The following is a 287,402-nucleotide window of genomic DNA, read 5'->3' as shown; positions in this document are numbered from 1 at the left end:
GCTCTTAACTTCATAAATATGAAAGAAAAATCTAGCATCAGGACATGGGAAACCAGGTAATGACACTGGAAGGGCAGGTTCACTGACTGCAGCAGGCACAAGTGTTTCTGTACATACGAGGTGAATGGTTCAGAGCCTCCCAGAATGGCATCCATCAACCTCCTGAAGGAACGTGACGAAAAATTCTGCTCCATCACCATGACAACTCGTGCCACACCATTGCTATAGTAACTGGCTGAACATTATTCATTTTTAACCATACACTCAATGGTCAGTGTGCAAATGAGGAGCCACCGGGGCACTTAGCTCTGCCCTGCTGCTGCTCCCACCCCAACCTGTTTTATTGGATTGTAATCCAACCTCCTTCCATGTTCCCCCAGCCCCACACTGTCAGCCAAGTTCCCCACCACCACCAGTTCTCCAAACCCAAGTCTGTCTCATCATTGGAGCTCTAATTGCATGTATTTTACTGTTGGATTTGTGGGTTTTCCCCCCTTATCAGGCTAAGATTAAATGCAAGTAGAAAATTTCATCTTCCCAATGATTCCTTGCAAATCTGTTCTATTAATCCAGTGCACCACAGGGTGGCTTTGCGTGCTGTGTTTGCATCCTACGCACGCAGTCGCAATATCAGTTCAAAGGCACCGTCCTGTCCCCTGCAGAGCCAGGATTTCAACATTGTCATGGTGCAGGAATGCATTTACTGCACCACCAAACCTCATGTGATCATCATTTTAATGCTCCAGCTCAGGCTGCAGCGCTGCCCCTAGCAGTGTAGTCGTCCAGGGAAGTAAAACAGCAGCAGGGAAACTCACACTAATGCCTCGCAGATCACATCAAAGCCCAAGAGGCTGTGGCTAGATAAAGTCTTACATCCAGCTACCTTCCAACACCAAAGAAGGAAAAAAATACAGCAATTCCTGGGATTTGACCCAGTCTGGGGGCAGAGGGTGAAGCACAACCTTAGCTGTAATCACAAAAAGTTGTGTCAGCAACAGGTTGGGAAGAGTTTGTCGCTGTCTGGGGACACCATCCCCACCTGACCCCCGGGCACAGCAAGCCCACAGCCCCAGGTGCTGCAGGTGTATCAATCATGCTGAAAGTGCCATGAAATTGGCTTGCTCTCCTTTTGGAAGACAGATGGGAGAAGAGAAGGTTCTGCCAGCTTCTCCTTTGACCCTTGTGCTCCTTCCACTTTCCTTCCTCCTCTGCGTCCTGCAGGTTCTCTTTGGGGCTGGTGCAGGCTGTAGCACTGGCAAAGCTCCTCCACCTCCACGCCAAGGGCAGCAGTGGGACGGCACAGGCACCTGCCCGCAGCCCTCGTGCCCAAACACAAACCCAACAGCATCTTGTGGGGCTTGTGAAAGGGGTCTCTGCCCATGGAAGGGGGTTGGAAATGGATGATCTTTAATGTCCCTCCCAGCCCAAAATCCCAAACCATTCTGTGATTCTACAACAACCCAAAGCAGCACAAGGACTTTGGGGCCTGAGCCCCTGCACTGCCCTGTCCCTGCCCCTCAGCCTCCCCTGCCCCGTGCTCTGGCTGTACTTGGCTGGTACAGCACAACATTTATCAGACAAATATGGTGATACCATACCCATCCATACGATGATACCACACTCCATACACACACACATATACACACATTGTTATGCTATATATATTTATACTTATATATTGCAGTAACTCTTCCCACAGAAGACTACCAAAATCCTATTACTTTGCATTAGGCTTAAACCCTAGCCTGATGCTCCCTATGAGGCCTTTAACAGGTTATACTGCACAGCCTTGGTTAACAATATTTTTTTTTTAATTTTCTCACTGTTTAAGGAGAAAAAACAAAAGGAAAGAAAAAAAAACACTCCATCTTTTCTAAACTGAAATAAAAGTTTAAGTGAATGGGCAGTATTCAAGAGAAAAAAAAAACATAAAAGCTCTTTTACAGATTTCTCTGGCAATCAATAAAAAAGTTTCTTGCAGAGAAGATGAAACAACATCATTTTAGTATTCATATATACATTAAGGTATGAAACTAGATACCTGCTATTGCTGTTTACAGCTAAAACAGAACTACAAATCACTCTATGGGGAAAAAAGCCAGCAAGACTCAAACAAATCTGACCAGGACAGTAAAATCTATCCCATGTTTATAAATGTGTAGGAGGAGAGTATAAATTATTTTATTCGGGAAAGAGATTCCTAATTACTTTTTTCTTTTTGTAACAATACCACCCTCTACTGGCACCTTTTCTGCTTTACTGAAACAAAAATGTGGCTTACCATATCAGTCATATGCACTGAGATATGGTACAAAAATTGCAGATAGGAATCTGTTGACCTGGACTGAATTTCCAGCCCACACTCTGCAGTCTCTGAATATCTACAGCTGTGGGAAAATCTGTATCTGACTCATTTCAAACACAAATTATAAAAATAAAATATGAAAAGCATAAAATAATGAAGTCCTTTTAATGCACATTTGCAGAATAACATTCCAGATAGATGAGTTCCTCAGTATTTGGTGAGTAAATTACACTCTGAAGTATGAGCCTTATAGTTTCAACATATGATCTTAGCCCCCTGAAAATATTTTCTTTGACAGATTTAAAGGTAGATTTAGCAAAAGCTTTTGACTGCTCCATCTCTTGGATTTCCTTAACACACTAAAAATTCATCAACAAGGTGGTGGTGGTGGGATTTTTTAACCATTCTGACAATTTCAGATAGAAACAACTAGAACAAGCCATTCCTAACTTAGAAGCCATTATTTTAACAAATCAGTTCTAAGCAGAGGTGAGCCTGAGGCACCCCCAGCATATTTAGATACTGAGAGCCTTACACTTTCTGGGATAAAGATTTGGGATATCATATCAGGGATAGCAAGAATAATTAGATGGTGCCACAGGCACAAGGGTGGAGCAATATTTGTACCCACTTATTTTTATACTTGATAGAGAGTGAGTAACACACAGCTTCAGAAATTTGCCTCCTGCTTTTCTTGCTGCAAGGTACAGTCAGCAGGTCAGCCAGCTTGAGGCAATTCCTATGCTGGGAAAATTCAGCATACAAAATTTTGAAGTCCTCCAAGCAAAGCCAGCCTGAGCACACACTCTAACTTCTTTGTGGAGATAGCTGATTGGCTACATCCAATTCTATTGAATTTACAGGCAAAATTGTAGGTGAATTGCATAGGAAGGTGAGGTGGAGACTTGATTGCACTAGTTCCCTGCTTCTGTAACAATAAATGAGGATCAGGTTTTTCCCAAAAAGTTATTGTCCAATGACACTTGAAAATAACTTGCTCTTGCTCTTTGCAGACAGGGATGCATGACAAGAAAGGAAAGGAATCTTTTATTTGGCCTACACATCTTGCTTTCAGCAGAGCTCCAGGCACTTTACTCAGAGATGAGCTCTACACCTAGAATGGGACTTAATCTGTCAATTTTCAAAATAGTTTGGGCAGATTTGCATCATGGGATTAAAAGCAGGAAGCTAAACCTGTTAGTACTCTCAATCTCTCACCCCAGCCCCCCTGACAAGTGCTGGCATATCTCAGGCTGAGGACAGGAGCCAGCTGTACTGCTGGAGGCAAAAGCAGCCTCAGCTCTCCCACTACAAGTCTAATGCAGAGCCCCCACATGAAAGGCATGGTATTATAACCCAAGTTTTCACCCTTCAAGTGTTGTCTTCCTAGAGTTCTACCTCTAGGTGATACAGAGGTCTCAGGCAGCCGTAGGCAATCCTTGGTGAAGCATCATCCCCAGTCCCTGAAGAACCAGACCCAGCAACTGCTGGGAGAACCTGTAGCTTCAGGCTGCAGCAGCCACCACTGATCTGCTGGAAGCAGGGTGGCCCTTTGGCTACTGCTCACTGTTCACAGTGATGACTGTGAACCAGTTCTGGGCTGCATCCATCCAGAAAGCAGATGAACTTTCCCCCATTTGCCAAGAGAATTATCCAGGACCAGGGAGAGGAAGCTTATTCCTCACCAGAGAAAGCAGAGGAAATACCTGGAGGCTCTGCTGAACATCTGCCTAACCACACAGAAGAGGGAGAGATTGACTTGGATTCACTTGGTCAAAGACAACATTGATATGATGTTTTACTAAATAAATGTTTAAGAGACCATCAGGCTATTCCATACTGTGGGAGGCAATTCCCTCTGCCTGGGTTCCCTGAGAGAACCAACTCTAAGACAAAATCAAAGACTGGGAATTCACTTTAATAGGGACATCCCCCAGCCTAACTTCAGCATCTCTCAGGGGCCCTCATTTCACCATGGATCACATCATCCTTCCCACAGGAACCTTACAATTCTTGGTTCAAGGTTTTGCATCCCAGTACAGGAGCATGGTGACGTTGGCTCCTTACGGCTCTGATCTGAGGAATTCAACTTGCACGCACTAAAAAGCCTCTCAATACCTTTACAGCAAATGACGCATACATCCTAGCCAAAAACTTAGTGCCACTAAGTATTTTATCTTGCCTGCAGTGAAGCTGCACAAATGAAGCACAGCATTTCACTCCTCTGAAGCCTCAGATGTTAGCTTGTAGTATTGTAGCAGCATATCCCAGCTAATAACAGGATACCACAAAGCTTGTCTTAATCATTTGCCCAAAACCAGCTGCTTTGCCAAGACTGCTGGTACCTAAAGATGGAACACCACCCTCCTAGAATGGGTACAGTTATTTTAAAGTAGTCATATAAAATTAGCAGCTGCAACTACAGATGGGGTCTAGCTTTTTCAGCACATAACATTTATATAGATTCCTGTCAAATGAGGCCAGCAATGCAGAGAGGCCAACAAAAATCTTCTGCTCACAGTCCCTCTGCAATGCAGCCCTTCTGTGCCTGTTTTCTCCCGCCTGTCTTTCCCAGAGCTGTCATCTGCCCAAGCCCACCTTGTCTCTCCTTCTACATTTTGCTCTTCTTGCCACTGCCCTGTGCAGTCCCTTGCAGGTCCCAGTGCAAGATGGAGAACTCTGTTACCCTACCACAAACCCAGTGGCTGCAACACCAGGTTGAAAGTTAAGACAGAACTGTACTCAAACAGGCAAACTCCCCCAGAAAAGCTCCAGAGCAATGACCAAAATAAGTTAGAGTGTTGAGTGCGTGCATGCACCACAGAGAGAATGAAGCAGTTCCTGGAGAAAATGATTAAGTACTTACAGCAATTTCATGGCAAAAAACTGTTACCTCTATCCTCCAAAGGAGACTTCATATTTAAATCAGTCCTTTGCTAACATAAAATCAGAGTCCAGTTCCATCTTGCATTTGACTTGTATATTGTTTTTGCCAGGTCAGCAAAGCATTATACTATCACTGTACTTTGTCAGCATCCTCATTTCCAGAGCCTCTTTGCTGTTCCAAATAAACAGGTCCCACCTTTGCAGAATTGCAGCCCAAAGGCCATCCCTGCTGGGCCACTCACTAGCTGTTCCCGTGGGCACAACACTGACCTACTGCTCTTGAGGCTCAGGCAGAGCCCAAGCAAACAAGCAGTGCCTGGTCACCTCTGCATCCACTTGGACATGCCTGGCTCACATCTCTGGGAGTCTGAAAACAGGGTAGAAACACCAAACTTTTCAGCCAGCTAAGTCAGCTTAGTGCCAGCACTTCTGGAAGCAACCACAGAGCTCACCAGAACCAGCCACACTATGTGACGTCCCGCCTTCTGCAAGATGAGGAGCCAAAAAACAGGACTTGAGGAATGAAGTATAGCACACTGCTGATTTTTTCAAACAAAGCTTGGTTATGAGAAGACTGGGACCCAGTGCAAAGGCAGCAGCAGGCTGACCTGAAGCACATACACAAAGAAGCCTCAGATAAATGATGTCAAAGAACTACCACTAGAATGATCACAAATGTCTCAAAAAGCTTGTATACGAAGAGTGGACCAGAGCAGTGATTAACTTAAGTGCTATAAAATTACTTTCTGCTATAGTGCAAATATTTTTTTTAAAAGTGGATTAGATAAACACTAGGTGTTAGCATTCAAACAGATACCAGGAGCTTCCATTACTTTTAGATCATTGAAGCCTGAATATTATGTGCATTATGCCTACGTTGCAGTCCTTCACAGCACTATACAAAATATATTAGTTTCCATTCCCTGCACTGTCTTTATGCAAATAGAGAAGAAATAAAAGAATATCTTATTCAAAAAAAAAACCCAAAACCAAACCTGAATACCACATGCAAAAGGAAACAGCTTACAAGACATAAATATAAAATATCTAAGACTTCTTAGAATACATTTGCTGTCAAAATCACACTGCAGGCAAAGGATACTAAATTAAATATTCCCCCAGTATCCTCATGAACTCAAGCAAGTGATGAGGTACATGAAATTTGCTGCAAGATAAGCTTCAACACTGCTATTCTAAGCAATCTGAATGGCACTGGGAATATCAAATCTCAGTACCTGATCTAAAAATGTTTAAATATGTCTGGAAGCAATGGCTTTCAGTATGCTATCATAAATATCTTTACCTCTTGCATTTATAGCAGTCATTTATACATTACTTTCAAAGTACATTAGCACATTCAATCTTAGGTTAATTGGTATAGAGGAAAAGCTGGCAGATGGGGTACCACTCAGTTCAGCAAGTCTATTTGTTTTCCAGTTCTCATAATAAAGACACTGATCAATCTTTCTAGTACTGGAGTTAGTAATGAATATATTTTTTTCCAGTTACTGAGTTTCTGGTCACCTTTACTTACTTCACAGATATGTTCCCCCCACTTTGTTTAATTATGCAGGTTTTCATTTCTGGCCGAGCCAGTTTTACATCACAGATACAGAATCACAGAATGGCTGGGGCTGACAGGGATCTTAAAGACCATCTACATTCAAGCCCCTGCCATGGCTGGAAACACATTCCACTAGACCAGGATGCTCCAAGCCCCATCCAACCTGGCCAGGGATGGGGCAACCACAACTTCTCCGGACAGTCTGTTCCAATCTCTCATCATGCTCGTAGCAAAGAACTTCCACATATCGAATCTTGCAGTTTGAACCCAATACAGTCTCCCCATTACCTCATTTGCAATTTAAAACATAAACTCTGTAAAGCATCAAATAAGAAACTATGCCATGAGTGTTCACAGATCTGACAAATCTATAAACATTCATTCCACATGCTCACACTCCCCACACTTCGTTTTTGGTCACAGCATACCTCAACTCTGCAACACTCTTTCATACTGATTGTATGTCACCTCTCTTCAGCTTCATCTGTCTTCATCCAAGCCACTTCCTATGGCCCGAGTTTTCTGCTCCCCATGTTATATTAATTTAATGCTGAGATCTTACAGGGAGAGCCACAGGGACAGGACTCATAGACAGTCCCACAACTCTTGCCAGCACTTAATTCTTTCTACCATTTCCCTGAAAATGTCTCCCATTCCCTCCCTTCACACACCACAAGAGTAATGGTTATGGATCCCTTTGGTTCTTCATCAATTGAAACATTCAGAAATTCTTACCCATGAGTTACAAAGCTCTTGTAATTGCTTCCCCAAGACCCTCCGAAGAAAAACCTGCAGCAAATCACCTCCTCCTGCACAGAAACATGACCCAGCATTCCTTCCCTTCTGAGACATTGTTTGCCAAGAACAATGACCCGCGTGTGATGTGAACTACCAAGTCTGCTGAACAGTCACCTCCTTTTCCTCTCCTCATAAAAACCACTGGGAACAGCCTCTAGCCATTTCAGCAACTGGTAAAAGCTACTGGTCTGCTTCAAAGGGCAGCAGATTTCCCTTCCACCTCTTCCAGCTCCTCCCCTGCAACTCAAAAATTAACATGTCTGTACCACACACAGTTTCCTCCTCCAGTTTTCTCTCCCCTTTCCCACAGATACTATGACAGGGAAGTACTGTACAGACAGACAAATTTTGTACAACACTTTATTTACGCTGCTGAAGATTTGGGAATGAGTTCTGGCGACAGTTCTTTTTGTGTTACTCAGGCTGAGGAAGTCAAAACTACACGTTATTACAAGGTCACTGTCCCACAGAAGGAAGCACACAAACTTTCCGTAGTACTATAACTTTGTCCTGTTAAAATGCAATTCAAACTGCAAAGAGCAACACTCTTACAAAAACCAGTTGCCCTCCAGCTGCTGGTATATTTGCAACCCCTGTTATTTTCTAGTGGCAAAGAGCAGACAGCTTTTTCAAGTGGTGCTGCAGTCAGACCAAGACTTCAGGTAAAAGGCAGTAGCACAGATACTCAAAACAGGCTACACACAGTTAGAGCAAAGCACGGAAAGTTCCATTTGGCACAGAGTGGAAAGTAAGAGCTTGTACTTCATGAACAGAATGCAATTACATGATTGTAAAAAGTCAGCATTTGCAGAGAGGCAAGAGAAGTTACCACAACCTTCTGTGGGAGAGGAAGGGAATCATTACAGACACATTCGCAAAAGTATCTTTTATAGTTTGATCTTAACAGAAACCAACATTTTTACTTAAACTCCCTTTTAAAAACAACCTGATGATGTTATTATACATTACAGTGTCAACTAATGACCTTACTTTACTACGCTTATATACACATCAGTTCTCCTGAACCCCCGTGAAAGTGCGAGCACAACTGCATAGCTAACAGTCAGAAGAATCCTGCAATGTAAGGCTAGAGGCACAGCCAAATGGACCCCTTTATTGTATTTGGAAACCCTGATTTCCAAATTAAAGCACTTTCAGGGTAACTAGAAAACATACTTTTTCCAACCCTGCAGCCTTGGAGTGGTGAAAGAATGAGGTAAACATACTGCATAGGCTATACATTTAAATCCAAATCCCCAAAGTGTTTTGGCTTAATTATGAAATTATTGAAAGCTGAACAGAGAGAAAAAATAGTAATAAAAACCTGGAAACAAATCTAGGCTGACACTAACAGCATATTAGACAAGAAATCATTTAGAAAGGGCATTTTCTACTGGGTTGGTTTGTTTTTTAAGTTAACCAAACAAAAGCTAACAAACTGAATACAGCCTTGGTGCTTTTTCCATGGAGCCGTTTCTTCTAGAACTGCTCAAATTCAGTTTGTCTGCTTCAATTAGTCTGAGCCAATGGCCCACACTGTCACAACACTCCAGAGAATACCAGCCCTCCAGGCCATGCTGCAGCTTTTCTTGCCCCAGCCCAAGTCCTGGAGCAATGACCAAACTTTAAAATACAGGGCCTTTAGAACAGATAACCAGTGCTTAACAGAGTGTCAGAGACCTCAACTGTCATTTTAAACCACTTGGAAACTAAATTATAATTAACAATAATGACTTTTCTGATTATCATATTTTTATTTAAAATGTGTCTTTTGCAGGTTCACTTTTTTTAATATTCCCTTGCATCAGTGTTTACTTCCCAGAAATCATTCCTGTCAGGCAATGCAGTTTTCTGAAAAGATAGTATCTTCCATCCTCACCACATTTTCAATAAACTCTGTAGAAGACAGCCAATGATCAGACTATGATAAAGTGCATATATTCCTTTCTGATACAGGCAACAAAACTGTGGACTAAAAAAATAAATCATACTAGAAATTGAAAACCACACCAAAAAAACCCACAGCGGCCCTTTACCACCCCACAATTAAGTTGCCCCACTGAGTACTGCCCAAAAATACTTTTCTTCAAGTGTCTGTTAGCTTAAAAAAAAAAAAAAAAGGAACTTACAACGTTTAAAAAAATGGTTCCTTTTCAATTAGCCTCTGAGAATCACAAATTTATGTAACCTTGAAAGCTACAGCTTCCTCAAGGCTGCCATAGCGCCTTGACAACTTTCAAGTAGTTTGTACTTCACCCTTTGGACCCAGGTTTCAAGCTTGCAAAAGCTTTGGAGTTCTTAAGGGAATGTGAAATTTCATTGAGAAAAGAAATAAAATGATAGTCCCTTTCTGACTTCTTGGACTCAAAAATAACGACAATGGTAAAGTGAGGTTCAGGGCGAGTCAGAAAGTAGGTGCTTTGGACTTTGTCATCATAGAAGTGCACAACCTTCTCCAAACTGTTGAGGTCAGAGGTTCTGTCAGTCATAATCATGATCACATTGGGCCAGTGCATAACAGGCCTGTCACTGGGCAGAGACACCACTGCAGGATACTGATCCACTCCTTTGGGGGCTTCCCTGTATGAATGGGGATGATGATAACCATGTCCCTGAAAACTCTCTGATCCACGATTGTCAAAAATTAAGGAAACATTGACAGCATCATACTTCCGGATGAAGCTGGAAATTTTCCCAAAGTAATCAGGATTTGTTTTAGCAGTCAAAGTTTTCATTTCAGATGCTGTTGTCTGTCGACTAAGGGCCTCATGAAAGTAAAAACTAAACTTGGCAAGGAGAATGTTTTTGAGCTTCATCAGCCAGAGGAAGAGGTGTGGAGGCTGCACAGCCTTCTGAGACTGCCCTCCAAACAGGTGCTTCTTGGTCTCCCGTTGTTTCTCAAAAATTTGGCCCCAAGTCTGTAGCTTTGTGTGAGCACTGTGCAAATTGACCAGGGATGGAAGGAATTTCCACTCTGAGATCTGAGCCTGAGCCTTTAAGAGGTGTGCAAGCACATCTACCTCCAGCTGGAAACTGCTTTCAAGAGGACTAAGGATTGGATGATGAAACCTAGAAAACATAACATTAGTCAAGACATGAGAACTGCTGTACACAATGGTGAAATAATCAGATAGTATTTGCCAGTTAACAGACAAAAGATCAAACATCAAAGCAGAGCAAAGTGTAAACAAAAATAATATTCTTAAAGAACAACTCTTTTTACATAATTAGGGTAAATATTTTCATGAACAAACAGCGCTTCACATCTGACAAAAAAAACACCTGTCAGACATTTCTCTATCAAAGTAAGGGAGTTATATTTCATCAGTTCAAGAACAATTACAGTTTATCTTAATCCATTAACTACTTTAACACCATTTCTTTTTAAATTCAGGTGATCTTGCTCCGATTTAAAATCTCTGGCAGTTATATATGTCTTGATGGTTCTAGAATAGCAGTAAGACATTAACTTAAATCAAAGGAATTATGTTATAAATTTACTGTTCGCATAGGGGGAGCTATGAGGAAGCCAAGATGAGCTTGATTTTGCTTATTGGAACCATAATTAACTCCTTCTCACGTCTTCTTCCTGATGTTGAGAAAAAATACAGATGCAGTCTACCTCTCTTCCCATGATATTCAAATTATTTGCAAATTTATAACATCATCAATAACATACTTAATTGAAACAGTGAAAAAGTGTAATGTAAAATATATAACTTTAGAAAGAAGTGGCCTTTTCAGTAAATGTGTTCCCTCACTGGCATTTAGGATTCAGAGAGGTCTCTAATAAAGAACAATGAACAGTTCAAATACAAGATTTGATGAGGTTTCTCTTTAAGTAAAGACACATTTATCTTCTCACTTCAGAAAAATATCTTGGGTCTTATTATTGGTTTAAAAAAAGAAAGTTTATACAGAATTTTTCCAACTTTTAAAACTAAAGCAGTGTCATTATTCCTGTCAGTTTCTAGATCACAACAAATACCATCTGTTTTGGAAATAGTTTGTCCAAGACCAAACACTTCATATTGTTGTGGACCAGAAGAGAGAATGAAAATGTCAGGCTTTTCATTCCCTCTCCACTACTCTTCCTTTGGCCTGTGAGAAATGTCTCTTTTATCACTGATCTGTAAGCATATCTTTTTTTTTTTTTTTTTTTTGAAGCCACAATTTGTATCTTGCAAGGATTTGTTATTAAGATGCAGGTCCAGATTTATTTGAAGAAAATTAAGAATTAAGAATATCATAAACCAGCTGATGCACCACATGGGGCAAACCAGCCTGGCTGGGTGACCAGGCATCTTCTGCACACAGCATATGTCAGCAGCCCTAAGGTCGACCTGTTATAGCAGAGATCCAGTGTTCACTGACCACTTTGGTGGGCTGAGAAGCCCACAGCATATTTACATTGCTTTGAACAAACAAGAGTACAAACACGAGTCAACAAAAAATAATTTCTAACAGTCAAAATTAAATCTCTCCAATGGTTTTGGTATTCACCAGAAAATGTTTTGTTGCTGTGTATTTTAAGAGGGTACAAAAACCATTATGCAACATTATTTGTTGCAGTCCCATCAAATGACACACAGCACAGTGGTTTAAACACATTTGCAGTCAGATCAAGAAAGTTTTCTTCCATAACCCTAAAAAACCTTATTAAGGCAGCACTGCCAAAGTCTCCTGGATTAACATTCTGATGTACAGCTTCCACTTCAACTTTGCTTCACAGCTTTCCTAATGTCTCACTGTGTAGCAGGCTTTGCTAAACTGTTTTAATCAAAAAATACACACCTCAGCTACAGCTGAGAAGCTTGATATGTCTGCCAAGCAAACCTACGAGTTATGTACTAAGTATAACTGCTGTAATTGAGTTTTATAATAAAGAAACATCCAACTGAGCTCAGTGTCATGTACAACAGACAAGTTTTTACACTATTTCATAAGCCAGAGTGTTAAAAACTTAAAAGCATATGGGAAATTTGATTTTTTCCTCCTAATCATTCCTGAAAGCAGAGGGATGGTAGTTTTGTTTTGCAGACTGTGAAGAACCCACATTTTCTTTTTATTTCCTTCCAGAGATCACACATTCATGCACATATTACACAATGCTTACTAGATAAAAAAACATTAAACATTTAAAAATCATTACATCAAAATAGGTGTTATAGATATTCATTTTATACTAAGCTTTTAAAGGATCCTGCTTCTGATGCTGCTTTAATTATTTAAGATCTCACTCAAACCAAGAATTAAAAATTTCAGGAGAAATTACTTCTCCAGATGTATTCTAGAGAAAAATTGAAAGGAAAATGTCGAGTACTGGCCATGCACAAGTCAGCAGTAAGTAGCAATAAAATAGTAACAAAATAGCCTTAAACCGTTCAAGAATTAATGGTATTTCAGATACAAACAATACGTCGTATTAACTGTCAATTCTACTATTCCTTTACCAGCAACTAGGTATTTCCTCTACATTATCTGACCAGCTATTTTCACACATAAAGGAAAGAAACCAAGGCCAGAACCTCTCTAGAAAATGCACATCCTGTCCAGCCTTAGCACAGCTGGCTGAAATGATGGCACACATCCTCAGCTACCAGTGAGGAATATATTGACAGAGGGAAGAGGCTGGGTAAGGATGACTTTAATCTTTCACCTGTAAAGCAGAAATGCCTTGCAGCCAGTACATATCAACATAACACACCCCAGAAACTGATCTGAGATATAAAGAAAGGAAGGGCTAAAGAAATAGATCATTATACCTACTTTTTTCACAAATATTCTGTACATCACTCGAGAGAAGCACACTGCAGCCACTGAATTAGCTCTGACAGCATCTTAGATTGTCTCTGTCATAAAGACTGCTTGTTAACCCAAAGCAAGATCATCAGTATTTTTTTCCAGGGAGATAGTACTTTTTTTTTTTTTTTAAGATGCTATAATGTAGTTATATAATATATATTATATAAATATATTATATAACATATAATGCCTTAGAAATACAAATGTGTACCTGTGAAATTTATTTAAGTAGCATAGTAAAACCTTTTGTATGCAGGCATAGACTCCAATCACTTCATCAAAGTAAGAATTTCAGTTCTCAGATTTTTACAGTGCTGTTGATTCAGCACATGCTCAGAACAGATGGCAGTTGTTAGTACAAGAGAAATCAACTTTTGTTGGCAAACAAAAAATGCCAACAACAAAAACACCCAAAACATTAAACTTACTTCCATTTATTCCTTAAAGTTCTTAAAAGTTCCTTAACATTCTTTAAAGTTTACCAAGGAAAATATATCTAAGTTTCAGGTTTTTATTGGACTAACAGCCGATTTTAAGTGATCACAAGCCAAGAACTACAAAACATCACTACTAAGATTACATAGCAATTTGCCAAAGGTATCCCTAAAAAAAATAAGTGAATCAGCTGCAGTGCTTCAATTTGGAATATCAGAAAGAAGCACTGAATTATTTTCATTTTTCCTAGGTGAACACTATAAAAATCATAACTGAAAAAAGTAAATACTCTATGAATACTCTCTCCAAAAGTCTTCTTAGACACTACTTCACTAACAAGGATTTAAGGAAATTCAACCACGTCTGACAGTTAACTCCCTACAATGGCTACCTTTTTGGTTTAAAATGAAGAGAGAGAATTCAAGTGTGTTGACAAGCATTCAAAAATTCTCTTTTAAACTGCCATCACTTTCAAGGCACAGAAGTTGGATGTGAAATACCCATCCTACCCTCATATAGAAACAGCCCAGGATTTTTGTAACAGTAACTATTAAATCTTAACTTCAAGAAACCATATCGACAAGGACCAAGGTCTCAGAGGTGTTCCTCCTACAGGCTCCAAGACCTCTGGAGAAAAGTGGTAACAAAGCACCATAAAGTCCCCCCAGCTAGGCCAGATAGTTATGGTGTACCTTTTAGATCTAAACAGACATATATATTCTAGCCTAAAAAATAAGATCATCACACAAGTATTTGCTTTATTTACGTCACCTTTACTGAAGTCCACATGAAATTATGGCTTGTTTCCTCTCCCCTGCCAAAGAAAAAAAGCCTTGCATCTTATAAAAGGAGAATCACTCTTCCTCTCTCCTGAAAATGAACATGCTGAGCATTAAGGCATAGGGAGGAAGGCTCCTAGTACACCACGAGCAGACTCTGTTATTTTTCTTCTTTTGAAGAAACTTCATGCATCTCATGCTGCTGGCCAACACAGACTTCACACATGAATTCGTGAAGGGACTGTGCTGTTCAGCAGTCAAAGGACAGCAAAGTCTTTAGGTTTGCTTTGAACTCCAGCATCAGGTATTACAGATCACATGTCTGAGTATATACTGCCAGCAAAGAAGCACTGACCTTGAACTGTATTTCTTTAAGATGGATTCCAAAATGTTTACCAGTTCCTCAGAGTTAATGAACTTTTGGGTGCTGAGCGTGTACATTTTTTCATAGAAGTCAGCAATTTCCATCCGAGCCTGAACAAAAAAACAGAGCTGTTCAGACAGGTGAGAAAGCAGCTCTTCCAAGTGAGGAGCTGTTCCTCCTAGTGCATTGTGACCCGTCGCCACCACCTTCTTCAGCTCATTATGCAGAGATGTGTAGATGGTTCGGATGGAGTCCTTTCGGCTGAAGAATGACTGACCACCTGTTCAGATAAATATGGAGGTATTACCAAAATCCAGGGATAGCAAAGATAGACAGCAACACTGTCTAAAATTCTTGTAATTATATATCTAGTTATTTCTAAGTATTGTTTAATTACAGTACTAGTTTTAACAAAGAAACAAAATTCAGTGTTTTATTCTGCAAGTTACTGAATTATAGAGCATATGCTCTGAAGCACTTTATGTAATTACATGCAAGCTACACTTGTCCCACTTCATGTCTCAGCAGCCAATGGCTGCTGCAAAACAATAACTCCTTCAGGGCTGCCTCAGTCATGCCTGACCTCTAAGAAACCCAGGTTCAGTTAAATTTGCTACTATGACACATGACCTGGAAATACTGTTATCTGTGGAAGTCAGAAGAATTAAGTCATCATGACTTGACAGATCAAATTTTAATAGCCTCCACTCCTATTAATAACTCTAGACATTTTCCAGAGAATGCCCTTAACAACCCTTCCTCAGTCATGAAGCACTCAAATTCAGTAAGCAACCTTTAAATGGGAACCATGTGACATCTGTGTGTACAAATCAAATGTTTCTAGTCCCTATACAATCTCAGTATAAGCCAGAATTCAAAGGGGAAAAAAATCACACTTTATCCCAGTGAGACCACAGTGCAGGTTAATCCATAACTAAAACTTGGAGGATGAGAGGGAGAACAAGAAGTCATCTGTGCTCCTTTCTACCTGCTCAATGCTATGAGGAACTTAAAAAAGAAAAGAAGACAGGAGTAAAGAGTCAAAGTGAAAAATATTTAACTTTGACATTATGAAAAGACTGTACAAATGTACTAGCTTTATTTCATAGTTTCTATTTACAGAAAACCTAATGTGCCATTCTGGCAGTCAACAGTTGCAGCAGAGCACAGACCACAGAACTGAGTCTGAATCTTTTAAAGATTCCAAATTTAGGTGCAACTTTGCTTATAAATTTTGTAATGCTGGATAGCTCTTTCCACATTCCTTTTACATATAATGTTCCAAAATGACCATTGACATTTGAGGTAGAAAGGTAGAGAACTGGCTATCATAGTGAAACAGCTCCCACTGTAACACGTAAGTAGTGCCCCAGACATAGGCAGGAGGAAGAATCATCTACTGCAGTTGTTCATGAATAATAAATAAAACTTTGCCCCTTCTGTTGTCACCTTTATCCTTTCTACAAGCACCAAATTCACTCTTTAAAGTCAGCCTTACAGACAGAGTTTTGGCTGTAAAGATCTTCTTACAAATAGTTCCAAGTCACCACTTAAATAACAAAGAAAGGCAAATTTTCTCCATGGTTTAGCATGCTACACATCAGACTCATATCCTTTGATCCATTTTCCATACCCATCTGCAGTTCAAAAAGAAAATAAGCAGCTTTGCCCACAGGGTAGCATCATGAAAGCTCGTCCTGTGCCACACTGAGATTTTTCTGTTTGTGTACTGACAAAACATGAAGCAGCTGAGATCGTTCATGGTCAAAGTCCCCTGAGATCCTGCAGTACATGCATGGGTAATAACTCCTAGGATGCTATATCCATCCCCGAGTACTTAAACATATACACCTCTAAGACAAGGTGAAAAAGCTTTAACGCTTTGGTCACCCCAGTAAGCTCATCTTTGCCTGTATCTCAGCCAGAGCATCTCAACACAGAAAACCTCAGCTCTTGGGAAGGGCGGGTAGGTACCCTACCGGCCAGTGAAGAGATGCATCGACTGGCACAACAGCCAGTGTGCCACCTGCACGGGACCTGTCCTCTCCTTCACTCATCAAGGGCAGCACAAGCGGCACAGCCGATTTCTCAGCGGGCGCACGGACACTCGCTAAGCCAGCCCTTGTCTTTCAGACACGCACGAACCCGCCGGGCCAGGGCCCCGGGGCCCCCGGGTGCGCGGCCCTGAGCGAACACCGGCTGCCAGGCGAGCTCCCAGCCCCGCACCCGCGGAGCCCAGCGCGGGCCAGGCCCCCGGGCTGAGGCGGGCACGGGTTGGGAGAGCCGGTCCCTCCCTCCCCGGAGCGGTACCTAGCTTCTGTCCCAGGAAGGTCATGCTGTGATAGGCCTTCTCGGCCGCCGCCAGGTGTGCCAGCCCGGCCAGCAGCGCCAGCCAGCTGGACCCCGCGCTCTTGTTGGCCTCCCGTTCCTTCTCCACATTGTCCTTGGCCTTGTCGTAGGAGAAGATGCCCAGGTGGGAGAAGAAGGTCTCCAGCACGGCCTGCTCCACCGGCACCGGGGCTCCCAGCGGGATCGACTCCCCCATCCCGCCCGGCGCCTCCGCAGCGGCCGCGACTTCCGGGTCCGGCGCCCGCCCGCCCGCGCGAGGGAGCACGTGACCGGCGGGGCGGGGAGCGGCCGGCTAGGGGTCACGTGACGGGCCCGGGCTCGCGCTGCCGGCGGGCGGGGCAGCGGAAGCGCCCGGGAGCGGCGGGCCCAGGTCCGCGCGTTCCTGGGAGCGGGGCCCAGGCCTGCGATTCATGCTGTCAGCGTAAAGCCAGACCCACTTTCCTGCTAAATCGATCTCTCAGTGTAAAACATCTAAACATCAAGGTCTTTATGAGGCCCTTATTACCACCTCTTTGACTCCCACAGGAGCCTCCAGGTAGTTTGGGTTTAGTTCCTCCCTCCCTTACCACTGGGGAGACTGGATTGCCCACATTAATCCCATTTTCTTCAGTTCACGTTTCAGACAAGAGCTGCCCGAACCGATTCTCCGTGCAGGCGATGACTGAGCCAAGGGCCCAGGCCGGGTAAGGGGAGCTCGCTGTGGCCACACTGACTGGTCCCAGTTCCGCAGAACTACCTGCCCTTGGCACGGACAGACAGCACCTCTCCAGACTGACGGGCAGCTCTCCAGCTAACCCAGAAAGGATACATTCCGTTTCCTCTCTGCACAGTATTTTCCTGCACTCTAACAGCACCTGTAGCCGTTTTTAAGCTGACATCTGGACAAAACACAGCATCAGCTCTCTTCACTGGTGTGACCCACGTACTAATTTATGTAGCTGCCTGCCTCTTCAGGAAACATCACTGAAAATGGGCACCAGATGCAAGCACCACCTTTAGGTTTGAAGCAGCCTTTTAAATAAACCTCAACTACAGTGTCTTCAAGCTTCTTACTGTAAACAAAGTGGCCTAAGGATTTGGGCTTGGATATAAAAATTGTGATTATTTTCATTCCTTATATATCCAGTATACATCTGCCAAGCCCTTCATCACTTTTCTAGGCGCAGGCACCTCTGCACACATCCTTGAGCTTATTCAGAGCGGTGTGTAAAATTCGCGAAAACGTTCCGGTTAGAACTAAAATTTTGACATCAAATGCTTAACATTTGAAGCGGCTTAACTGAAGTTATGAGGGCTTTATTTTTACAACTGACAAGTCTGAAGCTGCCTTCTTCCTGAACTCAACTGTTCACTTAATATGCCCAAGGGACAAAACGGATGTAGGATTTTACAGCTGCTCGACAACAGACTTCTCTGACCTGGGAAATTGGCTATTAAAATTTCACTTATTGATGTGATATTTCAGTAATTTAAGTCAGCACCTGAAACACTCACCTGTTAAGGCAATCACAGCTGTGAACAGTAGGCTGCCAATGGTTTACAGAAAATTAAGGAGTAGGAAGGAGGACTCCTAGAAAACCAGAACAGTCTCCAAAAGACAACTGGAAGTGAAAGGTTCCAATAAGACCTTTATTGCAACACGGAGTTGACAACATGTTTTTGTATTTAATAGAAAGTATTTGGTCTCTTGGTGGTGAAACGTGGTTTGTGCTGGCGACGCAGAACTCTGTGCGGCAGCGGGAACTTGATTTTAGAATCCTGCAAGAAAAATATTTCTATGTTAATTGAGGTATCAGATGAACAACACAAAATGGTTTGGAATAAATAGCCAAGCTGTACTGAGTGACTAACTTATGCTTAGAAGAACAGTCCATCCACAAATTAAGATATACTTTACAGGACTTAACAAATTACTTAATTTTGCATTCTTTATTTTTCAAAATAATGCTAGTCAGAGGCATGTTTTCTGCACCATAACATGTATTTGTTTTATTGTGACTTTCTTCCAAATACCTGCAGCAGTAGAAATTTTGATAATATAATACCAAATACCATAATCATGAACTCATGCACCCATGTTTGGTTCCTGCCCTTTTTTTGGCTGCAAAGCAAACCTGTACCATTCAGGAGAGATCCCCTCATCCAGCAGCCATTGCAGGGTTGGCTCACTTACATGGAACTGCTTGACTGCTGGTCTGCGGCACTTGCTGGCAGCAATTTCCTCAACCTTCATGATCTGGATAGAGTGAGCACGGGCACGATGACGGGCTCCCATATCACGGTCTAGAACAACAGAACTCATTAAAAATAAATTCTATGACATTTTCAGTTCAAGAATCTTATAGCCTTTTCTTCAAGAAATGTTCATAGTGCCATCTACAACTTTTAAAATTACTGACCAGCTGTAATTAAAATCACTGTTTCTATTATGTAAAGTGATGGCACAAATCACAAAACCAACAAGCAGCAGCAAATTCTTCCTGCAAGTTCTAAGTATGCTCCTCAACAGGAAGAGCCATCTTAGTCTTCTTGTCCAATTTCAAGAAAGTACAGATGGACACAAGTAATATAGCTCGGACTACTTACTCTCTTGCAAGAGAAAAAAAAAAACCTGTGATTTAGAATCAACACTGAAATATGATCACTGGAAAGACACATGAACTTCAAAACACCTTCCCTTCCAAAAGAAAGGTGCAAGTAAAAGTAGGACCTGAGGATTACTTTTTATTGAAACTGATCAGCAACAGAACCACAAATTGATGTTCATCCCACACAATCAGGCTTTCTGGACAGAAGGAAGCATCTGTACTTAGGCTACCTGAAAAAGCCTCTATTCAGCAGTGCCAATCACAGTGGCTTCAAATCACATCCACAGCTAGTTACATGAGGCATGCCTGTTGAAATACTACTGTGTTTCCCATGAAGATACAACACACCTATTAAAAACTTACCTGTCACAACTATTCCTGAACATAAAAGTACCAGTCATTGTATCATGAAAAATAAGGTTCCCGGGTCTCTTAAGCAATCCTTCAGTATGTTCATTAACAGGGATTATTGTACATTAATGTAGAACCTTCAATTTCACTTTCAACAGCACTTCAGCTTTTGAAAGGCGACAAGATACCTTTAATATTTGCACACATGACAAGAATATCATTATTAAGAACAATATTCTTTGGGTTTTTATGTGCAATCTGTAGTGCTTATAGCACTTTGGAGACAAATATCAACAGCTCAAGTACTTCACAAAACAGACTGAAATCAGAACAACCATTAATTCTCTCTGAAATGAGGTGATGAGATCTTGGAATAACAATACGGGTATTCTTCCTGTGATTTTTTTTTTCTTTACTTGCTCAATAAAGGACAGATGCCAGTATATTCTGTATGATCTCTGAAATATTCTCTTTACAAGACTTGGAAAGATATATTCAATTATCTTAAAACAGCACAGTGCAGGAAATGCATACAGCACCTGGAAAGTCATGAAATTCTCAGTTTGTATATCAAAACTCATTATTGGAATTGTAGAAAGACACATCAAAAAGAAGTGGAACTATTTTTCAGTCAGAGAAACTGTATAAAGAGAGGTAACAAGTCAGATACCACATGCATAACAGAGAAACATCTACAGAATATCTGGCAACCCCCTCCTTTAATTTTCCAGTCTTTCAGTTATTTTACCATGGATTAAGTCAGCATGCTTTATGCCCAGTTTGAGAATTAATATTCTGCTTGTATACTGATCCTACTATTTTACACCTCAAATGGTTGCATATACTTACAGCACTGAGTGACAGCACCCGCAGTGGTCAAATCTCTGTACTCCCTGTACATGTTATGGGTTCCACTACGAGAATCATAGCGCAACCAAATACCAAAATTTTTTACCCGCAGAGGGGACTTCTCATACACCTGGAATTACACAAGAACATGGAAGTGGTTAGACATGATGTACTACCACCATCTTACAATTTTAAGAATAAATATTTCACTGCTCTAACAAAACTAATGTTTTAAGTCTTACCATCAAAAAACAAGTCTTTGCTCTCTTTCCCCTTACCAACATAGCTAGATTTATGTCTTGGTGTTTCAGAGGACAAAGGAAAATACACGATTTAAGCTCAAGAGAGAGTTTTTGAAGTACCAAGGTAGAAGAGTGTAAGCATACAAACACCCACTTTCCCAGGGTTATGAATGTCTAAATACGTCTTAAAAGACATATTGCACTATGCACCAAGTCTAAGAATGAAAGAGCCACACATAGCTCATAATTTTGAATCAGTAAGTAAATTTCTATTTATTTTACAGGACATATACCACTACTTCCAAAAACTAAACTTGTCACTCCTTTTCATATCAACTTAAAGACGAATGGATTTCAACCTCACACCCGTAACTGCGATTCCCGTAAAATCCTTCCACATACACCTGCTGGAATTCCTTAAAAAATTCCCACGTTTTTAGGTTTTTAATCCTTCACCTGGCCACAATACACAATCTCTCCAGAAGACTTCTTCATCTTCTTCAGCTGAGAAACGAAGTACCAGAATCGGGACTTGGCGACGACATGGTTCGGAGCGAAGATGCGCATACGGTACAGAGGCGGGGTCGTGCATTTCGGCGTGGGCAGGCAGCGCCCCACCACCTTGTACTCCCGCAGCTGCAGGGACATGAAAAGCAGACGGCCCGCAGTGAGTGAGCCGCGGAGCCACTCCCGCGCCCGCTCCGTGCCGAATCCGCGGCTCCTCAAAGGAGCAACGCGACGAGAAGAGCTCAATCCAGAAGCGGAGAGAGCCCCTTCCGCCGGACGGGTCCATCTCCCCGTGGATCTCCCCGCGGTGCCGCCCGCCCATCTGGGCCCGCACCTGGCGGGAGCGGCGCCGCCGCCATGTTGGCCGCTCGCCGCCTCACGGGCCGGGAGGCGCCGTTCGGACACGCACGGGCCACTTTCGAGCGCTAAAACCCGCCACCGACGCCCTCCTGACGGCCACCTCGGCCGCACTCCAGATCCCAGCTGCTCCCGCCGGGCCCCGGCCCGTACTCACGGTGCCCGACGCCTTCATGGCGCTCCTCCGCCGCGGCCCGCAGGAAAGGAAAGGGACGGCCGCGTGCGCCGCCGCCTGACGTCAGTCACCCAGCCCCGCCCCCGGCGGCCCGCGCGGCGATTGGCTGAGAGCGGAGTGCGATTGGAGCACGCAGCTGTCAGTCTCCGCGCGCGGCCCTGGCTTCCGGGCTGGCGGCGCCGCGTGGTCCGGCCGGACCGGCGCCGTTCTGCCCCGTGCCCTGCAGGCAGACGGGCTCCGGCCCTCTATTCCCATCACCGAGGCTATGGGCCTGCTTGGTCCCGATACAAAGAGACCTGTCTGTGCGTGACTCCGTCTCCCGCCCGCCCTGCTGGCGTCGGGGCGAAAGACGTGGCAGGAGGGCTCCAGGCGGAGGCACCGCAATCGCGCCGGGGCGGTAGCCGGGAGCGGAGAGCTATGGGGAGAACCTCTGTCGCTCATCGTCCTTTGTGAGCTCGAGGTCACTGGCTACGGCCCCTGGGGTTCGCTCCCACGCACTCAATTCCATGGGAGGCCTCTCTTGCGGCTGGTCCCGCCGGCTGCTCGTTCCCCTATGCACCGTGAGCAGACAGCGGCTCTCCTGGCAGGACAAGCAAGTTTTGAGCTCTGGGCGCCTCACGCCTTTTGAGAGCTGCGCTGCCGCAGTCACTGGATAAAAGTGGGTTTTGCCTTGAAAGATACTGTAACAGCAGCGCGGCTGGGACGGGTTTGTAATGCAGTTGCTGGGGTTTACGTCGGTTTTAAGTCTGGCCCGGCGGCCACGCGGGCGTGTGGTGACGCCAACCCCCGCAGACGGCGCTGCGTTGCAGAGCCCAGTGCCACATGTGCAGACACAGCTGGATCACTCCTCACGGACGAGCCCACGCCAGCCCAAGCCCTGCCCTGTGCGCGTTCCCAAGCAGGTCGTTCCGGCCGCTACTGCGGAGCTCGCACCGGCGGCCCAGCCCCGCCCAGCCGCCACTGACACAGCACCATTTCCAGACACTGGAGGCAGTTTGGGGGTGGGCCGGGACTGCTCTAGTTTATTCCGTCGGTGCGATCGGTTTTACAGCGGTGCTGGCGGTACTGAGCGAGGGCAGGACTACGGCTCCCAGGCCGCCCCGCGGCCGGGGCACATTCCGGCGTGCCCCGCGGCCGGCCGGCTTGGTGGAGAGGGGCGGTCCTGCTTCTCTCCTCCTCCTCCCGCCGCCAGCCGAGGCGGCGCGGCCCGGCCCGCTCCGCTCCCTGTGCTCGTGGCGGCTGCGGAGCCGTGGGGGGGGGCGGGAGCCGGCGGCGATGGAGCACTGACCGAGAAGGTACCGGTGGGGGGGAGCGGGCAGGACGCGACACGCGGAGCGGGTGACTCAGCCTGGGGGGGAAGGGGCAATGTGGGATGAGCTGGCGGCGCCTGCGGGCTCCCGCGAGTCCCCCGGCCGGTTCCCTCAGCCCGGGGCCGCCTCCCCAGCAGCCGAGAGGCTCCGGGGAAGGGGGGATGGCTCCGCCGCGTCCGCCTGGCCCCGCTGCTGGGGAACAGCGGGGGCTGCAGCCGGCCGGGCCCTGCCGGTCCCGCCCTGCGGGTGCCACGAAAAATATCTGTGTTCTTCTCTGCTGATACACGCTGTAATCTGCGGTGCGCTTCTGCTCGCGGGAGCTGCCGCCTCGGTGGCTGTCCATCCGCTATGGTTCCGGTGGGGGAAGGAAGAAATCGTAGGACGGCAGCATGAGGGGAGGGAGGGACCTCCCCGCACCTCCATATTCCGCTGGTGGCGGCGTGGTGGGAGCGGTGGTTCCCCGCCGTGGGTGGTGGGGCTGGGTCACTCCCAGCGGCCCGGGACGGTGCTGGGGAGGTTTAAGGACGAGCCGACGGCTGTGCTGCGGAGCTGGGCGCGGGGGGCTGTGAATTCCCGAGCGGAGCAGTGCGGGCTCTTCCCAGCAACAGGAGACCGGGCTCTGACCGAGTCTGGGGCGGGGGCAAGGAGGCCTTGCTCCTTACTGGGAATTCCTGCCAGTAAAATTGTGCCTGAAACTAAGACCTAATGTCACTTCTAGAAAGAAAAACTTTTCTAGTCCAGTTGAAAAGTTGTGGAAGTAGCAGTAGTTACACAGCTGTTAGCTTTAACCGCGTGTTAGGTCAGTGTAAAAGGTCTAGAGGCCAAAGAGGCTGTGAATATGCCCAAGGTTTGCAGCAAGCAAAACCACAAAACAAACTGTAAAAGATGAATTTTAATGTCTTTGTTTTATTAGAGAGAAAACTTGAGGAAATTCAAATGAGGCACACCACTGGCTCCCCCTGTTATCACATCTTAAAATGACTGCTGAACATGAAGCTTTTTGTAATTGCTGACTGTTCCCGTGCTTAGCATCTGTAGTTAAAATGCTTTGAATGCTTTCATTATTGGGGTATATCTGGATCGAAGTTGCACACTTTGACCACGTTTGTATTGTTAATTGATCAGTCTTCTCCACTTCAAGTGGGTTGGCTTTTTATTTTCTCCTTCTTTCCACTATGAAAACAATTATTACTGTTAAATGCATTTTTAAGTATTTAGTAGGGGAAAGAGAGTAAATTATTTTGATGAGACATACTTGTATGACTTCACTGGTAAGGAACTGCATCCTTCTAAATACTGTATGATGAGTTTGCCACCTGACATGGTGTACTGCTTAACAAAAAATAATCTCTAAGTAAATAAGGCAATGCTTTCTGCACGGCTGCATATTAACTATTAATGCTATCAATTGTTTTTATAAATCAGCCTTGCTTTAATGACATACTTGATGCTACAGCTAAGTGCATTTTGCAGTGGGTTTTGTGAATTATTAGTACTATTAAAAACCGCTGCTTAGTTTTGCTTTTGAAGTGTAACTGGCTGGTTAAATAGATTTGTGGTAGAAAAATTACTTGCTTAAGTTAAACCATGAGACATGAAAAGCTATTTCATTTGTATTCTTAAGAGGTTCATTCAAATATTTGATGTCATTGATTGTCTTCTAGAGTTGTCTAGTCAAGATGAAACTGAGAAAAAGCTATATGATAGAAACTGAAATTTTAAATATACTCATGAGGCATTTAGAAAATTAGTAGAACTGATTTGCATTGCTGTTGGCAATAGCAAGTGAAAAGAATACGTTTGAGTTGTGTTATTTTTATTAGCAAAATTTGTCACCCAGGTATAAATCACCTGTCCAGAAAATAGTAATGTACTGATATCAGCAGGTAAATATGCAAAAAAAATGCCTCTGTATATTAAATAGTTGAGTAACTCTGGACCAGACCCTAATCAAAAGATGCAATTAATTTTTTTTTTTTTTGTTTTCCCTGAAGCATTTTACCTTTTTTTAATCTGGCTCTTCTGGATGTTGATTATGGGGAAAGCAGATTGGGGGCTGGGAATGCAGAGGGAGAAGACTCAGCACAGCAAGTGTAATCCCTGAAGATTCTGCCCCTGAGGGGGATCACTGTGACTAAGGCAGTCTGTGAGGCTTCTTTTGCCAGGAGTCATCGCTTTGTTCCAGACTTTCTGGTTTCCATACTGCCAAAACCTGCAAATTTTTTTTTGTATGAACTCAATTTTACTTATTAAATTGCTTTTCATTATGCACTTTGGCACAGTGTATTCTGTCTTGCCTTTTCTACAAAAGTCTGTTACCACGTTAAATGTTGAGCTCTCCTTTTCAGTTCTGCTTGCTGTTGCTTGTCACTGCGCCACTTTTTTTCCCGTGGGGGAGGGCGAACAGTAGAGTGTGCAGGAGACACAATACTAAGAAATTAGAAGTTCTACCTATGGTTTTGGAGGCAGCTTCAAACCACAGCTCCTTTGTAATTTCATCTCTTCCTCTTGTCTCTTCCTTTCCCCTACCTCCTACATACTTATGTAACAAGGCCTGATTTTGGGCCTAATTAACTATGTTACCATGGGGGGGGGGGGGAGGGGCAGAGATCTGAAGGATAGATGGATTTTTGTCCTCTTGTTATTTAACAGCATCCTAGTATTTGACAGGGAAGTTTTATTTTTTTTAAAATTCTCTGTGTTTTACTAGAGCATTGCAGAGCAGCCTATAGAGGCAAGCCATTTTTAGAACATTTGTCTGGCCCACTTGTTAATTTTACACTGAATTTTCTAAATAAAAATCATTGCTAGTAAATCAGCACCCATCAGTAGGAACAGAAAACTTTTGTTAACAACTCAGTGTGGTGTATTTTGTGGTTAACTTCTAAGACACTTGTATATGCTTGCTATAGAAGAAGGACCCCCAATGACTTTGCCCCTACAATGGGAAATACTTCATAAGTTGGTGTATGAAGCATCTTATCTGTATTGGAGTTGAGTAGAGATTCTTTTTTTTTTGTAGTTAAGTTTGTGGTGGGGAAAAAAAACAGCCGTCTTTCATTTAAGGAGTAGATTTATGCTTATGTCATATCTTGGTGAAACTTCTGCATGCTTGAAATTTGAATTTAAGCCTTTCAGCTGAATACTATACATAATGCCATCTTTCTGCTAACTAATTTCTTTTTTCAAGAGAACTGAAGTATATGGAGGCTTTAAAGTTTCCTTATTCAGTATGAAATACAGTACAGTGAAAAGTTGATTAAAGGACTTAGAATTCTGGTATCTGAATTGGAAGTGTGTGCGTTCATGGAGTACATTATTTGAGGTTTCAGAGACAACTTTTGTTATTTTTCCTGTCCTGGTTTTAATTTTTTGCTGAGCAAATAAAAATTTAATTTTTGCTGAGCAAATAAAATTTCTCTATTTGCAGATGATCGTATTTTCCCCTCTAGAAGAAGTGGGCAAAGCAGTTAGGAACAGGAAACAACGAATATAGCAGTAGAGATGGATGAACAAGCCCTTTTAGGGCTCAACCCAAATGCTGATGCAGACTTCAGACAAAGAGTATGTAATTAATTTCCTCTTCTCTCTAATAGCTAGAGGTAGTATTGCAGTGCAAAAATCCCATGTTTTCTTGGGCTGGGAGAGTTTGTTGAGTTTGTTTTGTGAGCCAATGCATAAGGTTTGTGGTGGCAAGTACAAAACAAAGTCATGTTGCAAACATGTAAGCTGAGGGGTGGTATTATCAATTCTGTTATGCTTCAGTTCAATTGCACTTAAAATGCATAGAATTTATTTTTCTGGACTCTGTTTCTGTTTTTTCAGTTCTTTGTACTTGTTGCTCAACTCTGTTCATAGATTCTCATAGAATGAAATTTAGCCACTGAAAACAATTTGCTTGAAATTAGCATGTTGATTGTTGGATGTTTTTTAACTATAATTTTAATGGATTACCTAGGTTTAGTGTCTTTTTAATGAAATGTGTGGGTTTAATTGTACTGAAACTTGTGTTATTGTAAAATAGGTTAAGAAAGTAATCATAATACATGGGAAACATTTACTGCATAAGAGATGCTTTTATGAAAATGCATTATTCATATAACTATTTATTGAGTAATTATCTCTGCTGATTACCATGTTAATTTAACTGTCGGCAAGATAACTTCTAGTAAAGTCTTTCAGGAATGAGGATGTTAATACCGTGGTTTTGTGTTCATAGAACAAATCCTAGGATGTTTGAAACAGTTATAAATGTGGTTTGATTTGATTTTCTAAGCCTGTTAAATATGTTGGTTCTGTGTATTTGTCCTTTTTAAAAGGATGGACATAGCTAATCTTTAGTGGTCTGTCAATACAATATCACTAAAATTGGAAGGTTTTAGATTTGACCTTTTAACTGTGCAGTCTGCCCAGTTTTGAAATATTTCATAGCAGAAGGGGACCTACCTTTTCCACTATTGTGTAAGATGCAACGTAAGGAAAGTATCAAACCATTTCTAGTAAAACAATACTTAAATAAAGTATCATGAAATATCACTAGTACTAACTACATAAAGTGAATTCTTATTTTAGAACTTCGTTCTGAATAATTACTTTGGGAGATGACTTTGGTAAATTAAAACCTTTATGAAATAAAGCAAAAAGCAGCCGCTAAAAATATCCAACAGCGAAACCTGCCCCTTGAAATACATGCATTCATAGAATTGAAATAATGTTGTTAATCTAATCTCTTCTTCAAAACTTGCTTTACTATTCTGTATTACAGGTCACACTGAGCCTTAAAGCAATTAAATCAAATTAACTGTTGTCAAAAGCTGTTTAGAAGTCCTGATAAGTAACGTGATTATTTAAAATTTGGTAGAGGTTTCATTGATTTCTGTAGAAGATTCATAAACTGACAGTTTTCCAGATGGTCAGTGTTTGCTTGTTTTTTGAGCTTGAGGTGTTGAATATGAGCAAAGTAGTGCAACAAAAACAGTAAGTTGTTTTCAGTGTAAAATCTAAATTACCACTTCTTTAGAATTTGTGGAAGGAGTTTTAACTTGGATGTGAACTTCCACTTATATGGAAAGGCCCTGAGCAAGCTGCTCTAGTCAACTGTCTAGTCTAGTCTGAGGAGATTCCATCTAACCTCAACGCATCTGGTTCTTTGAATTCTGTATTCAAGTAACAAAAATCTTTGTATTGAATATGAAGTGGAAATAAGTACTTACGATATTGGCATTTGGAAAAAAATCTGCTCAGTGTTAAGTTGATTAGGGAGCCACTGGAATGTATCCCAATAGAGTTTTTTTGAAGAAGAGCTGTTTAAATACAAGGGCAAGTGTGAATGATATGTATTGCTGCATGTTTTGTTCTTTTTAAAGTGAGACTTACCTTGATTTTTGCAGGCACTAGCCTACTTTGAGCAGCTCAAGATATCTCAGGATGCTTGGCAAGTCTGTGCAGAAGCATTAGCTCAGAGTATATACAGGTAATGTAACTAATAATTTCTTATTTTCATTAGTAATATGTGTGGGTCTGCTGTGCAGCATAATAGGCAAACTAGATTGTTGAAAGTTAATATGGTCTTCATACTGTTTTTAGAATCATAGTTGATCTGTGGCCTCTCTGTAATGGTTTTCACGGAAGAGCAGTATTAAACTCTATTAATTTAGTAGCATAAAGACTGCTGGTTTTTGAAATTCAGGGGACAAGAAGTGGCTGACAGTTGCCCACTGTGAGACTATAGACTTCAGTGATCTCATAAGTAGTTCCTTGCCCCTGTTCTATGGAGTGGGTGATCCCATTTTTCAAGATGCAGAGTATGTAATCACCACTATTTTTGCACATAGTTGTGTATTTACATCAAAAATACTAGATGGTCACTGTTTTATGGAATAATTCAATTTGGAAGGAAATGGAAGGGTGCATACCTCCCAAATAACAGCAGTAGTTTATAGTGAATGCTTTTTTTGTACGTGTTTTATCAAAACTACTGACTCCGTCAGAATGTGCAGTAATTAAAACTATGTAAGATTAGAAATTAGAATCTTTAAAAAATACATTATACTTGTTGCAAGTTTTAGATTGTAAGATAAAAAAGTGGTGTGGTTAACAGAGCACGTGGAATGTCTATGCTTAATCTATACTTCAGTTTGTCTTTACCTTTGATTTTTAAGATGTAGAGTACAACTTGCACTTAGTGTAGTAGCGGGCCTCAAACATACTATTGAAGCCTGATAGATTTTTGTAAGGGCAGGATACAGTAGGTATTGTAGTTTTATTTGTTCAATGCTGAAATCAAACCATAACAAATAAGTGACTATAGAAAAAAAGACTAGTATCAAACATAAATATTAACAGTTGCTCATTTCTACCAGATTAACTGCTTTACTATTTGTCATTTTTGCTTTAAAGTAACTGTAGCTGCAGGTTTGTTTTTTTCTGGTGCCAAAGGGGCAATCTGATTGTAATATTTGAGGAATTTTTTTCTTCACAGAAATGTGTACCATATTGTTTTCAGTAACAAAATTTTCTTTTCTAGTGATGATCACATCAAGTTCTTCTGCTTTCAAGTTCTAGAACATCAAGTTAAGTTCAAGTGAGTAATTTTTGTTGGCACCATCCCTATACATCCATTTAATTCTCTTTTTATTCTGCTTCCTGGTTCTGTTTGATGAGGTGTCTGTAGTCTGGTGCAGAGAGCTGTCTTGTATTTCTTTACCTTTTCCTTGGAGAGGTTTTGAGCAGCATACTCTGCTCTCAGCTAGTCTAACATCTGTGTATGGCCCAATGCAGGCCCAGTTAGCGAGGACTGCTTGAGACTTAACTATTCCTGTCTGCAGATTCAGGCCTTACTCTGTACTCTCACCAGTTTTTGCATCCACACTCTGTAGAGAGTCCTGGACTTTAGACAGAGCCCCATTCATTCAATAAACATAGCAGAGATGTTGAGAAAGAAGTCTTTTCACTGAGTGGTGGTTTCATAAAACCACAATTCTAGGGAAAAGTACTTGTTAATACTATGAATATCATTGCACAGAACTATATTTTTTCCTCACTTTGGGCTCCCTTGGTCTGGAATTGAGCATCATGGAGTCTTTGAATATCATCGTGACTGCTTGTAATACACTGAACAGGTCAGGAGTTTAGATAGGAATAAGATGTACTTTGTGACTGATTTTTACAGTTTGGTATGAGTACAAATGTTAGAGACTAATTACCTTATTTTACCTGACTGTCCTGTTTTCTCTGCTTGTTTCATCCCTGTCACTGTTTCCTTCAGTATGTTTTCTTTCTCGTTTCCTACTGCTTATTTTCTTTAAACATTTTCAGTGGGGTGGGTTTTTTATGTCTTTAGTGAACAGTTGGCTGTGACAGGAACACTGGAGTCCTATTTAGTCATTCCTATTAAGGACTGTATAAGCCTATAGCTAACTCTCTTTGCAATTGAGTATTCTCAGTTTCACTGGTCCTGGCAAAGGTATGGCTTGTATTTGAGGTGAGCTGGATATAGTGTCACAATTTGCCAGGACTATATGTAATGACATAAAGCAAAATTACTTCCTATGGTTTTTTTGACATAAGTCTGATAGTAAATGTAGTGTAGGTTAGATCAGTGAAGGACTTCTTGTACTCAATAGTGATAGTCTTCTATGTGTAGTAAACAAGTTCAAGCACAGACAGATATCTCTTCCTTCTTCCTTTGGCCTATGGTCAAATGTGTATTTTTATCAGGGTCATAAGTCCTGTCCCTAATAGAGCACCTGTCCTGCAAAATTTCAAGCTTCTACTCCAATGTAGAAGGCAGTAATGCCTCAAGATGTGATCTGTTACTATGGGTAAAATGTTTTTTAATATTTTTTGCCTTTTTTAAAGTTAAAGTTAAAATTTTAGCATGCAAATAGTTTTGTAAATTGCTGTCCTAGAAACTTTTCATTTATGTTAATGTGGAGGTTTATATTCCATATAAAAGAGTTTTTTCTTTGCTGAGTGTTGGTGCTTGTCATGAAGCACAGTTGTATTTTGACCTCAATGTTTTTTGTTTCAGATATTCTGAGCTTACTGAAGTCCAGCAGCAGCTAATTAGGGAAACACTCATAACATGGCTGCAAGCACAGGTATGTATGTCCTTCACAGCAGTGTTACATGTTAAGCTTTTAGGTTAACACAAGACATTGGGTGTGGACTAAATGTTTCATCTGTTGTTTGTGTTTAAAGATGGCTTCCTGCAGATATTTGGTACCTGATTGTTAAAGGTTTGAGAAATTTTTTTAAATCAAGTGTTGTAAAGAAGTCCATGCCTGAATTTATTACTAAATATGTAATTCTTGTATCAGATAATGAATGTGGTTTAATCAATTGTAAATCAATGTGTAAGATAAGGTGTATTAAAATTTCCCCTTTAGAGAGGTATAATACAGACTCCTGATGTTCCTGGGTGTCTAGAGGAGGAGCATTAGGCCTGCTAATTCTTTTTCTAAGATCCTACTGAGTGAACTCCTATCTGCTTAGAATCTGCTGGCAGATGTTTATCACTCCTTTGTTAGTACCATGGCAGAGTGTGGCCTATTCTTGCTTGTGGAATTAGTTACTGTAGCCAAACTTGTAGTATCAGCCCCACCCAGGAGTTTGCAGTCAGCAGAACCATCCACTGGTTTGTCCATACCTGCCATTATATAGCTGTCATTCCACTTCTGCACTGAAGATTAACATAGTTGCTGTGTAGAAAGTTTAACAGTAGGAAATGGAATATAATAGAGTTTAAAATACAGTTTTTACTGTTTAAAAAGAACAGATAATTATGAAGTGGATTAAATTCCTTTTCTCTTTGTGGCAAACTGTTCCATTTAGGAGTTTATAAAAGGGAAAGGAGAAAAGGGGAGATTGGTAGTGACATTTTTTTTTATTTTTTCCCTTAGATTTAGGAACTTCCCTTACTATTCTTAGCACTAACATCTAACACAGGCACAAGCTAGCTGCAGGAGGACTGTAACTTTCATCAAACTGGCAAATGTCCCTTTAGTCTTTGAGTAGTACACTTGATGTTTTGGTACTGAGTGAAAGGCTTAGGACCGTATCACCCATAGAGAGCATCTTCCCCAATGCATGACAATTTAGCCAATTTTTCTTTAAATTCTTTGGAAATGTAAGGGTTTCTTTTTTAGTCTCAGACAGGAAGAGAGGTAGTACATTAACTACTGCAGAGAGATCAACAAACCCATAAGATTCTTCTCTAATTTATTAAGAATATACAGATGAAATGTCTTGTTTCTGCCAGATGCTGAATCCCCAGCCTGAGAAGACTTTTATTCGCAACAAAGCAGCACAAGTCTTTGCATTGCTTTTTGTTACTGAATATCTCACAAAATGGCCCAAGTTTTTTTTTGACATTCTGTCAGTAGTTGACCTTAATCCACGAGGTGTGGATATGTACCTCAGAATCCTGATGGCTGTTGATGCTGAGCTGGTGGACCGGGATGTTGTTCATACATCAGAGGCAAGTTATTATTTTGCATTAAAAAAATATTTTTGTTTTAAAATTTTAAGACGTTCTCTTCCTTTAATTAGAGCAGAAGGTTTTTAGATATGCTTTTTTCCTGTGGCAGCTCTGCCTTAGACACTTTATGTGATTTAAATTCAAAATATTTTGTTTAGCTTTGTTGTTTAATGCTTTTTATGATTTCATACTTTTCAGCTAATATTTATTTTTCCTTGAAAGCTTTCAAACAAAATTTAATCAACTGAGTCTGCCAGTTTAATGCTAGACTTACTCATTTTAAGTTCTTAATTTTTTTGTAGTATGTGTTTTAAGGGGTCTTAACATCAAAAGTCCATTTAATGATTTAGAGAACTGTTCTTCTTTTTCTTCCTTTTTTTTTTTTCAGTGTTTGGGCATTGTGGATAATAAAAGGGAAAGCTTAGGATATTTTAGTTTTATTTATTGGAAGGGAAAAAAAACATGTTCATGGGGTTTCTGATTTATGTATCTTGCTATGACACATGATGTCTGGAAGTGGATACAAAAATGCTACTGATTTGACAAGATGCTAATCTGTGACAAGACTGATTTTATCCTTTTTTTGTATTGATAGGAGGCTCGTAGGAACACCTTATTAAAAGATACTATGAGGGAACAGTGCATTCCAAGTCTGGTGGAATCATGGTACCAAATCTTACAGAATTACCAATATAATAACTCAGAGTTGACATGCCAGTGCCTTGAAGTAGTTGGAGCTTATGTATCCTGGATAGATTTGAGCCTGATAGCCAATGAAAGGTAAGGTTTTGATGGAAAGGGTTTGCAAATATCACCATGGTAGTGTGCTGACTGTATAGAGTGAAATATATATATATATATTTATATATGTATATATATATAAAAGTCCTTTAAAGATGGTTTTTAATTCTATGTTTGGAGTTTTGGGAATTTTTGGAGAGTGATTGTTTTTGCAAGCCAAGCTGATATAAAGGCCACACTAAACACTACTCAATTTCCTGTGTTTTCTTTAAAATGTATAAAATTGTTAAGTTCTGTCAGTACAATAGAAAAAGAAGAATTGTAAAAAGAAATAATTCTAAATATGCACACAAATAATATAAAGCTTCTATACAGTGTTACTTTGTACATCTAAAGCTAAACTTTTTTTTCTCTGAAGGTTTATAAATATGCTGCTAGGTCACATGTCTGTGGAAGTTCTCCGGGAAGAAGCCTGTGATTGTTTGTTTGAAATTGTAAATAAGGGAATGGACCCAATTGATAAAACAAAACTGGTTGAGTCTTTATGTCAAGTATTGCAGTCTGCTGGCCTCTTCAGTATTGATCAGGTTTGTGCATTGATTTTTAAGAATAGGAATGAGTCATAGGTTTCTGACAGTTCTTAAATAAGCAGATGCACAGAAAATTATAAAGCAGTCCATAGATTGAGGGAAGTACTTTTGCTTCTGCATCAAAGCTGAACACTTCTTACAGTTTTCTTAAATTTAAGAGCTTGTTATTAATGTTTATTATTAATTTGAACACACAGGGTTTCATTCTAGAAGCAAGGTACTATGTTACTCCTCTGTTCCTCTCCTAGAGTATGTTGTTCTTACTGTTAATACTGGTTCTGTGTTTCCTTGTCCTGAATCTTCCCTTCTGGATGATTCTGTAATAGGTATTATAGCCAAGATCACTGATTTAATGTCTCACCCTGAAAAACTCTACACATAATTAGGTAGGGCAAAGAGCTTTCTTAAGGACACGTGTGCTCTTTTGCCTGTGTGCACTATCAAACATGAGGCTTGAAATGCTTATCTGTAAGCTGGAAAAGTATACCTACTAATTAAACGCACATTGCCTGGCAGATGCCATGTTCAAGGAGCAGCTGTTCACTACCTGCTGTGGAGAAAGACCAACCAGTCCTTATGAAAATGTAGTTCTTAGATTGTAAGGCTTTTACCTCTTACTTTTGAAACTTCTGTCAAATTTGTGTTCCTACTTATAAAAATCTTACCTCAGACTTTCTTAGGTAGACTTGTTATTTTTACACTTTTGTACAGTTATGGCAGAGACCAAAAAACATTTCTTTGAGGTGGCTGCTTCAGGGGTATTCTTGATTCTGATCAATGTTTTTCTGCAAAGCAAGCCTGAAGTATTTAATATTAGCTCACTCTTATAGGCAGTACTGAAAGGTAATTGTTATCAGTATTTCTGAAGTGAGCCACAGCTATTAATTTTTGAAGTTTTTCATAAAAAGATTTTTCCTCTTATACAGCCTAAAATTTATGGTAGGCATGTGCTGCTGCTTTTATTTTGAACCTGCTTATTGCTGTAAAGAGAGAAGCAAACAAATCTGAAGAGATGAAGCAAGCTACTGTTGTGTAATGGAGGACAGCCACATCTGGCATTGCTTTAGCTTTTTTCTCTCTTCATTCCCAGGGGGAAAAAGAACCAATTGTAGGCAGTTGGTAGTTTCCATCAAGGAGACAAGCGTTGGTTTAATTGTACATACTAGACATGGCTAGTGCAGTCTGTAGTCTCGCATTATTTAAGCGTCAGCTTTTTAATCGGATGTCTTTTCTTGCAGGAGGATGATGTGGATTTTCTGGCCAGATTTTCTAAGCTGGTCAATGGGATGGGGCAAGCATTAATAGCTAGTTGGACTAAACTGATAAAAAATGGTGATATGAAGAGTGCTCAAGACACTCTACAAGCTATTGAAGCAAAAGTGGCCCTGATGTTGCAGCTTCTAATTCATGAAGATGACGATATCTCTTCCAACATCATTGGCTTCTGTTACGACTACCTTCACATTCTGAAACAAGTAAATATGTCTGGCTTCTATTTAACACCAATTCTGACATGATTTAATTTGATTTTTGTGTGAATGTCTCATACTTTGTGCAAACTGACTTGGAAAATAGGTTTTTTGACTAATTAGCATTGTTTCTTTAATGCCTGTGGTCATGCTATTTCTGTAATGTTTAGAGATCTGAAAGAGTTGAGTTAAATCTTGTGATAAGGGGAAAGGCAGATCCTATGGCTATTAAAAAAAGCAAGTCTTTCTCTTAGTAATGAAGGAGTTAGAATACAAAAAAAATAACGCTTGAATTTTATTTTCCAGCTTTCTGCACTTTCAGACCAACAAAAATCTAATGTAGAGGTAGGTATTTTTTTTACTACAGTTTCTTTACTTCAAGGACACGCTAGATCAGAATATTTTGTTTTGCTGAAACAAATCATATTTCATTTATATGCCTCAATGTGTATATGACAATAGTTAAAAGTGAAGACTTAAAAGTACGGACAGTGTGTTCCATATTTTACTAAGTAACTACAGTTGTTTCTTTAAATAGCAAACCTGTATTGAATTGTGTATGAAGATGAAAGAGCTGGTTTTCCCAAACAATCCTTAAGCGTATGTTGGCAAGCTCCTCTGCAAGCTATACTGTTCAAAGAATATTCTTAAATCAACACAGAAGAGTTGTTTCCTTGAAGGCTTTATTTTTATTAAAACCTGTCCTAATTCCAAAGGATTGGAAGAAGTCTAGGAAGGATTGTCATAAATATAACTATTAATAATATAGATTAAACTTAAGAAAGAAGCAATTGAGAAATAACAGTTGTAATTATGAGCAGTTATATGTTAAACATTATAACAAATACACATTAAGCTCAAGTAGATAATCTTAAGTTTATATATAAAACATAAAGTTTATGTCCAGTTTTGGAAGTAGTAAACTCACTTGGGTTTTTCAGCCCAGTCTGCACCAATGTAGATATACTGATTTGGATGTTGAACTGGTTAGATTGGTGCAGTGTTATTTCATAAGTTCATACAGCTAACAGGTATGATTCCTTTTCCTTTAAAAAGAAAGCTGAACTCTGTACCTGTTCTAACATGAAAAGTTGAAATTGGATGATAACTCTGCTGTAGAGTATCTTGATCTCCTTTTGTCTAATGTCTGTTTAAATTGGATTAGGTAACACAAAAAGAGAACTTCGTTAATAATACAGAATCTTTTTATTTTTGTGGCTGTCTTTTGTTACAGCTAGATTAAATGATGTTACTACTGTGGTACACTTAAGACACTAAAAGTTGGAATATGTTACTGTCCTGAAATATGTTGATTTAAGTTGCTTTCAAACTGGAGATTTTTATGTTGCAAATATTTCCTAATTTTACTGAGCACTTCTTGAGGATTTGTGTTAAATTGAGAAACAATCATAACAATTTTTTTTCTTTAATCCAACTCATAATAAGAAAGTATTGGGAAATAGTTTTACTGTTCTTTGTCTGAAGCTTTAAATTTTGTGCTTAGCAACATTCCTTTGAAGTTCTGCATTTTAAAGTTTACACCTGTTGATTATTTGAACAAGAAAAAAAGGGGGCTTGTTTCTTGTGCCTCTGAAGTTCCAAAGGTTTTTTCTTAGGAGGATCACATTTTTAATTCTGAGGATGACAGGTCTTTCTAAACATTTTTGGCTACAAGTGTATTGCATTCATGTTTTGCAATTATTTTAATTTTTAAATATCACTTCTTAGAGAGAAGCAGACACTTCTCACAGGTCATGGTGACACTTGCTGTCTGTCTGGAATAGCATCTGTGTATTGTTTGGATATAATCCATCTGTTTTAATTTGGACTGTTAACTTCTAAACCTCTGAAAATAATAGTTCAAAAGAGATTAAAATATTTTTAAATTTTAAAATGAAATTAAAATATTTTATAAAATAAACACATAACATTAGCTTCAGTGTTTTCTTTGCTGTAGTATTTTTAACAGTTGTTTCTTATAAACTTGTCTGCTTCCATGCTTACTATTCTGTTTTTATCCTAGGCAATCATGTTGGCTGTTATGAAGAAGTTGACATATGATGAAGAATATAATTTTGAAAATGAGGTATTGTGTTGTAGGAATAAACAGACACATGCAATTTAATTATATGTAGTAAAACTTGCTCACACTAAAAGTCTGTATTTTTCATAGACTTAAGATTTAATAGTAGGAAGCAAGGATGTGTAGGCTGAGTTTTTTTCCTATGGAAAGCTTCTAGGCATGTCTTCATAGGACAAAGCAACATAGTAAAGGTATATCCAAGCCAGCTGAATTAACAGTATTTGTGGCTGTGTTTGTGCAGAGCTATTCCTAGGCAAATACAGCTGTGCTGATAACTAAACATTGCTGTTGAGGTGGCTTATTCAGTGCAAATCTGCATGTTTCTGCACCCCACTTCTGTCTTGCAAAAGTACTTGAGAAATATTTTGTAATGAAACTCTCAAAAGACATCCTGCTTGAGCTATTGGAGATGGTCAAACTACTGCAAAAATGAGCTAAAGATTTCATTCTCCTTCCATGTTTAACATCTCTGTCAACCAACAGTAATGATTATGTGAGACATACTTACTTTGTCCCAGGCTGTTCAGAGAGCTGTAATCTTAAAAGGGTTAACTTAAACTGTATCCAGTCCATCATAAATGTTGTCAATCCAATTTTAAAACTAAGCTAGAAGCTAAGAAAGAGTGTCTTTTGAGGATTGAGTAAATTTTTAAGAATTTGGTCAATAAGGCTTTGCCAAGAGCATTTTCTTTCTTGGACTTTTGGCTGGTTTTCATTTTGGAAATCCTTTTTAGTATGTTTCTGGACTGAATGCAGTGTATCTCAACATATTATATCCAGCCATAAAAGGAGCCTGCTTTTTGTTGCAAGAGCGCTGGATCAGCATTATTGAATTCTCTTGAGTTTGCTATACTGGTTTTGTATGTACATGTTTTTGATTTAGGTGTAATTGTCTAAAATGGTTGTGGATTAATTTAAACATGAAAATAAGGACTTTACTGATGTGATTTTTTTTTTTTTTGTAGGGTGAAGATGAGGCAATGTTTGTGGAGTACAGAAAACAGCTGAAACTGTTGCTGGACAGACTTGCTCAGGTTTCACCAGAATTACTGTTGGCATCTGTCCGCAGAGTTTTTAACACTACACTTCAGTAAGTTGGGGTTTATAACTTGTTTTGTATGATACCTTTTTGGAGTTTGGTTTTTATTTTCCTTTTGTAAACCATCAGTCTCTAGTGAAATGTGTGATGCAGCAAGGTGAAGTCAGTTGACAGAATGAGCTTGTTACAACTTAATGATAAATATGACTTTGTATAATCTGCTACTCAGCTCCTTAGAAAGAAAAAGCTTACTTTTTATAACCTTAAATAGCAGCTTTTCTTTCCTAGAGATGTTTCTTGATTTTTGTCACTTACCTACACAGCTCCAGCTATTTGGACAGATGCTCACTTTGCCACATCTCGTATGAGCTTCCTTGAGGTGTAAATATTATGTGTTACTTATACCAGAAAAACAGGGTTGGATGGAGGGAAAAAAAATCTAAGTGAAATATTTCTGAAAAGAAAAAAGTAGATTTAATCCTGGAAACTGCACACAAGTAAAGAAACATCACGATTTCCCTGGCAAGGAGGAGAGTTATGTGTATACAAATAAAAATCCAGTATTGTTTGTAGTTACCTTGTACCTTAACTGAGCCTCTTATGTGAAGCTGAATGGCTTGTCCTTGTGTCACAGTAGGTGGGTTTCTATCTAAATAAGCACAATAGAAATCTGTAGCTGTCCAGCTGAAACAGGCAAAAGAAAGTTGGTAGTGATCTGATGAGGAGGTGGTATTTTAAAGGATAAAGTCTCTCAGAAGCATCCTAAATAACTGCCTGGGCCTTCCAGTGTTTTCCTTTGTTTAAAGCTGTACTTTTTAAGCTGTGCATCTTGAAGAAGGCTTAAACAAAAATACTAAGATGGTATAATTGTGTTTATTTCATAAGGTACTAAAGACTAACATGCTCTTCATATTCTTTCTCTAGGAACTGGCAGACTACACGATTCATGGAAGTAGAAGTGGCAATAAGGCTGCTGTATATGTTGGCTGAGGCTCTTCCTGTATCTCATGGTGCTCACTTCTCTGGTGATGTTACTAAAGCTACAGCTTTACAAGACATGATGAGAACGGTAAGCATGTCTTGAGAGCTGTTTAAAAGTGCCACTAAAGACTGGAATGTTTCCGTTCAAAAGGCTCATCTTAATTTCATGTCACTTTGGTTGCAGTTAGGTTTTATAAATATCTAAAATACTAACTTGTTAATGTTTTTGTTTGTAGCTGGTGACTTCTGGTGTTAGTGCCTATCAACACACATCAGTGACACTGGAATTTTTTGAAACCGTGGTTAGATATGAAAAATTCTTTGCTGTTGAACCTCAGCACATTCCAACTGTACTAGTAAGTTTCATTTCATTTACATTTCTAACTAGCTGAGACTAGGTAAGTTCTTTAGACTTAGGAAATTTTTCTATTCTGTGAAGGTCCCTAAGGAAACTGGGTTTCTTAACTTGTTGGATGATTAGATTTGCCCCCTGCCTTGTTTAGGCTCTCTGAGACTGAGATGCTTTATTGATTGCAGATGGCATTTTTAGATCACCGTGGTCTTCGTCATACAAGTCCCAAAGTACGAAGTCGAACAGCTTACCTCTTTTCCAGATTTGTCAAGTCTCTTAAGTGAGTAAATAAATGCATCCAAATGGCACTGAATCTACTACACACAACACTTCGGTATGTCCCCATTGTCATTGGAACAGGCTGGGCTTCAGATGGACTGCAATGAAGTAAAATACCAAAACAGTGCTCTAGCAGGATTGGTCTACTGTGTAATACTAAGGTAGCATTGGAAATAATTTGTCACAGAACAAAGAAGTGGAACTCATACACTTAGTTTATTTTGTCAGAAGTTAAAGCTGATCCACAATACAAATGCCTTTTCTACTTTTTCTCAGTAAGCAGAGCTGAGTGGGAGTGGATCTGGAGACTTTCAAGAGTAACTCTTCCTTGTCTCTAAATTGTGAATAATTTCAGATTTTATACTGATGAAGTTTACTCAGTATATGAGTCCTTTGAACAGTCCTATCCTGTTGGTCTTATTTCACAGGCATGTATTTCATTTAGAGGCAGAAGAAGCTCAGAGATGGCTCAGATTCTAGCATGCTTTTATTTTTCTACTGTTCAAAATACTTCACTTAAATGATGCATACTTTTAAAAAATGAGGGAAAGAAAGAAATAGTTATTTCCCACTATGCCATGTATTTATTTGGCCTACCACTAGCTTCATACCCATAAGCCAGATTTTTCTGCAACAGTGCTTTGATATTTAAAGGGGATTCCTATATGGAGAGGAAAGTTTAGCATCTACCTTCACAGCTTATATAAAGTATCTTAAAACCTGTAAAAATGAATGTGCTTCTAAGTAGTGTTATGTACTTGTGTTTTACTTCAGTAAGCAAATGAATCCCTTTATTGAAGATGTTCTGAACAGAATACAAGACCTGATGGAACTTTCTCCTCCTGTGAGTATTTGCAGTAAGTTTTTGTAATGTCACAGTGAGGCTTGCACTTACCAGTGTGCCTGAGTACTTGCGGAATTGTAAGCTTAGCATGCAGACATTTAAGCACAAATAATTATCCTGCTTTTTTGGTATGAGATGACTTGCACACCTTACTTTTTGTACCTAATTGTAATAATCTTGCTTATTTGGGTTTCTGAGAGTATAGGGCAGAGATGGGTGTGTATATGGAAGGCTATAAACTTTGAGAAGACAGCCTTGATAGAGGACACTTAGAGAATTATGCCTTTTATCTTCCATTTTAGGAAAATGGCTACCAGGCACTGTTAAGCAGTGATGATCAACTTTTCATTTATGAAACAGCTGGAGTGTTAATAGTTAACAGCGAATACTCTGCAGAAAGGAAACAGGTTCTGATGAGGAATTTGTTGACTCCACTGATGGAGAAGTTCAAAGTATTGTTAGAAAAACTGATGATGGCACAAGACGAGGACAGACAGATGGCACTGGCTGACTGCCTCAATCATGCTGTTGGGTTTGCTAGGTAGGTACAGCACAGTAACACTGTTTATAAACCATATTTCTGGTTTGAGTAAAAGGGAAATTCAAGGGATATACTGGGAGGAGGGACTGGGTTTTCTACTTTATTGACCTAGAAAATCATTGGTGGTTGTAGAATTTTTTTGTGATAGCTGAGAAAATAACTTAAATCCCCTTAGAAGAGTCTGCTTTGTTTGTATATACAGAGAATATTGAGCAAGTTCATAATGAATCAGCATCTATTTCTTGGCTCAAAGAGTTATATGCAGCTAATCTAATAATGTGTTGTTGGTAAATTGTTAGAATTAAATTCTCAGAAACTGCCAAAGTGATGCTAGTTCATATGAAAATATTCTGTTCATTACTTCCACTGTCTGGCTCCCATTTCATGAAATGGAGTATTGTAGTTTAGTGCCTGGGTTGGAAAGCATTTGTTACTGCTTCATTGTACTGGAATGTGAGCTTATGTAAAACTTGATGTGTGCTTTTACAGCCGAACCAGCAAGGCTTTCAGCAATAAGCAAACTGTAAAACAATGTGGATGCTCAGAGGTTTATCTGGACTGCTTACAAACATTTCTGCCAGCTCTCAGTTGTCCATTACAAAAGGAAGTTCTGAGAAGTGGTGTCCGCACTTTCCTTCACCGCATGATTATTTGCCTAGAGGAAGAAGTTCTTCCGTTCATTCCTTCTGCCTCTGAACATATGCTTAAAGATTGTGAAGCAAAAGATCTTCAAGAGTTCATTCCTCTTATAAACCAAATAACAGCTAAGTTTAAGGTATGATATTGGATAAGCTTTTCAGGCACAAAGTGTTGCTGAGAGATCATCTTTTCTAGTTCCAGAAAACCAGTTATTTGTTAGAACCCTCCCTAAAAATTAATAAATAGGTCTATTTTGAAGGCTGCTATGGGGAAACGTCTTTGATCACAGTCGTACATTGCTGGACTCACAGTGATTAAATGACTGATTTTTTTCTTTGATTAGTCTTAAATGTTTATATTGTGTTTAAGTTTTTGGATTTGATATTTTAAAATACTACTTGCAGCACAGATTTTTTTTTATTGACACAGTTAACTTCATGGCCTCCTGAATTTTTAAGTTAATGGTACAAATTAGCTTACAGATACAAAAGCTTTGCAATGAGATCTTGTCTTTTATAACAGGATTTCCAGAAGACAGAGATACAGAAATATAGATTTATATCGGGGATAACAGTATGTCATTAAAAATAGTCCATGAAAGATGAGGAACATAAAAGAAAAAAGTCACAGGAGCAAGACGAGACAAATACCATGTTCAGGTGTAATGTTTAAGTTTGTATGATACAGTACTATTCTTATTATAACATGGTAAAATAAAGATCCTACCTTCTATAGTCTCACCTTGAATACTTAAAAGGCATAGTAAAGAGAAGATAAAAGATAAAATCTTGCTTAAGCATTAAGAAGTTACCATATGAGTTGCCTCTTTGTGGAATTCTGACGTGACTGAATGAATAGCACACGCCTTCAGTTTTTCAATTCATCATTTAGTACCCTTACATATATTTCTCACTTAAAGTGTTGTAAGTGACAAGTTTATTGTAATATCAGTAGGAAAACCTTTTCTTTAGTAATCCTTAAATAAAAGTTCTATAAAACCTGGCCTGTTGCCAGTTTTAACATCTTAGAGATGGTATTTCAGGATATATGAAATTGTCTGAACAGAAGGATGAAAAAGCCTGAAAAGCCTTTTCCTACACAAGATGAGGCTAGACGGAACTAGTTATTTTTGTGCAAAAGGCTTAAACTGGGTGGTATGTAAGTCAAGGTGTAGTAATGTTCATGGTGACCATGATGCAAGTTGCTGTGTTGTAAATAATTATATTAAATTACCAACATTAAAAGTGAATCCAAGTGGAGAATTCCAACGAGCCTTCAAGTTTTTAACTTCTAAATGTTCAGTTTCTCTTTTTGAACTGACACCCTCTTCTGATCTTCAGACACAGGTTTCACCTTTTCTGCAACAGATGTTTATGCCACTACTTCATGCTATTTTTGAGGTGTTGCTCCTTCCAGCAGAAGAAAATGACCAGTCTGCTGCTTTAGAAAAACAGATGTTACGGAGGAGTTACTTTGCTTTTCTGCAGACAGTAACTGGTAGTGGAATGAGTGAAGTCATAGCTAATCAAGGTAAGGAATTCAGTTTCTCAAAGGATAGTAGTGTGGTTATTCTCACCTGTGTTTTATCAAGAAAATTATTAGCCTAGTTCCTGGCAAGTACCGTTAACTTAATAATCCATTAATTACAGTAGAATGGATTAATGGAAATACTGTGTTCACCTTGCCTAATTCAAATTACCTGTTGTACAGGAATTTGGGGTTGTGAAATACAGCTACAATAGGCATATTCTTCCTATTGAACTTTTCAGCTTAATGTGATCACTGAGCCTGTTAGGATAAGAACAGTGTATCCATCTTCATGTGTCATTGTATTTGTCTAGTGAATTGATGATCATGCAATATATACCAATGTGTAGCAGTGTTCAGAGTGCTGGGCATGGCCACTCAGAGCTGCCACTATTCATTGTGTCTTTTTGGAAGGACACATCAGTAAATTCTGTAAATTTCTATTACTGTTGCCTGATCTTGTTATTTATGGTAGAAGGTATCATGTGACTTAATATATATGTAGTTACCAGGTTTTCCTCACCTTTACTGGCCACAAGCAAATTAGTTCATTTTCACAGTGGGAATTTGAAGTCAGTCATCTCACTACTTGATACTTTAAAGTGATTCTTTCTATTTGAAGTCCATCAAAATGGCTAGGGACTTGAGAAAGTTTAAAATTACTCATCTGGTAAGTGAAGCTCAGAATTCCTTTCCCCTGTCCTAAATGGTGTAGTACTGCTGGGAAAGGAAAAGGTAGCATTAAGTAGTGAGAGCTTTCTTGAAAGAGGTGCTTGGTAGTTGCAATAGGCCAAAAATTTTTTCAAGGAATCAAACAAATAAGCATAGATGCAGCACAGAAATTTTAATTGTGTGAAAAATATCCTGTCATATCCTGCGAGATAAGCTAACTACTTCAATGATGCTGAGTTTTAATTAACTCTTCCAAGTTTAGGTGAAGAGGACAAAATTTGTATTTATAAACAAAGTACTGCCCTGACCTTTGTGTGTGTTAAAGGCCAGAAGAGCAATTTAAATCTCCAAACTTAAAAAAAGAAAATTATAACCTAAATAAGAGTTGTCTTGCATCGTAGGGGAAACTTCCCAAAAATATTTGAGATTTGTGCAAAAAAGAGCTATTTTGAAGTTGAAGCATGTCTTCCAGGTCAGTATTTGTATAAAATAGTGTATGATACCAAAACATTTTAGGCTGCAATTTGAAGTGACAAGTTTATTTTAATGTGTTTAAGGTGCAGAGAATGTGGAACGTGTGTTGTTCACTGTCATTCAAGGAGCAGTGGATTACCCAGATCCTATTGCACAGAAGACTTGTTTTATTATTCTTTCTAAGTTGGTGGAGCTCTGGGGTAAGAATGTCTTTCCAGAATTCCTATCCATCTGCTACTACCCAGGAAGCAATAATAGAACTTAAATTATTTTTCTTTTTAGGAGGTAAAGATGGACCAGTAGGTTTTGCAGACTTTGTCTACAAGCACATTGTTCCTGCATGTTTCTTAGCACCTTTGAAGCAAACGTTTGACTTAGCAGATGCCCAGACAGTACTGGTGTGTATTATGGATGGGGTTTTTTTTGCATTTATCCCTGTGGGGCAGATTCAAACTACCAAAACTACAATAGCCATGGGGTATTAAAGATTGTTATCTCAGAAATAAAATCCCTTAGGTTTTGCAGGATTTTTTTACATTTAGGTATCTGTGTCATTAATTATTGAATATTGTGGTAGTATATCCTGTAGTTTACCTAGGCTTAAAATCAATTGGAGATCTAATTATTTAACATTGACCTGCATTATTTATTAACTAATGTTCAGTGGAAGTGAACACACAGAGTTGGCTGTTCTCTAGTTCAGTTTGGATTCAGCTGTGCAGGAGTTTTTCCTGATTAGAGGGGAACAAAATCTGGAAGGTCAAGACTTGGCATTGTGTGAAGGGAAAATGAAGGGATAATGGCATGAACTAGCCCTTGTTTTGGGCCTCATTAGGTTCTTTAGCTTCGAATAGTGAACCAACAGACCAATCCAACAGCCTAATGATCTGTATTACATTTCAGGCTTTATCAGAATGTGCAGTGACGTTAAAAACAATTCATCTCAAAAGGGTAAGCTTCATCATACTTCACAAGGAATAACTGTCACAGGTTTCTTTCTAGTGGTTTTATCAATTCCTAAAAGTTAGATACTTACTAGGATGAATTCCAATTTCACTGTTGTATAAAATAACAGGATGATCATAATACTGTGCATGAATACAGGATCCAGTAGTTCTACCTCATGATAAATTAATGCAAAATACTGACTCTTCATTAAGGAGAAAAATCTGCTTGCTTTGTTGCTGTCCTAGTTCCAGGGTAACTTATGTGAATTAGTAAAGTTGATTCACTTTCCATTGGTAGATCTATTGGGTTATGTTTGTATTCTGACAGCTTATGCAGTAATCTCACCTGTACTGAAAGTCATCTGATAAATATAGGTAAAGAAAACAAAAACTGAAGTGTTAATCAAGATGTTTGTTTCGCTCAAAGGTTTGGACATTCCATTTTTTTACTGCTTAGTTGACTGCATATTACATAGTCAGTGTTACAAGAGGAGAAATACTGTGTTCATCTGCACTTGGCTACTGAATTTTACAATGGGAGTAGTGTGGAAAAGCAGTAGGCAGATGCTGATACCCAATTATTTTATTTCTTCCAAATGTCAGATAATGAAATCAGAGCTTCCTCCATAATTAACTATCTCTCAGAGTTGACATCTAACAAACTGTTTGATTCTATTGTAATTCTTATTTCAGTGCAATTTTTAGTGCATTTTTCTTTTGTGTAATAAAAGATACCAAATTGCAGTAGAACCTTTAATGCCAAGATTGGGAAGTCTTTTTTTTTGCTAACAGCTGAGAATAACTTAAACATTTGAAAAGCATTCCTTTTCTGTAAAAAGGTGATGTAGACTACCATACAGTACAAGGCTATGATTTTCAGCTGGAAAAAAAAAAAAAACAAAACACCAAACATGAAAAAATATGTGTACTGCTTTTCTTTAGGGTCCTGAGTGCATTCAGTATCTTCAGCAAGAGTATTTGCCTTCTTTGCAAGTAGCTCCTGAGATAATCCAGGTAGGAGTTCCTAAAAGAATATTTGGAAAACTCTTTAACAATGATATATGTTAAATGGGGAGAAATGGATATTTACAAAGTTAACCTTTCATCCCACAGTTAAATGTATTCAGTTATTGCATATGGGAGTAGGATTAATATATCATAAGGAGTAAAGATACTGCAAGGGTTCCTTGGGAAAAAAAAAAAAGTACAGTGAATGTAACTGTCTAAACAATCTTTCTACTTTAATTCAAATTTTAACTTGAAGATATCCTTGTAAATAGTCCTGTTTGTCTCCTCAGCTAAAAGTGAATCAGATATCTTGTATCTGAAAAAAACGCAACCAAACAAAGAGTCTTTCTCTCTAGAATGCATTTGGACTATCACAGCCTTACAAGTTTTTATCCATAACATGTTTTTTTCAGTTGTACATTAGGGAAAATACAAATGAATATCAATGGCTTTACACATAAATGTATCTCAGGTTGTTTTGTTGCTTCTTTCTTTTGTTCTTCTTTAGTTACTTCTTAGTTATTTCTTTGTTCTCTCTTACAGGAATTCTGTCAAGCACTTCAGCAGCCTGATGCTAAAGTTTTTAAAAATTACTTAAAGGTATAAAGATTTTTTCTTTCAATAGCTTTTAGTTCCATTTGAACTTTACCATACAATTCAGTCATAGTAGTAACTTGAAGTAAAGTCAAAATACTAAATTTTTTACTAGTTTTTAGCTATTGGGAATCTCCAAGTAGTAAAGCAGTTAATTGGAAAGACAGACCAAACAACAACAAACCTGCACCTATAGAACTGTCACTCATCCTTAGGACCTTGCCATCTCAGTAGTTTGATATTCTTGTGGCTTTTGTTTAATAGCTGAAAAAGCAAAAATGTGATGCTATAATTGTAGAGAGTGTCAAAGTGCATAATTTTTGAGGGTGTGAGTGTAACCAAATAGCACAGGTCACACAATTAAACTTAATGTGTCAGCCAGTATGCGAAACACAAAAATGAGCTCTGTCAAATGAAATCTCTTACACCTCAAGCATTCCATGTCTTGTATTTCCTTTGTTTTCATTTTTTTAAAAATCATTTTTCACAGGTTTTTTTCCAGCGAGCCAAGCCCTGAGGAAAGTACTGGAATCTCATGTACCTGTTTCCATAATGCAGAACTCTGGTTGTTAATTTATAAAAATGCTAACTCTTGTGCCATTCAAACTGGTTTTGTTTTTAAGAAATGTTGCTTTGTGCTCACATCAGTATGTACTTTAACCTTCTGCAAAAAAGAAATGCAAATTCCCCACCTGTGTCTCAGACATGAAGGTATGTGACAACATGAAAAAATTATCTGTATACACAAACTTTTATTATGTATAGGATGATTTAAGCTTACACTGTAACACATACAGCAGTGAAATTACACTTATTTTTTAAATTAAATGAATTAAATGTAAAAATACCTTCTGACCATAGCAATGGTTATTAAAATGTGTACATTTTTGATACGGAGTAAAATGTTTTAATAAGACATAAAATTCATTTGTTCATATATGGTGACATAAAAATAAAACAATCAAAGTCCTTCTTGTAGATAGTCATTTTATTGAAGTTGTCTTAATGATAAAATATATATATACCTCCTATAAAACAGATTGGTGTAATAAACGATTTCACTTAAAAGTAGTATCTGGTTCTATCTTTTTTTTATAAAAACAATAAAATTTGATCCAGTGAAATGTCTTAAGTCTCTCTGAATCATTTTAGCTGAATCTTTAGAAGCTACAGCATTCTTGAATTTTCTGTCTGTTACATCCAAGTAGAACCTGGCAATTTTTCTGGTGCTTAGGTAATAAATTGTATTGCCCCTTTGCACATAGAAGATGCTGGCAGAAAGAAAGAATTGCATTCACTGCAAATTTCAGTAGCATCAGTGGTCTATACAGTGATTTTTAGTAGAATGCTGCTACTTTTATTTTTTTAGTTCTGTAACACTACAGACATTTATAACTGTTTCATGGGGGCAGGGCAAAGTTCGAGTCTTGCCATGCATGGGATTTATAATACTTTCCTTATGAACTAATGTCCATAGTAAAAAGCTGACTTACCTCTAGCATAATCAGATGAGTATTTTTCCTAGACTCTGTAGTGCTGTGTTCTTCAATCACTTTAATTGAAAAATAAATGGGAAGGTGGGTCAGAAGAATCATCCAGGATTAGCATGTGATGATTTGAGCATAGTGCCATTTTCATTTTTCACTGAGGGAAGAGAGTACCTTTACTACTTTCAATAGGACAGTATCACTTCTGTAAGATTTTGTTCCTGATTTATATGTGTTTAACCAAAAGTTTCTTGTTATCTGATTTGTTATATCACAGAATGAGTGCTTGTGGTGCTTTTCATATTTCCTAGTTTCACGTACTGTTTTCCCTCTCTTTGCTGCCATACCAATGCTCCATTTCATTTTCTCCCATAGCACTAGAAGCCTTCCCTCTCTGACTTGGAGCTTTCCAGCTGTTGCCACTCTCCTGCACCTCCCCAGTATGAAGGTTGCACCCCTGACACTGCAGCTGTGGCTGTCAGTCCTCTATGTCTGTCCTGGCCTCCTTCCCTGACAATTACAGAAGCTTTACCACACCAAGGGCAGAGCTTTCACTAGGCAGATTATGAGGTGAACAATAAAGCTTCCATCTTCAGCAAAGCTTTTTGGGTTTGAGTTGCTATTAGTTTTCATATATGACTTAGGGTTTTGCCTTCTCAAGTAAGGGCAGTAGTGCTAAGAGGATGATTTAGCTGTTACCAAATTAGACCCTCATAAGGAAAGCTTTTAAACTGGCCTCTGCTAAAAGAGACTCTTTTCCTTCCTCAACCCCACCATCCTTTACTCTTCCTACACGTCCCTTTGTGCCAAATCTGGAGCTCATCTGTACACATAATCTGCTACCCAGGAAGCTGAAGCAGCAGAAACACTTCCCCCTCACACTGTGTTGCCCACTCTGGTGGTGGCAGGTGAGAATGGATATAAAGCAGAGCGTGCCAAGTGTAGGAGCGAGCTGTGTGTGGCACCCATTATGTGGGTGTGCCTCTATTATAAACTTGTACCCTGCCCTCCCATCCATCACTGAAGGAGCTTCCTGTAGGATGAGTAGTCTGGATCTTCAGAGAATGTTAGTTGGTTCAGTCTGAAGAATTAAAAACTGATTCTTTACTTTTGTATGCTTTGCCTCTGTTCAATCAGCATACTGCCTTGTCGGGGCTTGTGCAACACGAGCTGTAAAACATCATCTGTGGGGTAGTTTCTGTATCTTGAGCTTAACATGTAATTACTGATTCTGGCTACAAGCAGGTTTTGTGGTTTTTTGGGGTTTTTTTTTGTAATTTCCTTCAGTAGTGCAGACAGCAGGTCTATAGCTGCTATATCACAGTTGGGTTTGTGGTGGGTGTTCAGTGCCTAGTAACATTCTTTGTAAAGAGTCAAGGTTTAGGAAGGCAATTGCTGGGTTTTTACGTCTTTACTTTGAAGAAGTGGACTCCTGCTGTGCATGGTTTTTTTTAACATCTGGACTGAGAAGTTCACTACCTACCTGCAAAGAGAAATCTAGTGATGCACCTTCTAATCAAGAGTGTGAACTAGATTCTTCAGGCAGTGTTTTCATACTTATAACACGAAAACTACTCAAGCACGTGGTGTGTCTCCCAGGGATGGTCTTGTGCAGAGCCAGAAGTTGCAACTCAATGATTCTCAGTAGGTCCCTTCCAACTCAGCATATTTTATACCTCTGATAGTTTGTGTGAGATAGAAGGGGAAGAAGATAAGAGATAAATGAGAGCACTCCACTCAGAGATGGGGTTGACACTCACGCTTTTCCAGACAAATGTTAATGATTTCATTTAAAGGCTGCACCAAACACAACTACCTGCAGCTTTCCTGTATGACTCAACATTATTGTGGGCAAAATGCCCCTATAGCTAGACTGAAGATGTTTAAAATCATCGAGATGGTAACTCCTCTTGTGTATAAGGCAAATTTCCTCTTGTAAAGAGTGTTTAAATGGGAAACACAAATGCAAGTCATAATTAAAGATGAGGCACCTTTTCTAGAGAGCTGGTACCTTTTATTTACAAGCTGGTGTAATGGCTAAAGACTGATAAGCTTTCAGGCCTTCTAACACTTTTCCTGGTGCGAAGTACAATGAGTTTCATGCAAGCTGATATGGGTGAACAAGTTTGGGTCAAAGCACTTACCCAATGCAGGGAAGACATTTTAGCAACTAATTGCTGTCCAGAGAGGCAATCTGCCTTTTTCCCTCTTCTTGTCATCATTGGCAGTTGTTTGATTCCAAAACAAGATGATTTATGGTGGAAACCTAGTATTGCAAAATAATTTTCAGCTTTTTCAAAATCTTCACTGCTCTTAAAAAATAAAGTCAATGCTATGTGGAAAGCTCCCCATCCTGCCCCAGAGACATTTTTTTTTTGCTAGAATTTTCTCACTATGGGGTGTAATAAGTGCTACAGCAGGTGCCAGGAGAGGGTAGGTGTGGAGGGAGCAAGCCCATTTCGGCAGCAGTTGGCCATTGGGCCTGTTAGGCTGTAGTGTCACTCTGGAGCCATATGGTCACTGGACTTCAATTGTGACATTTCAGTTAGTTAAGCCAGCAAGAAACCAAAGAAAGGAGAGTGAAGGAAAATAGCAAGCAGGTTTTAACCAATTAAGTACACTAGGACTGCTGGGAAGGATGAGCACAAGTGAAACAACCAGACTTGGTGGAAGTAGTGACAAGTGACAAAAGTTGGATGGGGCAGCGAGAAATAGGAAGGGCAGTATCTCCCTGTGAAGGGCAGTAAATCCCTGTGAATGGTGGTAGCAAAAGGTGGCATATAAGAAAAACTGGAACGTGCTAGAAAATATATTTCTGCTGAGGTCAAGATTCGTGCAGCCCCTGGTAACAGCAGAACTAGGAAGTCAGAGGCACAGCGATGATTTGGTGAGAAATGTTTTCTTACTCTAGTAGGTCTTTGTGTTCTCCAGTTGATCTGGTTGCTCATGTTCATTGTGACAGATGCATGGGCAGTATAATTGGGCTGTTGTACACAGTGTTTCTGACTTTCCATGAGGTGGATACCTGTAGGGGATGTGAATTACATACATTATACAGACATACAGTATGATAATCACAGAATCGTTTAGATTGGAAAAGACCTTTAAGACCATCAAGTCCAACCACTAACCCAGCACTGCCAAGCCCACCACTCAACCATGACCCTAAGTGCCACATCCAACAGATCTGTTAACTACTTCCTGGGATGGAGACTCAACTACTTCCCTGGGCAGCCTGTTCCACTGCTTGACCACCCTTTTGGCAAAAAATTTTTTCCTAGTATCCAATCTGTATCTCCCCTGGAGCAACTTGAGGCCATTTCCTCTTGTCCTGGTGATTGTGAAGATTGTTTGGAAGATAGGTTTTGCATTTGTTGCTTGAGCATGAAGGCTTTTACCTCTCTGTCGCTGTTCTTCCTGCATATGATGGTTATTCAATATCCCAGGCATTTGAGAAAAGCAGGAGATACTAAGCTGTAGAGCAAGAGCTTTTTATCTAAGAATTATTTTTTTTTTACTGTTAATACAAGCAACTATTCCTATGCATTTTAGATGGCTTTCTATCTGCACCATGAGCAGAAGAGTATAATTAGTGTGAAGTCTGCTTGGGAACATTATCTGTACATGTTGTAAACAACTTTGGAATGCATTCTCTGGAGGCAAGCTGGAAAGAGTTGCCTTACATCATGGAACTGCATCTCTTCCCTCTACAAAACTACAGAAGAAAATGGCTTAAGTAACATGATAAAAGGCAGCTCCAGCAGAACTGAAGTTGGCTGCTGAGCAGCTTTGCTTATTCTACTTCAGCTGTGATGCCTCTTAAGTACTTAAATCAAATATAGAAAGCAAATAGATTATAAGAGTAAATAGCCCAAAAGCTTTGATTTTATTTAGAGAATTTGTCTGTGATACAGGAAAAATAACTATCAACTTGCTTAGCAATTTCAAGTGTACTGCTCTCAATGGTAAAGTTCCTTTTGGTAAGGTTGGTAAAATACAACTTCTGACTCAAAATTTTTAAAAGTTAAATAATTCAATCGGATGGTCATTCTTTCTTGGCAAATATCTAGTGTTATTTCCACTCTCCCCTGTTTGGAGAAAACCTTATTTTTGCCAGGTTACCCAGAGGGTCCCAAGAAAATTATTAGATGAACATATTATATTTTGCCTATTTCAGTGCCTTCAGCTCTGAATGACTATGTTCAGCTTGACTTTTGTTTGTTTGTTTGTTTCCCTAGCATTTTTTCTTTTTTGAATTCTGGCATTCACAGCTACAAGTGTGAAGACTGCAACATGCCAGTTTTAGCTGCAGTTCCCATAGCCATATTGTCAGGAAGTAGAGTTCCAATAGTATACAGCTACAGACTGCTGAATTTGTGAGCATGAATGAGAATCCAAATACAAGAGAGGCGAGGAATACCAAAGTTTTACTTATATATTAAAAGGAAATGGAAGCAAGCAAATAATAATAATAAAAAAAATCTAGAATGAAACTGCAATGGCACTTTCCTTTTTTTTGTCTATTTTCTCTTATTCTTAATTTGGGCATAACGTTTTCCTCTGATTCATTCTGTGAAACATTTAAAGGTTAAAGATCTTCCGTGCATTAAGGATCACTAAGGTATGTTGCAGACATACCCAAAAAAATGAATCATCTGGATCATGCGAACCCTGTGAATGTTTTTCATTGGTTCAGGAACAGGGGAAAGCACATGGATGGTAACTGCAGTGAGAGCAGTCAGTGGCCAGACCCAGGGGCTGGGTGACACTGCATTTGAGATGCTCGAGGTCTTAAGTAAACAAAGTCCTGTGGAACCTGGTCTGAAGTCAGCACTGATACTGCTTTGAGCAGGTGACTGGACCAGAGACCTCATCCATCCTGAATGAGACCATGATTTAAGACATCCAGCATAACAAATTTTTATATATATATATATATGATACTATAAAGCAGCATCATACTTAACCAACAGTTTTGTTTTATTCAAAAGTGGAAGCAAATACATATTCACAAAGAAGAGTTCCCAGGTGTTTTCCTGATTTTGTGGGGGCCTCACTAAAATCCATATTAACAATCTGATGAACATTTCTGAAGAAGACAAAGCTGGCTCATGGGTATCCACCTGACAAATAAAAAAAAAGGCTTGCAAAGGTGGGTACAGAAGAAAGGGTAACAGAAATAAACCATGTAACTTCTGAAGACCACTGCAGTGTTTTGAAAGATAAAAGTACAGAATGCAAATATAGCAGGGAACTATTCCCTCTAGAATATAGCATTATAAAGCAAAGCTCAGATGCCAACAAATGGGGAACATGAATTAGGCATTTATATTAAGACCACAAATGCATCAAAGCCAATTTATCAGTTTCACTATGGAGAACTTCAGAAAAACCTTAGTGCCCTGTAACAAGTGAAGCAGACAAAGTCTGAACTTGTGATAAAACCCATGAAAGCTAAGACAATAACAATAAACAAGGCCTGTGAGCAAGAGGCTGCTGTCAGTTCCTCAAGAGAACAGGCTTCCAAGATTTGGGAAGATGGCAACTCCAAACAGGAAATGCAGAGCATCAAAAGAGGGATCGTCTTGGAAGGGAAAAAATAAAAACCAAAACCGTTTCATTATTTTCCTACTATAATTATGATCAGATTACATTATGCATAAATTATAAAGATATCAGTATTTTTCTTTATACAGATCATTTACTGGAACAGCAACATTACCGGACAGACAAAAAACACATCCCAAGTGATAAATCAGCCGGGAACTTTAGTTTAAATCAGTAACAACGGAGCTAGAGCAGGGATGTGAAAACTGCTACAATTTCGTGACGTTTTAACAAGGTGAAACTGAGAAAAATGACACAGGGCGGGAAAACGTTTCTCTCGGGAAAACACCTCCCCTGAGGCCGCCGTGGGGAGGCGGGGGTCCCACAGCTCTGGCTCAGTGCTCGGGGCGCGGGCAGAGGCAGCACTGTCTGGGCAGCCGAGGAAGCGAAACCTCTGCCGGACCGATTACGCAGCAAAAAAATCAGCCCGGGACCCTCCCCGGAACAGCTCCGAGCCCGCGGATATTATCGCGCCAGCGAAAATACCCGGGGTGACCACTTTTATCCAACACCCGACTAGCACTTTCCCACGTTTCCCAGCTATTTCCCTGTCTCGCCGCCCACCGCCTGGGGGGCGGGCACCGCCGCCTGGGCCGCAAAGCGCGGGGTCCCAGAACAGGCCCCGCAGGGCGGGGAGGGTGCGGTGGCTGCGCCGCCCGGGCGGTGCCTGGCCCGCTCCGCCTCCCCGCGCCGCGGCAGGAAGCCGGAAGCGGCCGGGGCGCTGGGCAGGCCGGCGGGAGGCGGCTGGTGCGTGGGGCTGCCGGGCCGGGCAGGGCGGGCTCGGGGGTGGCCGCGGAGGGCCGAGCCGAGGTGGGCTGCGCCGGCCGCGGGCCCTCGCCGCCACAGCGCTGGTGCCGAGGGGAGGCGGCTGCCGCCGGGAGCGGTGGTTTCGGTTTCCCGGGGCGGCGGCGGGGCCTTCCCGGGAGCTGCCCGGGTCGCGGGGTAGCGGCGGGCCCGGCCGTGCAATCTGGAAGGGACGAGGCGCAGCCGGCCCGTGGCCTTTGCGGCGTGCCCGGGGCCCGGCCCTTGCCCCGACCTCGGTGACTTCTGTCCACCTGAATGTGCGTGGGGAAGCGGCGTCGCCTTCGCGGCTGTAGGAGTTGTTAAAGTTTTACCTCGGGAATCTCGTCCTGCTGTGAGGATGAGCCCCGGCGCTGTGCTTGCCCCCCGAGAGAGGGACGTAGCCCTCCGTTGGTTTCCAGGAGCTGCGGTCCCAGACAGCCGAGTCCTCCACCTGCATTACGGGCTGGACATGCCTAGAGTAGGGGTGATGAGCAGCACTGGAGCCAGCCTTGCCATTTGTTTTGTGTGCCTTTGGAAGAATGTTAGGGTTCAAGCAGCACCTTGTGTGGCCAAGGGCAGGGTATTTTCATGATTCAGACGCCAGCTGTTGGACTGGAAACTTTAGGAAAGAGGTTATTGCTGAATAAAGCAGGGGTAGGAAGCAGGAACTTTTAAGGGGAGAAGCTTGTTTTCTAAGCCTTGAGGGTATACGGGGAGGTATAAAACGTCAATAGTTTCCAGACTGTAAATAACATTCATTTGGAACATCAGCACTGCTGTTGGCTTTGGTCGCCTATAGGATCTTGCCTGTAAAAGAAAGAGCCATCACTTTAACTTCATCGTCTGTCCCTGCTTGCCCGGTGAAGTTGTATATTGCAGCTGTCAACAAGGGAGCCATACCTGCTCTGTGTGATTATCTCCTGTGCCTGAGGTAGCAGAAAATTCCTTCCTATTGATTAGAAGCAGTCAGTCACTCCTACTTCAAAGCATTGGGAGTTTTAAAAAAATTGCAGTCTTTTTTTTATTACAATCCCTTCTGCTGATAAATTAAAAGACTACTAGCATGACCAGAAGCAGAAAAATCTTCAATAAAAAACACCTAAAAGTAGCCCTCAAGCCCCTGAAATGCTAATGAGTCATGTGGGACAATAAATCAAACTGCTAGCTGGAGAGATTTCTTTAGATGTATGTGAGGAGCTTTTGACTCATCTAATACCAGACTTAATGACCATAAGTGAGATGTGAAGAAATAGAAAGTTCAGCATTAAGTCTAGTGACAGGATCATACAGTTAGAGATGTTTTGGTTTGTTTGGTTTTTTTTTTAAATTTTAATGGGAAACCCTTAATAACTTGATGTAGGAATATAGTGGAAGAAATGAAAATTTGAGATGTTGAGTATATAGCAAAGATCAGTTATGACTTTGTCAGAGGACACAAAGTATTAAAGGAGGCCTAACATATTATTTGGTGTAATTTTTATAATTTGAAGGTTAAAACTGAAAGACTATACCTTAAAAGTGAGGACTGCCATAAAGAGTGTACTCTTAACAAAAAAAAGCTAATAGTGCAATACTGAGATTGCCACTTAATATGTACCCTGGGTTTAATATTGCTAAATTTACATCTATTTAATTTTAAAAGTGAAATAACCCTAGACCTTGAGAATCCATTAAATCTCTGGTCTGGGGTTTTTCTTAATATCCACAGAATGATACTGAGGATCATCTGTTGCAGTCATGTCCTTTTGTTTTTTCATCCATTGACACATGTGCATATTTAATGAAAAAGTAAGAAGGTAAAGGAAAAAGAGCTGATCTTGTACATAAGCTATCTCATCTTTATTATTTGGGAAATGTAATAATTCAATCTCTTAATGGGCTGCTAATTTTTGTTTTTATTTGAATAGACTTCGATTAAGAATTTCTGTGCATTTTCTGTCTGATTAGAAAGGATTTGTTATGTTTCTGTGTCTTGTATGAGTCTAATGAATGTTGTTTTGAAGTAAATCACAAAATACATGCTCACTGTTAATATGCCAGCTGGCCTATTACAAGCAGGGGTTTAATTATGGGAGGAATATTTCAACTTGAAGATTTTACAGATGGTTTACAGAACAGGCTATGCATTATTTCTTTGCATCCTCTCTTCCATACCTTCTGTGTCGTAGATAGCTCATTGGCATCTAATTGCCCGATGGGAGAAGTTATCTTATTCTGCTATTTATTGCAAATTGTCTTGGCAGAGTTAACCACAAATTACAAGCACTGGGGATGTGGTGTTAGGGTTTGTTTTTTTTTTTGTTTAGGTTTGACACAAAACCTTTCTGTCCCTTCCAGAGGCATTAATAACTTTATCTAGATTTTGCAGATGGCGTTGCTGCATGACTCTCAATTAACTGTAGAGTAATGTCAGGTCATGTCAACACATTGCATTGTGTCTTGGCATTCTGTATGCTACATGTCATTGCTTGCATGTTTTGGGACAGCTTTGCAAGAAGCTTCACATCCTACATGAGTGAACAGCTAAGCAGAAGTGTGCAGCCTGCAGTGACTGCAGGTAGAGAAGTGTGTTCAGAGTGGTGAGGAGGTGTGAGTGTCTGCAGTGGGGTAGGCTCAGGAGCAGGGCAGGGTGGGAGAGTGGTGGCTGCCCTGCGGCTTTCTCCGCTCTCCTGTGGTGTGCACTGTGAAGCTCCTGTGTCCCCTGTGCACCAGGGAGCTCTCAGAAAGTGCCAGTCACCTTCTGGCAACAGATACAGGAAATTCTGTCATGCCTCTTCTTCAGCACTTACAGGAAAGGCTTCTTTCTTTGAGAGTCAGTCAGCAGTTTCCTGTCAAGTGTCATGTGCAAGTAAGATGTAGTGTCCCCTGCCAAGCTCAGCAAAGACCTCTACTGTAGGAGCTTCCCTGGTCCAGTTGCCATTTTGCTCTTGAGATTCTTTAGGTTTGGGAAGCTCCATCTTTGATTTTAGAGCCTTTTGCTAGGCTTAATGGCAAAAGCAATGTGTTAATTAAACCAAAAAGTTAAGGGCATTCACCTGCAGCTCCCACTGCTTTGGCAAACAGGAAAATCTGAAAGTTGAAATGTTTTATTTTATGTTAATCATTTTAATTTAATCAAACTTTTTTTTCCTCTTTCTTTTGAATCTGTGAAGACCCGAATATTTGACAGTTCATATTTCAGGAAGGATGGGGAAGCTAGGCTGTCTCTGATGTGACATACCCACTGTGAAATTTTAGAAATGAGAGAAATGTCCCTTAATTTCTTTCAGTAGTAATTGCTGTTTCCAGCAAGTGGATGAAAATTCTTGCATTGATTGTGACTTTTTTTGAGCTCATGTAAAAGTTTTTTTGTATGTTGTTAGTCCAGTTCCTTTACTTTTTTACTAAAATGCAACTTCCAGAGCCAAAATGATGTAAAATATCTGTATACATATCTGCCATCATCTCTAATGTTTGTTCTTTGGCACATGTACAGAATAATGGAATTCAGTTGCAGGTCTTGCTTAACTTTAGAAGACCTTGTGCGTGTGTTTTTAACTCTTTCCTGTATATTTTGTTACTTGATCGTTTCAACGCCGTGTACAATAGTAAAGAGATTATAAGATTTTCACCTTTCCAGTTGATTTTTCAAACAAAGTTTGGGGAATACAGACCTTAAAGGCAGAGAGCTATTGTGTCAATGGTATGAGTTTTGATTATTTGGCTTATTTTTGTTTCCATGTTTCACCTCTTACTCCTCTACTTGGTTATTCTTAATTCTCCATGTCGTTGGAGTTACAGTTGGGCTTTGGACATTTATATTTCCTTCTAATGTAAATAAGTCCCTTTCATGTATTTTACTGAATTATAATTCATTGTATTGGACCTTCTGTTTTTAAGGTGAAAAAGAAAACTGTCTGATCAAAGAGCAAAGATGCAGAGCACTTCAAATTACCTCTGGCTGTTGTCTGACATTCTAGGACAGGGAGCTACTGCAAATGTTTTCCGGGGGCGACAGAAGGTTTGTAAGGAGTTTTCATATGCAAGTAGCTTAATGAAGCCAACAAAAAAAGTTCAAGATTTAGGCCTAAAGCAAATGTATCTGTGTAATTATTTATGCTTAGTTTTTAATTTTTAATATTTGTCTGTTGAATTAGAGATCTGTAGTTAGATTTCTAAGGATTTGTTCTTAATGTTGTATTATTTTTCCTTGTAAAATATTAACTATTAGTAATTCTTCATTCTTTTTTTTCAGTTTTATGGAAAAAATAATTCAAGAACCTAATTCATTCATTCATAATTGAACCTAATTCAAGAATTTGAATAGAAACAAATTGCTTACCAGTTTCTATTACATGATCCTATTATTTACATCTTTGTTAAACTGTCTTTTCATTGATTTTTAACTGTTCTTTTAAAACCTGTTTGGGTGATTTTTATGATTTTTGTACACTAAATATTCTTATTGCAGTGGATGAAGCTGTTGTTAGGTGTTGTCTGTAATTCAGTGCTTTTTAAATGTCTTCTTGGTGACATGCTCTGAGTAATCAGTGCCAAATAGTAATTTTTTTACCATGTAAATGATACAGTGATGTGTATGTTGCAACCTGAGTGGGGGGCTAAGATGACCTTACTTGTGTAGGTCATTCTATTCCTGTGAATTTCACAGTATGTATCACAAAGCAAAGATAAGCGTAGTTGTGAAAGTTCCCTTACAGTAATGATAGTCTGTGTGAAATCAGTACAAAGTGATTTATAAGATACAGTGTTTCCGTGTTCCACATTTAAGTGTGAAACAGCATTAAACAATAATTTAGCAGTTATTGTGCTTTTCTGGGTAAGTGAACTTCAACACAGAATGATTCCCCTGTAAACTATGGTTGCACCTGTCATCACCCTCACTAGTGTGAGCCTGTGACCTGCAGCTTATTGTCAATGGGAGAAAGCTTTTTCCTGGGCACCAGTAGTGCATGTGAGTGTGCTGCAAAGCACACCTTGTCTAGGCACAGGAAGGCTGTGTCCTTAGAAATAATCTGTTGCACAAACTGCTAGTGTAAGCTCATTCCTGAAGTGGGCACAGGAAGATGCTTTGCCCTGAGAGGGACAGGAGTTGCACTTCCAGCTGGTGCTGTTGTTATCTGAGCATATTGGGGCTTAGTCCCACTGGAGAACTTAAGTTTGATTAAGCTCATGATTGTGCTCCTGACACTTATGTGAGTTTGAACTGCTTCAGGATTTTACATGAGTGGCACATAGTGCTCAAAACTGCCTTTGAAAAAACAAAATACTAGTTTATTAGTATAAACAGAACAGTAAAGAAAGAGAGAGCAACATTCAGCTACTGGAAATTGTCTTGTAACTTAAGCAAGCCAAGTATGTGCATGCCTTTCATTGATTAGTGCAAGTAACTCTCACTGAAAAAATATTTTTCAGCTAAGTTTGAGTAGTTCCTACATGTGTAGCCTATCACTTAGGTTTTGTGACCTAGTGAGTTTCCATTCTGCTAGTCTATTTGCTTCTTATCTATATTAAACTAATGCAATTTAATTTTTTAGCAGAATCTTTATTTCCACCTTAGCACAAAGTAGTATTTTGAAATATTTCTAGTCTCACATGCATAATAGAAAAGATAATGTCTATGTGTACATTTACAATCTTTTGGTTCTGTTTGATGAATAGTTTGTTTGTTTTCAACAGAAAACTGGGGATTTATATGCTGTCAAAGTATTTAACAGTATAAGTTTCCTTCGTCCAGTGGATGTTCAGATGCGAGAGTTTGAAGTATTGAAGAAACTAAATCATAAGAACATTGTCAAATTGTTTGCCATTGAGGAAGAGGTAATGAATTGTTGTGATCTGAGATGCATGGAAGTAACTGCAGTAACTAGTATTTTTTTTTTATCCATAACTATTGAGTTTATAGTTATATTTTTAAAGAATGATAATATATATGATGACCTCCACCATGTTTTGGTTTTCTTCCTTCATTGTTGTTGCTGTGGAAAGAATATGCTTGCTTTCAGTCAGTGAAACAACTTCAGTGTGTAAGCTCAGGTTATGATTCTTCATCTTGAGAATTCACTGTCCTAAGTTGAATTGGGATGAATTGAATTAGGATTTTTAAGGTATCTACAGGTACTAATATTTAATAGGTGAGTAATGGAACTGTTTAAAGTGGAAAATGTTTCGGTAATCCTGACCATTTCATGCTTTTCCTTTGCAACCAACTAAAATGATGATACAGGATACTATTATACAGTTGCATAATAGTATAAATTGGAGCAGCTGAACTGAAACTGAGGCTGATTAGTTGAAATGACCCAGATGATATGAGTAAAGAAGGACAATTGGTATTCTCAGCACTTAGGGTGTACTTTCTCCTTAGTGTGTACTTGTCCACCTGTCAGTGCTGCTGTCAACCTGCCAGTGCCTAGAACTTGAGGCTTAGTTATTTTCCCCTCTCCAAGTTGGACTACATTAATAACATAAAAATCCACCTGCACTTCTTTTGAAGATCACTGTAACAGAATTAGATATAGCTATAGATTTTACTTTTATTTTCTTTTTTGAAAGTCATACCTTGTGGTTATAGGTAATTTCTGACATTGGTGTCATGATAGTCAGATTCTTAATCTCTTTTTGATTTTTTTTTTTTTTTTTCTTTTCAGACAACTACTAGACACAAAGTACTAGTTATGGAATTTTGTCCATGTGGGAGTTTGTACACAGTTTTAGAGGAGCCGTCTAATGCCTTTGGTTTGCCAGAGTCTGAGTTCTTAATTGTTTTGAGAGATGTGGGTATGTAGACTTTGGTCTTACTTGTTGACTAAAACTCATACTTGTTTTCTTTATCTTGAAACTGCAAGAGACAAATTTAGACGACTGTCAACTAATTTAACAAATGAATATGGTCATATGGAATCACATATTTATGTCTATATTGAAAGAGGTAGCTGCATTAAGAAACCATTTCTGTGTAAAGTATCAATGTGATTTTTTTTTCTTGATTTCAAGATTATTTTTCACATATTGAACAGACTTCAGTGATAGTTTTAGGAGAGTTAATTAGAAAAATAAAATGGTTTACCTGTGTTTACCTGCTATAAAATTTTTCTTCTAATGTACCTTCTATAAAAATTACTTTATGGGAAAGATGTTACTGAGATCAAGAAATGCTGTAATTTAGTTGTTTGGAAAGAAAAAAAAAAGCAATACGTGGTCATGGTCTTTCTGTTAAATGACTGTCCCTTCTGATTCCCATTTCCCAATGAGAACATAACCATTTCTTCCTAGCTTCAGTTACGATTCAGTGTTTGCACAGTCTGTGTCACAATGTATACATGAATTCTGTATTTATTGTTTCCATTGAAGTGGCTGGGATGAATCATCTCCGTGAGAATGGAATAGTGCACCGTGACATCAAGCCAGGCAATATAATGCGTGTTATAGGTGAAGATGGGCAGTCTGTTTACAAACTTACAGATTTTGGTGCAGCAAGAGAACTTGAAGATGATGAACAATTTGTTTCCCTCTATGGCACAGAAGAGTATTTAGTAAGCATATATGATTTAATTTTCTGTTGAAGAAATGTTTGAAGCCTGAGGCTCTTCATGATTATAGCTAAATAGGTGAAGATCAGGTTGTTGGGAATTAGTATTTAAAACTTTGTATTACATTTGTTTTTATAACTTTCTACTGGACTTTTTCATGCCATCTTCTGTTGATGTAAATGTGTCAGCCTTGAAATAATTTTCAGGTCCAGCTTCAACTGTTGCCTTGTGTGAAAGGAGGAACAACTATATTTTAGTTATGAATATATTTGCCTTTATCTCTGTAGATGTGTTTTAGTTTGTGTTTGAACTACTTGGATGACATTAGATGTAGTTAAGAATCATGTGAAACTTTGGCTTAACCAAAGAGAAGCAGGTAGAGAAGTATCAAGACAAGCACCTTAGTATGGTTTTCTTCCTGCCGTGTTTTCCCGTATGTGCATCATAACTGATACTCTCCTCTGCTCTGAATCTTTTTTCCATTGAGTTTCTGTTGTTAAAAAATCATCTGGAGGAATACTGAATTTCTTCTCTTTTTTAGTGGTCTTTTATACTAGTAGTCACTCAGTCACTCTTCAGCTGAATTTTAAAATATTTTTTGCAAACTTTTTAATAAAAGCTACAGTCATCCCTAGGAGTATAGTGATGTTTGTCAGAATAGCTTAAGCAACTACTATGATACAAGCAATCTTTTCTTTTTTAAAGAACTGAAAGTTTAGACTGACACATTACCTTGCTGTGAAAGGATAGATTGTTTTTTTTTTTTCTTTACAAAGCTACATAAAGCAATTCTTACTTTTTTTTTTCTTTTCTCTTTAGCATCCTGATATGTATGAGCGAGCAGTTTTAAGAAAAGAGCATCAGAAAAAGTATGGAGCAACAGTTGATCTGTGGAGTATAGGGGTGACCTTTTACCATGCTGCAACAGGGAGTTTGCCTTTCCGACCTTTTGAAGGACCTCGTAGAAACAAGGAAGTGATGTAGGTAATTTAGAAGGAGAATTTTATCTGTTGGTAAATTAAATCAGCTCTTGAAATGCTTTTTACCAAGGAATCCTACACACATATAGTAAACTTTAAAACAGTGGATATATTTAAGGAAAAATACTCTTTTGTTGTGGTATAGTCCCAGTAGGTAGCTGAGCATCACACAACTCTTCACTCACTCCTCTCTAGTGGGATGGGGAAGAGAATTGTAAGGGTGCAAAAACTCATAGCTTGAGTTAAAGACAGTTTAATAATAATAAAAAAAAAAAAAGCCCCACAACAAACAGCATCCCTTGCCCCTTAAACCCAAAGGGAAACAAAACCAAGAAAAACAAATAATGCAGAAAAATCCCCAGTTGCTCACAAGCAGCCAACTGATGCGCTGTCAGTCCCTGACCAAATGCCACCCTGGTAAATTCTTCCCCACCTCTTCCTTAGCTTCTGTTGCTGAGCAATATGATATGGATTATCCATTGGGTCAGCTGTCCTGTATCCCCTTCCAACTCCTTGCCTGCCCCCAGCCTACTTGCTGCTGGGGCAGTAGTAAAGTAGAAGAGGCCATGATGCTCTGCTACTCTGCAATGGCTAAGCATGCCTGTGTTATTAGTACTGTTTTGAGCACAAATCTAAAATATGGTACCATACACTACTGTGAAGCAACTTAACTCAATCGCAGCCAAAATCAATAGAAACATTCTGCTTCAACAAGGATTTTGCTGTGTGGCACCTTAAAATCGGAATTAAGCATGTAAATTGAGAAAGACCTGAATTGAGCTCCCTCAAAATACTAATGTTTTTCCATGCATCTTTCTTTCAGCATGGCACTAGGCTGGTCTGTTGCAGTGCCATTCGTAGAACTTGGATACTACAGGCAAAATTATGGTATTCTGAAATGGGGTTTCAGTGCTGTGAATTTTTATTTTCTTTTAAATGATGCTCTTACCCAGCAGTCTTAAAATGGGTGCATTATCAATGAGACACATTTGAGTAGTGTAGTTGTGGGCTGCAGCTGAAGATAACAGGGGTGGCTCCTGAATGGAAAACAGAAGATATGTCTATGATACGATTGTATTCGATTCCTGTTTAATTTTCATGTTCTATTTTGTTTTTCCGTGTGTTGCATTTTAAGAATGAAGCAAGGTGGTACTTGGGACCTCTTAACACATCGATATCATTTCTGTTCTGGTACTCTGTGTAAAACTGACTTCAGTTTTCTTAGTTGAAGAAATTGTCCATCTTGTGATTTTTTCTTATAAGAATTAATGTTGTACCTGCTTGAGAGATGTTCTGTGTGCATCTTGATCTTCAGAAAGAGAAAGCACAACTGAAATATTCTGTTGCAAAAAGTCTGTTGTTCCTCATTCGTCTCATGAAAAAATTGAGAAATATTGTCCTGTGCAATACAAGGTTAAACAATGTCAAATTGTGTCCAGATTTCTGGATGTTCCTTCTCTATGCCCAAGCCACTTCGTGGTGGCTAAATGTTTTCTGTTCCTGTGGAACATGCTAGAAGTTAGCATTTTAATGTGTAAATTGAACTAAATTGACTTTGATTAATTAACTCTTGTGAAAACCTTTGGTTTCCTTCAGTGTGCTGGAAATAACTCCTGAACTTTTTCCCAAGACTAAGGTAGACAGAGTTGCCTCTCCAGCTTAGCTTTTTGTTCTTTACTCTTTCAGCACTGTTCTGTCAGCTTGTAAGTGAAGCTTCCTAATTATTGCACCATCTACAAATTTAGGTGAACCTGTCATTTTAATTTGCATTTTTCCTGCCCCTTTGAGGATTAGTTACTAGACCTGTGTATATATAAGAGGTAGCAGTTGAAGTTTCCATTATGTTTGTAATATATTGCAGGTATAAAATAATTACTGGAAAGCCTTCTGGTGCTATTTCTGGAATACAAAAAGCGGAAAATGGACCTATTGAGTGGAGTTGGGAGATGCCTATTTCTTGTAGCCTTTCAAAGTAAGTTCGAGCTTAAAAATGTTCACAGAATGTTTCAGTACCACTTGTTGTGCTTTTCCAGTTATTTTCTGGGATTGTGTCCTTGGAGCAGAGATCTGATACAGTTTTTATTTTGAACTCTTCAGTACATCATTACAGTCTGATATTTGGTTATCAAGTGTTTTTTTCTTCCCATCTGTCCAAATAGTTTTATGATTGCTAATTTACAAATGAGTACATCTGATGTGGTTTGAGAAGAAATAATATTACTGCATTTTTTCCACTCTCAGGAATGAAGAATCAATAAGTTTGATGTCCCTCATTTCTTGCAAGAATGTGACTTCAGACATGACAAAGATTAGGCAGTAGGAAGGAAATGATAAGCAAAGACAATTCAGAGGCTTACTTTTTGCTAGGAAAAAGGTCACATCAGCACATTTTAACATATACTCATATCCTTTCAATTTTTTCATCATATTTTTGCTTCATACATCCATAATATTCAGTAGGAAGAGCCATGGAAGATCTAATTTTGGTATGACTTTGAAAGCACCTCCCATAACCCATTTACCCATTTTGCTTCCTGAGACTTTTTCCATACTTTAAAGTTACTAATATTTCATGGTAAGGGAGGAAATAAATTGTTCTATGAAGAGTCTGTAGAAGCAAACTTTCCTGAAAGCCAAATATCTACATCCTTAAGGGGTGTAGAGCTGAAGTCTGGTTTATATGAATTCATTAGTTTAGAATGTGAAGAACTTTCAATTTGTATGTGTTTTTCATTATACTGGTCGTTTGTTCCTCTGCTTATTCTGTACTATTGAACTGCTTGAAATGATAAAGGAAGCAGGTTTTTTCTCATTAAACATCTGTTCACAGTAATACTTTTAAGTAGCATTCAAACAGTTTTAGTGTTACAAGTTTAGTACTAAAGTGAGTTTGAGCACAGCATCCACTGACATCTAATGGGGTCAGCAGTGTGCTTGCAAGCCACTGAAGTTTTCTTTAGAATGTTACCAGTTCTGCTGCTGGATTCAGGCTTGATGTGTACATGTTAAAATTCTGGAGTTGTTCATGGTAATGCACAAGTGGGATCCATAAAGTTCCTTACCATTCAGATGCTCAAGGTAGAAATGCAAGAAACTTAAGCTGACCTTTCTCCTAGAATAGTAACAACTGTAAGGCAATGGGTAGCATGATTTTTTTTTCAGCATTCAAGCTGCATGTGCAGAGTATTTATTTAGCCCCAATCTCAATCAGGATGAATTCTTAGTGTTGACAATTTAAGTAATGAGTCTTTGCTAACCCAGCTGATTTTGATTGAAAGCAACCTAGTGTGCTCACACAAGCATCACCACCAGCAAATCCTAAATAGCAGTATCTTCCTTCAAAGTGATGCACTGTGGTGTTTGGGGTGAGCTGCGTAAAATGCTACTAGGGTGGTAGAAAGTGGCCTCACCTTGACAATGTAGACTTAGTAAATTTTATGTGATTTTCGCAGTGTGAGTGAAATTCCTCAAATACCAAAAAAAAATTGATAGTTAAGCCTAAAATTGAAAGGTTTAAAGTATATATATTCATGAAAAACAATGGACATTACCATTGAACATTTTATTGCTCAGTGTAGGAAAAAAGGCACTGACATATTCTTTAAGGGATAATAGATGTGTACAGATGAGATAAATCAAATGAATTGTTGCAATTGGTTGCAATGTAAAACGTTCCAAGTAGAACCAAGTTGTCTCATCTCTTCCTGGTGTCCTCTAGGGGTCTCCAAGTACTGCTCACACCTGTCCTTGCGAATATTCTTGAAGCAGACCAGGAAAAATGCTGGGGATTTGACCAGTTCTTCGCAGAGACGAGTGACATACTGCACCGAATAATAATCCACATCTTTTCATTACAGCAGATGACCTTGCACAAAGTTTATATTCACAACTATAATACGTAAGTGTTCTCTATTTTCATTACTTTGCTCTTGTTCAGGCTAACAGCAATGTGTCCTCAGATCAACAGTTACAAATTCAGTAGCCTGTGACCTCATGTCACCAGTGTTGCAAATTCAGCAGCCTTTCCTTGGCAGTTTATCTGCGGAAGTGAAAGGGCACAATTCTCCTACACAGTCATAGTGCATGTACAAACATATTGACCAAAAATAAAAATAAAGTCACTGAAGGACAAATAAATTGATCTTAAACTTAGTCTATTTTAGTGACAAAACACAGACTTAATCCTTGATGTGTGACAATATGTCTGTTTCACAGCAGAGGCCAACTCACTGCACATTTGTGTACGTTCCTTATTTACAAAGTGGTTTTCTAGAGACTATTCATCTCTTACTCGTCTTGTCCTCAAGCATACAAAATGCACACGTTGTCTCTGATGTAGAACTCTCACAGGGATTCTGAAGTGGTAATTGGCACAGTTTAGGATCCTGATTTATATGGAGTTCACTTTATGACCTTGAAGTGCTGATGTTAAAAGCTGTAAGATGTAAAAACACATATGCCTTTTCTCTGATGTGTTACTGATAATACAGAGCATGTGTTAATTTCTAATACATGGATACATACTTTAGCCATCCACATTTATTTCATCAAATGTGTAAATACAGTTCTGTTCTCTTCAAATTCCTTTTCTATTCCATCACTATTATTCCATCACTATTTGAGAGACCCCAAATATTGTCTTTGCAGAGAAATCTTGCTTCTATTTTTTATTATTATTTACATGTATGATTATTTATAAACTAGCTGTAGTATTAAGAAGCAGTAGTGTACTAGTGCCACACAGGAGGCACACCGGTCCATCTTGTTAGCTTACTGAAGGTTTTTCTTCTTTGTGAGAGGTTTTGCTAGTTTGGTTTGGTTTTTTGGTTGCTGTTGTGGTAGTACGTTTTTGTGGTGGGGTTTTTTGTGGGTGAGAGGGATGGTGGTGTTCTAAGTTCTTATCCTTGTATCTATTGATTACTGTAAATAAAATTCCAAAGTGTCTTTGCTCTTCCTTATCACTGCTGTTTTAGGAAATAATTTGGCTATCTGTTAGCTTACATGCTGAATTTAATTTTTGGACATGTAAAACACCAGACTTTTCTTTTGGAGAGACCATCCATCTCCTTTGAAGAAGAGGGTATGCCTTAGAAAACTTAAGTGTGCTTCATTCCCCTCATCTGGTGTTGCCTATTTTACTGACCTTCAGACCAGAGCAATTTTGTTTAGACAGACGTGCTTTGGCAGATACTCAGAGGTAGAAAGGAAGTTTGGTATTTTGCAGGAAATAGCATATATTTTTGTAACACAGCAACCTGGAGTTTTAGGCAGCATGCTACTTTTTTTGTTTACTTAAAACGCAAATGCTTTATATGTAAATGCAGTTCTTAATTAATCATAAATAAAATCAGTTTTTATTTAAATAATACAAAATCTGAAGTGTTGAACTATTGTAGTGAGTCTAACTGCTACTGATTATACTGTTTGTATTACAGAGCTGCTATATTTCATGAGTTGGTCTACAAACAGACAAAAATACCGTCTCAGAATCAAGAACTGATATATGAAGGTCGGCGCTTAGTACTAGAGCCTGGCAAATTGGCACAGCACTTCCCCAGAACAACTGAGGAGAATCCTATCTTTGTAGTAGGCAGGGAGGCTGTGAACATTGTTGGATTAATCTATGAGGAAGGTATATGAAAGTAATTTCCCTTTTCTCACAGATATCTTTTGTAAATAGTTACGAATTACTTAATGTAATTGTTTTATGTCTGTTATGTCTTAGAAATAGTGTTGGAAATTTTCTTTTGTTGATACCTGAAGTTCTAAGTATGCAGTCCAATGTTTCTCAAAATTGCTGAGTATCTGGAACATTTTTACAGAAACAGTAGGTGCTTGTCATGTTCCAAGTCCTTTGAACCTGAACATTTGTGTGCTAAGATGTAGTGGTCCTTATGGAGTTATGAACTTTTTTGAAACATGACACTTTAAACAAGTAGAAAGAAACATATAAAGTAACTCAAAGCTGGTTCTTTTGTTCCATTATTCACTAAGTGGAAAGTCAAGTTTTACTTATGTTTTTTTATTTGTCAGAAATGTGGTTAGCCTTTCGGTTAACAGAAGAGGTCTTTACAATATACATTTGCTCAGAAGATAATACTGTAACAGGGGAAGAGAAAAAATAAAGGTTTTGAATTTCCATTTATTATTGAGAATGCTTTTAGAGGGGCCTATGCCAGAGCCCTTTTTTTATAAATGATGAGCTTGAAGACATGGCTGCAGTTGAGAGGTCAGTGTTGCTTTTGTCAGTATGTCCTAAATGCTGACTACTCTGGCCAGCTGGCACTCATACAGAAGTGTTGAAGTGTCTGGGTAGGTGAGCTATTTGTGGAAGGATCAGCAGGGCTTTTATATTGTGTCACAGAGCTTTCTGAAGGAGCCAGTGAGTGTGAGAACAAAGGAGATTCAGGTGATAGGGGCTACCTCAGGTTTAGAAAAAGCTTTTTGGTGAAGTGCTACCCTTAAGAGCCTCAATGAAAATAAGTAGCCATGTGATAAAAAGGGAATGGTCTCCTATGTGGGTAAACATGAGGCTGAAGAACAGAGAAACAGTTGGCTCTTTCAATGGAGAGAGATTGCAAGTGGAGACCTGCATGAATTCTCTGTTGTGCACAGCATTCAAAAGTGAGTCTGGAAAAGAAAGGACAATTTACTGAAGATACCAAGTTATTTAAAACAGCTAAGCCAAAGGCTAGTTTAAAAAGTGTGCATGAGAACCACATGATATTTAAAGGGATAAAAGCAGTGTACAGGGTGAGGAGGGAAAACAATCTGAATTTTTGAAGTCTCTTTTCGAAAGTAATAAAATACAGATACTTATTTTGTGTTTCAGTTTTGCTTCCTAAAGTACATCAACGTTATGATTTGGATGGGGATGCCAGTATGGCTAAAGTGAGTAATTACCATTTTAGATTATATACCTGTCTTTGATAATGATACTGCAATGAAAGCTACTTAATTTTCAAATTAATAATGTTAATAATTAAGTATTTTAGTATGCTAACGAGTATTCTGATTGATAGAAATATATTTATTAACAAAGGATCTAAAAGTATATTAAAGCTGTACTTCATACACAAAATGTGGTTTAGATTTTCTTTTTTTTAAAAACCAAACCCAAAGTCCAGTCTTCTAAATTCAAAGTGCTTTGGTACTGTATAATTCAGTGCTGGGGGGTGGAAAGGAGTTTGACACTGTGTAGTCCTGAAGGTAGCTAGAAGCTTTGTAACTTCTAATGGTGCAAAATTTAACATTAGAAAAATAACTCTTGCTCAATAGAGAGGAGTCTCTAGGTTTCTGAAGAAGGGTGAAATTTCTGTTGCCTTTTAGAAACTTCCAGAATCTGTGGGAGACAAGTAAAGGATGTTGCATTCTTTTGGTTGTTTTTCTAAAACTACTGAATGTGTGCACAGCCATGCTTGACTTTGTGATGACCACTGACTGCTGAGGAGCCATTTATTCAGACATGGTAGTCCTGAAAATGTATGGCCCTTTAAATATCAGAAGTCTTGAAAATTAGTAAACAGAAAAGCATCAGTTGATACTAATTACTTAAAGTATTGTAAATTGTAATATCTGAAACTTTGTTCTGAATTCTAAATAATACAGCAATCTTGTAAGTGGAATTGTGTAAATGAAGAGTCTCTAGCATTAGAATTAAAAAAAGGGTCAGTTTTTGTAAGTTGCTTTTAATGTATGTGCTTGATTCCTAAAACGTTGAAGAAATGTACTTGTGACTGACAGAAATAGCAAGTTGTGTCATTTTTGTTTGTGGGATTTGTTTTCATCCCTAACAGGTGCTTCAGCATTTCTGGAAAACCAATGTTTAGCTCTGCCTTCACAATGGGTTGTTGCCTAGCTAAAGCTTAGACCAATTTACACATTTTAAACTACCATCTTTATGTTGCTTTCTTTTACTAATCTGTGTTGCTTTGTTGTGATGTATTGTCTTGAAGCAATTGTTAAGAGAATCCCAGATCAGTACTTATGCTGGGTTTTTTTCCTCCAGGCAGTGACAGGTATTGTATGCTATGCCTGTAGAGTTGCCAGTTCTTTGCTACTTTACCAGGAGCTGATGCGAAAAGGAATTCGATGGCTAATGTAAGTAAATGATTGCATTTCACTATGTTGTTTTTTTATTTTTAAGGCATTATTTAATCAGTATGCCTTGATTATCAATACATAATTCTGTAATCTCTTGATATCTTGAGAAGTATATCCTTGAGTAAGGATAGGCTGAATTTCTTCTTTTCCAGTCATTAAGGAAACAAAAAGATTTTTTTTTTTAATATTTAAAGTTAAGTTGTTTAATAATTAAAGTTAAGGTGTTTGCAAAATTTACTTTTTTCTGTGTATAATTTAAGTCTAACCTCTGGTAACATGCAGATGCAATTTAACAGCTATTTTTGTATGAGGATTATGTTAATGTATCTCTAACTGAAAACAGTTCCTCCTGGCAATTATTGCTGCAGGTGTATTACTGTATTACTGATTGCTGGTAGGATGGCAGTTGAATACTTTAGTTATAGATTAATGCTTCACTTTTTTAGTGAAATAATCAAGGATGATTACAATGAAATGGTGCATAAAAAGGCAGAGATTGTCATCAGGCTGGATTTCTGCAGCAGAAACATTGAGAAAGCTGAGAAAATGTGAGTAGAAGCACTATACCATACACATTGATTCTTTGTTACCATTTTTAGTGACAACAGTATTTTAAGTTATGATTATTTGCAGTGTTTTTGCATATAAAAAATAAATCTGAGTCAGCATGGATTTTCTGATGGCACTGACTTAAGCAGATTTAGTCATATATGTTACTCAATTGTTAATTTTGTGCTTAACCTAATATGAACAAGTAATTACAATTTAGTGGTAACTGTTCTTTTTCTCCTTTCTTCTCTGACTCAGCTTACTTGCTCTTATTGACTCTAGAAGCTATAGTAAAGCTTGGACAAAGAATCAAGTAGCTTTGCTTTTATTGGTGCTTTTTCCACTGTGTTTGGTTGCATATGACTTCAAATACTGCCCCTTGCACGGTTTTAAGACTGTAGTATTTTCTGTGTAGAAGGAATTTTAATGTTGAGATATAACATAGAGCAGCTGCAAAAAAAACCCCAAACAACCAAGCCCAGCCCCCCTCACTCCCTTCCCAGAAAGGTGTTAGTCTTATGCAGTGTGATAGGAACTTTAAATAGCACCTCTTCTTCGCATTCTCCTATGGGTGGTAGTTTTTCTGTTCAAGCCACTGCCAGTCTTCCCCAAATGCTGTCTTAGTAATGGGATTCTCTGAACTTCTCACCAGGCTGCTCTGAGAATGCAGATACCCGCAAAATGCTTAGCACACACGTGTAGAACCACTGGTTTTGCAGAGTAGACTTAAGAATTAGACTTAAACCTGTTGGAGCTGCTATGCCCGTGCAAACTGAACACCTTGTATGCAATAATTGTGGATACCCAAGGGTTTGACAGATTTGCTATGTGTGCCCCAAATCTACCTTAAAACCCATGTGTGTCTGTTTGTATTGGCTTCAAAAACACTGCAAAACCACAACAGTGAAATATTGAAGTTGGTAACTTGCAAGATAACACTATACCTGTGCAGCCTAGATACAAATCATCAGGACAGGAACCCAAACTCCTCTTCCAACCCATTTGCACTAGTTGGTGGGACTGGATCATGTTCAGACTGTGTTTGGTTCAGATAGTTTCTTCCTGCATTCTGCCAGAAGAAAGTTACTCAGGAGAAACCACTGTCAGTTCTGGTTTATGGCTCTGCTGTGCTCAAGAGTATCTCAGCAGCAATTTGAAAAAAGAAACAACATTAATTTGCTAACTGGAGTAGTTCTCATGTGAACAGAAATTTCCTATGTGTTTGCACATGGTCTTTTGGCCTCTTACAAAGGGGCAGGGTTTTCAGTTTGTTGCTAACTCCATAAAAATCTTCTAAAGGACATGTCCTTTTGTTTGTCCTTCCTTTTCAAGGCTGTGCTTCAAATCATGAAAATGCAAAGTCTTTATTTGAAAAAGTAAATAAAGCATTGAACTTGAGTGAAGCATGTAGTTTTTGAAAGCAGTTGAACTGTTTGTGATGGCATTTTTAAAACTAAAATGTACACAAGACTCAACAGGAAAAATATTGTCCTGAATAATTTATTTGGCACTTGAGCTATGGTCATATGAAAAGTATCAGTATGAACAGATGGTCCTACTATCCCTGCCTTTGAACATTTAACCCAGTAAGTTTTCTCAGAAAAGCACTTTGGTGCACTGAAGTATTAGTTTGTTATTGACTACTTTAAGTACCTTTAGTTTGATAATATTTAAAATAATTACTTGATGAAAAGAAATAGTCTTCCACTGCCAGTCAAGTACAAGTAATAAGACTAGAATAAAGAATTCAGGAATAAAAGTTTAAAACTTTATTTTAACAGTTCCAATGTAGGAAAAAAACAAGGAATGTTTTTTTTAAAATCTAAAATGTTTCCATCATTAATGGCCACTTAAATTTGTCATTTTCATTGTTGTTGCTTGACACAGACTCTCTTTCATATACAAGAAGAGGCAATTACTGTTACGATTTGGATTCAAGAAATACTTTGAGTGTATTCACTGCTTGTTTATTTTTTTTAACTGCTTTCTTTTCCTGGTCAGATACGAGAATTTGATGCAGATCAACTTGGAAGCATCAGAAGTGGATGAAATTTCAGAGATACACACAAAACTCTTGCGTGTAAGTACCTGACAAAGTTATCCTGTCATTCTGAAAATGGTGTTTCTGCAGAAAAAGCCAAATACATGATAACACAGGCTTCTGTGAATAACACCTCTGAATTTTAAATGTAGTTTCTCGATTGCTAGTCGTTAAAATGTCCGTACTAATGTGAGTGTCTTTCTGAAAGCAAAGCAGATCCTTTTAGATTAGCTCAGTGTAGTGAAAATAGGTTCCTGAAAATACATTCACATTTTCTAAAATACTCAAGAATTATAATCCTGATATACATTTTGCTTTGCTATTTTTATTTTTTTCCGTTCCTTAAGGAATTATTGACTACTTTGTTGGCTTTCCAAAATGTTACATTCACAAATACACTTCAGAGTGATCTGCTTTGAAATATGCATCAGGTTTCCAGACATGTAAGGAAAATTTGAAAATTACTAAATACACTGGGAGCAGGTACAACGTTCTCCATTCTGAAAGCAAAAGATAATTAGTGCATTTTTGTTTTGAAGGCTGTATGAACTGCAGAGAAAGGAAGGTATGAGTTTTGTGGATAGTTATTATATTAATTCTTAATAAACTTAAAGAGTAAGGGTCAAAGTAAATAAGGAAATTATGAAAGGTTGAAAGAAAATAAATTTTAACTAACGAAAATGCCAATATCAAATATGATTATTTATTTAATAATAATAGTTTGCTTTATCTGCTTCTAGCAAAGCCTAGGCAGATAATTGGACATACTACTTTAATGGAGATCAATGAAACAAATCAGCTGGTAGTATTAATGTGCTCAAGTAATAATCAAGTACTTTTTCACTTTACTTAGTGATAAGATTGTACCTTCTTGCTCTTATGTAGCTCTCCAGCTCTCAGGGCACCATAGAAACTAGTCTGCAAGATATCAAAACTAAACTTTCTCCTGGTGGTTTACTGGCTGACACCTGGGCAAATCAGGAAGGCATGCATCCAAAAGACAGAAAGTGAGTAACTGTACTTACTGTTCTAGCATGTATTGAATTCTGCATTGAATTGTAGTTCATAAAGCTTATTAATAGGTACTTGAGTTTATGTATAAAACATCTAATTTTCTTCCTTTTGTCACTCTAGTCCAGAAAGGCTGCAGGCTCTGCTGTCTTCCATCACAGACATATACTATCAATTTAAGAAAGACAAAGCAGAACGAAGTAAGTAATTTATTTGATTGACTTTTAACATAAAATGTAATGCAAGGGACAGGTCAGTCTTAGTTTGACTAGGGAATTAGTGATAGATATGGAGAGTTATCCACAGTGCATGTGTCTGTAGGTCCTTAGTGTGATTCCATGCTAAAGCTCATGAGAATGAAACACCACTATTAATAGCATAAATTTGAATTGCAAGACTGGAGAGAAGGAAAAAAGTATATGACCACTTTGACCTGTATAAAAAAGGAAACTGTATAAGAAATGTGTAAACTTTACAGTAGAGTTTTGCATAAGTGTAACTAACAGAGTTAGATTGGTAATGTTTGTCATCTGCTCTGATCCTAGGGCTTCCTTATAATGAAGAACAAATACACAAGTTTGACAAGTAAGTTTTGAAGTTACCTTTGGGGACTAACATGGTTGCTTTCAGGTCCTCCAGGTGCTCTTGCCATAGCCCATTCTATTGATTTTATTTTAAGTCATAACCTCTTTAGGATTGTTTTGTAAAAAAAGTCTTTTAAATATCTGAAATACATAGGGGTCCTAGCTTATGATAATGAGGTGCTTTCTGGCTGTAGTTTTTTCACTAATAGGCCTTCTAAATGCAAAAATACCTGTTTGTTATCTGGGCATAACTGTTTTATAGGAAGTTCACTTCTTCCTTGTGTTTTATCAGGGAGGAAAAAGCCCTGAGTAAGATTGAAATGGCTTTTTAACTAAGGTGGAGATAATTTTCTACAGATGAGTAAAATATGGACTATCTGAATGAAATTCTAGAATGATTTAATCTTACAGGAAATATAGCACACAAAATTAATTTTAATGCAAATTCTCCATGCTTCTTTGAAATTGTCACTCATGCAAGGTGTCCACATTAAGCATCTATGTGTAACCTGGGTCTCTAAACTCCCATAGTCTCCACTGATTCTATACTGCTGTACTTGTCTCAGAATTTATTGAATTCCTCATATGTAGATGGCTAACAGCATTTAAGTTGCCCTAAAGTATCTGAGACGTGCTCCGAGACTGGGGAGTAGGACATAAGTCAGATGGGAAGCCCACACCTTTCTGGACAGGTGGTCAGAAGCAGGGCAGGATATCTTTGCTGGAGAAGAGAAGGTTGCTTGGAGTCCTCCTAGCAGCCATCCAGTACCTGAAGGGGGTCCTGCAAGGAAGCCAGAGAGCAGTTCTTCATCAGGAACTGGATAGGACAAGGAGTCATGGCTTCAAACTGAAAGAGGGGACATTTAGGTGCATATATGGAAGAAGTTCTTCTCTGTGAAGGCAGTGAGACACTGGAACAAGTTGCCCAGAGAAGCTGCAGCTGCTCTATCCCTGTCAGTGGTCTGCAACAGGGGGGTTCAAACTAGATTTTTTTTATGGTCCCTTCCAACCCAAACCACTATAAAATTCTATCTCAAATTATGCTAGATGCTTATGTTTAAGTAAAGAAATTATTCTCTGAGTGGCTGGTCAGTTGCATGGTTCCCTAGACTTTGCTAAAGGCTGCATGAATTTAGACACCACTTACATAATTTTCTAAAAAGTATTGCTTTTGCTATCGTGTGTGACTTCACTGACAATTACAGATAAAAAGCTGTCATGCAGATGGCACAGCCTTGCCACTTGATTTTTCCATAGTGAAAGCTAAACTGGATAATTGCCAAGCAGAGGAGAGTTTCTACTACTAAAACCATATCCTTGCATTAGTATATGATAAACTTCAAATAAGTATGCTTCATTTTCATGCTTTGAATACTGGTATATATTCTACCACAAGTATCTCCCTGGGACTGTACAGGTTTGAGATCCTAAGTCCGTCTTTTTCATACTTGGTTCACCCCACAGGGAAATGGCAGTGGTTTTTGTTACGTACTGCATGCTATTGTCAGCAGAGGCTGGCCTTTGTAATATTTACCTCTGGGCAGATCGGGGAGCAGCACTCAATTTGAATTTTATTTTTCTGGTTGAATGATAAGTATTCCTGATGACAGTCAGCTACACTCTAGCTACAATTTAATTAACCAATATGTATTATGCAAGACTTAATGAAATACCAGGAGTAGGTATTGGTCTGTAGTGTTCTAGTATCCCTTACACTTACTGGCGTGATGCATAGCATGGCAAGGCAATTACACTGGGACTACTGTCTGCCACACGAACAAGAATTAGGGTTTGTTTTCCTTTCTTTTCCTTTTCTTCTTGTTTCTTTTTCTTCTTGTCATATAATTAGGCTGACACAAAACTCCTGTTCTTTTTCTAACGTGTATGTTACTCAGTGCAAAGGATTATCCATATGTGCTGGAAGTTCCAGGTATCTGCAGTAGGCAAATAGGAAATAATTAGGTCTTTTGTCCTTTCCATTCAGAATCCTTAAATATACCACCTGACTCAAAGAAGACATTTGACCTTTATTCTTATACAAATATAAATACAAATACAAACTAAGTGCTTCAAATATTTTTTTTCCTTCCTACTAGGGAATATTTTTGAGATGTAAATTATCAGTTCTTGTAGAATGTTGAGTTCTTACACATTACAACAGCATGAATAAAGGTGGCTGCACAGATTTTAAGTCCACAAACCTTTCTGTTTGACTTAGAAAAGTTAGAGGAATTGGGTTTTGAAAGCAGTATGACACTGTTTTGGTTGTTTCTATGTTGCAGGCAGAAGCTGTATTTGCATGCTACAAAAGCCATGGCTCTTTTCAAAGATGAGTGTGTCAGCAAGTATGAGACATTTTTGGACAAAGCTGAGGACTGGACAAGGCAAGCTATTGATTTCTTTAATTTTTGGTAATGTTCATTGCACCACTTTTATATAAGCAGCAGCTCTTAAAAGAAAACTCTTTTTCTTTTAGGAAAATGCTTCACACAAGGAAGCAATTACTGGCTCTCACCAACCAGTGTTTTGGTATTGAAGAAGAGGTGTCCAAATACCAGGATTATATAAATGAGGTAGAATGCTTCAAAATTATGTGAAGCATTTGCATAGTTAAAAGTCTTTGGCATATTTTCATGTCAATAGTGTTGCTTATAGTGAGTCTTACATTAATGCAATTTTATTAAAACACTTGCCTTTGTGGGTGCAGTATGTAGTAGTCTACAGTAGCTTCATTGCTATATCAGTGTGGACTACAGAATAGTGCTGTTTTTTTTAAAAATTGAATAATGTCAATTGTGTTTTGATTGTGGAGTTTTGTGGTGTTAGTTTGGTTTGGGGTGTTGTTTTTTTTTATTTGGGTGGGGGTTTTTTTGGTGGGGTTTGTGGGTTTGGATGTTTGGGGTTTGTGGATTTGGGGATTTTTTGGTAATGTTAAGTGTTTCCCCCTCAAAAAAATCAGTACAAATGGATGTGGGTTCATTGAGAAATGCTTTGTGAAACTGTTACCATAATATTTTCAGAGGACTTAAAGGATTATCCTAATCCTCTTATGAAGTATAAAAATGCTACTTCAATAGTCAAGATTATGGGATACACACTTAAGGATGTTAAACTAATGATTTGGATGGTGACTCTGCAGGGTGCAAACTTCTCAGAATTACCTCAAGATTGAGAATAAGAGCATTTTCATGTAGTAAAATTATTATTTTTTAGAAAGGAAAGATAAGTGAACCAAAAGCCCTTGCTAATTGTAAAATCAGTTTAGGAATGGTGGACAGCAGCATTTTACTTGTTTTTTTGTATTTTTGTAGCACCACCAATCCACTGATTAGGATCCTGTTGCCCTAGGACAACTACAGACATAACAAATACATAATTCTTCCTTTCCAGAGTTTATTACGAAAGTGTTAGATAAGAAGATAGAGCAAACCAGGGATTTAGGTCATGTCAATACAAAACTTGTTGTGATGATCTCATCTTGGAGCATATCAGCCCCCTTAGTACTGTAATAAATTTATGATGTATCACTGCAATGGAGAATTTAAAAAAGGATTTTAAGGTGGGCATCAAAATATACATGACAACTTCTATTGTAACTTAAATTTCCTTTTTATCTGTTACAGTTACAAGATGCCCTGCCACAGAAAATGTTTGCAGCTTCCAGTGGGATGAAACATACAATGAATACAGTCTATCCAAGCTCAAACACATTAGTAGAAATGACTCTTGGGTGAGAATTTTGTAATGGGATTGATGTAATATTACATGCTTCCTATACAGGGAAATTGAAAAGAAATTAATTGACTTGGTGATTCCTGTATTAAGATTAAGCTTTTTACACTGCTATAGTGGTGGCACAGATTTGGAAGTGAGTGGGGGACAGCACTAATGTTGTCATAAATAAACAATTTACCTGTCCCTTATTTTGTATGTAATGGCAACTTGCTGAAAACTGTGGTGGTGAGTGATCAGAGCAGGTAACTATCCCAATAAAAAGTGTAATCTTTCTTTTGCTTCTGGTTACTACAGGATGAAGAAACTAAAGGAGGAAATGGAAGGTGTTGTTAAAGAGCTGGCTGAAAACAATCACATTTTGGAAAGGCAAGCATTTTTCTCCCTTTTGGGGCTGAAACTAGGGGCAGGTTTAATTAGGTACATTTATAGATCCAGAATTTAAACTAAGGGAGCAATTCTGTGATGTTTTTAACTGTAAATATATTTTGAGCTGTTCAAATGAGGTATAACAAAAATATTTATTCAGAACCTTGGAACATTGTTGTAAAATTATTCTAACACAGCCATTATTGTGGCATTTTTGTTTAATGTTACTTTGGTTTAGCTAATAAAAATTCCTGTTGCACAGCCAGATCAATTCTGAATTTAAACACAGTACTGTTGCAGCAATGCATTGGTGTCTTTTAATTCCTCCCTTTTAGATGTTATTTTTGGTAACTGTGGAATTACACCAATCTGAATAAATGATTTTGCAGTTTTCAGGTTGCTTAAGTAAAGTGAAGACTCAAACATGTTTCTTACAATCCTGAGAGGGTATTGTCATTATCACATACAGAGTGATCTTGATTTTTTTCCTATGAAGAAGACAAAACATATAAAAATAAATCTCCTGAAAGTTCCAGGGTAAAATGCTGGTAGAGTGGAGTTTAGCTTCCAGCTGAATTGATTTTATTTTGTTCCCCACTTCCAGTCCCATACTTGCAGCAAATCTTCCTCTCTTCCATCTTCTTTGCCAGTACAGAAGTTAAGTACTGCCTCTGTTGGCATGTGACAAGGGAAAGAAAACCCCATAAATAAAGATTGATTCTATAATCTAGCCAAACACCTAAAAATATGCCTTTTTTTTTTTTTGTTTAGATTTGGTGCTTTGACTATGGATGGTGGCCTGCGGAACATGGACTGTATCTAGCTTCCAAAGGACCTGAAGAGTACTTGTAAATTTTTTCCAAGGGAAATGTTGGGACAGTTAAAATCAGATAACAAATCTGTATCCAGGATTTTTTTTTTCCCATCAACAAGTGTAATATTAAAGAAAATGTAAATATGTAAAATATGTAAATACGAAAGAAATATATATCTTTTCTTGGTCACTTTTAGGATAGAATAACTTCTGGCAGGGAATTGAGCCCCTTGGAGGATTTCTGTGGAGTCCTAAAGGGAAAAGTATTGTTGATGAAATTGACATTTGTCTACTTTGAATATTGCTCTTTTTTTTCAGAATGCAATTTAGTCTTCGTTGCAAGAGGACTTGCAGTACTCCAAAACACCCTTGTATAAAGGGTGTTTTGGATTTCCTTCAACAACCACTATTATGTAGGAGTCTAGCTGAATGACTTTGATCATCACAGAACATGATGAATATTTTAAATGAATGTGAATTGGGACTAAGAGTGCAGATAGGACAGAACAGAAATGCATTTCTCTTTCCTTCACATCCAAACTGTTCGTTCACTTCTACTTGAGAAAGCAAATCCACAATATTTTTTTAAGTTCTCTAAATATTTGGTGCCATGTTGTCTGTAATCATTTGACTGCTTAGTATATGGAAGTTTTGCACTCTAGCTTGTCAGAATTTATCTAAAAATTCATTTTTTGGAGTACAGCATTTTCAGACTTCCCTGAAATCTTGTTGCTCACCACAACAATGGGTACTTAAAACAGCTGCTTCTTAATCTTATTTGCAGGTGTAATTTTTTTTAAAGGTTAAGAATTTGATAGGAGAAGAATTAGTGGGCAGTCAGGAGACTGGATAGTATCACACCTCAGTAGTAACTGAATAGTGGAAAATAAGCTGCCAGTCTAGATCTTGAAAAGGGACCACTCCCACTGCTGCCTTACTACTGATACCAAACTTTGATGGACAATTTAGTAAGACTGTGTATTTATTTTCCAGCATCAATAGTTACTACTTTCAGTAGAACATGATTGGGATGCAGAGATGCAGAGTGAAACATTCTGCTTCAAAATACATAGGAGAAAGAGAACAGGAAAACAAAAATTCTGAAAACAGCCCTTTGTTTGGAAACTACAGATGTACATACTTGTTTCAGATGAGCATGCAAATATTACTGAACTCGTTCCTTGTGGAAACATGGCCATGGATGTTCAGTGGTGTCCAATAGCACTTCTCATTGCTGCATTACACTTGTAAGAGCTGGACCAACTATATTTAGAATTTTCCATAATTACTGGTGGAACATTTAGGTGTAAACTAAACAACATTGACCAGTGATAGCATTTTGTGATGCTTATTCCCTGCTTATCTGTCCAGGTCAGAGCACAAAACATTTTTGTTTTCTTTTTAGAAAATATTTGGAGAGAAACTTAAAAAATTTATAAATTAGTATTTCATTTTAAAAGAAAAGGAAATTTGCTTGCCTTGATGTCCAAGACCTGCATTCCAGTGTTCTTGGTGAGAATCAAAAAAGGGAATTCAAACATTTCTACACTTATGTGAGCAGCTTCTGTCTTTGTCACCCAGAAAATCTAGCTATGCAAAAGGAGTGCAACAGTTTGTCACACATCTTTCCTTGGCATTCTTAACAGTTTTAAAATACTGGAATTATGTGTAACTGGAATGTTTTAATGCCTGCTTGTACATTTGTTCATTCACATTCAGTTTCACTGAGTATCAGTAAAATACATGACTAAATGTTAAAAGAATTGGGCTCTCTAGATGTGCATAAACCGTATTTTGTTTCCAACATTATAACACTTTGTTGTTTCAAAGTTCTTCATCTTGAGAGAAATCAAATGCTAGGTGGAATATATAATTTTCAACTTCCTTATACTGAAGCAGTCTGAAAAAAAAAGTTAATTGTAGCAAAAGTATAGTCTGTATGTTGAAATATGTGCAGAATTCTTTTACATGCTTGAATTTTTTTTTTTATATTTTATGTTAATTTTAAACATTGCTGGCATTCTTGTTGAATACATCAGTAGTCTTAATCATGTTAAAATTTCTTTTTCTAAAGCAATTTTAACAAAGCAGTAGCTAAGGAACTTGAAGTAATCAGTTCACAGTCTTCTGATTACGTTATTATGAAGCAAATAATTTTTCAAGTCAAAGCATAGTGTACAGTACCATCAACTTTTTGCTCAAACTAAGTGTCCTGATGCTATGAATCTTGCTATTGATTTGCCAAAATAAGTAATAGAAAGTAATATATGGTTCTTCTTCCTGAAGCTGGTTTACTGGTTTGGGGGGTTTAGCTGAATATATTAATTATCTGTTACTTGAACCAATCTGTCTTCGTATGAATTGTGAAAATGCATGAGTGAACAGCTTAATGGCATAAATACATCATCAACCACTTACTGTACAGTGTGTACTTTTGCCTTTTCATAATTTAATTTTCTGTTAATTTCAGGATTGCCTTATGAGGTTTATTTCCTTGTAAGCACAATAGAGAGCCTGAAACATGAAGCTGCAAATCGCAGCTCAGTTTGCATTATCCAGCTGTTGAGAAAATGTGCCCTGCACAACAGAATAACTAGCAGAGGCAATATAGTAGAGCCACTAATTCTTCTAGTTGTTTTTTAACTACTTGGTTGACATGTGTTCTGAACTACATTAGTTATTTTAATGGTGGTAAAATTCCTAGTCTCTGCTCAGTCTGAAATTGTTCACTGGTAGAGCTCAATCAGTTCTAATGTTGTCAATCACTGTAGAAGTGGTAATTGTAGAACAGTTCTGGATAGTCCTGAGCAGAACTGGGAAAAAGTCAGCATTCACTCTGTCTTTAGTGAAAGGGTTGCAGATTATTAATACCAACTGTAGTTGAAAGAGAAAAAAACCAGCCTACAATTTAGGAGAAGAAACCTTTCTAATAGTAGAGAGGCAAATTGTCCTGGGAGCAGCATACCTTTTGAAGAGGGTTTATAGGAACAGGTTAACTGGTGGGAGCTCTTGTGACCAGTTCTGCCCTTGGCAGGGCTTCGCAACCTTCTGTTTTTCTGTGCCCAAAACAATTTTATTTTTTCATCAGTCACCAGAAAAATGTGGTAGGGGTAGTATCCCTGAGTGGAATTTGCTGTTTTGTCACTGTTACCAGCTCAGGCAGCAGTATTTGTAGGTGCACATCTTTTGGAGAACTTTGGTGCCGGTAGGCAAGCGAGGCTGGCAGCGGCAGGTTGAGCTGCTGGTGCTGCAGACAGGGGCACGGCGCAGTTCTTCAGAGCTGCGCTCCTGGACACTCACACAAGTGTCGAATGAACGCTCTGACTGCCCCGGCCGCCACAAGCTCCCCATCCAGGTGTGGGTTATGGCAGCTCTACCCAGCCCTGGGAAGTATTTCCCCCAGAAGCTGCTTTAAGGAGCTGAGGCAGGTCATTTTAATGGGAACCTAGTGAAGCGCATCACCAGCTCTTGTCAGCTCCCCCTGTGCCAGGGGCTGCCGCAGCATCCCGGAGTACATTTATGCCGAATGATGCGGAGTTTGTGCCTGCCGGGCGCGGGGCCGGGACTCGGCAGGTCGCGGGGAGGACGCGGTGCGGCGCCTCCTTCTCCCGCGCCGGCTCCCCGAGCCCGCGGGTGCCGTGAGCGTGAGGCGGGCAGAGGCGGCGGCGCCCGGCGCTCCCCGCTCCGCATGGCGGCCGTGCGGGACGGGCAGGAGCCTCGGCGGGGCCGGGCGGGGGTCCCCCTGCCGCCGCTCCCGCAGCCGGACGCGCCCGCCGCCGTCCCGGGCCCCGCGCTCGGCGGCCGCCGCCGCCCGCTGCCGCCGCGGCCCCGCCACGTCCGCACCATCTTCGGGGCCCCGCCGCCGCCGCCGGGGCCCCCGCACCGCTTCGGGCCGGCGGCGGCGGGAGCGTGGTGCGACCTGTGCTGCCGCTTCGTCCTCTCGCAGGGCCTGCGCTGCGCGGGTGAGCGGCTCCGGCGGGCAGCGGGGAGCGGGGGGAGCGGAGACCCTCACAGAACCGAGCGGGGCCGGGTCAGGCGTCTCCCGATCCGAGCCAGGAAACGCGCTCCTCGGCCAGCCCCGAGCGGAGCCGGGGTTTCGCCATGTGAAGCGGTGGAACACGACGGCTGCCGAGCGGGAGCTGAATTGCCGGGACAACGGCCTGGCTTGGGGGTGGATGCAGCGGGATCCCGGTAAAAGTGCTGCGTCCCCACCCGACAGGAAGGTAACGCGTGTCACAGGGCGTGGGGAGTGCTGCCCTGAGGGGTTCGTGTGTGCTCCCGGCCCTGCCAAAAGCCGTGCGCTCTGCTCCCTGGCCGTCAGGGTCAAGGCCAAGGCAAGGCTGTGTTAGTGTGTCGCGTGTCACATGTACACAGCATGTACATACGTGTCCTTTCACTCTCTGAGCTCTGGTTTTTAGTAAGCAAAGGTATGTCTTCCTTTTCCTGCACAGAAAGCAACTTTCCTCCTTTGCACCTCTTTCGTTACCACGCTCTAAAATACAGTGATTTCGTTCACCTTTTAGCTCCTGTCCTTTACAGTAGGACAACATACATAATGTAGTGCTGGTGAAGAATTCTCTTTTGCCATCCCTTGATTGATTGAAAAGGTTTTGGCCATTGTTCGGCTTCATGGTAACCTCGAGGGTGATTTCAGCATAGAACTCCATGGGCGTGTTCACTTTGCTGGCTGTTTCTTGCCCATGGCTGCAGTGCTGCTGCACTTTCTAGGACAATTTAGTGGTATGACATGTTCAGATGTGTGGTTTGCTTTTGATTTACACCACTGAGCTTTTGTTTAACAGCTGATATTTGAAACAAAGGTGGGAAAGACAGGTCAATCTTTTCCTTTATTTTTCTGTCTTAAGGAGATGTAATAACCTCATACTGTCCTCTGCTGATAAATATAATTTATGTTATGACACACTGTTCTCAAGGTTACACTCACTTTCAATAGCTCTATTTTTACAGTTATTCTTGGAATGGAAATACTTTGGCTGTGAAAATAAAATATTATTTATCATTTGCATTAGTGCGCTGTTTGTTCTGACAGGATATGTAATGCGCTGATGTGAAAACAGACCTTAGAAATAATAATTTTTTTTATGATCAAATGCTCCATGACAAGAACTTCAAGTGTCACGTTGGATTATGTATCTTCCAGCAACATTTTCTCAGAACGATTACAGCTTACAGTGTTTTTCCCTCTCCTCTGTGACAAGCTCCATTTTTATGAGGCATAGTACTTCAAGCTGCTCTCTTAAATTGCTGTTTAAGTAGCAGAGGAAACATTCAACTTTTATGACCTAGCATGAATATAATATTTAGAAGCTTTAGAGTCTATGGAGATGAAAGGAAATTCCAGCTAAAGCGCACAAGGTAAGAACCTCTGTTCTTGCCCACTTGGCAGGCACAGACGCTGAGCCAGACTGGTGAACAGATCTGGCTGATAAAGTGGCTGAAGGCAACAGAAGTAGGGAGTAGGTCAGGACAGCTCAGAGACCTGAAGGAGTGTGTGACAGGCTGCCCTCCTGGCTCAGAGCTGCTAAATCCACTCTGGCCAGATGTCAGCCTACACCCAGAGTCACAGGCTCTTCTGTAAGCAAGTGAATATAGGAGAGAAAGATGTCCCCTGCTTTGGTAAGGCAGCAGACATGCCTGTGCTCAGCAGCTAAAGGCTGGCCTTGAAAGCTGAATTGGATGTATCCAGGACTACAGCCAAATCTGTGGCCTCTGTGGTGGCCTCCCTGAAAATGACATGGTCTTCTTTGGGTATCTTTGCTTTTGATTTACATCACTGAGCCTTTGTTTAACAGCTGATATTTGAAACACAAAGCAGAGATTATAGCAGAGGTTAGAAGTACCTTTCCAAGATTTTAATCTGCCTGGCAAGGTGTGACAGTGCTGAGTTTCCCAAATAAATCTGTTTTCTGGAAGCCACTTAATGTCACCTAAAAAGTCAAATAAAACAGCATCTTCCAGATGAGCCTCTGCTAATAAAGAGGGATCTATGTACTAAATCCTCATGATTATGAGTCAGAAAGATATATTCCAAAGATAGATATAGATATAATCAGAAAGATGTAGTCAAAAAATACAATATTTATTTAAATGACCTCTCAGTATTGGTCGAAGTCAGTTCTCACCGGATCATTGCCATTAGACGTGCTCAAAGTCAGATGTGGTGAATGTACTGACAAGGATAAAAAGGCATGAGAAATTTCCTCTGGGACAACGAAGAAGTCAAGGGGCACATCAAAGGAGTAATTTTGAAGTATTTAGATACAGACTTTTTTCTGGAAGAAAAGTCTGACTTCTCTATGGGAATGGGGATTTCTTTGAGTATCTCTGTCCTGCATTCCCTACAGTATATACCAAAAATCCCTGAGATGAGCTTCAGTAGAGGTTAGGCTTTACTCTTACCATTTTTCAGTGGGTCTGTGGTTAGGGTTTTTGTACACTCCTTGGTGTACCTCATAAAGTGAGGTGGAATCCCTGAACTACCAGGAAAAGGTCTTTCTGCCTTTTGTGAGATTTTTGTTTGGAATTCACAAGTTTTCACGCTTCTGATAAAAATTGAAAAAATACGTTCATTTTATTCAGGGAAAAGAGATCAGAACAGCAGAAAAAAGTCAAGATTAATGATTGTCTATTTCATTGCAGTGCACAAAGTGCACATTATTCAAGCAACTTATTTTTTGAAAAGAAGTAAGGCAGTGCTGATATTCCTGGACCCCAGCCCAGGAAGAAAGCCAAGGGTAATGAAATACCTCTGAAAAGGATACTTTGTAGTACCCGACTTCTTGCTGTTGTTTTGGATTCCTTTTCAAGAGAGGCTTAATTGGTTTAGCAGTCCAGATTTGCTCTGCTATTCACCTTTTCATCTCTATTATTTGGGGTAAAAACCTGGTGTGGGTACAGAATTCTATTGCCTGGCCTGATTTCGCTGCACAAAGTTGTTTGAAACAGAAGTAGTGAGGATTATTCCATAGTGGAATGGTGCACAGTACAGAGTGGGTTTTGTTTTCTATCATTCAGGTTTTCTCTCAGTCTGAAGGTAGTCTGGAGTGAAAATTCTCAGTTTCTTATATCTCAATGATGGTGTGTAGCACTGTGTAGTGTAAGAGGTTGTTGCATTGTATCAACATGTCATTTGGCATTTGATAAATGAGGCATTTAGGTTTTGGATGAAAGTCTCTACTGCCAGGCTATAAAATACCTTTCTGAGCAGTTTTACTTTCCTCACAGTCTGGAGAACAGACTGGGTGTATATTGATGGTGGGAGTGTGAAAGGAATTACTTTTTGGACCACTTGCTCTGGACTTCCTGGTTAATTTCTGTAACTTTTGCTTTTCCTTGCATTTTACACCTTTCCATTGAAACAGATGAAACCAAATGAAACCTTTTCAGAAGTTTTATTCTTTACTTAAGAGAATATATGGAGATTATAGGTCCTACATGACTTTCACTTCAAACTTTCTAAAGATATTTAAGCAGATGCTTTCGAGGTACCATGAAAACCAGGTGACTCATTTCCTGGATTTGGTGATGGGAAACAGTCTCTTCTCTACATCTTTTTTTTTTTTTACCAATTTTTCAGTCTTTGTTTTTTGAGCAAGCATTCCCTGTGAAGTGTACAGCACAGTGTAAGGGCCTGTAAGGGCCTTCTCTTTGTTTTTTCTCTGCTGAAATGGATATTTTGGTGGGAACCTTGTTCAATTTCTAACATGTTTTTATATTGGCTCTGAATATTCAGTAGCTGACTCCTGCCTTAGTGCAGTTGAAGAACAGAGGTGTTTTGTTTTAATATGTAGTATAGCTCTCTTTCTACAAGAATTTTTGAAATATCTGTAAAAACGAACAACAAAACAAAAGCCTTAGAAATAAATCTGATATATTGTCTAAATGGCTACTAATTGTCATGGGTAGCAAAGAAATAGATGTCCCTGTAGAGAGTGAAATATGGAGGAAAGGAGCAGACACAGATTAGTGTTTTTTTTTTCCTTCAGAAAGATATCTTTTTGACCACCAAATTTGTGTAACATATGCTTTATTGTTTTTAAGTAAGAGAATAGACATTGTCCATTATCTCTTCAGTAAGACAACATTTATATTTAATTGCATGTAATGAGGGGGTTAAGTTGCTAAAATTACAAGAGTTACTACTTGAATTACCAAAGCTGTTCAGAGTTGAAGGAGCCACTGGGCATCAGATTAGAAATAACAGTGGTGGGAGTCTGCTTCCCTTTCTCATCCTTTCTGTGGAGTTGTTTAATGATGCGGTTTCCACAGTGCTTTATATTTTCTTTTAAATCCAAAATGGCCACATTTTCACAGAATCCTTAGAGGCTGGAGCAGCAAGAGGTGACAAGGTTTGCTGGTGGAGCTCAGCTCAGACAGAGCCCTGTTTTTGCCCTTGTTGGATTTGAAGGAGTGTGGGTGGTCTGCTGCTGGAGCTTGCAGGGCTGGTAGAGCTGGGAAAATAATTATTCCCTGTGCAGTGCAGTAGGCACTGTGTCCTGCACCTGGTGCAGGGTGAAAGGCAGAGGTGTGGAGATGGAAAGAGGAAGCAGCTTTGGTAGCCATTGCTCTTCAAAAGTAATGCTTGCTGTCTTCCCCAGTGCCTCTCTGCCTCCTGGGGCATTTCTGTGGTCTCTGTAGCCACAGCAAGGTTCTCACTGCTCAAATCTGAGGTCTTTTCCCCTGCTGTTTGCAGGGAGTGGTAACTCCTCACTGAGTTCCTTGGTTACGGTGGATCCTATTTTCTTAGGCTCTGACATTTCCTGAGTCCCTTTCACCTGTTTCTGAGCACCTTCCTTTGTTCTTGTCTTCACCATCTCATGAGTAAATGGTTAATTATTAGCTGTGCTGCTCTTCAGAGTCTGGGTGTCTGAGATGCAAACCTAAGAGACCACAGAGAACACAAGCAGTTGTTTTGAGGCTGCATAGCAGTGAAGAGAAAAATTTTTGAAATTGCCCTGTTAGATTCATATGCCATCACTGAAATGAAAGGCTCTGAAAATGCTCAAAGGTTTCCCCACACTTGTCTTCCTCACACACTTTGGAGCTACTCTGGGAGCTCCTGCAGAGGATTTTTTTAGTGGGGAGGAGCCTCCTCTGCCCAGGGCATCTTGATGTGAAGTACCCTGTGTTTCATTTCACACATAGGGGGAAGGAACCCAGATGCCATAAGGCTCGGTTTCAAACACACCAGTATTTGAGAGGTGGTACAGGAGTAGAAAGGGGTCTGCTAATAAAAACGTGATAAAACAGGTGTTTCTGTAGGCAGTGTTCCTAACCTAGGATGTATTCAAGATGTGTAATAAAACATCAAAGCCATGATGTGTTTAGAAAATCAAAGATCTTAGTAATAAAAATATTGGCATTTCTTGCCAGTGTGATAATTCCTGATTGTCTACTTGGAGAAAGTCTTGGGGGACCAAGGAGAAACTTGATGTTGTGATGGGAAAGCTTTGAAGAGCTTCCTGTGACTTGATGCTCATTTTATACAGTTATACCATGCTCGAAATTCAACAGATTAGCACTGCTTGGGCAGGAGTTTGGGTCATTGTGGGACACAATGGTACAGGAACCTTTTAAATGATATTGCTAGGATCTGTGACTTTAACACACTGGAGAGAAAGGTAAAACTAAAGGTTTTACTGGATAATATGTCTTTCTGTTAAATGACTAACATAGCTTGGGTTTTTCTTTGCATATAGGGCTAGCAGTAGGAGCTGTTGGCCACTGTAAGTCCTTATGATTGCATGTCCTGTATGCTTGGACAGGAAGAAGCAGGCCCCACTTTGAATTGCTATGAGCCAAGCAGAGAGAGATGGAAGCACCGATATATTAAGTCATATTTTCAACATTACCCGTGAAGTCACTGGCCAAGCCAACATTTGAGCTCAGCTCTTATCCAGGGACTGTGGTCCTCTCTTCCTTCTGTTGTTAAGCGGTGTTGACCAGAAATCTCCAGCCTTCTTGGAAGGATCTATTTATCCAGACTAGTGAAATGCTGGTCAGCAGTGTGCTGGAGGGGTGGCTTTAGGAGCTGCTAGACATGCCTGTTTTCTCCATACTGTACTGAGTATTGAGGAATGCCTTTTATATTTTGCTCAGTGAAGGAATTCTGCATTGTGTGCAGAAGCTTGGCTGCCACAGCCTGACAGTGAGTGTAGGAGCTTGGAAGAAAGTATGAAGAGCTACAGTGAAAGTCCTCTTGTACTGTATTTTTCTCGTATACTCCTGTTCTAAACATTCACTTGTTACCTAGTAGCTGCTGTGGCTAAAGTAAGAAGCATTCTACTCTTCTAAGAGAGAAGAAATGTACAAGGCGCACTCTTGTTAATCTCAAGTACAAACAGGATGTAATCACTCCTAGTGCAATGCAGATACCTAAAGGATGGTCACAGCTTGCTTGCACCCTAAAAAATGAGCAGACCAGATTAGGATCAACAAATTTACCATTTTAGCAAAGTTTAACACATTTCTGTTTTTCTCCCTCAATCTATTTTCTCTTAATGATAGTTCCCTGCAAGCTCTCACTGAGAAGTCTACTAATTTTGGCACAAAGTCACCCGAAGCCCACAGGCAAGTTGGTCTATCATGCACTGAGTCAAATCCTATGTGTCAAACTATGTTACAAGGCAGCTCAGTATCTTCTCTCCAGTTTTAGCCTTGAGTTTTGTTTTTCCTCTGCTATACAGTGTAGCTGTTTACATACCAAAGTGGTTTTCCTAAAGACTGTTTAATAACTTCCCTGAAATTACCATGAATCTGTTATTTTCACATTACACTATTGTTCTCATCTGGCTTTTTAATCTTATACTCAGCTTTAGTTTTGAAGCACCAACCTACAGACATACAGTAAACCTAGAACCAAACCACATTACAAAGGAAGATGTGCAGCACATTGTAGCAGCAGCAGTCTCCAGGAAACAGTGCATTACCTTCCCGATGCTCACCTCACACACTTCCATCACAGTGCTGTGCTGGTCCTGCCTGCCTCTGCACATTCCCAACATCTGGAAAAAACATAAAACAAATTACAATAAATTTTACTGACTGAAGTATTTGAAATAAAACAGGGAATGTACCGTACAATGGAAGATAGTGAAAAGAATCAAGAAGAGATATTGCTGAAATACACAAAGAGACATTGTTTTCCATGTAACAATGCAGGAAGACATTAATTTACAGTGTAATATATTGTAGAGGTAAACAAGAACTAACCAGATATGAGCTAATGTGCTTTGGAACATTGATTTTCCTCCTCAAAATCCAGGTTATATTTCATTGGAGCTATTGCCAAGAAGAAACCTTCCTACTCCTTACATCTTAAGGGGAGAAATCAAATTATTCTCCAAAAATAGTCATTAATAGATCATTAAATGTGATAACAGATGTATTTCACATCAGTTTGAATGCTACAGTTCTTCAATTACTACCTTTCAAAAGGAGGCAAGGTTTTGGAAATTGCAGGTTGCCAGTCACTGTTTAATTTTTAGTCCTTTCTTTTTGTGTATGTGCAGCTGCTGAGAATCAAAAGGTTTTTTTAGAAAGCTCACAAATATAGCCACTTATTTGGATTAGGGAGGGATGAACAGCTGAGCTGGAAATTGGAAGTATTGTGCTAGTTTTGCTGCTTTAAAGTCAAATACAGCAGTTTTTTGTTTCTTTTCTTTCGGTAGTTGCGTTCTTTATAAACTTCCTAGCAACTGCATAGCCTTGTCACACATCATGATGTTATAAATTACTTTTTGATATGAAATCAGTGATGCTGTGTCTTGACAGTGTTGTGGAAATGCAGTAATGCTGAAGCCCAGGGACTTCAGGCAGGGCCCTTTTTTTGATGGATAAAATTTACTCTGGCATATAGCTGAACAGAATTTAAGGAAGGGTGCAGATTTTGTTTATAATTTCTAGGTAAATATATTTCACACATTCCATTGTTCCAGTGCATGGGTACAGTGTTTCTCTGCATAACCCAGTTCTGGACTGCAAAAATACTGTGGTCTGTTTCAGATCTCTGTCAGGGGAAAAAAAAATAAAAATGAAGGGAAGCAGTTTATGGAGCTCTGGAAGTCTCTCCCTTCTCTGGAAATTCAAGGTCAATTGATATGGAAAATATCCTTGTGAAGGCTGGTTTGTGAATACTTCCCCATACTGAACTGCGTGTGTGTGGCATATAGCATAGCGACATACACCCACATTGGTTGGAAAAGACACCACCTTGTTTCCCCAATATCTTATTGCCTACAAGGAAAGGAAAACCTCATTTTGAGCCTAGTTAATAGGGACATTTGCCAGTGCAGACAGGCAGATATTCCTTAGTTACGCTCAGTTTTTCCTACGCACGGTTCTTACTTATGAACAGGTGTGGGGGGATCTTTGTTCCTGAAACCAGACTAAATGGAGAAGTTCCAGTTGAAGACAAAGCAAATTAAAGCCTTTACTCATCCCAGCTATCTGCTACCTAAGAGCTGGGGGAAGTGGAAATGGAAGTAAGTCCTACTGAGGAAAAAAGCTCTTCTGCTCTGGGGCAGTGTTCTGCATTTGCCCCACATCTGGCACCACTGTGTCTGCTCCTCTGATCATTAGATTTCATTTTTATGGTATCTCTGCACTGCTGCATTGCTCTAAAAATGCTTGTTAGCAAAGAATTTGCTTTTAAAATATATAAACTCTGCACACCCCAAAATATTTCCAGTCAAGCACTGCTGGTTGTTTACAGTTAATTTAAGAGTATTTTGTTGTAGCGATGAAGGTTGGTTTGGGGTATTTTTAGTTCTTTCAGGTCAGTCAGTGGGCATGGGAGGGCTGCAGTAAGGCATTCCCCGGGTAACTGTGTATCCCCCTCCGTTCTCAGCTGGTCTCTTGGGCTCTGTAGGGTAAACAGGGACACGTCTAAACTGCTGTTTCACGAGCACCCCTTTGCTTTCCAGCTGTGTGCACAGGTTGCTGCTGTGCAGAAAGTGGGTTGGGAGGCAGATGTAGAGTGTATGTGGTGGGCCCATCTCTCCTGCCAAGGTGGTGACTTGCCATGCACACCAGGCACCCCACACATGGAGCCTCTGTGGAGCATTTCTGCCCTGGACAGGGGCCCACTGAGCTCTGACCCCTGCACTGCTGTGGGGAGGTAGGAGGTCAGAGGCTGCCTGCATAGCAGAGGGGACAGCTGCTCACCTCCCTTTCCAGGCAGGTGGGACAGCAACGAAGGCAGCCGTCATTCTTTCCCCTCCTTCAGACACTGCTTAGATGAGCAGAGTATGACCTGGGGGTTGAAGTCTGTTGCAGAAAAAAGCCTTACATGGCTTTTTTCCCTAAAGGGAGGCAGGGATCAAGAGTCTGAGTCTGCTCACATTTCAGGTCCTCTTCTCCTCCTTGGAAAGTATCTCTATACAGTCTCTCTGGCAGTGTAGATTGAAAGGTACACATGCAGCCCTGTGCAGTACCTTTCTCATACAGTGAATTCTTAACTTTAGTAATGCCTCAGTGTAATGTGAGGAATCAGAGTTGTCTTAGCTCTGTGGACTCTCCCGAGTCCAGCTGAGAGCTGTGCATTCCTGTGCAGAGCACAGTGGCTCATATTCTAAAGCTCGCAGTCCAGGTTGAAAGGAACCCCCATCATCATCACACACTCCTGACCCCTAAGCTGTGGGAGACAGGCTGGTGTTCATTACCTTTACACTTTGGTCTAACTATGGCCTAAAAATGTAAAGTAATGGAGAAGTTGTGAAATTATTGACTTCTAACTAGCACTGCTGCTCAGTTTAGCTTAAATTCAGATCTGTGTTCTCATCTGTATTACCTGGTTTGTCGTTTAGTATAACTCAGATTCATCCCAATGACTTTTTTTTGTATAGACTAGGTTCTGTTTGCTTTAGAAAAATACACAGTGTTCTATGCTCTTGCCTATTTTTGTTTCACTAAACATTGTAAGGTATAAACCTCCACATGTTTGTTATTCTCATTAGCAAAGTCAGTTTATCCCCTTATATTGTTCCAGCTGGATATGTTTTACTGAGTATTTTTTAAGCCTCACAAACTACCAGTATAAAGATACTGTATCAGCATTTTCTGTAAAGAGAAAAAAAATTCCTGTGCCCTTCATATCCTGCTAAAGGACATATATATCTATATGGATTCTTTGACAAATTGCAAAACTAGTCAATTTATCACATATTTTCATGTGGTCTGAACTAGTACAAGGTTTTTAATGCCACTTTGATTTTCATAAAATTTTATACATATAAATTTCAGAAAAAAAAGAAATCTTGTATTTGGCAGATGCCAATACACACTCAGACCCCTGCTATTTCCCGAGAAAAGCAAGTTGTTTGTTGGGCCTTTAACTCTGCTCCATGCCTGTTCTGAATTGGGTGACAGACCTCCTACTTGTGCTAAAACCGTCACTTTGCTACTAAATTCCTTCTGGTATGACAGGGTGGAGCTCAAACAAGAGACAAAATCCAGTGGTCTGTGTCCTGCCTTCTGCTCTTTTCACTGACACTGGCTAAAGAATTGTGAGAGTTACAGTGTAAATGGAAATGTTTATTTGTTTTCAGAGACATACTGACAACAGGAAATGCAATCAGAAACCAGTAGCTCAGTCCTGAGAAGCAGTAGTATGTTTAAAAAGTCAGATGTATAAAATGGGGTTAAATACTTCACATATTTTAGTGTAGAAAAATACATTGTGAATTCTAAAATATTTATTAACTGTATGCTGTGAACATAGCTGGTGTAACAAAGCCCTTACTTTCTGTAGTTTAAAGGTTGATTCAAAAGGACCTTTGTTTTGTAACGACATTAGTCTTGATTTTCCAGGGATTTCTGCCATTCAGATCTAGCAGAAGAAAAAACAATCAAATCAGATGTGAGAAGTTGGACACATAGTCATGGAAATGATCCTTGGGAAATGGTTACATTGTCTTGCTGTTTAAAAGTCTATACTAGAAGCTGTGATAAATGTTGCAGGGGGCTTAGTGAATAGCATCTCTGGATTTACAATTCAATATGTACCATGATTGGAGCATGTGTAGGTTATGTACTGAGATGCTGTTAATTTCTTTGGATAGTGATATGTTGATAGATGCTCAATTTTTAAATAAATTGTGGCAGTGAATGATTTGACTCTTATGTTTGCCTTAAAATCCATTGAGAGGAAATTCACATTTTGAACAATTTGTGTTTCCACAGAAATCTCTGTTAAATTTGCTGCTCAGAACTTTCAGAAGAAAGTCTTTGAGAGACACTCTCTCTAGAGAAAATTCTGTTGATTTACATTAAGGGATTTTGAAAGAGGACTTGTCACTGTCAGTTTTGGTGTTTATTTGTTTTCAGCCTGGAAAAGGTAGCTAGAGACGAACAAAGGAGCCCTTCAAAGCCTTTCAGCAGAAAACATGTCTTAACATCATTGGAAACACAGTAACAGGTTAAGACTCCGAAGCACTGGTCTTTCTTTAGCTGAAGCATCTATTAATATAGCTGCTTCTTGTAATAAAGAGGGAGGTCTGGAGGGCTCTGAGCGGCGTGACGGAGAGGGAGGGGATTTAGGGCTAACAGGTGCTCCTGAGCCGTGCTGGCTGGCGCTGAGCTCAGAGCGAGCGCACTCGCTGTGCTGTTCGTGGGCTCTCCTCTCTCCCCTGGGCACATGTGCCTCTTGCTCCTGGTGTAGCTCTGGAGCCCTTTCAGCCATGGCAGTGAGAAACGACCTCAGCAAAACCATCAGGAGGATCGCACGGCTCTTTTACTGGTTTCCCAAGTCGTTGAGCAGTTCGAGGAGAAGGACGGTAAAACTTATCTGGAAATCTCCTGGTAAGTCTGTTGCTATGTTTCCCAAGACGTTTTTCCTGCTAAATAAATAAATAATTTAAAAAATTATATGTTTCCATTGAAGTGGTTAACTTCTCCAGGCCGGAATTGTTTGCATTTTTTCATTCTTGGAGGCTCATTAGGCAAAACTGTAAAAATATTCTGGAAATGCAATAGAAGGTTCATCAGACTTGTTCAGACAGAGTTCCCTTGCAGCTTAATAATTTATTCACGTCGCTGATATTTGGTATCTTGTTTTTGCCCTGTTTCTCCCTTAGGGATGTATATAGGAGCTCTAATATGACTCAGCTCAAGGCAATTCCAAATAATTTTCAGGCAATTATTTGAGTCATTGCACATTCTTCTATGAGAATGTGCAAAGACTGAACTAACTACATTGTACCAGTGTTCACACAAAGTGATGGGCAGCTTAGAGAGGCTTGTGTTCAGCAGTGATGCACTTGACTTCTCTTCCATTTTATCAGCTGAAATGCAGTACATCTCAGCTCACCAGTTAGTAAAGGCAGTGCTCCTCACAACAAGTCAGTGCTCTGATCCTTGTCCAGGCCTGGCAAAAAACTCTATCTCTCAGATTAATGTTCTCATAAACACCCTTAAAGCCCAAATAAGGTTTTTGTCTCTTTAGCATGGTCTGTGAAGGCTGGGGCTGAGGTGTGTTCTCAGGGATTTGGAATAACGTGCACTGCCATAGCGTGGGAAGCTGAGTTCTTTCAGTTCTTCTTAAGGGACTAATGGTCCAAGGTCAGTTTTCTTTTGTTTGGGACTCTTTGGGACATAATGGTGAACTTGTCAATTCTGCAACATTAATAGCAAGCTTGTATTTGCATGGGGTAGAATTTGGGTAAGTTCCTCAGCTGAGCAGTTTAGTGCTGTACTTCCAATAACAGAACTGTGACTCTTGAAAGGGGATGTGCCATCTGAAGTCTTTCACAGAAATGTTGCTAGGCTCCTTGTCTAAATGACACGTGACTTCTTCTGAAGGAATTCATAGATTTCAGATATTCAGAAGGAAATCTCAGTACATTGAAGTCTGTATGAAACTTTCCTTGATGAACCTAGAGTTTTAACTAACCTCTCTTCGAGGTAATCTCAAGTCCTTCTAATGCGTCAAATCATCCTGAGGCCTCATAACACATCAGATCATTCCTGCATCTCTTTTATTACTGTAAAAACTATCAATAGATGTTATTGAGAGCTTTAATTGCTAGCTGGGTTGCACACACATGGAAATGTTTGCATGCAAGTTGTCCTTCCCCCTAGTATTGCAAAAAAAATGACTGCATCCATGACTTGTAACAAGAAATTAGATGAACTCTGAGTGCTTTAAAAATAATGCTCTTTGTAGGTTGCCTTCCTCTACATCTAGTGCTTTGAATAAGATTTGCCTTTTTACTATCATTTTAGTGTATGTTCTAGCATCTCTTTTGAACTGAATTTATAAATATTGTCTGGTGCCCTATAAGTCCTTTGCTACATGTGCAATGAGATATTTGTCACAAAATTGTGGGTTTGATGGAAATGCCTCATTTTAGCAGAAGGTTTAGTCCAAACAGAAAAAATCTCAGTGTGAAAATTCAACTCAAATTTAATGTAAGTTTACAGAAGCCAGTCTCATAAACTGGAAGCCGAAGTCCTGGTGCTCCTCTTGCAGGGGAGGAGACACAGCTCCTGATTGCTCTTTAGTCTGTACAAAGACTGCAGGTTACACAAAACCTTAGCTACCCTGAAGTCCATGAACATATCTGCCTTCTTCTTCAGTGTCCAGAATTTCCCTTTAGTTTTTTATGAATTACAAAATTACCCACTTCCTCAACTCTGAAACACCACGTTTTGGTAATTCTTTACCAAGATGCCCTTCTGTCCTTCTGCCCTTCTGTCCTTCTGAGAGAGTTGTTCAACACAAAAGCCTACTCTGAGCAGTACTGACTACCATCCCTTGGTACACTTTGATTTATCCTTGCTTCCAGCATATTAGAATCCAACTTTTTGCTGTCTTTCTGATGGGTTTTACTCCAGGACTGGCACTAACAGAATTTTTTATTCGGTATGAACTAGGACCCAGGATGACCCAGCAGAAAATTCGTCACTTGGCTTGTTCCACAGATGAATAACCCAGCTGGCAATTAAAGCTTGCAGTAATACTTACTGATAGTTTTTAGCTGCTTGTGCTTTAATAGATAAATTAACGTTTTAACAACAACAGAAGAGAAAATTTAATGATTTGGACATGTTAGGAAGGTCAGAGATTATGTTCTCTATTATGCTTTGTAATAGATTTCGTGTAATATTATTCATCATGTGAACCAAGAGATGGGCACTGTGCCTCTGCATAGTGCTCTCAGAATTGTTGCTTTTGTTCTGCTTCTATCACTCCATGTCTCAGGATGCCTTGTCCTCTCTGCTTGACCCAGAAACTAAATCTGCCAAAGCAAAAAATTAGTTTTTAAGTGTAACAATGAATTTTGTACTGTTGTAGGTCACTGTGTTCAGAAAGGTGCACTTGACACAAATTTAGAAAGAGCTGTCAAAGCATAATTAGGTTGCTGTTCTTAAAAGTTCATAGCTTTTCAGCCTGTCCATGGATGGATACTTTGGGATTGTTGACCACAGGCTTTTGCCTACAGCTGATGTGCTCCTTGCAAAGCTCTAAAAGAAGGAAGAAAAATTTGCAGCTGCTCTTCAGTAGCTGATTTTGATTATATTACTTACTAAAGGATTAAAAAAATAGACATGGTTCAGAATATACAAATTTAACTGATTATCCTTCAACTGCATTTAGTTTAATGAAGCGTACATAACATTTTATAAGAGGCTTAAATGAGAGATGTAGTGTTTAGGGTTCTGGAGCCTTCACTTCTTTGAAATATGTTTGAATTTTTTCCTACAACATCGTAGGAGAATTTATGTTGGCATATCATATGATTAGAAGTTTTATCATGATAAAGTACATATGTACAGGGAGAGATATTGAAAGACAAAGGAATCAGAAAAAATATGGAGGGCCATTATAAGACTATAGAATGATGCAAAAAATCAAAATACAGAAGTAACTAACTCCTGTTTTCTCTGTCTCATAGCACAGGAATAAGGTGAGGGGTGACAAATATAAAGCAGATAAAAGGATTTTTCAAAATTATTTTTAATTCAGCATGTAATTAAATTGTAGAACTCATTACCAGAGGATACTGCTGAGGTCAGGAACGTAACAAGATTTAAAGAGGGTCTGGAAAAATAAGAATATTCAATATTATGATAATTGAAGCTACAATATAAGTTTTGAAAGACACATAAATTTTCTTGCTTCAGGGTTTAAGATAATTTTTAACAATTAAATATTAGTCTGAGATAATTTTGTGGCTCAGATCTCACAATTCTTACTGTTTCATGCAGTTTCTCCTTAAGCAGCTAATGCACCCCCTGGAAGAGATAATTTTGTGATCTGCATTGATATAAAATTTTATTATATTTTTTAGGCTTATATAGAAAAAACATATTTTAGACCTGCTCAAAAAGGAATCCTGTGGCAAACATAAAAAGCACAATGCTTGCTGATTTTTAAATTTATTTTTTTACTTTGCAAAACTGCCCCAGTGTCAAACTCAGCTTTTTCTGCAGCCATTATAATAAAAAAAATACAGAAATCAAGTTGGACCGAGATGGGTGATTTTTTTGTGTCACGTTTCTTGCTTAGCTGAAAAAAGTTCACCTGGTCATCCCCACAGTTCAGTGAAGCCCTTGAAGTGTCTAGGTTCAGTGCAGCCCTTGCAGGTCAGGCAATTGGATTATTGATGAAAGTATGTCATATAAAGATCCTCTGTGTTGTGAAAGTATGATTTTAGTTTCTGGTCTCCTTTTCAAGAGTATCTCACATACATCTATGTGCTTTTCCTATCTCTTTAAATTTTAATTTTATATATATATGTGATTTTCCTTGTATGATTTGCTTTAAAGTCCACTTACATAGCTAGAAAGTTAGCTGTGCTGGCATTGGTAACATAAAAATATCTTTTAACAAAATGAAAAAGATGGATGTGGGATGTCAATGTTGCCAGATCATCAGGATCATTTAAAGTTAATTGTAAAATGCAGTAGAAGAAGTCATACTGAGTAACTGGGCAGTAATACATAGATGAATTTAAACTAAACCATTTGGAGAAAATGCTGACTGCAGATGTAGGGCAGTGGCTTCTAGTTTAGTTCGTATTACACAGAAAACAGAGTTAATCAAGAGGACAGTTCTCTGAAGAGACTCATCTTATTGTTCAAAAACTAAAGTAAAACCCCAGAAAACTGCTGTGCTTGCACATCATATGAAGCACTTTGGTCATCCTGCCCTCTTAAAATGGGTACAATAGTATTTGAAGACAAAAGCAAACATTTTTAATTTTCAAAGAGGTTAGTAAACTCCTATGGGGCTTCTTCCCTTGTTAAGAGGCAGCTTTAATAGAATATATTTTTGTACTAATAAGAGCAGTGTGGAAAATTGCAAACAGAAGAGTTATTTTACCATTTCTCATAGTGTAAAAGTCAGGGCCACATCATGAAATGGACAAGTGGGCGACTCTTTCATGCACACATGTAACTCAGGAGTGGAACTGACTGGCACAGGATGTTTAGGAAACTAGAACACTTATATTTGTTCAAGAAGGGATTAGATAAATTCATGGAGGAAAGAGCCATCAAGGGATATTAAATAAAAAGGTGCAAATACAGCCCCTGCTTCGTTAATTTGTTTTAAATTGCAGATTGCCAGAGAATAGAAAGGTGTAAGGGGGAAATATCACTCCTAAGTCACCCTTTTTTGTTGCATATGTGTTCCCTAATCATCTTCTGGCAGGCTCTTCTCAAGACAGGCTACTGGCCTAGGTAGATCTTTGGTCTCAGTCTATCTGTTCTTGTGTTCTTCAAGTGCAATACTGATGAAACCTAGGGAATACGAATACCTCTCTTGCTATTGTTGATTTCTGGGTAACTCTCCACCCATTAAATTACTGTTTAGATTTTGTGTTGTTTGTGAGTCTGAATTTTTCAAGGGGAAGTACATTCTGTGTCCAATAGCCCACAGCATGTTTTTCTCTATAGTGGTTTTTGTTCATAGCCAGTCATGTGGCTTTTGCAAATTGCATCATGTGTTGTTTTACTCCATTTCTCAGATAATTAGTTGAGATGAATACCACATCATCCCAGTAAATTTCATTTTTCTTGGCTCTACCAGTTTTAAATTAGACAAGACAAATCTCTTTGTCTAACCTGCCTTCGATCCAAAGGAAAATCCTGATTTGTACCTGTGAAGGCATTAAGAATTTTCGTAAGTCTGTGATAAATTTAAGGCAAAAAGTCTGTTCAGAGCATGAATTACATCTCATGGACTCAATTGCTGCATGCATGAAGGTTACCAAAATTAATAACACATGCAGAACATCAGTAACACCAGGAATTAATTGCTAATACCCTCTACGTCTACTGCAGGCTTCTCTTTCTGAACTATTTCAGAGGATTTCATTTTACTTCTGCTTCATTTCTTCTTTCTTTTGCCAATGTCAAGCCAAAGCAGTTGGAAGATGCTGTTTCTCTCCACTGCGCTTCTTTGCTGCCCTCAGCACTAGTAGGAAGACAAGCAAAAGAAAAGACAATGACCAACTGTTGTGCATTAAACTGAGCACCTCTCCAGTACAGCTGTTTCAAGATTCACTGTCAGGACTGGCATGATGACCCATAACACCCGAAATAAAAGCTGTGAATTGGTCATTTATGAAGAGTAACATTAATAAGCTAGTAGTGTGGAATTACCTGTTTTAAAGAGATAATGTAACATTAGAGCTTGATATGTAAACATAGACCAAGCTTGGATGCAGCATGTAAAAGCAGGTTTAGAATTGTGCTGTACCCAACGAGAGAGGTGATCTGCACAAGTGCAACTATTTTTCCATTAAACTTCATTTAATTTGGTGGGTTTGCGTCAACTTTTTTCTCATCTCACATTTAAACAGAAGAGACTTCAGGTTTTGTTTGGCAGAAAGTCAAAGCTTTTAAATTTCATGTGATCTGTCACTTAAAAGTCTGGTTTCTGTCCTGCTAGGATATAACTGCTGTTTAACCCCTCTAATGGAGTGATCATTGATCTTTCAGCAACTATTCAGAATTAACTCCAAATCCCAGTGCTGTGGCCAGGTAAAGCAGGGAGCTCTTCTGAGCTCTCAGGACTGTTTTTCTACGGTCCATCTCCTCTGTGAACTTGGAACCCTTGATTGTTACTAATTCCAGCAAGGAGAGGTCTGGTCAGGAACACACAGTTCTGGGCGTGTACAGATGGAGAAAGCTAAATGATACTTTTCTTTCCTGTTGTATTTTCATTGTGTTTCTCCTAAAGTGAAAACAAAATGAAGTGCTGCTTTGTGAGTATCCATAAGGCTGGCTATTTTGGGGATTCAGCAATAGAGGGCACTAGAGTAAATGCTTTCAAAAAGCAGTATTTTTATTGGATTTGCATACAAATGTGAAAGCTCACTTTTGGGTTTTTTTTTATGTCAAAGGGATATTCTACCCATTTGTTTAGGTTTTTAATGTTGGAAAGAGGATAACAGCCAAAGCAAGTGGAAGTCCCAAGATACCAGCATGATACGCAGTGGAACTGCCTAAATACTTTGGACCAACTTTTGACTTTTTCAACAGAAATTCTGCTATTTCTTTCCATCACATTTGCAGTGCAGAAGTGTATGCAGCAATGTGTTCCTGAGCCGGGTGTTTACTGAATGTAATATCTGATACCTTTGGTTTTTTCAAAAGTGGACTTCAAATGTGTTTTACGCCACAAAAGGAAAATCAGACGTGAGAATATGTGTACATCCACATCCCCATTCTTGCTCAGGCTCTGTTCCATCAGAAGTTGGGAATTAAGCGTGGGCTGCTGAGTTTTGTGGTTTTCATATGAAAACTTAATTTAAAGACAACCTGAGCTGCTTTTAGACTATTGGTAGAATTTACTGTGTCTGGTGAATTGGGTTGGCAGCTGGGGTTCAAATGCCTGTGGACAGGCTTGTGGGAGGAAAGAGGCCATAGCTGTCAATTTACCATCCTAGCCACTCTGCTGCCACACGGCTGCTGCAAGCGTAGCTCAGTGCAGTGCCAAGGCACCCCTCTGGCTGCTTGGCCTTATGGAGCAGGTGGGAAAAGGTGGAGCAGCCAGCACTCACTGGGGATCTGCTGGTATCTGTCCCTCCAGCCTGACTCTGGGGGCTGAGTGTGGCACAAGGCTGCGAGCTGGATGCTGGCCAGGGGCTCAGCCCTCTGCTTTTCCCTTGTGCTGCTTAATGATGTGTAGAGATACCTAACAGCTACTGCAGTCTCACACAGGTAAGTTTAGAATCAGTAGTTCTGTAGGAAAGCAAATTATTTATCAAATTAATTATTTTAAGCTGATTTCTAGGGCAGGTCAAATCTAGGGTTTTACCTATAGGACACTTTTCTGAGTGTGGCATAACTGCAGTTCAGAAATGAAGAATAAGATTTGTTTTCAGTTCCAGAAATGCAATCTCTTTGCTCTTGAGCCGAAGAAGAATTTCCTATGTTACCCTGGTTTTGTCACTGGTACATGTGGTCAGTAAAGCCTGATGCTATCCAGGTCCATCAGATTTTCTGGAGACTCTGTGGGAGGGGTGTGTGGTTCACTGGGTCAAGCATACAAAAAGCACTCCCTGAAGTTTGTCATGAAAGGATAGAAATGGTGATACGTCAAGGTATCTGCCAAGTTTAGTCTCTAATTCATTGTTTGGAGTTACTGCACAGAGGAACTTGGCCTCCCCATCCCTACCTGGCATGGAAAAGTAGGAGTCTCAAAGCTCAGGGCAAAAGCAATGTAATCAGCCCAATGAAGTTGTTTCTTAGGCTGTAGCAGAAGAAGTTAAAAATACTAAAGAATGCCATAGATGTGTGTATATGAAGAGGACTAAAGGAGAAATGAGGCCTATCCTTTCCCTCACACTCTAACATTGTGTTCACTCACACTCATTGCATGGTGTTCCTGTGCCCAGGTACTTCCAGGTGGGCCTTTACAGGGAAGAGGCATTTCAGACTTCCTAGGGAGGGAGAGCTCAGCCGTGTACCTACCTCTCAGTCTGCCTCCCAAAAACTGGCATACTGAGCTCCCAAAATCATGATAGCTATGGTATAGCCTGAGGTGGGGATGTGCTCCAACTCTCCAGCTAGGTGTGATGCTGAAACAGATAAAAGAGATTGTTAGAAGTAAACATAACCTAAACTTGATTTTTCTTGTCTTGGGCTTTTGTTTTTAAAGTATTTCCACTATTGCAAATTTATGTTTTAACCCATACCTCAATTGAATGAAGTGAATATTCTCTTCCATGTTTGCAAACAGATTTTGTGATTATTTCAAGGTGGTCTGGCAAACAGTGGGTATTCTGCTTCTGTGGGAGTGGTGACTGTAAATAGCCTGTATGCAGAGCAGTATCTGGCCAAAATAAGTGCAATAGCTTTCAGGAGCAGAAGCCTGTTTACAGGCTGGTTATGTTGGATCCCATGTTTGTGCAAGAGTCTCCTGTGACAAGTCTTCACTGGATCCTTTTGGCAAGCACTGGAAGGAGGAAGAAGACTTGATTGTTGTCACATTGACAAAAATACAAACAAGATTTATCAACCAATTAAATTGATTTTAATTCTTTAATACTCTAGAGTAAACCAATGGGATTTATGCTCCTATGGCACTTAGGGCCAGGTGCTGAAAGACATTTAAGCATCTGAGAACCAGAGTAGATTTCAGTAGCTGAACTGTTGACTCTTCTCGTGGTTTTTACACACTGGCACCAAGAGTGGAGAATCCTCCCTCAGACAGGGACCTTCTCTGTGGCAGATGCTTCATCCATGCTAACAACTACATCCCAGTTTTTCAACGTGCAGCTAGATGGCAATGTCACCTTCCACTTCTCAGAAAGGCTCGTGAGCTGCCCAGCTTGCCCCATCACCTCCCCCCCGGCTGGGATCACCATGACACAGAATGTGTGTGTCCTGGTGTTTACCAGTGATCTAGCAAACAATCTGGAAAAAACAGGTTAACATTAGTGCATACTGGAAAAGAGTATTTAAAGACTCTAAGACAGATGACAGAATTTTGGAAGTTTATAGAGGTACCAGCAACAGAAACTGAAAAAAAATTCAGTTTAGGCTGTTTACTCTAAAATACATGTCATTCTTTCCTGTTTTGCACTTGGGAAGCTGAATTTATGTATTAACCAATTATTTGCTATCTGGTGCATGAAATCAGAAATATGGTCCCTGAGTTCCCAGGACCCAAACAGTCCCAGGTTCATGCAGGCTGCTGATTTTTATACCTCCTTTTCTCCTTTGGGCCTTCCCTGGAGTTCTCAGTTAGTGATTCACTCAGGGAAGTGTTTTCTTCCTACCAAAAGGCTGATCACTCCCTCCTGCTTTACAAATGTAAACAAATTTTACAAATTTAATGTACAAATTGTTTACAAAAGTGATGTCCTTTGTATGTGGCAGAGTTGGGTTGTTGCCTGCCTAGATGATAGATAAACTGTTATCTAAAACTCTGAATCTGAAACTGGTGAGTAATATGGCAATTTTTTTGCACACTACCCAAACACCAGCTCGGTAAGACCCTTGCAAACAAAAACACCACAAGCATTTGTGTTGGAACCAGGACTGTTTGATTAAAGCACTTGTCTTCTGCTGAGGTCCAAATATATGCAACTCATGATTCTGCAGGTCTGTGCCTTAGGCACTCTGGTTAGTTTTATCTCAGTCACCACAAGTAGCTCTTAATAGAGACTGTTACAGGAGCTTATCCTGTTTCCAGGGCAGGGTTGCTGACCCTGAATGGAGCTGTGGCACTTACAGATAGGGCTGCAGTTCAAGTGCTTCTTGGAGAATTTCCCTAGACAGCAAGTTAAGCCGGTTGTATGGTCTTTCTGTTCTTGGGGAAATGACAGAGGATCCTCTCTATGGGAAATGTGTATTCCAAAAAGGGCCTCAGGACCTGTGCCCATGAATGGCCATTGTTCCTATTGAGAGCAGAGTCTACAGAGACACACACAGCAGAAGACCTTAAGTGGTACTTGTGGATAGTCACAGCTTTACAGGAGTTTGGAAGATGTGGACTTTGCTGGACTGCAATCTAATCTAAGCCTTGTGTAGCTCCACAATGGGGAAGGAGCACAAAATACACACAAAGATCCCTCATGGGAAAGGATGGCCATAAGGACCTCAGAAATCCTGTCTTATCTGTAATAATAGTGATCCCTTAAAAATCACTAATTGGGAAACATGGTTAGAACTTTATTTTAATCTCAGACTGATGTTAAGTGTGACTAACAGATAAACAAACAAGCAGAAATGATGAGTATTTCATAGAGATAAAACTGATGTACTACAGCAGGTACCCACCTCCTTGTAGCTGTGCTTAGAGCTTTATGAAGGCTGTTTATTTCAAACAGGTTTCTCATTCCAATACAGATTTTGAGTGAAACTGTTGAAAAATATCTTTGTAGCAACTTCAGCATCAAACTGGAATGTAGACATGTGAGCATCAGAAAAAAAGAGACCAACAAAACATATATTAAGCACAACTGAAATGTGACATGCTGATACCAATGTATTGTAGAAATAACACAGTTCAATTCTGTCTTGCAGGAGAAATATAGCTGAACTTCATTCTCCTTCCTTTTGTTACCTGCTGGCCGAAGATGGATTAAAAATTAAAATGCTAAACACCTCACATAGTTTGAATAATTTTTCCTATACAGGCATACTTTCCATAGAGTGAGCACAGCAGTAAAACTCTCTTCTGTTTGCTGGGAACCAAGCCACAGGTTCTCATGTAAAGATTATTTTACTTGCTAACTTCCCAACACAGTAGCAGGACCAAGTTGTATATCCTCCTCACACTTTCCAATAAACACTTTTTACTGTGGTTGATAAATAATGCAAAAGTAATACAAATTTGGCTTTGAACTTTCCATGTGCTTCAGCTGTTTAGGCACGACATACATTTTGCATATTCATTTAGAAGTCAGATTTGTCTGAGCCATCACAAAATGAAATCACACATTTCCTAGGCAGGGGAGACCAGAGCAGGATATAGGGATGTTGCTATTGAGCCTCTGCCTGCCTCTGCCTGATTTAGTAATACTTAGTTACTAGAATCTGATGTTGGAGCACCTGTTGAGTTCCTGTTCCTTTGCTTGCTTCCTGCTGCACTGCCCTGGATCAAATGGGTTATGGGAACAGCTATTTACAAGCTATCAGGCAAAATCAAATTTGGGGTGAAGAAAACCCAAAGGAACATCAGGTAGGATCCATTCATGTAAAATGAACATGTTGAAGCCTTACAGTTCACCCATACTAAAGCAGGATAGGAGTGATGTTGATTTCTGGCAATAATATAAGTTAGTTTTTTCTATGACTCTAGTCAAACCATTGTTGCAATAGAATAATAAAACATAAGGTGCTTCATTATGTTTCAGTAGTTGACAACAAAACTTCTAAAGTGTAATATTTATATGTTTAATTAATAGATACTTACTTTGCATTTCCTAATAATTCAGGACAATTTTCTTAATTAATATGCATTGATGCATCATTTTCACACATAAATTCAGTGTACATGACAGTCTGACAGTCTTATCAGTAAAATAAAACTATTACCTTTTCTAGTTGCCAGTGAATGCTTTTATCAAATGTGCCAAGTTAAAGTCCCCAGAGCTCTGATTTCAAAGAACAGGATTCATTTCAGGCCCCATCAGGAAAGAGTACCTGATTCTGATTGCTTTCCAAGCAGAAATGATATGGCAGTCTATGATCTGATGACCAAAACAGTCTTTCCAGAATTATAGCTACTTTTTGAACTCATGGAAATTTTGGGAGTGCTCCAGTAAAGGTTTACCAGAAAAAGGTGTTTTTTAAATTTGATGCTGTCTGAATCTTTGTGGAACATTGTATGCCAGGACTGGAATGAAATAATATATTTAAAACTAAAACACATACGAAGAAAAGATCATACTGTTTTAGGGAAAAAAAAAATTTCTTTTTCTAATCTTGCTTTCTAAATTTTTAAACAGTATGTTAAAATCTAGTTTAAGATTGAAACAATTTTAGAGATAAAGCTTTTACATTTTTTGTAATTATGCCTGTAATAGCCAGGTGGAAATGATGGGCTTGTCTTGCAAATGACATTATGGGCTCACAAATTAAAATGAATATAAATGACAAACAAAATAGCATTGAGAGTTAATGTTTCCTAACTGAATAAGTAATCCTGTTTCAGAACACTGTTTAGCTAACAGATTCTTTTCCTAATATTATTTGTGAATTGGTGCATGCTCAGTACATACATTTGCACAGTCAAAGGAAGTTGAGAAATTAGTGAACCCTGGTGTCCTACAGATTTGTAGACATTCCCCATAACCTCCTCAGCACGCAGGTGATGTGCAGTAGCTGGCTGTCCAGACATTGTCAGACAATGGCATAATGGCTGAATTTTGCCAGCTTTGCCCTGAGGGTGGGTGTTAGTTTGGGTCTCCCTCCTTTAGCCAGGAGATAATTTTCATGAAACTTAATTAGCTTTGAGGTATTTGTAGTTGTAATGGTCAGCTCTGTCATAACTACAGGGGAAGAATTGAAAGGTGGGCATACAGTGCAATCTCATAAGGATTTTTCTATAGAAGGTAACTGAACTTGTGAAGTAAAAACAGAAATTAAGGAAAAAAAAAAAAAGAAATTAAGATGCTACTTTCATTTGATCTTCTTTTGCTTATGCAGTGTAATGTAATTTTTGATTAAGCACTCCCATCCTGATTTTCACATGAAGATGCCCTGTTCCCCCTTACCTGATGAACAATGGCTCCAAATTTTATTTGTTCCTGTTGGCTTTTCCACTGTGTCTCATGGGGTCCCTTCCCAAAGACAAAATACATCTCTTCTCAAGGCATCCACAAAAATGAGTGTTCTGACTCCCCCAGAATTTCATGAGGTGCATGAGTCATCAGAAAAATAATCCCAGCTGCATGAGCATAAAACAGAGCCCTGGGAATACCTCATTTGGGTCAAAAGCGCAGTTCTCCCTGACTTCAGCTGCAGTTGGGAATACTCCATGTTTACTAAAAATTGGATAAAGGAACAAAAATGCAGAACCCAGGAGAAATCAGGCAGCAACTGGAGCAAGCCTGACATGGCTTGCCAGCATCCCACAAGGATTTAGGGACAGCTACCATTTCTCCTGGGCACCGTACAGCTGCCTTAATCATTCTTTTTATTTGTCTCTGTAGTCTTCTGCCTGTTTTGCTTCACCTTTTTCAAACTTTGCATTAAATACAGTGACTGTTTTAGAGAGTTTGAGTCCTTTTCAGTGCTTTGATTTATACTGCAGTAGGGTCCTTTGTAACCCATGATTAGCTGGAAGCTATTTACTGATGTCTCAAGAGGAGTGTGACTTGAGAGACAGTGATATTATTGTGATATACTTGTTGTGATGTAGTCAGTCTGTTTTCAGATCAGAAACATCCCAGTTATCTGCCTCAAAGAGCTGATCCAGGATGGACACACTATGCTGGGTTGCTGGTGTTAAAAAAGTTTTGACAGGCTGACTTTGTGCCAAATAAATACAATTAAACTTGCCTTAATGCAAGTGTAACATAAATTCAGTATCAGGCACAGGAATGTGATTGCAGGTTTACATTTTATCCACATTATAATTTTTAATTTTGAACGGTCTGATGGTACAGGGGTCTTAAATTAAAGATCCAGTTCCTAACCAAGAGGAACATAATTTCAGAGAACACTCTGCTGTCTTGCCCCATAACACCACGATGAGTATCAATTGGAAATGGGAAAGTTCAAGAATTAATTTCTTGCAATGTGAATCTAATTCACCAGAAGGGAAACTGAAATTTTTGAGAGGTGAATAAGGAAACAAAAGAGCCCATTCAGAATTCATCTTTTGCTATAAATCTTGAAAGTGTAAAGCTTTGTAACAATAATAATAATAATCGTAATAATAAAAAAAAGTAAGTGTAGTTTAGTTAGAGAAAATGAAAGCATTTCCTCCAAAAGTCATTCTTGGAAATGGCTGAATTGTTTTAGCCAAAATGTTCTAAAACAAACAGCATGATGTTCCCCAGCATGGAAACTTGAAGTACAAGTGGTTGCTATTTGGCAAAATTATAAGCAATTTAAAACCTAAAAATAGAAAGTGACATTCAGTACTAGACAAAGATGGCATCATGAGCTCTGCCCAGCTTACATAGAAAACCAGCAAACACAACAGGACTTCAAAGCAAATACAAGCTGTTTTTGAAAATACTCTTAAAGTGATTCTTTCTCTGAGATTAGAGGGAGTATGAATCATCTATTTCTTACTAGAGATAGGGCCATCTGCCTGCTATAATGAATTTACATTTCTAATAGCCATCTTAGTTGACTTTTATAGCCAGCAAGTGAAATTTCTGAATTGTTACAGAAAGCATCTATGTGATTTATCACCATAATTAAGCTTCAGATAAGCCACTTATTCTGCTTTCAATTTTCATATTCCTATGAGTACCTAGAGCTTAAAAGATGAAAAACCATGTAGCAATAATTCTATGGGGGTGGAAATTTTTGTCTGTAAGTCAAAAATGTTGTGTCTTTTCTGAGAATTGCCCCTTTCATGCTTACATTGCAACAGCTAATGCCTCATTTGTGGCACAGAGCTTTTGCAAGACCATCTCATTGAGGCAGCCCTGATCTAACTAAAGACCTGCTTGACTGCAGGCCTGTCAGCGTGACACTGGGAGGTGTGCTGCACTGTCACCTTCGCTCCGGTGAATTCACATCTCCAGCACTGTGTAGCTATTATTATCTTTGATACGGGTGGGGAAATTCACTTGAGAGGTGGTTATTTCTCTGAGGTCACGTAGCAAATGAGGATGTGCCTCACTCCTATGTTCTGCCTGCAGAAACCTAATTTCCAATTTTAATTTTTTTTTTCTTCTTTTTTCTTTTATTTTCCTGGTGTCTGTGTGTGGGTTTTAAAGACTGCAGGTACACCTGCCATGCTCACTGCCGAGACCTGGTGCACCTGGGCTGCCGGCGGAATGGAAGATTAATGGACTGCCTCTCTCCCCATGACACCTTAGATTCATCTTACTCCAGTGGTCAGGTAAGGGATCTTGTGCTCATGTAATTACTGCTTTCTCTTGTCAGCTCTGTGGTGAATTGTGGTCTGCCTGCCTCATCTGGCTGCTCGGGAAGAATGTCTCACTTAGGCATGGCCAGCAAAGCTGGATTTCCCACCCAGTGCTGTGATTTCACAGCACAGCTGGGTCCGGGTACAACTGGCTGCTGCCAGCCGGGTCACTCCTGCCCCAGTTAAGTTTTCAGTTAACTGACTGAAAACTAATCCCACAAAACAGTGTTTTTCCTGTTGGTTTTGGCAACTGTGGGGTCACTTACACCTAATCAGTAGAAACCTCTGAGATGTCACCTGTGATAACATACAGACACTAGCCTGGTTTTATTTTTAGGGGGGAGGGAGGATGAAGAATTGTGGGAAGTTTTTTTATGTGTAAGTTCCTTTTTTCAAGCCTTCTATTTAAGCACCAAAACCCCCCTTCATTAATGCAGGTCTGGACCAAACTTAGAATGTTACTGGTTTGACTGAAAAGTGTTATTCAAAACATAATTTGTGAAAACAAATTGATATATGTATATCCACAGTGGTCAATTTAACCCTTTCACTATTTTCAGAATTCATATTGAAGAAATGTCTTTATTGAGGGAGAGGGATAAAAACCAAACAATCCCAGACCCAGCTATCAGTGGTCATGTTCATTTTATTCAGTGTAAGAATTTATGTTGTTCACTGTAAGAATCAAGAGAGATCCATAGAACAGCCTAGTCTGGCTTTCATTATCCACAGAACTGCCAAGCACAGGCTGTGCCATGCTGCAAGCTACCAGCTGTAAAATTTGTGCCCACCCAAAATACTTCTGTCTTCAAAAAGTATCCTCTTCCCTTCCTTCTGCCCCACGATAAGACGCACACATACATAAAACCAATGTTCTGACATACCAGTTGTACACCCTGTGTCACTTTTCCTACCCAAGGGATATCACATTATCAGATTTAGGGGGTGGGTTGTTTGGGTCTGGGCTGGGCGGTTGTTTTCAATAATGTTGTACAGAATAAGCATTTTTTATTTAAGTTAAGCATATTTGGGTATCTTACAAAAAGTTATGCTAAGGTCTTAAAAACCTATTTTGTCTTGTATGGCAAGAAACTAGAATTCTTGGGTATTTTTTTTTTTCAGTATTGTCTATTATATATAGTGGACATTATATATTTTTGAGGCACTATAACTGCTCTCAGAACCTGCCCAATTATGTACATGAAAGATTGCTGCACAAATATATTAACACACTACAACAGACACCCCTTTTAGGCAGCAATTTATGCTTTGAATTTTTTTTCCTGAAATCAGTCTGGTCTAAGGAATCAAACAGATGCCACTTGTCTTCAAAGGCATTACTATCATCCTACTTTAATTTATCAATTGCAGGATATGCAGTCATAGGTGATTGTAGCCATAGGCCTAGTTAAAGGAAGGTTCTAAATACTAAGGAGGGCAAGGGACTCCTCCTTGAGGATTGCAAAAATTTATTCTGAGTCAGCAGTGAAGCCCAGCAACACAATCATTAACTAAAGATGATGTACTGACATTTCAGTGAAATAGTCTGAGGACACACAAAGCAAAGCAAGCTTAACTTGGTGGAAAAAGCAGAAAGAAATATTAATGTACAGCTGAGATGAAACCCAGTGCTTACATTCCTCTGTGATGATTGCTTACTCACCAGTGAATCAACCAAAGAGGTATTTTCTCAGAGGATTCCAAATTAAAAAATACTGCAGCACTTTTCCTTTCCAGGTTCCTCTTGAGCAAAATTCTTATAGCATATGCTGAAGGCCTAAAATCCAGCTGGGAAACATTTGTGATGGACAAAGTTAGACTTTATCCTCAGCCTTTGCCATAGACATGTCAGACAGATTGCAGGAAGCATTTCTGTAATTTTACTTTTTTAGTAGGAAAAAAATTGGAACTTGCTACAGACTCATGTCAAAACCAATTTTTATGAAATTATAATTCTACCAAAAAGTAAAGTAATCCAGATAAGTAAAAGCAATACTACATGCACACAAAGATGTGTAATGACTTCTAGTGACTAGAGTGATTGTTCAGGATAGTCCTGGAACAGGCTGCCCAGAGAAGAGATGAAGTCACTGTGAAAGTGTTCAAAAAATGAGCAGACATGGCACACAATATGGTTTAGTGGCCTTAGTATCTTAATGATTCTATGATTCTAAAATTTCTGAGCACCCTAGCTGAGCTTGCTGTGTGTTCTCCAGGTCATCACGGAATTTTCTCTGCAAGTGCAACATTTTATTTTGTAGAAGAGATGCTGCTCCAGCCACCCAAACTGTGTCTGAGGACACAGTGTTTCTTGTGAGCTCCGTGTGTCTTGCTTTTGGGAAGAGTGAAGAGGAATAATTCGGATGCTGAAAGGCAGAGTAGCAGGGATGGAGAGTATGAAGTATATGGCAACACAGGTTTTGGAAGTGTGTGTGATTGCCAGCAAGAAAATACGATGGGAGCAAAGAGAGAAGGGCATTAAAAATATTTTTTACTCAAGACACATACAGCTTGCCTGCGAGAGATCTAAAAAAGAGCTAGTGCTCTCCTGGGTATGAATGTTGAGCAAGGAATTTGTCTCTTGCTCTTTGAGCCTTACAGTACTTAGGGGAGCCAAATTTCATGAGCATTTGTTTGTGTGCAACAAGATCGCATCAAAGAAGTACTGTTTTTTCCTACTGATTTCCTTCCTCTTGGAAGAAGTCACACTTTGGCTGCTTTCAGTGGGTGACAGTTTTTGCAAATTTCTTTCCTCATTAGCTGTGTGGGTCAGTGGGTGCCTGACAGATGATACAAGAAAGATGAGAATTCAAATGCTATTTTCAGCATCCATCATCCACTGGTTTTGAGGCAGAAATTATTTACATGCAGAAAACCTGGAATGTTTCCTGTTGGGTCATTTTCTTTACGCACGGCTGTCCTGCATGCACAGTGCAAACGGAGCTACCATGGGAATCTGCAAGGTTTGAATTCACTCCTTCCTCTGCTACTGACCTGCTCAGATCACTTTGTCTTTCTAGGACTTGTCTACTTCTCTTGTAGATAAAAAAGGAATTCGAATTTAAAAAATTATTTTAACATCTCTGAATGAGAACATTGTTGCAAAAGCTGTTATTAGGTTACTATTTAATTAAACACAACTCCAAGCTCAGCTACCTTCTCAAAATTATTATTTCCTTCCATGCTACAATTTTCTGGACTTTATCAGCCTTAAGGTGATTTTTAACTTCTGTTTAAAGTTTGAACCTGCATCTCATATATAAAACTGAACAGGTGTTTAGTGTAAGATTGTGAAGGGGTCAGAGGATGGGAAAAAGACTGAACCTATCTTCTTTACAAAATTATTCTTGCATTCTTATTCTGTGGATGATGTCTAGTCTGCAGGGTTGTGCTTATATGCAGGACTGTGCTTTTGAAGCAAATCTTCCAGTTGTCTTCACTTCCCTTGTTTTGGTTGATATCAGGGAGTGGCCATAGGACACATCAAATCAATTCCACTTCAGGTGAAAATTAAGCTTCTTCTTGAAGCCTGTGAGAAGAGGCACTCCAAGAGCCAACCTAACATGCTCAGTCCACTGGATCAAAGTAGAGATTTTCTTAACTAAACATTATGAAGGGTTTATATGGAGGACTTTGGATTCTCAGCACCAATTACTGTCTTTTACAGAGCTGTGTGTTGCACTACATTGCTAAAATAAGCATTAGATTCTTGGCACAGAGCTTTCCCCAGTGATGCCTGCTTTTTCTTTATCTATATCATGACTTTGAAAATCACATGGCATGCAAAACCAGTAAATTTTGAATGAGCTATGCTAGTCAAATGCAGAGTTGCTAAGATCACACATGCATTTGGGAATGTGTCACCCAGAGAGTGAACATCAGTTAAATTTGTGAAGGGATTTTGCAGGAATACTCAAACTTTTTAGTATTTATGGAGAGGGATAACTTGCTAACAGACCATAGTCCTCGGCTCTGTACGTTTTCTTCCTCCTGGGATAACTGTTTTCTTTTGAAGTGCGTTTTTTTTTCTTTTTTGTTTGTAACATTAAAGCACTAGTTTGAAGTCATTATATTGGCAGCAGTCTTGTACTGGTACAGGTTAGATCTTCTCTTGTAAAGAGTCATGTCACCTCTGTAATTGCTTAAGTTCCTTCACACAGGGAGATAATTACTTTGTGATGATGGCAAACAATGCTTTGGACTCCAACTCTCTATGACCTACCACCATTTCAGATTGGTCAGGCAATGTGAATATATCTCCTTCTTGATACAGGTGACATAAACTGCACTTCATTCTGATGCAGTGACCTGGCAGTGCCCTGAGTGCAGCAGAGCTTGGCGCCCAGCTGTAGTTCCTGGTCCTGAACACTTGTTCATGCACATATACTTTTCCGTGTTCCCCTTGCTCTTCCACTCCCAGTGGCACCAGGACTGCAGGTTTTGGACAATGCTCTTTTCAAATGGGTCAGGAAAATGTTGTAACTTCTAATGTTTGTCCCTGCAAAGCTCAACTGGCTCTTCAGTTCTCAATACAGCCTGTGAACTGTGCTGTCAGCACAACAGGGGATGGGTGTTATGATGTGGCTGGAACACCTTAAACTCCAAATAACCCTGAACAAATGTCTTGTTGAGCCACAGTTTGAGAATCTAGGCTTAAGATTTCCCTTGTGGGAAAGAGGAACTTCTTACAGACTCTTAAATGCTGATTTTGCAAAGAGAGTCAACTGATTTCCAGTGGATTTCCCTCCTGTGCAATTCTGCCAGCAACTGGAGCGCTTGGGTGCACACATGAGTGGTCAAACAATCTCAGAATCTGGAATATGGTCACACAGCTTGACTTTGTTAACAAGTTGTTGGAGCTCAAAAGGTCTAATTTTTGAGCTCCTTTCTCTGAGTGTGTGTACATATACACATAAATATTTAATTATAAAAAGGTCTAGGAAATTCCATCATGAAGCTGCTCTTACAGATCACAAAGGCTGAGGGGTTAAACGTTTGAAAACAAAACTCATAATGTCAAACATACTGCAGGCACCCAATGGCAGAAATATATGGTTCAGGTGAAAATTGTGTGGCCCTAGATGTTTCCCTCCTCAACAGACTTCCTATAGAGATTAAACTATGTATATAGATTCTCTGCAGTCTTGTAACAGAGCACTCAGAAAAAGCTGGGGAAAGAGTTGCCAATTTCTTCCATGAGCAAGCACAGTGGGATGAATGAAGCTCCTTTCCAGCAATCCTCTCCTGTACTACCACGTTGCCAATTACAGGCACAACACCTCTGACTGACCTGCCAGGGCCTTCTCAAAAATCTAACAAGTATCAAAGCCATTATGTGGATTTTAATATTTTCCTATTTGTCTATCATCCTAGTTGAATCAAAAAGTTAGAATTTTTCATGCATAAGTCACAGATATAATTTATTTTCTTCTTCAAGTTGTCAAGCCTGCCCAAAGAGGTCTCACTACATTCGAATTTTCTCTAACTGAGAGATGAAGTTTGTATGAGACCTGGGGCACTTGGTAAAGTGTAGAAAGAGATACAGCGTGTTGCAAATGACTTGGATAACAACACCCCCTCAGATTGCTTCAATTTGCATGAATGCCATGAAGAATGAGAGGTGCTAATACAGAAATTTCTGGACATGGAAGGGCACTGAGGTTGTCACCTAAATGTACCTGAAACTGAAAGTGGTTTCAGTTCCTTCTCTTAAAAGATATGGTAGTTGAATATTTCCTCAGAAATAACGCATGGAGAAAAAACTGACACAAAGAGCAGAATATCATAATGTAGGTGTGTGCAGTTCTTGATTAATAATGAGAACAACCTTTGAGCTATTGATTGCTTTCCTCTACTAACTCTCGATAATGGTGTATACTCTGTGAAATGGGCATGGGGTTTATGGCTCACATATTTCAAATCTATCTTAAACCTGGTTATGCTTGGTAGTAGTTGAAAGAAAAAGAGGAAAACTGAATTATATTTGTTTTGGCAGGCAAAGCAAGATTTAAATTTTGACAGTAACTGCAAAAGCTTTTAAACCAAAACTGAAGCTGATTTCAGTTCCAACTGTGTATATTGCTCAGGTTACTATTAGGGAAATATATTTGGCAAAAATAAAAGGCTTGATCAATTATATAAACTAGAAATTAGTTCCAAGCTTTCAAAAAATAATTTGAAAGTATCCACAACAGTTCCTGGGGCACTACCCTTTGCAACCCTCCCTCACAGAAATATTATTAAATTAAAATGGGCTCTGTACAATACTGACTTTAAATCATAAATTAATTGTAACATTTTATAGAATTTAATTTACTCTATCAGATATTTGGACTTCTTCAGTACTCTCTGGCACAAGCACCATGGAAGTGTCTATTGGGTTTTCTTGGGCACACTGAACAAACGCTTGGGTCGATGATAACTGAGGCAGTAGTTGAATGTTGCAAGTAGGATAAATCCAAAAGACACATTTAAACAAGGAGAGGGTTTTAGAACTCAGAGTAGACCTCAAAGCACAGTAAGTAAAGACTGGATGGGGCATGTGGTGAGGGGACTTGTATCATCATACCACCAGAGTTAATACCAGAACTGATACTTTTAACAGAATGAACTTCAGCTTACTGGTGGAAATTTTCAGCCCACAGGAACAATCTGAATTGTGCTTGTATGCCATTATGTTTTTTAAACTTTTTTTTTTAAAAAAACAGTGATCAGTAAATCTATCTTTAAACTTTTTTTCCTAAGTTGGGCTTGTTGGGGTTTTTTTTCCATGTTAAGTATTTGGTTAATATTCAGGCCTGACCTTTCAAACAGAAAGGTAACAAGCTCACTGCTTAAAGTACACATCACTGAAACCTAGAGAAGATCAATTATCAATAGTTTAGCAACCAGATCCATATAGTCAAACAGCACTGATTTTCTAGTTCCATTGGAGAAGCAGACAAGGCTTCAAATTACAGGAAAATTTTCCTGTTAGACAAGGGGAACATTTGAAATGCACTTTTTTTGCAGTTAGGTGTTTTCATATTCAAGAGGTTTGTATTGTCTTCCTAGAAAATAAATTTTCCTAAAAACGTAGCCAGCCTCAACCTGCCATTTTGTCAGCTGCCATTGTAAGATCAATGTTCTTTTTCCACTATTTATTTCTAATACACACATTTTTTCACAATCCTTTCCACTCCTGTCAGTGTTGTGCCAGGTGTAGGATGTAAAACACCTACTGTATTTTTTATTGTGCTAATTTTCTTCCTAATTCAAAGTTATTAATATCTTAGATTATATCTGAGATTAGTATCTCAGCAGGCTCAGCAGAGCACAGATGATCACATTGCTAATTTAATACAGGTAATACAGGCTTGCAGGTCCTGTATGTTCCAGGTGGTTCTCCAGTATTTAAATGGCATTGCTTAATCAGGTTGGAGAAAAAGTTCAAGGAGAACTGATCCTTTAAAACATTGAGTTCCCTGTGGAGCCTGAGGGTTGGGTTGTGACTGTTTGCAGCAGAAGGAGCAGAGAGCATTTATTTCTGTCTTATCTTCAGGGTAGATTTTTCAAGATGCAGATAAGGACAGCAGCCACTAGGAGAGTTGGTTTTGATGTGGCATGTGAAGGCAAATGGATGTTGCTTCAGAGCTTGTGCTTGAAGATGTATTTTGCTGTTTTATGTTGTAGATTAGATTGTACATGGAAGCTGCACAGTTGCTGGGTGATAGATCACTGACCACAGTAATGTCCTGAGTGCCTTACTGAACCCTCAAAACATGAAAAGAAAATGAGCACTGGTAGGGAAATTATTAAATGGGGTGTAAATGCTGGGCCCTGCAAATCTCTGTCTCAGTGAAGTCTTAACTGATTTTTCTCAATAGTCCATATGCTGTAGATGACAGATGGAGTACTGAACTTTGCCTTTCAGTTAGAGTCAGGCTGGCAAACAGAGTGACAGTGGCTTTCATTCTACCCTTCATGGCCTGATTATGTTTTTCATATCCATTAAACACCACAGTCTAAATAGAATTACCAGCAGCCATGTCAGGTTTCTCCTAATCTATTAATCCACGGGGGTAAAGGGGTGACTGGTTTTCAAGTATAACAAGGGTCTGAAGAGATATTTAATATCAGACACTTTCTAGTGCACTTACTCAAGAGGTTGATTTAATTTTGTATTTGAATATTTAGGAAGGTAGCTGGGCTTGTGATATGATGCAGACTACTTAATTCATCCACGTATGCCCTGCCCTGAGCAAATAATGAGGTGGCAGTGAGAACTGATTAGAAAAGAAAGTCAGAACTGTTGGGAAACTCATATCCCATGTTCTCAAATACTCTTCCAGCTTCATATTATCTGGGTTTTTTAAAAAGAATTACAGCCTTTTTGTTTGTCTTATGGTATTAGCAGCTGCTGGAAATATACACAGAAGAGATTGCTTGCTGCCTTTTGACTCAGTGCAGGAAGGGCATGATGCAAAACCTTCCCTGGTGGGGAAGGAAGGTGGGGAGTGGTTTTTGATTATTTTTAATGATAACATTGCTGGGTGAAGATAGGAAAAATTTTTTTCTCAGTCTTTGATCCAAGTAGCATGCCAACCAGCAGTAACAAAGACAGCTGTTAGGAAAACGGGTAGACAACAGAGCCCTATGTTGTTCTGTTTGTTTTTCTTACAGAAATGAAAAGTCTTGTTTCCCAGAGAGCAGGAATCAAATGACAGCAGGTAGCATTTTTTCATATTGATTCATGGCTTCCTCTAACTGGTGACACTGCCTAAAAGCTGCCCTCCAGACTCTTCCTCAGTGCAGAAGAGCCTGCTCGTTCACAGGAGCTCAGTTTCCCCCCAGCTATGTGCATGTGCTGCACTCTGTGTTCCCCTTCTCCGAGGGATCTCATTCTACAGTGAAGCTCCATTCTTGTATGTGTTGTCTTTTATCAGTGTGCTCCACAGGAACTGGGGATAAGAACTTAAACCTTTCCCATTTACTCTGCAAATAATGTGTATAGGTGTGTAAAAATTCAGTGGTGTAGTGTTAATGCTTCAATATCATTACCAGGAAAGGGGAAATTGTCACCAGTTACGTGCCATTTAAATGCAACAACACTGAAGTCCTACTAGTTAACCTTTTGGGGAGTAGTCTTGTTCCTACCCAAAGCATGAAGAAGTAGCTGGCTTCCCCAGATCAAAACATGTTGGGTTCTCTTAGAACTTGCAGGAGTTCTCAAGCAATAGCCTTTTTGTCATGTTCCCTCCCCTCTTTATTTCAGCTATGGTAAGCCTCCATTCCTGCAGCATAGGTCCCCTGGTGATTCAGCACCTCTGCTCCCTGAGACCTTATGATACTTCAGTGCCAAGTGAAAAAGGCTGCCTGGATAGAAAAGGCTGTTGTATAGTTTCTTGGGGACACAGAGGCACAGATACAAAACGTATACTCCTACGAGCTTTTCAGATCTGGTTTATCCTTCAAATAATATGCTGATGATCAGTTGTCATTGGTTTTTTGTTGGGTTGGCTTCTTGGTTTGGTTTTTGTTTGGTCATTCTGTTTTGTTTTGCTTTGTTTTTTTCTGAATGCTTATTTCACAAATGATGTAGCAAACCTTGAAAAAAAATTAGATTAAATCCCTTTATCACTTCTTTCAAGATACACGCCTTACATTATGGTTGTGACATCTCAGTTGGGATGTTCAATCCAACAGTAGTTTGCATCTTGATCACCTTTCATCTGTGACCTTCAAATTCCTTATGACTTGTGCCTCGGTTCCTAATCAAGAGTTCCCTCCTGTGGATGAATTTTGGATCAGCTCCTGGCCCAGATGATGCTGAAACCATGATGCTTGGATGCTGGACAGTTTCTTGAGAATACAAACTTCGCTGGTCTCTACACGCCTGCCCTGTTTGGATAATCCCTAGAGAAAAATGGAAAAATTAGCTCCCCTTTACATTTGAGAAGAAAACTTTCATCATGGGATCTCAAGAGATCTTCAGACACATATATTACAATTAGTCTTGTGAACCCATGGAAAGCTGTACATGCCTTTTTCAGGTATTTTGCCTGCTGATGTGTTGCAGTGAGGTGGATAACTGGTTACAATTACTTAATTTGCCTAAATCATACCCTATACTTCTCCATCTTTCTCTGGTGGTGCTTGCAAGTGTGTATTGTAGCCATAGTAAATCCCCATTTAGGGCTTTGTCTTTTCTGACAGAGTGTTTGTTTACAGGAAGATAAATACAATCATTGATTATTTTGCTTTACAATCCTAGGTGAGAGCAAGGCAGTGATGATGGTTACCATGGGGCAGCAGGATGAGGTCAGTACCATGCATCCTGTCTGGGGCTGATCTCACTTAGTTGACTTCAGGATAAAAATTACATTGTCTTAATTTCACTAGGCTTTTCTATGACAATTTCTTATCAGAAAATTCTGGAACATTATTCTCTAGGGAAGGAAGGCCAGTGTATCACAAGGCTGAACACTACTTTTATATTTCCCAGTACTCCTGAACTTTGGTTTAGAGGCACACTGCTTGGTCTATACTCCACTCTGTTTTCTATTTGCATTGTTCTCTTCCCTCAGCCTTCCTTTTGCCATCCTGAGTAATATTTTCCTTTACAGTAACCTTGAAGAGAGATTTCCTTATCTGCATATATGACTAATCAGTAAGGTCTTATGATTATTATAAAACAGTTTGTTGGAGGTGGGAATTAGAGCATGAAACAGGGGCTGAGGAAGCCAGATTTGCAGTCCTTGCTCTGCTAATGACTGATTAGATATGGGCCTCAGCAAGTCAGTTTGGCCTCAGTTTTCAAATGTGCTGATTTAACTTTTAGTTGTTGGCCTCCAGCTTTCTTTTCTTCGTTGTTTTGTAGGGAGGGAGTTGCCCATGGCGTGCAAATCTGTTATTTTGTTTTGCCTTAAAATAAGTCTCAGTCTGGGCAGTCAGAAGTAGAAGCTGGTTTTAGATATGGTTGTGAGTAGTGTTCCTTACCTATCACCACAAGGTGGATGAACTCTTTCTTGCAAAATGTTATGGGTGAATGAATGCACTAGGTGGCACAGAGTTATGAGTTCTGAGGACTTGATTGTTTCTTCTTTATGCTTTACCTTTAACTTCTATGAATATTACTGAATTTGTTAAAGAATCCATTATTTGGGGAAGGAAAGCAAGGTTAATTTCTTAAAGCTGAGGATTACAGATGAAGGTAAACTCAGAGTTAACTCAGTATGAGGGAGTGGAAGGAATAAAATCTCTGGCACTTGCATTTGTGAATTATGATTTTACTGACTTCTTTATATTATTTTCCCCATAATCAGCAGATATAACTAAAGACAAGAATAATACATTGGAGTGGATGAATACAAGAAAAAAATGTTTTGAAAATACCTAGGATTTGTATTTTCAGTTGTCATTTGGCAGCTGCTGTCTGTCTGAGAAGTGTCCTTAACACTACCCTTTGTGGGTAGGTCAGGAGTTCTCTCCTTCGGCTTCATCTGAGATCCCATGTTCCATCTCCCAGCATGAACCTTCCAAGCTGTGCTGGGCTGCACAGCTCCCACAACTTCCCTGCCTCAACCCACACCCCAGGCTGCTGGGCTTCACCCCTTTGCTGCCAGGTCCTTCCACGCAGTGCAGGATCAGCCTGTCAGACACGTACATCCCCCATGTGGGGCCAGAGAGAGGACCCACTGCCAGGGAAAGAGGGAGACAGAAAAGGGACAAGAGGGCCTGACATGAGCCATCTGGATTTTTTATTCTTCCCTCTGTGTCTCATCAAACTGTCTGGACCTCTCAGAGCAGCCCCACTCTTGGGGGGTTCTTGAGAATCATGGCATTAGGTTAGACAGTGAAAAAGGAGATGTAGGGTCTAGCAGAGTCAGTAAAAACAGAGTTTTGCTGCTACAGATCCAGTTTCACTAACAGTTTATAAACATCCATTATCTTTTTTTTATTTAAAGTACCCTCAACTTGCAGTTTTGACCCTTCTCTGGACTGAGATTGCCTACTGAGGTACATGTCCCTGAGCCATGGGGCCTCTGATGTGTGTGTGCCTCCATCCCACCCACCCTCAGGCTATCTGAATTTTAAGATGAGTTGGCCATGGTCCAACGGCTGGCAGCATTTCATAGACAAGTCCTCTAGACTGTGCTAAAGTGCTGTGCATAAGAGCTGTCTTATTTTACACTCTTCTCCACACTTTCATTTCTTAAAAGTCACCTGTGTGTTTTGGCTTCAGTTAAGAAGGAAAAAAATCTGGCAGTTCTGCTGTAGTCAGATTTGGCAGTCTCACTGGTTACTTCCAGTAATTATCTCCATGTCACAGATATGCTCTTGGTGCCAGTTTTAGGAAAACCTTCCACCTTTTTGATGTCTGGTTAAGGAAATGGATTCTTTAGTAAATTGTTTTTGTCCGAGAACAACCCCTTCTTTACAAATGCTCTCACTGTCATCTTTCACAAAAGGCTGCATTCAAAATTTGAAATATGCTGATGTGCAAATAATTTCAATAGCTGACCTGCAGAATCTGTTGGCAGGGCTGCTAGAGGCAGTTTGCTCTGATTCCAGCTGCCTGCTTAATTTTGGCAGTTGCATGCTTTCTGGTCCAGATGCCTGCAGTCTCTTGTCCAAGTTAGGAGCTAGACAGACTCTAGTCACTGTCCTGTAGTGCACCTCAGCTTATCATCTACATGAAGAATTAGACCTAGAGCTTGGGCTGCCTTTTGCCTCCCAAAGTTATTTGAAATGGACTCCAGGATGTACAGCGGTGGACGTGGCTGCTGGAGCCCTGCCGAGGAGGGGGGAGATCGCTGCCTTGCCTTGTAAGGGTATCTGCACAGCCACAGAGCCTGGTGAGCACTGCCAGCCATCCTGAGCTATTGCAGGAGGCCTTCAAAAGCAGCCAAGCACACAGGGGCAAGTCCTCTGAAAGAGCAGATGCTGAAGCAGATGTTAAAGCTACACTGAGGACCAACGAGTGCAGTGTGGCAGGAGATTTCTTCCAGGACACACATGTGAAATTCTTAGCTATGGCTTGCAGTGTTGGTGTGCCTCTCTGTTTCAAATCCTCACACCTTGGCCACAAAAATATTTTTAAAGGTTTTGCAGACTTTTAATAAGTTAATTTAAAAAGAAGTCTTTGAAACAAAGAGTTTTTAGAAATACTTCCAAATAAAATGAAGGTAGATACCCTAGTGCGTACAGCAAAGAGCATGAGCTTTTTAGCATTGTTCTGCTGCTATCGTAAATGATGTTTCTGACATGTTTTGAATATAAGACTGCAAGCTCACTTACCACTTACTGACTTTGAGGTCCAACCCATCTTTCAATTACCCTGTGACTCTCCTAAAGTGGTCCCATGTCAGAGGAGGGGAGGAGCATTCCAGTGTTAAGTTACCTGCACATATGGACAGACAGCTGTACATGTGTTGAGCCACATGCATATAACCTCTCTTTGGCAGTGCGTTGCTGCGGTTTGCTCTCCAGGTCTGGCACTCCTGACATTGAGTGCAGGCTCAGATGTGGTGCTGCCCCGTGGCTATGTCAGGTCTGGCACTGCTCCTGTGGGACAAGAGGTAGAGGGTGAATGATGGAGACAGCGTATGGCTGATGAGAATAAGCACCGACCAGCAGATCTTATGGACAAGGTGGGAGGAACAAAGATCATCCTTTCTAAAGCAAAATTCATGCACTGTTCATGCCAGATGCAGTTTCTTCACAGTTGGCATTGATGGCACTGCCTTTGTCATGGCAGCTACCCAGATAGATCTGGGATCCAGTTGGTAAATTGCATAAAAGGAAGTGCTTGTGGCTCGTGCATGTGGCTCTGGTGCTTTGTGCCCCAGTGTGCTTTGTATTCCTCTCCTACATGGAGCTTTCCAAGCTCTGACCAGTGACATCTTACCTTGGTGTAGCTATAGTAGTACTCCACTGCCCCAGTACCCAGCTTGTACTCTTGGAAATCTCTTGGAAAGCTCCATTTTGCCTGGAGGGATGGCTCAGCTGATGAGGCAGCTGTTCTACTGTGGCAGATTTCAGCCTGGTGTTATTAAGGGGAAAAAAAAAAAAAAAAAATTGGTTCCAGTTTATCCTAACCATCCAAGCCCTAAACTGAGGTGGTTCAGCAGCTGCCGCAGGAACAGCTGAGCTGCCTGTGCAGAAGGAACAGAAATTTCTCAGAGAGAGGCAGCCCAGATTGATAGTTAAGGACAGGAGTAACTACTTGTGTCCTACTTCAGTCTCTAGGTGCACAGGTTGCATGGCACATCTCAATATAGCAAAGGAAATTGGAGTTGTGGGAGTTGTCTTTGTGAGCCTTTAACAGAGAATTTCTATGTCAGTAACAGAAAAGAGAACACGATGAAACATGTTGTTCAAATGTTGTAGGAAAAAAGCTATATTTAGCTGCTCTAAAAATTGCTAAGCATCAGACATGAGGAAAATGGCTGTGGCAACCTACGCTCCTCCAGTTTCACCTGTTGCAGTGTTTCTTAAGTCTAGAAATATCTATAAAATAAGTAACATAGCAGTTAAAACTTTCCCAGAAGAGGTGTAAACAAACTAAGCTCACTTGCCAAAGCAGCTATTGCTGAACTATGAATTGACCTTGAGCTGTGTCGATTTGCTGTAATGCAAACCATCTGCATGCTGAAACAATTAAAGCCTTCACATCTCCTAGGAGTTTCCTTCCTCCGATTATAACTTTTGTGCTGTGGTAGAAGCACAAAGGTAAACAGCTAGTTAGAGTGGCCCTCTGTGTCTGTCTATGTAATTTTATGGTGCAGCACATACAAAACCATTTTCATTTGAAGTGGCAGCCAGCTTTCAAGTAGAGAATATAGAATATGCTTGGTACCAAATGCTGGAATCATAGCTTGTAAGACAGCCTGAGTAAGACACATCTGCTTTGCTCCTCTGCTTCCCTTCCCCCAGCTTCTTCTTGGGATGTTCCAAGTTTTCATGAAGCACAGGTCATGCTGGAGAGGCAGAGCTTAAACACAGACTGCTCCTGTATAAGGCCCCTCTGCATGTGCTAAACTGAAACCCCTGCCTTCTGTAAGAGCAGTACGTAAGTGTGCTGAAGTGAAAGCCTTGGATAGCAACTACACATGATTTTATAAAAATTTTATTTAATTTACAACTACTTTAGTTTCCAGAAGTTCAGAGTTTACACTCTTTAAAGCCATAAAAAATCAATCTACAGCCATGGCATCAGAGTTTGGATGTTGCTGTGGTGGGAAAATACCAGAGATGTTGTTTCTGTAGGATTGCTGTACAATTTTCTGTGTCGCCCAACTGGCAATGTTTCATATTCAAGTCTCTGCACTATAAAACCTCATTTTAACACATTCTTCCACCATTTATGTCCATCCAGATGACAACAACACTAAAACCTCAAATCCTTCCTCTTCAGATCACAGGAAAGCGTAACCATGCAAGCTTGATAAAATAAGAAAATAAATTTATTTTGTAGGTTTTTTTCTGGAAAAAAGTTTTAGACACTCATATTTAGGAAACATTTCTTTAGATTAACATTCTAGACAGTGTAAATATAAGCCATGTAAACATAAGACTGCAAAATTAAAATAATTAAATATTTTGCTTTTAAATTTAAGTCTGAAAAATAATGAGTAGATGCAGCACAGTTTCTGAGCCAGCCATGATTATTTGTCTCTGTGGCCAAAGGCTTCCATCCTAGGGAGTGACCTCTGGCATCCGGCCAGGTCCCATGAAGCACCTCAGGTCCATGTTTCTCAGAGCAGGCTGTGTCCTACATGCCTGTATGTGTGGACTCTGGATATGGCATGCATGTTTTATCAGTTCAAAGTGCTGGAAAACGTGAGGGGGGGCTGAGCGGCTGACGCTGGCTGGGATAGTGTAAGAGGATAGTGAAATGCAGAAAAAGACTCGGGGACTCCACACTGCCATGATGAAGTGATTCCTGGTGCTGACTACCCTTGGAAGAACCTCTGGGGTTTGTTTTGAAGGAAATGTATTGATTTGCTGTAAAAGAGGGCTCACAAATGAACATATGAAATAAGATTTTCAGAGCACCTGACCCTGGGGCTGAGCTGGGAAGGGGAATTATTTGGCAGTGTTGGTTCAAGTCCTCTAAATTCTAGGTCATGTACATGTCATGTATAAAAAACTACCTATAACAAATAGATAAAAGTATATCAATTGCTAGATTTATAGTTTCCTTTGTGACCTGCATACTGACCCATGTCTGACCTCTGCTGCAGGCCAGAGAAGTAATGAGGGTCTTGGTCATGCCCTGCATGAAGGGTTTGCAGGAATATGTTAAGCTTGAGGCAGTCAGTCATAAAAGAGCCATTTCCTACCCTAAAAGTACATATCTTTGAGACCCAAATGTATCCCCTTTTGTGTTTATTTTTTATAACATATGGGGATTTTGTTAATGAAACAGATAAAAACAAGAAATGTCAGCTTCCCTGCATCAGCCCAGGGCTCAGGCTGTGACCTCTTCACCCACCACAGGACCAGACGTGGCAGTCTGTGGGGGCATAAATGACTTCTTTCCCTCGGGGTGGGAATGGTGCTCCTACTGCATTTAAGTGCATATGTTGGGTTTTTTCCCCTCTGGTCACCTCTTTTTTTCCCTCAAAGTGCCGTCTGATTGATAAAATGTAGGCAGAGGAGAGCAAGAGTCATTCTGAGCCAGGATGCCTCTGGCAAAGCTACAGCCCCGTGTGATCTGCAGCTCTGCTGGACTTCTCATTGATGTGAAGCGTCCACTTCCTCCCTTCCTCTTCCCTCCATATGTTAAATCTCCTAAACTCTGGATTGACAATGCTGTGTGCACATCATTCCATAATTTTGAAAGAAAAATAGAAGCACATAAAATATTGTGGTTTCCTGTTTTCTCTTTTCTAGTTCTCCAGTATCTTCTCAGCCCTGATACCTATGCTTTCCTTAGCTGCCTTTTCACACAGACTATTTATTATATTCATTTCTAATTTTTCTTTTTTTTTTTTTTTTTGTCTAAACCTTCTTTCAAAATTAGAAACATACATCTCAGCTTTCCTAAACATGTGCTCCTTTTCCACACAGAAATCCCCACAGACATTTGTTTTGGAATTTTATGGAATTCTGGTGAGGAAAACTTATTTCTATTCTAAAATATTACCTTTTTAATTTGAGTTTTACTTTGCTGACTATTTCTTCTGATTTTTTTCCATTTCCTGCTCTCCTGTCTCTTCTTCAAACTGTCTTACTTATTTTCTCCTCCTGCAGCAGTGCAATGAGGGAGGAAGAGCGTGATAGCAAAGTTGGGAATCAGAAAGGTCTTGGGCCAGTGATTAGGACACAGACCAAATATGAAAGGAGTTAGTGAGATTTAGCTCAGAGAAAGCTCGATTCAGGGCAAAATTTTCAAAGGTGGTCACATCTTGCTGAAAATGTGAAAAATGTTAATCTTGGGCAGTGCTGCAGAAGTACAGAGTCCAAAATTGAATTACCTTGCATTAGCAGCTGGCAGCTCCTCCCATTGTCTGCTGGGCTTTGGAGCTGGGGAAGGAGCAGGCAGGCAGAGCAGGCGAGTGGGGCTGCCCTGCTGCAGCTCCCAGCATTTCAGCGAGCTGGGCTGGCTCCAGAGGCACAGGGCACTGCGCTTCAAGGTGTTTTTTTTCAGGCTTTTCCAGCTAAGGGTGGACTGGATGGATTAGGCAGGCTTTTCAGCAAACAAGTTGTCAGATCTGTTGTCCTGTCAAACAGCACTGTTTTTCTGGGATGGTTGTCTTCACGGACTGCTGTTGAGATGATTTACAAGAAAGTCCTAAACTTATGTGGGCAGCTTCTAGGGAGTTTCTATGATCTATTGCAGTCAGACTTATTAAATAGAGCAAAATGTCATCTCATACACAGTAAGACAAGACAATTTCAAGTTCTTTTTCTAGGAAATGACAATTGAGATGTGATTCCCAGACCAGAAGGCCCCTTCCCCCACCAGTTCACCAGTTTGAGGACAGATGCTGGGAATCAGATTGCAGCTACAGCGCATTAGGGCTCACATTTTCGTGGTATCCACAAAGCATGCTGAGCTTCCACAGTTGTGGTTTCTATACTTAAAACAGAAGGTCCTAGTTAATTTTACCGCCCCGAGTATTTTTATACACTGTTAGCAATTATGAACTGAATTAAAAGTAGGAGAATGTCTGTTTTCTGTACACTCTGTTATAGAATATTTCCTTAAGATTATGTTCTCTTGTGTAGTAGTTCCACTGCTTACCCTGGCAAGGCGTGGGTGTTTGTAGGGAGTTGGATGATGGCACTCCCAGGCCTCTGAGCTTCCCTTATGCCAACCTTTTCTTATACTTATGTCTGACTATTCACATCAATGGGACTGTGTGAGTAAGGATATTTATTCACCTGTTTATTGACTTAGGGTTTCTGGGCTACATCTGGGTCCTGACCGACTTTATCTGACATTGTTGGAGCTGGCTACAGCATAAGATAAAAAGGCTATTGCTGCAGGGAATGGATTGCCAGATGGCTCTCACCTTTGAATTCTTACTAGTACTGACATACCCCTGATCCAACCTTGGAAATGAGAGTGAAGGACAGGGCAATTCTCACTTCAGTACATTTGCACAGCTCTCTGAAGCCCTCGGATTAAACGTATGCCAGACGTATGAAATATTTTTTCATAATTTGTATTATAAAATCTACCTTTTTGGATCTTTGACAAGAAAGTACTTAATTAATAATACGGTCTATAATCAACAGGAGAGGAAGGAAACTTGCTAACAAACATGTCTGTTTTGGAGAGCACTTCTGCCTAACTGGGATGCAAAAAGACTGATAGGAAAATGCACACCAGTACAGCAAAGGACTGCTTTATCAGCTTTATCAAGATGCTTTCAAAGGCAAATGGAGACTTTCAGTTGTTCCCAGTGGGTTTTGGGGCAGGACAGGATGTGGGAAGGTGAGTGCTGACACCACATGACGAGGTCAGACTCCGTGTCAGTGTCTTTGAACTGCAGAAATATTCCCTTGGGGAAGGTTGTACTTGTAGTCTTATTCTGGCCAGCCTTGAGTCATCTTGCTAAGTGGAATTAATGACACATCTGTTTGTGATAAAAGAGTATAGAATATTTTGGAAAGCTGTCCGACTCTAACACAAGGATGTTGGTAATTCCAAAACTGTCAGGAAGGTACAGTTTTATCTTTATAGCTTTAGGTAGCAACAAGATAAAGAATCCTCCAAACTATGTGCATGTTTGCAATTATGAGTAGATGTATCGATTTCAGTCAAACTGTGCATTTAGGTAGGTGGCCACATGTTTGCAGCATCACAAGAAAGGAGACAAGCAAAATCTTCTTGTTCCATCCACTTTCTCTCCCCTTTCAAACTAATGTAGGTCTGACTGCTCTGAGCACAACCCTTGGGATGGGAAAGGTGAACTTACCCTGATTTCTGTTATCTTCTGACCAGTCCAAGTATGGTCGATGAAGACCAGAGATCTGGTGAGCCACAGTGTGCAAACATGTAAGAAAGCAATTACACGGGTTATTTTTAATTTCCAGCTATCCCATTCTTTTTGAGGATTTTGGATGAAAAGTTGCAACAAAGGGGCTTAAGGTTTGGGCAGAATCAAGAATTTTAAGAGACAGAAAAGGATTCCTGACAATGCTGTCTAAGGTTGTGAGTGCCATAACAAGTACCTGTCCCCATGGCATTTCTTCAGGAGATGGGGAGAGGCTGTTTACCTGGCTCCTGTTTGTTCTCAGTCTGCACTCATGTGCCTGAGTGGCTGGAATGACCTTGCTTGAATTAACAAGTTGCTGGGGTATGACTCAAAGGATAATTGTCACTGCTGCCAGTGGTACTAAACAGATCTGAGCTATTAATTCAAAACAAATGGGAGAAATGAGTAAACAGAAAGTTTACTGGTGTAAGGAAACTACAGGCCTGAGTGGATGTTCTATGTTGGTTGTATTTCAACTTTACTGCTTTCCTTTGATCATTTGAAATTACTACTACTGTTTTCAGCTGGAATGTAGAAAAAACTAAGCCCACATGATTAATTTTTTATTCAGATTTTAAAGGGACAGTCTGTTACAAACTTTCTTCCTCTGCAACTTGTTTTTAGGACATGTTTTTGTTATATGAGCATAATTTAAATAACTAACATAATGGAATAATTATATTTCCCAGTTAAATATGTTACAAAGAAGCCAAACCCAACATGCTATTTGGTAGGAACCCCTTTGGATTTCAATCCTAAGCATATCTTAAGATTTAGCATGTCCCACAGGGACTAATCATCAATAAGACTATTGGGGCTGGGGACAGGGTTTGCAAGGACATATGAAGGCAGAAAATGAGAGGAGCAGAGAGAGAGAGACTCACAGCACTCCAGAAATGACAGAAAGGGTTCCTGAAACAGCCAGGGGCTAGAGGCATCTGGCAAATTCATAGCAGCTAGAATGAAATACTGCTAGGGTTGTTAACAAGACTCTTCCTGCAAAGCACTGGTGAAACTGGAGGGCTACTAAAGCAGATTTAGAGGGTGTATGGAAGTTTAGTCCCTGTGATGACCTTTCCTTGCCACAGCCCATGTCCTGCTTCCCTTCACTGCTCCCACCCCATGGGAGGCCGCTGCCTGCAGCTGTGGGGCTGCCACAGGTGTTGCTTGCCAGAGCATGCAAGCACCCTCACAAGATTTCAACCAGGGGAGACTGAAAAGGGAAGTAGAAAAGGAGGAATTCTCTTGAGTTCTCCACATTACTTTTAAAATTATAATAGAAATGCAGTCTTAAATGCTACAGGACCCTCCAACCCATGCCCTGCCTTGCTTTTTCCTTTCCTGCTCCTTTGACCCAATGCCTTTCGATGTAGTCTGGCACAAGTCTGGAGAAAACACCAAGGCTTGTGTGCAGAAGTCAGCATCCTGGTCCTGAGCCTCAGAGCAGAATTACTGGCCAAGTTAATGTTTTGCAGCTTTCCCATTTCAATGAGTCCTCCCAGTTTCTCTGTCAGAGGGCTGAGGGGATGTTTTAGAAACATGTAAACATCATGCAGTTGGTAATGGAGTTAACATAAACTCTATAGGATGTTTTATCAGTTGTCCCTTTGTTTAGTCTGGGAAGCAGAAGAATGGGAGGAACAAAGAGTCCTCAAATACCCAAAAGGTTTCTCTAAAAAAACAGCAATGAACTGTTGTACCCCTATCTCTTTTGTTAAGAGCAAGGTTAAGGATTCAAAATAAGATGTTAATAAAAACTTTCTAACTCAATAAATATCTTAAACACTGGAAGGGATGGCCTATAGTGGAGGTCCTACGGCACCTTACTGTGTTTTAAGAACAATTTAGCTAAAGGATTGTTAGAGATGGTGTAAAGTACTTGTTTCATCTTCAGAGGAGATGAATTGACTGAACTAATAATCTGTGTAATCCTGTTCAACCATACTTCCTGTGGTATTGCGATCACTTCAATAAAGTGACATTTTTATATAAATAAAGCAATGAAATTGCAGGACCTTGTGAAGCAATCCACCTCTAAGCAATTTGATGTCTGATTCTAAGGGTTATTTCAGTTATGGTAGTTCAAAGCCCTATTTCTTGCCCTAATTCTTGCCTGATTCATAAAACTATTCACACCTCTTTTGCTATTTAGGAAGTCAGCTTTCACATCTCTGGAAGCTATGATTGATATTTAATTTCTCTCAGCTGACTCTTCAAAACCACAAAGTGATTTAAAACTGATTTTTTTCCTAGGAAGAAACAGTGATTCAAATGATTGTTTTTCCCCTACACAACAAATAACTGTGTGTAGCCACACAGGTTATCTTTGATTGTGATTGCTTTTTATTCATATTTTATTAATGAGATTCTTGCTTTGAAATAGAATGTCTATTACTATTTTAGGTTGTCTTACTTGAGCCACCACTTTTAACTGGCTACAGTTTAAAAATACTGTGAAATTCTATGTATGCCATCAAGCTTTAATTTAAAAAAAGTTCATTCTCCTTTTCTTCGCAGGTGCATTTGTAGCACTACTTCCTACTTGAACTTCATGGTTCATCTTTTAAAAAAGCTTCTCTCTCTTCTTGCTAGCTGCCTGTGTGATCCTGTGATAACTGATTGACAGCTTAATTTCTACTGGGATTGAATTACTTCTCAGAAGGGCTGATTTGGAGCCTTGTAATGCTCTGTTTCACATCTCACTCCTGTGCCATATTCTTTGACTTTTAAGTTGATTTTTTTCACCTAATCATTCTTCCATAATTCTCCCTAAGAACAAGTATGCTTTCAGAAAGCTTATTACTACCTTTATCTTGAGACATGGCTATTTTTGTTTTCATTATGAAGTGCTGTTTGGGTTTTCTTTGTTGACTGTTTAAGAGGCCTGTCAGAATAAATCAAAAGTAGTGCAAGTGTTGTAGTGTAGAGGTTTCAGTGCAGAACCTAACAAAGAGCCTTGGATCAATCTTACCTAAAAAATCAATTTGAGAATGTGCAAGAGAATTTTTCAGGGGATAGGGACCTTAAAATTATGGGCAGACAGTACCCAGGGAACAGTGAAATCCACAGGGGTACCAATTAATCTTTACGTATCAGCCTTGAAAAATACTTGGTTTGAGGTATGTTACTTGCAAGCACCAAACAAATCAACACTGAAAGGCATCACATCTGTTTGTACCTTCATGTTTGGTTCAGTGTCACATCTGAAAAAAATTAAAGTCAAAAACCTCATGCCAAAATTAGTAGGTTTAAAAAATGAGCTATAGTGGAGGAGTGAACTCGTATTGGAAGATATATGACAGAAAACTTAGATATGGTTTCTTCATCATTCTTTGTTGCAGCAACAGAAAATGATACTGGGAATTTGGTGTTATCAATATAAATGATACTTTACAGATGAGGTGAACGGCATGCCTTGCTGCCAGGGAATATATAAACTTGAGCCCAGGACTTGCAACTGATCTTGCAGAGATGAACTTGAGCTCTGTTGCAGCAGCTTATTGTCTGGAGGATCCTCTTTGCCAGCTTAATGTTCTACCACACACTATCAGGTTTGAGACTGCAGCCAAGCAAATGAGCTATACACACAGTGCCTCTTGTTGCTGGGGAATCCATCAAGTGTGCCAGCAGATAATATGTAAAAACACCTTTGTAGTTTAAAAACACAAATGCCATTTTTAATCACACCTGAGCCACTTAAAATCGTTCACCTTAACTGTGACCATGGACTGTGTTTTTTCCAAAAGTTTTGTAAACTGGAGTTTCTGGGTCTTGGACAGGTTCAGAGGCAGGCCCAGCAGATCTCTGGTGTGACTTCCTTTTGGCATGGGTCTGGGCTCAGTGAGCCAGGTAGCACAAAGCTTGCTTGTCTACAGCAAGCATTTTAATACTTTTTAGTTGCATTCAAGTAACTTGGCATTCAACTTAAAGCTGTCTTGCATACCACAGGGCTTTACAGTGCCAACAAGTAGGCTCAAGAGCTGACACATCTGCATCTGTGCTATTAGACTCAATTATTTGTTTTTAAAAGCTATGCAACCTTCTAATCTGCCAGATGCCAAACTCCATAGGAAAATCAGGAAGAATCAGAGTTGATGGGAAAGTAAGGAATTAACACCTCACAAACTGACTGTCCGGTTTTAGTACTCAATGTGAGTTGTTTTGCCGGTTTTGAGGTGACTTTATCGATATGTAAGGCATACCCGATCCAGGAAGAGCACTGGCAGAAACAAACCAGGTCTCTGCTCCGGGTAGGAATAGCAACACACACAGCAGATGAGGAGTGTATGAGCGAAATGGGGATCAGGAAGAGGGAAAGGAGATGTTAGTCAATGGTGTCCCAGGTTACATCTGTATCTGAGTACTGAGACCACGGGAACTGATGTGTAAACGCACAACTTCAAATATGTTTAATCTGAGGCTGTGCTGTTGCTGGAAAGTATCGCCTTTCTGATCCCCGTGTCTCGGGGGTTTGCTCCGGGAGCAAGTGGCTGATGTGACTCACTTCCCCCTATGGAACCATCGCTGTGGCACAGGGGACAGCAGGAACACCGGCTAAGGGAGTGCAGGAAAGGCAAATCTGCTTTTACGGGCAGCTGCATAGCTTTAGGAAGCCGTACCTTAAACCCAGTATCCTGTCGGTGACAGTGACCAGCCTTAGATAAATTAAGAGAAAACATGAGACTCTGAGGTAGGTAATTACGGGGTGACCTGGCCTTCAGGCATTGTCTGTCATTTCCTCCAGTAGCGATGAGTCTGATGTTTCCCCTGTGTCTTATCGGGACTTTCGTGCTTTAAATATGTTTTCCAGTTGCATATCTGGATATTCTTGCTATCTGCACACATATCTAATCCCTGGTGAGTCTTCACAAGCCTCCCTCCTCGCTACATCCTGGGGCGATGAATTCCATTGACTTAATATTCGTGTGCTGGTGATGGTGCGCGGAGCGGGCACCGCCGGGGCCGCGGAACTGGAGCCTGTGACTGCTCAGCGGGGTCGTGAAGCCGGAATTCATGGATTGCTGGAAGAGCTTTAAGGGAAAAGCTCTCCCCATTATTTTGCCGTCGGTCATTTTTTTAATGACTATTCTTACAGTGCAAGGAAGAGTGAAATTGGGTAATTATTAGGGAAAATGTCTGGGAACTTCTTGCTTCAGCAAGGTCCCCCTCAGCCGCCTCGTTGCCGCTAACGAGCGTGGAGGTGCGGAGGCGCCGGCACGAGACCGGCAGGGGGTCAGGACTCGGCCGACCCCGGGCCGGGCGCGTTCGGAGCCGGGAAGGAGCCTCCCCCACCCCACCCCTCACCTGCTGGCCGGGCGGGGGCGGCGCTGCCCGGGAACTCGCGCGGCAGGAAGGGAGCGGAGCGAGGGCGGGAGCGGGGCCGCCAGAGCCGCGGCTCCTCCTCCTCCTGCGCCCCGGACCCTGCGGGCTGGGCGAGGAGCGGCAGCGGCGGGGCCCCATGCGGCGGCCGGGCCGGCGCCCTCCGCCGCCCGGTACCAACACCTCCTGCAGCCCCCGCCGCCGCCGATGACCTGGACCAGCAGCATGAGCAGCGGGTACAGCAGCCTGGAGGAGGAAGAGTCCGAGGAGTTCTTCTTCACAGCGCGCACCTCCTTCTTCAGGAGGCCGCCGGGCAAGAGCCGCGCCGCCCCACAAGTAAGTGCCGGGCGCCGGGCAGGAGGGGCGGCTGAGCCGCGCCGGGCAGCTGCCGCCGGGCCGGGCCGGCCCCGTCCGGCTCGGGCTCCACGTGTCCGCCGCCCCCTCCCCCACGGGGAAGGACCCGCGGAGCCGCCCGGGCGCCGGGACGGAGCGGGGAGGAGGCGGCCGGGAAGGGCTTCCCTCGGCAGGCTTCCAGCGGGGCTCCCCTGCGGCCGGGGGCCACTGGAGCCGGTCCCTCTCGGCAGCCGGGCTGAGGGACCGCCAGTGCCCGGCGGGCAGGGATGTGACCAGAAATGGCTTGTTTGTGCGGTGAGTGACCGCGCTGTCGGCCCCGCTGCCGCCTCTGCGGGGCACGGCGGGGTCTGCCTCCTCGCTCTTTCGGACCTCATTCCGAGGTGAATGACAGCCTCTTCAGCTGGTTTGTTAGCAGGGAAAGGCCTTCTGAAGTGCTTAAGTGGCTTGGTTTAAGTATTCACGCTCGGGCAAGTGGGGCTTTGAGGTGAAGAACTGATTAAGTACAAAGTAAAAACTCCGAACCACCCCCTTGTGTGGGCAGCGTTGAAATTCAGTGGAAGACCTGTCCGATCCAGAGCAGTCATTAAACCATATAGGGTAAACGTCGCACTTTTTTAGCTAAGCAGTCCATCTCCCCTCATTTCTCTCTCCCCAAAGCACAGGATCTCATTGTAGAGATGACTGGTGTCTTTGCAAACTATAGGCTAGCGAGCCTGTTTTGTTTGTGCTACTTCATCTCCTCCCACCAGCATCAATGCCTTCTTTCTGCTCAGTGTCTGTTTCTTCCTACAAACTCTTTGTAGTTTTCACCACTGGATTTTAGAGTTAGTATTACTGCTGCTGTGTAGAACTAGTTAAAAACTTGCTTTTGAAAGCCTGGATATGTCAGCTGCCCTCTGGTCCACCTGTGGCACTTGTCAAAAAAACATAATTTCTTGCCCACAGTCATTCCTGTAGGCTGTGTTCTGCTGCAGAAAGCCAATCTTGGTTTCTGTTTCTCCGAGGTTATGTCCCATTTGTGATTTGCTTAAAACTGAAACCCTCTAGCTGCCCCTCAGGAAACTCCTGCTCCCGTTTGAGGAAGTGTAAGAGCTCTCTTGAGCTTTAATTTCCTTTGCAAAGTCTGGCAGGGAGCCTGGGCACACCCTCTTCCTACACCTGAGCTTGGGCACTTGGAGCAAATAGTTTGAGACCAGCTGTCTGTCAGGTCATGGCTGCTTCTCCAGGGTACTTCTCTTGACGCCTGTCCTCAATGTTTGTTTTTGTCTCATCCGTTTTGAGTTTCAGCCTTCCACTAACCTCAGGCGTTCTCTGGAAGCTGCTGAGTGCTGTGAAGTGTCCTTGAACTTCATCTGGTAACCTATTTGGCCAGCACTGGCTGCCACCTGGCCCTTAGAGAGGAAGATCTTAGTGTGACATTAGTGTGTGAATAGATACCTCACTGCTGTCTGCCTCTCTGTAGCTACTGTATTGTGACATGTCAGAGGGCCCATGTCTTAAATCAGATCCTGAAAACATATGCATCTTTCTAATCCTATTGTATAAATTGTGTTGCTAAATATTAGCTGTATAAGTAGTAAATTGTGAAGGTGTGTAAATTGTTATGTATGGTATTAACATTTCCAAGCAAGAGGGACTGGAACAAGAACAAAAAAAACCAACTCGTAACAAAAATTTTATATTCTGTTGTAGTAATGCTTTCCAAAAGAATACTGCAGTGAGGTGTTTCAGGGTACATATTTAAGTATGAATTTACTAGGCTGGAACACATTCATCTGTATTGCTGACTCTGTAGCATCAGAAATACTCAGCTAGTGTTTCTAGTCATAAAGTTACTACCAGTTGCTCTCAACTGATGATTTATAGAGAAAAGCAAAAAACCTCCAAACAATGCTGAATGTAGATTTCAACAGTCATGTGGCCAGTAAGAGCGAGTTTCCCCTTCCAGCAATAACAGTCATAATAAGCCTCTTTGTAGGGATGAGGATGTTACTTTTGGTTTGTATTTGAGGTTTAGTTAAAAAATGCATACTATGTCCCCTTGAGCAAAGAGGGGAGCTGATAGTTATTGTTTCTGTGTCTTTCTCAACTATGCAAATACTAAGTTCTGCAGTGTGGGTTTCTCTTCTTGCAGAAGACTTTAAGTGCTGGCAGTTATGTTTATCCTTCTGTCTTACCTCCCTTTGCCCTCTTTCTTGCAGGGAAGAAATGGTTTAGAGCATTTGGTTTGCAGCTGTGCCTGCAGAAGAACTCAGTACTGGTGTTTAGTCTTGTTTTGTATGGATTTCCAAAGACAAAAAAGGAAAAGAAAATTCACTAACTTAAGTAATGAATTTTTGTTTTCATTTAATTGGCCAAGGATGGGCTTAAATATATCAAATTCTGCAAGTGTGATGGGATTAATGAATTGACTGCGGTTCTGATGTAAAAATTTCGTGATAGTACCTTTGGTCTTTGCTTAGGATGGCTAGTCTCTAGAGTGGTTAAAGATTTAGACAACTCTTCCTCTTTCTATACTACTTCTAAAAGAAAATTGCAGCATAAAACCATTGCAGCATATATTAAGTGGTATGGTGTTTTAGGATTCAGCAGTAGCCCTGAAGTTATTTCTTAAGCAAGAAATGCTTTAGTCAGAGGGCAGTGTGAATAGAAATTCAGGTTGCTTTCTGCTGTCTTCTTGCTCTTGAACGTTTAGCTTTATTTAAGGTTTCTTATCATTTGTGTCTCTTGTAAAATTTGAGTGTCAGAGACTAGATGAAGCCCAGTTTCATGTTTGCAATGAGTCATTTAATGGATGAAAAAGGCAGAACTGTAAATATTTTTGTCCTGCCAGTCTGACTACTCACATGAGGTAAAGTTATCCATGTACATAGGCTTTTGCAAGATAAGACTGCTTCTGTATGATCAAGCCTTTGGAGAGAAAATACCAAAATAAGATTTTTGGCAAACTTTTGAAAACTGACCCGTTTCTCTCCCTATTTCCTTCCACCCATCCCCATCCTTCAGGAAAATTGAAAACAGTCATGCTGCTGGTGCAAGCCCCACCATATGCTGGAGGGATGCACATCTTCCTGTCTGCGTTTTCTGCACTTTCCTTCCACATGCCAGTTCCCTGAATTATCCAGCTTTGAGTAGGGTCAGTGTAAATCCTTGCTATACTTGTCCTTTTCCTTGAAAGTGGCCTTTCAAGCATTGTAGGTAGTTAGTTCCAAGCTATGGTGAGCTCATGACTTCTATCAGGATGACTGCAAAAACCTGAGGACATCCCTATACTTGGTTCTGCCTGCTCTGTGTTTGAGGGCCCCTTCCACTGTAACTGTAAAGGTTTGAAACGTGAGAAGAGGCTTTAAGTCAAGCTCTGTCCCTGCCCCTACGTGTGAGGAATCTGTGAGACAGGACATCACCGCACTTTGGGAAACCTTGCTTTGGAAGCTGGCAGTGCTATGAAGGTCATGGATCCCAGCTAGAAGAGGGTCAGTCCTGCAGGTTCTGTTCAGCATCTGAATTGTGAATAGTTTGCACACAAAAAGTGAGCGTTCCCATTGATGTCTCATGCAAAATGGTTTGGATATAGGAAGTTTGACACTTGGATGCTGCTCTGTTCTTTGGAAAAAAAACCCAAAATGCTGCTGTGTGCTTGTTTTTATACCATTTCATACAGGGCCCTGTAAAAGTGTTTACAAGTTGGCAATTTCCAGAAATGCCAAGTTCCTTCTGCACCCAAGAATGTCCTCATTGCCTCACTGTCAACACTGGTCCTTCCCTGTCTGAGGTCTGATTTCTCCCTGTCTCTTCCCCTTACTGGTCTTGGTTTTCATGGCTTCCAGACCCACTATGTTCCGTCCGCTGCACCCTCACCCAGTGCCCCCTGCCATGATGTTAGCTTTGTGCCTGTCTTTTCTGCGTGTCAGTGCGATTTGCAACTGTGGTAATAGTGGTGGGAAAGGAAATTAATAAAAAAGCTGGAAACGGCAAGCACATAGACAAGAGCAGAGGAGGTGTAAAGGGGAAAGGCAAAAGGCAGAGGGTGACAGTCTCATCCCTAACTAGTCCTGGCAAGGTAATTAGCAATCTCTCATTTCACTGTTGGAGAAGGAGGTTTGAAGGGAAGGGTACAGCAGTTTTTTTAACAGATGAGCTGGTGAAAATGGGAAACAGCAGGACGAACTTCTGGGTACAGACACCTTTTTTTTAGGTTTTTTCTACATGAATTTGCACAGTAAGTCAAGGCATGTAATTGAGAGGAAGAGAGACCATAAAAAAAAGCATTTGATTAGGAAAGAAAAGTTTCTAGTAGTAAAATGCAATTTGTAGCTGCTCAAGCCTAGTTAGGATGCTTTTGTGTTACCAGTGTCCGTTATTAATGTTTCACGTTCTTCGGCCATTACTCTTCCTGGGTTTCCTTTTAGTAACATTCCCTAGGGAAAATGGCTCTCCTGACTACCAGAAAAAATGAGGTTGCTAATTATAGGCTTGCTTTGGAGCCAAAAAGTTTAGGTTTGTGTTTGACATGTAGTTGTGAAACTTTTTTTAAAAAAGGCAACTAAAAATATCCAGTAAGGTTTTGTTCTTTTTTTTTTTTTTTTTTAATCCATTTGGCAGTCAGTGGATATTATGGGATAAATACTGTCACAACTGAAATACTTGAAAGTTAAGAGCTGAAGGAATGAGTAGGGTAGAGATTGTGTCTATTTTAAGCCCACATCACTGTGACAGTAAACTAGTGGTCCTTATTTTGTGTTTTTGCCTCACTCTTCTCTTGGAGCACTTAATGTGGCATGTGCTTGTCAGTAACTTGGAGGGGGCTTGATGGCTGTTTTGTGGTGAATTCTAAGTCTCCTGCTGGTGTCTGACAGCCTCTGGAGGTGAGATGAGATTTATGCTCTGTGCAGAGGATGCCGATTTCTGTACCCTGGTTTATCATCATGGTTCTTGGAATCATCGATTTGAATTTTGAGGACTTAACTAGATGAAATAGTAGCTACTAGTGCACACAAAAATTTAAGAAACAGTTTTAGGAGAGATGGATTAACATACTGTCCTAATCAGTGTCATGAGTGCAGTACCAGTGGCAGGTAGTATTCAGACAAGACAAATAACTTAATCATTCCACTGTTTTCTTTAGTCTATTGTATTAATACTATATTAAGTGCATCTCAGGCAGTTACTTCTCTATCAACTTTGGGAGTACAAACAATGTGTTACTACCTTTGTTACTGACATTTATTTAAATATCACCAGAGAAACACTGATTATTTATTTTTCCTTTTGTTGGAGGAGAAAGGCTTCAATTCACTGATCAGAGTCGTGGGGTACAGTAGCTAGGCTTCATATTAGTTAGATCAGGAGCACTTAGTGTGGGTATTTTGTGAGTTAAATGATGTAATTGAGTTGGGATGATTGTGAAGGTTTAAGTGCAAAGCAGAAGAGCAGAGCTGTGGAGTTTTGCTGAAGTCAGAAAGTATTGGGCACCTGTAGCTTTATGGTCCAAAATGTTTAGGCTTAGTCTTCTTTAGACATACGTGAATAGGCACGCAGACACAAGGAGTTTTGTTGTAACTGAAAAGTCTGGCGAATCCAGAAAAGTACTCTGCAGAGCATCAGAGCTCAAGGTCATCTGAATACACTAAAGAGATTAAAAAAAGCCTGATAAAAAGTTACTTAAAGAGAAAATTTGATATCTCCTTTTCATGATCTGTTATTTCAGATGTAGATCAGCATGTAAGAATAATATCAGAATGACCATTTTGGAAGAGGAGCTTGCTGATTAGCATTTAGCTACTGCAAGAGCAAAATTATGAAGGAAAACTAAAGTAGAAACTGATGTTACAGTTTGTCTCTTCTGTAAGAAGTCAGTGGCACCAGTACTGAATTAACAATTGCAAACACTACTGACTCATGGGTTGGTCACAGAGGGTCAAAGTGAATGGGGTAATATCACAGGCTGGCAGCTGGTCTCCCATGGAGTTCTGCAGGGCTCCATTCTTGGCCCAGAGCTTGTCCGCATCTTCATTAGTGACTTGGACACAGGACTGGAAGGAATACAAAATAAATTTGCTGATGGCGCTAAATTGAGAGGAGCTACTGAGTCCCTCAAAGGCAGAGAGACACTGATAAATTAGAGAGATGGGCAATCACCAATCGTATGAAGTTTAACAAGGGCGAGTGACAGGTTCTGTACCTGGGATGGGGAACCCTGGGTGTATGGACAGAGGAATGACAGGGGAATGAGAGGCTGGAGAGCAGAAAGGGACCTGGTGTCCTGGTCAAGGGAAAGTTGAATATGAGTCAGCAGTGCCGTGGAAGCCAGGAGGGCCAGGCATGTCCTGGCGGTCATCAGGAACAGCATCACCAGCCAGGCAAGGGGTGGGGGGGTTGGATTGTCCTGCTCTGCACTGCACTGAGGCAACCTCCTCTTGAGTGCCATATGCAGTCTGGGGCAGTGTAAGGAACATAATATTGCCCAAAACTGTAAAGAATGGGCATAGGATATAGCTTAATAAAGGGGGGCAGTGAAGGTGTTGAAGGGTCTTGAGGGGGAAGCTGTACAAGCCTGAGGTGACTTGTTCTGTTCAACCTGGAGAACAGGAGATTGAGGGGAGAGCTCATTGCCATCTGCAGCTTCCTCGTGAGGGGCAATGGAGGGGCAAGTACTGATCTCTTCACTCTTGTAACCAGTGACAGAACTCAAGGGTATGGCCTAAAAGTGTGTCGGGGGAGGCTCAGGCTACATATCAGTAAAAGGTTCTTCACCCAGAGGGTGGTCAGGCCCAGGAACAGGATCCCCAGGGAAGTGGTCACAGCACCAGCTGACAGAGCTCAAAAAACATTTGGACAATGCTCTCAGGCACATGGTATGATTCTTGGGATGTCCTGTGTAGGGTGAAGAGTTGAACTTTGGTGATCCTTGTGGGTCCCTTTCAACTCAGGATATTCTATGATTCTAAATAAACTGATTAACAGAGAATTTTTGATTAAGTGCTCAATATGTAATGACTGTGGCACTATGCTAGTGAGTCAAGACAAACAATGTAAGCTTCATGAAGAGAGACATGCGAGTGACCGGTCTCTTGTTCAGCTCTCCTCATGGATAGGCAGATAAGGCCAATGTGCGGGCAGCACGTTGGGCCAGGCTATTCAGTATATCCTGCATTTCATTCTTTGGTAGAAATAGTAGGGGTGTTATGGGTGCATGCTATAAAAAATAATTATATGTTAGCTATAAATACATATATATATATATATATATACACAAAATATTTAGATTTAGATATATATAAATCTGACACACACACATATGGATTTGTGCCTTCTGAGACTAACATTCAGGAAAGATCTTAAAATCAGCAGCCCCACAGATGTTAGAGGTGTGCCCTGATAGAACTGAAGCTAGCCCAACATGCTGTCATCCCCCGTTTCAGTGCAGCACTTACCTGATTACTTCATTGTCAGGCTTTTGTATGGGTTCAGGTGCCTGTATCAAAGCCTGCACATTTCTGTAGACAGGTGTGAATTGACTTGGGGTGAGTAATTGCTGCTTTCCTTTTGGCATCCTTGCTGTTCTGTGAGGTTGATGAAATACTGCAGACAATTTTGAAGAGAGAGATTCCTATGCAGACATATATTTGGCTGTGCTAAGTAGCCACATGTGATTTATGTAGCAATTAAGAATGCTTTTTAGTTACTCATCTGTGTGTGTGCTGGAGAGGAATTTGTGTTCCTGTATGCAGAGGAATCTGTGCTGTGCTGAAAATAATAGTAAAAGCAGGACTGGTTCACCTGCCTTTGAGGGTGCATCAAATGTTGATGGTGGGCATGACAGGAGTACTTGGTGTGCTGGTTGGCAGCTTGTCTGTCTTGCTCTTTACCCACTAAGTAATTGTGGAAAATGCTGTTTGCAAATGTGTTTCTTTTATAAATTATATAAAATAATACACTAGAGGAGAATTACAAAGGTGGTTGTCTCTAATCTTTTATAGATATCCCTGTTGCCCATAATTAGGACTGCTTGTATTGTGATCTGTCTGCTCACTGATCCAAGGTGTGGTCAAGTGCATGGATGCACAGTCCAACCATGCTACACTCTTCCTCATAGTGCACAGTTCTTGAATCTTGTGTTTGCAGTACACAATCAATACAGTCACTCTAAAGCCCAACTGGTAATAATAAAAACTGACTATCAAGTTGTTCTGTGACTGAACATGACAGTTTCCCAAATATTTAAGTGCTTAATTCTCTTTCTGCTGGAGCAGGAATCACACAGTTTGACTTGTCCCCCTTGAAGTAAAGTTTGTAATGGAACAAATTTTTTAATACTTCACAAGTAGTTTGACACCTTTATTGATGGTTAATAACCTCTGTTGTAGAGGACTTCCTCTCAGTGACTTCTTATGTACAGTTATGCCTAGGTCACACTAGCCTGTAAACTTGAAAGAGTTTAGTTCAAATGTTTCATTTAGAGAATTATTTTTCTCTTAGTGGGCTCGTCCCTTCTGAAGAGTTGGGCTCCTCAAGATCAAAGCCTGCTCGTCTTGCTGTTCTGTCCAGCATCAGTTTGATTTAACGTGTTCACTTAGATACATAAGCTGAGATTGTGGAAGTATTTTCGTTCAGAGCTGCTTGCTTAACTGTAAAATATTTACATAGTTCACATGGGAAGCATCTAGTAAAGCCATATAAACTCCAGCAACTGCACTAGGGATTTCAGCATGACCCATTGTGATTGTGTGTACAGAAACTAGCATATTCTTTGGCACTGCCTGAAAGATTAAGAACTTGGTGGTTGTGTATTGCATAATGGGAGAATTGGTCTGCATTGTTTCTTGTGTTTTAAATCAGTAAGGGTCAGTATTATGGAGATTAGCATAACAGTACGAATTTTCAAAACAGATGTAATTTGAGCTACTGTATTACAATTTTTTATTATATTATTGATGTGTGGAAACTTTATGTAGTATAGGCATAGAAAGGTGTCTTATGTTACCCTTTATGATAAAACCTGTGAAAAAAAAAATCCAGCTTTGGTGTCTTTGATTAGCTTGCAAGTGTTAGAAAAGTTGATGTGTGACAAGTGACCTAGGCTGTGCCTAAAGTGCACAGCAGGTACGTGCTGTAGCCAGCTGCAGGAACTGATCCCTCAGCTTTCCAGACTGGTGACTTAAAGAATGGCCTGCCCCTTTTTTGTTACCATGCATGTGTGTTTAACTTTGAAAAAAAGTGCAGAGAGAGGGTTTGTGCAGAAGCATTTCTGGATCTGTCAGGCTATACTGTTGAACCTAAGTGTTAAAGACTAAGGAATGGAAATATGAGCAGGAGGAAAGTTCTTTTTAATCCTGTCACACATACAGACTCCCCATTTCTATCACCAGGAGTACTTTGATCCAAAGATTAGACCCATGTGATGGCTGTGATATACCCAGGGGTAAATGCTGCAATAAAGGGGTGCTCCTGAAAACTGCTAAAATAAATTCCAAACTCTCCATGTGGCATGGACTTGGCAGCTGAAAGCTAAAAATAGGTATAACTTTTATATTTGATAGTGAAGGAGGAGGAGAAGGAAGGGATCTTTGTGTACAAGACTTGCTCCATCTCTTGAAGGATACTATGAGCACTTATCAACTGCTGAGAGCAAACTGGAGTAAATTATGCTGCATACGTGTGGGGTGTGGTAAAAATAATTTCAGACGGGGAGTTGATTTGACTGTTATCTTTTAGGAGCTCTGATGAAAGAAGGAAGAGAAAGTATTCTGTCTGTCCTGCTGAAAGTGCAGGCTGAAAAATTGCCTGTTGATATTTCTGCATATTTCTGTAGGATCAATGTCTTAAGTCCTGTGGAAAAATACACAGCTTAACCAAAAGCTCATGCTTGAGGCAGTTGCTCCATTAGGCACCCACATACAAGTGCTGGCAGTATAAGAACAGCAGAGTCAGGGCAACATTAGTTGCGCAGGCAACCTGATGCAAGCAGTAACCAGACTCCCGTGTAATGTGCACAAGAGAAATCTGCTTTATTAAGGGGAATTTGATCTTTCATTAAAGAAATCTTCTGGTCATGATACTAACAGCTTTCATGGAGCCTAACTTAGCACAGTGTTACTTTTCTACTGCACTGTCTACATAAATTTGTAAACCTAGTCTGATTTTCTGTGTTAAGAAGTTTATCTGGATCTTTGGTGATTTGATGTAAAATCTAATATCAGGGAGAGTTTGCAGTTTTTGCATGAGTTAGGTCAGCTTGAGATGAACTTGGAATATTTAACATGATATTCAGGGGCACTTTATTAGTAGAATTAAGGGAATGCCTTTTTCCCCTTCCAAGAATATGGGCTATGGGGTGATGGCTAATGTCAGGCATCTTAATAAATTCTTTCTGTAAATAATTTAGCTGCTTTTATTGAGCCCAGTAAGGGCTCAGGATCTAAGTAAATGGATTCACAGTAGCTAGTAAAGATAGTCTTATGGAGTAGGGCTATTGTAGCGTTCAAAGACGAGTATCTTTTGTTGTATTTGGTAATATAATTTAGTTGTTTCCTTGGAGAAGTGACTCTTAAAATACTGAATTACTTTAGTTATCTTTTAATTTACTGTAATGTTAAGAGACTACTGCATGTGCATATGAATGTCAAAGGAGACAGCAAAGCTTCTGGACATCAATCAGATAAACCTGTGAATCAGATCATCACATTATTTTAAATTCCATTTTTCTATTCTCATTGCATATAAAGATGATTTAACTTATGTGATTAGTTGCCTTTTAAGTTTTTTCTTTGGGCTCTGTGACTATGTCAAAAATTGTTCCTGAACAATTTCCTACACCCCCCTTATTTTTTTTCTTCAAGGTTCAAGCCAAGCAAGAGCTTGTTTTATTCTTTGCGTGCTAATTACTTTCCCTTCTTAAGTCTGAGTCTGACTCATACTGCTGTTGCTTTTAACAATTATAACAAGAATTGCTGATAAATCTAAATACTTTCTCTAAACATTCTCTATATCAACTGCACAGCATTGCTTTGGGATCTGATTTGGACTTCATGGGAACAAGTTTGTTTTCACAGAAATTGAAAAATGGTATTAGTGTTCAGCTGACTATGTGATCTACTACTCTGAACTTTTGTCGGTCCCTTGCTTGCCTAGGAGGTTTTTTTACTGCTTTAAAAATAGTATAATGTTAGCAAAATAAAATTCAGCTTAACTAAAACAACCATGTTTTAATTAAAGTATGTTAAAGAAAATATCTTCAATAAGACTTTGAATTCTGTGCTGTAAATTACAACCTTTTTTCTTGAGTGAATATTCAGTAGACTGTGTTGTCAGAGAGTATAACTGGGAGAACATTCTCATTGCTAATTCAAACCTGTGAGCAGCAGGACTTCATGAAGTAGATTTAACTGTGGGCTTCTGGCTTTTTTGTTGCCCTGATCAGAATTCTTGATCTGTAAAATGAAGCAGACAGTTCCTGTGCTTAGTGTGGTGAGATATTTATATTCTGGATTAGGCTGGGTGCCAATTAGCCAGCCACTGTCTATCCTTCAGAGTGTAGACAATTCCTACTTGTCTTAGATCTGATCACAACCTATATAACATTATCCAAAATAAATGCCAAGTATTTATGCAAGGTGGAGAACAGTGATGTTTTGTAAATCAAAGTGGCTCTGTTGCTAGTGGGGCATATTCCACCAGGGTTTCTCTTTTGGTTTGTTAAACCTTTGGGCACTTGTGATTGCCTTGATACTGTGATAGCAGGTTTGTTATAAAATACAGAAGTAATTCCTGATACATACCTTTCTCAAATTCTGAATAAGAATGGAATTGTCTGTAAAACAGTGACCCTAAAGAAGTGTCCAGCTGTCAGAACATCGAGTAAGTTGGTTTGAAACATGGCAGGTTGTGTAATGCTTCTGGGAGTTTAATTCTGTGTTTTGTCACCAAAAAGCCGTGTTGTGCTCACCTTTGCCTGAGAAGAACTTGAGAAGTGTGTTTTCAGGTGGCAAAGTTATTGGCAGCACCCCCTTCGTTTGGCTCACTCCTATTGGGTGTCTTTGGTTTTCCAGTGGCTATTACCCTGTCCCCCACTGTCAGCAGTGGGCATGGGAGCTTCTGGGAGGAGTCTTACACCTGTTGAGCTGAATCCTATGGAAGAATGAATTTTCTTCTCTTACTATGCCCCCTTGGAAGGGGTCATCCCACTTGCAAGGAGAGCTTTGGATACTCTTTGGATAGCAGTGGAGATCTCTGCTTTGGTGGTCATAGCAGTTGTCAAGTTCGAATATCCAAAATGTTGTTCTGTTGTTCCACATGTTCCTGTGACTGAGGGTTGATAAGATGTGCCTTAATACAAATCTTGGAGGATTTAAATAACTTACAGATTATTCCAACAGAACAAAAGTGACATATTTAGAAGTATCTAAAGATCTTCTGTGTTAGCCCAGTCATGGGCAAGAGTTATATCACAGATTTTGTTTTATGTCTACAGTTTATGGGTTTTTCTACACTGACAGCTGCTTTTGAATTCATGTGAATGTGTTCACATGGTGGAATGCTTATCTCAGGATGCGGGAACATGACTGGTTATATTGTGCTAAAAGGTGGATATGTGAAGTGAGACATCAAAACAGTTTCTAATGCTCTGAACTTTAAAACTCACAGTTAATTTAATTGAAAAATAATTAAAGTCACATCTTTCCCCACCCCTGAATGCAGACCCCAAATATTCTTCAAAGCATATTTGATTTTAATATTTGGTGATTTCCTCCCTGAGGTTTTTTTTTAACTTGCCACTGGCATATAAAGATGTAGCTTTGAGTTGCAAGGATAATAGACTATTAGTGCAGTAGGTGTTTGCCTCCTCAGGCAGTAAAACTACCTCGTCTGTGGAAATAGCCTCATGTTAAAAAAAATAAATTTATAAACCTAGTGGCTTTTCCTCTAGCAGGCTAAGTTTATGGTACACTTCTTTTTTAGTGATTTATAGCTTAAACTAGTTCCTGAAGCAGCTTGGTGAAGTGCATGGTATGGAATGCTGGCATTCCAACCTTGTTTTGTCACTTTTTCTTCTTGTGTCTCCACCCCCTTGAATTCTAATGAAGAGTTCTGTTTTAAAATGAGTTTGATTTTAAATCAGCCTTTATGGCCAATGCTGGAAAAAAATAATGTATTATGTAATAGAGATTTACTGCACTAGTTATTAAGGTGTTATGTGGAGGATATTTGTCTAGATTTAACTAGTAACCTGTATGTTTTCCTCTTCAGAGATCTATCTGGAAGGTAGATTGGAAAATAAAAAAACCTTTCAGAAGGCATTTCACAGTTGATAGTAATGGTGTCAGAAACAAAAGGCAGCATAGAGGAGTATTTTTTATTATGAGAATTATTTAAACTAGCGTTGGTATTTCTTTATGTTGTAGGTATGGGCATTACAGTGCGCTAAGGGCAGTGTCTTGGTCTTGTCACCCCAAGACAGGCAGTCATTAGAAATGTGGTGCTATTCCCTGGATAGGGGAAGGAAGTGTGGTTTTTAGGTCCTTGCAGAGATCCTTTCTCATTCTGGACACACTCCTGGATAACGTGCTCTGGGAGATCCTGCTTGAGTGGAGAGGTTGGACTGGATAATCCTCAGTGGTCCCTTCCAGTGTTACCCATTCTGTGATCCTTCCCTGTCTCCTTGCTGTGTGCTTCCAAATAAGCTCCAATACTGCCCTTCCAGAGGAATCCAAGCTTTGTTCTGACTGTTCCCAACAGACAAGCGAAAAAGTCTGAAATATGGGAGTGATGCCGTGGTGAAACTGAGCTGGAATTGAATCCCATTCTCTTTCAGATGTCTAACACCAGAACACAACTTTCCTGGTCAATGCTTGCTCTGTTCCCTCTTTGCTCCCGTGGTTTCTGTGCAGTTCCATGGCTGCATGCTCATAAGGAGGTCTTCTAACCTGCAATAGTAATTGGATTGCTAATCTGCACAGGTCGTCTGTAAATAGTTAGGTAGTGGGTTTTTTAGGGTTCATAACTTCGCCATACTTCACTTTTGGTGAAGCAAAACATCTTGGTGAAAACACAATAAACTAAATGTTAAAGGTAAGTCGTTTTAAGATGCAAAAGGTCAAAACACAGATCTAGTGAAACTCACAGCACTCGTTTTTTTGGGGTGTTTTGTAGAAGGGGGTGCCAAGTACTGCCAGGTTTCCAGCCTCCTAGATTTATCCTATGAACCACAGGGAGCAAGTGATGTCTCACAAGGTAGAACACAAAGGGATCATCACGAAGCAGTTAGTCCTACCTCTTGTTTCATGCCCTGCCCTATCTCAGCCACACGCCTACAAGGTGGATGCTGCAGGTTGAAGGCTGTTTCAGTGTGGCTGCCATTGCTTGAGCAGAGGGTGTGGTTCCACTGAAGCTTCAGTTTAATTAAGGTAGGTTTTTCTTCAGATGCCTTACTTTAATCAGATCTCTCTGTGGTTGCAAAAGGAACATCTCTGGTGCTAGGGCAGGTGGAGGAATGTGCAAATGGGTAAACTGACTGAGAGGGTGGGACCACAAGAGGCTGGGTTTAACTGGTGGAGCTGTGCTTTGGGAGAGAAGGCCCCAGCTAATGGTGCAGTGAAGATGTGCCTTAGAGTGTTTGGACAGATTTCTTAACTGGGTAGACATGATACAGGTAGGCAGAAGATGAAGTCTGGGCATTTTGGTTTTGTGTGGTTTTGGTTTGGTTTTTTTTGTTTTGTTTTGGTTTTTTTGTGTGTGTGTGTGTTTGTTTTTATTCTTTTAATGAATAATGGTTCTGAAAGGAAGAAAGCAGTAGAACTTCTTGAATGGCAAATATGGTTTATGCTTTGGTATCTGACAGAAAGTAGTGCAGCAAATAGGATTGCAGTGTAAACCTTGGATTAACTTGCAGGTTCTTGATTTTCAAAATACATGCATTTGTGTATTTCTAGCACTTTGTATTTTCTGTGGCTTTAGAATCCTCCCTTAATTGATCCCTGCAACAAGTTTAACAGGCCAGCTCATCCATTTAGAGAATAAAATTAAGGGCACAATTTTAAACATATTGAAATGTATTTTAAATGTTATGCCATACCAAAAGGTAATTGCACTCTTTCCTGTGCCTTGACCAACTTTAGTCTCCAGCTGTTATTTTACTACTGCAAGTGTGAGCCTGTTGATGAAAATTGGGTGTTAGTCTTGTGCTTGTTGGCTTGCTTGCCAGTTTTGAGGGAAGGTTGGAAGGCATTTATTAATGTTTGACAAATGTATCATCAGTATCTATCTTCTTGCCGCTTCATAAAAAGTTTTACAGCTGTAACTGTCTGCTGTTATAATGATTGCTGTAATCAACCTTTTGCCATGATTTTGTTTTGTTGTTTTGGGCTTTACTGGTTATAGTGTGAACTGCACTTACTGCTGTTTGCAGAAGTGTAAATACGGGCAGCTTTTTGGATATAACTTCTTGAGAGGAAGAAAGTTTCTTTTGCTGGATGGAAGAAAGAAAAATGTAGACGAAGAAGCTACAGCAAGGGAGGAGGCAGCTGCTCTCAGCAGGACAACTTGCTGTGCTGGTGGACCACTGGAAGAGGAGAGGCAGGCCTGTGCCCTCCTGCCTTTCTTCAATTACAGAATGGGGACATTTGAGCATCTTGACTTCTGACTGTTTAATAATTTAATTTGCTTGTTTTAAAGAGGGAGAACATTACCTGATTAGCTTCTGGACAAACTGGAAGGCCACATCATGATTCTTTTTTTCCCAATTCTTTTTTTCTTCTCCCCACAAGACTGATTATAACAAATAGGACAGAACTCAGATGAGTAAGGCACTAGTGTTGTCAGGATCATGGGAAATAGCAAAGCTGTGTATGCTATTAGTGTAAGAAAAGTATAAAGTTTAAAAAAATACATAAAATGACACCTCATTACATGACAGATTAGATCTATTTTTTTATCTTGGTTGTTTTTATTGTATGACACAAGATGTTCCCTCCCTTCCTTGTTCTCTTACAAATGTGTGAATATGCTTCAGGTACTTTGTTAAAACAACAAGGAACAAGTATGGACGGCTACCAGCAGACTGGGGAGCACCAGCAGGAGCAGAAGGACCAAAACCTAACTGACATTGCCAAGACCTGAAAGCATTGATGGTTTTTTGGAGGCAATCTCATTTTGTAATAGTCTCTGATCTTAGCCCTTAGATGACTGTAGTGCACTGGGGCACTGAGAAATCTGTGTAAATACTTAGATTTGTACATGATCAGTTTTGGTTCTGCCAATTAATAGTATTTTTTAGGAAGTAATTGCAAAGTCTGTTCTATTTTATTGAGGGCTGAAAAAGGGAGCCATTGGACTCAAAGAGCGTATATATTTAGCCCTCAGGAGAAATGGAGTGTCCTAGTCAGGGTGAGGAGACCAGGTGACAGTGCTCTGTCTCTTCCTTTTTCCCTGGTTCAAAGGGTCTGTGTGTGTAGCACCCATATGAAGAATTAGATCTCTGGGCAAAGGGTTGATGTGAGCAGTTGTAAGAGCCCCTATGAGTGCTCCAGCTCACCAGTGTGGCTGAGTCTCCTTTCCCAATAGGCACTTCCCTCGTGTCAGTGCAGTGTACTGGCTTTGATGTGGGGTTCCTGCCATGGCTTTGGAGAAAAGGCCCTTCTGCTTTCCAGGGAGCTCTGCCATGACGTGGGTACAGGATAAGGCATCTGGGTCACCAGGCTGCCTGGAAGAAAAGGGAGAACTCTGGGTCAGCTTCTGGGCGGGTGAGGGATGCTGGAAGGAGACTGTGAGCCCTGTAGTTTGAGTGTTCAGTTCATTCCAGTTAGCAGTGCAGGAAGCTCTCCAGCTTCTGGAGCATGCTGGGCTCCTTATCCCATGAGAGGAGTCCAGAGATCTGAACAGCAAGAACAGCTCCATGTCTCAGGGAGCACCTGCTGGCAACTGGAGTGGAGGTCTGCACATGTGCTGGTCGCTGTGGGTGACCTCAGCAGGGCTGGTGGCCAGGTGGAGGTAGTGGTCTGTGTTGCAGCAGTGCAGGTGTTGGGTTGGTGGAAGCTCTGAAGATGGTGACCTGATCTGAAAGGAATGATGAGTCTAATCTGTGCTATACAAACAGTGATGTTTATGAGAGCAGCTTATGTATGAGGAAAGGTGTGCAGGACGTTTTTGTCTTCTTTTCTTCCAGCAACTGTTTTATTGTGTGTCAGAACTGGCTGGACTAGCTTTATGCTGATACCATCAACTTAACTTTTCTGTGTTCTTTTAAACCTCTTCCTTGGTGGCTGTGACACCTGAAGAGGTTATAAAACAATACCTGGCTGGATGCAAATGCTTTTCAGATGATCTTTATCACTACCACTTACCAGACATCTCTTAAGCAAGCCTATTTATGAGCATTGGTATATTGGGTAATTATTAACTATAAATCCCTCCTATTTGCTGCTTGGAGTCTTGAGGATAGTTGCTGATGGTAGACAGCCTAATACTAGTCCATTGACTTCTTTTGCAGTATTAGGTGGTTATCATTAAGAGTTTAGATGTAGTTTAAAAGTGAAAGTCCTTTTTGTCAGAGTGTGACTGTGCTGGAAATCAAACTGACTTTCTCCTTCAGCCTTCAGGATGCTTTGGCTAGTTCTTCAGAGAGCTTGTTTGGAAGTAAATGTAAAAAGTATAATTTTTTTCTCCTGAGTCAACACAACAGATATATTAAGTATATAGTAAATATAACAGTATTTAAAATTTGGATGTTGATAAGACAGTGAAAGTGGGTGAGAGAGACTGAAATTTGTGAAACTGCTGTCCGCTAATTGCATTTTTGTATTGCATGTTTGCCAGTAAAAAGAAGAAACTGCATCATTGAATTTTTGGCTAGACAGGCAAATGCAGACCAGTTGTGTGGAAGTGTTTGCTCTGGCTCCCTTCATTGCTTATGAGAGTCTTTGCTTATGACCTGAATTCTGGGAAGGTATCCAAGCCCTATGCAGGCTGAAGTGCTTATCTCTTGAGTGTTTTCTTTTCTTTTGCACAACAGAATACACAGACCTGCTTAGCAAATGCAAGACCTACTTAGCAAATGCCCGTGCAATTTTAGCTCTATGTCCCATGTCAAATTCTGCTTCTGCCCCGACAAGGCTATGCATTTAAAAGTCTTGTTCTTCAGTTGTACTTTGTTCTTTTCCCTTGAACCTTGATGGTGTCTCTTTTATTCTCTTAGTTTGAAAATGTTAGTAGTTAATCTTCCAGCTTATTTTCAAGATGACCTGTCATCTTACATTAATCTCTGGAGGAAAAATCAATTTTCTGAGCAAAACAAGTTGTCTTCTTTTTTTATTTGAATAGTTGCACAGTTAACGTAAGTGCATGAAGAATTTTTGGTTTTGCATCCATGTTACTGATGTACTGTACTGTTACAGTAGCCTCTTGCAAGAAGCTGTTATGAGAGGTGTTTCTGAAACTCTTGAACTCCCTTTTCATTGCTGAGTCATGTTGGTATAAAAGATCTGTGATGTTCATGCAGATCCCCTGTCTGGTGCATGGGGAGGCTGAAAGCTCCTTGTGCATGGCACAAGTAGAAACATGAGTGGCAGAAATACAAGTGGGTTTGTGCTGTCTCTCAACATAGTATGTAGCTGTCTCTAAATCAATTGTTGCTGTGGAGGAGGTATAGCTTAACACAAAACCTTTCCTGATTTGCTGCTTGTGGTAGGATCTCAAAACTGTCCTGGCTATCTGTTTTTAGCCCTGTTTCCTGCAGGAGTGACACTTCCATTCCCTCTCCTCAGCTTAGATAATGTGTTGACTAGAACTCACAAAGATCTGGAAACACACAGGTATTGAAGGTTCTACAGATCTTTAGCTAACCTAAGAAGGAATTGCAGAGGAACAAACACTGCTGGTGCTCCAGTGAGAAGGTCAGCAAATGCCATTTATGACATCAGGGCAGCAGCTCAAAAGACAAGCCATACAATTTGTACAAGGGAGAACAACTTGAATCACAGCTTGCCTCCTTGGAGGCATCCATGTGGAAGCGTCATGTAGTTTAGTTCACAAGTAAGTTGTATGCAAGATCAAGGCAAACAGGGCTTTATTAATTCCTTTGCATTCAAACCATTTGGGGGCTTCTTGTTGCCTTTTCAGAGGCTACTGGAAGAATTTTCAGTATCGAGTGGAGCTGATGCTGTCCCTGACCTTGGGTCATTTGAATCAGAAAATGTTTTTAGAACAGCCTTGCTTTTTTAGAACAAAGCAGGACTGGGAAGTTTTGAAAAGTTGGATAAATAACAATGTGTTTGTATGGCCTGTAGCAGCCTGGACTCTTTATGGCAGGGAGTATAGCAGGAGCTTTGTTCCACATTTCTGTCCTGGCTCTCCCTCTGGCATTGGTGGCACTCAGTGAGTGCTCAGTGTAGGGAAGGGAAGTGGGTTGTGTCCACTGCTGCTGACTGTGGCTGTATTGTCAGTTCTATGTGTTTATCTAGAGAACAGTCAGCATCTTAAGTGTGCTTACTCTCTTACACAGTGTTTGGCATAGTTCACTTCGTGCCTTAGACAGTCCAGGCGCTGCCTAGTTAGAGAAAGCAATTTGCTTTTGTGAAGGAGGCTTGGTATACCTTTTCCCTGGACTTTTGTGCATTTATTGCAGTACAGAGGTTATCCCATTAGCCCCTTTCCCTCTGGAGTCACGGATACTTGAGCAGTTCTGCCTCCCAGTTCTTCCTCTCCTGGAATAAAAGTGCTGCAGCACTTCCTTCAAAGGGCTTTTTTAGCTGGGAAGCTCCTGAGGTAGCCGTGCTCAGCAGCAGTCCTGTTCTGGATTGTGACAGGATTATGGATGTGTACTTGCCCCTAACCATTCTTATCATGAGGCACAGATAAAAATGGGCAGATACATCTTTAATGCATTTATAAACCTCAAAGGATTTGGCTTGCTTTTAAAGCAGGCATCTGGCTTTGCTTTTGTACTTCGTTTTCACTTGAAAATCCACATGTGGTCCATCCTGACTCTCACCTTTTGCAGATAATTTATTGGAGATTATTTCCAATGAAGAGGAGGATTTAGGAATGATTTTTAGAAGTGATGTGTCTTATTTCTGCAAAACTAATTTTCTGGAGCAGGTTAAATCTGTCATTGGTACTCTAAACAACCCAAGACACCTTGTGTGAAAAATCTGCTTCTAGATCCATTCTGTGTTGTGTGGAAGAGACTGAAGGGCTCTTCAGCAGTCTAGTTCCCTCCAGATGAGGTAAACACTGGGAAATCTTTTATTGGGAAAAACAGATCAAATATGTCTTCATACTAATCATCTCTGTGTTTTTTAAAATTAAGCAAAGGGAACAGCATGTTTTGGTCTTTGCAATTCTCTGACCTGAATAAGTTTTTTTGTGGTGTGTTGGGTTTGGTTTTTTTTTCCCTTGACCAGTGGTTGATGTAAGAGGGACAGGGTTGAGAACTTCCTGGTTTCTAAATAAAATATCCTTCCATTTGATACAATCTTCTGTATTTTGACAGGGAAAAAATGTTTTCATTTTGTAGTTCACGTAGGACATAGGGTTTAGTCATTTAGAATAGGCACTATACATCAGAACAAAGGATGCTGTTTTCTTAATCTCTTTGCTGCTTTTACCACTTAGGAAAACAGGATTCCTTTAGAGTTCTTGTTTATTGTAAGCAGCTGGTTACATGTCTTAGCCAGAGCAAGCAAATGACTCTTTCCCTAGCAGCAAGTTGATTGGAAGCATGTTAAATTCTTGCCTTACTCTTAATTGTACTCTGGGATGTCAGTAAACTGATAGGCTGGCAAGGAAAGCTGGAGTATTTGTAGTGTCAGTAAAAACACATTAAAGCAGAAAAATAGTTTTGAATAAAATAACAGAATATTCAAGTTTGTAATCTGGCTAAATTGCAGTATCTTTTGCATGTCTACCTTTTATAGAGTTGTTTACTTTCCTACTGAGGATGTCTTGCTTCTTTACCCCGTCTAAGTAACTACATAATATGACTTTGATGCTTTCAAGAAAGATGGTTCATTCTGCAGGGTGGATTATAAGCAAGTGATTTATAAGGAAATCACGAAGTGTAGTAGGAAACCTTTTAAACATTAAGTCTGATTAGAAATATTAATAAAGGAAACACTTCTTCTCAATGCGGAAGTGATGCCTAGAGAAGGACAGTGTGACATTTGCAGTTCTGTAATTTTAAAATAGTTTCTGGATAATTTTTTCCATTATTTGTTTCCAGTAGCTCTTGTTTTTATTGTTAATAGTCAACTATTGGACATAAGAGATTCACCTTCAAGGTAATTAAATGTATATCCTTCTAAGTAAGTTTGTGAAAATTTTGGCATGCATGAAACTTTTTTCAATGACCCTGTAATATCATAAAGAGCACTTGGTGATTTGTGTAATTTCAAGTAGCATTTTCCCATACTTATTCTCTTCACTACAGGCCCTAAGTCAAAATTTGAATGGTGCTTTATCTAATAAACCTCACAGCTGTCCCTTACTTTAGAGCTGACAGTTCATTCAGGGTGCAGAGGAAATGCATCATCTGACTAAAGTATTACAGTCTAGAGTGGGCAAACTCACACAGGCTTGACTTCTATTCTGGCACAGAGGTAACTTGTGAGGTTGTGCATTAGCTCCCAGTGAAAAAAATCATCTGGGCATGGGGGGCTTGCCAAGTTTAAAGACACATGGTGAATTTCTAAGGCTGGCTGTCACTTGTCTGCTTAGGTGTGCCTGATGGCTCTGGCATCAATATTACAAGTTCTTCTATAGTTTTGTGCTTACAGTTCTGGACAAGGATTGCTCATGCGCAGGGACTGTTGCAGTCAATGTACTCTTCCATTATTATTTGGACCCTTGGGCTGTTTACTTGTGTCAGGCATCTGCAATTTTGGTGCCATACTTTCATACTAGATCTGCTCTTTGAGGCGTTCAGTCTCTCCAAAATGAAGAATATGATAAAAATAGGAAGGGAAAAAATTTGCATGTGTAGTTAATTTGATGTACGTTTCCAAATAGTTTTACTGGTGGTGAAAAAAATCTTCTCTCAAAACCCGTGTTAGTACTCCTGAAGTCTGGATTTCTTCTAGATCTGATGGGTCCAGAGACTTAGATTTGAACCTCAATATTGAGTTTTTGCCTGTACTGTTTACACAGGGAGCATTTTGAATGCCTCTTCAGTGTGGGAGGGAAGAGTCTTTTAAGGGTAAAGCAATGCAAAGGAATTCAGCAAAGACTAGGGCATGTTATTCTATGCAGGTTTAAAGAAATGTCTTAAAATGTTTAAAGAATGTCATAGAAAGAAATGTCTTAATTTCTTGCATTTAAGAAAGACCCTACCCAAACCCTAGAAAACTTGTTAATAGAGCATTTGGCAGGCATGGTGTGAGTGGATCAGGAAGTTGTTGACTGAGTGGAGCAGCTTGAAGCTGCTGGAGAAAAATCTTAAGGTACTCTGTGTATTGCCTCCTGTACTGCATGCACCCTGTTTTGCTAGCTTAATTTTTCTTCTAGGGTTAGTTTCCTGACACATTAGTGAGCTGAAGGGAAGGAGGTGAGACACCACAGATGTAGGGAAGTGAAATACTCCATTTGTCCTTGAGAACAGCAAGTTGCTGGGTTGTGTCACACCTAGGAAAATCTAACACTCGTGTTTGACCAAGTCTGGGTGATAATGCTGTGGTGTTTGCTCCCTAGAGCAAACGAAAGCTGTTAGTACTCTTACGCGGCGCGAATCAATGGCTGTGTTGCCCAGACTAACATTGGTTCCATCTGTCCCTTGCTTAAGCTGATACAGCCTTTGGTGGGGCTGTAGCGTGTGAGATCAGGGAACTCCAGTACCATGACTCATCTAGGAAAAAAGAGGGAGTGGGGCTGTTTGAGTACATGTGCCAGCAGAAAAGAATCTATCTCTGCTTGGAGCTTTAGCCTTGCCAGTCAAGATGCCTGGGATGTGAGAAAGCTGATTGGGGTGTGGAGGGTTTTGCAATGTGTGGACTGGGTCCTGCACTGTAGCTCTTGGCAGTGACATGTTCTGCAGAGGTGCCTTGGTGTTGGAGTAGGAGCTGCTTGAGGTTTAGCAGAGTTTATGGGCAGTAGCTTGGTACCATGTCAGAACACAGAGCTTGTATAGGGGTTTTCTGCATCATGCTGTTCACTGCTTGTGCTTGCCTCTCATTATTTTCCCAGCTCCCCAAAGTAGATGATTGACTAGACAACGTTGGTTTTTAAAAATAAATACCTTTATTTAATGGTGATTTAAAGTGACACGTAACACCATGCAGTTCCACCTACTCGGGTCTTGAGCCTTGAGAAAATACATGGTAGCTACAATTCTAAATTACTTGCTATTGGGAAATCTAAAATTGGATGCACAGGCTTCAAGTCTGAAGATGTTATCTGTCTTTTGGAGATATCTAATAAAGAGTGTCTTTTTTCCAGAAGTACCTTTCATTGTTAGTCTGAATTGATGTTACAGTGCATAATAGGTTCTTTGAAGCATTTTGTCATCTCATAAACAACTCTTGTGAGTGCTCTCCATCTTTTCTCTTGGTTAGAGGACTCTTCCATCAGCTTTGTTAAATTGGCAATAGGCGACATGTCAAAAATGGTAGAAAAACTTGATATCTTTTATTTTAAAGCAAAAAAAATTGAGGTGAAACTACTGTGTAATCTATTTCCATATATTCATATTTCACTTTCGCTGCATCATATGAAAGCTAATTTTTGTTGAAGTCTAACCATTTATTGCTTAGTACTTAAAGAATACATAGGCAGATAATCTGCTCTATTCAGAAGTAATTTGTAAACATACTGAATCTGTCTGCCAAAGTTAGCTTAAATGCCTTTTGAGAAAGAACAAATATGCAGTGATATCAAGCTTGCAGCAAGTGATGAGGAATGTTTTGTTTTCTGTGTTATTGCAGGCATATCATGCTATTAAATATAAAGACAAGACTAAGAATTAAGTTTTAAATTCATAGTTCTTTTGGACTTTACTGTGCAAATAAGTTTTGTTGTTACAGGTTTGATATGGAAAGAATTAAAGGATTTTTTTTCTTTAATGCAACTGACAGTTCTTTACCCTACACCTTCAGAATAGTTGATGACAACTTTAAGCACTTGATACTTGTGAAAATCAGACTACAAACTCTTGAAGTTTGGAAAAGCCTTTCAATCTCCTGACCTGTTAAATGTGATACTGAAATTAAAGGTAATTTGGAAAAAGACTCAGGGTCTATAAGCCTCAAATTTAGTACTACATTTAGCTTCGGCTTTTATAAGCACTTCCTAAAATGGCTTAGCTGTTGTGACAGGTACTTTTACAGAAAAAAACCACAAACCTGTAGGACTTGACAGCAGTGCTTTCTTAGAAGCTTACTTTACATGTAGCAAGCAATAGGAGGAACCTTTCCTTCTGTTCAGGCTTTAATTTGAAGTTAGTCAGTGGCACCCAGCAGCTTCCTCTGAGACATGAAGTGGGTGCAGCAATGGCATTAAAGTGCACCTCTGTAGGAAAAGAACTGTCTTTCCCTTTCCTTTTTAACATGCATTTTAAATCCCTTTAGCTTTCTAAACTGTTGAAAAGTGAAGTGCTGCTTCCTTTTTGCTTGGCTTTTACAGTGAGTAGAGACAGGCTGATCCCGAGTATTAGTTAGCAGCAGCCAGTATAGCTTCTCTTTTTGGTACCTCTAGATCACCAAACTGTACTACCTCTATTGCTTTTTCTTTTTTACTGTATCGTATGACCAAGGAAGCTGTACTAATTAACTCACAAATCTGCTGACTAATTGTAGTTGGCTCTTAATTTCCTTTTTTGCTCGCTATGTAGCACAAATAGTTTCTTTAGGAAAAGGAGGAAATTGATGTTTGTGCAGGCCAGGCTGCTATAGCTTACCTTCATCTCTGCCCTCTGAGAGTGGCCCAGGAAAGGCAGGAAGACAGCGTCTGCTGCAGGGAGATCAAATCGCATTTGTTGTACTAAACCAGACACAGGGCAAACTGTAAACTAAGGCTGAGCCTTTTTGAGCATGGTATTGGCTTCTGGAGAGCTGGAAGTCAGACGTGTAGCCGTCTATTTCCTGGCCTTCTAAAACAAATTCTTAACCAGAACTGAGGAGAAGTATGTGTATCTGTATGTCCTGGACCATTGAACATTTATACTGGGATACAGTATAAATGGCTTCCCAAGTGTTTCCTCCCTGGGCATGGAGGCTGTGGTGGTATGATTTCACTAGAAGAGGTTTGGTTTTTTTTCATGGTGAACCATTGCCATGTCCAAGGAGCACCCTGGTTCCAAGGCATTTATGGTGCAGGGAAGCACTCATGATGTAGGAACAGTGACTGTGTTTGCCTTCCGCTAGTGGCCTGCGTCTATTTTTGATTCCTCTTCCCCAGCCTTACATTAGGTGGTGTTTTTTTCTTCCTGTGATGTCTTCTGTTTGCACATCTCCAGGGTGCAGCAGGATTCCCTTTTCCACCATGCTTTGAGTACTTCCATGATTTTTTCCAAGCTGTTACACTGACTCAGCCTGGGTTGGGTGGGTGTCTGCAGCTCCGGCCTTTAATCTCCTCCCTGCTCTACTGCTTACTTTTCTTTGATCTCTGGTACCTCCTAGAGTCATTCCTTTCCTTTGTCAGATGTTAGAGCTGCTAACCTGCTATCCATGCAGGTACTTGCAGCCCCCTCAGTATTTACTCTGTAGTTGTTTCCTTCCCCAAATGCTAGTATTTGTTTTAATCCCTGTGGGATAGGTCAGATGATCATCTGCACTTTCTTCCTGACCCACTGTAGTTTGGTACAACTAGTTAATTTACATTCATCAAGTCTGTGCCTTTCAGAAGCTCTGTGTAGGAGGCCACTGTGTTTTTTCAACCAGGTGAATTTGCAGGAGCCTGCACCCCCTGTGTCAGTGCAGCCACATCACAGGTTGAGACACCCACACTTGGCCTTCCCCAGATGTGCTTGGAGCAGGTGGGCACTGAGCCAGTTGCTCTCTGGGTGGCTGTGAGCTGTCCTTCAGAGGTATTCTGGTAAAAACAAGATGGGGCATGAGAAGTCTTTCATTCAGGTAGGCTGCCAGAGAGACTTCCACCCCCTTCCTGCTGTGGGAGTGGAGGGGTGTTCTGAAATCCTCATCCTTTTCTTTCTGTAGCTGCCCTCACTGGGGTGGTTTCTCAGTTTACCCTGACCCCAGGTAGTATATATTGCCCTTCTGATCTGCTGGCAGCTGCTTGCAGCAGCCCCATCTTGATGTGTAGCCTGTTCTTTGCTTCACAAAAAAATAATGTTCCATTATCTCTCCATGTATGCCTCAGCCCAGGGGTTTTCTGATGGAAAGTTTTAACATCAGGGCAGTAGCAGAATTTACGTAGTGTTGGGAGAAACTCACTGATAAAATAGATACTTTAGATAAATGTCTTTTTATCTTCTAATTGCCTGAGCTGTAGCTGTGTGCTGATGCTAGTCAGAGCAGAATTCTCTGAACTGTACAAGAGAGGCCAGTGTGAGGAGCAGCATTGCCTCAGGGGATTGTATGGTTTAAAATACACCCCTGCTATAAATGGCAACAGATGGTGGTGGGATTCTTTGAGGTGGACTTTTATTCAAACATGACTGTCAAACAGCTATCCTACCCCCCTCCCCACCACCCCCTCCCACCCCTTATCAGTGCAAGTTTTTGGAAAAGGTGTGAAAATTAACACGGGAAAGTTGACTTTGTTTTTCAGCTGCAAAGAAAACACTGTAGGACCTTCAGTTTCCTTTTTCTGTGGTGACAGACATAGCTCTTCGGCCTCTACCAGTGCCACTCTGCCTGTTACTCAGATTAGGGAAATGTAAACAAATGTGCAAGTGGGGCTTTACAGTGTGTCTGTATATTTTTAATGCATACCATATTTGTTGAAAGGTTGCCTGGCACACTGGGTTTGGTCCCCCCTTTACCCTTCTTGTGTAATGGAACACAGAAGCTGTTCTATTAGTTTCCAAATGATAATTTTTCATTTGCTCAGGGAGGGCATCCTGTTACGTGCTTCCACACCGTATCTGATTACCCTCTGAAATGTGAATGTGGTCTTAAACTCTTGGCCTGATACCCTATCTGCTCAAACTTTTCTTTATTATCCTTTTAAGTGGTTTTTTTTGTTGTTGTTTTTCAAGATTGTTTTTTAATTTCAGTTTCATTTAATATCCTTTTCATCCTACTTGGATGGTAGTTCAACTGGTTTTTCTTTTAGTTACGCTTTACTTGGTATCCCTACTTAGATTAGGCCATGTATATTACGGGCTTTACTTCCCATTTCTTGTTATTTCTTCATCTGCCTGTATTCAGCCAGAAATGGTGCCCTTTCTTTTAGGTTTTTTGTTTGGTGGGGTGTTTTTTTTTTTGTTTTTTTTTTTTTTTTAATTTTGTCCTTTATAGCAAGCTATTAATGCTTGCTGCAGTCAAAAGGCAGATACTACAAAGTATGTCTCTGTCCTCAAAGGTTGCAAACAGAGGGGGTAATTCTTGCTTTTTGTTTTGCCCTAGACAGATAGATTAGTTCTCATGTGCGTTGAGTGTGTAGGATTTGCAGATCACTCTGGACCTGTCAAAATGAAAGCCAGCTGTAACAATTTGATACATGTCTTGTGGGTTGAAACAAGAGCTGTGTTTTCTAAAGCTTGGCCTGCTATTTGGAATGCCAGGCTTTCTTTGAAAGTGGATGTTTCTTTGGCAGATTTTTTTTTCCCTCAGTAGAGGCCCTAGAACAGCTATTCACTGAAGTGTCTTCTCTGTGTGTGGTGGGCTGACCTGCAGAAGCAGGGCAGCAGAAAACTTGTACTGCTGCTTTTTCTGCGGGCTTCAACTGGAGCTCTGAAATAAGCTGAGGGTGTTTTTAATACTAAACCACTGACTTCAGATCCAAGACTTGTGCTTGAAAGCTGTGACTTGAATAAGTGAGAGAAGAGTGCTGTGGTCTTGCTAAACTTGAGGTAGCTCCCATCATGTCAGGTGGGTGGACAATGCACTAACAGTGCTGAGATGGAACAGAGGAGTATTAGTAACAAGAAGAAAGCAATTACTGTGTTTCAATCCGAAGCAGCAATGTAAGCGATAACTAAAACATCTAAAACAAGAAAATGTTTCAAAGACCGTTTGTACAAAAAGCTAAATAAATTCTTCCCTCAAAAGGGGAGCTCTTGAAGAAAGTCTTTTAAGAGTTACCTATGCTGCCATCTATATTAATAAGAAAGTGAGAAAACATCATTCCTTTTTGCAGTGTTTCTTCTGTTCATGAGCTTATTTTTCCATTCAGGTTCAGCTTTCACATCTTTTAGTTTATCATAAATCTTGTAAAAATAAATAGTTGTTTAGCAGAATTCTTGTTGAGGTATGAGTGTGTGTGTGTGTATGTGTATATCTATATGTGCATATATATGTGTGTGCATGCCAAGGCTTAATATTGTAAGGTGTTTCATCTGAAAACATCTCACTGTCCTTAAGTGTAAAGTTTCATCATAGTCTTCATAGATACTTAATGAATCCTAGCTCTGTGGTACTTCAATTCTGTATTGTGGTTTCTAGGTAATAAAATAATTCTTTTATAAATGGCCACATTAAAGTGTTTTTATTTTTGAAAACGCTTGATTGCTAAGTTTGGAAAAGCCAGTGTTATTATTCCTCCTCATCTCTCTAGGTTAAGCTACAACTTCTAATTGCATTATCACTTGCCAGCATCCCTCCCACAGACTCCTTGCCTCATCCAGTGCACAGAATATATGCTGCTAATCTTGATGAGTGTTTCCCCTTCTCCTTATCGTAGAGTGTGTGGCATAAGGCCATAAATTCCCTGCATGGTACTCAAAGCTTGCTTTAAAAGAAGAATTAATCATTTCAGCAGGGATTTTTTTTTCCTATGATATTTCACAAATGTTTGTGAATGTGCCTTCCAATAATAACATATTAAGAACAGCTTCTTCCCTTCTGCAAGTACACCACTGCTCATGTTTCTGGCTTTAAGTCAAAATGTGTTTTGTGTTGTGGTTGAATTGGATGATCCCTAACTGCTTCACCTCGGGCTCTGTGCATGCCTCATCTGACAGTCATCTTGGTTGCCCAGCCTCACTTTGGGACCTGCTGTTCCTCTCCCACGCTTTGCTGATGGTATTCCCATTTCATATGGAAGCTGAAACATAAGAAACGTGTGGATACCCATATGAAGTCAAAAGCAAGATCTGTCTTAGAGCAGTGTCTGGCAATTACTAATAGTATGTTCTGGGGAAGAGGAAGAGAAACGGGACAATTATGCAGTGGTGTCCTGACAGAAACTCTTCTAGCCTCTTTGATTTGCAGACTGGGTTGCTCTCTTCTGGGACTTACCTGCTTTTTCACCCATGTAAACTTGTAGCATCCCCAGAGTGCTGTGACATGGAATTCCACAGATCCACTTGAGAAAAACAGTCTTTCTATATTTTTTAAGTCTGCCTCTGATGTGACTGGAGTAGGATTCAGCTCTGGACTGAACACTCATATGCAGGTGTGTGAATGCAGGTGTCTAATGATGTTGGCAGCACAGCTGAGAGCAATTCAGCTCACCACCAAGTCAGCCTGTGGGTTGGGACTCAGGATTGCTTAAAGCAGAGGTATCTAATCTTGTCTTGTGTACTGCTGGATGTGTATCCTGCCCAATCTCCTGTTGCCACTTGGTAGATTGCAGGCATCCAGCTAAACCTCTGACATATCTGCCAGCCCTGTGCAGGCATCTTGGATGTGCTAGGATTTCTCGCATATGGCACTTGTTTTATCTGGTGGAATCGGCTCCTCTGTCTTACTGCATCACCTGGCATGGGAATGAAACTTTTTGAGTCTTATGACCAGATCAGTGCCTCATGTCGTGTCCTGTCCCACATTTTGCTCCCTCCTCTGTGTAGTAAGAATTGTCCTCTGCTTCTGATCTGGTTAGATCTACAGTTGTGACAGACTTCTGCATGTATCTCACATTGCAGAGAACTTGTCCACTTGTTCTTGCTTCGCTTGCAGATGTGAATGTTCATGACTCAGCAAATCCTAATAACGATCAAGTGTCAAGTCAGCTCCCCTAAAAAGACAGAACCTGCCATTAGCGATCATCTGTGGATATTTTTGTACTTTAAACTCCTTTTCAGGGCAGGGGTAGAACCTGTTCTTGTCAAGCCGGGTTCACTTGAGACGTTCTTCCCGCTGTTCCTTCCTTCTTTGCTGGGCTCCTTCCAGTTTCTGCAGCAAGGGATCTCACAGACCCAGCCTCACCGTTACAGCTGCTTGATGAAAATATTGCAGAGAACACCTAAAAAAGCTTGTGTTTGCAAGTGTATGAGGGAAATAGTGCTCGGTGTTGTGTGGAGAATAATATACTGATGGTAATCCATAAATGAATTAGTTTATTCTATAGTTCTGTTAAGTTGTTGATGGGAACAAGTCTAATGATGCTGCTCAAAAAGATGGATGCATTTATTTAAAGAGTAGGTGGATCGTGAATTAAGCCACAATTCTGAAACAGCTCTAAATGCATCTCTTTCAGCACATGGTCCTGACCTACTGTGCCTGTGCTAGCTTTCCCTGCTGATTCCCTGTCATCCTCATGGACTCCACAGCTTTTCCTTTGCAGTTGCAGCTGCTCCAGGGACACTCAGAAGAATTTCTGTCATGGACAAACCCGCCGTTTCCCTGCAGCTTCTCCCTTTGCTGCAGTGGAGCTGTTTGGCTGGAGTTTTGAGAGAGGGGAAAAATGCCTTCTTGATATGTAATGTTGTGAACCTTGGCTCAACCTTTTGAACATCAGTTGCAGTTGTGATCAACTGAAAAATGACTTGCCATCTGTGCAATTTCAGTCAATACATGCTTGTGTGCCACAGAGGTAATGGTTTATGTTATTTTAAAATAATTTCTTTGCAAATTATTGTTGCAAATTTGTCACTTGGATGTTTGCTGTATTTATCTTCTGAAAGCATTTTTAGTACCTTTCCCTAGCTTTTTTTGCAGTGAAATATACTTAAACCCATTACTTGGGGTTGGTTGTGTTCAAGTTATAGCCTACACTTGCGCAGTACTTCACTTCCAAAGAGCATATAATTGAAAACTCACCGATTAAACCTCATGTTAAAACTACATATATATTCATGGCAAAATCTGAACTGGCTCTTCATTCCTGATTTAAGTGCTGGAGTGAAAAATGCGGACTTTCCCCATTATCCAGCTGCAGAGACAGTAAATTAGAGGCCTCTTAAGGGGCCAGGTGTCCCTTGGCAGCATTTTGATGTCTCTAGTTTCTAATAAGCAAGCTAGATACTGGGAATTTCCAAGTTGGTCTGGGTACGGGGAGAGTTGTGTTCTGTTACAAATCTGAATAAGCATTGCTGTGCTCCTTTGGCTTCTCTTCTTATGTTAATCCTTAGTTTTTAATCTTGTTCAACTGGATTTGTTCAATGCTTTTTTACTTCATAACCATTTAGTCACTTAAACAGCTTGAGTCAAGACAGCAAATATCAGCAAGGGTTTGGACAGAAACTAAGGTCATGTTCTGCAAACAGCTGTTGTGGTGGAGGGTGGCGGTAGCCCTTTCAGTGGGAGTACTCCGAGTTGGAGCAGTCAGATCTGGAAGATCTTGTAATGTTACAAAAGTTAATGTGAGAATCAGTATTCTGTTGCCAGCATTCCTGATACCTTGGTATTTCAAAACATCTCGTTAAATAGATGTATGGGTCTCGGTGTAAACTGAAACACAAGAGTGCTGAGGTTATGGTTGCAGGGATAATGTTTGCTTGTTCTGTGTAATGTTTAGAAAAAGTTTGCTAAGCCTACTGTTTACAGCTGATTTGCAAAATATTCCCAGGAATGTACAGTAGTGCTGGCAAATTATTCTCTTAACCAGTAGTAGTTCGCAAAGAGATCCCAGGGTGGGTAGGAGTATAGTTAGGACCAGTCCTAACACTCAGGAGCGTGTCTGATGCTCCAAGTTGATGGGCAAGACACTGCAAAGGGCTGGCATTCCCGGGCCTACCGGGGAGGGGAGCCTCTCTCCACCCACCAGCTGTAGCAGTCAGTTGGCCATCTCTTATTCTCTAGTATTAATTTATAAAAGAATCTGCTTCTCTGGTGTAACTTACTCTGTTACGTACCCCCTGGTGATACTGCATCTGCCAGTTTAAAAGCACATTCCTTCAAAGCATTTTGAGATCAGGTTAGGCACAGGTGTTCTGGTAGGCAGGAAAAACAGATAGTGGTGATTAGTGGTCTCCAGAGGTATGCCAAGCAGGAGAGGAGGGGCAGTGCGGTTAGTTCTGTTGGAAAAAGTAGATGATTTCCTACCCAGCTTCATCCTTTTTGTCTTGGAGCATGGAGCTGGGACCCTGGTGGCAGGAGGAGATCACAGTGCAGAGTCTGCACTGTGTCTGCCTCCCTGTCAGATGCAGAGGGTGCTTTGGAAAGCCTCATCCCAGAGCAGGCTTTTTGGCTGTCTTGTGTATGGGCTGTGTAACTGTGATATATCTATGTGGGAGGGTGGCTGGAAGCAGGTGTGCTTTGTTTTTATGTTTCTAATACAATTATGTGGCCATGTAAAACTGCTTAGGAGTACAAAAAGGGGAGAGTGCTCTCTCCTTATGCTGCTGGTAACATCAAGATGTTGCTGGTTTTGATCAGTCTTTCCTCAGGACACAACTAGACTTCTTCTGACTCACCAGAAGTGTAGTATTTCCTAGTCTGGTTGAACCTGTAAGAAGTTTGAGAGTCTTGTGAATTTTTCAATTATGTAAATTATTTAGATGTACGAGATTGAGAAATTGCAAACAAAATGCAGTTTTACTGAAGCAAAACTGGAAGGTGTGGTGGGACTTCAAGCTAGGTGTACCCCACAGCTTTATCTTTTCTTAGGATCGTGTACCACCTTTGTATTTTGCTTGTTTAGATCGCCTGTACTCTATTTTCTGAAATGCTGAAAAGCTGTAGCTGGCTTCTTCCCACTTTGCATCATAAAAACTATATGGTTAAAAGCATGTAGTAAGCTTCCTTCGCTCCTTGTGTTTCTACACTTGGATGTTTCCATGCCATTTTTTCTGAAAAGTTATCGTTCCTGCATGTGTGCGTATGTTGGCATCAGTGTGTGTCACCTTAGTCAGCCTATGTAAGTAACTACTTTGATTTCTGTTAATTTTTACTAATTAATAAATGAAGAATCCTGCTGATTTCATTGGGGTTTCCTGATGAATGGTCTTAATCATTAAGGACTATGCTCTGCCATTTTGAGATTGTCATTTCTAATACTGCTGTGTAGTTTTTGTGTAAAAGTGACGCTTATTACTATGCTGCCATAACTTTCAACATTCATAATGTGGGACAGAAGTGATTGGATGCTAAATTAATGCCTCTTAAAATCCCTCTGCATTGTTCTGTTGTCTGTAGTTTCCAGTTCTGCTCCTTGTGTTATAGTATGGTAGTGCTTGCTAGGATTCTGCATAGGGGAAACACCCATGTGCTTCTCTCCCCTTCCCCTACCCCTTGCAACCAGGCATTACAGAATAACTTCTTATGTGAACACACAATGTTTATTGATTTGAAAAAAAAATTAGTGTCACATTATGCAAAGGACATACTGGTAGAAATTTGGCTGAATTTCAGTGTTCTGGCAAAATTGCCTGTACAGGTTTGGATCAGAAGAAATACCAATACTTTAATTAATTACATGGTTTGAGTGAGGTGTAAAAGCTGAGGCCCTTCGCATGTGGCAATTAGAGAGGTCTTGTTAGCGGATCTGTATTATATATTCTCAGTGGAAGAGTGGATGTGAACTGACTGGTCTGATTACAGGCTAATGCTTTTGTCTGTATCAGAGGTTCCAGATATATTCTTAATTTTTCCAACTCTCAAAAAGACTCCCCTTTACTGTACAGTTTTAAGTTTGCATGTATATATTTGTAAGCTAAGAATGGCTCCTTTGTTCTATAAACTTCTAATAAGATTGTGGTATAACTTAGTAACTTAACAACTGTAAGTTTAAAGACATAGGCAAATGCTGTGTTTCCAGTTGGGTGATGGCTGCTTGTTTTGTTTTATTTAACTTTTATTTTGATCTCCTTTTAAAATGGTGTTGCTATCTGGTTGCATGCTTTTTTTATCAGCTAAAACCATGAGTTCTCAATATTTTCTGTTTAAGTACAGGAAATGTTAACAAAATATTTCAGATACTTTTATTGAAAAACAGTTGTGATTTTGCTTTGCAGTATTTATTGTTTATCTGAGGAAATTTTGGTTGTACTGGTTTCAGCTTATCTGATGCTTGCCCATAAAGTGACCCATCCTTTTCAATGTGTTCTGTCTTCTGAGTGTTTTCTTAGAGGGTGTGGTGGTACTGATTATCCTCATTACCTCTAACAGGGATTTTTATTTTTAATGAAAAGTTCTACTAGACTTTTGCTTCCACCTGAAATGCCTATCAGCTCTAGCAGATCTCATATCTTCATAAGCTTCATAATTACATTTCCTGAAGCAGAAGTCAGGCTTAAGGAAAGGTGGAGTAGCAGCAGTGCTTCCTTGTGCCTGTAACATCCTGCCCATAAAAGCAGGGAAATAGCTGTTTGGAAAGGAAAAAAGAACAACTTTTTGAACTTTCTGTTGTAAAATCAACACATTCTCCCATTTGCTGCTTAAGAACAAAGCATGTAATCATTTTCCCCCTTCTCTGGTTTCCTGGTGGCCATGGCAAAATAATGTGTGTTTGGAGTCGGGCCATAGCATAAGGTTGTAAGTAAGCAAGCCCTGTTCTCCAGTGCAGCCTAATTGCTGTTCTCCTGACCTTTCCTCAGATGGAGAGTTTGTTTATCCAGCTTTTCCTGTGGGATATTCATTAACCACGTTCTGAAGTCTTCTGTTCACACCTCTCTTGAATGCCTACCGGTTGTGGCCTCCTCCTCTGTTCTCTCTCCACTGTGTCCTCCCAGTATTGATCTAAATGGTGCTGGCATCACCCTACTCTTTTGTTGATGTTATTAAAAAAAAATAAAAAATGTCTGAGTGTAACAACTGGCATGTAATTCTGAAGTGATTGACTACTACAGAATGGTCTGCCCAGATAAAGAAACTGAGTTCGTGAGAAGTGAGCAGCATGCTCACATAAGCACTGGAGATGTTAGTGGTGTAAACTGTCTGCTGATACATGGCACCAGGCTAGCACAGTGTTTGGGTAAGTTGGGATTTGTGCCATGAAGTGTTTATTGCACTGTAGTTCTCTCATGCTGCAGACTTGGGTAATGCTTGTTTATACTATCTGTGATCTTTTTTTTAACCTGTACAAAAATAAAACAAAACCCTGTTTTTTTTCCCTTGCTCATTCTTCTGTTTTCAGTTTGCTTATTCAGTTTTTTCAATTTTTGAATTTTGAATTGAAAATTTTTCAATTTTGAATTTTTTTCACCTGTAAAAAGAAAAAAAAATGCCTTATTCGTCCTATTTAAGAAGAGAGCTTCCTGGATTTGTGGAGGTCATCTACAGCCTGGTAGTGATTTTGTTACTGGATGAGGAACTGTGACAGCTGACACTGGTTCCTCAGACAGCGGTAGCATCTAGCAGAGAAGCAGGCATAAAGCAGCCGTCTTTAAAATTCTCAGCATTGAAGGCAACTGAATTCATTTTTTAAGAAATTAATGTGTTGCATATATGTATTCTGGAAAACAAATTCATACTGAAACTGGGCAACAAATGTATTTTTGCAAAAAGAATTGAAACACAAGTTGGTGGCAGTTCGCAATTTTTGTAACGGTAATACTATGTTCTGCCTTTCTTTTTAGAGAATGTAGGAGTTTTGAAGAAACTTGTTCTTTTTTCAGTATCACTCTGCTTGCAACTGAACTGCTTGGTAGCCTTAAATATGTGTGTAAATCCAGGTGGTAGAAAAACAAGAGCTTGAAACCCCTCAGACGCAGGTTGTCATTACCATGCTCGTGAGTTTATTTAAGGCATAATCTTGCTGCCTCAATTGGTTGGTTTCCTCACAGTGGAGAGATCTGAGGATTGAGTACCATCTTATCAGTGCGATCTTGAGGTCACTAGGACATGGGCTTTGATGGGTGGTGGCATGGGGCTGGATGGCTGAGGTCCAGCAGCCAGCTGCCTTTACCCGTTTGTTCCCAACTAGGCCATGATTCTCTACTGCATCCATCATCCATCTCACAAGATGAGAGGAATAACTTACACTGGGGAGTTGCAGCTAAGAGTCCAAGAGTGGTTCAAGCCTTTTGTTTTCCTTCTTACTGGAACAGCAGTCAAATCTGAGCTCTGAAGTCTTGGTAAGTTCAAACTGCAATTCCAGTCAAATAGAATGAAGAAGAAAAAGAACTGAAAAGTTCCTGTTTGCTGCAGCCTTGAGATAATTGCCTAAGGGGTTCTGGTTTTTATTTTCCAACATTTGACCTCTTAAGGCTGGGGATTCAAAATAGAGGTGAAACCCTGTCATTAAGGTAAATGTAAATTTACCCTACAGTAGTACGTGGTCTCCTAGTTTGCCCCCATCCATTTTTGTCCTTGAATTTTTGCCACACTGGTTCAGGCAGTAGATGGTAAAGCGGATGATTATAGTATGCTGCTTTTGAAATGTCTTTTGGATACTATCTGATTTTTAATAAAGTGTAGTAATATAAAGGCTGTACAGAAGGCTACAGTCATTACAGTTTTAATTGTTAATGAAATGTGCCAGGTGATATGAATTTTCTGGAGTGTGAAAGAAGGAGGAAGTTTTTCATGCAGGCCAGACTGCAGGGGAACGTCCCTTTGCCTGCACTGTGAAATATCTAATTTGGATGTCTCTTTGAAGAGACTGGTTTTTAATATTTCTGTGGAAGCTGTATAGATACTTAATTGCACGAATTGCAGTGAGAAAGGTAGCGTTGGTGTAAAAATATTTCCTATGGACTTATTTCATGAAAACCTAACTTGTTTTGAAGTAGAGCTACAGTCAGTGTAAATTTTATTAGATTTTGTATGGAGATAGTTTTTAGCTCTGTTTTTTTTTGTGTACAGATATAAAGCAGCAGTTACACAAGTTGACTGCAAATGCATGTGTTGGTTTTATCGTGGTCGTATTTAACATACTAAGAAGATACTTCTGCTACTTTGGCTTAAAGGTTGTGTATATTACTGAACATACCAGTGATTGCTTCCAGGCTTGAGCATTCTCCCAGCCCGCCAAGGTTGTTATGAGCTTTTGAGGCCTTGCAAAAGCAGACTTATTTGAAAAACAGATAGTTGTACTTCCTTAATTTTGTGGGGGTCTGAGATATGTGTGTGGTAGAGGAGGGCATTTTCCCTTCACAAAAGTTTCAAATGTGAGCTCAAGCACCAGGTTGATAAAGACAGTAACAATAACTCTTTGAATTTGAAGAACTGTATGTTCTTCAAAGAACTACATCCTCCCCATGATCCTGGCATTTCTTTGAGAAGACCATTCATTTTTCTGAACATTTTTTCACTGTAGTGTTAATGATAAGGGAAGGCTGTCAGGGATGTTCTATATCTAAAGAGCCAATAGCTGATGTTTCCTAGATGAGAGTTGTCAGTGTGCATTTTTGAGGTTTGTGTTTTTTCTTTTAAGTGGAACAAATCCAAACAGAAATTACTTGGTTGGTGGGACTGTTGTGATCATGTGCAGGCTCACCATTTCTGTCTAACAACAGCTCTAGGGCTTGGGCTGGTTATGAAGCTGCTGTCTTTTCTCTATACAGGCAGGTTTTTGTCAGAAGGTTTTAAAAGTAATTTGGTGACACAATCTTAGAACTACCAAACCAAACACAGGAAGGGAATGTTGCTCTGAAGATAAAATAGTGTTTGACACACTTGGCAAAAGCTGGCACATCACCCAGCTTCTGCTGAGACAAGGCCCACAGCCGAGCTTGCTTCTGACTGGAAAGTGCTGGCAGTAAGCACAGGGAGAAGACTACGCCTTGGCCTGCCATGGGGCTCGCTTCCCCAGGAGTGTCTGGTTGGTTTCCACTGCCAGTTTTAAAGGAAAATGTAGATAGCTGGATTTGAAGACCTGTCATTGTAAACAATCTCTTCCTGCCTTCTGTTGGATGGAATATGGATGGATTCTCGTTGTATAGTTGTACGCAAATACTGTGGTATAATCATCCAGAGCCCTAATGTTACTTAGTTGTTTGATCTCTACTTGTATTAGTACCCTGGGCTTCAGACCACATTTAACCTTTAAGATACACTAGGTAGTTTTCAATACAATATCCTGTATAAGCTTGTTTCCTAATGGTCTTTTAAAAGCTTGATTTTGTTATACAGGTCACAGAGGCTGGTAATCCATTTTAGTTCATTAAACATCTTATGTGCTTAAATAGCCAGCAGTTAAAACACTTTCTGAAGAGGAGACCGGAAGGAAATGATTTACTGTCTGTGATATTTCTTACATCTAGTTTTACTGAAATTTGCAAAACTGAAACAGCTGTTAAATGTTACTTAAATAGTGTAATATATTTATTTAAAAGCATGTCATAGTATGGAGAGGAAAGAATGTACAAATCTGTGTAAAATCTGTTGTGTCTTTAGGGACAAAATCTAATGCTAAGCCTGAGTTGCTATTATTTGTACAGTTGGTTTTCACTTTAAACAGATGACTGCTTTTTTGAAACTGGGTTGCATGCCAGTAGTTAAAGTACAACCATGTAGGGTACGACAGGGTTTGTAACTACGGGTTTTCAGAGGTGAGGTCATGATGAACTTAAATGAAACTTAAGCAGCAATGTTAATGTCGCCAACAAATATATTCAGTTCTCGAGCCTTCCTTTCATGATGCCTGAATATGAACTGTGTTTATATTGCCTCTGTTTGAAGGAAAATAATTTGTTAAAAGGAATAAAGGGAAGTTACTTTTGTTTTGTTTCTCTGCTACTTAAAAATATTCACCGTATAAACATTTGAGTGTTTACATCAGAGGGGGCAGATGTAGTCATAATGTTTTACTTTGTCATTCATTGCTTTCATTAGCATGCCAGACCACATGGTGATACTTGGTAAAAACTGGAAATAGTCAGAAAGTAACAACTATTTATTAACTGTAATGCCTGTACCTCGTAAAATTATGATAAAATTATAAACTGTGGTGTTGCATGGGGGGGGATTTCTTTAACCACTATGGAAGGGAGACCACATTGCATCATGGATAAAAGTAGTCTTTGAAATAAAGTCAATGCTACAGGTCTACGAAAAATAGATTTTTCATAGACCTATAGCATACAGATTTATAAACAAAGAGCATCTAAGCTTTGGTGTGCCTATGTCACAAGTTCTGATGGAGGTCTGGTCCCCACATCCCATTTTTGTGCTTGGTCAGCCTGCTGTAAAATGATTGAGAGGATGGAGCAACTACCTTAGGAAAGACTAAGGAGTTCAAAGCTCCTCACTTTGGAGAAAGAATAAAGAAGGTATATGTGATTGTGGTTTACAAAATTACAAAAGTGATAGGTAAGCTGAGTGTGAAGCTTGGGTTTACCAGGTCCTGCCATATTAGGATTAAAGGGCACTCAGTGTTTTAACAGAAGTTGTCTTCTATCTTAATAGAAGATCAGCTAAAAGTGGATGTCAGTACCTTGTCACACTGCAGTCATGAATTTGTGGAACTTGCTTCCACAAGCAGAGTGGAAGTAGAGACAGGCAGTGTTGGCAGGTTCATAAAGGGCTTATGTATGTGCATAGGCACCAGGGCCATAAATGGACACCGAGCAGACTCGGAAGGGAGGTGCCCTCTGAATTCCTGCTTCCACACTTGTGGATGCCAGCAGAGAGGCTGCAAAAAAGTCTCTCGTGCTTGCTTGAAATAGCCTTTGTTTTTGCTGCTGTTGAAGGCAGAATATCCAGCTGGATGCCCTGTACACCTGACCTGAGAGGGTGCCACTTCTCTTGCTCTGTCAGGAGGACATTTGTGTGGGCTGCTCTTGAGCTCTCTCTTGACTGTCAGGATAATTGCTCAAGACTCAGCCAAACCTGCTTAGAAAAACAAAATCTTTACCTAAAAAAGAGACTGCTTCTTTGCCCTGTGTGCCACTGTTAGAACTGAATCTCCCTGACTGCAGAAAGCAAAAGGTACTACAGGAAGAAGAACCTCACCTTGTTCAGGAGGATGCAGACATTTCAAAATTCTGCTATGTGATAAGGTCAATGATTGGATATTAATGTTTCTTCCTGGCCACCCTGTCCCCAGCTCATCTTCTTCACACCTCTTTGGCCACTGGTGTGACTGGCTGTGACCAGTGTCTGCTTGGTGAGTCTCAGGGTTTCAGGTGAAGGAAGAGCACTTACCTGGAGTTCAGGCTTGCCCCAGGATAGAAGGAGGAATTACTGTCACTGGGAAAGCTGCTCTGCTCTCAGGAGAGTTAGGATGAGGGAGAAGTAAGATGCTTGTTTCAAAATAGTTTAATTGCAAGGTTTCAGTTTCTTTCCTGTAGGAGTGCTGACAGACTGTAGGAAAGAGTGTTCTTGCTTGTAGAAGGAGTAACAAATGAGATCAGAATTCCTTTATTTTGTTTCGTGTGTGCTCTGTTGGGCTTTTTTTGTTGTATAATAGCACTGTTAGTTAAATCCTTTCTTTAATGCAAATGTGATATACATAGGATGCACTAGCTGTAATTTTTATGACAAAACAAGACTTTTTTATTTTTTTTTTTTTTTAACCTAGATTAGGCTGGATTTCTCATTTTAAAACCTTCAGTGTTGTATTTCAAAAATTATTTCTGGCCACAGCAAGTTCATGACATCTTCATTCATATGACTGAATCATAGTCACTGTATGTGTGGGATTAATGTGAAACATGAGAACTGAGATTAGGGACTCATGTCTTAGAAGAATGCTTGAGTTCCCACAGGTCTTTGGTTCTCAGATTTGTCATAAAAATGCTTTATATATGTTTCTGGGTTAGGTTTAACCTTTTGTCCATTATATTTTCCTCTGCCTTTCGAGCTGAAATATTAAGAGGAGCCTCATTCCTCAAGAGATGCTAATTTCTTGAAGTTTTGTGAAAATAGTAGGTTGGATGGAAGAGAGAGAGAGACCCTCTTGTATCTCTCCATATATAGGAGGCAGCAGTAGCAGTTTAGATAAGCCAGGCATTTGACTCGAGGCAAAGATCCTGGGGATGCAGGCTTCATGGTTTTGGAGTTTTCTTTGTGAAATTTTTTCTCAGCCTTATCCCATAGCAGCCTGTAGCTGTTGAGTTTATTAGGGCTTTCTTACTGCATGCAGGACTAGGGTTTGGCAGCAACAGTGAGACTTAGACACCCATAAAGCATCCATAAACCACATCCTGATGTGATGTGATTCTTCTTTTTCAGGACCACAACTTGATTTGCAGTTCACTTTAATTCTAATTTGTGCTGTTTTTGTTATGTTTCTTGAGGATGCATGCTGAGCTCGTCTCAGTCAGGGCTTTGCACTCAGCATAAATGTTACAGAGAGTGCTGCTTCTCTAAACATCTGTGCTACAATAAATGAGATGAGCATGGGGGGTGCAGGCGATAAAGAAAAAACATTTTCTGCTCTTTCTTGTGAGGAAGCTCAACTGTGAAGAGGCATTGCATCATGAGCTCTAATGAAAGACCAGCTATTCCCCTTGGGAAAATGAAAGCACTTGCCTCATTTCCCTCTTACTGGCAGCTGTTGCTTAGGAATTTTATTTGAGAATGAAATGCTGCTTTGGTTGACCTGAGTAATGGCTCTAATACAAATGGCTGCCAATGGTGTGCACTGTAAGTGTTGTGAAGGACAGAATGATTTTCTTAAAAATTAATAGCTCAGACTAGAAAATTAGTGGTTTAGACCCAAATATATAATCTGTGTGAGTTCTGATGTATTCAACTGTCTCCTTGAGACTAGTTTTTATCTTTCCTATCTGGCTTGGTCTGAGGGAAGTAGCAGATCACATTAGCATCATGGAAAGGAAGGAGATCAGGAGCTCTGATGAGGAAAACACTTGATTGGGCTGGGAGGAAAAAGGGGTGCTGATGTGGGAGACATTACTGAGAGCATCATTTGGCTAAATGATGGAAGAGAACCTAGCTCAGCTTCTATTCTATATATGTGATTTTTTAAAAAAAAAAATATCATGGAAATGTTTGGCATGTGCATTGTTCTATAGAGAAAGTTAATTTTTTGAACACTAGCACCTAGAAGTGATACTGCTATGCCTGGCAACATCTAGGTTTTTGGCTGATGGAAGAAAACACAGTGTGAACAGCTCTGCTGGTTGTGCTTATACTTCACTCTGCTGCTGTTACATATGCAAGGATCTGTGGTTAGGAAACTCATCACCAGGCCTGACTTTTGAAGAAAGGCGGTTTCCCAATTCCCCACATACAGCTTTTGTGAGGTGTGTGCTGGGCATCTTGTAGGGAGTCAGATGAATCAGCTGCATCTGAATCAGCCCACAGATGAATTGTGTCGAAGCAGTGCACTGGCTTTGAGAAGCTGTGCCCATTCTCACCTCCAAAATGCTCTTGCTCCTTTGTTTAAAACGGCTGACTTTGGAGCTTTCCCTGAGCAGGTGTGGCTTCAACCAGTTGGTGGCCATTTCAAGAGTGTCAGAATCACATTGTAAAGCATGGTAGAGATGAATTAAGTACTGCTGTTGTATTGGATGACTAAAGGTCTTCATAGGTAATAAATTTATCTGCTGAGATAAAAAAGTGGAATTTGATCTGCTAGACCAGAAGCAGAGTTAGCAGGGGACAGCTTTTCTTTTAGTGGGTCCTGTTATGAAGGACCTACTATTTCCTGTGGGAAATGAGTTTGTCATGTCTTCCTCAACCCACCTAAGTATGCTAGTAAAAGAAGACTTACTTATTTTAACTTCTAACGTGGCTAGCAAAGCTGTATTGCAAAATTTAGGTGCCAGTGTATAGTGAGAGCAATTCAGCCCCAAAAAACTTGGGGAAAAAACCAGGAAAAAACCCTATACAACATCTTGTTAGCGTCTCTTTGCATGCTGGCTAAGTATAATTAAGAAAATTAAAAGCCACAGGTGCTTCAAATCTATGTGTTCTGCTTAATGGCACTCAGTGAGAGCAGCTGACACAGTGAATCATGGTGGGCTGAGGCTTTCTTGTTCATAATAAACCCAGTGAGTTGTTCCTTTGTTTGCTTTCTGTTGGCAGCAGTCATGTGGGATTTACTGTCTCTGCAGTTTGTGTGACAGCAGCATGATTTTCTGTGAGTCCTGGTGTGTTGCTAGTGAGGAGGTTTTCTTTGCTTGGTTGAAGTTGTACCCTGATGAATGAGTTGGAGTGTTCTGAGCTTTTTGTTTGGGTGCTGGATGGTATCACCAGATTAATTCATGATGAAGATCTTGGTCTTAGGTTTCCAGTGGCATCGAGTTATTTCCTCTCCTGGGACACATCTTCACTTTTCACTGTCTGTGGTCTTGATGGTGAAAGATAGAGGAGTAGGGTGAAAATGATGACTGAAGTAAATAGCATTCTGCCTCTTGTGTATAGTATTTTTATTGAATGATTCTGAGTCCATTTGTTTGTTTTAGTCCCAGTAGTCCTCTTTGTATTCAGTTCAGAGATTTGCTATGAACTGCATGCTATTGAAATTAATTGAGGCACAGGCTTTGGTTGTGTAGAAAATGAGTTAGAGGTGCATTTGTTGGCAGAACGCTCGCTACAGAAGGAGGTAATCCCCGCTTTTGCGTAAACACACAGATGTGTTTTTTGTGGGCTTAAGATTTGCCAAAATTGTCTGGCCTCTAGTGCCAGTACAAGAAGGCAGAAATTCCTGTGGTGTGTTCAAGTATGGAACCATGTTTAACTGATTTGAGGGAATGACAGCTGCCCCAGTGATGCCTTGTGGCCCACAGCTCTGTAGCAGTGCTGCACTTGAAGGCCGACTACAAGGGCATCACCAGGGCAAGTCTGTGGGAAATCAGCTGGGCGCTGGCCTTCAATGCTGTGATTGGATTTACTTGCCATGCCTGCTTCCATGGCAATCCCCAGGATTAGACTGATCTTGTGGGGTGGTGTCTTTTCTAACCAGATCAAATTTCTGTCATTTTGGGTGAACAGAAATGTATATCAAAACTCTCCTATGTGAAAATAGGAGAAAATTTCTTGCTATCTGTTCATACTTATTAATTCACCAAGGTTTTTTTCCTTGTCCTTTTTTTTTTCTTCTTAATAATGCATACAGATAATTTCCTAGCTGTCAGCCTTGTGAACTTTACCCTGTGTCATTGCCATTAAAGTTAATAGATTATTTTTGTCATCTACAGTTATTAAAAGTTGTTTTTGAGGAATTAGACCTTGAGGTGCACAGAAGCTAATGTGGAGTGGTTGTTTGTTTATTGCTTTTTTCTTAAAGGTTGATGTTTCAACATAGGAAAGGTGAGGTTTTTTTCCACTTTCCTAGTTAGTGTTTGTTGCTTGATTATAGTGGATATTGTGGGTGACTTCAGTAATCATGGTGACAGCTCCAACAGGGTAGGTACCTGCTTGAACAATCAGAAATTAATTAATAATAAGCATTAAAGCTGAGGTATCCAGTACTGGAATTTCAGTATCATTGTTAGTAGATTGGTAAGGTATGAATTCCACAATGTGGTTGTCTCTCAGGTAAGTCTTGGCTGGTGTCCATGTGAAGGAGTTTGTCTGCACTTACACTGACAGGGAGCATTGCAAATTAAAGATTGGGTTCTTGAAACGTGTCATATAGATATCAGATAGAGGCCTGCAGACTGTTTGCTGTCCCTTTAGTATCCATTTTTGTTCCTTTGGGCCTGCTTTGTTTGCACCCAGATAGAACGCTCTAAAGCTGAAAGAGCCTTTGGAGACATGAAGTGGGCAGTTCAAATGAAGCTGTGTCTTTATTATTTGGGGCAGTCTGGGGTAGAGGGAAGGTGAAAAACAGAAGAGCAAGAGGCTTCATTTCTCTAGGGAGAATAAAGACTTGAATTCTGAAAATGTTCAGCAATTCGGTATTTATAACATAGTATGTGGGGTCTGGCAACTGTGCAAATTGCTCCACAATCTTAGAACTGTGCTTAAGGAACTAATGGCAGAATTGTCTTTTACTGGTGTGCTCCCTTTTTGCCTCAGTTTCCTGATCTTGAAATAAGGGCATGTTCTCGGTGTTACGCAGGAAATCAGTATCTGACCCCAGGTCAGAATTCAAGGTTTCTGGCTTCAAGTTCTCCATTCAGACCACACCTTTCTTTTTATAGCTATGGGGAAAAAAGTCTGCTCCAGCATGTCATTTTGCGAGATGCCATATAGGAAAAGCAAAACTAAGCCTAGGAGAGCTAAAAATATTTGATTTTAAATTAGGAAACAGAAGAAGTTCAGCAGATTCTTTCTGGCAAGTGGAGCCTTACAATGCCACAGCAGATGTGCTCATCTTTGGGGTCATGTCTGGCAAACTGAAGTGCCTGCAAAGATGTGTGCTGAGTTGTACCGAGCGGTGTCCAATAGAGTGGGATGCAGGACAGGCCACTGAATACAGGGAAGTCCTTTCTCAGGATACACTACACTGGAATGTGTTTGTGAGGACAGATGGAACTGTGACTTGGTTTGTCTGTAGGGTGAATGTGTTCAGGTATTCTCTGAAAGCACTGAGGTTCTTCAAAGCTTCTCCCTTTTCTAATTGGAGCCTTAAATCATCAAAGCAGAGAGCTGAAACTCTTTCATACTATATATGGCATTTGTGCTAGTGGTAGAAACTGGAGTGTATTTATAACACTGGTTTGCTGCAGGAATACAGATTGGGAGCAAATGTTTGTTTGGAAAAAATCCAATTCCAGGGTCGTCTTTTACTGCCACACGTGAAATCCATAGCAATCTCATGAAAGCAACAGTTGAAAAATCTTAATAGGGCCTTGCCCATGATAAAAAAACCCCGTGCAATTGGTGTAACATAGTGTATGGAGAGTTATTTCTGATGGTTTATGTAGCAGGCGGTGTTCCTGTATGTAACATCCTGTCTGTCACATTGGAATGCAGGGATGCTGTGGTGTTGGCACACTCTGGGATTGTTTGGGTTACTTGTTAGGACGTACTGCTATTTTCAGATGTACTCCTTGTTTGTTCAAAAGTGCCTATTTGTGCCCCAAGTAATATTTAACGAAAATTTTAAGTGTTCTTAACAGGATGGCATGGTATTGACATAAGGAAATCAAGCCATAAAATGAGCTGAGCTGTTTTGCATATTGCTGCAAAATATCTGAAGGAAAACAGTTGGTAGCAAAAGGGCACAAGTGTCTTTGGGTGTGTTGATTTAACCAGCTCCCTTCAGTCCAAGTGTTCTGTTTGGTTTGCTTAATGTGTTAATCCTTTATGTTGCTGTACAGCTAATTACTGTTATGTTGAGCCTCTGTGGAATAATTACCATTTGGACTAAGAATGTTTGTATCCAGAATCATAAAATGACTGATTTTTTAAAACTGCTATCTTGTTTTTGAAGGATGTTCAGAAGGAGAGAGAACCTCATGTTTATCTCAGCAAAGAAGAAGTTAAAGAAAAGATACAAAGCTATAATTCATGTGTCACTGATAAATTAAAGATGACCTTGGTAAGTTTTGCATAGAATTCCTGTAATTTTTAATGCAAGCAGATGAATTGTAACTTTGTAGTGCATTGTGAATTGTTTTATTCTCAGCATCTTATGAAACTGTCTCTGTTTTAATTATTTTCTAAGAGACTTTTCCTTAGATTGGCAAATTAAATCCTATGTCTGAAATGCTTTTTATCTCCGTAACTCTTTTACACGAATCAAAACAAAGTATTGTAAAAACAAACTGATGTAATTTGAAATGTGTTTAAAGTAAACTGTCAGCTGACACTGAGGTACATTTGTCAGAATTTTCTGACAAATTCTGAAAACACTAAGATGGTAAAAATGAAGGTATATTTTTCTTGTTTCTGCTGATAAATTTTTGACAGGTTTCTTTGATAAGGGTTCTCTAGCAGTGATAAAAGTTAAAACACGCAATATTTATTATAGGAGACTTAACTTTCAGAGTAGTCATACAGGTTTTCATCATGAAGAGACTTTCTTCCCGCAAAAACATAGACAATACAAACTGAAATACCTAAGAGTTCTCATTTCCAAGGATTGTGAACCAGGTCTAATAATCAGTTCAGTCTCCTCAAAAGCATACTAACAAAATTCACATCTATCCGCTTAGCAAGCTGTTACTCAGTTGTTATGCCGTCCAGATTTTCTAATACATTACATATTCCTGTGGGTGCATATGGAAATTTTGAAATTCCATTGTATCCTAAACCATATAAGTATGACTGTGTGCTAAAAAGATCTTTGTTATGTGTTTGCATGTGGATCAGAACTTCCTATGCCTAAACCCAGATTGATAGAAGTTTTCTAGCTTAGTAAGGTTTGATTGGCTTTACTATTTTGTCTTTCAGAAGCAACTGAAATAAACAATTTCAGATGTTAATCGGATTGGCATTTATTCTGGGGTTTTGTCTGGGTTTTTGTGGGCATTTTTTTGTGGTTGCTTGGTTTTGGTTTCTTCGGTTGGTTGCGTTTTCTCTTAACATGATTTAACCATCTAAGTGCCTCAGACTAAGTTGACAAAGACAGCTAAAATGTGGGAGATAATTCCTGTATTTCTGTATTAAATCTGTTGCTAAAGATGGGTGTTAGTCATCTTTTTCTCTTCATAGTTCTCTCCTAAAGTGAAAACATACCTCTGGTACGTTACACTTTTTGTTTGGTGAGGTCCTAATATACTTAGAATTCAACAGTTGTTATTAAGAAAAAATTAATATTCAGTAGTTATTAATAAGAGAAAATAATATTCAGAAGATATACCAGAAAGAATAACTGTCTGAATTACCAAAACAATACTTTTCCTGTGAGATGTCATGTATTGCAGTGGTACTGAAATAGTGTTCACTGTGAGCATTTTCATGTGTCTGCTTCACTGCTGTGTCACAGCTGGTCACTGCTGACAATTTCAACAGTTCAGGCCTTTCCTTCATTGCAGAATGCGAATGGGGTTTACACTGGCTTCATCAAAGTCCAGATGGAACTATGCAGACCCATCACTGTGCAGTCCTCCCAGAGCCAGGGGAGGTGTGCTCCCAGCAATCAGGAAACTGCTTTTTACTTGCCGGATGGCTGCGTGAACACCCTTCACATCAGCAGCACCAACACCGTTCGTGAAGTTATCGAGGCCTTGCTCAAGAAGTTCTTTGTGGCCGATAACCCTGCGAAGTTTGCACTTTATAAACGCTGTCACAAGGAAGATCAAGGTATAAGCTGAGCTTGTGGCGTTTTGGTAGTGGAAGGGTTTGGGGAGGGAGCTGTGCTATAGTAATACTTGAAATAAGCCATGTGGAAGAACTCAGATAAATGGGGGTGACAATCTTCCTACCTCATCTTTTTTTCCTTATGTAAAGTTATGGTAAGACAGTAAAAGACTGGGAGTGTTTTGGGATAATTCATCCAAGACCAAGTCACCTGCTAAAACATTACACAGATCTCCTGTGCTTTGCAGTCCATTTTAATTTATTTTATTCCCTTATCAGACCCTGAATTCCAGCTGCCCTGATACACTGCAGAGTTGTGAGATTAAGTTACAGGTTTTTAAAAAGATAAGCCATGGTGTCTGTGATGCATGAGGTCCTGGCACTGGCAGACCACTCGAGGTGACAACCACGGGCACGTGTTGTGCTCACGTGTGTTAGTGCACGTGGCTGTCCCTGGGCACTGGCTGCTGTTAGTTTGTTGTAAGTTGTGATGGAGATATCAGAAGATGGAAAAGGGGTTTTGTCGGGAAAGGTGCCTATTTTGCCAGTGTTGTGTTCTTGTACTTAAAATCCACCTTTGTTATGTGGACATTGAGAGCAATTTCAGTAGTTCAGATGTTTCTGGCTGTCAGGCAGGCAGAGTTGTCTTTTAGATTTCGTGTTTGAAATTTTAAGTGGAGAAGGTATCAAAACTGTGATACACAGCTCTGATGACGTAAATGCTCAGGCAGAGCAACAGATCTGTGTGCTGTATTCTTTTGTTGTGGGTTGTTTTTCCTCCCCAGCCCTGCATGTACTGTGTTGGCTGGAGGCCATTTCATGCCTGTGCAAATGCAGTGTTGCACTGTCACCACCAGTCACCTGCTCAGCTCCTTCCTAAAACTCACTGCTTGAAGCCAGTATGTAGACTGCTAGATAAACAGTGTGTAAATTTTGGCAATACATGCATCTTTCTGAAATGTTTTAGCATTAGCTAGCCTTTGTCATTCCAGGTGTTTGAAACGTTGGTAAAGATAATAATTACTGTGGTTTCCTTCTCCTGCAGTTTATACATGCAAGCTGTCAGACAGAGAACATCCCCTCTACCTGCGCTTGGTGGCAGGCCCCAAAACAGAAATGCTCAGTTTTGTTCTACGTGAGCATGAAACTGGAGAAGTCATGGTACGTCACACCCTCCTGGGTCAGTGTTTGTGTAACTTCATGGATGAGTGGGCTTCTGTTTGAGCTGTGCTGACCAGACAGTTCATTTTTTGGAAGCAGACTCTTTTCCTCTGTTAATTTCCTTTGTGCCTTTTGTAAACATTTCGTTTGTGGTTGGGTTGACCTGTTGTTGCTTGCAGAAGAAAAAAACAATTGAAAAGAATAAAGTATTTTCAGATGCCCTAAGATTTTCAAGGAAATTGCCCGATACTGTTGAAAATTGTCTGCGGTATCTCTGTTTGGAGATACTGTAGATATAAAAGATTTATGAATTTTCTGTTTATCTCATCCATTCTTTGCTCTCTCTGTCTTTCCAGTGGGAAGCTTTTAGTATTCCTGAACTGCAAAACTTCTTGCGCATACTGGACAAAGAAGAAAACGACCAACTGCAGGTCTTGAAGAACCGCTACGCAGCTTACAGGGGCAAACTTGAAGAAGCCCTTCGTGGGGTGCTGAAACCTGGTTAAAAGGGGGCCAAAGGACACTCAGGAAAATGCGCACTACCAAATGTCAGTAGAGCATGCCAAACCCAACGTACAAAGAGCAGCAGAGAGTAGTTTTCTTTATTCAGAAGACTGTTTTGTGATGCCAGGGTAGACTTAGTTCCATAAGCCAGGTCACTTAGCATCTTGCACCCGCAAGTAAGGGATTCTGCATGTTTGTACATCAGTTTGCAACCCTCTGTGTGCCTAGAGCGTTTCCCAAGTTATCTTGGTGCAAGCTGTGAAACTGTAAGCGATTTCCTAGGATGCTATGAAACAATACCTTTTATTTTTTCTTCTTTGCTTAATGGTATCTTTACAAATAAGGATGTGCAAATTGATGAGTTAAAAAAATATTATTAAAGCCATTTGGACGAGAATTAGTTGGAGCACTATCTTAGAGATGAAATTGATTTGCACTACCTTTCTGTTTTCGAATAGTTACTGTATAATTTGTGAGAGAACTGTTATAGGTGGAAAGCTTATGAGATCTTGTGGTCTGTACTGTGAAATTTGTGGAGGGCTTTTAAGTGGTCTTTGTGAAGAAGGTAAAGAGAAAGTTGAAAAGAAAGTAAGAGTTGGGGGAGAAGAACTCTAACAGCTGACAGAGGAGGTTTTAAATGAAAATAGTATTTACACAGAGGAAAGTTGAAATACTAATTCTACAAGGTTATAGTTTTAGTATGTTATAATATTGTGAATAAGTTTTATGGTTTTTAACTGCGTAAATCCACACTGGAAATGAAATAAAGATAATAGAAATAGTGGGAAGGAACGAGAAGCAAAAGCTAAGTAAGAATGGAAATGGAGCTGCACATACAGGTCCCTTTTGGAGAAGCTGATTCCATAAAGGCATAGTCAGGGTTTGAAAAGTGTGGTAAACTTAAAAAGCTGCTTACTTGAATTCTGGAAAGTGGTCCATGTCTCAGATAACTCTGTGAGAAATACCTGTCTAGCAAGAGTGCAGACATAAGCTACAACTACAGATTCATTTGGTCTTTATTGTAAATCAGGTCTTTCCTCTGGCTCAGTGATCCATTTTTAGGCTGGATAATCTTGAATTACCATATCTGAAAGACAGAAATAGCTTCCTCTGCTTCTTTCTTTGTTAAAGGCTCAGTCTGGCAAAGAAAGTAGAATTTCTTACTCACATTTCCAGCTCAGCAGAACATTAACATTTATTGTCTGTGTTGGTGACAGCATAGTAACTCTTAATAATTCAAAAGGTTTTTTCCTTATGGTTTTTAAACTCCTCATTGAAAAACTGATTACCAAATTCTGCAAACTGCTGATTTACTTGATTTAAAAGTAGGAAAAATGTAGCAAGAAAACATTTTACTTTAGTGTAAATATAGTTGTTGTTCTTTCAGAGTTATTTATCTAAAAATAAAAAGCTTGTTCAAAAGAAACCAAAGAAGTGGGTGTGCAATAGAAGCATGGAAGCAGGAGGCAGATTTGAGTGACTGATACTGTAGTCATTATCATGCCAGAGAGGAAATGAGTTATGTACTGGGGTTTTGGGGTAGTGGAGGAGTGCTAAGGATTGAAGAGCAGCAGAAGTTGTGGTGGGGTTTTTTCCCCTCTGTTCTTAATGTGTTCGTTTTAAATTCCCAAGGAATTGTTAAAGCTTTGGTGACATCTAATGGATACTGTGTGAAACTCCAAGATGCTTCTGTTCTTCCCCTTAATTTTACGTAATTGTGCCTTTGTTTCCTTTCCTTAGTAAGATTCTTTTTAAAACTCTTCACAAGTTTTTTAGGTAAAAAGAATTTGCAAGATTATGAGACAATCATAATGTTTTAAAGAGTTAAGAGAAATTAAGAGTAGGACTAACTATAAAATATATCTAAGGCATATCTTGTTTGTTTTTTTAATTTCACATGTAACATTGTAGTGCATGTGTGAGTTAGTAACATTATCCTCAAGTGAGACACTTTATAATGGTTCAGGGAATGCTTTTGTGTTTGTTACAATTTGTTTTTCTAGGAATGCAGCAGCATGTTGGTGGGTATTCTGTTAACATCTTAAATTATGTTTCTGCCCATAGATGTGTAAGCATTGCATAATCACTGTCAATATTGAACCATTTGTTGCTCAGATTTAAACACTGTTTGAGTTTTAAAGTTGAGTATAAAAATATGTGAATTTTGGTTTTACTTGAACTAAACTATAAGTCTTTTTAAGTAGGCACATCTGCATTTACTTCAGCCAAAAACCTCAATCAGTGTTGTATGCACTATGAGTCTTGATTTGGGGTGAAGGGGAAGGGGGTGGGGGACCAAAATAAACTTTAATTTTTATTTTGTCTTAGTCCACAGTTAATTATTGTAAGATGTCATGTGTGGAGTTAACTTTCTCTTTTTTTGTTCTACACACTGGCAGTTACAGCAGCTTTAATTTAAAAGAAATGGTTGTGCCTGGTCAGTTTTATCTTTTTTTAATTTTAGCATCAGATTGAACTGTCAAAGCTTTTGTTGCAAAACTGTTTTCTTGTCATTATATGATGGTACCAGAATGACTAAAGGATGAGGGAGGGGGAATGCAGGGAAACATTAAAATGTATGTCTTTAAATACAAACATTTAAACTATTTATAATTTTAACAAGCTTAGTTTTATTTTTGTAGGGAAGTTTTTATTCCCCTTAAAGTTATTACTGAAATGGCAAAAAAAGTGATGGTTCCATTATTAAAGTTGAAGTTGGCAATACTTGGTTACATGACATGTGTTTGGTTTTTCCTTTACTTGACGATGGTGTGATCACATTGAGGCCGAATGGATTTCCCTGTAAAGCAGCAATGAGTCCTGTCAGGCAGACACAGCTGGCCTTTAGCATAAATTTAGGTTTGTCTGGGAGAGAGGGAGGGAGCTGAGGGTTGTGGGGCTCACAGAGCTGACTCCTCTGTAGGGGGAGAAAGTGGTGCTGGGTGGGGCAGCCAGCAAGTGGTTTCCTTTCTGTTAAAAAACATCTTGAAGAAACAAGGCTAATATACCAAGGCTGGAGGTGATACCACAGGCCTCCCCAAGAAATGCTTTTCACTCCTTTTTATCTTTAATGGCTTTTTAGTGGTTTTCTTTGGTAACATCCATGTTTAATTTCCCAGTTCCTTATTCTGTGTTTCATAGAAGTGGTGTATTCCTCCCTGATGGAACTGGTAGAAGGGAGCTGCTGAGCTGTTTGCTTTGGTCTCTTCCCTGGGCACCGTGGCCCTGCAGCAGAGGAGATGGCAGTGGCTTAGCCAGTGCTTTGAAGGCTGGTTTATGTGAGACCTCACAGTTTGGTGTGTGCAACAGGCCCATCACAACTGTGTGTGCATTTGGTAAGGCCTGCAAATGGCAAATACTTCAGCGCTCAGCCAGGGTGGGATGGATAAAAGCCTTAAAGAGCTGCTGACCACAAGTCTGTGTGCTCTGCCTGTGGCAGAAATACACAGAAATACAGAAATACACAGAAATACAGAAATACAAGTCAGCAGAAGAAATCTCGTGTGTTTTGGCTGGATCAGGGGCAGAATCACCCATCTGGAGACTGACGAGTTCAGTGCGGAGGCAGAGCGGGACTACAGCACTGTGTGTGGAAGCAGTTGGGCCACTCCTCTCCATGGCAGGGATCGACAGATTGTCAGTCTGCTTTGGCTTCCTGCAGGCTGAAATTTTAGCACTGGGATTTTTGAACATTTGCAAAAAAACCCGCCAGACTCCATTCCTTTCCTGCCCTCCTCCTGTATGTGTGTAAGTACAGAGTGGTGTTCCTTCCTTCCCAAGTTCCCAGTGTGGGGATTTCCAGCTGCAGTCCCTACAAGTTCTGTCTTCACTTTTTGCCATCTCCCACTAATCTAGAACCATTCAGGTACATTTTCTTCCTTCATTTTAATGTTCAATAGCATGTTTGTGTTTGTTGGGAAATAACTGTGCTTTCAAAATTTCTCCTACACTTTTCATCTTGCAGGAGAGTATAAATTACGCTATTTAAGTTGATATGCAGGAGAAATAGTTTCTTCTACAAAACTGGAAAATAGAAACACTTTTTTTTAATAAGTGAATTTTGAGTGAAACAATGCTGACTAGTGAAGTACTCATACATTCCCAGAGGGAGATTTGTTAATACACCTGAGACTGATGATAATGAATCAAACTGTCTAGGATTATGGCAATTTTGTGCTTGTATTCATTTTAGAAAATAAAAACTCATAAAAGGCTGTACACTTTCAGCTTGGGCCTGAAATCTTCACAGAATCCTTAATTTAGTCTGAAGTGCCAGTTTTAACAAATTGTTTTAAAAAAAAAAGATAATACCTTGTTACTAGTATGTCTGGAATAAAGTCCAGAGAATCAAGTCCTTTATATCTCTGGAATAAAGTCCTATTACTTCAACTAACTTTCTAGTCCAATGTTATCTTGTTTCTTACACTTACTTGAAAATTAATTTGGTGCCATTTTGAGACTTCATCTCCTGCCTTAGTTTGATCAAGTGAATAAAACGCTGCAGATGATCCTTACAGGACAACTGAAAGGTTCAGGGTCTCTCACTGTTGATGATGAAGGGAAGTGGATGACTTCCAAATGGGCAAAGTTAGGCATCTGCTACATGTGCTCAGTCAGGAAAAGCAGGGACTGTGGTGAAAATTTAAGCCAGATAAGAGGAGACATACTGTGAACTCTAAATCTGTTCAGAACACAGGTTTAGTGTTGTCAACTGAGGACTTACCCATTCTGGAGGAATTATTTTCCTCTTGATGAGTAAGTGGGTAAAAGAGATTGCTGCAGTAGCCAGGAAGGAGAAGTAGGCAACAGCTGGGTCAGAGCAGTGTGAGCCAAGCACTTCAGACAGCGAGTCTGGCTGCTGGCACTCATTCTGTGGTATTTTTCAAGGAAGTACTGCAAAGGCCAGGACATCTTTGTCTGAAAAGCACTTTTCTTGTGTTGTATGCTGGCAAGGTGAGAGGTAATTCTGGATTGTTCTTGTTTGCCCTTGCGCAAGCTGAAATTCAAAGTGTTTTCAGTTTCAGCAGCGTAGGCCTGAAAGGGACCCAGCCCAACACCCTGCACTGAGGCACCCAGTACTAACAAATGGCTTCTCAAGCCATTTCTTTCCTTCCTTTCCTCAAAGGTGGTTTTAAAAAATTCTTCTTATTGCACTTTCTGTTCTCTACCTTTCCCTCTACAACTTCTGGAAAGAGCAGTATTCACAACTGGAATTTTAAAGAGTTTTTTTTTAAATCCAAGGATTAATCCTGCAATTGCCAAATTTAACTTTTTATGATGGTGTATGAAGTACTAACTTGTTTCTGTCTTTGAGTGCATTTTCCATATGAATGAGACTGGATATTACAGATAAGGTTCTGTTTTGCCTTCACTTTTCCACACATACCCATGAGAGAAGTAGAGTGCAAAACTCCTTTCACTAACTCTGTAAACTTAAATATAGCATTGTGGCCTCACACATAGCATGAGAGAAAATAGCAGTACAAGTCTAAGATTTCTCTCTTTAAATACAAGATCTGGAATGTGATCAGAAATTTCAGCTGTTTCCAGCGTGGCTCAGAAGGAATTAGAATGCCAGTATATTTTACAGCAGCGAAGTTCAGTCTCTTGTTTTTTTTTCCTAGACAAAGTTGTACCAGAATAATGGCTCTGAAGCTCTCCCTTCAGATACAACAGGTGCTTTCTGTATGCCGGTAATCCTAGACAGTTCTTTTAATCTACACTTGTCAGCTGATACTTTCAGAATCTGCCCTCTTTGCTCCTAACATTTTTCCATAGGTGTGAGTAAGCAGATGTTAGACACTTCTGTATTTTTATCTGCTCTGGTTTGTCTCATGAGCACTCAGAACTTTGGGTGGGTTTTTTAGAAATACTGGCACAGAAAGGCAGCATAACTTGCACAGAGTATCTTTTAACACCTGTCACCAAGTGACAGCACTCATTTTTAAATGTAAATAAGGCTGAATGAAAATGCAGGTCACATGGAAAGAACACAGTATCTACCTTAGTTCAACCTGTGTAAATAAAAGATGTATCAGAGGAATGTTTCCAGGAAGTTAACAGACTTTACAATACAGGTGTATTTCATTGAACAGTAGGTCTAGGATTGGTCATGTGCAGAGTGCTGCTTCAGAGCCTGGAGCAGAAGGACACTGTTTTCTAAAGCTGGGGCTTAATTGCTGCTGGTTGTTTTTTCTTTAATACTCTGCAGAGAAGCTTTTGAAGTTACTATACAATTTCAAAATACTTCAAACACTTCTGTGAGGTTTTGCCTTGTTTGAACACTTCAAAAGCAGAGGAGAACAACTAAGTATCTAGTAAAAAACGTGGTTAGTCCTGTAGTGTAAGACTTAGATGTTTTTGGTATTATTTTAAAACATCACAGCTCAAACAAAACCACAACACACTTTTTTCTTTGCTTAAGATTTTCATGTTGCAGAAGGGCTACATTCTTGGTTTGGATCAGTCATTGTAATCATTTCCTTTCATCTACTGCCCATTTCAGTTAGCTGATAATGTGGCAGAAGCCTCAGGACAAAGGTAGATCATGTGAGCTCTGCTGCTGCCATCACTGATTTTTATCAAGTCTGAGAATATCCCCATGAATCTTTAGTCTCATTCTTAATGCCTTTGCTGTCAACCTATAGGAATCTACAAAGGCATTCTTGCCAAGCAAGAGTCATGGAGCTGGCTTTTCCCTAAGACTTGCACAGGAAAAATGAGGAAGTGGGTGATTCAGTTGAGTTCTGTCAAATTTCTCTTATTCCTGTCTTTAGAAAATGGGTGGATTTGGGCAGCTGGAATAAGTTCAAACAACTTCAACACCTTGAGAAAGCAGATTACTTTGAGATTTGTGAGCAATTTCCATACCACAGCTTTGAATACAGTCCAGTGGATATTATCAAAATACTGACATCTGCATCTGGAAAGCAATATATTAACACTGCCCTTTCTTTCTAATCATGGAATTCCCCTGCCCCACCCCTTGAATGAAGTACTAAGGCTGTGTATTTCTTTTATTTAAAATAGGTGATTCCTTGAGCTTTGTTACAGCAATTCTCTTCACAAACCTGGCTTGCTCTTAGAAATTAATGGCAAGGAGATGTGGTAAGCTTCCATGACCCTGCTGTCACTTGGGCTGTCAGTGATGGGAATGTCTAAGTAAGACAGACCTGCCCTTTCTTGTGGTGCTACAGTAAACTTTATAGTTTTCATAAACTGGAACATCAAAAGAAAGAAAGCAATGTTGCAGGCAGCCATTAAATACTTTTGTCTGCTTAATGGAACCTACCTCCTCGCTGAAGGAGAAATGACACTGATACCACACGGTTAAGCAGAAATACAAATAAAATGCAGAAATACATGTTTTAATAACTTGTGGAAGCCTCAAACTTAAATAGGTTAAAGGTGTACCAAGTCACCTTCTATAAAGTTCAGGAAATTTATCTAGTATTTTTAAACAGAATCATCCAAGAAATTCAGCTCTGTAACAGGGATTGAGTTGAATAAGTAGCATGTATCTTATTGTTGGTCAGAGTTCCCATTTTGGAAAAAGCCTCACATGAGATTTTGTTCTGCTTCTTTCCTGGCATAGAACATATTGGTCTTAATTATGAACAGCAGTTTCTCCATTGTGTTTTCTGTTTTCCATCTATTGAACTACACCAGTTTCCAAGGAAATGCAAGCCAAGTACAGGTTGCACTTCAATTTGTTCCCTCACCTCAGGCTTTCTTCCTGCTGCAAAGTAGTCAGGTGGTGTCCTGCTAGACAGGAATAATCTAGTAAGATTCCCTGTGGCCATATGAAGTAGCCCTTGTTAGGTAGGAGGGCAGTAAAGCAGAGGCTTTCAAGGCTTACAAAATAGGAATTCAGCCATTAGACACGTGAGACAGCTTATTCCTGTAAAAGGTTTAACTCAAGCTCAGTAACAAAGATAGGAAGTTTGATAGGCAGTTTATTTTTTTCTTTCTTCAAAAGTGCAGCAGTGAACAGGGTCCTCTGGAAGGGCACTTTCTAAACAGATGTTCAAAACAGCAAAAATATACTTACAACATGCTACAGCAAAGTATGCTCACATACAGAGAGAGTCATACAATGGAAATCCATTTTAATTGAATCACAATAAATGACAGTTGTTTCATTATGTTCAAATACTGTATTCAGCTTGATGAATTGGTCTGAAATTTAACTTGATTGAAAAGGTATTATACCTGCTCTGGGTGTGTGTTTCAATGTACATGTCCCTGCTACAGCTTCATTCCCCAGAACGAAGAAGCCCAGTTTCCTGGGCTGGGTAAGCAGGTACTGCTTGTATTCACTTACGCTGAAGTGATGATAATGAATTTTGGTTTGCTTTAGAGTAACAGAATGAAGTCATTAATTGTATTTCTCCCTGTATAGTATCTACTTTACTGGATCAGATCATTAAAAAATCACAGCTCTGCTTTTGATAATAATGATTTTTTAAAAAAGTAAAAAACATGGTCACATTTTACCTAAACTCAACTCTGTACCAGTAAGGCCCTTTATTTAAAACTCTGTACATTTAACATGAATGCCTTCCATAACAAGGTATAGATGCAGCCATGGTAAAATAACACATGAAATGGAATATCCAGAAAGACCATTTAGTTTTAAAATAACTTAGTTGGGAATTAAATCTGGGTGAGCGTCAAAGATCCTTCATAGTGGTTTTCTTAATTATCAGGGGTAAGAATTAACACTGCTCATTCGAGGCTGTAAAAACACTCAGAATTAACTGCTTTATGGCAACAATCACAAGTGATTAACTGCTCTAACAGCAATGGAAGGCAGGCAGCTCTTGGTTCCTGTTCTTTCTGAAGTCTATCAAAAGTGGAAGCAAATCAAATATTCTTCTGAACCACTAAATAAGGACTGACTACTTTAATTCTGAATTTCAATTTAATACATTTACTACCTATGCCCGATTTCAGGTATAGTGTGGTTCTCTCAGTGAGTGTGTTAAATGTGAGCCTTGTTAAAAAATCCTTTACAAGTATGTGCAGACAGCGAGAGTATTAATTTGGGAAAAATACCTGGTCACTCATACTGAATAATCTGCATCAATTCTGTCAACTTTGATATTACTAGTTAGGCAAAATAGATCATTCAAAAGAAAATGTCCTTGTTACGCTTTAAAATCACTTTAAGAAATTAAGAAATGTATTAGAATTACATTTCTGTACCCATAACAAAGTTCTTTTTTCTAATAAAGGAGCAACAGAATACACATTACTTGCACTGAAACTTAAGCAGAAACTTGATGTACAACCCAGATTTGATAGGACTGATGAGGGTTTAATGTGCAGCTGTCAATGTATTTCACACTAGCCTCCACACAGCTACCAAAATGAAGTTTAAACAAAGCACAGGTTTAAATTGCTAGAATTCCCCAAGCAAAACACTACCTACATGAGCTCACTGTGTAAGAAAACCTTTGAGAGCATGAAGACAACTTTGGTTTGGTTTCTAGAGACAAAACAGTGTATAAAGGATACTGATGGCCAATACTAAAGCTTGAGAAACAAAAAGCAGAATAAAGCTACAATTGTAGTTGAGGAAAAAAAGTCCTGAGTTTTTGGAAGCATGTAAGAAGTCTGAGTATCCAAAACCCTCTGCATTTACACAGCTCCCTCAGCTGAAAAGTTACCTTTCAAGCTATTTTTCTTCTTCCAAATATTTGGTCACTTCTGAGAGATTTGGAACAAATCAGTTCTATAAAAATCTAACCTGTAGACCACCACACAAGTTTCCAACTCTAAGCTACATGAAGGACAATTTCTGTGCCTCAGAATTAAAAGCCAAGAAAGTTCAATTTACTTTGTTGTAGCATTGCTTGTATCCAGGTGCTGGATCTGCACACTGGGGTATGCACCTTCACAATACTGAGTCCAATACCTCGTTGCCTATTTAATGATTAGCTGAAATAATCATGCTCTCTACTGGGGTAAGAGACGTGGAATAACTGAAAACAAAATAGTTTTGCTACAGTTTGTTTCACAAGGGAATGATTATCATGCCTGAAAACAGAGTTGATTTGCCCACAAGCAGCAGAAAACTTGTCTTGCAGAAGATCCATAATTCAGTGTTTCCAGATGGTGTTTTGCCAGTGAATCTATACGGAAGTTACATGGTAATGCAAGTTTGTGTGTTTTTCAAGATTAGAAAAACACTCAAGTTTGGGTGTACACGATGGCTGCATTTCAGATAAGCCTAATCAGAAGGTTGAAAATATATCACCCTTTTGGAGGGAAATAAGTGACTTCTGACATGCAGACCTTTGGTGCGAAGGCCACTTTTTGCAGGTTCCAAGTAGTTAGGCCTCAACCAAAAAGCAACACTCTATGAAGCATTTAAACTGCCTAAAATAGCTCTTAGCCTAATGTCTAGTGAGCAATGATTCTATGATTTATTTTTACCTAGTTTGCTTTCAAAATAATTTACCTTCAAGAATCTAATCAACATAAGAAGTTAGACAATTCAAGACATTTGGAGGTTAGAGACAGATCACCTCTACCGTGGTGCCCTGGTTGTTGTATTTTGTTTATTTTAGTATTACTTCTGTTTGTGTATTAAAAACAGACTTAAGAGTTAGCTCAAAGCACAGGCACACTTACTTGAACACGTTAGTCTCAACAGTCTCTTAACTCACTAGGAAGTCAGTCTAAAACCCAAAGAGGTTTTTCAGTAGTACATAGTAAGCCAGCCCAGCATTTCAAACCAGGAGGAGGTTGAAATTACATTCTTGTTTGCAAGCTACCGAAGCTGTCCTACAAAATTCATTGGTCTCATCTAAAGTGGTCTCACTGAAAGAGACTATTTAGCAGATGGATTTTAATTCTGCACAAGACACTTGCTAGTCAGATCCTACACTTTTGGCTACTGCCCTCCTACTCTCTCCTAGAGCTAGTTTGCTATTGTCCTTAACAGCCTGGAGCTCAATACAGGAAACCTATAATTAAGTATAGTTTTTAAGAAGGTCTGTGACACCGAATATGGGTGAGCATTACTGTGTAATAGCACCTGCCTATCTAACCTGACTCAAATACACATTTCTTTATTTTTTAGAACAAAATAAACTGTTCAGATTCATAGGCATAGGTTCACCTTTGTGCCTGTGATATGAAAAGGTACTTGAAAGACAAAGGTGGTAATCAACGATCTGAGCAAGACAGATTAGCTGTGTCTAACGATTTACAGTTAGAATTCAGCTGTAAAATATATATATTGCACAAGGCAACCAGCTAAAGACAAGGGGTTTCCTTCCAAACAGGGTTTGAAAAGCCCATTAGAAGTCTTCCAGCTGTAATCAGCTAAAGTTAACAGAGACAGACCTGCTGCAGTCACTGGAGAAACTGGTCAGTAGGAGCCCATTGCAAGAGGCTCTCAAGGGTCTTACAAGAACTGTGCAGAAAACCTCCGAGCCCGTAGGCCATGATTGCTGAACATGAGCCGTGGGTCAAACCTGTACCTGGAGAGAGGAACAGAGTCAGTGTGAGCTGCTTGGATTGCAGTCACCAGCATTTCTAGAGACAGCTTTGTGCTAGAAGAGCTCTGGTACAAGGCTACATGAGAAGCTGCTTTCTCAGCAGTATGCAGCAGTGACAATTTCTATTACAACAGATAAAATATAACAACACGCAACCAAAAAGTTGAGTCTCCAAAGAAATAAATCCTAGCATATATAACATCAAGCATTCAGGAGCTACATTTTAACAGAAAGTGTTGTTGTCCCAAATGACAAACTTACACTTTATGGACACTCTAAGGACATTTTAAATACTGCTTTAAAAAGCTTGAGTATAAATAATTAGTGACTGAGTTTTGAGGCACAAAGTGCTATTTACTTCCAACAGCTAACACAGACAGCTCAGGTCCTGCAGGAAACGTTCTTGCAAACAGCATCTCCAGGAACAATCAGAGCTAGTACTTGGAAAATGCCTGCCTATAGAAACCAGCAGAGCTTTTCCTGGTTTACTGGCAAACCTGAGGTTAGTCTCTTGCCTACTCAGAACAGCTGAAGCATACAGCCAACAATGTCTGACAACATTAACAACATTAAAGTACTAAAGTACCATAAAAGCTATACATGGTTGTCTTAGTTTGTCACCCTAGGACAATGGTAAATTAAAATATAGATTAACAGAACCATCAAGAAAACATCTTTTTAAAAAAAAAGCAGTGTGTATGACAATAATGTATCACAAATACCCTCTATAAAAGCCAAATTTTAAAAATATATAGTTATATTTAAAAGTGTTACAATAATGAAGTGGATCAGTGTTTACCCGGGATCGAAGACACCTGGTGTACGGCACGTTGCTCCTGAGCAGGACTGCAGCATCATCAGTCGATAGTTCATCTTTTCTAGAATTTCTTGATCAATTGTTTTAGCAATGTTATTGATCTGGTGTGGATCTGCAGTCAAGTTATACACTTCCACAAACACCTGTAGAAAAAAGTTCCTGCACTGAATTAAGTCCTGAATGCTAATTAACAGTCATATTATTTGAGAAGCATGCTTTATGGCAGCGCATAGTCTCAGATGTTACTTTGAACTCCACTGCAGCAGCCCCACATGATAAGCTGTGTTCAGCCATGCAGCTTCCTGGTCAAAGACAGGACAGTGTGCAAGCAAAGTTTCGCAGTAGCACAATTTTGTTGGAAAAGTTTTTACTTTCAACCTAAAGTAGTCACCTGCCACTGCAGATTCTTTTCTAACACTTGTCTTATGACTGAGAGACCACAGTAAGAGACCTCGCCTAAGCTGGCAGTCTTTTCTCTAATGGATCTCAAGCTAACAATTTCATGACCATCACATCAACATTACTCATCAGATACTTATAGCTGTCTGACTCAGGTGTCTTGACTTCTTCACGTACAAAATATGCTGAATACAAGTATGCTACAGCCTCAAACAGAAAAAGCTTAACCTATGTGCATGCACTTAGAGATTTGTCTGGAGGATTTTAGGGCAGATTTGTTTTTTGGTACATTAAATCTCTAGATGCTTCTGTGGGACAAACACTGGTCAATAGTATCTCAAGAATTTAGCCGTGGTTTTGTCTGTGATAGAGTAGGAGGCCCGACTGCAGATGATACTGATAAAAACTGGCTGAGTTGTGTCTAACTTTGATAAGGACATATCTGGACAGACTTTGGCCTTTTTCTTACAAGGTTCACTGCAAGGTTATAGAAGCCACATTGTTGTACCTTCCCCATCCGTACTGTTGGTTTTATTTTAGCTAGCTCAGGTAAGCAGAATGACCCAAAAATGCTACAGCCATACCTTCTTAGTAGAAAAATCCCAAAGTGACATGATGAACATTATTGAGTCAACTTTGGAGTCTACTTTTACAAAGAAATCCACAAGACTTTTCTAACTTGATCATAATTTGTCAGAAAGGGGAAAACCAAAGTGCAGGGTCTGCTAATTGTTATTTTTGTTTCCTGAACAGACTTTCATACTATCTAGCTGCAAAAACATGTTGTGAGATTTCCTCACCTGGCTTAAGTAGTTCAATATAGACTGCCATACATGTTGTGTGGTGCATGTTACTGGGCATACCTGCTGTTCATGTAGTGCCTGCACAGTTGCTGACAGCACAGCTTGTTAGATCTGTGCCTCAAACCCCACATCCTTGTTGGAGCAGCTGTGTGCAAACAAGCACAGCTAAAGATCAGCCCCGTGACACACCACCTTTTGTACGTACAGCACGTGCTCTCCTAGTGAGACCTGAGCAGCCTCTGAAGGGGGGACGTTATGTTCCTTATACCCAAACAACTCCAGATAAGGTCAGAGACCTTTCTCCCAGTTCTAACTTTACTGCTATTTTTGCCAGACAAACAAGCAAATAATAGAAGAAATTATTAGCCTGGAATTTCAGGTCTTCCTAAGTAAAGGAGTTGAACACTGTACCTCTGCTGTGTTTATATGTTGTAAGGTAAAACTTGTTCAAAAGAGACCACCACATGGAATTATGCTAAGAGAGAGAACTGCAACCAGTACAGCACAGCTCCCTGTGAGGCTGTTAGGTGATACCACATGGTAACAATCATAGTTTAGGCCTCACTCCCCTCCCACACCCTTTATTTTTCCTTCTTCCCAGAACCCCGCTACAGTTTTGGTCAAACATTCTCAATAGGCGGTAAGTACGTCACTGTTTATCCTGCAAGCAATAACGGTCTGCTTTTCACAGTACTTCATGGGAACCTTGAGAGCTGATAAGGGTGCAGACAGACACACAGTTGTGCACAGTTGACATCTGCTAGTCAGACAGACTTACCTCCCGGTCATCAAATTCACAGTACTGCAGATCCCAGGAAGCTGACAGTGTCCTTACACAAGCATACGTGTTGTTATAGGAATCTTCACAGACACAGTCTGGGAAGCAGTGCTGTGAAGCAAGCAGCAAACAAAAACTTCAGGGCAGGAGATGAACTTTTCCTAGAGTCTGTACCAGCTCATGCTAACTGCAGCTAACAGATGAACATGCAGATCTTAATTTAAGACATGCAAGTTTCCACTGGGGATTTTAAGCAAAAACTCAGTGTTGTTATTAAACTCACCATGATGAAGTGCATTTTGTCTGGGAAGCAAATGTACGTACACAGAAGAGAACAGCACAACACACTACTAAACACAGCACCAATGGGATGCTTTGCTTTAGGAAAGCAAAGCAAACCTGCTTAAATTTAGAGTAGCTAGTGACTTAATAATCACAGACAAGAATTGTGCAATAAGGTTATTGAAAGCTTAGAAAGAACATTATGTCACTGCCACACACTTGGCTTAAGCCCACACCTTCCTGCACCAGTCTCCAGCCCTGAGGCTCCATAGATTCCCACTGAAAGGGTTTTTATGATCTCTCTGGTCATATGGACAGGTCGGTTCCACATGGCTGGACATCTTCCAATTATCAAATTCTGTACAGGACCTACAAAGCTGGCTCCTACTTACCAACATACTGGGAGCTTACATACAGAACCAGGCTAGCCCACACAGCAAACAGGTTAATTCAGCAGCTATTTCCTGATATTAACGGATTTTGTCTTACTTACTGTGACTCCAGGTCCTAGGCCAGGACAGGTAGGATCACTGCCATTGTATCCTTCTCCTTGGTACTCCACCAAGAAGTCTGATCTCCAGGTAACATTTTTGTCTCCTTTCTACAAGAAGTTAATGCAACTTAGTATCTACTGTACTGTGAATACTATGAAATAGAAATACTGTGAAATAAAAAAAATCGTCCTTGCTTGGAATAACACTAACACTGCCCACTGCTCACTAGGCAGTATCAGTCTTAAATAAGGTCTTCTTTTAGAAGGTCTTGTGTAACTAGAAGACGCGGATTAAACTCCAAAAATATTAGCACACCTTCCTGTGAGGGTTTAAAATACTATCTTCAATTTGTAAAGGATCATACAGCAATACCAAGTAGGAGCCACATGGCCAGATACTACAGATAAAATCCCTGTAAACAAGGCTGTTTCCCTTTGATTTATATCACATTACCACAACAGATGGAAAAAGATATACCCTTGGCAAAAAACCAACCAAACAAAAAAAGAAACCGCTTTAAGAAACAACTAGGTTTTAAGCTGGTCTATTTGTAGCTGCATTTTAAAAGACAGAGGAAGATGGCAGTTTACAGTTCATACATAGCACCACCACAGGCATATGCAGCAAAACAATGAATTTCAAATTTGATTCCACTAGAGTTTAAAATGGGTACCTTTTACCTGCTTCTGTCTAAAGAACAGCTTAAGGTTTGGATACAAGGTTTTAAGAGCAAAGAACCATTTTAAGTCTGGATGATCTTTCCAAGCTTACTTTCCAAGTAAGCTGCCTTCAATTTATAGACTAAATTTAATTAAAACTAAACAGATCACCTGCAAGCAGCTTTATTTAAATAGGCTTCTGCTCACCTATTAGAAAGGTCAAGTTTACTTTATAAAACCACATGCACTCTTCTAGAGTTTGGCAGGAAACACTGGTTCTACTGAAAATGGAGTCAAACCAAAGATTTAATAAGAACAGCCTGTTTTTCTCCTACTCCTATGCTGAGAAATGCTATGGAAAAGGGGAAGGAGAATGCAAGGTGGAAATAAAATACAAGCTTTAAAGCAGCAATTATTACAAATGTGAGAACTATCCAAAGGATGACATTACTTTCTTTTATAACATGACCATGAAGTTGTAATGCTTGTGAAAATACATCTGCATTTAAACATACCTACTTTTTCACTCAGCTATGAGCATCCCATGTGAAAACAACATCAAAGGAAGAATCTGGGTTATGAGTGAATCTAATCTATCAAAGGAAGTAACACTGACTTTGAAGAATTACCCCTGCAAGCATCATTTGGTTACTATCCCTGTCCCTACTTACCAACAGTGGCAACAGTGACATCCCATCCATCTGGGTCTTATTCAAGTCATATCCCGCAATATCCAGAATAGTGGGACCCAAATCAATATTTGCAACAAGCATCTGCAGGATAAGAAGAACTTAACTTCAGAACTTCAAAACCTGTTTTAAATACTTATATTTGCAGGTGCAACTAAACACTAGCGAAGTTTCATGTTTATGGGCTAATGGACCCTGTAACATCAAAAAGCAATGGTAGGGAATTTGCAAAGTGAGTTCAAAATTAATTTGCTTTTGTGGCCTGCAATGGCTTAATTTGATTCAAGCAGAAACAGCCAGCTTTTTATAATGAGGTCTTTGCCCTTTCTGCCACTCTGTGTTATTTCATCTAATGTACACATATATATGCAGGGAAAAAAATTAGTAGCTAAAGTGGTAACTGTGAAACAACATTAAAAATAAATCTGTACTGGGATTTCACTTCTTTCTTACCTTGTTTGTCTGATTTGGTTTTATCCCTGGTCCTCGAACTAGCAATGGAACCTTGATATCAAACTCATAGAGCTGCCGTTTGTCTATTGGCAAAGAAAATTGGCCTAAACAAGAGAAGATGGGAAAAGTTAAATGGCTTCTTGTTAAAATTATCAGCCTTGTGTTACCATAGAGTGGTTTAGGTTGGAAGGGACCTTTATAAAGATCATCCAGTTCCACCCTCTCTGTTATGGGCACATAATTGTCACCAGTTCATTTCTAAAGAAGAGAGGTTCTTAACCTGAACTATATTAACAAATTGGAGGACAGAAGAGAACTTCAAAGTATAATCTGTATCTTAAAAAGTTTAACAGCTTAGATACTGCACTTTTAGTTGTACAACATGATACAGACAGGTCTTTGACAGATTTTTACTACCTAACCCTCTTATACCAACTCTTCCTATAGAACACAGAGACCTTTCCTTTATTTCTGCCCTGATTTTATGCATACCAGGATACACCGTTAGAAATTAATGCTGAAAACCACAACCAAACAAAAAAACAGCGATAAAATCCCAAACACCCCACACTGTGACTCCAGATTGTTTTACAATTCAAATCAGTATTTCTCATATCTGCAGTTTCCCACAGCTGCTGTTCCCATTTTCTGGAGTGGTCATGAGGGTGAAAGGTTATGCAATTCCTGGATCTTCTACAAATAAGCAGTAAGCAGTGAAAATTTTACCGGTGTGGAAGCCATTGTCTGATGTGTAGAAGATGTACGTGTTATCTAACTCTCCGTTCACTTCCAACTTCTTCACTAGTTTCTCTATCAGGTCATCAACCGAGAGCAGAGTTTGCCACCTATACAGAAACAAAGTACTTTACTTTTGAGTGTGAAAAACTTGGAATAACCCTGATTGTAAGTACGGCATTCATATCCAGCTTCCAGTTAGAGGTATATGCACTGTAAATTAATTATTTTGCTTACAAATTCTGAAAGCAAACTTCATAGAGTACTACACTTTTTTTTAAGGCTGCAATTAAAGATAGAATTAGACTGTTTGTCCTCAGTTCTTGTTGATTTCTGTAGTGTCTGCGAAAGACATCAAAATGCTGATTACTTCTTATCTGGACACAGTGAAGACCAACCTTGAAGCATCACAGTGACAAAGAGTCAGCTATCTCCTGCAAGCTCACTTGTTATTAGTTCTTTATATGTAATTTAATATTAAAATGCAAAACAACCATGAATTTAGTTCTTTATGGGACCCTTTCTGCTTGAAAACTGTAATGTCAGGATCCATTATTTCAGTGTATCTAAAGCCTTTGACAGCTACAAGTTCTTTTCTTTGTCATGAGGTTTGCTGTTGAGAAAAGTGACTGCTTCCACTACCCTTTACAGACTAATATCATGCTGAATTAACTACAGCTATTCAATTCTTGGATTCTGGTCTCTTGGCTTAAAATTTCTTTGCATAATTTTACCTTTGCGTTTTATAAAACAAAAATCTGAAAAATCTTGGGTTTCCGTCTCCAAAGTGGTAAGATAATATCTCCTAGTAACTGCTCAAAATGAAGATCAACACTTAAGGTAATGTTTGTTTCAAAACCTTAAAAGAAAGGACATCTGCAGTGTAAATAATTACACTTGCATTCTATTAAAGGGAACAAGTCATGTCTGCACATTATTCCCCACATCCCCTTTATAAAAAGGAATCTAGCACCTCCCCTGGCTAGTCAGTATTCCCATGTACAGACCTGGAGACAAGATTAATAAATCAGAGGAGCCGGCTGACAGAAACTGGAATTAAGTGAAATAGAAGGTAAGGCCATTATTTTTATAAAAACCTGTTATGCACTGCAAGAAAAGCAATAGAGAGACCAAGTATGATTGGTCTTTTTTGTGATAAATAATGGTAGCATTTGTGAATATGATATTTCTGAAGCCAAAGTTTATTTACAAAATGTCAACAAAGTCAGGAGGTCTTCTGAGACAGGTGCCAGAGAACTATTAGAAGCAATCTGACATCGACTGTCAGACTTAGTACAACTTTTTTAAAAAATCCACACCTTACAAATTCTGATTAGAAAACTTAAGCAACAAAAAAATCCTTACCGCTTTCTATAAGCGTCATCAAGAAATTGTATTGAAGAGTTGCTCATTGGAGTCTTTGCTTGTCGAATCAACCAGTGCTTGTTCTAAAGAAAGAAATCAACAAACTTTAGTGTATGAGAGAAACATCAAGCTTTAAGCCTTTATTAGAACAACTACAAAAATGATTCCTGTGAAAAAGTCAGGCAATACTATCAAACTGACCAGATTTTTGTTTTCCCTGCTGGTTCTTTTCAAAGCAGGTCAGGGAAGAAAATTGTGAAAGTATCTAGGGAAGGCTCTCTCAGAGGTAAAGGTGTGATAGCCTGAGACAGATCTGAGGAAAATAATGTGAAGTGTTGAGCATCACTGTAAGACTGGACTCGGTTGTCAAAAGTGAGGTACTTCTGGGACTAATATTGGCGAGCATCCCAAAAGGTTGCAAGGCGGGCAAAAGCTCCTACACTCAAAGCAATTAGAATTACTTAAGTTATAAAGAGGTGAGTTCAAATGTCTGTAACAGTGCCACTATCAGATTCTTGGCAGTCTAAGAAATCAGGGCTGGTGACTACTGAATGGAACAGAACATTACCATTTTATTTAGATTTTGACCCTGAAACAAGAACATTTCTTTAGGTGCAGCATCATGCTTCTAGATTATCCCCAACTTTCAGAAACAGACCTTTTCTTTCTTTCCTCACCTATGCCCCCAAAGTAATGGAGATGATGTAATTCATAGAAAAAGTGATACTCCCACATTGAGGACCAGTCTGAGCTGGGTCACATGTTGTACAAATACATGGGAAGGTCTGCTGTGAACAATCTGAAGGTTAATATTATTGGCGATCAGAACAAAGAATACAGTCATGTCAGTGCAGCTTTATGTTTTTTCATTTAGTAGGTCAGAGATGACCCACTCATCACACTCAGCTTGAGCCTGTATTTAGCTGGTCACTCCTCTGTGTAGAGCTGCTCGTTATGCAATTTCCCTCCTGTCACAAGCAAATGACTGAAGGGCTCAGGCTTTAGGGACTCAAAACAAAGTGACCCATATCTCCTGAAATTGCTCAATTCCCCTGCTTTCTGCTCTTGACTACCAAAGGAAAGATTTTTGGCATGGAGACTTAATACCATGTCCACTTTAATTCAGCTGTATTCAGCTGTTTCTTTTATAGCAGTTGTAAAACAATTCCCTGGAGAGAGACAGTCTATCTCAGCTGATAGAGGAAAAAGTAAGGAAGTACAGCACAAATCCCATCTTCAGCTCAGCAGTTCTTCAGAGAACAAAGTAGCTGGCAACATCACTGGTGCACCAGACACCTTTCACAAGGGCTGTGCTTACGAGAGGAGCTTTGTAAGGCACAACCACACTGGGCAACTCAGGCAGGTAAGCAACCTAGTGCAGCAGAATCCTCCTCTTTGAGTATTTTGTTCTTCCTACCTTTCTCTGAAGTTTCAAAAACCTCACACAGCCCTCAAAACACCTTTGTGGATTTCAATAAACTTCACACTGACTCAAGAATTCTAAAATCTGCTTCCCTGTCATGTCTTTTTCACCACTTTTATACAAAGCAGTCCACCAATCCTGCTGCCTCCCTAAGCTCCGTTCTTGGAGAAATTTTAGGAGGTCGAGACAACATACAATGTACTGCCAGCAGAATCAGAACACAGCTGAGCTCTGATTTTGCAGGAAAAACAATACATGCAAGGGAGATACCAAACACATATCTTAATCAACTTCTCTTTTAGAACAGCTTAGATAAAGCTCATCTGGACTATTAGTAATTCTGCTTGGAAATCCACACAGCTGCTGATCATTTCATACAGTTCATAGCTGAGAATCCAAAGCAGAAGTTAGACTCTGACCAATGATTTATACAAGAGCTTAATTCCTATTTTTCATGCAGAGATTCTGCCTAAATGGTTCCTCTTAGTACCCCTTGCCCACATCAAGTATAAGGAAGTGAGGCAACATTTATTCAGGAGTCAAGACTGTACAATCCCAGACTGTCAAGCAAACATTACAACATCAGTGAGGGTCTTAGCCTATTTACATGTTTACTGCTACTGCAAGAATCATGCTTGCCCCAGAGAGCAGTGAAGCTCCAGAAAACACCAAAGCTCCAAGAAGACTTAGGCTTCAAGACCACAACACTGCCAGCTGCAGCAATGCACATTAGCTGTGCCTAAGACATAAGGTAATGCTAGTCTTTTCCTCTAGTAAAACTGCTGTATCCACACATATTAATTGCCAAACATGAAGTCCAGCATTTTGCTCTGTTATACAGACATATGCAGAGCTTTTACACCACATAAGGCAACTCCACTGTGTATATTTTGCTATCTGCTGACTTCACTGGTCAAGTTACTTCTAGATCACTGTTTAAAAGCACTCTGTTACAGTAATGGAGTTTTAAGACAAAATCTGGAATCTCTTTATGGAAGAAAAAAACCTAAATCTCATTCCCACTCCCTAGTTTGAAACTTAAAAAGATTTGGCTAAAGTATTTGTTACTGCCTGCAGCCTTTTTCTGTCCTTTTAATCATGTTTTTCTATCATACTGATAAGCACATGGTCGTTTTGCAAGCTACAGTCCTCAGCTAAAAACAAGTTTCATTCTGTACAACAGGAGTCACAGTGACCTGAGGCTCCTGATAGGCATTTAGGCAATGTTATCTCAGTCTTAAGATTAGAAGCAAACCTTGAAGTGAAATAATTGAACGCTGAACAGCAATGGGTTCTATAAATTACTTGAACCAAAAATACAAAACTTCTGTAACTTTTCACCAAATTAACTGCTTGTGAAGTTCACTTACTGGCAGAGTAAATTGAAGCAGATCAGTCTGAGCTTGACTATATCTGGCCATATTTGCTGGCAATGGAAGACACCACCCTGTCACAAGGATGTCTGAATTTGTAACATTAGGTTATTTTAGCAAATGAAAGGCAAGTTCTCAAAGCACTTAGTAACCCTGGGCCCTATGGCTCATGATTCCAGAGTCCTCTGATTAGTCTGACATGCTTTCAACCTCGGGGAAGCTTTGCCACAAACTCAAGGAATGGACTGTCCCCATCCACAAGCAGATGTGTGAAGGAAGACAGGGATCTTCTCATTCTTCACCCAAGCCTTTGAGTAGCACATTACCTATTTGTTCCCCTGACATATTCAGAGCAACCATAAGAAATTTTTAAGAGTTTCAGAAGAATCTAGAAATGGGACACAGAATTCACTTTTTATCAATCATAATTCAATTGTACTACCATATCACTTTTGCCACTATGTTGTTTTTCTTCACAAGACATTAGCATGCAAATATCTCGAAGTCACAATAAACTTATCTGACCCTGACACACACCAATTTATCATGATTAACCAACCAGCAGTCATAGTACTCGCCTATTCTAATCTAACGTGCAAGTCAGGGCCACTGCCTTCTGCTCTCACAAACTAGAATAACCTACACAGGTTCTTGCTAGTTAGCTTACCTTGCCATGAATATTAAAATTGCTGTTTCTTGGTGCACTGACATTCTGAAAGCTCTTTGTATACTGTGGAGCAGGTGTCCAAGGGGAGTGTGGTGCTGGGGTTGCGATCATCATAAAGAAGGGTTCGAAATTAGATTTGTACTCCAAGAAATCCAGTGACATGTTGGCCTGTGAACAGTGTTATTGGAGAAAAGTCATGCCTCAAAGGAAAGCAGCAACTATTTGACAAATCCAAACAAGACATTCATAACTTATTTAGAGCTCAGTAATACCGTGAACATTTAAACTATTTCAAAAACTTACTGCTTGCTCATCTACAAATGTCTAGAACAGCAGCTCATGGTAAAAATAAACCCAAGTGCTCATGTTAAATAAGTAATTTTTCCCACGTCTTCAAATGACTTTCTACTTCAGACTCTTGCATAAATTAGGCCTCAAAAGCTCATCAGAAGTTTGTGCCTGTTTCAAAAAATCCACCTGTATGCTGGCTTAATCGAGTAAAATCAGAGCTTTCTTAACAGTCTAAGTCTGAGACTTTAAGATGCCATCTCCCATCTGATAGATCCCAGCTTAAGGGCTTCAACTTTCTTCAGAAATAGCAGTAGTTCTGAAGAAAACAAATTTAGCCCTGCTGTTTACAGCCTATGCTCATTCTACAGCAAGCTGCAAGATTACAAGGGGTGAAGACAGAAGGTCTGGAGAAGAACAGTGCCAAAATGCACTCACTCACACCACTGTACTTTCATTTTCATTTCAAGTTGCAAGTTAGAAGAAATTGCGAGTTCCATTTTCCCTTCCCCTAGGTCAGCCTTTAAAATTAAAGCTTCAAAGGCATTACTTGCAGATGAGTTCTTCAGTATTCAAATCTTGCAACATTTTTTTCCTGCCTGATTAGTATGCCCCATTTTGGATATCCTTTTCTTTCTCTACACAAAAAACCAATACACCAGGAAGTCCCCCTTCCTTCCTTCTAAATTTAGTATCTAAGCAAGTAGGGCTCAACTTCAGTTTTATGACAGCAGAGTCAAGCAAGGATAAGAACCCTTCAGAAACTCATAGCAGTAGCCAACTTTGATTTCATTAGGAGCTTAAACTGCAGTATGTGAGAAGTGCAGTAAAAAGATTCAGGTGTTTGGATGCTCAATGTCAGACTCAAGTAGTGAGGTGGCCTTAGACAAGAAAGCTTGAGGATCACATCAAGCAACACATGAACTTTGCATAAGCAATTTATTCCTGTGCACTACCCAGCAAATGAATTAAATGCTGTCTCTGAAATGCTGAGTACATGTTTAGTAACTACAGGAAAAAAGCAGAATGCAACACACTGAAAATCGTGATACATTGCTGTATCAATAGGTAACACACCACAAATAAGCAGTTTATGCAACAATGACCTGTTGGGCAAAATGCTTACAAGCTGCTGAAGGATCAAAAAACCCCAGTACAATGCCAGTAATAGGATAGTCTCACTTCTGGCTTATCAATTCCAATCTAGCTTTAGACGATGTAAATCTAAATTTAATCAGACAGCTGTTCAGTACCCTAAGAAACATCAATCAGTGCTGTTTCTAGTGAGCAGCTGTCTGTGTTTGAGCACCCAGTGGAACTAAACTCCTCAGGGTTCTCATTGAAACACTACAAGACTGCATGAGGAGACATTTCTAAAGAAGAATTTTTGTGAGTGCTAACCTATACGCTGTAACACAGTACAAACCCATACGCTGTACCAGCACCTCAAATTACGACCCCAGCTTGGCAGACGGGGGGACATTTCCCCCTTGCCCACTGCCCCTGCTACCTGCCAAATAGGGCCTTAAGAGAGCTAAACTAACTCTTCCAACCTTCCTTAAACTATCTGCCATTTTTACCTCTCTTTATTTTATGCAGCTAAAGAGGCTAAAATCTTCTCGGATCAGCGAGCTATACATTGCCCTCATATGCTATCAAGGAATGGTTAGGCTTTAATATTTACAAGTTATCAGACTGATCGAATTACAGACTACAAGATAGCAACACATCATAATATGTAAGAAACAAAACATGGTGCGAAGTTTATTTTTACATGCTTCCTACTAAAACCTCGGCCCAGTTAATCTGTTACAGAAGTTGCATATTATAATGAAACATATACTTGATTGAAGTAATTTAAATCTCTGCCTACCTGTTCCTCCTGCAGCACAGCAGTCAGTATTAACTCCTCAGTGAGGCTACTGGCTAGCAAATGGCCAGCTGGAATGCCTTTCCTTTCCACAGCTCAAACATAAACCTGTCATTTCTAAATATACTCAGAGTCTTGCTTTGCAGATAAATGCCCACCTACCCTCACAGCAGTACAAGTGTCCATTTGTGAACTAATACAGCCTAACAAGTTATCTCACCCTTTCCCAAGTCCCCAGCGCGAGGCACTATCTGGTCATAAGCAGCTTCTGTACCATGCATTGCAAAATTTCTTACCAGGACATCTGTCAGATAATCTACACTGTAGTTCTCGCCATGCCTTCGTGCTTTGCCATTTACCGAGAGAGTATAGTTGTAGTACTTTGAATTTTTCTCCTGTGAAAAAGAAAAGGGACCCAAGATACTTATGCAAAGCAACATATACATTGATTACTTGAAATAATCCAAATTATTTGTCTACAAGCATTTGCCTAATAGGTTATGAGCATTTGCCACAGGGATACTGCAAAAATTCTCAGAAGTGGTCTCCATCAGCAAAACTGGTTTTAGTGCTATCTCACAGTTCTTTGGCTGTATAAATTGTTTTATTTTCTCCAGGCACTCAGTAGGAGTAGCCCTTGTAAAAGCCATAGATACAACAGAGGAAAAAGGGGAAGAAAATTTGCATTAAATCATTAGATGCTCTTTTCCTGCTCTTTCATGACCAGCAAAGTTAGAACATGAGTTGGATTATAAAGCAATAAAGTTGTTAAAAAAAAAAGTCACATACCAAAGCATACCAAAAACTCCATCCAGGAGGGACATGACCTACTCCCCCTGCATCCTCTGCTCCATACTGAAAAAAGAGAGATCATGACTCACAGTTTCAGTTATGATGAATCAAAGCTAGACATGTTTCATATTCATGTGCTTTATTCAACACTGCTCAGAAACCATGTTAAGCCAAATTCAATTTCAGAAAACCACATATGTATATGCATATAAAAACCCATGTAGGGCCCGTTAAAGAAACCAGGGTACAATAACTAGACAGTAACTGAAAGCAACCATCAATAAAATTTCAATATTACTCCCTGCTCCATTCTGTGTGTGAAAATATGCAGAGATTCTGGAGAACATAGCGTACATCATCAAATAACAAATGTTGATCAAAACATCCATGTGACAAGACACTTGCAGGCTTCATGATAACAATTCACAAGATACTAAAGAGAATTTCACACAGACCAACAGCTTCCTTCATCCTCCCCCAACAGCGGGAGGAACTTCAAGTAATGTTAGCCTCTTGCCACCTCACTGCCAAATAATCGACAACAACTAGCCTCTAAGACAGCAAAATAGGGAAAGTAGCTGCTGAGTCAGTGCCAAATTCAAAACAGAGGGTGCCTTAGAGCAACACAATGGGTTTTCTCAGGGCAGCCCTCTCCCATCTACATGGCTCGCCTAACTGCAGGCATAAGACTCTGCTGAGTCAAGGGATGCTCAGAGGAAAGCCAGCTGAGTTTCCCTTCCCCTTGCTGCCTCAGTAACATCAGCAGACACAAACTCGTGTCTGGCTATGAAAATTCACCTTCCATTGTTTAATTATACCACGGTTTTCCACCATGAGATGCAAAGGAAACATGCTGTTAAGAATCCTGCAGCTCATTTACCTCCTAATCCAATTCTACCACACAAGAGGAACACCCAGCCTGCAGCTTTCAGTGCTGATTTTTACATCTTACTATGAACTACTAGAAACTATAACCTAGCTTAAAAGACAAAAATATAAACCACACATATACAGGTGACTCAATAATAAAGCATTGGGTAACTGCTGTAGAAGAACATTGAAAATATCTGTCCTCCAGATAAATTTGCCTCAGTGGACACCTAACTGTTCAAACAAACCACAAAAAAATAAAATAAATAAAGAACAAGAAATACCTCATTTAAATACTTTCCAGCAAAGAACGTTTGATAACCACACATAGCTTTGAGCAGCGCTGGGAATGTGTATGGTTCTTGAATCTTCTGCCATAACTTGCTGCTACAGTTCCCTTCCAGGGTGTTATTGACAACATGATGATTATGTGGATATTTTCCTGTTAAAATGCTAGCTCGACTGGGACAGCAAAGTGCACTGGGGACATACTGAAAAAACAGAATGAGGAGATTTAAGACTGGGATAGTAACACCATTTTATGTCAAAATTTATAGTTTTCAAATATCAGCTAACAGGTTGATTAATATATTCACCAACAGTAAAACCTACTTCCTTCTGGACACCCCGAATTATATCCCAAATATTTTCACTAGTGAAAAGCTGCTCATGAAGCCACTTTCAGGTCTCTGCAGCATATGTCCTTCAACTTCTCACCACCATACTGGACACGGTTTTTAGATAGGGCAAGAACCCACTAAATACTGCTTGATCATTGACTCTGTTGTTTTAGCCATGGAGATACAGCAGAAAATGAAAAGAGTGAAGTGACTTTTCATTGTGCATGAAGCTGATGAAAGTTTTGAGCAGCTTTTGACACTTCGCAGTTTGTAATAGGAATATTCAGACTACGCAGTTTTAGCATACAGATTAAGGAAGTGAGCATAAGTGCTTTCAGAAAGTGAAACTTCACAGATTTCGAACATGACCTTAAATTATATTAATTTTGAGACCTAAAAGTAGGTAGCAACTGAATTTTAAAAACCCCACATCCATGTCTACAGGTTTCACAAAACTGATACAATTTTTTGAGATCTCACATAATATACGATACAAAATACATAAATGCACACATCTCAGAAGTTCAGAGCATTAACGCAAACACTTACTGCGTTTACAAAGGTTATTCCCATCTGGGCAATGAGAGCGTTAGTCTTCTTTAGGGGGGTCTGAAAGGAAAGCACCAGAAGGGCATCAGCTAAAAATGCAAGGATGCCAGGTAAAGCCAGGGACTTGAAGCGCTGTAACTGGAAGAAGGCCCAACACCACCACGGCAAGACACTCAAGAGTGCCCTTCCCGTATCGCTAGGGCCTGGCGGGGCCACAGCGATTGCACAAGCCGGCCCAAGAGAGCACAAGTGCGGGGAGTTTCCAGAGGTATCTGCAGCGGCAGAGGTTGCTCTAGAGAGGCCCCAGCAGCGGCCCCGGCCCACCCGAGCCCCGCCGGCTCGGCAGAGCGGCTCATCCCACCCGCGGAAGCCCCACCGCCACGCTCCTTTCGCAGGGCTGCTTGGCCTGAGGCCGCAGTGAGACCCTGCCCGGCTGCAGGCTGGGCCCAGCGCGACGACCCCCACGGCCGGAGAGACCTCGACCCCACACCGAGCCCGCCGAGCTCGGTTTCGGCGTCTGACAGCCAGGTACGCGACCCGGCGGGCGGCGAAGCGCCCCCCGGCCGCGCCCCCGCCAGCCCCGCGCCCCCCGCCACAGGGTTACCATGCCGCCCAGGCAGACGTCCTGGTCATCGGTGAGGATAAGCACCACGTTGGGCCTCCGCGCCTGCCGGACCGCCCGCGCCGGGCTGAGCAGCAGCAGCGCGGCCAGCGGCAGCGCCCGGAGCAGCGCGGACGGGGACATGGCGGGGCCGCCACAGGCGCGGAGCGGCCGCGGAGCCCGAGCAGCAGCGCGCGGGCCCGCCCCGCCCCCGGCATATGACCCGCCAGCGGGGGGCGGAGTCACGTGGCCCGGGCGGCAGCCGCGGCCCCGCCCCAGGCCCCGCCCCCGCCCATGGCTGCGCGCGGAGGCGCCTCCCAAGCGTGACCTGCGCGCTCCGCTCCTGAGGGGTGGGTAAACATCCACGGGAGGCGTGCCGAAAGGATGGAGCCAGCTATTCTCGGTAGAAGAATGGTCATCCCAACCAAGCAACAGGGCAAGAGACAACGGGCAGAGACTGATGTACAGGAAGTTCCACCTGAACATGAGGAAGAGCTTTTTTACTGTGCTGGTGACTGACCACTGGAACAGGCTGCCCCCAGAGGGTGTGGAGCCTTCCTCACTGCAGATATTCAAGAACTGTCTGGACGCTGTCCTGTGCAATGTGCTCTGGGGTGTGCCTGAGCAGGGAGGTTGTAACACTCAACCTTACCCATTTTGTGATTCTGTCGATTCCCGACCTGAATTAATCGCGGCTGTTACGCGTGTGGCCGGGCTTCCCTGCAGCGCCATCGGTGCCGCAGCCAGAGCCCAGGCGCCCCCGGTTCTGGCGGCCGTGCGGAGCCCGCCATCCGCTCCGGCTTGCAGGCGGTGTCACGGGGACCGGCCACAGCATAGGCACTGAATTGCTGGCAAAACCGGGCCGCCCCTCCAGCGGGGTAGCAGGAGCGGGACGGCCGGCAGTCAGGACGGTGGTGACCTCCGTGACAGCCGCACAGTGCACGGGTACCGCGTCCGGTGTCACCGCTCCCGGTGTCACCGCCTCGAGGCGGAGCGAGGCCCCCACCCCCCCGCCCCTCGGCAGGTGCAGCGCCCCCGCCCCGGCCTCTACCACGGTGCGCGGGGAGGGAGCGGAGCCGGGCGCGGCGTTCCTGCCCGGCCTCTCCCGTCCGCTTCCCTTTCCCCTGGCCGCCCCACCCCGGCGTGTGACCGTGGAACGGGCCGAGCCCGGAACCCGGCGGCGGAACATGGATGCGGCGGAGGCCGGCGCGGGTGGCAGGGCGGGCAGCAGCGCCGACAGCCTGGCCGAGGAGGAGGAGGAGGAGGACGAGGACGAGGCGGGTCCTGGTAGCGGCCGGTCCAGCCGCACCTCGTCGCTTGTGAGCGGGCTGCTCACCGAGTTGTACAGCGCCGCCGAGGCGGCCGCCCCTTCGGGCAGCGCCCGCTCCCGCGCCCTCCGGGGGCTGCCGCAGCGGCCGAGCCAGGTCAAGTACCTGCGGCTGAAAGGTACAGCCCGCCCCGCCTGCCTGCCCCTGCCGCCGCCGGGCCCGCAGCTGCCCCTGCCGCCTCGCTTTTCCTCTGTGCGTGCAAGGGAGCCCTGGCCGAAGGTGCCCCCCGTGCCTGCGCGCACGTGTCTGTGTGTGTATGTGTCCGTATCCAGGCTTTCTGCATGGCCGTGCCTCCCAGAAGCTTCCCACGACCTATTAGCTGAGAGCATCCTGTGCTGTTCTCCCCTCTTTTGTTTCAGGTGCCCTAGGAGCCGAATTAGGGTTCTCTGCTACTAGTTTCTGTAACAGACTGCCTAAGCTTTTGTGTTTCTGCCAGTTTGGTGCTTTTCCTCACAGTAATGAATAAATGTCCAGTTTTTCTTTCTTTTTCTTTCTTTTTCTTTCTTTTTCTTTCTTTTTCTTTCTTTTTCCTTCTTTTTCCTTCTTTTTCTTCACCAAGTCCTAATTTTCTGAATCTAGAAGAGATGCTACACATACAGTATCGTAAGACAAAGTTTTTCTCAGTTTTAGTTTTACTGGACATAAACTAAACTGGACAACTGTAAACTTATTTGAAGGTCGGCATGTCTTCCAAAAAAAAAAAAAAAAAAAAGGAATGTAATGAAAAATGTAAATGCTGGAGTCAATCAGAATCGAAATGAAATTTTAAAATAATTCTTATGAAAGTTAGGTAGTCTCCACAGTGCATGTTTGTGAAAGACTGAGACATGCTACTCCAAGTAAGTAGTGAAGAGGAAAAGAGAACAAAGACCTCTTGTCTTCTGACGTTTAATCACTTTTGCTTTTGATGAGGAAAAATCTCAAGAGGTGACTAAATACGCCTGGTTTTTTAGAGCTGTACAAACAGCTATCTGCTTCCGTGTTTGGCTTTTTAATGAGATGATACGCCATCTGATGTTACTAGGATGTAGCTCAAGTTCTTCTGCGTGTCCTTTGGCAACCTAGGACTCAACAGGAAATTTTCTTGTTCAGAAATATATTTTGTGGTATTTCAACTCATTAGTTTTGCTGCCAAGTTATTGTTTTTTTACAGGCACAACTAACTGGCATGGATGTGAGAGAGTAAAACTCTCCAGATAACTCTGGTGGTCACTGTATAAAGTATCACAAATGCAACATATTTATATATATATATTTTCCTTTTGAATCTATAGATCTAGTTTTAAATTACCCTGCCTGGTACAAGTGATTGGGAATTACATCTGAGCAGCAGGTGCAGCAGCAGCAGGGTAGTGGCTATAAAATACAGTATTGTTTTATCAGTGGTTCCCCTGTCCTTGCCATCATAGTTTTCACTAGCCCATGGTTGATGGTCATTTCAGCCTTATTTGTCCTTTTCTTTAAGCTCTCCAGAATTGTTGAAAAAGTTTTGCCACATGAGCTGAGCTGTTTACCGTCACAGTGATAGTAGCTTTTCCTGGATGCATACATATTTTTCTCATTAGATCAGGTTACTGAAGAATGGAATTTTTGGATTGATTTTCTTTCCAGCATCAGGGGACAGGGGTTGCATTGAAAGTGATAGTTTGAAAACTGAGCTGCAGGAAGCAGGCAGCTGTGTAGATGCTGGTGGCAAGCTGTACCAGGCTGTTAAAGGGAGGAGCTGAAGGGGTCAACATGTGATAGGCGAGACCTAGGATTTCACTGGTGTGGGGAGCCTCTGAGAACAGAGCAGAGGACTCAGAAAAATTAATGGACTTAAGACATCTCCCCAGGAACTCCTTTTTCTGGTCCTGAAGCTTACCTCATGAGGGACAAGAGGAATATTAGAACTAAGCTGAGACATTTTGATGAACTGAAGGGGACTGGTGGCACTGTAACTGACTGGTGGAGATGACTGAGGCCATGACTAAAGCCATCTAGTTGCATCTTAGGGGAAAGAATTTCCCACTTAGACCGTATTCTGGAGTTGCATTTGTAGCTTTGCAGCCGGCTTCTTGAGTGTGTTCCCTTGTCTGTTATAAATGTATTTCTTGTCCATGCAGGGGCAGCGTCTGGAAGGTGCTGTTTCTAAAATCTGTCTCCTGGTTGCACTACTATCAGTATGTTCTGTCTGTAGCTGTCACCTTCCCAGGAGTTTATAACAGCATAATAGTTAAGATTTATACTCTGTGCAATAAATTGAAGTACTTTTGTTTAAAAGAAAATTAAAGGCTTTGGCTCGGATTCTGAAAGTGTTTATAACTGGGAATTACCCCAGTCAATAGAACTTGTCATTTATAGAAAGCTTGTATTTGTAAATGTCTGTGAGGCAAGTGTCTTTGCGTGTCAGCTACAATAAGCTGTTTGTGAATGTTTTGGCCTGTACTGAAGTTGTTTTCTCTGCTTGTTGGCAGATGTTGATGAATTAACAACTATAAAACGAGAACTGAATTACAGAATTTCCGTTCAATCAGCAAAGTTGCTCCGTCTTCTGAAGCAGAAAGACAGGCTTGTACAAAAAGTCCAGAAGAACTGCGACATTGTCACAGCTTGTTTACAGGCAGTTTCCCAGAAACGTTGTAAGTACTTTCTGTGTACTAGTGTAAATAGTTTGTTTCATTAACGTGGACAGTGCTTCATTTAAGCCCTCACACTTAATTTAAAGTCAAGAGGCCAGGCCATGCTATTCCTTAGATATGACTGACTCCTAATGATGTCAGTAGTACCTGGAAACAGGCAAAGTTCAACTAGCTCAGCTGGGTAAGCTGCTGTAGCCTCAGCTGTTAATTTTGCGTAACTCCTTTCTACCAAGTTGCTCCAAGCTGAAGAGTATCAGTAAAACAAACCTACTTCCCTCAAAGCCCTTTATCAGCATCGGTGTTTCGGGGGTTTCTGAGAGATTGTGTGGGAAAGAGAAGAAATGTTGTTCTTTAATTGTTTAGCCTTTTTTTTCCTGCACAGTAAAATCTTTTTATTTGACTTGGCAAAGTTGTCATCTTAAGATAGGCTGAAGTGCTTTTTGGTAGTTCTTCTAAAGTAAAACTGCATGTAACGTCATATATAAGAATAAATAGAAATTATGCCTTTGGAAAGGACGTGTGAAAATAACCTAATGTTCCATCTTATTTTTTTCATTAACATGCAGCGTGACAGGTACAGAAATGTTCAGGTACAGTAAATAAAGCATGGTCTTTTCATAAACATGTCTGTAGGAGCTTTGACGTGCATGTAAAGACTTTACTAAAAGAATTTTACTGTAGTGGCATGTGCTAATGTAGTCAAGGTAAGAGCTTGTCTACTCATGTGAAGCTTAAGTTTTAAACATTTAAAAGCATTCCTTTGTTTTACTTAAACCTGGCATGAAAGTTCTTGGCTGTCATCTACTGTGTAGGCATATTTCTTCTCAAAACCTCTTAATGTCAGCTTGATAACCAAGGCCTCCATGCCACTAATATGGAAGCATATACTGTAGTCTCCTTTTAAATGAGACTACTTGAATTTTCTTGAATTTAGAGGATTTGGCTGTAAATTCTGAATGCTTCTTTCCCCACATAGTGGAATCTCTGTGTAGAGGTAGAACGGTAGTTTTCAATTAACATTAAGTTCACATTCAGGTGTTTGAGTGCTACCTTTAAGCAATCTATACAGACCAATTGTGAACAAATACTGTTTCATGAACACATGGAAATTTTGTCCGACCCTTTTTGATTACTGCTTGACAAATTAACTCCTAGTGGTAATTTCAGTTAGTTCAGAAATAACAGGGCTGATAAATTTGGTCTCTTATTTTCTGACAGAATATCTATCATGCTTTAATCTGTTTCTGCAGAGAGGAAAAAACAGGTACTGTTTAAAAAAACTCTATGCTCAAAACTGTGTTCAGTGTCTGAAAGTTCAGGATCTGTGGGTTTTGCAGCTCACACAGGGAGCCATCCACTCCTCAGTCTTAAACCTGTGCTGGCTCTTGGTCTCTGCTGTGTGCACAGAAGAGGCCTGGCCCCTGGCAATTTTGGGAGCCCACATGTGACTTGCACTTCAGGGCCACCAACGGTCAGCACAGCACCGGCAGCACTTGAACTCTAGAGTGGGTAAACGTGGAGAAACAGTTGCCAGGAACAACTTCATAACTTAGTGTCTTTTTCATTATGCTGCTGTCCCTTGTCCTTAGCAGATGATGCATGTTTTGCATACAAATAGGTATTACCATAGAAAATAAAATTCACTGCAGAGTGAAATGTGTTTTGGTTGGACACATGAATGGTCATGGCTCTGTTAAAGGAACGATAAATTGTTCTGTAGAATGTATGATAAAATCAGTACACTGTGCTGTACTTCTGGATTGTAAGATATATGAAGGGAGAGTTTCATTTTAATAATGCTTTTTTTACCCAAATTTAAATAAAATTCTCCAATGGAGAAAATTAGTAAGAGAGAAATCACTGTGATGGCCTCATGGCAAACGTGGCACTTGTTTCTCTTACTCTTTGTGATTTGTGATTTTGATTTTTTTGGACTAAGAAAAGATATGTTTTCTTGGGAGCACTATGAACTTTTTTGATCCATAATAGAAGCAAGCAGAGTGCTTTATGCACTTAATTATATCATTTGAGAAAAGCAGAATTCAGTAAAAAACCAATGAGGTTTTGAAGCTGTCATCTAAAGGGTATGTGAAGGACATCTCTTGTATTTTATATAGTGACAACTTGCTTTCATTACTAAATATATTTTGAGTGGTCAAATTGCAAACCAGAACTTCCTTGAATCACAAATGTTGATTTGTTTTAATTAAAACAAATCCAAAAAACAACCAACAAACAACCCAAATCAAAATCATGTGTTATCTATAACTTATTTAGAAGTAAAAGCATCCAGCTTAATTTTAAGTCAGTTTGGCTGGAAGCAAGCAGGAATACTTAAATTTGATTCAACATAAAATAAAACGAAGTTACAGAAACAGAAAGTTCATTAATATTCTCTTGTATTTTTAATGAACAAATAATTTTACTAGAAAATTTCCTGAAGTTACAAATAATTTATCTGTCATAGCTGTGTCACTATGATGGCGTTATGTACCTATAATAAGAACTTTAAATGGACCTCATACTGTGTTCAGAAAGATCCTTAGAATTCTTTTTGGTAATACTTGTTTAGAAACTATGATTAAAGTATTAATCTTCTGTTATTTGAGCATTGCTTCTGTATAGAATTCTCTAAGATAACAATAAACATTTGCTTTCTAGTTTTCCTTTTCCTTTTTCTGGTTTTATTTAATGCAGAGCCAGTAGAGGGAGACAGAATATTTTATTTTGTGCAGAACTAGAGGTGCACCTCTGGTCTTGATAAGGATACAAAAGCCATCAACCTTCCATAAACACGAAGGGAAGTGCTTTACAAGTGTGGTCAGGCAAGAATTGGATTAAAAGGTTTAGCATCAGTGTCCTGGGGTGACCTTATGATGCTTGTATTCCAAATCACCTAGTTTATGTTACATATTAAGTTCTGCACTATCTGTTGACATATAAATATTATTCACAAAGGAAATATTAGTTTCCTTATGCAAAATAGATGAAAAATAGTGACAAATAGCTTTTTAATTATAACTGAGATCAATAATTCCCACATGGTTGTCAAAGTTATTCAGAAGTTCCTGAGTAGATGAAGGGAATCTTTTGGAATCCAACTACAGAAATTCAGAGGGTTATGCCTGTGTTTATTAGTGGTGGTTGAAATCTCTTTGAATGTATCTTAATTGGACAGAAAGGCAGCATGAACTGGCATCATCTGGGCACTGATTTGTCCCCCACAAGTCCCCAGAGCATGGACAGTTTCCAGGTAGAAGGCTGGGCTATGAAGTCTCCTCAGTTTCTGAGAATGAGGTTCTGTCTCTATAGCATCGACTTTTCTCACAGGGTATGGAACTCAGAGGAAACTGGGAAAGCATTGCCTGATGTTATTTGCATGAATTGATTAGGAAAGAACTGAGCAAGATCACATTACCATGTATACCTGGAAAAGTGCAACTCAGACATGCAAGAAAACTCGTACATCTAGATTAAATTTATATTTTCTGTCTCCTTCTTCCCTCAGTCCTACTGCATCTCTGTGTCCTGTCCCATCCTATTTTTTTCCTGCCAAATGCTTTATTAGCTTCTCTTGCATGACCCAGTCTTTAAATATTTGACTTCTCAGTTCTGTTCCATTTTCCCCATCCCTGCATCTTGCACTACCTTGCAGTGTCTACCCAGATTACTCCCTGTCCTTGAGCTTTCTTCACATTTTTCCTTGGTCCCCATTTGATATTCTTCCTTGTCTTTTTCCTGCATTAACTAATTGTCTGCTTGCCCATTTCCTCCATCCCCCCTCTTCCCTCAACATGGTTACAAAACCAAGCCAGAAATTCACAATTTTTAGTTCATAAGGTAAAAGTTTGGTTAAAAGTGTAAGAGCAACTTTAACACAATATAGTGTGGACACAGGTAATACTGATTTGATTGAACTTGACAAGGTTCTTGGAGGAGAGGAAAATTTTTCGCACAGTCAGCCATTGAAATAATCTCACCAGGAAAATGGTAGATTCCTCAATGTTGGATGCTTTTAAGATTTGGCTGGACAGGATGCTGGGCCATCTTGTCTAGACCACGCTTTTGCTGAGAAAAGTTGATGATCCTTGAGGTCCCTTCCAACCTAGTATTCTGTGATTTGGTGATTGATTTCACTCTGGATTAGATGTCTTGCAACATGAGGCAAGTACTTATGTATATATGTAATAATTCATGCATATAAAATTTTGCCTGTGGCTTATCTGTCTCCTCCCACTCACTTCCCAGTAGTCTGATGTACTGTTGCAGTTGTATAAATATGCTTTAACCTGGAACACCCCAATTGCTCTGGTTTATTTTTTTTATTTCTTTATGGAGACTTGAGTTACTCAGTGAATATTGCTTCTATGGCAGCTTAGTGGAGGTGGGCTGGGCACTGGTTAGCAAGGATTTTCTGATCCATTCTATGACCCGTGCTGGTTTGCCAAGAGTGAGGTAATGGAGCAGTTAGAAAAGGAAAGAATCTGTATTTAGTGATGCTGGAGCTTGGCTCAGTGGAGATGGTGGCTGTGTGCTTTGTCTGTCAGCTGCGCTGGGCCACTGGGCAGCAGTTCTTTTGATCCGGATGGTGAAGTTCACCTAGTGGTCCCTTGGGATGGGCATGCACAAGGCAAAATGGCTTTAGATCTAAGTGTGATCTTAACTGACCTGTTCACTGTTACCCAGCATTATTAATAAATAGTGTAATTTTTGAAAATATTACTGAAGTGCCCTTCAAAAGAGCCACCTAGAGCAATGAATATAAAATTAAATGCCATTTGACTAAGATAGTTCATTCAGCTTCAGCCAGCAAAGACTCTGGAAAATCTGAAAGCTTATTCTATTGCAATTGGAGCCTGGGCTGAGAAGGATTACTTTTCTTTTAACATTAGGCTTGAAGGAGAAGGACTGCAAACAACAACCTTCATTGCTGTTCATCAGGGCATGAAGAAATGTTTCAATAAATAGGTGTGTGCCATGTTTAGTATTTGCTAATATAAATTAGATTCTGTATTCTGAGTATCTGTTAGTTAGACTAGGAGAGGGTTGTTTGAATTTTGTCAAACATAATAAGAGCTGTGTGGAACTCAGACTGACAACTAATCACTAACAGAATAATCCTGAGGAGTTTTTAGCCAGTGAATTCCATGGTTACTTTCTTTTGGTGAGATTATCATCTTAGAGCCGGTCTTTGAGCAGCACAACCAGGATGCTGGGACTTGGGGAAATAGTTTAACAGAGCAGCAAGTCAGTAAAGTTCTGGTATAGCACTGTGTCTCATCCCTCTCTTAGGATATTCTTCTAGAGAACTACCAACATAGTACTCAGATTTAGAGTGTAATCATGCTGCTGGTGGGACGTGAACACAGAGTATGATCTTGCAAATAATGAATTTTGAAGTCTTTGATCGTTGATGAGCAGTAGCATTGGTAAGCCCTAGGGGGAGAGACCACCCCACTGCATTGTCTCCAGCCACCTCTTTGGGATGATCTGTGCTAGCCCCAGGAAGCTGACTGGTGTGTGAGTCAATAGAAGCCCTTGTCAGACTAACAAACTGACTGCCATCTTCTCTTGCTGTAAAAACAAAGCTGTAATATAAATTATAAATTGGCAAATGGTGCAGTTTCCTTACAAACCTGACAAATTGTGTGATTGTGCAGATTTGGCACCTCTTAGAGGCCACTTTGAGGCTAATTTCAGTTTCTTAACGTCTAAGGTGAAGTAAGTTTCTTTTATTTTCTGTGTTGAAAAGATTTTATTTTTCCTTCTTTTATCCTTGAAAGAAAGAGGCTGGAGTTGCTGTCTAATTTGGTCATATATCAACTGAGATGTTCTTGTGGTCTGTGTCACTACAGAATATCAGATTCAGAAGGTGGCAAGAACTAAGTGCTTGAAGCATTACAGAACCTGGAATCCTCACTTTTGAGGGAAATTCTGCTTTAAGGATGCAGCAACTGAAGTATCTTGTTCCAGCATGAAATAAAGCACCCACTCACAAGAGTCAATTGCTTATGAAGCAAAATTCTGAAAGCTTGCATTTCAAACTAAAATGCTTTGTTCAGATGCCTTTTTCATTTCCTATTATGTAATGAGCTATTTTTAAGTAAGATGATAAAATGTTTAATCCTAAAAAGAGTCAAAATCATGCTTTCAGCATTTGGAAATCCGTTTTCATGAAAGATGACATTTTGCTGTGAAGGACTTTGCTTTCCACAAACAGATATTTTATGTCAGACCTTTCCATTAAAGTGGTTTCAAACAACTATATTACAGAGATCTTCCTGGGAACATTCAGTAAGACATCTCTGCAGCTCACTGCCTGGCTGCTCAGCACTGGGATTGCCAGGCTGGTTAGGGAGCTGAGGAGCCCACATACATTCCTAAGCCATATGTTTCCCTTCTGAGTCTGCAGGGGTTATATGAATCCTTACTTTTCTGTGTCACATACTTTCCTAACTTCTTTGTCCGTAACTCTCACCACTGAAGTATCTTATGTCTACCAAAAGTACCTCCTAGCCTCCTCAGAACTAATACCATCTCATAATTGGCTAAAATTTGAGCAATTATTGAAAATGGCTTTTATCATGGCCTCCTTCAGCTATATTCTTCAGGATTTAACTAAGAAAACTCTCATGGTGGCTGCTTCGGCTAGCATCAGGGCTTTTGTTAAAAGCCCTGGGAGTCTGTTTCAAGTGAAACACAGGGTACAGGACTACACCTGACTAGCACTTTTTTCTTTTAAGTGTCATTCTACTGCTACTGTTAATAGGAAATTGGCTACATTCAGAGCTGGGGTCACTGATGCTGGTAAATTCATGGGACAGTGTGGAGCCTGCTGATTAAGAGATCATTATGTCCTTGAGGAAGATGCTGCCTTCTGTTTCACTGCTGTCACTCATTTTCCAGTTCAGTGAGCTGCTGTGTCTGGAGGGGTGAGATTTTCCTCAGAAAGGGAGATGCCAGGGGTTCAGGGCTAGGTGGAACCTGAGTGAAATAAGCAGCTGACCTCAGGGCACTTGCCTCTGAGGAGAGCAAACTTGGCCCCAAATGTGCCTCACACAGAAACAGGTGGCTGCTCTCAGACATACCAGCTCTTCACCTACAGCAGTGTGGTGAGACCTGGGAGACCCTGGTCAACCAGCTGTGGTGTCCCACTTCTGTATAAACTGTGGGGCCTCTGAAATGGATAGCCATGTTCCTGCAGCCTTCCATCTCACCCCACTTTGAATGCTTGCCCTGGGAGATGGTAGACATCTGGGGTGAGGGTGTAGTGGAGCTACATTGGCCTGTCTGAAGTGTGTCGTGTGGGTGTGTTCTGTAGTTGGCCTCAGCCTCTAAAATGCAAGGTGCACCCTGCAATGGCCACCTGAGGTGGTGAGAGAATCAGCCACTGATTATCTAAATACAAATTAGTTCTTTCTTCCCTTCATTTCTCTCTCCCTCCATAATAAATAATTCAGCAGTATTTCTTTAATGATGTAGAAACTTGTTGGGAGAGTAACAGCTGAATGTGGTTACAACATAAATATTTTGCAGAATAAATATTTCATTGTTCAATATATCAGATATTCAGTTATAGAACTGAACAGTAAACTCAGGAAATCATTCTGTAAGCAATAATCTGGCTGCTCAATCTAGGCCTGCTTTGCCACTGAAAATGCAGATTGTTCGGTATAGGGACGTACAGATCAAATTCTTGTCCTGCAGCATTTAATGTAGGATGTTGTAACTATTCTTTGTCAGTGTGCTAGCAGCTGTGACAACAATAAAATTGGTTGAGTCAGTGCTCCACTGGAGGTTGTGTTTATTTTGGGTATGCATACAACTTGGAGGCTGACTGCTTAGCTGCTTCTCCATATTTTTCTGTGTAACAGTAATCCTGTTGCTGTTGCAATGTCATAGCTAACCTCACAGGATTAGCTCTGTAATAAATGTAGAATTTTGACTCCATTGAATTACACTTTTCATAACAGCTGTGCCATGAGAAGTTGATATATTGGAGAGTGCTTGTTATATAAAATACTTTCTTAGTATTATAAATGGGGATTAAAGCAACAGATTATTGTGTGTGCAGCTTTTTGGGTTACTTACCAAGCAATACTTGTAGTATTTCTATACTGATTTCCCTGCAAAAAGTGGTTCTCAAACCAGTGATCTCTTATTTCTCTGGTACTGCAGTAACTTTGGAAGGTGGGCTTTGATTAGCTCAAATTGAGGAGGCATGCTGGAGGAAGGATGCTGCTGTTTGGAGACAGCAAAGTCAGAACAGCCTGTTCTCTGTCTACAGTCCCTGTCGGTCAGTCATGACAGTAGAAATAACTGGCAGGCACTGCTGTACCCCCTGCTCACTTGCAGCTTTTTAGATGGATACCTGATCAACAGTAAAGTTTTGTTAGTCTAATAGTTCCCTGAAAAAGTGGAAAAGCTTTTTATTCAGTCACCCAGGGATTATTGTGATTAAATGAGGCAAAGTGACAATTTCCATGTAGGTTCAGGAAGAGTGTGAAACAGCTCATCCTGCTGCAGCTCAGCAGCTGCATGTCTGCCCTGGGGCAGGGTGAGTGCTGGCCATGGGGGCAGGAGTGGGGTGCAGGGCCCAGCTGTGCAGAAGTCTCAGCCTGCATGTCTGTGTGCAAAAGTGTTCATGTGCTTTGCTTCAAGGCATAATCAGCATCCAGGAGATAACCTAAGAGTTCATTGCACTAACTGGCAACTTGCAAAGAAGCTGGCTTTACATCCAGTGGTGCCAAAGGCCACATGGGAAGCAGTGATGTGTGAGAAATTCACCTGAGTACATTCATATTTCACTAATCTTTACAATTCTGAACTGATGGTAGATGTGCTTGGATACCTGCAGGTAGTGAGAGCATGGCATCTGTGGCAAATGTTGGACAAGCAAGATGTAAGGGTTTGTGTGAATAAACTCACAGCAGGGGTGGCTGTCTGAGCTGCATAACTCATCATGTCATTTCAGTCTTTAATCTTTTACTGACAAGCTTTTGGATGTGAAAACAGCCTGAGAGAAAAAGTTCTCTTAGATTGTATGCATAGTCTTTCACACTTGTCTAGCTGAGCACTGCCTTCTCTTTTATTCTGCTGGGAGTTACACTTCTGTATGAGAAATGATGCTGTTCTTTTTCCTACTGAAATTGTCTTTAAAAACAAACAAACAACAACAAACAAACAACCCCAAACATTGTGAACTTGTAGGAGGGCTGTTAATGGTGCTTCAGTGAAAATACCCAACAGGGTATATGGCCTTTAAGTAACACAGATGAATTTTATCTCCAAGTGGTACACACTAAACATTCTTTGGTTGCATTAGCCTTTGAAGAAAAGATTTCCTGGATACTGAAGATCAAATGGAGGATAACAGCTGCTTGGGATAATTAGTGCTAGGAATAGACTGATTTATGGAGCATCAGGCAGTGCCAGCAGCTATGTTTCTGCAGCTTTGAGATAGCTTGGTGTTTAAAAACAAGATGCTAGAAAAGTAGGCTGTGGAACTTAGTCTGTTTGGATCAATAGTCCTGCTTACAATTCTGCACTGGAGCAACTCTAAAAGAAGGGTTAAATGTGAATCTTAGATTTTAAAAAATATTTTTCTCCTTGAAACTGTTAATAACCTGAATTTGAGTTACTGAGGAGTAAATGAGTACTCTTCACATACCCTTGAAATTTGCCAGGGAAGTCAAGCCTGTGTTCCATCTCCACATTAGATCATCTTACTTAGAAGCCTATCATTTATCTTTTTCTTAGTTAAAATTTTCTTAGTAAAAATTTCTTAGTAAAAATTAGAATCTTCTTGGTATGTTTTGTCAGCAGTGAAACAGTTTCTAAATTTAGTTCTCTATAAATTATTGGTAACTTCCTAAAATCACAGAGCCTGGTACTGAACCACATGTTTTCCTTGCCATCCATACAATACATATGGCCAAATATAGACCGTGAACTGTTTTTGGTTCTTGGGCTGGATTAGGCATCATTAATAGCTAACATTTTAAATTATGTGTGTGTGTTTGCATGGTTTTTCTTGTTTGTTTGAGTTTTGGGGTTTTTTTCCCCAACATGTTATTGCTAATTTCTTGTCTTATCCAATGCTCATTGGCAGAAATAGCTATTGGGCCTTAGGTCCCGAAGGAAAAATAAATATACAGTGAAATTAAAGGAAGTCAGAGTGGGGAGATAATCAATGTACAGAGCTGATGTTTTTTAAAATGTATACTAATCTGAAGAGCTAAATATTAATGGTATTTATAGTAATTTTTAGAGAGCTGTAGAAGTCAGGTACCTATTGAACTGGACAAGCTAGACATCACTGGATGAATAGATGGTATGAGACACTTTGAAAAAAAAAGCTTAATGAGACAAGATTACTTGAAGGCTGGTAGAAGAAGCGCATAAAGAAATGAATGAGTTGTCCCGAGCTATGCAGAAGTAAATAGTCAGAGTTTTGCTGTTAGCCAAACTTGTGCTTGTGTGGTGTTGTACATGCTCAAAATCAATTTTAATGGCTCTAGGCTTCAGTGCTAAATGAGCCTTTGATTAATCCTAAACATATCCAATTCAATAAACTTATCCTGTAAGAGTAAGTTATGAACTGAAGTTTTGTCATTTAGCTGTTGAGTCAAAAATCTTTGAGTAGTAATGTTGTTGGAACTGATAACTATCTTCTTTTCATCTCACAAACTTCATTAAAAAAACTCCCTGTGTCAAACTTGCTTAAATGACTAAGGTGTATTTTTTTCAGGAAGTGGAGGTGGTGGTTTGAGGGGTTTTTTTGCTTTGCTAGCTGCTTCTGTTTCAAATACCTGGAGAGTCTGCTCTGTGAAGCCATGGCTCACTTGGGAGATAAAAGAATTAGGTGGTCTGGAGGACTTGGGGTTGCAATAGTTTCATGTATGTGCAAATCTTTCTTTACAGAACTAGTGGCATCTACAAATGGGAACCAATTCATACATCAGCAAAAAAACGGAGTGTTTGTGCAGGCCTTGCTATTGACTGATCAAGCTTTGTGATCTCATATGGTGCTTACATGAGCTTCTCCATGAGTCAGCACCACTCTCCTCCCCAACTCCAGAAAGGGTCATGTTTCTGTTCCTGTGGAGGCCATGTGTACTGGGAGAGAGGGTCTATGCTGGAACCTGGACACTTTTCCTTGTGCAGTGCAGGACAGGCTGGCTCTTTGCTAAATGTCTAATGAAAGCCTTCTGTGGGCTGAACCTAGTCTTTGCTACATGTCCTTGGCATTACTGCAAATAAGGATGAATCAATGTATATAAACTTTTATGTATAAATGTGGTCCATTTCCATTATAATTCCTGGCTCACAGCAAAGAGATTTTGTCATTAATAATGTTTCTAACTTTGGCAATTAATTTTTAATCTAAAATCTTTCCAAGTGTTCTATGTGTGGATAAATCTTGTCTTGGGGATATAGGATCATTTTGCTTTTTTTCATTACGTTGGGCAGATAAAAATCCTTCTGTTTCCGAAATAGTAGCTCAGATGAATGAAGCTGGTGATTCACACTACAAAATTCAATTTGTGTGCTAGGTGCTAAGCAAATAATCAGATTCTAATAAAGGAATAGAAGTTCAGTTTTATATCTGGGAGGACCTGCTATGACCTCCATTTTTCTGCAATATTATCTTAAACATAACTACAAATCATACCTGTCAGACTTATGTTTTTCATGTATTGCATTAGTTTTTCTGCTGAACTGGTGGCTTATTTTTTTAAATTACCATGTAGCATTCAAGTGGGATTCTAGAGTGTCAGTACTGGCCAAGAGATGCATTTACTTCATATTATTTAGCAAGGTTAGGAAACATTTCTCAACATTTCTTAACTTTCATCATCATATTTTCTCTGTCTAGAAAAGAAATTAAAAACATTAGTTTGGTAAGGCATGTATTAAGAAAAGTTTTTGAAGAGGCCTACATAATAAAAAAATATTGCTGAAAGGGATGAAAGTGAAATTTTTTTTCTTTTGAGCCTCATGGTAAATTATAATACACGTCAAAACATATGTTGGTTTATTTGCTAACTTCTGTAGAGTTATTTGAAACCCTGTGGTAATAGGGTTACACTTTCTGGATGTATTTTTTGGGCTCTTTAAAGTAGTACGTGGAGCTCTGGGGTTTAGCAGTGACCCTATGATTTGGTCAATAGAACAGGTTTTCCTTTGTCGTTGCAATACATTCTTTTCTCCTCATCTTATTGATACAGATTTCTTTCTGATATTTGCTTTATTGTCAACTGCTGTAGTGCTTCTGTTTAAGTGTAATTTCCAAAATCCTCTTGGATTAATCACATTACAGTGTTATCATACAAAGAATTTACTATATTTTTTCATGGGTACATGTCACTTTAAGTATTTTTGCTGACATTGGTGTTGAGAATGGTGGCAAATAAGCTTTCTGGGATGTTGTGATGCAAATCAGAATTAAGGGAGATCTCTACAATTTTCTGTGAAATAAAGGGGCGGATGTGGGGGTCATGAAATAGAGTGACCTACCTGAAGATATCTTACCATTTTTAATATTTTAATTACATTCAGTCTTAGCACACATCAGAAGAGAAGTGGTGAATTGTGCCTTCTAGTAATCCTGAGCTTGGGCTGTTAAAGCTCCATGCAAACAGATTCTTTGAAAGTGAGATTGCTCTGTGGCCCTGTTTCTGCTGCTGTTCCTGTTGCTGCCCCATCTGTTTGTACTCATTGTCCCTTTCTGGCAGTCTGTGTTTTACCTCATTGTCCCTGTGCAGACAGAAGTGAGCTAAAGAATGGAGAGGTTTGAGGGAACTGGAGTTGGTCAAAAGCTGGCATTGATCTTGGGACTGACCATCCTAAGGCTGATTGAAAAAAAGAACAGGAATGCACATAGTATTCTTAAGAAGTTCTCTGGCCTTAAAATGGCATGTGTAGCAGATGGTGGTATGATTGAAAAGAGGTACCAAATGAGGAGGTAAGGTTTTTCAGAAAGTGACTCTGTTGTGTGGGAGGGAATATATGAACTACAGAGGGAGGAAAAAAAAGCAAAGTCTTGTGGTGATTATTACAAAATACTGGAGCTGAAATATCTTGCCTAGCTAAACATTTGGATTTCTTTTTCCCTCAAAATTCTTTCTGAATGTCATCTGTCTTGTCAGTAAATGCAGATGAGGTCTTGTGGACATGACCAGACTTCCATGCACTGGTGGATCAAATTAGATTCATGATGTTCGACAGGTCTTGCCACAGGCAGATCAGAGGCTTTGCTTGATCAGTGATTAAAACCTAGTGCCATCCACTTTTCTAGAAGCTAGATTCTAGCCCTTAAAATATGTATATGTATGCTTAATGGGAGGCTTATCTCTGCATCTAAAATCCATTTGTACTAATGATCCAGTGAGTCATCAAACTGGTATGTATGGCCTGGCTTCTTCATTTTGTCTCCTGAAGCTCGACTTTGCATTTTTTCCTTTGGAATAACATTTTATTAATTGGCTGGCATGCGGGAAAGCTCCTTAATGGTACGCTTGGAAGTATCTGTGTTCCCAGTCACAGTATGATTGTCCTGATTGTTTCCAGTTTTCTTGTAGAGACAAGATGACAAGTAGGAGAGATAGCAGTAATGGGGATACCAAATTCTCATTTTGAGAGCTGTTTATCTTCATCAGTTAAATATCGATGTGTTTCTTAGACCTGATTTCCAATTGTTTAAAAACTGTAGGTAACGCAGTTTAGTGTGATGACTGATTCTCACTGTCTGAATAATGAGTGAAACTGAAACTTTGGTTATGGCTTCTGAGACTTTGGGCAAAAGCATATGGTGTTGGATTAGTCAGTCTTGAAATGATCCAAGAATGATGTGGTGCTATTTGCAAAAGGTGTTCAGGCTGGTGGAGAATATTACAGAGATAATATGGCTATTTCTGTATTTAAATGTTGCTGTTACAGTCCCATTGGTACAATCTGTACACCTAGGGAGGCTAATTGATTTCAAATTTGATGCTTTAACCACTAAATCATCATCTCCAGCTGGCACTGAAATAAAGTGATTTGCATCATCTACATCAGCAGGGAAGTGTCACCTTTGTTAAAAAAAGAACCACCGACACACAGACTTAATTATCTATTCAGAGTGCAAGCTAACAGCTCAAATGTAGTGACTTTTCTCTAAAACCCAAGCAGATATTTAAAGAGGCATGATCAAAATCACACTTCCCTGAAAGCTTAACAGTGGCTTCTAAAGATAGTTATAACTGATTTTTTAAAAAGGCTTGGTTCTGTGTTTTTTATTGTGTATCTTTTATATAATTAGCTTTACTGCTTATCTGCTGCCAGTTTTCTCTCTTCATAATGTAATTGAGAAACACATCTTTTTTAAAGGAGGAAAATGTTTCAAAGCTACAGTTGTTGGCAGGTAGACTGAGGCTCCTGGTAGTTTGGCCTTTGAGCCTGACTAATGTGGTGTGATAAATCTGCTCTTCTTCCACAGAAATGCTGAGTGGTTTAGGTTGTAAAAGCGATCACTATTTCAAATGCTTTTCCTCCTTGTGAATCAAACCACTAGTTTGAGAATCTCTATGAAACCCTTTTAAGATGCTCTTAGGCCAAATAGCTCTGGAAAATGCATCTAATAAAGTGCTCTTGAATCACTTCTTTTAACTGTTTAGTGCATGGCATATTACTTATAAGTGCAGTTGCAATGTAGATTCATAGAAAAGGCGGTCATTTTAGCTCAGGGTGTTCAGGGTCTCTTTGATGGAGAGTGAAAAACAGAAACTCTGCAGTATGCTTGTGTGTGCTGCTGGGGCTGTCGTTGAGCAGGACCCCAGCCTGCCTTGGCACTGACAATGCTGTTAAACTCTTTGCTCTCCCCCTGCTCCATGGTCTGTCGGACTCCTTCCCAGGACAGCTTTCTGAAAAGGGCAGCAGGAGTATCTGTATATGTCCAGCTGTAGGCCCGAGTACTACTTGAGAAAACTCTTTGGCGGATATTCAGCTCGTTTAATTCTCGGGAGAAATGTCAGTATTGCCGCCCGTTACAGGCGTCAAGCGAGCCGTGTCCGCGCTGTCCGTGTCGGCTGGTCCCGTGGATCCCGGGGGTTGTGCAGCTGTCCTGAAGCCCTTTGGCACAGCTGAGCCCCACCGCTGCCGCTGGGGCTCCCTTTATTTCTAACCAGAGCTGCCGCTCCCCTCGCCCGCTGCGTTCCAGGTGGTGCTGGAGGAGGAGGAGAGGCTGCTGGTTTATTCAGGCAGTGATGCTAGGATTGTGGGCGGGAACAGCTTTTTTTTTTTTTTTTTTTTTTCCCCCCTTTTTGTCTTTCTTCTCTCCTTGTCCTCCCTCTTCTCTCCGGTACTCGGACTTCGCCGTCTGCAGTGCGGGTCCCCGCACGCCATGCCCCACACCCCGCCGCCCTAGGGCGAGCCCCGGGCACCATGCGGCAGGACAGGCTCACGGGCTCGCTGCGGCGCGGGGGGCGATGCCTGAAGCGGCAGAGCTCGGGCGGCGGTGTAGGCACCATCCTCAGCAATGTGCTCAAGAAGCGCAGCTGCATCTCCCGGACCGCGCCGCGCCTGCTGTGCACCTTGGAGCCAGGTCCCCGCGCCGGCCGGGCGAGGCGGCGGCTGCCGCCCCGTAAGCGGCTTAGCGGGGCGGGGGGAGCGGCCGGGGCCTGGGGGTCGGCTCGGAGAGAAGGAGGAGGAGGTCGGCGGGCGATGAGGGCTGCGGGTAGGCGCGGGGGGCAGCGCCCGGGGGCGGCCCCGGCCCGAGGCAGCTGCGCCTCTCCGTCCGCCGCTGCGGCAGCCCCGGCGCGGCCCGGCCGGCGTGAGGAGCCGCGGTCGCGGCCTGGGGCCGGCGGCGCGTCCGGAGCGCGGGGCTCCCTCCCGGGCTGCGCCGGCCTGGAGCGGGGAGCGGGGCCTGCGAGGTGGCCCCGGGCCTGGAGCGGCGGAGGCACCGCGGCGGGTGCGAAGCGGCCCCGCGGGGAGCAGGGCCGGGCCCAGGCGGGAGGCCGGGGGCGGCCGGGGCCCTGCGGGAAGGCGGCGCTGCCCCTGCCCTGGGGGACTCCTCCTGCTCCTGTCCCGCCCGAGCCGCAGATCCCGGCTCCGCTCTCCACATCTCCCGGTCCTTTCCTTGCTCCTCCCGCCCGGCGTCGCCGCCTCGCCGCGCTTTTGTGTCGTCTGTCCCTACTGCCTTTCTCCCTCCGTCTCCTCTCCCTCGGGCTCGGCGATTCAGCTTTCTGCCAGTCTCTCCCCGAAGTCTCCTAGCATCCTCCCCTGACCTTTCCTGATAAACCTGCTAACTCTTGACCTGCCGGAGACCCCTCCGCCCGCCCAGCCTTTGTCTGCGCTAGGGTGTAGTATAAATTTGCAACCATGCCTATTCCAAGGGGAAGGCATCAGCTCTGCAGCTATGTTTTCTAGATCCTGCTTCAGTATCAAAATCTTTTAAGAACTGGGTGGTCAGCTAACAATGTAGGTTTACTCCAGGGAGGTGGGCTCTCAACAGAAGTGCGAATGGGTGATCGTGACTGAATGCTAGATTCTAGTTGCCTGCCATCAAAATGTTGAATTTTTTTTTTTTTTAAATGAAATATCAAGAAATTTAAATTCAATTTACGTGTTAGACCTGTCACTTGTAGCTAAAACGTTGTTGATCTGTTGCCTAATTTTAGGCATTTACAAAGCAGGCAAGCCGGAGATCCATGGAAACATAGAGCAATACATGGGAATAAATAAGGTTCAATTTCCCATTGTACTAGCTTTTTCCCATTGTACTAGTGTGTGCATCAAGCACACAATGCTCACTGCCTCTGTGTTTGAAGTGAGTTTCAGAAGCTGTTATTAATCAGGTCTTGGGTACATTTTGGTACAGATTTATGGAGTTGCTGTTTCCAAGATTTTCTGTCTTGTAATTCTCAAAGATCCCTGCTCCAACAGTAGTCTGTTATTATCCCAGGTAATGATGTTATCTGGATAATAACATTCTTGTATTTACACTCACACAAAGACCAGGGGATGTGATTGGAGGTGTAACTATGAATGCCATAGTTGTAAAAATCTGACTGGTTTGGGGATTCCATGTTGTTCATATGTAGGTAAAGACAATAATCCCATTCAGGATAAATGTTTTCATAGAGTGGTGGGCATGGGACACCTAATGAGCCCTTAAAAATATGCTGGATGAAATATTATGCAGATTTATTTAGTGCCTGTATTAGTTGTCTGTATTGAGAAGTTTTTCTAGACTGGAGATCTTAGATATGTTTTGATACATCCCAGTCTGAGCTCTGGCTCCTGATAGAAGCGGTTTCATACAGGGTTACTCAGAATATTACTTCTAGAGATAAATTGCAAGGCTAAGAATCTACTTGAAACAACAAGCAGCATAAGGTGATAGTTTACATTTGCTCTTCTCTTTCTTCCCACTGCACACAAAACTGCTTTAGGCCTTTCTCCTCATTTATTTTTGATAAAATATTTATTTGCATTTTGTGGGAGAGGTTTCAACAGCTGTGAAATACAGCCAAGAAGCTATAGTACTAATTTGCAAGTTTAAAGCTATGTCTTTATAGCTCACAAACGTGCTATTGTCTTAAAAAACACATAATCTTCCTAGACTTTCTTCTGTTCTGACATTTCTGAAAAAATCCCAGATTTCACCCCATCCTTTTGTTTAATTTAATTAATTAATTAATCCACTGAGGGTGAACTGGGAATTTGATTCTCTCACTCCGGCTGACAGTATTTTTCTCCCCTCTTATGGCACTTTGTGTGGTTCTGTGCTACATTTCAGTTATGCAGTGGAGGACTGCTAGAGTTTGGGAATCCTAGGGGTATAATCTTCCCTCTTACAGCCTTTTCTTGTCAGGAGTTATTGTGTATTTTGCACAGGAAAGAATACAGGACTGGTTTGGAGGGGAGTATATTTTCCTCTTCTTAATATTTTTTATATAACTTTTCTGCAGTGGTTTCTGGTAACAGGTTTGGAAGGGCATTGAACAGAGCTTATTTTGGCATTCCCCTACCCTTCAGAAATTTGTTGTCAGGCATGTACCTTTGTGTGTCCTCGTATTTGTGGAGCTAATCATTCCAGTGTGTTCCCAGCATATTCCTGCCAATATAAATTAATATGCTTCTCAGATATGAAGAATCAGTTGAAAGTGTATGAACTGGAGGTGATATTTATATGTCAAATGAGACCATAACCTGGCTGATTTGATGTGTAAGGGCTGAGATGTACTGGCAACATTTACAGTAGGAACTATTCCTCTGTGTGTGGTGCATCTATGCCAGGCTGTCCCTGCAGAAGAGCTGGGAAGACAAGTTCTCTTAAGGCCTTAAGGGGTCTTTTTTTGCAAAAAGCATGTGTTTATGTTATGGAGAGGAATGTGACCCAAAGATGGAGGATTGTCAGAAATGGGAAAACCCAGTGAAAATGGGTGCAGACATGTGGTAGGGTTGTATGGTTGTGGGGTACTGAGGGGGAAGAAACTATTACGGAATGTAAGTTAGGTTATGGAGAGAAGACAACTAAATAAAGAAGGGGGAATGATGGGGAAAGGAAGGTTTAGGAAACCAAGAGAGGTTGAATTAGGGATAGGCATTAATTTCCTTGAAGCTCTAAAACTCAGGTACAAATTCCTTGAGCAGAATGCAGAAACTGCATGTAGCAAGATGATTCTTCCACCAGAAATAAGTAATGGGCAATGAGATGCTGCTCCCAATTTGCTGGTTACCTTCCTTGCTCTCTCTGTATTGTTGCAGCTTTTTTTTTTACATCTTACTTGCTGTATTTTATATTAAGCAATGTTGTAATTTTTTAATTTTAGGAAATAAAATTTCTTTAAAATGGATGGGAATGAGGAACAATTTGTATTGTATGGGGTTCATTCCCCATGGATCTTCCCCTCCCCTATCACAAAAATGTCACATAATTTGATTTGGAAAATACTTCTAATGGAGAACAAATAAAAGGGACAGAGATCCTGTGGCTTTTACAAGAGGTTGTCATGCATGGCGTGACCAAGCAGTTCCTCACCATACTGAAGAGAGTGTACTGTGTAGTCTGGTGTTACCGTGTGAATTCTCATTTACAGTAATTTTCACACCTGTCTTAATTGTTTGCTGTGATTTAATTAACTTTTGTAGATGGATGATCTCATTTCAGTCTCATTTAATCAAGGGTCTCATTTGAAGGGTCTCATTTCAGTCTCAGGAGGGACATGTACCTTGATTGTAGTGTGAGCTTCCTGGTCATGATGTTCATGTAACTATAGATAGATTTTGCCTTGCTCTGAGATTTTATCTTGCTGTACTGGATCTTTTGAAGACCTGGAAGCATTTGCTTTTGTCTTTCTTAGGAAGCTTCTAGGACAGACAGAAAAGTTGTCACTGGGATCTTTTAAGTCTTGGAAAACAGTGAAATAATTAATATTTGGCGCTGGGCTGGAAATGAATACATGGTTATTTTGGAAGGCTATTGGTTCTTTGCTACAAGGCAGTGTTAGGTAATGTGCCAGCATCTGTTACTTTAACAAAAGGAGTTCCTAGTCATGATGTATTTTTGTATGTATTAAGGTTTTACAGTACTTATTATTTTTTCGCTTGAGAATGAAGTTCACGTTTTCCAATTTCAGCAAATGTGATACAATTTAATCTTAGTAGGTTACTGGCATTGTTACATTGCTTTGAATTATTATGAAAAGATTCATCTATTAGGAGTCCCTGATGAGTGCCATTGCACTATGGGAAGGAATACTAATAAACAGTTACTTCCAGGAATAGTTATTAATCCTTCAATGTTTTTTCAAGACATATCTATTATGGTTTGAAGCCTTTATTTTTCTAGATCTGACAAATATGTCTTTTAGAACTGAAGCAAGGAAACGAAAGCACTAATCCCCAGGTCTCAGGGATGCAATTCTAAAATGCTAAAATTCTAAACAGTGCTGGAGTTTGTGTGATGTTTTTTTCTTTGTTTCTATTCACTCACCCCCAACAAAACAAAAAAAAAGCAGTGGAGAAGAAGGTTTTGTCTTTAAATATATATTTATCAGGCAGTAAGGCTTTAAAATTACTTACCACCACTTCAGTATGTTAATGCTCAAAGGCATTTTACATTCCATAAATAGCAAATGCCACTACAGTTGGGTTTTCTGTCAGACTTATAGGTTTAGACCTCCAAAGAACTGAGTATTACCAGTGAGTTGGTTAGCATGGATATTACATACTTAAAACCTTGCAGGCTTATAATCTGTTTGGGTTTTCTCTCTCTGTGTATATATATGTATATATGCATTTCTATATTAAAAATGTTTGGCTTCATATCCTGGAAAGATGAGAAGCTATGCATAACATAATTGTAAAAATGGAACAATACCATTCTATTAAATTATGGAGGGAAAATAAAGGAGGGCTTCATTCTTTGTGCCAGCAGACGGGAGGGAGGGGATGGGATCTGATGCCGTGTTCAGCACCTGAGTTCTGGACAGCGGCATTTGAAGGACCAAGGAATTGTGCATTCAAACTGCGGGATGGAAAGCAAATTAAACATTTTACTGTTGATCATGTTCTGGCATACTTCAGTGCCATGTTAGGATCCACTTGAGATTCTGGTATTTTATGTAATATTGTATGAACAATTAGTAGGCCTGCTTCATAACAAATAAAGTAGTTTGCTTATATAGCCAAAATAAAATCTATGCTTAAATAACAATAATGACCAAATGTGCATTATGGTCTGAAAAATTATAAAATATATATATATTCTGGACAGCAAAATAATTTTAACACACCAAACTCATAAATTAGTTTTGACTGACTTAATGTCAAGAAGCTGGCATAGATGGAAAGAAACTGTCTCTGCACATGTATTTTTCTGTGGATGCATATGACAGTTTGCAGTGTACTATTCTAGTTTGTAGAGCAGTGAACTATATGAATATTAGTGAAATGAGTTGGTCCAAACTACATCACTAAAGAGCATGTTGCTGCATTTTAAAAACATTTTGTCTGTGTACTTCTTAGCGTGTTCCTTGAATCCACTCTGAGGACAAAATTTATTGAAACAGGTTGAAATGTAGTTGTTAAAACAGGAAGATAAAATTTTGTGTTCTTGTTTCAACTGTTTGAACTGTTTGTGTTTGGGGTTTTTTAGCTTCTTTTTGTCTTCTGAGCTAAATGAAATAATGACTTTTTTTTTTTTTTAATTTTTCTTTCTAGGGGTTGATACAAAATTGAAATTCACACTTGAGCCATCTTTAGGTCAAAATGGTTTTCAGCAGGTAATTTGATTTATTTTTCTCTTGAGTTTGTGAATTAGTGGTTTCTCTGCAGTGAAGGTGCTTGCCCTCATTCAGAAATGCATTTGTCATCATAATATCAGCATATTATTTGCAATTGCATCACGAGCTGTTTCACTTGTATTCAGAAAATGGAATAGGCTTTCATTAATTACTCATATATTTCCTAAATCCTTGTGTCCTAGAATATTATATTTTGGTCATATCATTAAGTAATTAATCTGTATCTTCCCTGAGAGTGGATTAAGCAGTTAAACTCTGAAATATGTGCAGTAAAATGAAATGAGTGTGCAATGTCTGCAAGGCTGTAAATGTTGCTGTACTGTAGCATTAAACTAATGATGGATATTTTACATTTTTGGATGTTTTTGCTTTTAGTGGCATGATGCGCTCAAAGCAGTGGCCAGACTGCCAACAGGGATCCCAAAGGAATGGCGGAGAAAGGTAGGTAAACCTCTATGCCTTTTGGGCCATATTGCCTGTAGGTTTCTCAGAAGAGGTGAATTACATCAGCATTATCTGTTGGTGGGTTTTATAACAAATATTTGGACCTTTTAAGTTGTACTGGGGATTTTTTCTTGTTTACGTTATTCAGTGACAACCTCACAGGGCAGCTGGAAAGGCTGAGGAGACAGGTAAAGATGGTGTTTTCAGTAATTGGGTTCTTTCTGCTTGAGGCTTAGGTAATTTATTGGTTATTTTAATTAGGTGCAGATGTTATTGCTTCATTCTGTCACTCTCAAGAAATTGCACTGGTGAAATTGCCCCCACTGCTGAAGATAACTAAAAGGAGAACATATCTGCAGTGTAGGTTGTCACACTTACGAAGGTGAAGTTGATACATACTTAATGCTGACAAGAATGCTCATAGAAACAGTTCTTGGTTTACCAAAATTAGGGAAGTTCAGAGACAGGAGTGATGTAGAATGGCAGAGTGCACCATTAATGGGAAAGTGCACTGAGTTAGTGTGGTAGGAAAAGGTCCATTGGGATTTTGCTAGACTTACTTTATTGCATTCTTCAATGTTTGAAGTCCCCTAGTATAAAAAGAGGCATGTCTATTAATTTTTTTCTTTAAAACTGAGTCACACAATCTCAGCTTTGAAAACACCGTTTTAATAAAAAAAATATTTTTGAAGATTTATAAATTATGTGTAGTTCCACATATTTCTGATGCATCAGCTTAATTTCCTTTTAGTGTTTTTTGCTACATTTCCAAACTGAACTCTAGCCCTTTACAGATCAGGAGAGAAGGAAGAGAAGACTTAGTGGCATTGTTTTCCTCACACCACGATGAATTTATTTTCAGTCTACAACTTCAGTGAATCATTATACCCATCTAACAGCCTTTTTTCTTACCTGAAATATTCTTCTTCCACTCCAGAAAGTGTCTCAGACACTTGTCTGTACCACTTGTCTGTGGTACATGATTGGCAGAGGTCACAGAATCACAGAAGGGCTGAGTTTGGACGGGACCTCTGGAAGCCATCTGGTCCAACCCCTCTGCCCAATCAGGGCCACCTACAGCTGGTTGCCAAGTCCTGGTGACTTTTGAATATCTCCAAGGATAGAGATTCCACAACCTCCCTGGGAAACCTGTGTCAGTGCTCAGTCGCCCTCACAGTTAAAATGTGTTCCTTGATGTTTGAGGAGAACCTCCTGTGTTTCAGTTTGTGCCCATTATCTCCAGTCCAGTCACTGGGCATGGATGAGAAGAGTCTGGCTTCATCCTCCTTGCACCCTCCTTTCAGGTGTTCATTCACACTGGTAGGATTCCCCCATAGCTGCCTTTCTTCATTCTCAATGGTCCCAGCTCTTTCAGCCTTCCTGCATGGGAGAGATGCTTTGCAACTGGGTGTCTCCAACATATACTGCTGCTTGGGATTATTTCTTCCCTCTTCCAGAAGCAGAATTTTGCACTTCTGCTTGTTGAACTTCATGAGGTTCTTGTCAGACCATTTTTCCATCCTGTCAAGTTGTCCTTGGGCTTATCAGCCACTCCTCCCAGTTCTGTGTAGTCAGCAGACTTGCATAAGCTTTGCCACATCATCCAACTCAGATCTGTCTTTCCTTTTCACTCTGCCCATCCCTGAGTTTGCTCACACATGACCGCATGATGCTAACCAAAGAAATAGTAGTAAGAAAAGAGATGTTGTCTTTTTACTGCTGTTCCCTGGTTTCACAATGATTTTAAAATAGATACCAAATCAGAGGAAGTATTTTGTGGTGGCAGCCTGCTGATTGCCTCCTTTGCTGTCAACACAAGGAGCAGGTTGACATCTGCATTATTGTTGTGGCGTGTGACATTTGGTTTCTGGGGCTGGCAGAGATAAAGAATCCAGTCAAACAACATCAGTAGGATGTCAGCAGTGCTGAGGCTGTTGGGAGGCAGAGCAGTGGCATTCCTCCACGTGGGTGGCTTTGTGAAAGTGTGGGTAGGGACATTTAAATGCAGAAAACATGAGATTCTGGGAACTGTCTATAAATTCCTTCATCGTGCAGCTATCTAAGTGTTTAAATCTGTGGGAAGTGTCTAAATTGCTTTTCTCACTTGAGTGAATTAATGGCTGATATAAAACTTGACCAGTTTGCTTTCGTGATTTCTTTCAGCTTCCTGAAAAAAGGGTCCTTTATTGTTGCTTGTTGTCATTGTATGATCTGTCATGTGTCATGGTCCAGGAAGTTTTCAAATCTTTAATAAAGGTCCCACCTTTGTCTTGGATAAACATGCATAAATCTGTTCTGGCAATTATTAGGCTTTAAAAGTAGTGAAAATGTTTGTTTCAGAACTCTCTGTAGTGCCAACAGTTTAGTTCTCTTGTGAGAGTTGTTCCATTCTGAATCATGCTTTCAGATCAATCCCAAATGGTGAAAACTATATATTATTTGTTCTGCAAAGTCATAAGAAGAGATTTCTGATACAGGGAAGCACCAGCACTGCTAGATTTCTTTTGGGAGTTCCCAGGAGATGTATCCATGGTTGAGTTTCAGGAAAGCCAGCAGCAGTGTTATCCTTTTATAAAACTCTTCGTTGGTTGTAAGGATAGAAGGTTTGAACTGATGGAGAGACCTTGCATTGTGTTTCCATCTTGGAGGGCCCTTGTGAATTCACTGATGGCCAACTTGTATCTTTCTAAGCAGTCCACAGATCTGGATGCTTAGTGCTGACCATTTCCTTTATGTTTTAGGGAGCAAAGTATTATTTTGATTGTGCAAAAATGGTTGTAGCTAAAATCCTCTTCTGCATATTTCAAGTCTAACAGCAGATCACATATGGGTGAAGCTGATAAGGTTCATCTAACAATATATATAAAAACTTTATATTTTATCAGAGAAATAATTAATTTTCTCAAATGTATTTCTAGGTTTGGTTGACCCTGGCTGATCAGTACTTACACAGTATAGCCATTGACTGGGACAAAACCATGCGTTTTACGTTCAATGAAAGAAGTAATCCTGATGATGACTCTATGGGCATCCAGATAGTAAAGGTAGACAGCTAATTTGTTATTTCTTTTCTCATTTTTTAATGAAAAGTTGACATTTGAATTTGGATTTATTTTCATCTCTACAACTGCTTTGGTAAAAATTGTATCTTAATTCCCTTTGGCCCACCGAAGTTGGTTTTCTTTTGGCTGCTTTTTCCTTTTGCACTAGTCTGGTTAGTGTTAGCTGGGGAAGAAAGTGCTGTTTCTGGGGGTTTTTTCCCTTCATTTTTACTCTTTTTTTATTTTGAAAATGTACTAGAGTTTAATGAAGACAAAGGAACATGAGTGGTTTTTTTCCTTCTCTGTAAATAAACACAAATGTTTTCTGGGAGTAAAAGCATATTTTAAAATACAGCAAATGAGCATTTTTCAGTTGTTTTACAGGAGTGAAACATATTTGCCTATTTGTATTTCTCAGCTGATTAATGTTTAAGCAGTCACCCATTTTGTACATTTTGCCTTTCACTTGCAAATCACTTAAATTTTCAGGACACAGTTTCTGGCTTGTATGTCTTGAGAAGTCACTTATCTACTAGTTCATTTATACTTTGATAAAAACAGTTTATCTTTTTCATGCAATTAGCTGCTGTTTTGTCTTGCCTGTTATATATCTCTATATATATAACAGAGATCTGTTAATATCTTCTGTGGCAATGCCTTGTGAACATCTTTTAGAGCACTTGCTTACTTAAAGAGCTTGCTGAAACTGTTTTGGGCAAGCTAAAGGTTTAACAGATTAAAAAAGAAACATTGTCATCAACTTTGGGAGTATGTACTGGGTGGGTGGAGGTGGAAAGAAAACTGGGACAGGCAAAAGAACTAATGGGAGACGGAAAATACACATTTTTTCTCTCATTGTATTGTCATTTTAATTTTTATTTCTTTCCCTTTAAAGGACCTTCACCGAACTGGCTGCAGTTCTTACTGTGGCCAGGAGGCAGAGCAAGATCGAGTGGTGTTAAAACGTGTTTTGCTGGCTTATGCCAGGTGGAATAAATCTGTTGGCTACTGTCAAGGATTTAACATACTAGCTGCACTTATTCTGGAAGTAATGGAGGGCAATGAAGGGGATGCCCTGAAAGTGAGTGAAATATTTTTTCAGTGTCAAAGATTACTTTTAGTTAGCGAACTTTAGAATAAACCAATGTGTGAATTTTGGAGACAGCCTAAAAGAGCAGGACTCAAAAGAGCTAGCAGATTTATATTGGTGAAATTTTATTTGTTTTTTCTGTTTGAGCTAAAATTAATAGTTTGAATGTTTGTTAAATTTTTATTTGAAAAAAATAAATAGGACCACTGCTGCTTACTGTAGGATATCTTATCCCATAATCCCAAATCTGCTACCAAAGGTAGCTGAAATATTAAAATTTCATTATCAGCATCTTATGTGGCAGCTCCATGTGAGGCAGTTAATAAATTGGTTACATTTCCAAGCAAATCCTAGGAAAATACTAAATACTCAAAATGAAAGTAAGTCACTTTGAATCTAATTTCTGGGCTATGTTAGTCTTACAGTGTTTTGTTTTCTTAGATGGTTTTTATTGTAAATAAAACTTCATGAAATTTACAATATGTCAGAACATGGAAATACAGCTCACTGCAGGACATGGTTTAAGGTGCTGCCTGTAATAGGAAGAAAATACCATAATATACCAACTTTATTCAGAAAGTAGAATTTCCTTTCAATAATTCTTGCTTATGATTTCCTCTGTATTTTTAACTGTAATTTATCATGTTTTATTGTGATCTTATACTGTCCAGAAGCTCCCCAAACACATTGTGGTAGCATAGGAAATATGTCTGCTGAAGGTTTATGAAGTCCAAGCTGACGACAAGAACTGTGTGCATTTTTATGTGTTGTCTGTTATTGTGAGTTGCGTCAGGCTCCTTGTGTGGAGGAAACAATGGAATGGAACTGCCCCAGGGAGGTAAAGCACTGAAGGCTGTTTGCACCAAAGCTGGTCTTACCTGGCAAAAATAAGAGTGGAAAAAGTAATTTATTTTCCAAGCTTAGTGTGTGGGCTTTTCATGGTTGGAATTTTCCCAGAAGAGAGGGAAGAGGGGAAGGGCAAGGAAAGGAACAGGATGGGTGGGAGTAAATAAGAATTTGGTATTAGCATGTGACGGTTTTGTTGTAGTCACTGCCACCTAAAGCAAGCAGTGAGTGGACAGCTACAGAGGCCTGTAAAGGTGCCCTCAGGACTGTAGCTATGGGGTATTTGTTTGGGTTATTGTAGAATCTGGGAATTAAGGGAGCAAGGGAATTCTCAAGTCTTGGCAGTCAGGTCCCATTTCTGGGGAGGACACTATAAACAAAAGCTCTATGTCTGGGAAGCATCTCCCAGGGGCTAGGAAACAGCAGGTATTACTGGTGCCAAGGGGCTTTAACAGCACGGGACCCAACAAGGTAGCTTCAGTGAATGGTCAGTGTTCACTAGTTCAGGTAAGCATTAAGTTAAATCCCTGGAGTTGCCTCAAAGTTAGCCTACAGAAATTATGGTAGGCAAGAAAATCCCAGCTTGCATGTGTGGAAACTATATAAAGGTCTCATAGATACTGAAACTCAAAAAAAACTTTTCTTGTATGTTGTGTGGAAATGCTACAGATTCAAATAATAAAAATAAATAATATAAAGATGTGTTACGAAGAAAGAATCTATTGCAAACTGGTGAATACATGAAGTGCTTTTTTAAAAAGTCTTCACAAAACAATTCACATGATGGTGAAATGAATGAACTTCAGTGTTGGAAAAGATTTCTGTTCTCTGTGCTCTCATATATCAGAGATCAGTGAAGTAATACTACTCAGTGGGAAGGCACCAAAGGCCTTTATAGAAGGGTGTCTTTAACATGGGGGTTTATAGCTTATTGATTCATAAGGAATTAATGAAAACACAGATAGCACAGTTGTAAGTTAATGTTGCTATATCGAATTACTCTTCCATTGCTTGAAATAGATCTGAACAAAATAAAGCATATTTTTACAAGACAGTGAGGTAACCCACTATTCAGCAGAGGCATCTGACAAAATGAGGCTGTCATGTAGAAGCTGTTGATTTGCCTGTTTTGGCTACTGGTCCACATACTTTGAAACATGGAACATAAGACTGCTATTGCCAAAGAAATGTTGCAAGGACAAGTGGCAGTATGTGGTCCCAAGCAGATGTGTAAAATAAAAATAAAGCAGTAAGACTATGTCAGGTGGTGCTCTTGGTAGTCCTATGTCTGAGAAGCTGTTTCTGTGGGCATCGTATGAAAAGAGAAGGATTGGAAGAAGGATTGTCTCTTATCTATGAAGGTGCAATGCTTGTCTAGAGAATTAAGGTCTTTATGAAACATGGTAAGGATACTCAAATGAGAGAAATGGAGATGAAATGCAGATGGGATGACTGCATGCAGGTTCTCTGGATGTGGTTAACAGAGTGGCCATAGAGATTGTAAAAGATCCTGAAGTGAAGGTCAATGTCTTCTGTTAGGCTGATGATAAACATCAGCTTCTGCATATTTTTTGTTGCATTTGTTCATTCTCAAATGTTTGACAGTATCCTTTTAATCCATTACCATCCATGCAGTTGAGGTATCTCACTTGAAACAGATGTCTGCTTAAAATGTCTCACGCTGCTTAATTTAGCACCTTTTAAAGTGACAGGATGGAGTGCAGCACATGGTAACACATCACAGTAAAATGTATGGAGAATCTCTTTATAAAGCACAGTACCTTGCATTTTGGAGAGGGAAATCAGGGGATTTGCAAGACCAGTCTTCTATTTGTGGCATTAACCGGAGAAGGGATAGTGAGACTCTCCAGCAGTGGAGAATCTCATAAACAGTTCCAGCATCAGAAGTATCAAAAATTGCTTTTGGTGGGTAATGCTGCCACCTTGGGCATAGATTACTGTGATTACAATGATTTCAGTCATTGATTTCAGTAATTTCATGGTTCATAAATTCTGGACAATTTCAAGAGGCCTTTGCATCTTGAATACTTGTGGATGCCTAGGGTTCCCAAAGGTGCTCGAAGTGATAATATTTTCTCCCCATATAAGTGGAGGTGCTATAAGCATGTGTTGCCACTCCAATGCATTCTTTAGTGAATAGAGAAATTTTATTTTTCTGTTATTCCTAGAAAATAACTGCTCTGTAAGTCCTACATGATAGTCTTTCATTTTGCCTACAGATCATGATTTACCTAATTGATAAGGTGCTTCCTGATAGCTACTTTGTCAATAATCTCCGTGCTCTCTCTGTGGATATGGCTGTTTTCCGAGATCTTTTACGAATGAAGCTTCCTGAACTGTCCCAGCACTTAGACACCCTGCAAAGAGCTGCTAACAGAGAAAGTGGAGGTATGTTCAACAGATGCTATTAAACTCTATCTTGCTGTTGTTTCATCTGAGCACTGATTTAAAAATACAGTATTTTAAGTGTTTACATGAATTTATTGCTTAGAATATGTATTTTAAATTGTTAAGATGAAATATGATGGTGTCTATTATTGATAACCTTAACATAAATAGGTGGTACTTCCAGGAAAAAACAAAGGGAAATAATTTGATCCCACCACTAGCTGCAAAGAGAATTGTGTCAAGGAGAATATACAAAGCATGGAGTGACAGCACTAACACAGAGCTTAGTACAAGGGCTACCTTGGAAAGGTAATTTCTTGCTTTAGCTCAAGATGGGTGTCCTCCTACTGCTCGGTGTAGTTGCTGCTCATGTAGCTATTCTGGGAATAGTTACAATGTGAGAGCCAGTGGGGGCTGGTTAGTATTTCTTCACCTGGATCCTTACCAACACATAGGTGCAAAACTCAGAAGTACATCTCTTGGGTTGCTACCTGAAAACTGGCTTTGCACTTGATTTATTTATTTATTTATTTTTTCTGGCATAGCATTCCATCCAGACTTAGAGTTCTTTTATTTGGGCATGTTCTGGGGAGGGCAGGAGGTTTTCTGTTAGTTAATTTGGTTTCTTTTTCAGCTGGGAACTAAGGGCATGCTGAGTTCCACCTTAGAAAAGATCTGCTACTATGTTCCATCTGTCTATGCCCAAACTGTATAAAAAGCAGTGAAATGTAACAAGGAAATATTTGATGTTTGAAAGTGTTTTCACAGGCTGGCCTCTCTGGTTTTGGCCTTCAGTGCATCAGTTGATACTGAGGTGTACAAAGTGTTCTCTGAGCATACTAAAAAAGTAAAACTGTAGAGTTTCAGGCTGAAATACTACATTTTTGTTTGAAACTTAACAAGTACACCAAGGTATTAAAATAATAGATATGACTTTACAGAGACAGTCACCTTCACCTTATCACCATGTAGATAAAGACTTATGCCATCAGTTGGTGAAAAAAATGCAGTGTTTTGTGGGAAAGTTGGTGGGTTTGTTTTGTTTCTTTTTTTTGATAGAAGTTTTTATTTCATATGGCTTTGGGCAAGGAGAAACAGTCTTTCTGATATAAGGGAAAAAAAGTGTGGTGGTGTATTCCAGGGTTTATAGTCCAAAGCCAATGATGCTGCTTAGTTTTTTGCAGTGCAGCAGAATGGAAGGTGACTATGCAGTTTTTCTGGTTTTTTTTCTCAGCTTATTTTTGGACAGTTGCAGGCTAAGTAAGTTTTGAGCAATATCAGAAGTGCTAGAATGTCTGGTGGATTTTATTAAGCAGTTTATACTCCTTGTAAAATGATAGTAAGTTGCATTTACTTCAAGTAACTTGTTTTTTGTTTATTTGTTTTTTTAACTTCAGGAGGCTATGAACCCCCACTTACAAATGTCTTCACAATGCAGTGGTTTCTGACACTCTTTGCCACCTGTCTGCCTAACCATACAGTTCTGAAGATCTGGGATTCAATATTCTTTGAAGGCTCTGAAATTATACTGAGAGTAGCTTTGGCTATCTGGGCAAAGCTAGGAGAGTAAGTGGTCATTTTTATCTGATTTTTCTTTTCAGTATGAGCCATGTTTAACTTTTGTTTTCCTTAAGATGTTCCCAATTCTAAACAAGACAAAGTCTTTCAGGAGAATGATTGTTTAGAAAAAGCTGCAAAAAGGACCTTTATGGTTTCTTAAAAACAGATGATTCTGACATCATGTCAGAACAGGCATGATAATTAATTGACCCTTTTTGCAGTAAAAAATCTCTGGTTGTTGGAGTTGTCTGTGTATATTGTCTTTGTGCTGTGCTAAAAGGTTGGACTTTCCTGAACATAGAACTTTGAATCAACTGGTAAATACTCTGTGTAAAGACAACACACAGAGACTTGAGAGTGACCAGCTAATTTAGTTGGGTACGTGAAAGTGGAGATCTTAATTCCCTTAGTTTTGCTTAAGGAGACATAAGGGTTCGAGCCCATTGGCTTTGCCCAGTACAAGAGTTCAGCGTTACTGAGGGAATGACCTTGTGGTATGTGAGTCTTTTTTGTTAAGGCCTGAAAATTAATTTTCCTGAAACCCTGAAATTCTCTGCTTTTAAGCATATTCAAGCTAAGTTTCTAATATAGTCCTTTTATGGCCTTGGAAACTCACCATATGTCCAGAACACAAGAGATGATTAGTTCTTTAAACTCCCCTATTTCAAAGCAAATATTTGCCTTCCAAAGAGTTTACAGTGCTCCTAGAGAAATGAGTTTTGCCACTGGCTTCAGTGGGAGGTGTGAGCTCTGACAGGTCAAGCAGATGTTAGTTCAGCTGGAAACATTTTTCAGCTGGCATCAGCAGCTGTATTGATTTTTTTTTCGTGTGATGCTTATTAAAACTCATCTTCCTTTTTTCTCTGAAACTGAACGACTGGGATTTATTTTCAGTTCTGTCTTTAGGGGTTTCATTTCCTTTTTTCTTTCTGAATAAATTAGCATTGCAGGCTGGTAGCATTGTAAGAGGATTTGTTTAGTACATTTATTCTGAAGGATAATAATTAGAATAATAATTTCCTGAGAGCTATTTTTATATTCAGTTCATGAATGAAACTTGCATGAATCCTTTGCATTAGGATTAAGCTATATGTAGTCACATAGTGTTTTAGATAAAACATTCTTCCAGTGGATCTCTTTGCATTTAAAAGCTGTAATTGTGAATGTTACAACTCATAATATGATAAAAAAGAAGTTACTACTTTGAAGATTTTATCATAAAGCTTAAAGAAAAATTAAACATTTTTAAAAATTTAAAGGAACAGAATCAAGAAATATATTAGAATGCGCCTAAGAGAATAAGTGGATCACACTGCACATCTTGTAACTGTTGTTTGTGGGGAATGGGAGAAGGTCTGGTAAAAGATTGAGCACTCTTTTTGCTGAGAGAAGATTGTGATATTTCTTTCTCTTTGTCCACCATTAGAACTAGAACAAGGGGGATTTAAAGAAGTAGGACTTGAAATAGTGTTCTTAGTCTCATGATCTTCATGCTTCTCAAGATTCATTCTCTAAATGAAAATAGGGTGAGAAGTGCATTTTTAAAATGTAGGTGTCTCAATCATACTTGCGTTTTGAGGGAGGTTGAAGGAACGGGGAAGTTAAATATAGGTGCAGTGGAGAAAGCAATATGTGGAGGTCATGAGAGACTGAAGGTATCAGGGCAGGTAAGCCATAAGTTTGTGATAATTGGCTACATGCCCATTGTTTCTATTAATTTTTAATTTATTTTTTTTTTTTAGCTACATAATCATTATTTTACCCAAACTATGTGAAGATTTCAGAAGGAGTTTCATATCTCAGTGGCTGTTATGTGCAGATGCTGAAGTTCAAGGGAAGCTTCTTCTTGTAATGCTGAAGAAAAAAGGCAGTGTATTTTTTATCATTCCAGCATCTGTGTTTTAGAGGAGAGGCTACAATATGTAGCCATCAATGCACTTCTTTGGGATAACAAATTTTTCACATAACAGGAGACATGTTTAGCAGCTAACCCTAATATATGTAGAACACCAACTCACAAAAGCACATTACTCATATTTCTTTTCCTCTAGATGACACTCTGTGTGTTTAAAATGATTGTGTTTTTAGAAATTTAAAGAAAATGCAGAAAAAATATCCAATTGAATCCCCCCCCCAAAACAAGACAAACAAAAGCATACTACCAATGCAAACAAACAATCAAAACCAAAACATTTCCTATCCCAAATTTAGAAATACCATTCATAAATATGATGAGTGAATTTTCCTTCATTGTACATTATGTTCGCTTAATTATCTTTTAACACAATGACATGTATATATACCTATACTTAATTTATTCCACAGGAGTGGCTTCTGGCCAGTGAACATCTTCCTGTCTGACAAAAAGAAAGTTCAGGCAGTGAATTTGGCCATTTGGTTCATGGTGAAGAATGGGTGATGAGGTAGTCAAGAAATCTTTATGCTCCCTTTTTGAGCTGATAAGAGAACTCCCTTGTGCTGGTAGGAGGCAAAATGTATTGATTCTTGTGCTGTAGAAATGAAAGGGGCAGAGGGAATTGCCTGTCTGGAGATACATGAATCTGTTATCATGAGGAGTCAGGACAGTAAGTTCTAGTCAGTGCATCTTTTTACTGCTGCAGCTTTTCCAATGTTGTCTGCATAGTTTTATTATTTGGAAGTCTAGGCAGAATGCAAATAGACACTTAAAAGTTAGGCCGTCTAACAGAAATGCATATTTTATGATGACAAGAAAATCAGTTTTGTTTTGAACATGTAGAATCATATGTAAAAGTAAAATAAACATCAACATTTATTTTGATGTAGGCAGATTGAGTGTTGTGAAACAGCAGATGAATTTTACAGTACTATGGGCAAGCTGACCCAGGAGATGCTTGAAGACAGTCTGATTGACAGCAATGAACTTATGCAAGTGAGTAATTGTGACATAATTATTTTTTGTGTTTTCTGTGTTGATTTCTTCGGGTCTTGATTTCTAACAAATTACATTTTTGTTCAGAAACTGCAGAAACCTAAATTCTCCCAAGAATATAAGTTTCAGGTAGCTGGGTTGAGCTAGCATGAATCAAACAATGAAACAAGTTAGAGCTAGAATCTTATTTTTATATGAAATGTAGAGAACCACTAGGCATCATTTAATAAAAATTGATTCCATGTTGACAGTTGAAAGTCTTTTGTGATGTAATGCTCCATTGCCTTTCCACAAGTAAGGTGTAGAATCTTTTAGTGGTCACCATTTTTAAGGTGTTCTTTTGCTTTATTATTATGGTTCAGTCAGTTTATTTCACTATCCTTTCCATTCTGCAGACACTGTGGGAAATAAGAGTGTATAAAAAGTCCTTCATGATTTGAAGAAAAAACCCCACCATGAACAGTCAGTACTGTACAGTAGGTAGTGTACTGTAAACAAAGACATTTGTAGATGATTGCAGTCTGAATTCTTAAAGCATATGTCATTGTATGAGGACAAAGACCCACATTGTTCTGGGAAAGGAAAGGGCCTTTATTATAGCAGATACAATTTATTTGTTTACAGTTACACTTATTCTTGTGATATTTTTAAGGTGTTTTCTACTTAGATGCTTTATAAGGACTTTGTGCTACAGTTCTGGAACTTTCCTTTTGATGCGTTAGAGCATAGTGATTAAACAGGTGCAAGTACAGAGAACATAATTCACCTGAAACTTTGTACTTGACTTAGGGGAAGGAAAAAAGTCAGTCTGTGAAGCTACAAAAGTTTAATAACAGTTGTTAGCAGGTGACTTCTATTACCTATTGTTGGAAGACTGTGTTAAAATATACTATTTTCGGTTTTATTATTTTGGTCATCATTATTTTGTCCAATGAAGAACCTCTAGGAATGGGAGAAGTGAGTTTTGTGGCTTTGTTTTTCTTCAATAATGGAAATGGAGCTGGTCAGAGGTACTCACATGCTTTTTAAAAATGTGTTAAGGTTCCTCACAAGACAGTTCAGATAGTGAGGGTGTAAGGAGGGCAGCACAAACTGACATTTTCTCATTGTGTTTCAGTTCCTTGTCTCCAGTGCAGTACAAAATCAAGATGTGACATTTATGAATAAGAATAATTTGGGGAAAGCCAGGGTGGTCTTCTGTGACTCTATGGATTTCTTTTTTTGCTGCTGTGTGCAATAGAAGATGAGGCATGGGTAACTTACTGGTTGGAGGGATGGGAGGATTTTTTTTATTTAACTCTTGCAATTACAAATACTTGCAAATTAGCAATATTTTGTGCTTCAGCAAAAAATGAGTATTTAGCACAGTACATATGTGTGTTCATAGTGTATGTGTGTATTTTATGGCACTGACAAGAGTATTAAGGTAGGATGGCATTGCCATTGATATGGAGAATGTGGCAGGTTTAAGTTCTGTGTATGGAGGAGCAGTGTATCTGGTTTATGTGTGTCCCCTCAGTTGAAGAATCCACAATATTGTTTGTATAGCTTTCTCCAAGTCAAGGGCAAGGTACTGTCAGTGTAGCCATCTCTGAGGTCTCCTCTTTATCCTAAGTGGAAAGAATAAGGAATTACAAGAATTTACCATCAGGATATACAAGTGCTACCATGGCTACAACTGGTTGGAGAAAAAAATTAAGAAATATGAACAATTCCATTAACGAAAAGATCCAGGCTGCTTGAACATGCTGGTTTTTAAATTGCTTTAAGCTTTTCCAGAGATGCTTTGTTTTCAAATTATTTTTTTCTTTCCCCCCAATAAAAATCAGAATGATGAATTTACGTCTAATACTTTTTACAAGGTGGCTCAAGGTTAGTATTCTACTGTGGAAAAGGATTAATATCCCACTCTGCCTTTGCTACACATTTCAGTAGAGCTTGCTGGTGGCAATCATCTCACTTCTCTTTAGACTTCCATAACACTTATATTTGCATCTAAGCTCACTCAAGCCAGAGTAACAGACACTTCTCAACCACTGGAAAACAAATTGTGCTCTAAGAGCCTTGTTTCTTTTGGGAGTTAGAGGAGAGAGGTACAACTGATCCTTCAAGGAAGGTGTTGACAGAGCAGATGTCTAAAGTAGAACAGGGGATTCATGTCTGCATTCTCTTCACCAGCATGTATAGTTGCTGCAGTTTTATCCCTCCCATGCAGACAGTACCTATAGTTAGGATGAGAGCCTTAAAGCTTTTGCAGTTTTGGCCCTTGTGTGGCAAAAGTTCTTAATGTTTTACTGAGGAGAGCATGGAGGCATTGGAGGAGCAAACCAGACTACAGTTTCTTCCTTTTTTCAGATGGGACAGTTTGAGTGAATAAAGGGTAAGTACTGTACACATCAGATTCTAGACTGGGTATGTATTGGTTCCAATATGGAGACAGAAGGCTGTGTACCAGGTTTCTGCAGATATCCTAAACAGAGTGTGCTAGACTGAGTCTGTGCTTTCATGCCTTGTCAGAAAGTGAGCATTTTTACAAGCAGCTAAACTGGTTCAGTTCGTACACCTAGAAACACTGCAACACACAGGAGATGAGAAGCCAGCTGGAGGAGAGGCATCCTTTTGTATTTACTAGAACAAAGGGGAACAGGGAAGAATCCTTCTGTGGTACTCTAGCATTTTGGACTATCTTCCTAGGCAGTTACCCTGATTTGATGGTACTCACTGTTAACTTTCTACTTGAGTAGCACTTCGTTTTCTTTTGGGTTTGTTTTTGCTTTTGTTTTTTTTGTTTTGTTTTCTTAGCCAAAATGAAAAGAAAGAAGAGCCTTAAACGAGGGAGGGGCAGCTGTAGAGATAAGTGTTTGATAAGTTTGCAAAATGGCTTACCCTGTTTGGAAGCCACAGCCCATCACCTCCCATATGGTGTTCTGCTGAAAGTGTAGACAGCTTTGCATTTTTAGGGTAAGGCAAAGGGTTGTCAAACAATTTAAGGTTAGGATAGAGGGGTTTTGTCCTTGTCTCTTTTCTTGTTCCCAGGATCTGTCCCTTGTGTAAATACGATGCTAAGTTTGGCTGCATCATGCTTTTGTGTCTAGGCTATTTCCCTCTGGGACAGCTCCCCAGAATTAACCAAATGGCATCTAAGGCCGTGTAAAAACTAGAAAAGGAATGCTTTGACTCTGAATTGTCACTGGGAGGATATCAGAAGTGTTGGTTGGCAATTTTTTTTAAAATTTCCAGTGGAACATGCACGGGCAAGTTTTAAATAAAATTTGTTTTGTGGCTCTCTTAGCAAGGTGGTAAGCAAGGCTTGCAGTTATAACCTGATAACAATAGTTAAGCTAAAAATATGTATTTTTACATATTTTTACGTAATAAAAATGAAACAAATTGTAGAAGATGTGGAAGAGACAGATTGGAGACAGGAAAAAGCTAGAAAGCACAATCTGAAACGGTAGGTGCAAGGAGTAAATGGAGGAATTGGAGTTGACTGTTTCACTTAAAGGGTAACTAGCATATGGAACAAGTTACCTGAGAAGAAGACTGAGATCAAGAGTAGAAATAAATTCCAGACAAACCTCCAGAAAGAGTGGAAACACATGGGAAAAAAAAGCCCTAACAAGAAAGTATGGTGGAGATCAAACAAGCAGGCAGATGTGTTGGGCTGGAGGTAGGTCTTTCTCCAGATCATAAAATTCCTTTGTCTGGTAGACTGATGGGTAATCACTGTTCAAGCCCTAGACAATATTTTTCTTTCACAGTAGCATTGTAGTTTAATGGAGTGGCAAAACTTCCATTCATGCTCTGGACTTTTGAAGGCATCTTCCTTTCCTTAGAGTCTGTGCATGGCTCAAACTGTAAAAGCATTCTCACACAGAAACCTATTGAGGTGCACTATTGCCCTGTCTCTCATTCAGACAGGAGTGTCTTTCCTGCTCCTCAGTGCTTACATCATTGTTGTTAATGAAAGTTTTTCCCCTCCTTATGTCAGGAAATGTCTAGTACTGAGTTCATGTTTGCAATTTTCCTTAGTGTATTTAGCACAGAAGAGTCGTGGTTCAAGAATGAATTATGTAGAAACTGTTCAGAATTTGCTTTCATCTTAATTGAGGTCATTTACCTTCAGATGAAAATGTCACTGACTTAATAGCACAGGACAAAAATATATAAGTGAAAATTTACTGTCATAACTAATAAGAAAATTTTATGTTGCTGTCTTTCAAAAAATATTTAATTTTCAGGATACGGAAAAGCTTTAATATTTCAGAGAAACTATGGGAAATTATATTTTTGGTTTTGTTTTTTTTCTTCTGACATTGAGACTCAGAATGAATTATTTGGCAGTTAGTTGAAGGCTCTGAATAGTGAAAAAAAGCAGGGAAAAAAGGGCAACTAAAGTATGTAGGAACAAACCAGCAATGATATTGCAATGAATATGATGTATCTTTATGCCAGGTTGGCTGGTGACTTACAGCAAAATAATGCTGAAAGGAAATGAATTTGCAACTATGTATCTTTTTAAACTCTGAGTATTGATGTAAAGAAAATCTATTAGCATTTTGATGACCTTGTTTTAGAAAAACAACCACCTTTACCCCACCAAACCCCACCTTTAGTCTCAAAACCAACCAGCAATTGGAATTGAGGGAATAAAACCTGGATGACATTGGATCCTTCCTCTCTAGCTATGATTTTTGTGCTGGCATGATTTCCTTCACACAAGCTCTTGAGCTTCTCAGGTAAAATAATGAATCAGCTCGCAGTCCACATCAATGAGGATCTGCCCCTTCCTAGCTATACTAGTGCTAATACTTTGTTGAATACTTGAACAAAAACTTAGGTCTTCTGGAAAGATCCCCAAAACCTAAATGATACATTTATGTAAGTGAAATCATAATTGGAGGAGGATTTCCAGTGTGTTCACAAGAAGGGGTTGACAGTAATTATTAGGAGTTGTAAAGGATCTTACAGCTCATGTTATCAGTTCTTTTTTTTTTTTTAGACTGAAGTGTATATTTTTCTGTGAGTCAGACTTTATTTCTCCTACAGGAAATACTGACTGAATCATAAAACTAGACCATTTTCTTGAAGCATGTGAATGTGCAAGAATGTGCAGCCTTTAATCCTGCAAGACTGTGGAAGTCTGTTAATGGAAAAATCTTTCTTGAGACTGTTAATTAAAGAAAAATTTTTAAAGTTGCCTTTTTTTTCTTTTTCCCTAGACTGTTTACACCATGGCTCAGTTTCCTTTCCCACAACTGGCAGAATTAAGGGAGAAATACACATACAATATTACTCCTTTCCCTGCAGCAGTAAAATCAACTTCATTTTCAGGGTAAGTTTGAAATGCACTGCTTATGGTGTATTGAGTTATTGTTTACCCTCTGCAGATGTTGAAAAGGCGGGTGGATCCTCTCTTGTATGCTTCTAAAAAAGATAAAAATGCTTGGTAATGTTCACATTTAAGAATGTATCTTCCTTACTTCTCTTATGTTCTCTTTTGACAGAAGGTTAGGCAGAACCAGAGACAGTGATGAAGAGAATGACTTAGATGATGAAGACTCAATTGCTAATGCAATTGGTTGTCTTGGACCATTAAGTGGGTTTTTGGCACCAGAGCTCCAAAAATACCAAAAGCAGATGAAAGGTAAAAGTGACTTTTTTAATTTTGGAAAACACAAGTCTATATGACCGGGCAGAAATTGTCAGCAGCTCTGTTTCTGAAAGTTGCTATGGAAAATGTGTTTTCTATGCACAGAGTTACAGCAGGTACCAAATGACTGTAAATGACTGTGCTCCATGAAGATGTCATAAAAACCAGGTTGGAAGGCTGTAGGTGTACAGTAAATGATGGTGTGACTTAAGGATTTGGCTATAGTAATGGTTAACAAAACAACCCCATAGTGTTGCCCGCATAGTAAAAAAAAAGAAGCATATGTGAAAAAATTCCACTCTAAATCCATGCATATTTCTGACACAGCTGTTAGGTAGTCAGCATTTTCTGAAGGGTGCACCTTTAATAAATGATTGTGATCTTTATTAACATATGCATGGCTGATACTGGAATCTATCAGCAAAGAGTGAATTCTGCAGGTGATTTCACTGCCCTTTTCGCCAAACCTTCAGATTGTTGTATGCTTTTGATATATTCACATTTAAAGAAAATGTTGGTATGGTTTAGGGTGTTCTGACAAAATGTCACTATTTTTCAAATCCTTCCACACTGAAATAAAATTTCTTGACAGAATTGTGTGTACACCACTGCAAATTCTCTATAGGCAGTAAAAAATGCTGAACTATACAATAAAAGCAAAGAACATTTGTTAACTTGCAGCAGCCTTTATGAAATGGTACTGGATCAACAGTGATTTCACAGTATCTTGAGAGAGGCCATTTTTATTTATCCCCACTTAACCACTACCTTACCCTCAAAAAACCCCCAGATGTAACAGTTGCTGTTCATGCTTCATCATTCTCGTGTCTTGGTTTTGCTGAGATCTGTAAGCTGCAATTTTCCTCTTGATTGCTGTGGTGTTTTGTTTTTCCCTTCCTGAGGGACTCTCTACCTGCTGCTTCAAACTAGCACTTAGTCAGAACATCAAACTGCTGTTGCAAACTAAGCCAAAGACAAATAAACATTCCTTTAAAAAGAATTATCCCCCTGACCCTGGAGGGCCAGGTTGCTGCATCAGAAACAGCTGTGAAAATAAATTGCTCTGCTGCTGTTGCTCTGTGTCTGTTGATCAGAGACACTCTCAAGTTCCTCATGATCCTCAGCTGCTCTGTGCCTACCCCTTTTGTTGTTACTAGCAGCTTTCCCCCTGTGGTGTTCTGTTTCTTGATGCTTCTTGCTGGTAGCACTAGGTTGGTTGTTTAAATCTAATGCCTGCTTAACTGTAATGTATTTTATAACTTGCATTGTTGGTCTCTACAACAATCAAGTGTCTTTAATAATCTGTTATTGAATTACTTCATTGGTGGCTTGATGTACTTTCGGATATTTGAAGAGCTCTGCTTATAGCTTTGCATTGCCATGTTAATTGACTTTCGTACTCTCTAACCTCACCTCAAATCCTTACGATTCTTAGGCAGTAGAGCTGTTTATAATAATTCTTATCGTAAATAGCACAGCTTAGTTAAATATACATATTATAATTAATTTTTAATTAAGGACTACAGTTAAATAAGATTGTAGGAATCAGACACAGACTTCCCTTGGAAATAATCTACAGAAGTGCAGATATATCTCTTGAGTATGCCAATTTACTCCTTACCTCCACTTTATTCCCTCCTTCTACAGATCAGAATGAAGAGCAAAGTCTTGGTTCCAGTAACATTGCAGAATTAAGCCCAGGAGCAATAGACTCTTGCAGAAGTGACTATCATACTGCTTTTAACAGCATGATGATGGAGCGTATGACCACTGATATTAATGCACTGAAAAAGCAATATTCCAGGATAAAGAAGAAGCAGCAACAGCAGGTTCACCATGTGTATATCAGAGCAGGTAACATGCTTCATTTCCTGATTTATTACAACTGACTTTGTCAGGCAAATTACTTTCTTTAGCATTTAACCAAGTAGACAAAATAAGAAAGACTGATGGAATATATGAAATTAGTAGTAAAATGGGCACCACTTCATGCTGACAGAAAATAAGGTGGTGATATTTTTTCTTCTTTTGTCAGGATCTGAAGATGATGACCCTGGGGTTTTCTTAGGTCCCAGGGACCAACTAAACAATGGTATTTAAAAGTGGCTTTGCTATCTGGGTGCATTCTGTTGGTCTCTCTGATTAAAAACTTTTAAGTCTTTGGCATTCTTGGAATTGACATATTGATGCAGTGGAAAAAGTGAATGCAGAGATGAGGGTGATCATATGGCAGGTAGATTGCTGGCTGGTCTGTGTTATCCGAACTCCTCTGAATTCATCTGGGCACGGCAAATTATTCAACTGAAGGAGCTGGCTTAGATGTTTCATTGTGGTTGGCACTTTCCCTAGTCATAATGATACTGTTGTGAGGACTGAGCTGGACATCAGTCCCTTATTTAACAACCCACGTTATGGAGTCTGTCTCCCTAATTGTCAGATTCAGCAGTGCAGGGGTTGGCATGAAATGCACAGCTGAAGGTTTTACTGGGTATACAAGCTGAACACAGCCCACCCCGCTCATTCCTCCCTGCTTAGGTTTCATCTTTCTAAGTTCACCATTGAACCACGCAAATGGATCACTGTGGATAATTTTTATTTCTCTTTTAGGTTGTCTAAACCTGTGCTAGCAGGAGCCTTGGAATACATGCAGCTGCAATTTTTCATTTACCTGATTTAGAAGGATTTTTAAAAAAAAAATTAGTGAAGTGTTTCCTTTGAACAAAGGCTGTAGCCAGCAGAAACAGTGCAAACAGTATGATGTTGATTCCCAAGGATGCCAACCCCTTACCTTCCAAACACAAATCTTTCTAATCTTACTAATCATGATATAGGGCTGGGTTTGTCATTTGATCATACTGTCATCTAATCACTAATTCTGAGTCTACTCCTCTGGTTTAATAAGATGTGGTTTTATGCATTAGAAGTACTTACATTCATTTTCCATTTTCCAGTCACACAAGCCTCATGGAGAGGCTTATGTGACTGACCTCATGTGGAGACTGAATTGCCTCTTGCTGTTGGAAGAGAAATGAAGGAGAGGGGAAATATGAAAAGCCAATATTAATGTTAAACTATTAGTTTTAGTGCAATTCTAGAAATCAAGAGGCTATTTTTTAAATTATTAGTTTTTATTATATTACTGGCTCAGGACTTACCCATAGGTGCAAAACAGTGAGGGAGGGCAGAAAATCCTTATATAGAAGGTGCTGCTTTGTGTTCAACTCTAAGACATAAGTGAAATTCAGTGATGATTTTTAAGTTTGGGTTGGTTTTTTTAAAATACATTCTGTCCAACAAACCTTTGCCGTACCTCAAGAAAGGTATTGAATTTAGTGGTAGATCCTTAGAACATTAATTTGTTTTGTTCTTTAACAATACTGTGTTTCTTTTAAATGTTTTCTTTCAGACAAGGGGCCAGTTACCAGCCTCCTCCCTTCTCAGGTAAACCATTCCCCAGTGATAAACCACCTCCTTTTAGGAAAGAAGATGAAATTGAATAACAAGTCTCTCAAAAATGCCGTTATTCACATCCCAAGCCATGCTACGGGGAAGATGTCTCCCATTCCCCAAGAAGATCTTAAAACAAAACTGAACTCTCCATGGCGCACTCACATACGAGTTCATCGGAAGAACATGGCTAGGGCAAAAGGCCAGCTGGGCTACGGGGATACCGTAGGACTGATAGATGAGCAGAGTGAGAGCTGTAAAACAAATAGCCCTGGTGCAAAAGAGGAGGCTTCCAAACATTCTGGCTTTGGAGAAAGAGAAGAAGGTGGTTTGGATGACAGGACTACTCAGAAAGCTGACCAGCAGTCATCTGAGCCAGACTCTACGGACAGCGGTACAAACATGTCCGTGGTTCAGCTAAAACTGGAAGCACTGGAACTCACCTCAGATACTCAAAGCGATGTGGAGCCAGCATCCCATCAGTCCAGCCAGCCACGTTTATCAGAGTCTTCCACTTCATCCAGAGACAGTGGAAACCTGGCTAAATCGCCTCAGCCTGGGAACCCAAAGCCACAAGTCTTCAATCCTTTTCCCAGCGTCAAGCCTCTTCGAAAGTCAGCTACAGCCAGGAATTTAGGGCTGTATGGCCCCACTGAAAGAACACCAACTGTACACTTCCCACAAATGAGCAGAAGTTTCAATAAATCTTCCAGTGGCAACAGTGGGACCAGGAAACGATGATGTACTACCTGGTACTTACTATTTCTGACAGCAACAGAAGAATTTGTATTGCCTTTTTTTTTAATGTGTGCATGTGTATGTGTGTCCCAAAGCATTTCTAATTGCTAATTAAGTAACAGGGATGAAAGTGGTTACCAGATATATAAATATGTGTCTTTGAAAATTGTACTTCCGTGTTATGGGATAGATTAGTGAAGATGCACTCTGGCACCCTATTGTTAATTCTGATGGTCCTATGTAAAATAAACATTAGTTAGCAATGTAAAGCATACTGTTTCTTAAAGTCTAACTCAGACATTAAATCACCAGCTGCCTTTAACCCCTCAGTCCCCCATGGCTGCCTCCTGTCTTTCAGAGCTTAAAGGACAAATTGTCCAGTGCAGCAGACAGGTTTAACAGTTTTTGTGACTGTTAAGCAGCTTCCCCATCCAACCTCATCATCATACTCCAGGAGTAGCTGGAGATGCCATGACTAACAGAAGCACAAGCAGCCATCACAATCAAAAGTGTCGCTTTGTCACATCTGGCTTCAGATATTCATTTTGTGCTTCTCTTCCCACAGCAATTCTCTGCTGATACTATTTTTAATATAAATTGAAACACTGAGCATGAGAACAGCAGACATAAGTCCATCCACAACACAGGTTTGCTCCTTCTCTGTTACATGTGTACATGCATTTCTGTTACTTAATGCTGGAGAGTTGCAGCACTGTAAAATTAGTAATTAGGTACAACTATTTGTATAGTTGTATGATTATTATTCTGATGCATCTTGGCTTCAATGGATTTAAAAGCTATTATCTATATTAGACTTGTAGTTAAAAATATTTGCCAGCTTAGCAGTAGGTAAAATATATGAATGTTCTGAAGTAGTTTAGGGGTTTAAGTTCTATAAATAGAGTGATTAGATACTTAGAGTGCCACTTCCCATTAAAAGCCAACACATCAGCATCTATGTTAGTGGGATGTGCCCTCGGGCTTCCATGTCTTGTTTCCTCTTTGGTGTGAAAGAAAGCGATAAATTGAGTATTTATTTCCAAATCAAAAAGCAGAGCTGATAAATACCATAAGATAAGTATTTGTATATATATATATATATATAACAGAGGCAGACAGAGAAACTAAAAAGATAATTCAGCTTCAGGATTGCAAAATCAAGTACTTAAACTCCAAGAAATTCAGGTTGCTCTTAAATCGTTGCAGCTCTGTGGTATGTACTGACTGATTCATTACCTTGATTCCAAGTTTCCTGTGGCATGAAAGGGCCAATATTTTAAACTGCAGTAATGATGAATTGGCACCATTGTATGCAATGTCTTACTTGCTTTTAAAAATTCTTTGTTAAATTTGCAAATTAGTATAACACTGCCTATTAATGTATTCCATAACCTATAGTATGTGACACCAGTTTTACTGTATACCATAACTTATAAGCTGTACAAAATACTCTGTTCATTGTTGTGGGAACAGTTTTATTTTGCTGTTGTTTCATATAAGTGTATGCATATAAAATAATATACAAGTATGAACACTAAAAGAGATGTAGATCAGATCTTGCCCCTGCCTTATTTCCAGGTGATAGTAGTATTGTCACTAATGATTACTTACAGCACTAAGTAAATTGAAAATAATGTAGAATTTAGTTGCTGATTATGGACTGTATGTGAATTGGTTTTGCACTGAATTAGAAGAAATGGACTTGTCAAAAATTTTCCTGTGAATCATCCTCCCCAGTTTTTCTTAGCTTCAATGTATCACACGGCTGTATTCTGAACCTTTGAACATACAAATAAAAGGACTGTCAGTCTGCAAAACCTGCTAAAATGGTCTAAGTATGTGCATGAATTTTCAGCATTTTATGAAGTAAGCAGTGGGAAATAGTAAATTATGCATGGATATAGGTCTGGGGGAAGAACAACACATTCTAATGTTCAGAATGAATAATAATTTATAAGTGTGCACTTGGGTCTTGGACTGTTAGAACTGAGGTGAAGGAACCACTGCTACTCAGTGCATTAATTTGATGATGCTTGCTGCAGGAAATTTTCTTACAGTACTACTTGATGAGAAAATAGAATGTCATGTTGGCTACCTCAAAGGTACATTTCTGTACCTCAAAGGATATTCACTCTCTACCTGAAATACTTTTGGAACGTACAGCAGAAGCAACTTCAATGCTTAGTACTGAGACGGAACATTGAGATGAAGCCTAGTAATGAAGAAAGCTGTGCTTGGAAGAGTGGCATTGCAGCACTGAGGGTGCTGGGAAGAATGATGGTGGCAGTCTGCCCATTGTTTTAAACCATGTGAAATTTTCCATACAGAAATAAGGTGAGTGGTTTCACTGTACTGTAGTTTTCCTTGACCTTCTTTGCAAAGAGTTATCTCGTGCCCATCCATGGGCAGTAGTAGCATCTGGCTGAGTGGCAGGGGGCCAGTATCACCTGACACCAGCTCCACTGAAGTATGAAGAGATAGAAAATTCATCCAAATGCATCTCTATCTGAGTCAACGCTTTGTTTGCTCCAGTTTTACTTGCTGTTTCTTGGTGAAAGATTCACTCAAGGCAGGGGGCTGTTGTAGAGGCCTGCCAGTGATTTGGGATGCGCAGTCATGCCAGAGAAGCACCTTGAGGCTGTGTGCTATTTGGCAGCAGGGACTGGTGAGGTGACTGGTTTCTCAGGCAGGCAGAAGCTACTCAGACACCTTTGACCAACTCTGTGTTAACCCTGTCCTTGGGAAGGTGTGCTCCTTTGTGAGGGGGTGAATCCAGTGCAATGCAGGAAAATACATGTGGGAAGGGTCTCTTCTGCACACCCTTTCCTGCTGAAGAGCCCTCAGGGCTTGCAACAACTGATGGGCTGATAGAAGATATTTGACACAGTTTAGGACCTAGAAATGGTTTGCAGGGTCAGAGCATGCTCAGGCCCAGCCTCCCACAGCCTGCAAGGTGCCATTTCAGCTGTGCATTGTCCTACAAGCAGCACACAGCACTTACTGGCTCACCACAGGTTTAAAAAGAACCACAAATATTTCCAAGTCTTTCTCTGATAAAACTGCATCAAACCACGCTGGTTTACCACAGAGGCGATACAGCTGGTGGAGAGGTTGGGGGGTATGGGAAGAACAACTCCTCCAAGCAAAAGGTACAAGAAGTTTTGAAGGGAAGCTAACTCCTCGGTGCCTGTGTGGCTTTTTAGGTTTTGTAGTTATAAAGAACAAATCCATGATATGCTGCTTCCTGCCCATCCTTCCTGTGTTCAAAGTGATCATGGACTTGCCTGATGCCAGCAAGATGCACATCCTGCCATGGTGTTTCCACCCTCTTGTTAGCCCAGGAGCCAGCCCTGGCAGGAGGGAGATGCCAGTGGAGAGCCCTCTGATGAGGTTCACCATGGTTTGCTTCACACTGTGCCATCTAAAAGGGTCTCCTCTCATGGATGTGTATGGTTTTTTGTTCTCACTTGTTGGTTTTCTGATGTTTTGTATTTGTTGGTGTCATGGGAAAATTTTTAGATCCTTTCCTCATTTTTTAAATACTGCATCAGGAAAGACAGGTGCTTTCTGCATCTTAGAACTCAATAGTTTTGCAACTATTCCTCTCTGTGTGGTTTGTTTTCTGCCTTTGTGAACTCCCAGCTCTTGCTCGTATTCATCGTCTGCGTGTTTGATGAGAGTTTTCAGGAAGATAAGGATAACCATGCTGGGTGGCTTAGCCCAGTGGCTTTTCTCTCACAACTAATGGATGAAAACTGCCAAAAACTGAGTCCTGAAGAAACAGCACATCCAGAGACAGCCTTCCCTTGGGGCAGTCACCTGATTTTGTCTGGGTTGAGCACATGATGCAGAGGTGATCTGCGTGGCCGGGCCAGTAGATCGTCCACAGCAAGCCAGCAGTGCTCTGATCTGGGCAGCTGTGTGCACAGCAGGGACCACAAATAGAGGTTTATAAGCAAAATTTCCTCCTTCACATGAAAAAAATAATAATAATGGAGACATGGCCAAGAATGAAAAGAATAATAAACACCACAAAATGTGAGTCTGAAGCAGCAGCTGTTGTGGTGGTTCCTGCTGAGTGACACATTGCCTCTGTGGGCTCCACTTGAGCTTCCAGCCTTATGGTGATTCCTCCCTACGAGGCTGACTGGCCTCCCCCTGCAGGGAGATGCCAGGGAACTTGGCTGGAGGGATCTTCCAAACAGGCAGAAGGTGGGAAATGGACTGGAAAGCCTCACAGGCCCTCAGAGGGTCAGACACGGCTGAAAATCCCAGATCCAGCACATCACACAGCCTGTGCAGTGATGAAGGACTCATGGGCAGTAGTTCCCAGCCAGTTTTTCAGCCCCTTTTAGGCACAAATAGCGGCGTTGCTCTTCTCCTGCTGCTCGCTGTCCATGATGGCTCATCCACCTTGCTTTCCTTTCCTAGCAGCTCCAGTGGCTTCTCAGATGACAAATCCAGAGTGAAGGGAAGGTGCCAGTCTGTGCAGACACACAAGGACAGCTGTGGAAGGAAGGTGTTTGGCCAGCAAGAATAAAGTAACTTTATTAGGAAAGTAGGAAACATCTCTAGCAACCACTCACCACAGGCATAGGAGTCCAGTGTTAAGACTTTGAGAGGCCAGAGATTTACAGCTCAGCAGCAACCAGCCAAAGGTGCTCAGGGAGAGGAGAGCCAAATGGAACCTTACAATGTATGAACTTGTAGTTCCAGGTCCCAAAAAGAGTGTCAGGAATTGTATAAGTTTTTTCCCCCAGCTGTGACTTAAAATTACAGCTTCTCCTATTCTTTTAATGACATCTCTTAATGAAACTGAGTTACTTTTTTTTACTTTTTTTTACTTTTTTTTTCTCCCCCAAATAAATGTAGGTCTATTGCTCTGTTTTATCTGTACTAAAGTACGGACCTGATCGTCTTCTGCTTGTTCCCACACTACTAGTCACTTACATTAGGCATATATAGTGCCTTTTTGAACTCCAAATTACTGGGTATGATAATTTTTATACTGTTTCCCCTGCACCAGTAAACTTTTCACCCAGTTGCAACAATACTGTTCAGTGTCTGGCCTCCAGTGCTCTTGGAGAAGAGGCCTTTCTCCAGAGGGAACAAAAGGACTGTTGTCTGCTTGGCAGCGGGCCAGGTGACTGGATGTTGCTGAACACGTTCTCTATCCCCACTAGCCAGCGCTGAGTCACTGATTTTTGTCCAGACTGGAAAGTGTTTGTTCCAAGAAGTGGTTGCTGCTGAAGAGGTGCTTCTTCTGCCATCGTGTGAGGGCAAGTTGTGCCACACTGCTGCTGAACCTCCGGGCTGGTGTGACAGACAGGCTTGGGGAGGATTTCACCATTGCAGTTGGCAAGACACGATAACATCTTTTGTAAAAGCGCTGCAGTGTCTGGCCATGGAGATGCAATACTGCTGCTAGAGGTTAGACCAGGTTTGCAGCCAGCAGCAGCAGCAGGACAGTGATGTGCGCTCTGGCTCAGTCTGTGCTCATATCCATTCCAGGTGATGGTCTAGGTATGGTCGCTAGATGCCACTGGTGCTCCACAGAAACACAACTGCTGCAATTCCTGTGAAAGGAAATACCGCCGTAGCTTAGCGTTTCCAATTTTTCTTCATGTTCGATCAAATGTGAAGCAGTTTCCAGTCTGTTCACCTTTGATTTCACATTGCAGCCTCTCTGCTCTATCAGACTCCTCTTAGTAAGCTTGCTGACCTTGCACAGTGATCCCAAAGAGCAGAGACATCCTAACAGTGTGTCTTTGGAAACAGTGCTCATAGCAAGACTCTAAAACGCTCTAAAAGGCTCTTTCTCAGTCAGAGGTATAATAAATTTTCTTTTTGGTGAATGAGCCAACAAACAGAATTCCAGTTGCAGGCAGATGAAGGAAGTCTGCTGGATTCACTGAGCGCCTTGTTGAAACTTGTTTTATGAGGGCACCAGCAATGACAGCTAGTTCCTGCCAGTCATGAATCAGCTGAGGTATTTTATCATAAATACTGGAGCTGAGCTGTTCCAAAGGTTGAAAGAAAAAACCCCCACCTTTTGGTCAAACTCTTGTAAAAAAGATCTCCTACAAAATATAGCTGAACTAATAAACTCCTCTCAGATACTTACCAGCTTTCTGCCCTGCCCTGGAGAGCTTACTGCTCAACCCATGAATGTTTTAAACTTCTGGAGCTTGGGAAAAACAACACATTCAGGTCTTCAGATGTGGATCTTCTGCCTTGAAGAATTGCTTGCCTTTGCTGAGAGCTCACTGACATTCGCTTGCCTGTCATCAGCAATCAGTACTGACTCCAAGTGGGCCTGTGGGAATCTCATGAGGTTTAACAAGGCCAAGTGCAAGGTGCTGCACCTGGATGGGGCAAACCCTGGTACCAGCACAGGCTGGGGATGAACAGATCAGAGCAGCCCTGCTGAGAAAGACCTGGGGGAGCTGCTGGAGGAGAGGCTGGACATGACCCAGCCATGGGCACTCCCAGCACAGAGAGCCAAACGTGTCCTGGGCTGCATCCAGAGCAGCGTGGGCAGCAGGGGAGGAAGGGGATTCTGCCCCTCTGCTCTGCTCTGGTGACACCCCACCTGCAGGGCTGCATCAAGTCTGAGGTCCCAGGAATGAGGACCTGTTGGAGCAAGTCCAGAGCAGGGCCCCAGAGATGGACTGGAGCACCCTCCTGTGAAGGTGAGCCTGAGAGACTTGGGGTTGCTCAGCCTGGAGAAGGATGTGGGGAGGCCTTATATGTAGGAGCCTCCTACTACCTAAAGGGGTGTTATAAGAAAAATGGGGGACAAAATTTATAGCAGAGCCTGTTGTGATAGGACAAGGGGGGTGGCTTTAAGCTAGAAGAGGATAGTAAAACACTGGCACAGGTTGTCCAGAGAGGTGTGGAAGGCCAGCCCTGGAAACATTAAAGATTAGGCTGGACAGGGCCCTGAGCAACCTGTTCTATTTGAAGCTGCCTCTACTCATTGCAGGAGGGTGGACTAGATGGCCTTTAAAAGTCCCTTCCAAACCAAACCACTGTATGATTGCATGGTGGCTTCTCAAATACCTGCATGATCTAGATGCAGTCACTGTCAGCATCCCAGCAAAATGAGATGAACCTTAGATTTGCAATTCAATTTTTCAGCAGCTTGCTCTTCAAATTATTGTGACCAGACACATGCAGCAACACACAGGCTTGACACAGCCTCACTGAATGTGCACCAGACAGTTTACTGCCAGGAAAAAGCACCAGCTGAATGCAGGTCACTTGAAAAACAAGCATCCTGTATCCATTTAAGGACTTAGGCTCTTAAAGCAGGGCCTATTAAGATGCTTAAAATGAAACACAACCCTTGCCTAGCTACTGCACAGCAACAGTGGCCTTTGGTGCTCTGTAAAACTTCCAGAGTTTTGTCACCTTTGTGTCCCTTGGGTAATTCACATGAGGGCAATCCAATGCATCTGAAAAATGGACTCTGATTAACTCTGAGATTAGTCTGGTACACCTAGAGCTTCTCCTTGCCTTTTGATAATGAATTTCAGCACAGGGGAAATCTTGATGTGTCTGGGCAGAGCCAGAAACAGAGTGATTCGGGGCACGTGCCTAAAGAGCTTGTGGTCATTTCTAGATCAGAACAAGTGTGAATAGTTCAGCAATGTCTGGAGAAGTTCAGGAATTAGTTGCTTTTAACCACCATTTCAAGATATACTTCAAAGAAAGGTATCACTTTTTATCTCAGAATTTGTTTTTCTCTTGTACAGCCAAGATGTCCATGACCAGAATCCTTGAACCTGGACAGTTCCAACCAGTGTTCCCCTCCTGATGAACAAATGTCTTTACTGTTGAGCATACCATGTTTTAGAGTACATGAGGCCATGTTCTGTGGCTCCTGTTGAGGTGGCAATACCATGCATGCAAAGTTGAGTTCCAGATGCAAGAACATGGTTCTGTGCCATCTACACAGGATGGATGGGTTTAATCCTGTGGGCCATGGCTTGACAAGGGTCAAAAAAGAAAGAGGAGGAAGGCATTGACCTTCCTAAAGTTGCAGACAATAACCTTGTTTAAAAAATAGCTGTAGATGGGCCTGTGCATCCACTGGAAAGGTTGCAAATCATGAAGTGTATGAAAGCTCTGTCCTAGAGTTCTGACCTCTCATATGGATGATGGAGGCCTGGACCCCACCACTTGTGTGTGGTTAGATTTTTCATTATGCAGTAATTATGTAAAAAGAGGATGGAACCTGGTGCAGGGAATTGTCTCAACCTGAGGCTTATTTCTTTAGATTAATGAAAAAAAGGATGAAAATATACCAATGATGTAATTTAAGTACAAAATCTATATTAGAGGTAACCCATAATAAATCTCCTGTGTCAATTCTCAACTTACTTTCATGCTTCTATTTGCCAGTGAGTACAGAAATGAGACCTGAGCACCTTTGGCTCAGGTGCCATCTGTACTTTGAGCTGAAGAGGTTCTGCATTTTGAATATACAGATTTTTGGGTACCTTTTTCCTTCAAGGACACACAGTGCATTAGGCATTTGGCTGTTACATTTGTTAAGTTACAGGTATTAGCAGTCTGCATGGTGAGCACTGACTGCTATTTAAATTAAAGTAATGGTAAGCCTGCTAGTCTCTGAAGCCACATGCAGCACTTGATGATGTGTTAGAGGGGCCAGAGCACTACAAACACGTGCAAGGTTGTCATTTGCTGGAGTTCAGTACCAGGGAACAGTGAGCTGGAAGCACCCTCACTGTAACTGGTTTTTACCACCTTCATCTGCCAGCAGGTTACCCTGCAGTGCCACTGGTGCTGATACTGACTACAGACCCCAGAAGTTGCTGCTGGTCTCCAGGAAAGGACTTAGGTTCTGGGTTTGGCTTGTGCCTTCCTGCAGCATTTATTCCCTCCCTCCCTCCCTCCCTTCCTTCCTTCCTTCCCTCCTTCCTTCCCTCCCCTTCATTCCTTCCTTCCCTCCCCTTCCTTCTGACTTTTTCCATCCTTCTTTCATCCCTGAAAAGATCAAAAACATTTTTTAGAGCTGATAAAAAAAAGGCAGAAAAGCCCCACAATGGTACTTGACCTGCATGTAATATTTAATTTATCCATCTTTCCATTTCACATTTATTTCTTCTTACACAAGACTTGTGATGTGTGTCTAGACTTCCAGGAGAAAAGAACTGAATGATTTATCTCTGTTCCAGTACACTGCAAGGACCTAAGTGAAGTATCTGACCATACAATCTGGCCATTTTTGACATGTACACTCCTATTATGAACCAGCTACAAGTTTCATTTTTTTTGCTTCTTGTCTACTTTTCTACTCATGAAGTTTTGTAGGGTGAGGTTTTTCTTTTGTTGTTGTTGTGGGGTTTGTTTTCTTTTGGTTTGGTTTTATTGTTTTGTTGTCTTTCCCCTCTGTTATGAGTCCTTCCCATTATGTATCAACACTGCAGAGTTTTCTCTGTTGGTGACTTTCTTTTTGGAGCCTTAGCTGCTAACATCAGACTATATCAACAAAAACACCCCCCACCTCAAACCCCAGACCAGAAGAGGACATTCCAAACCCCAAAACAGAAGAGGACATTGAAGGCAATCCTTCTCAGAGTAAGAGATGAATGGGAAATGGTAGAAGCTCGAAGGAAAGTGAGAGCAATGCTCCAGCCTGGAGAGGATTGGGGTGGGCACGGCTCTTCTCTTCCCTTTCTTTCCAGTACAGTGACCTGAGCTCTTTTTCTTAGAAAACAGCTAGAGTGTGGATCTGAGATTGTATTTTGGCCTCGCTGGAACCGCTCCAGTAAAACACAAGCCTTATGAGGGAGTTACTACACAGCTGATGCTGCTACAGAACTAGCTGCAGGTTAAAATTTCTCACTGTCTGCATATTTCACTTCTGCTCAGAGAAGATGGAAGCACTGGGAATCTGCTGCAGTCAAAACTGACTGTGGATGGTGAGTGAAAACCAGGGTTTTTTTTTTTCTCAGAGGTGTGTTCCACTCTGAGGTTCTGTTAGAGAGTAAGGAAAGCTTTGCTGAAAGCTTTTTGATGATGATGATGAGAAGAGCCATGACATATGTGTAGAAAACAAAAAGGAACTCCTTGTTTTATCTTCTCCTTTTCTCACACAACGGACTGACTAATTGGAAAAAGGATTGATAAGTTGCATTTTGATTTTTTCACCAGCTTTTGAGCTCTATCCAGAGCAGAGAATAAGTTCTGCTTGCTTTTTTGTCAGGCAGAACGTGCCCACATGATTTTCCAGCTCTGCCATTCACATATGCAGATCATTACAGATGAAATGTATTTCTCATGATGTTTTGCTCACTACTCCCATGCAGAGAGGGGCTGGAGTGGAGAATGCCTCATATGCACCAACCCTGAAGTCATTGCTCTCAGAATAAGTGTTGTAACATAACTCTGTTGTCTGGGTGGTATTGCCAGGCTCTCTTTTTGGCTCTTGTAATACTTTGTAATGTTGCTGTGGTGCGGACTTTTAGTTTGCTCGCACCATGGGAGTTTGCTTGAATCAGGATGGGAGCCGGGTATCAGCTTAGGTCCTTACCTGCCTTCAGAAGGTGATCCCAGCTGAGCAAGGATTCACTCCATCTTTCCTTGGTGTTTGTAAGCTCCTTGGGCCTATTTGAAGAAGTGGAGGTATGTCAGTAAGGTGCCCCTTGCCCATCCTCCCTGGGCATAGTGTCCCTCTAAAGCCAGCTAAGTTTCCAGCCTGAGCTGCTGTTCTGTGCAGCTCTTCACCTATTTCAACTGGTTGGTGGGATGCTTCCACCTACACTGCTGCTGTTTTCTTTGGAGGAAATGGGGAGCTGTTCTTGAGATTGATAATGCTGCCTTTGCAGGCAAGCACCTCCTTTCCCTGCATTTTCTGTATATTCTCACAGGGGAGTACGATTTTAAGGCTGAACTACAGGAAATCTGCCTCCCAGGCTTTAGCCTCACGACATCCTGCAGCAGTTTAGACCATTACCTAGAGAGCACAGCAGCGGCTGCAAGAGGTTGAACAGGACTGCAGGGAAAGCAGGAGGTTTTGTGGGGAAGGATCTGTCCAGCCAGGGACTGCCCCATCAATAATAAAGCCTGTGGAGAGTGGGTGTCCCAAACCAGCCCCCAGCCCCTGTGGCAGCTACCACTGGCATTTACCACATCAGGTTTTAGTCTGAGACCAGAGTGCTGAAGTCTAGAAGTTGTTGGTCTGTGGTTTGCTGTTGTTCAGAGCTAAATGGAAAGCCAGAACCAAGCTGATGAGCAAAACCCCTTTATCTGGAAGTCACAAAACTCTCTGTAGGGAAGCTGTGCTTGGGGAAAGGTCTCTGTAGGGCTGCACAGGGCTTTAATACTCAAAAAAAAGAAGGGCAGCTGGCGGTATGATTTTGAGCACTGCCTACTGCTACATTAATCAGTAACAGATTATATGTGTATCAAAGTGTAACACGGAGGGAAACAAAGCTGATTTGGTCCTACAGAGTGGAGTATAGAGCTGAGTGGAAAAGTGAACTTATATTTTGTAAGAAAAGGGTTTGAAACATTCTGGGTAGATTTTCCTAGATTTAGTTAATATAAAATAAAGGAAAAAGGAAAAGAATCTCACAGTGTCAACAATACTTCAGACTCACATTTTCAATGAAACATTGTAATTTCCAGTTCCTATTTTTGCAATGTTTATATTATGAGATCTAATTCAAATCATATGTTCCAAATCATTGAAAAAGCCCTCCTCAACTGGCTTGGAACACCCCAATCCTCTGGCATTTTACTTTTGAGAGAAGTGTGGGAGTGGGTTTTTTTCACTCTAAACTAGATTGTTAGAGAAGGGTAGGGGAGTTTGTCCTTCCCTCCTTTTGGCACACAAGATGTGTTTGTCTGAGCACTAAGCTGCCCACAGAACAGGCAGGCTTCTGGCATTTGCTAACTGGAGGAAAAGGGCTCAATGCAAGGAAAACTTGAGTTGCTTGCAGAATAGATACTCAGATTCACCTGAAACCTAAGGCAGATGTTGGTCTTTTTAGAAAATGCTAGTGCTTCTTTAGTGTTTGCTGGTTTTCTAACAAAGAATTGAAATTATCTCCCAGGTTAGGATGCTCTGAGAAGCGTAAAATCAGACTACAATGCACAGATTAAGTAAAGAAGAAAGTCATTAAGGGATAGAGAAGGTCAGAAAAGATGTAAGAGTAGGTTTTTGTTTGAGAAAAATAGGTATATAGCTCTCATTTTGCATTGGATTTTACCTTTCTTTCTGCAATAATCCCTAAGTCAATTAACAGTTTGCTGTGACTTGAGCGAAAAACAATGTCTTCTTTTTCTTCTTTATTTTTTTTGTCACTCACAGGCATCTTGGGATCAACAAAAACTTTCTGACTTTGATCCAACTATTTGCTCAGTTCATCAGAAGTTTCTGATGCTATTCAGTATTTCACAATGGCACCAACAAGGAATTTGTCAGCACAGGATTTCTACTTAATTAACAGGCTGTTAGGAACACCCCTGGGACAGAAGAAAGGCCACCACAAGGCTTGGCTGGGATGGGAGTAGGAGAGGTGTGGAGAGATTGCTGCAACATGACAGTAGAAGAAATAGAAAGGAAAGGACATAAACCTGAATACTAATAGGAAAACAAAAACAAAAACAAAAACAAAACCAACAAAAAAACAAGACCAAAATCTTCACACATTTCTGTTTTGTTTTCCTATTGAGCCCTGTCAGGCATCTTGCCTCAGAGGTGGCTAAACCACTGTACTTCAGCTACTCTGAAGGTAGACAACAACAACACTACTAACAAAATTAACTGGTCGTTTTTTCGCTAGTTTTATGAAAGAATGAATTCCACAGATGGAGACCCTACAGACCTCTGTATACCATGATTGCTATCCTTACTGTTATTTCTTTAGGCAAAAGTACTATGGCATCAAGGATAAAAAAGGGGACATTTTTTTATGGCCAGCCTGATACTGATCGTAAATGACAACCAAATAATTTCCAGTACAGTCTGAAGTTTGCACAGATAGAAATTACTGATGATTATAATCTAAAAGACACTGGTAAAGTTAAATAATTTGCTCAGTGCAACACAGTGAGCCAACAAAAGCCAACAAAAATTTGAACCCCTTCGCTGTCATCTCCAGCCTCATACACAACCATAAAAATTGCTTCTTTTCTTCAAAAACAACCAATTCAAAACAAAACAAAGATTACTCTTGGGTTACAAGCTAGTAACCTCTAGTGTCCATAAATGGCACTGTCTTTTAGACACTTACAATTTTGTAATAACTGTGGGATTTTGTTCCTTCCAGTATCTGATTAACTACACATTTTGTTGCTTGAGTACTAAAGCTGAAACTATCAATTTTATATATATTTATTTACTTTTGAGAAACACATAGTTATTGTAATACGTGCCATACCTCTGAGAGCTCTGCATTCAGTCATACTTCTGGTATGTTAGTTATAATCTTCCCCTGTTTCACAGTGTCTGGATGGCCCCATATCTCATGTGAATAAACTTCTCCTGAGCATGTCCCAGCACAAATCTGCTGTTCAAACCCCTGCCCTTTGACATCTATTTTGACATTTTGTGGGATGGCCTAAAAATGGAATGTTTCGGGTTTATTTATTTTCTAGCTTTATCTAAACTCCCTTACCTTAGCCAGTTTCTCATCCCTGTAGTGCTTTTCTTTATAATCTTTCCCCTTTTTCTTTAAAATTCAGTTGAAAGTTTTTCTTTTGAAGAAATGGAGATCCTTCCTTGCCATAAAACTGTTGTGGACATAGTAAGCCAGGATATATGAGGACTTAAGGGCAAAATTATCTCTGGTGAATTATCCACCAGGGGATATAGATTTTGGTTTGAGATTTTTACTATGCCTTTCATGAGGCAGGTATTCCTTGTTGATTTCAAGGGGAGTTGCAGGAACAGTAGAAAAGGAGGATACTTGAGTAGGCATCATCATATGAAATTAATAAGAGAATTTTGCTTCATGCTGTCAGTGTCCTTGAGAGTATGGAAATTATGCCAATGGAATAAAGTATTCTTTACTCGATGTTGAATGTTAATGAGCATTGGGGCTGTTATGTAGTCATGACATTTCCATGTTAGTAAGTCCATCTGTCACTGAAAAGGGAGAAGTTAGGCTTAGTTGTGTGGTTTATTGACCAACTTTTTTTTGCACACCATCCCTGAGGTTTGAAAAAGAGACAAATTTTTCATTTTGGAGGAGAGCAAACTTCCGCTGGAGGGAACAATGGCTGTGAAGGTGCCAAAAGTGTAGGATGCCATTAAAAATCATCATCCCCCAGCAAACACCCCCTTAGTGACTGTCAGTCCAAGAAGATCCTTTTCAAAGAAGGGTCTTTGCTGGGACCCTGCTGCATGTCAGCAGGGTTTATATAGTCCATGTGTTTCTGGGATGGTACCTCTGAGGTTTTGCCACTCCATACACAGCACAGCTGATTTGGACTTCACCTGTGGGCTGTGTTTTTGTGAGTTTAAAGCAAGATCACTTTTGAGTGTTTAATGGAGATTAACTGCTTTGAGCAGTTTTTTTTTGCTTTTGTGAAAGTGTAAAAAATTGGCTAGTTTTTATATTCCTTCTTCCTTCCACAATTTCAGAAATGCTTTCTTTATCATGTGGTGATTTATAAGCCCAACTTAGACAACTAAGAAGGAGACAGCCAGCCATGTTATTTACCTTCTTTGGCTCCCTGAGCCTGCAGCTAGGCAATCTGTTTAAATTGTCCAATATTCCTGGCAAGTCTCCGCTCAGTTTTCTCTTCAGCTTAGTCTAAACCAAAGGATATTTTTTCTTCTATATGCCTGTTCCAAATTTCAAAGCCTTAATAAAGAAATGCATTGTCCTTGGAACAACAAGTGAAGAAACCAGAGAGAGGAGAGAAGGGAGATTGCCCAGAGAAGCTGGAAATAGCTGGGAATATTACTGAGTGTAAACTAGGTAGGATCCTGCAAATCTAAAAATCTACAAAATGTTAAAAAAACTGAGAGGTTACTTGACTAAAAGGTACCACTAGTTAAAGTCCTTGTTATCTTCCACACATGAGTAGACCACTGTGATATTCTTGTCTGATTCTCTCTTTAACACCCTTACAAGGTCTCCTACCACAGCAGAACACAGGGGGAGATAAAGCCAAACCTGTTCTTCTGCAAAGCCTGGTTTCCAGGCATGGTCAGTCCCTTCAGATGATGTCTGTCATGTTTAATAGGATTGTGGGACTTACTTTCTGAATTTACTTAAATGGAAATTCTTAACAGTATATCGGAGGATATTGTTATTGGAAGGACACCTTCCAATAACAGATGTGCCTAGGTAGGTGTGCACATACAATTTCAGCTTTCTCTGCCTTAATCTAACTGAAAATAGCCTTGTGGCACTAGGCGCCATGGTCTAGTTGAGGTGTTAGGGCTGTGTTGGACTTGATGATCTTGAAGGTCTCTTCCAACCTAGTGATTCTGTGATTTCAGTTGTTCTCACAGCTCATCTCTGAATCTCCACATTTTTAGTCCTGTTTGGAAAAGTATTTCATTAATTTAAGCAAATAGAAGCTGTCTCAGCAGGAGAGCCTGAGAGTCTTATGAGGTGCAAGGATCTGTACTCAAAGCTGTGCTTTCTGCCAAGGGAGCCTGAAAAATCCTGTGGCTGGCCTCTGTGTGAGGTCCAGCCCTGTAAACGAGCCCTGGGGAGGTCCTGTCTCATCTGCCAAATAGGCTTTTCCCCCCTCCTCTGCTCTGTGAACTGTGCTGTGCCACAGAAATTAGAAACTTGGTGTTTGGAAGATTTGGAAGATTCCTACAGGATTCTGTGGGAAGGAACAGTACCCACAACACCGACTTGGAGAGGAGATAACATCCAGCTACTGCCCATGGGACTCAGATGGTGCCCCTTGGTCAGTGTGGTTTCTGAGGCTCTCTGTCTCCTGTTTTCTTTTCTTTTCTCACTGAAAAAACTTTAACTAGAGAAGGGTTGTATACAGAACCTTGCAGTACTGTGCAGTCCTTTGAGAGTGGTTTCCACCTTCATTTCTACCTAATTTATCCAGTTTCCAGCTCATTTATGCACTTCCTTATATTCTCTAGGCACTGCTATGACACCTTAACAAATTATTAGTAACACAAGAGCAACACAGTGGTCTTGCAGCCTTGGGATCTAAAAATTTGTGTCAGGATCTGTTTTCTGCTAGCCTGTATGGTTCAGTATTAGTTCCAGCACCTTCCCCAAAGCAAGGTATACATGCCAGGGTATACACCCTCAGGGAAGTCAGAAATGGATCTGTGGAGCTCTAGTGGCTCTCCTGGAATAAGGTGAAGCTGAGTAATAAATGGTGTTAGCACACACTTGTTAGTTGTCTATCAGAAGAGTGCTGGCTGAACTCAGCTGGGCCTTCCAAAGGCAGGAAATTTATATGGAGGCTGCATGAGTAGGGCAAGGAGTTAGCCTTGTGTTTGGCTTTCCTGTCAGCAACCTATGACATGAGACTGAGGTAGAAAGTGGAAAAGTGCCAAACATGACTGGTTAAGTGTAGAGAGGGGAAAAAGGGACAAGAAAAGATACAGGAAGATTAAAGTCCAGATATGGGAGGATTTAAGTCTTCAAGCTCAAGTGTTTGTGAAAGGGTTGTGAAAAAAATTGCTCTCCGTGGGCTCTCTTCCCAGATACTCTCTTCCCAAATAAATCATTGTCCTCTGCAACAGCAGCACCACCACTTCCCTTCAGTAATAAACCAGCACCATCATCAGGCTTCTTTGTTTTGGTCTATTAAAGAAAGTCTTCTTTTTATGTTCTTATGCATGCTAGCCATAAAATTCTAGCTCTGTGTCTTTGTTTCTCCTATTAGCTTTTGATTCCTAAGCTGTACTAATTATTACCAAATCATCCTTTCATTCATGTCCTTCTTTCTTTTTCTTCATAATGCTTTTAGTTTATTTTGCACTCCTACTAAGTCATGTTATTTTGTAACCATCACAGCCTTCTTTTCCAATTGTGGTATTGTGGCTTTCTTAGCATCTAGTGAAATATTCTTAAATATCTCCTAATTAACATTTTTCTTTTTAGAGTCATCTCCCAGCTGACTTCAGTCAATTGTTTTCAGCTTGGCCAAAAGTCGACCCTGTTCAAGCCCCAAGGATGTGTATAGCTTGGACTCTGTTCTAGTTACACAAAACAAAGGTAATGAAATCATGACTCCTGGCCTCTAAGCTATCACTACTACCTTCTACTTCTGCTAGTGGTCTTTGTGTAAACAGGAGGGTTAAATTTAAGTCTTCCCCATGTTGGATGTAGTGCTTGAACTCAGATACTGCCTATGACTCTCAGAAACAAAGGAAAATCTCGTATATGAAGTTTGAGATCCTTGAAATTCTCCTTTCTGAACACTGTAGATTGGTCTGGTGGGACTCAATCATTCAAACCTCTGTAGGTTATTGCTCTGCTGGCACATGCAGCCTGTGCTTCACTGACTAAACTGTCTTTTTCTCCATTCATGAGTCTTGTCTTCCTCTGATTTTTCTCCCCATCCCTTGGGAGAGGGGAGTGAACAAGTGGCTGTGTGGGCATTTGGCTACTGGCTGAGGCAACCCAGCCTAAAGAAGATAAGGCTAACAGGGGCTCACAGCCATGAACCTAAGTACAGGAAGGGAGAACCTTTTACCTGGAGGTGAAATCTCACCTGCAACCAGTGGACCTCCTCCTCTCATAGCAAATGTAGAGAACAAAAAATTTATAACCTTCTTAACTTTAAACACTGAAGTTAAAAACATTAAAGCCCCCCAAAAAAGAAAGAACTGTTACAGCTCAGTGAGCAAGAGAGCACTAAAGAGCTGATGTGTGACTGATGCCAGGTTTGGGTTTCATCTCACCTCAGTCATGCTCAAGTGCATTTTGCCTGTTACAGTTTCCATGCAGGTATGGCAAATTGCTCATGCTGCAGGCACTCCACTGCTTCATGGGATCCTGGTTTATAACCCAAACACTGTTGATTCCCCCCCTTAATTCTGAATTTTTACTATTTTGTCTATTACAGAACATCAAAGGATGTGGTCCCTTCTTTTTAATACCCATGTTTTCAGTAGTGGGAACTAGAGAACTTGCTGAAGGACTTGCTTTTCTGGAAATTTCTTTGTTTTCAGCAAGACAATTTTTGAGCAGTCAAATGAATGCCACTGGTGCATATAGATTCTCTGTTTAAAACCATAAGGAATCCTGCAGTATTGGAGGCACTTAAAAGCAGCAAGAGTTTTTTTCAAAATTCTGTCTGCTGCTGAGGCATGTTTGGGATTTCTGTGAAAGTCTATGTGGATTTATAGCATGATTTCTGAAGAGGAAGGCATCCATTTTCTGAGATTGTGTGGGGTTGATACTGTCTTCCTGGCTTTCTAAAATTATTTCTTCCTAGGCTATGAAACACTGCTCAGCACACACAGGTTATTTTGGGCTTCAGGTATGATAGAAATATATGTACTTTAGCTTCTCCTGGAGACATGAAAGAATTTTTTTACTTTGCTTTGCTGTATGAAATCTTTCAAAATGTGATTTCCACTTCAAGAGACTGCTACAATAAAATATTTTCTCCTATCCCATGCAAATATTAGCCTGTATATCTTGAGACCAAAGTAAATACAGACCAAAGACTACATTTACACCCTCCACAGGAACAGGCTGGAGGCCTATATTTTGGGACCTGTTCTGCTGCCCACACTGTCATGATACCTCTGTGTTCTGGGGTGCCTTTTGGAACACAGTTTTGGATGCAGCATCAGCCATGTACCACCACCAGCAAGCACTGTGGTAGATCTTGTAGGCACAGTCTGAACAGGTACAGACCTTGCTATGCCATTTTTGGCCATAATCTAGGGATATGCCTGGGTTATCTCTAAAAGATGCATAAAAGTTGTGGTTTGAGGGGGTGTGTCTCACATGCAGGCAGCATGAAAGAGGGGTAAATTTTAAGGCAAATATAGATGTATTCACATATAGTCAAAATTAAGTGTAGAAGTACCTAAGATATCTCTTAGATTTGGGGTGTCTCAGTAGCTAGATGAAAAAACAAACACACTTGAAAATGCTTTTGCCATCTTTTGGCAGTCCATCAGGAACAGCCAACTCCTCCTACCCAAAATTTGTGTGAACTGTCCTGCTCCTTACCCAAAACAAAAATGTCCCCCTGGAATACGTTCTGTTTCCAAGGGGAATAGCCCTGTTCCCAAGGGGTGCATCTTGCTGAACGCAGTGTTCAAGATAGTTTGAGATACTCAGTTCACCTAAAGTTTAAAGCTGAAGCCACCTCAGAACTGTGTTAAATATGTCACATTAATTGCCCCTTTGCCAACCCTGTTTCGAAAGATGGGGGGAGGAGGAACACAGCGTTCCTTCATGATATGTCAATTTTGTTGGATGTCTGTTTGAAGTGCATGGCTCCCTGTAATTGTAGTTTTGACTTTAGGATTAAAGATGCATATTTATTTACTTCAGATTTCTAATCCTGTTCTTTCTGTCATGGATTTGCACATATTATTCCAATCATGGCAGGGCAATCCATAGCTTTCTTACTTACTATGCAGCCAGACTAGTTTCTCTGAAATCAAAGTCCTGGGACTTCTTTTGTTTATTTTGCTTCTTTTAAATAAAGAGACTTTCCAAACAAAGAGCCAAACAAATTTTCCTGTGGGTTTCCTAGATTTGTTCTGCTTCAGTTAAAGAAAGATGTAGGACAAGTCAAAGTGTATTATGAAACAATGGAAAAATGGCGATTAATACACTGCTTTTTCTTTTTTTTCTTTCCTTTTTTTTTTTTTTTTTTTTTCCTTTTCTGTGTCGAAGAGCTCCCTAAACAAAAGCAGCAACGTTTCAGGGTCAAAATCTGGGTGTCCTTGAAACGTATGTCTGATCTCACCTCTGTGAACAATGATCCTCCTTACAAAGAAAGTGCCAACTGTTCTCCCAGAGTTCATTTGAACTTCCTCCAGCTTCAGAAGAAAGAGAAGCAAGAAATTCCACTTAGGATGCCAGCAGGTCTCGTTTGTGTAGCTGGCAGCTCTGAGGGATTCCAGATGGCTTCAGCCCTTCTTTTGAACCTATCTTTTGATCTCATTTAAGTTTCCTCCTGATTTCACCTGCTCTGTGTTTACCGACTGAAGGATACGCAAGTGGACATATTAACTTCACCATAGGACACAAATGGATTGCATTTTGACTTTGTGTGCAGGAGGGAGGTTGTGTAGTACAGCTAATGCAGCTCCAGCTCCACTCCATGATTTATGATTCAGAAACCACAGTATAATTTTAACAGACAGAACAAACAAATGGAAAACCTTGTCTGTCCTCAGTGTGTGTTTTCTAAATGTTACAACATGTACTCTTCAATCTAGTGGTCACCTAGGAAGTCAAGCAATAAATGTTTTTAGAATTAACTTTTTTGATCATATGTTTTCTCACATTCTCTGTTTACATATTTATAGATCTCTTTATTCACAAACAAGTTGTTTGTCAACCTTTCGAGCTCTGTTTAGCTATTGGACATTTCCATAACAAGTAGCAAAAAGTAATTTGTTTATCTAATCTATTTACATTTATCATTGTACCTGAACGCAGGCTGTGGAATGAGGGAGAGCAGTCGGGATCACACAGTGGTAGACTGCTGTCAGAAGAAGACATCAGAAAGCAGCAGAAAAATAGGCTTGATGAACTGGATTCTCATGGAGGAGGACATGAAATGGGTGGGTCTGCAGAGACACTGGTTGGATTAATATGTTCTTTCATCTGAGAAGGGATCTTGGTCCATTTAAACTGCTGAGTGTAGACCATTTCTTAATTTAGTTTAGGTAGATAACCCCTCTGCATGTTGGCTGTGTCAAGATGAGACCCAGGTGTAAAATTTTCTCCATAGTGTGGCTTCCATGGGGTGCATGAGTTAGAGGAAATCTGTTTCACATTTTGCCAGGTGTGCAGCCTTGGACTTCAGATGTCAATTTTTTTTACTATGTGCTTGCACATACTTAACACAATCTCAGTCTCAGCCAGGTTTTTAAATTGTCAACCTACAATGATCCCCTTGGGTGGGCCCAGAAAGAGGTCTGTCAAGACTGCACAAGATTTGGGTACAAGTGCACTAATATGAATGGCAGGGTGAGAGTGACATTCCAGACTAACCACATCATCTGTTTAGCAGTGTCTAGTCTCACTGATAGACACTGGCTTTCACTGATACTGGTGAGCATTGTCATTAGATTCAGATTATCCCGTCAGTACTCAAGTTTGTATATATTTTGTTATCACTTAGTCTTAAAAAAATACCTGTGAGTGGATAAGAGTTGGAGTTGCAAGATGACAGCTGACATTATTCAGAGAAAATATATCTGAAAAACCTGTGCAGATGAGGTTTGCCTCTCCTGTGACCCTGCTATGGTAGATTTCTCTCTGATGCAATGTTAGAGCTAGGAGAAATTGAATTCCCTGAGAAACAGCTCTGGAAATGTCCTGGGTTTTCATCCTGTGCAGCTTTAGTGAACAGCGTCAATATTGTTCTGGGTGGGGCTCTCTCCAGGAAGCAGAAATAGCTGGGATCAAGTGGAAGTCCCCTGTTCCAGGGTACTCTGCCTTCTCAGCCAACACACACACCAGCAGCTCCCAGGTCTGACCTCCCTTCAGTCCCTTTGCCTGAATTTTGCACTTCTTCCACTATTTGTGCCATTCCATATTTCCATGTATTGGGTCTGCATGGCAAGGCTTTGGAAGACAGGGACTACAGGTGGCTTCTGTGGGAAGCTGCCAGAAGCACAGAGCCAATGCCAGCCAACTCCGAGACAGACCTGCCGCTGGCCCAGGCTGAGCCCATCGGTGACGGCGGAAGAATCCCTGGGATAACAGATTTAGGAAAAGTCTCCGCTCAGGAGCAGACAGAGAAGAGCAGAGTGAGAGTATGTGAGAGCCACAGCTCTGCAGACACCAAGTCAGTGAGGAGGAGGGGGAGGAGGTGCTCCAGGTACTAGAGCTGAGCTTCCCCTGCAGCCCATGGTGAGACAGGCTGTCCCACTGCAGCCCATGGAAGTGCACAGTGGAGCAGTGCCCCAAGCTGAGTCTGTGTTTCCTGTGAGGGTAACAGGTGAGTGATCTCTCCCTGTCCTTGTCTTGACCCACCATTTTATCTTGTATTTTCTCTCCATTGCCCAGCTGAGGAAGGGGAGTTATAGAGTGATTTTTGGGGGCACCTGGTGTCCAGCCAGCATCAGTCCACTGGACTCCATTAGAAATGGCATTGCCAGGGTAAATGAGATAATACACACTACTAATGATGAAGACCAGAGAATAAACACTGCTTGGTGACTCTTCTGTTAAGTAAAATCCAGGTTGTTTCCCAGAAACATTTAAGCCCTCCCCAGCCCCATGATTCATGCCTACTGGAAAGATCTGATTAGGTTCCCAGTCAAGTCACCCACATGCTCTGAGCTTGCCCTTCCTGACCATTTACTTCAAAAGGATCTCATCTGACCAGTGCAGATGCTTGTAGCTGACAGAATGTTCTAGATGCTATCTCTGACTAAAGGGGAGAAACAGGCACTTCCACAGCATGATTCTCCCCATCCTAAACAAAGAGAAAAACAACAACCAAACAGAGCAGTTGCTCCAACTGCAGGCTCCATGAGAGAGAGGGATGAGAAAGGGAACATGTGGCAGCCAGCATAAACTTAACTCATTGCCTAACAAGCGAGATGAGACCTATTATCTCTTGATGGCAGCCACACTTGTTCCTTTCCCCAGGGAAAAGTCAGTAGGGATGCAGCTACTTTCTTGTTACAGGGAGGTGCCCAAACTGCCCTGGAACAGGACATGGAGCTGTGGAGAGCCTTGCCTGCAGCCATTCCTGTGGCTGGAAAGGCCTCCCCTGACTGTGGCATCTGCTCATCCATTCACATGGCTTTTTAATGCAATTATTGTATTAATCCTAATGTGGCCTGAATACATCTCACTGAAAATCAGGAATGGTCAATGAAAGGGCTGAGTAAAATTTGCAAAGGCCTTTTCCCAAGAGCTTGTTTTTATTTAGCTTGATTGATTTTAATTTAAAGGTACCACAATTACACCCACCAGATAGATAGCACCAGGTTCTTGACCTAATTATGAGAAGGAAGAGCCCTACATGGGTTTTTGCTCTGTTTTCCAGGTTTCAGTGGAGCTTGTCAGATTAGTTATAGGTTTGAACCTACCATCACCATCACCATCACAGAAGGTGACGTGAGCATTTATTTGCTGATATGGACGTTTAAACCTTCATTCTTCAGATATGCAACTCAGTGACAATCCTTCCTGTGCATGTCCTGGCTGGTCAATTGCTGGCAATCAATGTTGATTTTCAGCCTAGAGAGACAGGTCTAGAAGCAAATGTTTCTCATACTTTTTCTAGACAATATTCCAAAGGTTACAGGCAACTTGGAATAGTTTGAAGAAAAGCCTTTTGAAGCGCAAACATGAAAATGAAGCTCTGTTTACCTATGCTGTGTGGTAGATGTCTCTCTCATCTCTGGGGTAGATTATTGGTAGTAAAACCACATGAATTTTCATGCTATGTCCCTGGAAAATGCTCACACATTGACTTTATGTGCATGTAGATTGAACACGACATGAAAACACTTTTGTTCCCCAGTATTCAAAGCATTTTGTTAGAAGAAAAGTGGGAAAATAAATGTCTGGGAGGAATAAGCAGATGTTTGCTGTTAAAGATCAGCATGTTATACAATCGAGTTTACAATAACTGCTTTTAAATATAAACTAAGTTCTGACCAGTGTTTTTCAATGTACTGTGAAATCTGCATGTCATTCCTTTCGTCATTTGCAAGTAAACACCCACTAGAGTGTTTTATAGTTTGTAAAATATGAAAAGGGCTTTGTTCATAAGAGGCTCCTTTGATTTACTGTAAGATGAAAACCTATGTGCCAGAAGTTTTTGGTTCTCTTAATCAGAACTGAGCAAACTTTTCTTCGTCTTGACCGCTCTGATCTCATTGCCTAAACATACTAGCGAATAGCTAACAATTGTGGTGGCTTTTTTTCTTCTTTTAACATAGCTTTCTTTCCCTCTGGACAGGGCAGATGTTGGAGACTGGCTTCAGCAGCCAGGAAAGGCATCTTTATCTCCTGACAGGCCTACAGAGCTTGAACCCACAAAAACAACGATAATGAGGAAGCTTTCAAAAATAAACAGAGCAAATGGATGCATCTTCCTTTTCCCAGTGCTTCTGTGCCAGATCCTAATGTTTAGCTACTGCGCTGAATCTGCAGTTGCAGCTATAAAAAGCTATGTTAGGTTTGCTAAGGTGGACAAACCCCCCCCCTCACAACTGCTGTGAAAAAGGTCAAACAAGTGTGAA

At 40.2% G+C, this 287,402-nt stretch overlaps 7 protein-coding genes and 1 non-coding gene across 16 annotated transcripts; 4 read left to right on the top strand and 4 right to left on the bottom strand.

Annotated features, from left to right (window-relative positions):
• Positions 1 to 7,897: 7,897 nt before the first annotated feature.
• KICS2 (KICSTOR subunit 2) lies at positions 7,898 to 17,520 on the bottom strand. Of its 2 annotated transcripts, XM_014248898.2 has the most exons (4): positions 17,247 to 17,520; positions 15,143 to 15,216; positions 14,928 to 15,064; positions 7,898 to 10,622 (listed from the first exon to the last, which is right to left on the bottom strand). In XM_014248898.2, exons 1-4 carry the CDS (start codon positions 17,479 to 17,481, stop codon positions 9,806 to 9,808), a joined length of 1,263 nt encoding a protein of 420 aa, XP_014104373.1. In that variant the 5' UTR covers positions 17,482 to 17,520; the 3' UTR covers positions 7,898 to 9,805. The 2 variants fall into 2 exon arrangements, with proteins under 2 accessions (XP_014104373.1, XP_005519376.1); XM_005519319.3 differs by having other exon boundaries at positions 14,928 to 15,216.
• Positions 17,521 to 18,893: 1,373 nt separating this feature from the next.
• On the bottom strand, positions 18,894 to 22,425 carry RPL18A (ribosomal protein L18a). The gene is made up of 5 exons (XM_005519320.2): positions 22,337 to 22,425; positions 21,772 to 21,951; positions 21,074 to 21,203; positions 19,459 to 19,568; positions 18,894 to 19,043 (listed from the first exon to the last, which is right to left on the bottom strand). The coding sequence occupies exons 1-5, from the start codon at positions 22,352 to 22,354 to the stop codon at positions 18,951 to 18,953; spliced, it is 531 nt and encodes a 176-aa protein (XP_005519377.1). The 5' UTR covers positions 22,355 to 22,425; the 3' UTR covers positions 18,894 to 18,950.
• Positions 20,351 to 20,482, bottom strand: LOC148184333 (small nucleolar RNA SNORA68). Its single transcript, XR_015772621.1, has one exon. It is a non-coding gene; the product is annotated as a small nucleolar RNA SNORA68 (small nucleolar RNA).
• Positions 22,426 to 22,549: 124 nt separating the features above from the next.
• XPOT (exportin for tRNA) lies at positions 22,550 to 49,049 on the top strand. Of its 3 annotated transcripts, none has more exons than XM_088054723.1 (25): positions 22,550 to 23,012; positions 27,095 to 27,228; positions 29,055 to 29,137; positions 30,191 to 30,247; positions 31,697 to 31,766; positions 32,927 to 33,145; positions 33,741 to 33,925; positions 34,305 to 34,473; positions 35,715 to 35,951; positions 36,252 to 36,290; positions 37,969 to 38,031; positions 38,994 to 39,118; positions 39,992 to 40,136; positions 40,285 to 40,404; positions 40,586 to 40,680; positions 41,454 to 41,523; positions 41,826 to 42,064; positions 42,554 to 42,839; positions 44,044 to 44,233; positions 45,460 to 45,576; positions 45,659 to 45,774; positions 46,280 to 46,327; positions 47,266 to 47,337; positions 47,875 to 47,931; positions 48,416 to 49,049. In XM_088054723.1, exons 2-25 carry the CDS (start codon positions 27,169 to 27,171, stop codon positions 48,440 to 48,442), a joined length of 2,889 nt encoding a protein of 962 aa, XP_087910849.1. In that variant the 5' UTR covers positions 22,550 to 23,012; positions 27,095 to 27,168; the 3' UTR covers positions 48,443 to 49,049. The 3 variants fall into 3 exon arrangements, with proteins under 3 accessions (XP_087910849.1, XP_087910850.1, XP_005519378.1); XM_005519321.3 differs by lacking the exon at positions 22,550 to 23,012 and adding an exon at positions 23,356 to 23,649; XM_088054724.1 differs by lacking the exons at positions 22,550 to 23,012; positions 45,460 to 45,576; positions 45,659 to 45,774; ... (2 more) ...; positions 47,875 to 47,931; positions 48,416 to 49,049 and adding exons at positions 23,352 to 23,649; positions 45,304 to 45,410.
• Positions 49,050 to 55,632: 6,583 nt separating this feature from the next.
• On the top strand, positions 55,633 to 83,936 carry TBK1 (TANK binding kinase 1). Of its 3 annotated transcripts, none has more exons than XM_005519322.3 (21): positions 55,633 to 55,766; positions 59,682 to 59,802; positions 61,479 to 61,619; positions 62,450 to 62,579; positions 63,153 to 63,334; positions 64,151 to 64,311; positions 66,173 to 66,283; positions 68,030 to 68,209; positions 69,747 to 69,943; positions 71,144 to 71,202; positions 72,320 to 72,411; positions 72,861 to 72,962; positions 74,965 to 75,043; positions 75,890 to 76,011; positions 76,139 to 76,215; positions 76,561 to 76,600; positions 78,882 to 78,983; positions 79,076 to 79,172; positions 80,223 to 80,329; positions 80,629 to 80,700; positions 81,472 to 83,936. In XM_005519322.3, exons 2-21 carry the CDS (start codon positions 59,716 to 59,718, stop codon positions 81,521 to 81,523), a joined length of 2,190 nt encoding a protein of 729 aa, XP_005519379.1. In that variant the 5' UTR covers positions 55,633 to 55,766; positions 59,682 to 59,715; the 3' UTR covers positions 81,524 to 83,936. The 3 variants fall into 3 exon arrangements, with proteins under 3 accessions (XP_005519379.1, XP_087911742.1, XP_087911741.1); XM_088055616.1 differs by lacking the exon at positions 55,633 to 55,766 and adding an exon at positions 56,060 to 56,080; XM_088055615.1 differs by lacking the exon at positions 55,633 to 55,766 and adding an exon at positions 56,572 to 56,733.
• A 53,562-nt stretch (positions 83,937 to 137,498) lies between these two features.
• On the top strand, positions 137,499 to 190,326 carry RASSF3 (Ras association domain family member 3). The gene is made up of 5 exons (XM_005519323.3): positions 137,499 to 137,674; positions 184,127 to 184,234; positions 185,673 to 185,940; positions 186,983 to 187,098; positions 187,455 to 190,326. Exons 1-5 carry the CDS (start codon positions 137,546 to 137,548, stop codon positions 187,602 to 187,604), a joined length of 771 nt encoding a protein of 256 aa, XP_005519380.1. The 5' UTR covers positions 137,499 to 137,545; the 3' UTR covers positions 187,605 to 190,326.
• Positions 190,327 to 195,539: 5,213 nt separating this feature from the next.
• GNS (glucosamine (N-acetyl)-6-sulfatase) lies at positions 195,540 to 215,821 on the bottom strand. Its single transcript, XM_005519324.3, has 14 exons — positions 215,643 to 215,821; positions 215,039 to 215,098; positions 214,154 to 214,360; positions 212,997 to 213,062; positions 212,504 to 212,602; positions 210,050 to 210,217; positions 206,587 to 206,669; positions 205,213 to 205,331; positions 204,487 to 204,590; positions 204,016 to 204,117; positions 202,685 to 202,792; positions 201,910 to 202,020; positions 199,912 to 200,072; positions 195,540 to 199,094 (listed from the first exon to the last, which is right to left on the bottom strand). The coding sequence occupies exons 1-14, from the start codon at positions 215,781 to 215,783 to the stop codon at positions 199,019 to 199,021; spliced, it is 1,605 nt and encodes a 534-aa protein (XP_005519381.1). The 5' UTR covers positions 215,784 to 215,821; the 3' UTR covers positions 195,540 to 199,018.
• Positions 215,822 to 216,716: 895 nt separating this feature from the next.
• On the top strand, positions 216,717 to 264,847 carry TBC1D30 (TBC1 domain family member 30). 4 transcript variants are annotated; one of them, XM_088055676.1, is made up of 14 exons: positions 216,717 to 217,085; positions 219,424 to 219,588; positions 240,799 to 240,860; positions 241,257 to 241,322; positions 244,244 to 244,369; positions 245,262 to 245,447; positions 248,543 to 248,711; positions 250,109 to 250,277; positions 253,077 to 253,182; positions 258,405 to 258,517; positions 258,690 to 258,829; positions 260,483 to 260,689; positions 260,871 to 260,927; positions 262,242 to 264,847. In XM_088055676.1, the coding sequence occupies exons 1-14, from the start codon at positions 216,827 to 216,829 to the stop codon at positions 263,021 to 263,023; spliced, it is 2,607 nt and encodes an 868-aa protein (XP_087911802.1). In that variant the 5' UTR covers positions 216,717 to 216,826; the 3' UTR covers positions 263,024 to 264,847. The 4 variants fall into 4 exon arrangements, with proteins under 4 accessions (XP_087911802.1, XP_014104565.2, XP_087911803.1 ...); XM_014249090.2 differs by lacking the exon at positions 260,871 to 260,927; XM_088055677.1 differs by lacking the exons at positions 216,717 to 217,085; positions 219,424 to 219,588 and adding an exon at positions 234,935 to 235,174.
• The last annotated feature ends 22,555 nt before the right edge of the window (positions 264,848 to 287,402 follow it).

This window comes from Pseudopodoces humilis, chromosome 5 (assembly GCF_049639895.1).
Source record: "Pseudopodoces humilis isolate 2021_Gansu_Grassland_sample_001 chromosome 5, ASM4963989v1, whole genome shotgun sequence".
In the NCBI taxonomy this organism is placed as follows: Eukaryota; Metazoa; Chordata; class Aves; order Passeriformes; family Paridae; genus Pseudopodoces; species Pseudopodoces humilis.
This window is presented reverse-complemented; position numbering and strand designations above follow the sequence as displayed.

What these genes read in the sequence shown, in the direction of transcription:
- KICS2 (XM_005519319.3), bottom strand. Translation starts at nt 17,481, where the DNA reads ATGGGGGAGTCGATCCCGCTGGGAGCCCCGGTGCCGGTGGAGCAGGCC. An exon ending in CTTCCTGGGACAGAAGCTAG is followed by an intron (nt 15,217 to 17,246) that starts GTACCGCTCCGG and finishes TTATCTGAACAG; the next exon opens with GTGGTCAGTCATTCTTCAGC. An exon ending in TTAAAGAAATACAGTTCAAG is followed by an intron (nt 10,623 to 14,927) that starts GTCAGTGCTTCT and finishes TATGTTTTCTAG; the next exon opens with GTTTCATCATCCAATCCTTA.
- RPL18A (XM_005519320.2), bottom strand. An exon ending in AGATTGTGTATTGTGGCCAG is followed by an intron (nt 21,204 to 21,771) that starts GTGAAGGATTAA and finishes GTGTAATTCCAG; the next exon opens with GTGTATGAGAAGTCCCCTCT. An exon ending in GGGTGCTGTCACTCAGTGCT is followed by an intron (nt 19,569 to 21,073) that starts GTAAGTATATGC and finishes CTGTTGTTCTAG; the next exon opens with ACCGTGATATGGGAGCCCGT.
- XPOT (XM_088054723.1), top strand. Translation starts at nt 27,169, where the DNA reads ATGGATGAACAAGCCCTTTTAGGGCTCAACCCAAATGCTGATGCAGAC. An exon ending in GAACATCAAGTTAAGTTCAA is followed by an intron (nt 30,248 to 31,696) that starts GTGAGTAATTTT and finishes TTTTTGTTTCAG; the next exon opens with ATATTCTGAGCTTACTGAAG. An exon ending in TGAAGTCATAGCTAATCAAG is followed by an intron (nt 44,234 to 45,459) that starts GTAAGGAATTCA and finishes AATGTGTTTAAG; the next exon opens with GTGCAGAGAATGTGGAACGT.
- TBK1 (XM_005519322.3), top strand. Translation starts at nt 59,716, where the DNA reads ATGCAGAGCACTTCAAATTACCTCTGGCTGTTGTCTGACATTCTAGGA. An exon ending in ATTGAGAAAGCTGAGAAAAT is followed by an intron (nt 72,963 to 74,964) that starts GTGAGTAGAAGC and finishes TTTCCTGGTCAG; the next exon opens with ATACGAGAATTTGATGCAGA. An exon ending in AACAATCACATTTTGGAAAG is followed by an intron (nt 80,701 to 81,471) that starts GCAAGCATTTTT and finishes TTTTTTGTTTAG; the next exon opens with ATTTGGTGCTTTGACTATGG.
- RASSF3 (XM_005519323.3), top strand. Translation starts at nt 137,546, where the DNA reads ATGACCTGGACCAGCAGCATGAGCAGCGGGTACAGCAGCCTGGAGGAG. An exon ending in ATAAATTAAAGATGACCTTG is followed by an intron (nt 184,235 to 185,672) that starts GTAAGTTTTGCA and finishes CCTTCATTGCAG; the next exon opens with AATGCGAATGGGGTTTACAC. An exon ending in ATGAAACTGGAGAAGTCATG is followed by an intron (nt 187,099 to 187,454) that starts GTACGTCACACC and finishes CTGTCTTTCCAG; the next exon opens with TGGGAAGCTTTTAGTATTCC.
- GNS (XM_005519324.3), bottom strand. Translation starts at nt 215,783, where the DNA reads ATGTCCCCGTCCGCGCTGCTCCGGGCGCTGCCGCTGGCCGCGCTGCTG. An exon ending in ATTATCTGACAGATGTCCTG is followed by an intron (nt 210,218 to 212,503) that starts GTAAGAAATTTT and finishes CACTGTTCACAG; the next exon opens with GCCAACATGTCACTGGATTT. An exon ending in AGACAATGGCTTCCACACCG is followed by an intron (nt 204,591 to 205,212) that starts GTAAAATTTTCA and finishes TCTCTTGTTTAG; the next exon opens with GCCAATTTTCTTTGCCAATA.
- TBC1D30 (XM_088055676.1), top strand. Translation starts at nt 216,827, where the DNA reads ATGGATGCGGCGGAGGCCGGCGCGGGTGGCAGGGCGGGCAGCAGCGCC. An exon ending in ACAGCAATGAACTTATGCAA is followed by an intron (nt 253,183 to 258,404) that starts GTGAGTAATTGT and finishes CTTTTTCCCTAG; the next exon opens with ACTGTTTACACCATGGCTCA. An exon ending in AAATCAACTTCATTTTCAGG is followed by an intron (nt 258,518 to 258,689) that starts GTAAGTTTGAAA and finishes CTCTTTTGACAG; the next exon opens with AAGGTTAGGCAGAACCAGAG.